Source organism: Vanellus vanellus (assembly GCF_965231255.1).
Source record: "Vanellus vanellus genome assembly, chromosome: 1".
Classification (NCBI taxonomy): Eukaryota; Metazoa; Chordata; class Aves; order Charadriiformes; family Charadriidae; genus Vanellus; species Vanellus vanellus.
This window is the reverse complement of record NC_138905.1, coordinates 82,544,398-82,790,247: the sequence shown is the minus strand read 5'-3', so window position 1 is coordinate 82,790,247 and position 245,850 is coordinate 82,544,398. Positions and strand designations below refer to the sequence as shown.

General features: G+C 38.1%; 1 protein-coding gene across 1 annotated transcript; it reads right to left on the bottom strand.

Moving 5' to 3' along the window:
* Positions 1–5,841: 5,841 nt before the first annotated feature.
* CCDC91 (coiled-coil domain containing 91) lies at positions 5,842–172,788 on the bottom strand. The gene is given in 14 exon segments (XM_082495865.1): positions 5,842–6,862; positions 6,865–6,970; positions 39,549–39,662; positions 59,417–59,593; positions 61,385–61,453; positions 61,631–61,723; positions 76,774–76,881; positions 98,412–98,489; positions 128,086–128,190; positions 130,178–130,366; positions 133,576–133,733; positions 146,093–146,171; positions 146,281–146,323; positions 172,779–172,788. Coding segments are annotated over 13 exon segments (1,350 nt in total). The 5' UTR covers positions 146,311–146,323; positions 172,779–172,788; the 3' UTR covers positions 5,842–6,818.
* Positions 172,789–245,850: the final 73,062 nt, after the last annotated feature.

Sequence of the window (245,850 nt, the reverse complement as noted above, 5' to 3'; positions counted from 1 at the left end):
GTCGATACTTTGTATTTTTTAGGAGCATGTGTATTAATAGATATCTGTTTTTTTTACTAGCGTTCACTGTTAAACTCTTTAGAAATGCCACCTGACAAAAGTAGTCTTAGTGTTTATTCAATAACACTTTCTTTGTGTACCACATTATCCATGCTGGACAATGGAAAGCATCTAAAAAATGCTGGGTTTGTAAGTCTGAAATGAGAGGAATTACAGGCAATATAAACAAATGGGAATCTCTGACGCATACTAAAATTGTTATAATTACACAGCAGATAAGATGTAGATAATATACCACATCCATCACAGTACATTTTTTTTACTATTGTTATTATCACAGGATAATAATTATTATTATCAAAGGAATGTCATATCCCTTAAAGGTGATAAAATGTTTAAAACATACACTATACAATAAAAAAGATCAATCAAAAAATATGAATCATCTTTATTTTGTGTTGCTAAATACTGTGCTGTCACCAGCACCTACAGTTGAGTCTCACCCCTTTCAGGGCATTACTACAGGTTTTTATAATGTAATACTAGCAATGCTTCCCGCAGAAATGTAAACACCATAACCTACCATGTGCCATGTGGCAAATGTGTCTCTGTGGCAAATGGCATAAAGCAAGACTGACCTTTTGCTCCGTGTATGAGGGAGCTTGATGAGGCCATTTTTAGCCACTACATCACCATGGCAAGTGACTGGTTAGGTAATGTCTACAATGAAAAGGCTACACACCTCAGTGCCTTCCTTTAGCTAAGGAAGCATACGGTTTCAAAGGCAAATACAAAACTTGAGCCTAACAGAGTGCAATTCAGATGGTTTCCCCATCACGTTCAACTGTTCAAATGTGACCCTAATTCAGCAGCAGTATTATTAGTTTTATGTAAAAATGTTAAAAATTAATAAAGAAATCTGCGCTTAAGCTATACTAGGAGGGAAGACATCAATTCTTAAAGCCTTAGAGGAACAATATTCTTGGACAGATTACAGAAAATAAAACATTTGTTTCATTAGTTCCTGCAAGCACATTGAATTGAATTGAAGGCCCAAATTATACCCATGTAAAAAATGTTTTCCAGACCAATGTTTCTTTTGCACATTTATAATCCATTGCTGAAAAAGGAATGTCACATATGTTATAAAATCTTCCTAGACAGTATTCAGAATGTCCATGTAAAAATTTTTAAAACATCCACAGGTTAGTCATTCCTGCAACTGAGTTTACAGTAACTTAAATTAGTTGAAGCACACCTATGTATTTCAGGTAGCTCAGTGTAGGGTGCAATGCAGCTGGGGAAGCAGGAAGACTTAAGTGGATAGTTAGGCCATGCTGTGCTCTATGCTTTAAACACCCACCCATCTGGCACCAAGAAAGCTAAACTAGCTGTAAACTAGATTGGGTATGCCCCAATTTAGCTCATTTTACATTTGCACTAAGTTCATCTGATAACTGCACTGACACTATACATGATCTGAAAGTGAGCATAAATTCTCTCTGTCTTGATGAACAATTTTTATCAGTGGCTATCTCCTGCTAGGAAACAAGATGATATCTTATCACATATTCCTGCCATCCAAGGGCTGGGGAAAAATCTGTACGCTCAAGTACATGGACATAAAAAATACACAGTGGAAGAGCAGGGTCTAGAGTGCTATAAGGGAGTTTCAGTGTGAACAGCACTTAGGCTCTTTAAGGTCATGTCTAAATGGATAACTTCAAACAGAATTAACATTGCCATTTACTGAGCTGGCAGGACATGAGGCAACTTTTGATCAGGTGCCAATTTAAAAATGCAAAAAAATCTCAAAACACTAATGTGATCTCAGCCTCTGGAATGACTACTGCTTTTTCTTTGTTCTGCCTTCATATGCTGGAGTGAAGGAATTAAATGCTTCAAGGAATTCAAATGTCATTTGTCAATGAGATTCTTAGAGCAAAAATACAAATATTCCCATATCTTAACTATAGAGAGCGTACAAAAAGTGTGTAGCAAATGATTTCTTCTTTTTTAACAACTTGTACACATGTAGCCTCAGAGCTAATCCAGAAGTCTGTAATGGAAGCAGATAGGGAGTCAACAGAAACATACAGCAATATAACACAAATGTGTACAACTGTATGATAGCACAACATTCAGTATTAACTTAGCAAACTATTAGTTACAAATCCCACTGTTCTTATCTTCTCTGTTCTAGACCAGCAAGTAGGAGTGTTAAAATAGAATGGGCGTGACTGGCACCAATGAAAGCCACCATTATATACACTGGATCTACTGTTACCCTGTCTTTTAGGTAACTTTTAATACACACAACTGATTGTTTAAAACACAAGGCCTGTAGGCCTTGAACGTATTATTTTCTCATGTATGTCATTCTTCAGTCTGTATGTAGGAATAAAAAAAAAAAAAAAAAATTGTAATGTCACCTTCTAGGAGCTAGACTGGGTTTTCCAAACTTCTCCCTGCCTTGCCTCCTCCCAAAACTGTATTCTTCTAGGTTTAGGCAGAAATAATGAAAAATAAAACTAAGCTTTAAAGCTTTGGATGCAATGTGGAGAAGACATGCTCCAAAGCTTGCACACTAGGCAGGTCTTTTTCTGCTGGGTAACTATGTTTCTTCTCCGAGACTTGAGAGTTTTGAATATAATCCAAGCTTCCAATCTGATCTTGTGTGTCTGTGGTCTAATTCTGCAGTTTTGCCTGCAGGGTAAGAGATATATTAAGGGATTAAAATGCTCAAATGTAAGAAAAAAATACCTACAGTTCTCTGTGACAATCCCAATATTTAAGAGCTGAGATTAAAGAACACATGATGTTCTAATGGCAAAGATACTACTCATGTCTCCAGTGGTTGGATCGCAAGATGGGGAATGGGGGAACAAAGTGTCCCACACTGTGAGAGAAGATCAGGTTCATGACCATCTGAGGAACCTGAATATACATAAGTCTATGGGACTGGACTAGATGCATCCCAGAGTCCTGATGGAATTGGCTGATGTAGTTGCCAAGCCACTCTACATGATATTTGAGAAGTCATGGCAGTCAGGTGAGGTCCCTGGTGACTTGAAAAAGGGAAAAATTGCACCCCATTGTTATAACAGGTAGAAAGGTGGATCCTGGGAACTACTGACCTGTCAGCCTCAACTCTGTGCCTGGGAAGATCATGGAACAGATCCTCCTTGAAACTATGCTAAGGCATATGGAGGATAGGGAGGTGATTTGAGACAGCCAGCATTGCTTCACCAAGGTCAAGCCCTCCCTGACCAACCTAGTGTCCTTCTATGGTGGAGTGACTGCATTGGTGGACAAGGGAAGAGCTATGGATGTTGTCTATCTGGAATTCTCTAAGGCCTTTGACACAGTCCCCCACAACATCCTTCTCTCTAAATTGGGGAGGTATGGATTTGATGGGTGGACTGTTTGGTGGATGAGGAATTGGTCGGATGGTCGCATCCAGAGGGTAGTGGCTCAATGTCCAGACAGAGGCTGGTGACAAGTGGTGTCCCTCAGAGGTTTATATTGGAACCAGTACTGTTTAATCTTCTTCAGTGACGTAGACAGTGAGATCGAGTGTACCCTCAGCAAATTTGCAGATGATGCCAAGCTGAGTCATACAGTTGACACACGTGAGGGATGGGATGCCATTCAGGGGGACCTGGACAATGACCTCAAGAAATGGACCCATGTGCACCTCATGAGGTTCAACAAAGCCAAGTGCAAGGTCCTGCATATGGTTCAGGGCAACCTATGGTATCACTGCAGGCTGGGGGATGAAGGGATTGAGAGCAGCCCTGCAGAAAAGGACTTGGGGGTACTGGTGAGCGAAAAGCTGGACATGAGCTGGCAATGTGCATTTGCAGCCCAGAATTTCCAACCATTTCCCTGGGCTGCATCAAAAGAAGTGTGGCCAGCAGGTTGAAGGAGGTGATTCTGCCCCTCTACTCTGCCCTGGGTGAGAGCCCATCTGTGAGAGCTGTACTGTGTCCAGCTCTGGAGCCCTCAGCACATGAAAGGACATGGACCTGTTGGAGTGGGTCCAGAGGAGGGCCACAAAAATGATAAATGGATGGACCACCCCTCCTACAAAGACAGGCTGAGAGAGTTGGGGTTATTCAGCTTGGAGAAGAGGGAGGCTCCAGAGAGACCTTATTGCAGCCTTTCAGTACTTAAAGGGGCTTATAAGAAAGACGGGGACAAACTTTTAGCAGGGCATGTGGTGATAGGTTAAGGCGTAAATAAAAAGGGTAGATTTTAGACTAGATACAAGGAAGAAAATTTTTTACAATGAGAGTGTGAAACACTGAACAGGCTGCCCAGAAAGGTGGTAGATGCCCCAACCCTGGAAACATTCATGGGCAAGTTGGACAGGTTCTAAGCAACCTGATCTAGTTGAAGATGTCCCCGCTCATAGCACGGGGTTTGGACTAGATGACCTTTAAAGATCCCTTCCAACCCAAACTATTCTATTATTCTATGATACACCATAGTTGCCAGTGAAATCTTACTGACACCAATCATGAACTTCTGCAACAAGTGCTTTTACGTAAGTCAGAATACAAAACTCTTTAGTAGGAGAATGCTAGTATACCACTAAGGCTCTGGCTTTGATGAGGATGAGTTTGAGGTCTTTAGTAAAAGGAATACTATTCCATGTACAGGCCTAGAAGTAAAAAACCAAGAATGCTGAAGTTCATCTAGTAATCTGCTCATACCACATTTTCCCACAAATAAACATAGATTGTGAGACAGCAGTAGACAGTCAATTTCATTCTACACTGCCTCTACTTTCCAAAAGACCCATCCGGACATCTGTCCTGGTATCAGCTGGGACAGAGTTAATTTTCTTTCTAGTGGTTGTTGTGTTTCAGATTTGGTATGAAAGGAATGTCAATAACGCATATTGATTTGGTTGTTGCCAGGCGATGTTTAGGTTTTCAAGGACTTTTTTCAGTTTACCATAGAAGCTGAGAAGCATAGACAGAATGATGGCATGGCCATGGAATATTCCGTACCATATATGTAATGCTCAGTATATAAATAGGGTTGGCTGGGGGGGTGGGTTACTCATGATCATTGCTTGGCACAGTGCCAAATCTCCAGACGGTGAGAGTGACTTATGTCATTATTGTTATTATCGTTATTATTCTTGTTATTTTCCTTTTCTGATATTGTTCTATTAAGCTGTTTATCTCAACCCCTGAGATTTTTTCCTTTCCTCTCCTTTCCTCCCCCTTCTCCCCACCCTTCCTAGAGGGAAAAGGGGGGTGAGTGAGCTGCCACGTGGTCCTAGCTGCTGGCTGGGGTTAAACCACAACAGTATCTAGGACATCTTTGGTTCAGTTGACAAAGACAAGAATTTCACTGGCTTAGGAATGATAAGTAGGTGACTGATTAACACTATATTTTTTTTTGTCTGCCATAAGAAATGGAAAACGATCAGTCAATCAAGAAATATCAAAAAGAAGACTGAATTCATTTCATCCATTCGTAGGGTGAAGTCATCATCTAGTAAAACCAACAGTATTTACTTCTGCAGTGAAATTTTGCATGCAGAAGACAAAACCCTTGGTTTTGATTACAAAAATGAAGCATAGAAAATGGTTTAAATAAAATGCTAAACTCTCTGCAATACATATTTCATACTGCCAAATACATATGCAAACATTTGCTGTTTCCTTATGGCTACAGAAAAGCAATTTATGAAAAGTGACTGCTGATGCAAAAAAAAAAACAGCCCAAAAACTCACAAGCACCACTGAATAACAAGAAACACACGCAAAAATGCCCGTAAGTCCCCCACTGAATCAGAAGCTCACCGTAAGATTCTTGGTTTATTTACGTTGCTAAGCATGAACATTTATTTTTCCTTATTTCATTCAGAATGCTTTCATAACTAAGGCTCCAAATCAACAATCAATACAGTGTAGGCACAGAAATTCCACTCCATGCTGCTGTTAGCAAGACTAGAAAGACTTATGACTTGATCCAAAGTCCAATAAAATTAGTGGGGATTTTTTCTACTTCCTTTAGAAAGGCCATCTGAGGTCAGCAAGCTGCACTCCTTATTCTGTCAGAAATTCCACTGAGGCAGTGCAGTATCAGTCTCTGCGTAATTACATACATCTTCTTCCTGAAACTGAGGTCACTCATATTAATCATATTTTCATGAGAAAATGACTTTTGGAATCAAACTAGACTATAAAACAGAAATAAAATACATACTATACATTGGTTATGGCAATGTTTTGCACTACTCTAAAAAGATGCACTGTTTAGTTTTTAAACTTTTCTATTACTAGAGCTGGAGTTATTTATAAATATACCTGTCAGCTGTCATGTATCAGTTCTGATTCTTCTGTTATAAATCAAATGCAGTAAGAAATAATAAGCTCTTCAGGCTCACCTGAGGCAATGCACTTGGGCATATACTTTGGAAAAAGAGATGGATTAAATGTTTTTCTCCATTTTTTAGAATACAAAAAATATTGATAAATTACATCAACACATGGTGCCAGATTTAAAACAGACGTAACAGGGAAACATTTTCATCACTGCTGCAGTTACCTAGAACTTCAATCATGGGCTACTAGAAAATATAATGAAAGAAAAATGATAAATAAAAAATTTTTTTCCAGGGTTTTTTCCTTCCCATATTTGCAATCTGATAACAGTAGTTAAAAAAATAAATAAAAGAACATCATCCACAAATACTTTTATCAGGCATACTTTCTGATCAATCTTGAATCAATGATACAATCCCAGTATTACAATATATTCGTCATTTGTTGGATTGAGATTTGCAGGTTCACAAATCACACAGTATCAGTGGTACTGAGGATGTCAGTCTCTCTCTTTTCTCTGTAGTGGTTGGCTCTTCCTTTAATAAAACACTTAACTGTTTCTGTGCACAAGAGAGGAATAGTTCCAAACTATACAGATTTCTCTGACGGACAACTTGATCAAGCTGTTGAAATAAAAAAAAAAAGATAGATCAATTTTATGAAAAACTGGAAATAAATGCCAGGGTTTGTCAGTAAGAATTCAACCATATTCAACAAAAAAATTCAACAACCAAATGCGACAACAAAAGAATCTAAGTAACTTCCATGCATGCCACTTAGAAGCAACATTTTAATGAAGTATGTGAGTTTCTTCCAAATAAAATGTACATAAGGCTAAAAGAAACTTTCCAACAGCTAACAATTTCTACACAAGAAATTTGAAAAAGCGAAACAGCCTAGCTGCCCCACTAGATAAATCCCCACAGCATCTTTTAAAATTGCAGCTGTTGCTTTTACAAAAGATACTGCTTCTGCTTTAAAATGAACACTACATACAACTGCATATTCAAAAATTCAAGGTCTACTGTTAATTTACATGGCAGCATGTTTAAATAGTTCCCAGGGGAAAAGTGGTAATATTTTCTGCCTACTTTGTTTATTCCAACATTTTATTGGAGTCCCCTACTGTCAAACAATGTGAACTATATCCTTACTAGCATTAAAGACAATGGCCATTTCTCCCCCACCAAAAAAGATAAGAACACAATAACAAGATTTGGTAGGTTATGTCATATAAAAGACATAAAAATACAGTTTACTGAAAGGTATTTTAATTTTCTTAACACTGTAATATTAATAAATAAAATGCACTGCAGAATTCCTTTCATTTGAATTTTAAAGTTCAAATGTTAAACAAATGATGTCACAACTGAGAGATGTTTTCAACTGGACTATCCTTAATCAGCCACAAATTCAACTAAATACATACATAACAATGACATAGGGTGACATTGAAAGGTAGTGGTACAAGGCTAATAAGACATAAAAGTTATGCCACTCAAGAGAATGGAAGTAATGGAATTCAGAAGAAGTCCAGCTCCACACTTTGTCAAAGAATTGTGCCCAAGTCCATAAGCAACACCTCAAACTCTGTAACACCAGCAAAATGCTAATGTGAGGCCACATGGCCCTAGCAGACTAGAGCAACTAGTCTAGCAGACTGTTGGCAATCATCTGCAAATGGCTATATTGTTTTCAAAAAATATATCGTACCTCATACATCTAGCACTCACAGCTTTAATTACAGCTTTCAACAAAAAGTCTGATCCTATGGTATCTCTCTGTACATATATACTTATCATTCAGCAGTCCAGTTAGTTGCTCTAACAATCACTTGAATGGACATTTTGTTTTATAACAGATATACTTTTAAAAAATATTAATACAGAATGCAAGGCAACGCTAGAGATACCTTCCCACTTTAGTTTGAACATGCACTCAGAGTATGGCTGCAGTGCTGTGACTGAATACACAAAAGGAAACATTTTTATGATCCTGTGCTTTGCTGCTCTTTAAGTTCCTCTAATATGCAAAACCAGGCTCTGGTAGTTTGAATATTTTGGCATTCTGTTTCAACAGAAATGAATGTGTCAAATTAAGTCACAAGGAGAATACACACATATTTTCTAGAAGCCACAGAATTGTAAAACTCTCCTTCAGTAATATGTTCTTTTTATCCTGGAAATTTCCACCTGTTGTGCAAATCTTTGCATCTCAGCAAAAGCACAGATTACTACTCCATACATAGCCTGATGTGAACCTAGCCCACTGATTTACAACAGATTTTAAAGCAGACGTAGTTCAAATAAATTTCTGAAAAGTCTCCTCTTGATAATTTTAAGTAACAGCTGCTTCTGACATGAAAATGAAAGATTCCGAAACACCAAATTAAGCTCTGAAGAAGCTCTATCTAGAAAAGATAGTCTGGAAGAAATGAACAACATAAACACACTGTTGTGATGGTGCATTTCTTCTTATTTGAAAGGTATCTTGCCCCCTTCTTCATCTCTGGTCCAAAATATGATGACCATTTTGCATGGAGAAGCTTGCAGATGTTTTTGTGCTTGTGAGTCGTATTTCTCTGGGGAATGGGCAGATATAGTGCAATTCACATAAAATCATCTGTTATGTCTTAAGAAAGAACATGAGAAACTTCTTTCTCTAAACATATTATGTCATCAAATTCTGTTGCTTCTGGTAGACATATCAGTTGGAGGAGCTTAGCATGAAACTGATTTTCAATGGTTTCCTTTTATTGCATATGATACCATCTATGCTCCTAGATAGTTCTTTATTGAGCTTTGACCAAGAGCTTTGGCTAAACTCTCCGTTTTCTTTTCTTGCAGATTCTGCTTTAAAGATATCAAAGAAGCTCGCCAGATGTGTGTTCTGATATGCTGCTGTTAACTTTCTTTACCAAGGCAGCAATCTCAAATTGTATACTGTTAAATTTAATTCACCAAGTACTAATGTAAATATTTAATGTGTGTAGTGCTTGGCTTCAATACGAACAAAACAGAATTTCTTCAGGCTTAAGAAAGATTCTAAAAGTCTCAGATGAATTAAGCACACATTTGGGGAGTCTTTGTTAAACTCAAGTGGTTAGTTGGTAGTCTCCCTTTGTCCATAAGAACTTCATTGCTTGTTAAAAGTTTAAGTAAATTCAATAACATAAAAGTTCAAAATTCAGCTGCCCCTTGTCTCCTCAGTTTATGTATAAGCTTTACCTTGAACAGTATGTTTTAAAATTCTTCCATGCTACAGTAAATGACAAAACACTCTGAAAAGACTTGGGATCTTCACATAACAGAAAATGACAAGCAACAAAATTATGCTGGCTTTGAAAATGGTACATTTTAATGTATTCAGATAGAGAACATTCCCATTAACGGAGAAATTGACTGGGAAACCAATCCAATGAAGCTTTGTTATATAATATATTGTTTAATGAAATGTTAGCAACAGACACATTTTTTTTTGAACGGTGCTTCAACAGTGCTGTACTTCTGCTTGCGTAATAAACCATGAGATGTGAAAAGATATAAGTAGGGCATTTTAAATCTTATTTTTCAAAACTCTTCCCTCTATATTTTTAGGTCCTGTTCACTTCATGGAATGATCTCATTATTTAAACAAACATAAATGGACATCTGGCAAATTCAAACTGAATGTGACTCATATGCAAATGTAATCGGTATGAATAACATATTAGGGATGGAGCATTTGCACAACCAAACCAACCCAACTGTTCTAATTCTATAGATTCTGAAAAACACACTGTGTTGGTCCAGATCTATCAATTGAGAGGGCAATATTCTAAATCACACCACCACTGTTATTACTAATCAATGTTTCTCGGGCACAAGTTAGTACACAGGAAGTTCTGTTCAAATACACGGAAACACTTCTTTACGGTGAGGGTGACAGAGCACTGGAACAGGCTGCCCAGGGAGGTTGTGGAGTCCCCTTCTCTGGAGATTTTCAAGACGCGCCTGGATGCAGTCCTGAGTAATGTGCTCTAGGCAATTGTAGTGGTTTAGGCCAAATCCACCACTGGGACCCCAGACGGGACCGACAGATGCTCCCCTCTACCCCTCTACAAAGAGAGAGGCAGAGGAGGAAAAAGAGACTTATGAGTTTAGAAGAAACTAAACTACTTTAATGAAATATTAATAATAAAATAAAAAGAAATAAAGAAAAATATATACAAAACCGTATCAAGCTCCCGAGATGACAATCACGTCACCGGCTGGCACTGGGGCAGTCCCAGGCTGGACTCAGTGACGGACGGGAACTGGATTCCGGATCTGGATTCAGGATCGGGATCACAGGCAGACAAACAGAGTCCTCCTCAGACGTCGGCCATTGAAGGAAGAGCCCGTGACCCTTTGATCCCTCAGCTTTTATACTGAGCATGAGGCAGATGGGATGGAATACCCTGTTGGTCAGTTTTGGGTCACCTGTCCTGTCCGCTCCTCCCTCCAGGTGGGACCCCACTATGCTTTTCCGCTTCCGACCCTCCAACGTGGCAAATAACAAAGTTGGTTGGCCTTGGGTGGTATAGCAATAAGCATAAGCAAGAGCCTCTCTGCATACCGTGCCTGGGCATCAGCTATAAACAATTGGTCTTATCACTCTGAGAGAGTGAGCACTGTCTGCACAATATGCAGTTAATTTCAATTGTTAGAAGAGGCCCAGCTAAGAAGCGAAGTTACTGAACAGAATTGGTTCTGTTTTACCTCAAACCAGGACAGCAATCCTGCTTTAGCAGGGGAGTTGGACTAGATGATCTCTAGAGGTCCCTTCCAACTCTGAAAATTCTGTGATTCTGTGATTCTCTTCCACCATATGAAATCTATCCAGTTCAAAGTTCCCAATTCTGTACAGTGTGTCCTATTGGCACAGCTTTAATTAGCTCGAAGTTTTAATCTTCCTGAACTTCATTATTTTAAGTTAGTCAACAGTATCTTTTTAACTCTATAGATTTATTTTTTTTTAAGAACCAGAGTTTGCCTCTCTATGTACTTGTGTGTAACATACTGAGGAACTGCTATATAACATTTGCAAACGCTGCTCCTGAACCTCATAGGGTCTATACCACTCATGAAATTCTGAAAATCTTTGTGAGACATTCATTTTCCAAAAATTAGCTGATTCTTGCAGGACATTCTAACACATTCATTGCTGCTTTTTCCCTCCTGTTTAAACCTTCAGTCCACTTTTGAGGTCTAAGTGTGATTCCATCATCCTTCTGACCAAAGATGACTGGACGAGACTCGCTGTGGGGTCCCACCTCAGTCATATCCTTAGACCACCCAGAATAATGTGCCTTTGAGCCAGGCAAGGCATGCCCTGAAGGGAGGCAGAGGCCTCAGCAGAAGCCCTATCACTGAATGCAAGAATTTGACTTGGGAAATAAAAAGAAAGGCTCACACATAACTATGCAAAATACTGCCACCAGGTGACTACTTTCATCCCAGGCTGCTCTATTTTACTTTAAGTTGATCCATCTTCCCCTGTACCACTTCATAAACACATAGCTCAAACCAAAGTTAGTAACTATTCTTAGCTCTACATTTTCTTGGCTTTTATCATACAGCTCAAATTTTCTGTAAAATGGAATGAAAGTCTACATGGCTGATGCCTAAAGCAGAAAATAGCTTCTTACACAAATAACTGAACATGCACATCCTCCACATTTTCTCCTTGCAATATTTACCTGCAAATAGATTTATTTTCATTGCATACGTTCTTAGCTTCCCCTATTGACTATTCTCCAAGCCATTAAACATTTCAAATCGCTAGAAGAGAAACCCAGTAAGAACTCTATAAATAACTACTACATGTCAGAATTATATTGTCCATTACTAGTAACTAATAAAATATCTTATGGAAAATAAAATTTTAGGTTTAGCACTGAAGATATAAGCATTAAATTCTGATCTCACTGTAGTAAAGATGTGTTTTGTTATTAATCTCACTGTGGCCTGAAGTTCAGCCAGAAAGTGAAGAAAACAAAATTAATGTTAAATATGGTTCTTCAGTTTTCCCTTTTGTATAAACTTTAAGATGTTTAAAGGTGTATTCTTCAAAACTATTTCTCAGACCATTTTCCAATACCAAATATGTTTGTAGCTGTAGAAAATGGTACATTTATAGAAATATGAATAATTTACCTGTACTTCAAATGACAGTCTGATGATTAATGTATTCAAATGCAGTTCAGCTCACTGTTCTACGTCTGTAATGCTAACATTGGTGAAAGTTGCAATCTTCTTTTTACCATGAGATTCAACAAATACAATGTCCGGAGATCAGAAAAGAGCAAAGATGTTGGGTAAAAAGTTTTTAATTTTGCTTTTATTACTGGTACTTTTCATAGCCGATCACACATATGTACACTGTAAAATAAATAAAAAATAATAATGCCATTATAATTTAATGAAGCAGAGCAAATTCCCTTAAAGATTGTAAAATCAGAAATCACCTTTTGAGTCCTGCTGATTTCTTATGAAACTCATGCAAAGAAGTACACCAAGAAAACATTCTAGCACAGTGATATATATATTTATGTTCATTCATAAAGGAAGGGGTAGGAGGAAGACTTCAAACCCTGAAAAACATCCCTGTCACTCAGTCAAAGAAAATCATGTTTCATGCAAAGACAGGAAATTTCAAATGCAAAATGAGTGTTTTGGGGAATCAAAAACACTGAAATTGATGGGTAAGAGAATGTGTTCTGAAGATCAAGTTTAGCAGGTCTACATTAGTGAAGCCGATACAAAGGATTTCCATTTATTTATCATTTACTGCTAAGTGCTTGTTAGCTGTTGAATTCATATGTTGAACTCATTTGCCAAGGTAGTTCTTTGAATCTGAAAATTGATTAGCCCCAAGTAATTATTTACAGACATTTTAACATTGTAGGTAAAAGCAATCGAGATTTTATTATAATATTTGTCAAAGTTTATCTTCTTTTATTTAGACTTCATTTCCCTAAGTATTTTTATTATTGATAAATATAGAAAAGCTTTTTCTATTCTCTGTTTGTGAACTAACTATAACTAATTTCTATTTCTTATTTTTCCATATGGTTTTGTATTATATGAATTTACTAAGTAAAAAACTTTTTTTAAAAAAATGGTAAATAGAAATTAAAGAATGATGACAAACCTACTTCAGATTATGATTTTTTGATAATTTTTCATTTTATTCTATAGTTCTAACTTAGCAATGTTTGATCAACACTTAGACAGATGTGTTAATGGAGAACAGAATACTAGTCAAAAGTTTTGATGATCATGGACTGCTGTCCTAAATATTTATGTACATAAGGATTAGAAGAAAAATTCAAGTCCGTTTGAAATCAGTGGAATCAGGAATACACTTTAGTATAAGGAAGAACTTATTATGACTCTTGATTTGTTCATGGATGTAAATAATTTACTAAAAAATTCTGTCAGTGGCACTCTCTTCTCTTTGCGGGGACTCATTCCACAAAGTCAGTATGATGTTAAAAATATACTGGGCTGCTCATGGAGCAATTAATCCAGATGCAATGCAACTGCTTGCTTAGAGTCAACTATTGATGTTGCGACTGAATTCACATTTAGGTATTTCTATTTGGACTAATTGTATGTACATCTGTAATAATTTGTAATATTTTTTTAAAAACATTTTAGCATCAGTCCACATTATAAAATATAGTTATGGTCTTTCTGAACAACAGTTTGAACTTCAGAGCTAAGTGGACAAATGACTGCATTTTAAATCTGTAGCCACTTTCTAAACATTTTTCAAGAAAAATTATTTCTGAAAAATTATGGGTTTTCTTGTATGACTGAAATCTTAATTTTTTTGAACTACTCCTGCCCCCATTCATGGTGCACCATAATCCATTGAAATGGACTATTGCAACTTAGCGTTAGGATTCTTTGCATATACTGTACTGGATATTGAATAACAAACCCAGTGTTCAGCAGAACGTTACAGTGTAATTATAGACTCATAAATGTCCTCTCATATATTGATTGGTAGATGTCGTTCTTAGAGGAAAAGTCAAAGATGAGGGGTTTGTTTGGTACAATTCTTACGATGTATAGGTTTTGTTGTTTTGGTTTGGTTTTTTTTCTCCACAACTAACCCACGCTAGTGAATGAGCCTGACATTCTGCAAAATTCTGTAGTTGCAGAAGTTCAGCTACGTGACTATATTTTATAGTAAAACGATGGGCTCAGAAGGCTTTCCCAGTGCACTTACATGAACTTCTCCCCACAGATTCAACAGAAGGCTTTAAAAAAATTCCCTAGCACATTAAATAGACCATATAAAAAAATTATTACCTCAAGGAACCTGCAAATCTGAAACTTGGATGAAGAAACAATGAACTACTTCCTCTCATTTCTACAATGGATGAGAAGAAAAACAGATCCATATGGTGCATATGTGTAGCAGGGCTTATTTTATAGTTAATCCCAGAACAGGACATTTTTGTCTGTCCACCTGTGAATTTCTACTATTGATAACACTTACTAAGTATACAAAACCAAGCTTCTTTGTGGCTGTAATTTATACAGTATCTGCTACACATTAGAAAGCCACGTGTTCAAGACTGAACCTCTAGGAAAGAGTGACGTTTAATAAATTACATTGCCATGTGAAAATGTTTCTTTCTCCTTAAATAAATAATGCTGCAACTTCTAAACCTTAAGGATTTTATGCTCTGAACTTGATCAGTGAAACCATAAAAATAATACCATATGTTGGACACATCTTTAAAACAGATTTGCCTAGTCTGCTGAAGGTGGTGGGAAAACACCCTGTCAACCCTCTCAGAATCTCCCCTGTCACACAGCTGGACACAGGAATGTAAGAAAATACTAACTTTCCTACATATAAATAAGAGAAGGAAATTTGCTTTCAATCAGGGAAACTAGATTGAGTGCATAAAGGAACTAAAAATGGTTGCAACACCTGCTCAGACTACTGCAGAAGGTGAAAAATGGGCATTCTCTAAACCCACAAAAAAAAAAAAAAAGGAAACATTTAAGTGTAGAAACACACGAGCAACCTCTGGGGTGACCTATCTACTTAACAGATTGCGAACACAGGATTTCTTGACCAAGTTATTTATAGGCTATTGTCACACACTAAATATATGGACTCACCGTAATTGCTACTATAATTGCTGATTGATCTAGCAATCAGATTCAACATACTTAAGCCAAACATACAGATATATACGCAAACAGTACTTAAGCATCTTATGCAATGAAATGCTCTTGCTGAATCATACAAATTGAGGCCCTGAAGCTGCAAACTTTGACCACAGTAGTTCCTACCCACTATTAAAGTCACCCATGTATATTGTGTAGACAGAAATCTCATTGATTTTTAAAGGTTTCCAAAATAAATGCTTTTGCAAAACCTTGTTGAACTAGTAGAAAATAAACATCTTCCTTATGGCTTAATATAAGATGCATGGAAACTGCTGATTAAATTTAAGAAGGAAATCAGATTTTTTTAAATACTTATCTTTCCCTTTCTCCTCACTGTTGAGGAGTGACATTCCACTGTGCATCTATTGATACACACAGCCTTTGACTGTTCTTTCCAAGATCATAGGATTTTATAATGCTGACATGAAAGCTACAGGGAACTGCGAAGTTATTGAAATTCACTTCTATTTACAGGCATTGAAACAAAGTACAGCCTGCCATTTCTCATTCCCCCTTATGAGGAAACCTCTACTAGAACACACACTATCTTCAGTGTCAATACATCCTGCTTCTCTTCCTAAATAAAAAAAAAAAACCAACAACCTATATCACCAGCTTCTATGCTTCTCTTGTTTAATGATTGAAGAGTATTACATAGACTACTTAAAAAATAGGAAAACAAAAATCATTTCCACTACTAAAATAAATAACAAAACAATTAAATTTGGTACCTGTACATTCAATGAAAAATGCATATATTTGAATTAATAAAAGAGTAGAACAGGGAATTATTTTGCAAACTGCTTCAAATGTTTTATAGACTACGGGCTGAGTAACACTGGCTTAGAATGGGCTGGTTTCAAATAAACCCAGCTTCCCACGTGTTATGACACATGACCAATTCATATTTTCCTCTGGGCAAGATATCTTCTACTGGTTGTAAGAATGAAAAAAAAAAAAAAAAAGGCAAGGAATTATATGAGCTGGACACAAATCACAGAGATACTGATCATCCCCCATTTAATCAAACTACTTTTATGTTATTCCTGTTGATACTCAGCATCTTAACTCTCGTTATACTTCTGTGAATGCTATTATCGTTGTTTTACAAATGAAGACATGCGAGTGAATCTATGCTGTACGTCTTCCTGAGCAAGATCTGATTCTGCCTGGCATGGAACTCAGCATTGTCTACAAAATCTCTGAATGATAAATGGTTAGCATTTGGTTCTGGCAAGTGTCTGTATAGCTTCTAATATACACTAGATTACAGTCCCCACTAGGCACAGAGCAGAAGACTAATCAAAATGTAACTAAGGGATACATTAATTAGATCACTTCCTCTGATATGGAAGAAGAAACTGCACCTCAATAAAGGATTTGTAAGTGACTCAGAGTGCTTTCTATCCAGGCTTGTCAGATCCTTAGGTCTCATAGAGTGTAGAAGTAATTAATTGCTTTTTTTTAATCTTGAACTGTTTTAAGTACCCAAGTCAGTCTTAGGGACCATCACATGCTGTTTTAATATGGCTACAAATGACTTGGCAGAGATTGCACAGGGCTTCTGTGGAGCTTCATAACTGCAAACTATCATCTCTCCAGGAAAGTCCCTGAAAACTATCAAACCATGCTTCTGGAAAAGCCCTGAGTGCAGGGTTGGGTGCTAGACCTGGTACCAAAGATCCGTTTCATTTGTCAGTATGCATACATGTTTCAAATTAATCCTGGGTAAGCATGTTTGGTTAAAAACAACATCAATCTTCCTATATATAAAAATTGTTATTGTTATCAAACCAAATTAAAAAAATGTTATCTGATGGGCTTATGGTGAGTCTTGCTCACAGAAATGCCTTGCAGCATTAAGATGGTATCTACAGAACTGGATTAATTAAGCCTAACTGAAAAGCAAAGAGCAAATGAAGGCATTAATAAGAACAATATTTCTTTATTCCTGTCAGAATGTATTTTACACTATCAGGGAATAAGTATGTAAAATAGAAATAATCATTGCATCATCAGTGTTTGCAGTGGATACAAACTGAAAAAAATACCCTAATAACATGCACGACTGGGCAACCATAGGGTAAATCTTTCCACAGCTGTATAACTGCTATTCCATTGCCATGAGTGCTCTCTAAATAACTATATCTAATGTGATTCTTCATTAACAGGAGATTCACCAGGAGCACAATTTCCTTGCCTCTAAGAAGAAATACAACAGGTGGTTAATAATACGCATCACAGAGAATCACTGTTTTAGACTAGAAGGTGAAAAACAATTTTATATACAAAGCTGAAACTACAGATAACATAAGGAGTCAGACTGTAGTTATTATACTTAGATATCAAGGAGAATGGAGTTATATTATGATTATCTGAAAGTTCCCATGAAATTGTGGTACTATATGCCACTAGCTACCACTAAAGCAGTGTCTCCCCTAACAACACGCGGGAGTTTGGTACATACTGAAGTAGCATAAGAAAAATCCTACTTCTTAGTTTAGAGGAAGACTTGATTTAACAGTCACATTTTCATTTTTCATTTTAATGAAACTTTAATTATAAGATGCGACAGGATGAAACAGTATATACTTGAAGGCATAAGCAAAGATGATATCACATGAAATACAGATATCTTTCTAAAATTACCATTGTAGAATAAAGATGATGGATTCACATGAAGAAATTCAACAAGGAGAATCAGCCTGCAGTGCATCTGTGATAAATTCAGCTTTAAGTCAGTGGTAAGCATATATATGCATTTGCTCAGCTTTAATTAATCCAAGTTGATCATATTGAACTGATTATCTTTGTATCTAGTACAAAGTAATGTGGATTACACTAACTTAAAAAAGAAAATTTATAACTGCTGCTGTGTTACCAAAATACCTAATTATCCACACTCAAAAATTCTGAATTAATAAACGTCAGTGAAATACAAATCATTGGAATACAAATTTGATTACAGGCACAGAGATGAATTTGAACGAAAAAGGCGGCAAATGAATAAAAGTTTTACTCTAATAGGAATGACAAAATCTTCTCCAAGCCTTGGTCCTCAACGCATTAACTTATTCAGCCTAATAAAATATTAAATGTCTAACCTCAAAAATCCAGCTGACCTGTCTAACTTTCTCACTTGGATGATAAAATAAGAGTATTCATGTTCATTCGTACGCAAGGATCCATAGGATTTTGTTTTGTTTTGTTTTGTTTTGTTTTAATTAGCTTCTCTTAGTCTATCTAAAGCTCTCATGAAAATGACTATGGACAAGAGTCACAATTCGCATTAACAATGAGTAATTCCGCACATCTAATTAAGAACTTTGATTTTTTTCTCTACTTAATCTTAAAACAGACTTTGAGAAAGTTGTACAAAATGCAAAATAATCAATCTCAAAACAAATGATCTGGTTATAATTCTCAGATTTCCAGAAGCACAGTATAAAATACTGTTCAACAGTAACACTGAAGGATGAATCGGGAATAATACAGGAGAGCTTCACTTACAGGGGACAGGAGGTGTGCAAGGATGCATCATTTCCTCCTGTCACGCACAGCCTTCCTAATGGACAACAGGAAGAAATATGGAAGTCCCTTATGTTTCCTTATTAAACACTTGCAGAATAGAGGGATCCTGGATGACAAATGTTGTATTTCCCTGGATGACAGGTGTTGCTTAATCACCTGATGATGTGAAAAACACCACCACTATCCACTGATGGATACATCTGGGTGACATTAGTACAGTGTACACTGCAAATCTTTATTAATGTGAGCAGTCTATATCCACAGAGCAAGTTGACTGAAAATGTGACCAAATCCAAAGTTGACATACCTCTTGCAATAATTATAATGATGCACACTGGATTAAAAACACAATACATCTAAATCACAAGAGTAGTTTTGAAATAGTGTAACCAGTCATCACACTGTTAAACATTATAATTCATCCTGTTATTTTTTCCCCTTTTGGCTTTGATAGCACAATATTTTCTCAGCAATAACACCACTTGATTTCAGTTTCAACTGGAATCTCGCCTGACTAAAGAGTAGAGGCATAATCTCGGTCTTTGTAGATTTATACAGTGAGGCACAAAAGGATATATGAACCAATTTCAACTTAAGTAAAGAATTTCAAGCTCTGGCAATGTTACTCTAAAGTAATTGCAAAAAACATACAATAGGTTATGTGTGTAGTTTCAACTAAATTGCTTTCATCAGCATAAATGATCACTCAAGGAGTTTGAAAATTATAATTTGGTTATTTAACAATTTGTTTTGGATTTTAATGAACCTAAGTAAGTGGCAGAGAATTGTATTTTTTCCCTTTTCCATTTTTAAAGACAGAGTACTATAATTTCCAGGAAATTAAAAATTCTCTTAAATGTGTAATATTTCAGTATTGAAAAGTAGCAGAAAAATGTCATAAAAACATCTGAAGAAAAATGTCTAATAGGATCTATAGACTGAAATACTATATTCCTCTATCAGAAACTACCATTTCATTTTAATATTTAGAAAGAATAATTTCAAAGTTTATTGAGACTTAAAAATTCAGGAAAAAACGCCAAGCTCACTTCTGTATCACATGCAGTACACTGCTTCAGTATGCCTTATTCACAAAGGAGAAAAAGGAGAGCCAGGTGCACCAACTCATCTTACACTACAACTTTACATAAATCCCTTACTTAATCCTTTGGATTTATACTGCTCTTTGAGTTGGGTAAAGGAGCAGTGTGAAAATGCTCCCAAAGCCTCAATGTAAATGTTTCTTTAATCCTATTAAAGCCACAAAACAGGCCCAGCTGAAGGAGCAGGAAACTGAGCTGAGGAACTCTCAATGACCCCATCACTACTGTCTCTCTTGGCACTGACCTGTTGGTCACAAGTTCATCCTAGGCATGGCACAGATGTTCTGATATCAGGCTGATTCAGGACATCAATATGCGGACCCTTATAACACATATGTACATACTAGACAGTGGTGTGTTTTGTAGTAACATGAAGTTTTGCTTTGGTAACTTAAAGATGAATTATTAAAATAGTTGATACAGAAACAGAAGATAGGATTAAATGTTTTTAAATGCGACTTTGTTGCATTACACAGAACTTTGTGTTCCCCAAACATGACATTGAATTCAGCCAAAAATGATACAGATTTATTGCTTTTCTTTTAAAGTCAGAAGAAGGGGAAAAAGTTAAAAGAAAAATACTCAAGGTGACACCACACTTCAAAAACTGGGAAACTGGTCTGTTAAAATGTGTTGGTGGTAACATTTAGGGTTTGGACTCTCATTAATGTGGCCCTGGGGAAAATATAAACACTCTTTCTGAAATTAAACCTTGAGTTTGCCCACCGCAGTCTTGTTTTCAGCTTCGGCTGCTGGCACTTCAGCCTGCAATTGAGGCCTTGCATCAGATGCCAAGCAAAACATTCAGGAACAAGAATGGTAACGACGCCCTATTTTGTTCTAAGTCATATTCAAATAGAGCAAGTATAAAAAAAAAAAAAAATCACTCATTTGAGATTATTAATTTAAAAGAAAATTATTTTCATAACCTCTCCCACTTGCACTTGTCTTTCAGAAGAAAGCTGTGCTTGATGCTTGAAATCAAGCTCACTTGCAAAACAATAACATATCAAAATTCTGATAATAACTGGCTAACATTGAGGGGCATAAGTTTTACCTAAAGGAGTTAAAAAATAAACTCTCTGGTTTTGATGCATGATTTTGCAAGTGACAACACAAATGGATCCCTAAATGAAAGTCATCAACCTGTAACACAAATTTTTCAAGAAGAGTCCTTCCTATTCACAGTGATAAGATATACTAATATCATAACTCTGCTACTGCTCATACCAGCATTTTTTAAAATTCTCTCTCTTATTTCCACCTTCTTTTCCTAAACACACTGCGTTCAAGGTGAGAGTTTGCTGCTCCAGCTATTAGTTTTTCCCTCTTGCCCAAGAAGGGAATGGTCAGCCCTCCCTATCCTACCCCCAGCTTCTGTAATGTCACATGATGCATAGATACTATCCTCTACATGGGAAACTGCAGAGTGGATCTACATGGGATGTATGGAGCATATTATATAACCACTGCTCCAACAGCAGATTAACCTGACTCAAAGAGTAGACTGTAACTGTGACTCAAAGCAGTGATTAAAGACAGCTTACGTGCCACTGGAGAAATGGCAAATTTGAAGAAATTACCAATACACCAAGAAGGCAGAGGGAAGGGTGTGCCAGGACTTCTAAAAGGACTCATTAGGAAATGTTCCATTGCTAATGCACTGTGGTCACTTGAAGAATATGAGATTATGATATACTCTAGATTTCTACCCAATATGCCAAGTGAATTCCAAGCTTTTTTTGGTCTTTATTTTGAAAAGTAATCATTAAAATCAGCTCCGCAATATGAAAGACAAAGTGTGACCAAGTAGGTGCCAATTCACGGCCTAGCTACATCACTGTGTACAACCCCCCCGCTTTTATTTGCAGACTTCCTAGATTTCGGTCTGAAAGCATTGGATAAGCAGACACTGTGTGCTTGTCATGCCTTTCCTAAAGTAAATAACTGGAAAGAAGGCAGAGCGCTAGATTCTTAATACTGTCCTGAATAATACTGTCAGTATGATAGCTGAAAAGGCTTGGCAGCAAACGCTTTTTAACCATGCAAGGACATCACTACTGAACATGATCCACACTAGCACTCTTCCTGGAACCATAAAGTCAACTATGTATTTTAAAAACCTGCAGATCATATGTGTACAGCCTAGTTAATGTAGCATAGTAGTTTATGGTAACAGTCATCTCTGCAATCCAAGACATTAGTAGGTATTTCAGAAGCCTGTCAAAGCACATCATTTCTCATTCACATGCAGTACATTTCTGAAAGGCAGGTAAATGGTTTCTTCTTTTACTTCCACTCACCATCATGCCAGTTAGTTGTATAAATATACACTTTATTAGAAATAGTGAATAAAGTTGCAAGTTTACTTAAGAGTAAAGAAGAAAAAAGTAGATACCATTGTGCATGTATAGAAGTACAGAGAGGAACGCAAAGGTGTAGTCAGCGAGAGAAGGTCAAGGAATTCTCAGCTAAAGAAAGCTGAGAGATGTTACTTACATAATAAATGTCTAGAAGGCAACCAATTTAATAATTTCAGAAAAGACCAAATATAGGTAAGCAATAGCTGAACTCTATGTCAACTCTTACTTGGATAGAAAGCCAAAATGCTATAAAAATTGCTTTAATTGTAATGTGCCACAATTAGGATAATAAGCTTGAAGAGTGATGTATGGGTAAGATGAAAATGGTTCCAGCCTTGTGACATTTCCTTGGTGGCAGAAACACCAATTACATATATAGATTTTTCTACAGAGATAATGTCACCTTCGAAAGTAGAAAATTAAAAACCATTAACAGAAATAGCAAGAAAAAAACCATAGACTTATATGTCTGATAACAGGGGCAAGTAAGCCATTGTTATTTTCTATTAAAATGCTGTTTGGAGGAGTTTTCTGGTAATAATACTGTTTTCAAATGACTTTTTACAATCACAGCCAGTTTCAACTACCGGACAAATATCTTATTTCTGTGCTGATCTTCCCCATTAATTTGACCTAATTGTTAATATAAAAAGGGTTATAAACTACAAGACTATATGACATATAAGGTAACTAAGGCGTTTTTGCTGATAGTTTAAAGAAGTAAAATATTATTTCAACAGCAGCACTAAAATATGTAAAGGGAGAACTTTTAGTCTGATTTGTTTAAGGAAAACTTCATTGACCATTTTCTGTAATATTTTTTATGAGTAACAGAGCAACCATGCAGAAGAACACATATCTTCTCATATGGCTAGCCTTTAGGAGTGAATTACAGACAGTTCTTCAGACAATCTGAACAACCCAAAAGAATTTGCTGCCTCTCCTCAACAGAGTGGATAAATCTAATTAAAGTGAACATTTACCCAGAACTTCAAGTATTCTTCTGCAGTCTTTACCTTGAACAACTGAATGCATGATATTAGTTTTCATCGCAAAATCTTCTCTTAAAATATTAAAGAATGATGAATATTATAGACAGAAGCATTTTTCTCCATATCTTCCAAAACTATCTCTTTCTGAAAAAGTTTTGAGATGTCTTGTCAAAAAATGTTGCCATCATTACTATCTCAAATAATTTTTCTTTTAAACTGATGAAAGTTATTTGAAAAAACAGCTTAGCCCTTAGAATATTCCCTAACAAACTCCTGCCTGCACCAGGATCAGTAAAATCTGCTGATAAGGAAGGCCCACTCTTTCCCTTGGAGTATGAACTGAGATAGGAGGTAAGCAAACCTGTAAATCTAACTTACAACTGAAGGATTTGTGAGCATGTACACTTGATGTCTCTAAAGATTATTTTGAGAGTGATTTTTATGTAAGGTATCATTTTGTTAGTATCAGTAGAAATACCAGCACTTATTTTCAGTTTTAAGTCCTTCCATTATGTTTTTCTATTATTTTACTTTACTAAACTGTTAGTCAATTTTATTTATTGGGGAAATTCTGTGTGTTAAGCAGTAAAAATAAGACTTGTGGTTCCAGACACATTATTAATAGAATCACCTGCCTATCATAACCTTACTTAGATTTTAGAACAATTACGTGATGTTGATAGTACACATGGAGAATCATTAATAAAAACATGTAATTGATCCTTGGGTTTAGGTTTATTTATTTTTTTTATAGAATACTTCAGTTCTGTTTTGAAAATATTAGATACTTCTCAATATTAAAGTCCTCTAGAACTCCAGGCCTTTTAATTTTTTTCTGATTTACAAGCAATAAAAATAATTATCTGTGGTGCCAGCAAATAACTCAAGTATTGAAGATAAACTACTATTACACTCTCTTTTATAAGCATATGACTCAAATAATAGCCAGGTGATGGGACCTGAGAAGACAGATAGCCTTGAAGAACATCCAGCCACCCATATATGCTTTGAAAGAATACAATAAAGATATTCTCTGTGAACACTGCAAAGAAAATACTTCACATATTAGGAAAAAATCTACATAAATAACAAGGGTTATAGCAATTGTAACATAGACCATCTTCCACAATCTATATCAGTAAAGGTGCTTCCAAGACAGATTTTATAGGCTTTGTAGGTGATCTACAAAATCAAAGGTAAAAAAAAAAATCAGTTCTAGAAGAGCATTCATGATAAATCTAATCTGTATGACTATATGTAATTAAGAAATGGAACATATGGAACTTAAAAAAATGAAATGGGATTTCATATCATAACCAACCCCCAAAAGTAGCGTACCACATAGAATAATATTTAAAAGTCCAAAACAAAGGTTTAGTTGTTTTCTTCAGGCAAAATAAACATACAAAATACACTCCACAAATGTAGTACATTATTAAAAATAACCCTGGTACAGAAGAATGTCCATGGAGAAAATTGGGTGTGTTATTCTGATTTACTCATAGATATTTCCTGCTGTCCTGGGTATAACTTGATCACTATTTTTCTTCCCTTAAAAAGCATTGCAACACAAATTCATCTGTGCACAGAATGAAAGGCACAACTCCCTCCCCAAGTTTAAATACTTGTTTGTTTCCAGAATAAGCCCACTGAAACTGGGAAAGTGTCTGACTTGCACTTTAAAGTACAGCCCAAGATGAGCTGACCCTCTATAAATGTGTGTTGATAGGGTAAACTCTCGTGTTTTCCCAATATTCCAAGTCAGAAAAGAGCAAAAATATCTCCAGTTCTTCTAGTTACATGGGAAATAGCTAAGCTGATTGTCCTAGCACATACCAAGACCTCATAGAGGTAACCTCCCATGCATCCCGCTGGCTGGCCAAAATTGCACAGAAAGCACCTGGTCATGGAAGCAGGAAATGGGTCTAAAATTCTAGTTTCCAAAAGTAATTGTATTGTTACCAAACTAAAGGAATAATTTCTCTATACAAAGCCAGGAGAGAAACCTACCAGCTTTTTCTCTACTTTATAGTAAGACAGACATGGCTTATACCAGCTCGTCAGTGATTCTTAAATATAAATAAAATAAATTTGCTGAAATAGGTCCTTAGTTTCCATAATATGGGAAAAATTATTTATTAAATACTAAACCCCCAAAATATCTCATTTGGATATTTGCAATTCTGAAGTATGCACTTATATTTTGGTAAATATTACTCAGAGAAACACAATGTTTAGTTATGCTTTCTTCTAAAGGTTACGAAGCACAGCTGCACAAATCATGTGGGAACACACATTAGTACAGTGAATTTCATTACAATGGTTGTAATGCTCCCAGCTTCTGTCCTTTAAATCGGGATGGAAGTACATTTGTGACAAGTGTCTATGTCTTTCAGGAAAACATGGGCTGCATAAAAACAAGTCTGTCATTCAAATGATTACTCCAGTCCTAACACGTAATCCTTCCCCTGTGGGCCAAAATACACCCTTTAAAGACAATGAGAGCTGTCTACAATGTAGCAGACAAAATATGACTGCTTACTGTAATTAGTTTTGTTGTCAGAAAACAAGCAGTAAATTTTCCTGAATGAAGATGAATCTCAATGTAAATAGGAAAATATAAAATTTGCTTGCTGGCCGGCTATGTGGGTAGTAATTCAGGAGCTACAAATATAAGAAATGCTTACTCTAAGTACTTATCTCATGAAGTAAATCTTTGTAATTCAGAAAATGTCTTTAAATAACCTATTCAGCACAAGATTTATTTGGCAGAAAACTTCCTGTTGTGGCTTACTTTCCCTGTGTATGCTAACTACAAGAATTCATTTTTTTCTCTGCGCACCTAATGGTCACAAAACTGAAAAAGTACATAAATAATAGGCACAATATTACAGTGCTGCATTTTTTGTCTGCTATAAACATGCAAACTGTAACATATTGAATGAATATTTTTTGAAGCACTCAATAGCAATGAATAGGCAGTAAATTACTGAATTATGAGATTGATAAACAACTTTCAATCTAGCACTGACAATAAAAATACTTTAATTGGACAACAGAATACTTTTGTAGACATCCATTCCACAAAAATTCCTAACATTTGTGTGATTTTAAAAGTTAACAATGCTTAGTTTTTAACAAAAGGCAAACAACATTTGCAGATTATGTAGAAACCTGAACAATGTCCAATCTGAAAAAAATATGAAGCAGAGCAAAGAATTTCCTGACCTTTCTAACAACAAATAATTGAACACAGATCTTAGTTTGAAGTACAGTAGTGACCAATTAACTGCTTTGATCATTACAATTTCTATAAGACACCTAGAAATATTTTGGTTTTTACTTTTATCGACTTCAGCCTTACTCAGTTTCTGGACACTTTACAAGGACAGTGTCAACATGAAAAATCACGTTTCTGTCTGAAAGGTTCATATCTCTTTGTTAGTAACCCCTAAGGTGACTAAAACTGAAGTGCATTTGTAAAAACAACTCAAACCACTATGCTATTTCTCTCAGTTTTCCTACTTTTCACTTCCTGAACATAAGTGAAGGAACAAAAGGAGACTTGTCTTGCTTTCCTTAGCTCAGCGTGAGTCAACAGAGTGGCTAACTGCTGCACGATATGAGTTAAATTCATCTGTTCCCAGCTCTACATCTTCACTGATGAGGAGAGTATTTTAGAAGTTGTGAGAACTTATGTACTCTGAGATAGCCACTGGCAGAGAGGCAGGCATACACAAAACAGGTAGGAAGCAAGTATGATGGTGACAGTCTTGAACTTTCTCATGCAATAGTGGTAGATATTAGCAGGAACCAAAACTCAGCCTGAACTCTCAGGGTGGCACTCCAGTTTGTATAGATGTCTCCTCTGACAAACAGGCATATACTTGCTTAATTCAATATTACACAGAAGCTTGAAATTGATAACATTTAAATGATCTAATGTCCTGAGTTAGGAGTCTAGAAGAGCAGATTCTTTGGGTGACCACTCTTCAGGGTGAAGAAATCCTTTGGGAGCATAAGTATTCGTTAAGTACATCTCCTGCTTTCATAATAAAACAGTTTTACCATTGTTTTCTTCTTCCTTGTTCTTTCTACAGAAAGCTCAATACAGAACTGTTTGTTTTCCTCTGAGTAAGGCTGCCTTCTCTGAAACTTTTGCATCACAGAAAGGAACTGTATTTTTTCAGTTGTGGCATTAAGCTTATAGTGAAAGTAATTTTGTAAATGGCTCCAGAGAGGTATTTTTTACCCTAAAAAACCCTCATTATCTTCCACCAAAAAAATGGTGTAACGCATGACAGCTATGTAGCCTGTGGGATCCACAGCACGGGTAGGACAAACAGTGAACCAAACAGGGATAACTACAGCAAGCTCTACTTGCTGCTGCAGCTGCTGACCAAAAAAAAGAAGACAGTGGTGAGGCTGGCAACTTGGAATAATACTAAGTGCATTTATTCATCCAATCTTGCTATGGCTCTGTATCTACACAGAGTATATAAAGAGTAAAATTATTGAATTCATAGGAGCACTTACGGTATTCCTCCCAAACACAGATTCATAGAGCTGGTCAGAGATGTTACCTTCTTTTTCAAAGTAAATCTCATTTACATTGCATAACAAGATGTATGTTTCATGAAAAAATGACAGTCTCGTAAAAACAGACTGTTTCATGAAAAAATGACAGTGTCAAAACTCAAGGGTAGCCTGGGCTGTAGTGACCATAAAATGGTCGAGTTTGAGATCCTCAAGGCAGCGAGGAAGGTGCGCAGCAGGCTGACCACCCTTGACTTTGGGAGAGCTGACTTTGGCCTCTTGAGCGATCTGCTTGGTATGGTGCCATGGGATGAATCGCTGGAGGGAAGGGGGGTCCAAGAAAGTTGGTTAATATTCAAGGACCACCTCCTCCAAGCTCAGGAAATATGCATCCCTACAAAGAGGAAGGCAGGCAGAAAAGTCAGGAGGCCTGCATAGATGAACAAGGAGCTCCTGGACATAACCAAAAGGAAAAGGAGGCCTACAGGTGGTGGAAACAGGGGCGGGTAGCCTGGGAGGAATACAGAAGAATCATTCGAGCAGCCAGGGATTGGGTTAGACAAGCTAAAGCCCAGATAGAACTAAATCTGGCCAGGGACATCAACACAAACAAAAAATCCTTCTGTAAGTATGTCAGCAAGATAAGAAGGACTAGGGAAACTGTGGTCCCTCTCTGGAAGGAAATGCAAGAACTGGTTACCTAGGACAGAGACAGAGCTGAGGTACTCAATGACTTTTTTGCCTCAGTCTTCACTGGCAAGGACAAAAGATGCAGCCACACTACCCTTGACGCAGAATGCAAAGACGAGGATTGGGAAAATGGATAACCTCCCACTGTAGGTGAAGATCAAGTACGAGACCACCTGAGGAATCTGAAGGTGCACAAGTCCACGGGACCTGATTAGATACATCCATGGGTCCTGAGGGAACTGGCAGATGAGGTCACTAAGCCACTAGCCATCATATTTGAGAAGTCGTGGTGGTCTGGCGAGGTTCCTGCTGACTGGAAAAGGGGAAATTTAACCCCTGTTTTCAAAAAGGGAAATAAGGAAGACCCAGGGAACTACAGGCCAGTCAGTCTCACCTCTGTGCCTAGCAAGATCATGGAGCAGATCCTCTGGAAACTCTGCTGAGGCACATAGAAAACCAGGAGGTGATTGGTGACAGCCAGCATGGCTTCACGAAGGGCAAGTCATGCCTGACAAATTTGGTGGCCTTCTACGAAGGGGTTAAAGTGGCAGTGGACAAGGGAAGACCAACTGATGTCATCTACTTGGATTTGCGCAAAGCGTTTGACACTGTCCCACACAATATCCTGGTCTCTAAATTGAAGAGACATGGATTCGACAAATGGAACACTCGGTGGATAAAGAACCGGCTGGATGGTCGCACTCAAAGAGTTGTGGTCAACGGCTCGATGTCCAAGTGGAGAGCAGTGATGAGTGGTATTCCTCAGAGGTCGGTACTGGGGCCTGTACTGTTCAACATCTTTGTTGGCGACATGGACAGGGGGGTCAAGTGCACCCTCAGCAAGTTTGCTGATGATACCAAGCTGTTTGGCGAGGTAGACATGCTGAAGGGGAGGGATGCCATCCAGAGGGACCTGGACAGGCTGGAGAGGTGGGCCCAAGCCAACCTCATGCAGTTCAACAAGGCCAAGTGCAAGGTCTTACATCTGGGTCGGGGCAATCCCAAGCACAAATACAGGCTCGGCGGGCAATGGCTGGAGAGCAGCCCTGAGGAGAAGGACCTGGGGGTGCTGATTGACGAGAAGCTCAACATGAGCCAGCAGTGTGCAATCACAGCCCAGAAGGTCAACCGTATCCTGGGCTGCATCAAAAGAAGTGTGGCCAGCAGGTCAAAGGAGATGATTCTGCCCCTCTACTCCACTCTCTTTAGACCGCACCTGGAGTACTGCATCCAGCTCTGGAGTCCCCAACATAAGAAGGACATGGACCTACTGGAGTATGTCCAGAGGAGAGCCACGAGGGTGATCTGAGGGCTGGAGCACCTTTCCTATGAGGAGAGGCTGAAAGAGGTGGGGCTGTTCAGCCTGGAAGAGAAGGCTCCGGGGAGATGTTATTGTGGCCTTCCAGTACCTAAAGGGGGCCTATAGGAGAGCTGGGGAAGGACTTTTTACTAGGGCGTGTAGCGATAGGACAAGGGGGAACGGCTTTAAACTAGAAGAGGGCAGGTTCAGATTGAACATTGGGAAGAAATTTTTCACTTTGAGGGTGGTAAGGCACTGGAACAGGTTGCCCAGAGAGGTTGTTGAGGCCCCATCCCTGGAGATGTTCAAGGCCAGGCTGGACGTGGCCTTGGGCAACCTGGTCTAGTGAGAGGTGTGCCTGTCTATGGCAGGGGGGTTGGAACTCGATGATCTTCAAGGTCCTTTCCAACCTAAACCATTCTACGATTCTATGATCAAAAATATATTCCAGGAAAATACAATATCTAAAACAGACTTTTGACATCATTACTTGTTTTCATTCCTAAAAATGTTTACAGAAATACTTTAAAGTAACATTTGACTCTCCTGGTCTGGATGATGAGCTGGAGACATGCGTATTACAAGTTGTTTTCACTTTTTAGTGCTAGGCTTTAATTTCATAATTTCAGTTTAAAAAGTCTTAATGAAGTCCATGTATGTACTACTTCACGACATGAAAGCATAATGGATTTATTAAGAGCTCGGTTCTCTAAGCTTCCCGAGAAAATAAAAAGCAGAAATATTTGGAATTAGACCTTGAGTCATAATTTAATTTTTAGCATCTTATCACCTTCCACAAATAATTTTTTTTCTTTTCTGGTAGACACAGAAGAGTTGATTGCACACGTGCCAAAATAAGAACTCAAATCCGAAATGCCCATATTTAGTACTGAGGCAACAAATGGTACATGAGCTACAGGAAGGTCCTAGAAATGTGGTAGCTACTGCCCTCCTTGAGAAAATGGAAAACAAACAAGTGCCTCCATTTGTACTTCCTCATGATGTAGCACAAAGCCAGTGCATTTGGCATTTCTTACAGAGATTATGTTGGGGTTTTTATTAAAAAGATACAGTCGTGTAAATTATTTTTACTCTCTGTTCACTTTGTTTTCAGAACAAGAACATAAGACATAATACAGCATCTAGCTTAAGAGACAAACACTTCTGAATGTTTGTATTTGTCCTTGGTGTTTATAAAGAATACTTTTACAATATGATAGTAAACAAAAACAATCAACACAAAAAAGGAAAACTCAACCATGTCCACAAAGCAGGTAAAAAAATGTATAACTTTTACTTAAGTGTTTCAACTGCAAAAAAGAGCCGGTTAAATTCAAACAGACATGCTCTTGTGTACTGCTTTTTCATGAAACATGCAAAAAACAAAACCATATGATGGTACTTTTTTTTTAACAAGAAATTCCAATAAAATTGAAAATAATAGGAAATATTAACTTGCATCTTTGCAAGGGCCAAACATCTGTTTCAGAGAAATCTCCTCTTAGGTATTTAAACAATGCCTTTCAATTTATATTACAAAAAGTTATAAAAGCAACGAGAGTATCACAAATGTAGCAGGAGTTACCAATAGAAAAATGGTGCTTTTGATAGTGTAGCTTTAAATGTAAAAATCAGTATCAAGCAATAATTGCTTTATTAACAGTTTATAAAGAAACTGAGACATACCTAGTATTGCCATACTTTAAGAAACATAAATGGTAGCAACTAATTTTCAACCTGTCTTAAAAATAAATAAACCATATTCTAGTTTGAGTGATTTTTTTTTGTACTGAACCCCTCATATTTGTGTTTATTCTGCTCTGCAACAGCCATGTTGATTCAAATGGTACCAAAATAAAGCAAACAGGTACCAAAATAAAGCAAATGAGAATTTGAACATATTGAATATTAAATACAACTAAATCAAGTTCCTCTTGCAACCTAGAAAAAGAGGAAATAGAAAAAAATATCCAAAACAAAAGATATGTTGTAAATAATACAAGTTCCTTAATACATTGTCGGTATGCTGAAGGCAAGGGAAAGATTAAAAATAATTCACAGTTAACTTAATGCTAAAATATAATTTAACGAATTTTCTGCTTGAACATTCTCTGAAAATCAGCTTTATCCATTAAGTGGGGGACTGAAATGGTCGAAGGACTAAATGATGGGGACTAAACAATTGTTGGGTACTAAAAATGCATTGAAGGACAGGATCTGTTATTATTTTTGAGACTGACTTCAGTTACACTAAATATTTAACATTGTTGCTGTAGTTCAGTGTTCATAAAACTAGCTCTATATGTCTCTGGCTGAACATTGGTGTTTGAAAGATTAATCATTTGTATTTTAAATCTTAACCATAAACAACTAAATATCAGTCAAAGGTTAAAAAACATAGCTGTAAAAGAAAAATGTGTAAAGCAGTGACCTACAGAGAGAACTACCTGGCTCTTATTGAAAGACCCATTTTTAAACATAAATAATTAAAACCAAATAATAATGTGTAACTAGAAATACAAAAACAGAAGGGCATTTCAAATGACATGTGAAGAATAAATGTTAATTTACCTTCAATACAAAAAAGAAAAAAAATAAAATCAAGCAAGATGTGCTTTCGCCTCAACTGAACTGAGATGAAACTAGCATGTGATTGACAGATAATCAGTGAAACATGTCTTCATGCTTTTAGTTCTATTTATTCCAAACTTTATTCTCTAAGACAGCACATCCGGTAGATCTATATACCCATTCTGATTAGTCAAATTTCTCTCAAGCAAATTTTTCTACAAAATTTAGACACTGGAACAGAAAATTTTAGGCTAAGTATAGGTTTTTCAATAGTTTTCCAGTGTTTTGGAAGTAGAAAGAATATAAGTAAGAATCTCCTCCTCCTTTAGGCTTAATTAAAAAAATAAGTTTTATACACTGCGCACATGAAAAGTCAGTAGAAAAGATGTCAATAAAGAAACCCAAAAAACTACAGGAAAAAAAAATTTCTGCACCAAGATATTATTTCAGATCACCCTGGATCCAATCTATTCCAAATTAATGTTGAGTCACCCTTTCAGAACCCAGTTCAATTATTTATTTGATACTACTGGAAATAATTATTTTAAAACACAAAATGCACAGTAGTGTAGAAATTAAAAAGTCAATCACAAGAATGGAAAAAAAAATTAGGTACAAAGAAAACAGTGCATAACTGTCTTGCACAAAATCTAGTATGAATAAGTAACCATCAAGAGAAAAAAACGAATCCAATAAAATTATTTAAAATGTCAAATGACCCCACAGTAAAAACCCCAAAATGCATAACTGAAAGACTAAGAATTCCTGTAAATAACTAGGAAAATTCAATTACAGTTCTACACTCCAGGATAAAGCTGACTTTTTTGGGGCACTTTTATTCCCACTAAAATCAAATGGGAATTTTACTATTTATTTAAAGGGGTACTGGATAAAGCTCCTTATGCGAAAAGGCTCATAAAATTCTTTATCGATGATTACAGAAAGATCTTTCAAACAATTCCACATGCAAAAATAATGAATAATTACACTAAGGCCACCTTACAGAAGAGCACAAAACCTGGAAGTGCAAAAACCTCTCAACTTTGTGATCATGTTTTAATTGCTCTGTATGGATGCAGAACAAACTTAGGCAAAATTATTACTACAGTATTATTTTGTCTCCTTATACTTTTACAGATAAATATAATGGACAGAAATACCAATTATTGGGAAAGTAATACCTGCACTGCTAGGACTCAATGACCCTCTACTAAAGAAAGCAGTAAAAAAGGAGAAGTTAGAGGTGGTTGACCTTGTTACCAGAAGACTAGGCTAGAAAACACGTTAGGCAAAAAAAGTCCCCACTGCCAAGGATCATTCTAGTCCCTACAGTACCTCCATTTGAATGGCAAATTCATGCACTGACTGATTCCTAATACAACTCATGCAATAAAGGATTACTCTCAATGCTTCAAAATGACACTTCTATGACCACTTGGGAAAGGAATCACATACAATGGCAAAAGATTGGTTTGATAACCCAAAAAATTCATTTCAGTCTTATAACCTTCCCATTCTGAAATACCTAGTTATAAATAAAAGTACTTTCAGAAGCCAATGTGCAAAATAAGAGAATCTGACACAGAATGAATAAAACCCCCAGAACCATCACTGCACGGTTTTTAAACAAACCCTGGACTTGTGAAATATATTTTAGTCAATAATTGCTAAATTGCTAGGGAAATTTTTGTAGCGTACAGCTAAGCTATGCATTCTTGCTTCAGTTCTCAGTGACAAAAGACTAATGAGACTGTGACAGAAACTTTAAGCTCTCTTTTGAACCCTGAGATGCAGTAGGTACTTTATATGTCATAATAAAGATGGTTAGAATTTGACCTTAAAAAACAAACCTCATACTGTTCCTCCACTCCCCTGCAAGATTTTAAGTTTACTAATGTTCATCGGGAATGTGTAGTAAAAAAAAAAAATAATTAAAAAAAACATTAGTAGACTTATACTGGCAGTAGTTTGACCACAGATTTTTTTTACTGGACTTATTTGGTACTTTCTGATTTTGAGAAACAACTGAATTGGTCTTATTTTGCTTGTTCTTTAAATACACAATACTGCCAGAAAAAATAAAACCTGCTTACAATTCAGATGTCAATTTTAAAATGTGATACACCCTCCTTAGAATTAATAAATTTAACAGTAACTGCAGTATACCTGCACACAAAACCATAACTGATCTTTTCTTGGAACTTATCAAGTTTACATTAGTAGTTTGAGATATGAACTGAAAGTAGCAGTTTAAACATTAACTCTATAGCAGTGAATTGAGTGTGAGACCACTTCTAGATTTTCTTTGTCTGATACTGAAGTAATTTTTATGACACAATTTTACAGTTCATGCCATCTGAAGTAAAAAGGATCAATTACAGTGCATAAAATAAAGTATGCAAATATATTTTTGCAGGATCAGAGCTACAAGGATGTTTTCCACTGGATAGTCCATTTTAACAACTAGACCAAAAGGTTACTTGGACTAGAGGCATTTGGACTGAATGATCATTGTAGGTCCACTGCAACCGAAATATTCTATTCTATAATTTATATGTGAATATTTACTTCCCAGTATGTTTTACTGCTGGAATGTCATTGGATCCATGCACCATTTCATCTGCTAGAAACACAAAATGTTGTTTGACTACCTAAAATATTTTTTAAAAAATCAAAAAATAATCCTCAGTAATTAGTTGGCATTGCAGATGTCAACTATTTGATTTGAAAACACTGAATAGACCGAAATTCACTGAATTCAATCTTTTCAGACCTTTTGAATTATTCAAAAATTGTTTTTATTAAGTTGCTCTTCTTGCTTTCCATTTGCAAATTAATTAAAAAAAATCATCTCAGCCAGGCATATAAAATTAAAATATCTTTCAGGAATTGTCTTCATAGAACAACTGCATAAAACAGAAAAATCTGTAGTTCCACATTGTGAATACAAAGAAAAAGCTAAAACATGGCCTTTAGGAATGCTTTCCTTACTTCAAAAAAAGATTGAGAAGCAGGGGAGATTAATATACTGCAATATTGATTTTATTTTATTCAGATACTACTTTCCTGCTATTTTGCATTTTATTTTCAAGTTCATATCCTATTCAGTAATTAACCATTACTCCTGTAAATCAGCTGACTTAGCTTCCCTCAGACCAGCAGATTCTGAAAATTCACCTTTACTACCTTATAACAATTTCTGTCTTCCACTCTACAGCTTCATGGACTGGTGCATCTGGTGCAGGCTGCATTTCATTTTCTTCACGTCTCGGATCAGTGAAAGGAGACCGAATGTAACCAAACGACAAAGGCACAGGTGGTGTCCAAGCATTATTTTACACAGGAAACATACTTCTCTTGTTCTTCCACTCACATATTCGGAATAATTTTAACATACCTCTAAAATTTCAGTCAATCTTGTAATTACATTGCACACAGGAGCAAACAACAAACGTGAAAGTTCCTTGAAACTGGTTACAAAACTTGCACTTTGGGACAAAGCTATGTTTATATTCACTTAATTCAGCACTAGCAAACGGAAACAGAGTGTTAAGTGAATGGGCCAAAGCCCCACATGAAGTTCATAAAAACTGGGCATCACGTACATGTTAATCAAGTCTTTAACCACAAATATTAGAAAAGCAATACAGTTCTACAGATTGGTGGTAGGACACTGCTATGCCTCTTTCTCATAGTCAGTGATTGATCACAGTTTGGGAATTGTAATACTAGGCCACAGTTTACACACCATTAGACTCTACTTCTTGCCCTGATCTCCAGGTAATAAATACAAATATGAATGTATACACACACATACACATAAGAGCCTACATACAGACTTGCAAGTGTATGCTACCACATCAGTGTGATTTAGCAAAACAAAACAACCCTTAAAAAAACCCAGAGCTGTTCCACCTAACTGGTGGAACATAATGGCACTTAACGTACATTCAGTATAAAATCAAACACTAGAATTTCTAAAGAATCAATGCAAAAAGCTGGTAAATGCTTCCTAGTCCAACCAGCAACACAGGCATGGTGAACCTCAATGGCTGGCCTATGTGATCTATTGTATCTTGGGTACTTAATATGCTGGGGCTTGTTACCGTACTGCATGTTTTCAGAGCAAAATGCAGGGCCAGAGATTATTGGATTATGAACATCAAGCAATAAAAGACAATACTGACAAATAAGTTTGTGAATCTTGAGCTTACAACAGACAGACTTTGGATACTCATGGACAAGTGCTTCCTTACTCTTAACTCTCTCTAACCAAACAAAGATTTTGCTTCCCTCTACATCTATGTCTCATGGATATAGGTGGCACACAATACTGTGCTACATCCATGCACTGGATACAAACCAAGAATAAAACTTATTTTTATGACAAAAGTGAAAGTAGTGGCTTGCCATTTAATCATACTTCAGTGCCTATCTCTTTTTTACCTGTGTGCTACATGCCACCTCCCTCCTCTCATTTCCCACTCCACTAGTAGGAAGGGTTGGGTAGGAAACAAGGACGTATCAATACTACAAGGTCAAATACACCTTCAGGCTATTAATAAAGATAATTTTCTGGACAGAATGTGGATGCTGGAGAAAGCAAGTCTGGCTAATAGTTGTAGCAAGTGTATTCAAATTTGACTCAGAAGAGTTCTTCAAGGTGTTATGAATGTTTATATAAACCTCTGCAAGTTTGATAGCTATGGAAGATGTCTTTGAACAGATATGACAGTCTAATTCTGTTTGAGTTATGAAGTGTGCTTTGGAATGGTGGTGGTTATGAAATAATTATGAAATAATAAAGAGTCAAATTCCTGACTGAAATTTCCTTCAAATCTTAGATATCCAAATTCTTAAGATGCTATCTGTGACAACATAAAAAAAGTTTTCGAGTAAAAAATTCTTCATTTAATATAGAACAGAGAAAATAAAACTAAGATTGCAGTACATAAATTGAACTGTTGCCAATATAGTGCTATATATCTTTAAAAACTTTGGATTATATCTGAAGTATGAAAAAGGTATAAATGCAATGCATTGCCGATCTTTCATTTATTGTGTGAAAATATATGTTGCCATCACAGTTTCATTTTTGTGTGTTTTAGCTTGCAGTGTCCTTTAATGAAATGTGAGGAACTGCCAACAAATTCTTCACTAGCTTTAGAGACTTTGTTTGGCTTGAATACAGAGCAAGGTGCATTTGCTTTTGTCTTATGTTGGGCATTTTAGCACAATGATATTGTTGCATCATCTTATTTTTAATCTGACCAACCTCTCATTTTTAGTATTAAAAAAAATAAATGCATTGAAGTTTGCTTGTTTGTGCATAAGAAAATATGAACAGAGACTATAAATCCCTTTTTGTTTCACTGATACTGAATGTGACTCACCTGTAGGTAACAATGTCAAACATATGTGTAAAACTACTTAGTTTAACTCTGAGCTATTTATCTGTGAAAGGCTTTGAAATATGATGGATACGTATAGGGTGTATGATACTTACACCCTAGGCATGGAAAAATTTTATGCTTATAACATTTAGATAAGAATTTTATCAAAGGCAGGACATTTAGTTTACTCAGGGACTAAAGAATTCCCATTGAAAGATCAGGAAATAAAGGGGTTGAAAAGTGCTGCATAAGGACAAAGTAACACCAATTACTTGCTTTTTACTGAGTACCTTTCTATTAATTCAAATAATTCCATGCATATATACCATATACTAAGTGACTGTTAAACAAAAAATTGTGTGTAGGTGGAAAGAAAATGGAATAAAGCCTCCATTCCTGACGCAAATGTAAATCTAAGAGATTAAGGACAGATGAGTTTCTATTGAAGTGTCTGCAGGAAATGACTGTCTTCTCAAAATGGTATGATCTAGCTGTCAACAGTGAGGCGTCTGCATTATATAGACTAGATGATCTGAACTAGTAGTCCTATTGACCAATTTATTCATGACAGAAGCTATTATTTTCACTTTGCCCACAGCTTATCCTTTGTAAATTACCAACTTCAGACATAAATAAGCTCAAACATCATTGTGTTTTCCCCAAATGTCTGTTTAAATATTTGCCAGTAAGACCCATACTGCTGAATGTAAACTTCTTCACACGCAGCGTAATGGAAGAGAGCTCATCCAATACTAATCTTAAATAGTAGTAGAGCGAAACTTTAGAAGTTAAATCATATTTCCCATAATACTGTTCAGCCCATAAAAGCAGGGAATAGAAGAGGCCAAACACATTATTTCTACTACCTTCTCAGGACAACATTACCAATTAGATTCAAGCTTAGTGATTTTGTTTATTGAGAATACTGAAATAAATTAATTTGATCTTGGGCTGCTACCGCCATATGAAAGAGGGGTTTTTAATTATGTTTTTGTTCATATTTTTATGAAGAGCCTCAAAGTGTTCGAGAAGGGTGTTAATTTTTTCTCCTCTTACTGAAAGCAAATGAAACTGTTTTTTAAGTTACATTTTACTGTTTATATAAAAGTATTAAACTGCAAGTATGCAGCATTAACAGAATACCTGAAACCAAGTTTCAGAACATTACAACATTTCATAACAAGACCAGTGCACTGGCTATAAATCATGCTCAGTAGAATTCCAATACATTTTCAGGCTCTCATATAATACGGGTTGAGATGAAATGTTAACAACCTTTGTGTGCATGTTTTCAGCTTTTTGGCTTGTGATGAACTTAAAATTCTATAAATATACATGAAGAAATATATCATAGTAACAAATTGTTTGAAAAAAGGAGTGACAAATCTGAAGACATAACTCCTGATTCTGTTTTCTTGTGCATTTTAAGACAGGTTTCAGGATTAATAAACTTCACCAATTTCTCACTGCATGTAGTGAAACCCGTTTACCACTGGTAACTCACCCTTTTCTGCTCTTTAATATATTCCATCAGTTCCTCTCTTGTCCTTTTAACTGCTTCTTCGATTGCCTTTTCACTTCGTTTTTGCTCCTCCATTAATGCTTCCTTGATAATTTCCTTTTTAAAAGGAAAACATGTAACTGTAAATATTCAAAATATTTCACAAATGTAATACAGGTCATCCCTTTGTACAAAAATTTTATCATGACCACACTCCTTTCTCAATGATAGTTATCCTAAATGTATGCAATACTTTTACAAAAATTTATGAATTCAGTACTTTAATCACTAAAGGGTCTAAAGAAGAGTGAAATAATCACCTTAAAGCTGTGTTAATAGATACATCATGTTGCCTGAGAGCAGAAGAAAAGGAAGAAATACAGGTATTACATTACAACAGAAGCGGGCATGTTCCAGTTGCTACGAATAGAACAGAATAGAAATAGAATAGAATAGTTCCAGTTGGAAGGGACCTACAACAATCATCGGGTTCAACTGCTTAACCATTTCAAGGCTCACCAAAAATTAAAGCAAATTAATACAGGCAGTGTCCAAATGTCTTTTAAACACTGATAGGCATGGGGCATTGACCACCTGTTCCAGTGTTTGCACCCTCTTGGTAAAGAAATGCTTCCTCATATCATGTCTGAACCTCCCCTGATGCAGCTTTGAACCATTCGACTCTCAGCCTCCTTTTCTCCACATTGCGTGGCTGTTCAGAACTTACGTAAGGGCTTTTCTAACATCACAATAGCCAGAGTCTTAATGACAATAAGTTTGTTTCCAAGCTTTGGGAAATGCCAGGGGCATTCTGTACACAGCAGTAAAAAGCAACAATGGACACTCAACCACACCCCAAATTAGAATTACCCTACATAAAATCTGATTCAGTACTAGAAGTGCATCACGGTAGAGAAACACAGAAACCACTTCTCAAAACTATCTATCACTGCCAATACAACTTATCTGTGTTAGTTATCAGCTCAGGAAACAACTTCTTGTACCAAAGTTACTGTCCTAAAACTTAAGTCCCAGCATCCCAAAGCCACTCACAAAATAAGTAATAACACTATTTATCCAAGTGTTTCGTTTCCAGAGTTCAAGAAAATGAAGTCACAAACATAAGATACCTGAAAACGAACCATACAGAAATGTAACATTTTCAGAAAACTAAAAAACATCCTGTAAAAATAATCACACAACGTTAAATGATTTGGAGGGAAGACCAAGAGGGTCTCAGAAATCAGGTAGCGGCCTTTGAAATTCCTATGCTTTCATGCTAGATATTCAACAGTGGAAGTAGCAGAAACACTAGTGGTGCACCTGCAGAGTGAAGCAGGGATTTGTGACACACATGTCTATTAACAGTATCACCAAGCTTACCTAGTGCATTCACATTTAGCATAAATAGTAAGCTGTAATCAGAATTTCAAAGGATGAAATTTATTTTCTTTTTAAAGAATAAAAATGTAGCATATTTTTATTCTTTATAGCTATTCAGAAATATTACTTTTTCAGAAAAAAAAAGGTTGTGTTTTTTTTGGTTTTGTGGTTTGTTGTTTGTTTTTTTTTTTTTGGCAAAAAGCTCCATTGTCCTTCAAAAATATACACGTGAAAATTGGAGAAAAAAAACTGGTAACTATTGCTATACTCAGAAACTGAAAATAATGTTGTTACATTATTTTTTCCTATGGGCCAAAATTCATCTCCCCTGTTATTGCACCACAGCCATGCACCACAGAGATAGATGAACTGAGGATCCAGTGCATAATAAAAATAAATGGGTAAGCAAAACAGACAGCCATTGCGGCCATGTTGCAGATGCTCTGAGGGAGGGTTTGGAGAGCAGCACACGGAAGAGTCGTCTCAATTTCCCTCTAAGTGCAGACTTGTACCAGTGTTGATCTGCTTGAGGGTAGTAAGGCTCTACAGAGAGATCTGGACAGGCTGGATCAATGGGCAGAGGCCAATGGTATGAGATTGCACTTAGAAAGCTTGTGTTTCCTTTTTACTAGTCAGTGGGGACATAGCTGCTATTTTGTTGATCACATCCATTGGGATCGGATGGCATCCATCTTGCCATTTTATTCCTAAAATTTGGATCTTCTGTGCAGGTCCCTTGACCTTACTTCGTTTTATGGCAAAGCCAGCTTTCAGAAGGATTTGAACTATTTTATTCCCTTTCTCAAAAACTTCTTCTGCTGTGTCACCCCGTACAATGATGTCATCAATGTACTGCAAATGTTCTGGAGCTTCACCCTGTTCCAGTGTGGTCTGGATCAGTCCATGACAAATGGTGGGGCTGTGTTTCCACCCCTGGGGCAGTTGATTCCAGGTGTACTGGATGCCCTTCCAAGTGAAAGCAAACTGTGGCCTGCACTCTGCCGCCAAAGGGATTGAGAAAAATGCATTGGCGATATCAATCGTTGCATACCACTTGGCTGCCTTCGACTCCAGTTCGTATTGAAGCTCTAGCATGTCTGGCACGGCAGCGCTCAGCGGTGGTGTGACTTCATTCAGGCCACGATAATCCACTGTTAGTCTCCACTCTCCATTAGATTTTCACACTGGCCATATGGGACTATTAAAGGGTGAGCGAGTCTTGCTAATCACTCCTTGAGTCTCTAGTTGACGAATCAACTTCTGGATGGGAATCACAGAGTCTCGGTTAGTGCGATATTGCCGTCGATGCACCGTTGTGGTAGCAATCGGCACCTGTTGTTCTTTGACCCTCAACAACCCTACCACAGAGGGGTCCTCTGAGAGACCAGGCAAGGTGGATAACTGTTCAATTTCCTCTGTCTCCAAGGCAGCTATGCCAAAAGCCCACCGGTATCCTTTTGGGTCCTTGAAGTATCCTCTCCTGAGATAGTCTATGCCAAGGATGCATGGAGCCTCCGGGACAGTCACAATGGGATGCTTTTGCCACTCATTTCCAGTTAGGCTTACTTCAGCTTCCAGTACAGTCAACTCTTGTGATCCCTCTGTCACTCCAGAAAAACAAATGGGTTCTTCCCCTCTGTAATTTCCGCTAGAGCCTTATACTCCTGTGGCTCAGCTGTGCCAGGCCATCGAATCCACACATTCCAATAAACCCGGTTGTCCCTTTCCCCCACCTGGCTGGGGACAGGGCCCCTCTAATCCTGATCATAGTATCTGTTACTCACTTGTTGCAGAAGCCACCGAAGGACAAGGTGAGTCGAGCCAGTTTGCAGAGGTGAAAGCCATCCAGCTGGCTTTGGACATTGCTGAGCGAGAGAAATGGCCAGTACTTCACCTCTACACTGATTCACGGATGGTGGCAAATGCTCTGTGGGGGTGGTTACAGCAGTGGAAGCAGAACAACTGGCAGCGCAGAGGTAAGCCCATCTGGGCTGCTGAACTGTGGCAAGATATTGCTGCCCAGATTGAGAATCTGGTTGTGAAAGTACGTCATGTAGATGCCCACGTCCCCAAGAATCGGGCCACTGAGGAACATCAAAACAACCAGCAGGTAGATCAGGCTGCTAAAATTGAAGTGGCTGAGGTGGATCTGGACTGGCAACATAAGGGTGAACTATTCATAGCTCAGTGGGCCCACGATGCATCAGACCATCAAGAAAGAGATAAGACGTATAGATGGGCTCGTGACCTGAGGGGTGGACTTGACCATGGATGCTATTGCACAGGTTATCCAAGAATGTGAAACGTGCTGCAATTAAGCAAGCCAAGCGGTTAAAGCCTCTTTGGTACAGAGGACGATGGCTAAAATATAAATATGGGGAGGCCTGGCAGATTGATTATATCACACTCCCACAAACTCGCCAAGGCAAGCGCCACGTGCTCACAATGGTGGAAGCAACCACTGGATGGCTGGAGACATACCCTGTGTCCCATGCCACCGCCTGTAACACTATCCTGGGCCTTGAAAAGCAAATCTTATGGTGACATGGCACCCCAGAAAGAATTGAGTCAGACAGCGGGACCCATTTCCAAAACAGCCTCATAGACACCTGGGCCAAAGAGCATGGCATTGAGTGGGTATATCACATTCCTTATCACGCACCAGCCTTGGGTAAGATAGAACAATACAATGGACTGCTAAAGACTACCCTGAGAGCCATGGGGGGTGGGACCTTCAAACATTGGGATGCCCATTTAGCAAAAGCCACCTGGTTAGTTAACACCAGGGGATCTGCCAATCGAGCTGGCCCTGCCCAATCAAAACTTCCACGTACAGTAGAAGGGGATAAAGTCCCTGTAGTGCATATGAAGAATATGTTAGGGAAGACAGTCTGGGTTAGCCTTGCCTCAGGCAAAGGCAAACCCATCTGTGGGATTGCTTTTGCACAAGGACCCGGGTGTACTTGGTGGGTGATGCGAGAGGATGCGTACCTCATGGGGATTTGATTCTGGGTGAGAATAGCCAATGAATCACCCAAATCAATGACAGATGGACTTTGATGAGACTGAGTAAAGTGCAGCGTTGATGTAATAAGAACTGATCTCAGCAGCTAGCGCCCAGCAATTTCCTTGAGATCGACATCTTCAATCTGTGGACTGTGGGCATGGACTGCATTGGGTACCCCAGTCACAAGCTTCAAATACAGCACCCACCAGTTCAGCACTACACACCATCTTATGTGCCCTGAGAGACTGTTCTCACCGATGGAGCCTACCATCATGGACTAAGTGAGCTCAATGGACATTTTTGAGGGATGGCCCATAGACTATGGGAACTGTAAGATCTGGGCACGACATAGACGGTATGGAATAATTTGTGGATAATGTCCTGGTTCCAGCAGGGATGGGGTTAATTTCCCCAAGGAGCCGGCAGGGGAGGCAGGTATTCCATCCCACGTGACCCATGCCCAGCTATAAAAGGAGCTAGCCGGGGAGGGGGAGATAGTCGCCATTCGGGGGCGGGCTGCGGCGGTGCGGGTCCGGTCAGTGCGCTGCGCGGTGGTACTGTAATCGCGTCCTTATACTCCTTTACCGGTGTTATTGTTTTTCTTTCTTCTTCCCTTTGGCTGCTCTGTTAAATTATACTATTTCAACCCACGAGTTTGGCCTTTTTCTGCCGATTTTTCCCATGGCTGTGGGAGTGGAGCGAGCGGCTGCGTGGTTCTTTGCTGCTGGCTGAGGCCAAACCACGACAGTCATAACAACCACATGCAGTGCTACAGGCTTAGGGAAGAATGGCTGGAAAGCTGCCTGGGGGTGTTGTTTGACAGCTGGCTGAATATGAGCTAGTGGTGTGACCGGGTGGCCAAGGCGACCAACAGCATCCTGGGCAGTATGAGAAATAGCGTGGCCAGCCAGACTAGTGATCATCCCCCTGTACTCAGCAGTAGTGAGGGCGCACCTTGAATACAATGTTAAGTTTTGGGCCCCTCACTACTGGAAAGACATTGAGGTGCTGCAGTGCATCCAAAGAAGAGCAACAAAGTTGGTGAAGGGTCTGAGTGCAAGTCTTATGAGGAGTGGCCGAGGGACCTGGGGTTGTTTAGCCTGGAGAAAAGGATGCTTATATCTCTCTACAACTACCTGAAAGGAAGTTGAAGTGAGGTGGGTGTTGGTCTCTTTTCCCAAGTAACAGGTGATAGGATGAGAGAAAAAATCCTCATGTTGTGCCACAGGAGGCTTAGATTGGATATTAGGCAAAATTTCTTTACCAAAAGAGTTATCAAGCACTGGAACAGGCTGCCCAGGGAAGTGGTTGAGTCACCATCCCTGGAGGTATTTCAAAGACGTGTAGATGTGGCGCTCAGGGTCATGTTTTGGCAGTGGACTTGGCAGTGTTAGGTTAACAGTTTAAGTTGATGATCTTAAGGGTAATTTCCAACCTAAACAATTCTATGATTCACCTACCACATTCTAGTTAGCCAAAAGTATTGATATATCTTCCAAATAAATAAACATTTATTACTTTGTAATACAAAATTAATTTAGGTTACATAATGAAACCAGAACTGAAATCTCACTCTTTCAGATACATATTAACTATACTTATCATCTGAAAACTATCTTAATAGTCACAGTCTGCCATGATAACGACAATTCAACTGACAGATCACGTAGCCATCAGACTGGACAATCTTATATGATTGTACACTCATACTTTAGTGGGCTTCATCTGAACATTTGTATTTACCAGACTCCTGGTAATAGTCTAGAACACTTCTTAATTTTGGGGATTAATCTTTACCAACCATACACTAGGATGAATCATACAGTTCTATTTCTCTGTGATTTGATGTCTGTTTCTCAAATGAGTTTAAAGATGATCCTGCTTTCTAAATTCAGGAGAAATGAAACAGTAGAAGAAAACACGCAACTTTCTTTCCAGGCTTATGTGTTAAAAAACAGACAACATTACTGAAGTGGCTGATTTAGTTATTTAGTTTGCACTGTCCCTTACCTGCAGCTCACAGTGGGCAAACAGATTTCTGTGTAACAATGACAGACCACTCAAGACTATCAAAAGACAGCTTTGCTGTGGTAGCAATAAAACGGGAAAACTTTTGTCCTTTCCATCCAGTTTTCAGAAGGCTTCAAACAGCAAAAATCATATGACACCCAGTCCCCTAGCCAACTCAGTCACGTATTTTTCCCGTCCTTCAAATTAATCAGTGATATCAGTTTTTCCTTGTGTGAAAAGAATCTTCACTCCTTCTTCTATACAGCCTTTCATGAAGTGATCTCCTCTACATTCTTAAAGCCATCATCTGTCAGTGCTCTATTTCTGACAGTCATTACAGTAAATTATCAACTGATATGAAGATTATTTAAATTCTGATATTACCCATTACTACTGTTTAACAAACTCTTAGCTGCATATACATCCTATCAGTGTATGTCCCTACTTTTCCTTCATCTCTTTCTTTTCTCTTTCCTGTTATGCTGTATCTATGTTTAGATTTTATCCTAATTTAAATTTTGGTTGCAAAGGTAAAAATTAGCCTTTATTTCATCTTCAGCTAAAAAGGGCACAGCATTAGCATTATTTGAGGCTCTTAGTCTTACTGTAATAGAGTCAAGAAAATGGGAAAGCCTAGTTTCCCATAAGAAGCCAAGGAAGAGCACTCCACAAATTGCACTTGAGGTGCAACTCTTCCCCCCCCCCCCCCCCTTTTTTTTTTCTAATATCTGATCAGAGGCTGGAGCACTAAACTACAGTTAGAAAGTTAGATTCTTTTACAGGACTTTATATACATGTGCTTGACATCAGTTACAAGATTAGCATACCAAATTAAAAAATAAAATTAAGTTATTCAAGTGACTCAACTGACAAATTTACAAAATCACAATTACAAAATCACAATATATATATCTGCAGGAAGACAGAAAGAAAAAACAGTGTACTGTATATACTGGAGAACTCCAGTCAGTATTAAAAACAAAATAAATAATGAAGGTTTGCAATTTTATAGGAAAATTCTTTTGTTTCCACACAAGGATCAGGTGGCAGTACTAAATTTTATCTAGGAAATGCAACCACAGACTGCAATGTTAGTGGTTTCTCAGAAAATAGTAACCCTCAAATTATAATGTCTGTGGTTATAAACTACTACAAGCGACTTCTGAAGTCAGACATGGTTAAAGTCTGCGTGCAGTGGCCTACTCCTTTTCCAGACTTTGCAAGCATATTAAAAATAAACTTATCTAATGGCAGGAATCTCTTTCCACTCCGTGCTATTAAGTTGTATAATCTTGAGTGTGTGAGGAAGCATACAACTTGGTTTTTTGTCATGAAAAATGCTTTTCTGTGTCCTTATGGAATCATCATGTTCTCCATAAACACTGGACACACTAACGTTTCTGCAAGAAGGTAGAAAACCAAGAAGAAAGTGAAACTTAAAATATTGGTTGGATATCTTCTTGAGAGAAATGTAAGGAAACACTCCCACTGAAAGTTGGTCATATAGTATGGTCATATAGTAAAGTCAACAGAAATTGGAGATGTCCTTTGAAGAGCAAGTTCTTCTACAGCACATTGCATGATAGTATATTATCAATAGCCTATTTGGGTAGGAATCATGATACTGAGAAAAAAAAAACAACTTTTTGTATGAATCCATAAGATCTTGAACATGTACAGCAATGTTATGGTAGTCCAAGCCTGTTGCTGAAAAAGTACCATTTTTTCTTCCAAAGGTTAACACTCTCGCACCCAATCAAAATCCTACAAAGTCTAACAAAGTTATTTCTGGAATTGAAATATCTGGAATAATACCTGGAATTGCAATGCCAATTTGCTGGGAACTTCAGAAACACAGAATAAATTATTTCAAACTCTGCCTTCCCCATAGGTTTCTGTAACCTATGTATAAGATGAAACAAAAAAGAAATGGATGAAGACAGACAAACTGATACTATTTTGCATTTCTTTAACTGGCAACATGCTCAATGCTTTGTCTATCATAGATGAGCAGAGTTTTGAGGATGTATTTAAGGAAATGAAATGAATATTACAGGATCATAGAATTGTCTAGGTTGGAAGGGACCCTTGGGATCATCGAGTCCAACCATCTACCCTACTCTACAAAGTTCTCCCCTCATCATATCCCCCAACACCACATCTAAACATCTCTTAAACACATCCAGAGATGGTGACTCAACCACCTCCCTGGGCAGTCTATTCCAATGCCCAACCACCCTTTCTGTGAAAAATTCTTTCCTAATGTTCAGTCTAAATCTACCCTGTTGGAGCTTGAAGCCATTCCCTCTTGTTCTGTCATTAATTACCTGTGAGAAGAGACCAGCACCAACCTCTCTACAGTGTCCTTTCAAATAGTTGTAGAGAGTGATGAGGTCTCCTCTCAGCCTCCTCCTCCTCAAACTAAACAGTCCCAGCTCTTTCAACCGCTCTTCATATGATTTGTTTGCTAGGCCCTTCACCAGCTTCGTTGCCCTCCTCTGCACTCACTCCAGCACCTTGATATCTCTCTTGTATTGAGGTGCCCAAAACTGGACACAATACTCGAGGTGTGGCCTCACCAGTGCTGAGTACAGGGGCACAATCACCTCCCTACTTCTGCTATTTCTAATACAAGCCAGGATGCCTAATAATCACCTCCCTACCACGCTATTTCTAATACAAGCCAGGATGCCGTTGGCTTTCTTGGCCACCTGGGCACACTGCCGGCTCATATTCAGCCACTTGTCAATTAGAACCCCCAGGTCTCTTTCTGCCAGGCAGCTTTCCAGCCACACCTCCCCAAGCCTGTAGCGCTGCATGGGGTTATTGTGGCCCAAGTGCAGGACCTGGCACTTGCCCTTGTTGAAACTCATACCATTGATGTTGGCCCAGTGATCCAATCTATCTAAGTCTCTCTGTAGAGCTTCCCTATCCTCCTGGGAATCAACACTCCTGCTTAACTTGGTGTCATCTGCAAACTTGCTGATGATATACCCTATGTCCTTATCAAGATCATCAATAAAGACGTTGAACAGAAATGGTCCCAACACAGCCCTGAGGCACACCACGTGTGACCGGCCACCAGCTGGATTTAAATCCACTGAGCACCACTCTTTGGGACCTTCCAGTCAGCCAGTGCTTGATTCAGCGGATCGTATGCTCATCCAGGCCGTGCGAAGCCAGTTTTTCCACGAGAATTGTATGGGGGACAGTACTGAATGCTTTTTGAAAGTCCAGGTATACAATATCAACAGCCTTTCCCTCATCCAATATTCTGGTTATCCTGTCATAGAAGGAGATCAGGTTCGTCTGGCAGGACCTGCCTTGCATAAACCCATGCTGACTAGGCCTGATCCCCTGGTTGCCCATTATGTGGGTTTTGATGGTACTCAAGATGCCTGCTCCATGACCTTCCCTTATGTCACGTGGAAATCCTCCCAAGTACAAAAATATCATAAAAGAAGGGAAAGCGATGCTGATATCATGAAAGTTTTATGGGTAAAAGCTGATCTCCTAGTAACAAATACTATAAATAGAGGGTAAAGGGCTAGAAAATTATCATTATGGCAGTATTCTGAAAGGAAAAACTATGTTAGGACAGAAAAAAAAAAAAGATGCATTTAATAAAAATACAGGAAAAGGGTGAGCTTAGATTAAGACCGTACCTATGTTGTTAGATACTATATGTCATCTCTTACAGATATGATGCCTAAATGACCAGCAACATGTAAACAATTATATTTACAATTAGATCTGATACAAAAACATGATACAGTCCAGAGTAACAAGCAGCACAGTTGGTCCTTAAGGTACCAGAAAGTATTTGGAGAGTGGGAAAGAAGAAAGAAAAGACTAAGAGACCTACTGAATTCAAATGACAGTGATGCAGTCATAAAGTGATATCTGAGATACTTATCAGTGTTTTTAGCATAGACAGAAATTAAGCTTATAGTGGGCATGGAGAAAAAAGTGAGTTAGTCTTCCAAATTCAATATGAGCCAAGAGCCAATCTTGCAAGGTGTCGTGGTTTGGCCTCAGCTGGCAACAAAGAACCACATGGCCTGATCATAGTATCCATTACTCACTTGTTGCAGAAATGACTTGGAAGTCCCTTCAAGAGGATCGGAGGTGAGATCAGGCCCACTCTGTCTGGGGAGCTGTCTGCTGGAAATGGGAGCAGCACTTTTCCTGGAAGGATCCCCTTTTGTGATTGTTCTTACTTGCAGCTCAGGTACCCATGCCTATAGGTTCAAGGTAGGTTTTCCATCCCACCTCCTCATGTCCTCTCCGAGGTCACGCAGGTAAAACCACAGGGTGCTTTGTGGTGTGTACCCCCTATACTGTCCCTCCTGAGTAGGGAAATGCCTGCTCCTAATAGCTGAGATGCTGGTCTGTACAGGTGGGGAGTGGGATATTCAACCCCCACAGCCGTGGGAAAAAACGGAAGAAAAAGGCAAAAGTCATGGGTTGAGATAGGGCAGTTTAACAGAACAGCAAAAGGGAAAACAATAACACCGATACTGGGATATACAAACGGGATTACAGTACCGCAGCCCGCCCCCCCCCCCCCGAGCGGCAACTGCGCCTCCCTCCCCCTCCCCCTCCCCCCCCCCCCCCCCCCCCCCCGGCTAGCTCCTCTTATAGCCTGGGCATGGGTCACGTGGGATGGAATACCTGCCTCCCCTGCCGCATCCCTGGGGAAATTAACCCCATCCCTGCCTGGGACTGAGTCAAAAGACGGGTTAAGTGTGGTAGAACTAATAGGCCATAAGCCGCGGGAGGAATAAGCAGCTGCAGGACTGTTTTGGCAGACGAGGAAGTTTTGTCAAGCTACTCCCTAGATAAGGAGGTGCTGCTCACAGGGAGAAGAGATTCCCGTTTTGGTGGGAACGTGATCTTTTAGAGCATGTGATGGTGTAAACAAGTAAAGTAGAAAATTATTTGCCTTGGTAGAAAAGTATATAAAGAGCATGCTTGCTTAATAAAGCTGATTTTGATCCTGCATATCAAGAGTCCGTGTCTTTCAATCCACCACACCTGCCGGAACCAGGACACACAGAAAGCATAAAGCAACTATCTAAACCTAGCAGAGACCATAGTTCTTGATCCTGCTAAAGCAGCATAATATCATGGAGTATCAACAGAAAGCTACTGCCAAGCAGTTGCCTAGTGGTATCTTGCCTCTCCACAACATGGGGGTTCCCAAACTAGCCTATCTCCTGCCTTGCCAAAATTACCAGATCGCCTGTTGCATCACACAGAAACAAGAATCAAGTTCTGCAAGTTACAGGAGGTACAGATCACTGGAAAACAGCTCTATCTTAAAATAGTATGATGAGACCATAATAAAGTTTTAGGGAATACCATACCACATCACTTAAAGTGATAGAAGAAGAAACAGATTTTTGCATCATCATTGTAAGAACAGCAGTTGAACGAATGCTTACAAAGAAGCAGTTCAGGAGAAAGTGTACGTCTGAAAGAGATCAATGGACAAGATAGAGAGATTACAGGAGACCAAATGAGAAAAGTTCTGCAAAGGCAACCCTGAAAACTACTGTGTACAACAAAAGAAGAAAATAAAGACAGTGGATTCACAATATGAAATTCATTCAAAGATTTCAAAATCAGGAAAGGGGCATGCGGTTGCACTCAATGTTCTCTATTTTTTTAAGTTACGGAAACTGTGGTGCCAATAAAAAAAAATCCCATAGTTTTGACACCTAAAAAAGATATGTCAGAGAATCTATCTGCAAAAGTAGCCTTACTAGACAATAAAAAGATAAGACAAACGTATAATCCCTATATATTTTCTTCTTTCTTCATACTATCCTCCAAAATACTCATTATATACTTAATGATTTGACACATGAGAAAAAAAGCAGTGTTTCTTACAGATTATAGGGCTAAGAAAGGGCCATTCTACAGCTAGTAAATCTGACTGAAAGCTAGAGTGGGAAATAATTTTTTAGACATACTTTTTTTTATTAGTTCTTCCAACCTTCTCAAATACAGTAAGGAAAAATATTTAGAAAAATATTAATTTTCAACAAAAACTTAACAGTTATGTAATAGCAGAAAAGAAACAAAAACCAGTTTTTTAAGTATACAGCCAATACCTTCATGTTTTCACTTACATATCTGTTGTTCACTTACATATGACTGGGTGTGGAAATTCTTAAGACAATCAAACAGAAATCAAATCAACAGAAGCACTCCCTTAAGCAGAGGTGCATGAATACCAAAACAGTTTTAATAATGTAGCAGTTAAGCAGCCATTCATTTTTTTTGGATTAAGCACAATGTGTTCTAGACCTTTTGCTTTTACCTTCTAAGCAATGGCATATATTGGTATTCATAAACTCATGGAAAAACATTAAACATACTTTAAAGCCATACAGTACAGAAGAATCAAAATTTTTTCAACTATTTTGGTGTTTGCTAGTAAAATGATATTAATACATTCCAAGATAATAAATTAAAAATTTATTCTTCTGCAAAGAACACCACAACATGAACCCTCAGGAGTGTGAACGTATTCATTTGTCTTGAATGCTTAGAGATTTACTCAGCAAAGACTATTGGAAAGTTCACTTCCTTTTTTTTTTTTTCATAAGCCTTTTAGTTAACTTTTCTTGCAAAAATATTTTTTCTTTGTATATCTCAGTTATGCCTTGGCTGAATGAAACATTGCAGCTTCAGTTTTCCTGAAATACCTTCCCATTGGTAAGATCATTTTGCCTTAGTGCTTTTGCTCATGTCCAAGAGGAAGCAGAGTTTATGTTAGTTCTTTTAATAAATTAAAGGCTTTTTTTTTTTTCTAATTATTTGCAGCCTTCAGAACATTTGAGTCTCTAACTTACCTGCTGTGTGGATAATGGCAACTCAGGCTCTTTTTCCTTTGACAATTAGGATAACTACGGTAGATTATACACAGTATTTTAAATTAAAGCGTTCAGGAAATGACAAAGGTGATTCTTTGCTTTGAGTGCTTTAGGAGAGTTATTAATTTCAAGCTATGATTTGGACCTAAATTTCCAGGGTTCACCCTGCAGCTGCCAGCTTTCATTTTACTTTTAATGAATTTTCTTTGAAAAAAAAAAAAAAAAAAATTGTGGTGCATAAATTCTCTTTAGCTTCTTTTGCTACTTCTCCTCCCACTCCCCCCCAATTTCACCTCAATTATGTAACTGAGTATTAGCTTTATAAATTGATAACAGCTACCATGCAGAAAACTCTGTGCATGATAGCATTATAGCTACGGTAGCTACTGCTCTAGCTACTCTACATTACCCACTAATTATAACTACAATATGACATTGTTCTATTTTATCAAAAATTGTATGGATCTCATCATCCTATATCCTCAAATAATTTTTGGGTGTTAGTTTTTCCAAAGAGTAAAAATAGGTGGAAAGAAGATACCAATGGAGAGCACTGTCCATTGCTTTTCCTCTGACGTTTATAGTTGTACCCCAAGAGCTTCACTGCAGTTTCAAATTCTGGGGAAAAAGCTTTTGCTTCAGCCAAATTACCTATTATAGTTTCTCCTTATCTAGGGGGCAACCGCTTCGTTATTCAAATAAGTGTTCTAGAAAAACATTCTAGTTGAAGAATTTCACCAAGCATTCCTCTCAACACTGACAACTACCAGACATATTAAGATCTCCTTGCCACTGTAAAAAACGCCATATAATGTACCAAAAAGAGAAAAAAATATATAGTGGGGACATGCCAGGCTACATCTAGCCTCCTGAATATATGAGTTCCTAATCTATAATGATTTTTCAGTGTGTTGTAAAACGATCATGATGTTACTGTGCAAATGAACATTATCTTTAATCAAAAGACTACTCAATCTTTCAAGGAGGAGAGCTCATTTCCCCTGATTTACAATACAAGTCCACCCTCCCCAAAACTAAGAATCCTTTTCCGAATAAGAAAAAATAAAATGTCTTTTATAAAAGCACTAAGCATGTGGATAACACACGCATAAAACCTGAAGATGCTGCAATCTCAACCAAAAGGAAAGTCTTTTGGACTTCTAATACCTTACAGCCTCTCGAGACAGTGCTCTAGAAACACTTTTACAATTTCCTTGGTGATGTAATACATCTCATTTATCCCTTCAGAGTTTTATGGCTTCAAAGAGTAATGTCTCCAATTTAATTAAAAATCCCATGTCTCTAAGTAAAGATCCCAAGTCACTGGAACAGTCAAAGCTTTCATGAAAACAAATGCAATATTCATGTTACTCTAATCCTTTAATTTCTTTAAAAAAAAGAAGGGGGTATGTCAAGGTTGCTCCACCAAGATGAAACATTAATTCAGTATGTCTTATTTCCTACTTTCACTGTAAGTTTATCTTTACTCTGCTGTTTCATATTTGGTAACAAAATATTTGATATTAATCATAAGTTATTTATTAAACTGTGCCCAAGTCCCCAGATTTGGCAATATTAAATTTATAAAATAAATCTTATATGGAAGTAACATCTCCTTGTCTGCAAACTCAACGTCTATCTGACTGAGGACAAACAATTTTTTAGGACAAAGTTTTGTCAAGCATGAATATCTAACAAGTAAAAGCAATCTCCATAAAGCTTCCACATTTGCATTCACTATGGCTCTGCTGCCTGGCCACTCTGCAACAACAACAAAAGTGTAAAAAAATACCTGTTTCATCCCTGCTTAGTAAACATTCATCTTTTCTTCTTTTAAACAAATTATTTAGAAGGTGAAGGGAAATCTCACCACCTGATTCAGCAGAACTGTGATCTTCAAAGCTTTATTGTTCTTATGCTAAAATTGCCTAACCAAAGAAATGTTAACTAGCATACTTTAAGGTTTTTTCCAATTGCTTTCTCATATATAACCAAGATCTACATGGTTCTTCTAGTGCATGTGTTTAAAACTGGTGAAAAAAAACCCCACCTTTTATTTTACATAGAAATCTAATGGATAATAAATCCCTCCTTTAAAACAAAGAATCAAAACTCTTAAACATATTTTCTGGTCTAGAAGGCAAAGGGAAAGCCAACAAAATCATACCATTATGACACAGAGATTTATTTTTCCTCATTTTCATCATTTAAACATTTCACAGATGCATAATGGTGCTGCAGTTTTTAAAATATGCTTTTCTCATCTAGTTTATCAACTCTTGCCCCATGCATATGACAGCATCCTTTTTCTTAATGGTTCATCTAATTTTAATTTTCAGTGTTTTACATTGATGTGCATCTTCCTTATTCTTAGTTTACAGCCATTTTGCAGAAATTCTTTTTCTTAAGGACAGGGCTGTAGGTTCTTGGTTGTGATTCTCACTCTGCCTGCTGACACTGTACCCCAGTTTCTACAACCAAATTCACAATTCTCTTGAGGGCCTGTTTGGCTGTCAAATTTGGGGTCTCAATTTCTTCTGTTTTGTTCTTATGCAACTCTGACACAGACCAAAATATATTTATACTACATAGACTATAAAGTGGGTTTGTACCTCAAAGAAAATTATGAAATTTTGACTGTGTTCAAATTTTCCCATTAATTATTCGCAGATTTACTTATGGGTGCCACAACTGGAAGCCATTCTACCTCACTATCATGGTTTCAGCTGGGACAGAGTTGACTTTCTTACTAGCAGCTGGTATAGCACTGAGAATCAGAAGAGGAAATGTGAAAAAACTCATAGCTTAAGATAAAGACAGTTTAACAAGTAAAGCAATAGCCATGCATGCAAGCAAAGCAAAACTAGGAATTCATTCACTGCTTCCCATCATTCAGCCACCTCCAGGAAAGCAGGGCTCCATCACGCATAATGGTTACCTGGGAAGACAAACGGCATAACTCCGAATGTTCCTCACTTCCTTCTTCTTCCCCCAGCTTTATATACTGAACATGATACCAGATGCAAAGCATTTGACACCTTCCCACATGACATCCTTGTCTCTAAATTGGAGAAAGACGGATTTGACAGATGGAACATCTGGTGGATAAGGAACTGGCTGAATGGCCGCACTCACGAAGTTGCAGTCAATGGCCCAATGTTCAAGTGGTGACCAGTGACGAGTGGCATTCCTCAGGGGTCGGTACTGGGACCAGTGATGTTTTACATCTTTTTCAGTAACATGGACAGTGGGATTGAGTGCACCCTCAAGTTTGCTGATGACACCAAGCTGTGTACTGCGGTCAACACGCTGTAGGGAAGGGATAACATCCAGAGGGACCCAGACAGGCTGGAGAGGTGGGACCAAGCAAACCTCATTAAGTTCAAAAAGGCAAGTGCAAGGTCCTGCATGTGGGTTGAGGCAATCCCATGCACTAATACAGGCTCAGCAGAGAATGAATTGAGAACATCCCTGAGGAGAAGGACTTGGGGGTGTTGGTGGATGAGAAGCTCAACATGAGCTGGCAATGCATGCTTGCAGCCCAGAAGGTAAACTGTATCCTGGGTTGCATCAAAAGAAGCGTGGCCAGCAGGTCGAGGGAGGTGATTCTGCCCCTCTACTCCACTCTCGTAAGACCCCACCTGGAGTTCTGCGTCCAGCTCTGGGTTCCCCAACATAAGAAGGACATGGACCTGCTGGAGCTTGTCCAGAGGAGGCCCACAGAGATGATCAGAGGGCTGGAGGACAGGCTGAGAGAGTAGGGGTTGTTTAGCCTGGAGGAGAGAAGGCTCCAGGGACAGCTTATAGCAGCCTTCCAGTACCTAAAGGGGGCCTACAGGAAAGATGGTGAGGGACTCCTTATCAGGGAGTATAGCGATAGGACGAGGAGTAATGGTTGTAAACTGAAAGAGGGTAGATTTAAATTAGAAAGAATTTTTTTATTCTGAGGGTGGTGAGACATTGGAACAGGTTGTCTAGAGAAGTTGTGGATGTCCCATCCCTGGAAGTGTTCAAGGCCAGGTTGAATAAGGCTTTGAGCAACCTGGTCTAGTGGAAGCTGTTCCTGCCCATGGCAGGGGGGTTGGAACTAGAGGATCTTTAAGGTCCCTTCCAACTCTAACCATTTTATGGTACTTTGATTCTATGGCACAGAATATCCCTTTGGTCAGCGGGGGTCAGCTGTCCCAGCCATATTCCCTCCCTGCTTGTTATGCACTTTCAGCCTACCCACTGGCGGGTCACTATGAGAAGCAGAAAAGACCTTGATTGCTTAGCAACAACCAAAACCACCAGTGTGCTATCAACATCATTTCTCTTCCCAAATTTTAGTAGTTGTCCTATGTTTATAATAGCCTAAAGGAGGCAGGCAAGTTCTTGGCAGAGGTAACAAGTGAAAATTTCTGCAAGAAACAAATTTCTACATGAAAGTCCATCCTTCCCAAAGAATTTGTACTCATTAATCAGAGAATAAAGAGTTTAACATTAAATGTGCTATACATTCATGTGGGAGAATTTTGGAACTCTCAAGAAACAGCTGCATTTTCCTTAATTGAAAATAGAGTAGGTACTCAAAAAATGAACTTTACTCAATGGAGAAATCATCATATATTATAACTGAATAAGATAAATTATTACTGTTACTATCAAAGTTGACAGAGCTATTCAGTATTAAAAAAGATGGAACTAACTAAGGCCACATGAATACATCAAGAGCAAGATATTTACAGGAGAATTAATCACATCACTCTCCAATACCTCAGTGCTATTCACCGTCACAACAAGTACACCACTAGATACTCCAACTACTTGATCAACTAGCAGCTTGAGCTGAAAAACCTGTCCTTTTGAAAGGCCTGAATTTCTTCCTCGGAAAAGCACTGACATCTCAGTATATATTTAAGACTTTGAAAGAATACATCCATCAATACTGAACTACTTTTAATATCGTCCTGTCCTGTGAAAACTTCAAAGGCAATATCAACAACAAGAAGAAACTCTGGCAGAACACTCCACAGGGAGGGTAAAGCTACCCTGAGTCACTATGCCAACTTAATCCTCCACTCTTCCACCTCATGGCATTTTACATGCTCCCCAAAACCATAAATGTAGAACCTCATGCATCTGGCTACAGGACTCTTCACCAAAGATTTTCAGGATTCAGCAAAACTCTCCTCAAACTTCATTACCATAGTCGTCTTGCTATTAATCTCTTCGTTCCACAAGCTGTAAAATGTCTGGATTTTTCTTTACTGCAGTAAACAACTACTTTATTGCTCTCCTTTCTATTAACAGATCCTCTACACCACTCGTACAAATTCTCATTCTGGATAGTCTAAATTATTTGTATCGAACTAAACCCTGAGAAAGTGTTCTCAGCTTGAATTTAGCTTTGACATCAGCTGCTTATTTTTTTGTTGTAAAGAAGAGCTTGAGTGCCTAAAGGTTTATCAGTATAGTAAAATTGAAAACTGACATCTTACCACATTCAAAAGAAGTAAACAAGATATATACAAAGTAAAATTATTCTATTTACACTGGAAATGTAAGCAACAGTGTATAATAATGGCTTAGCATCAAAAACCCCCAACTTTTTGTGTAACTGATTAGGTATGAGGTTAATAATTCTGTTTAAGGCCAGAAAGGGAAATGGGGTCTGTTTCCAAAGAGCTGAATTTTAAACTTCTGTGGTAATTTACTTCTATTTTACTTCAAATTTTAATGGTTTTTTTTTTGGTTTATTTTGTTATTCAGGACATTAAAAAAATATAGTAATATCAAATTCCAACACCTGAATGAAATATAACTTGTTTAAAATTCTCCAGACTATAACATTCAAGTATGCCACCAAGAAATCAGTAGATTTACAGACCGTTCCCCCAAATATTTCCAGCATCAGAGACTACAAAATTCATTTTTTGGAAGAGTAATTTAACAGTTATTATAACATATTTAGTTTGTAATCCCTACAATTGTTAAAAGCAATGTTGGGAATGTCCCTCTCAACTTGTGTTAAAAGACGTACCATTATCCTTATAGAAGTACCTCTCTAAAAAGAAACCCCAGAAACATTTCTGGTTCATTACAGGTTTAGGTTTCCAATTTTCATAACCTTCTCTTTATTTTTTACTTATTCTATTTTTTGTCTTAGAGAAGTATCTTTATTCTAAGAGAGATAATGAATTCCAGCATAATAAGTAAAAATATAACATATTTTCTCTTCCATAGGTATAAAAAAAGTCACCTAGACTGTCTACAACATAAATGCCGTTATCTGAGCTCGTCATCTTGGACTCCTTTGGAAGTCAGTGGACAAAGCAGGCACTTACAAGGCATGATTCATCTCATTTCAATATATGTACCTGAAAAGGTCGCAGGAATTTTGTTCTGAATGTGCCAAATTCTCTCCATGCACATAGTGTAGATGAAGATAAACTAACAAGATCACTGTGCATTGCAAGTATCCACTAGGTGCAGTGATGAATGGTAGATGGCATGAAAAAAAAAATCTACCACAACATTAGGAAGACATGCAAAAGAAACAAATAAAATACACAGAGCAGGTCCATGGAAGGCTAAAATATACTAACTTGATTATGCTTCTTTTGCTCTTGCATGGCTTCCCAAACAGCCTGGGCAATCTTCTCTTTATGTCTGTCACGTTCTGCTTCCCACATTTTTCTTTCTTCTGCATGAATCTTTTCCATATTTCTCCTCTCCTCCTCTACTGCTTTCAGAACAGCCTCCTGCACTATTTCTTTTTCAGCCTTTGAAACAAATCAAGCACAAATAAATGACCAAAATACTCAACATGGGTGGCTAACTCATACATATTACTTCTTCTAATGAGGTCTATGAGCTGATAAGATATGGGATATGAATATTCTCACTTCTGAACTATGAGCTTAAATTTATCTTAAGGTGGAACGAAGCAGGTATTACCACTGGAGAATGACTTTGTAGTTACAGAAAAAAAAGACAGTTACAAGCAAGGACCTTATATTGTGTTTTCAGTAGGTAGGAATTTATTATTACTAGTTTGCTTAATGCCAACATAAAAAAAATGCAGCAGAAGCCACATAAGAGTAGGTAGACCATGAGCCTCCCTACACTGCTCGATATTCCCATATATGAGATATTCCTGCTTTTATACTCAAGTATCTAAAGTCCAAAAACAGTTCAAGCATTTTCTGTGGCAAAGTACCCAACGCATACTTAAAACAAATGTCTTCCCTCCCAAAGCTCCTTAGCTCTGCATTCTACAACAAGTAATCTTCAACAAGTACTCTCTCATCTTTTTTTTTTTTCCAATGTTTATAGTCAACCATTACATGAAATCATCAGAAGACACACACTAAATTTGAAGTAACGAGGACAGCTCTATGCACGCTGAGCCACATAAATATATGTATCAGCAAGACAATCATTGCATAATATCTACACATAAATAATGGCAGGCTGAAGTTCAAAATATACAAATGTGGGCTGACAAACCACACACCCCAAACCCCTCCGCCCAACCTCAATAAGCTTACAGGTCATTCCAATGCCCTTTGGTGCTGATTATGGAACTGGTCAAGTGAAATTATAAATGACAAAAAATACAGGGTTCCTCAAATAGCTACAATTATAAATAAAGCTGTTTCATGCAATTCATTTGGACTATTTATTTTATTTAGATATTTAAAAAAATATAATATAAATGTAGGTTAAAAAACGCGCTAATAAATTATTTTATTATATGCACATTTTCCCCTAGATATCAACCATGTAATAGATGTTTCTTGTGTTACTGAATGACATTCAGAGAGGCGCTCAGCTAGTGTGCATATACTACATATGAAGATATACAGGAAATGATAATATAGCCTAATCAACTGTGCTAACATACATCACTAATTTTTCCAGATCATTACATGCAACTGAAATCTTGTACTGGATTCTACACTGGATTCTACAATAGTATGAGAAATGAAAGATAGCTTAACATTTCCAAAATTATTGTCCTAATCCCAATGCACTTAATAATGAAATAGACTGAAGAAATCATATTTTAAAACGTAAATACTCACTTTTAGTCAAACATCAACTTATACAAAATAATTTAAAACCTGTTAAAACATCCGAAGTTTTATGATTTATAAAATAGTTCTATCCTCATTGAAAATGACCATATTTAACAAAAGTTAAATAAGACACAATACTTTCTTAAGATCATCAGCTAACCTTGCTACCTATCTCTTCAAGTTTTATTGATGTTGTTAACCGAAAGATGACAAAACCGGATACTTATGTAACACCAACAACTGAACTGCAATATTGTCACTTCTTGTTATAAACTAATTCAGAGGCTATCTTAGATAGAAGTCACATGGATTATCTGTATTAAGGCATAGGATATAGCAGATATGTTCATGTTTTATAGAATTAGCTTCGTTTGAACACAGATGAGAACACAGAGTTTGACCAATTTAGCTATGTAATGCGTTGCTGAACTTGGCATTTGTAATGTCACACATAGAATCCACATTGCACGTCTACTACTTAACAAGAGATACCTTTGCAGCAGCTGCCATAGCCTCCTTACTTCTTTGTCTTTCTTCATCCAAACATTTGTCAAGCACTTCCTGTAAATGTTATGAAAAATGAAACTGCAATACACAATCAAGAAGTGACTAAAAACCATTTCAAACAGTCAAAAGTGCTTGAGAAAGCTTCCTCTGCCTGTCAATGATTGTGACAGGATCATTCCCAATGAACACCACCGTCAGACTCCTTTTTTTTTTTTATAAATAAAGCAATACCTTGTGTTTTTTTGACTGCTGCATCAAAGCTTCTTCTATCTTTTCTGATAACACTTCCTTCTCTGCTTCCAAAATGTTGAGAAGTACCTGATGCTATTGAGAGAAAACACCCACATTATTGTAACCAGTCTGCTAGTAAAACAGACAAAAAGAACTCATCCAAGACACTTTGGTTTGTCAGTTGCTTACAAAATGACTTAAAATGTAGATTCAGCTAAATGACACATACAGCACTCCTTTAATTGATTTCATGACATGAAAAAAAAATCTCAATAATAAGAAATCTTTAGCTTCCATACTATCTGAGTCTGAAGAGTATTAGGAAAGAAGTTGAAAAAAAAAATCACCATATAAAAGCAACACTTACAAAATTTATAAAGATAGCCTAAGTAACACGACACATTAAACACTTCATTTAAACAGCTGCAGAATTTAAATTATGCTTGTGCTGCCTCTGAGTTATACGTATAGAGGGCAGAAGGCAAATGTATTTTTTTCAACCATTTGTGATACCATGAAAAACAAATGACAAGAAAAGAGAATGCTGCTTTCTTCTAATTTTCTTGTAATCCAAAACATTTTTTCAGGGAGAAAATGAATGCTGAAATAAAGTGATCGAGTAGTCTATATGTAGACATATAATCCATCACTGTTCTTAATCACAGCCCATTTATCTGTATTCCACTAAACCCAGTAAAGCATTTGAAAGATGTGGGTTTTGTCTGTAAGAGCTAATCTGTTTTCCAAAACTAAATTATTACTGGAAATTATTGATGTGGGGTATTTGTAATGAGATAATTGCTAGCAAATCAGTACATTTTGTAACATGTTATTTAAGAGATGATATATTATAACCTTAAAGTACAGTATCAATACCTAATAGTATTTTAAAAGATCACCAAAAGTGTAATAGTAGAGCTTTATATTAATAAAATTGTATATATAATAAAAGTGTATATAATGAAGATAAAATTATTACACAAACACTTATGCAGGCAAATACTCCTTTCACCAGTGTTTCTAAGAAAGTCATCTGTTAAATGAATTTTACTATGTTTTAAATATTGTCTCTAATGGCAGCTAGAAATACATTACCAAATTGCAATACTATGTTCTGAAAAATATTTTTTCATTTGAAGAAGAGAATAGAAAACTTCTAGACTGCTTTATAAAATAAAACATCTATCTGCCCTTCCAGGACAAATATGTAAAGAGGAATTTCCTTGTGAATTTACTTAAAATAGGTCTAAATGGAGTAGACATATTCTAATGGAAAACACCTGTGGAAGGAGTGGTGAAATTCACATCATGGTTACACTTAATGATGTGTAACTAACTTTTCTTGTAGACTTGGTATTTTCAGACATTAGCTTTAATGGCACTTAGAGAAATTATTTTTTCCCAGTAACTCTGAGGTGAAACAATAAATGGATTTTATTAGTTAAATGATCTCCCTGATTCTTCACTTGACTGACTGCACAGACCACAAACCTGTTATTTCACTTTCATTTGAAAGAATGACAGAATAGAAGACAAACATATGCAAATATTTTATCAGACATATGCCACAAATCAAAGTTTACTAATATCAATTAAAATACTGAAACTTTACTTGCTTCAGTCAAGAATCAGCAAAGGGACTTTCTAAAGAGAGCTCATTAGAGAAAATCACCCCTATTTTTAAAATACCTACAATAGAACAGCAGTCAACTTGTTCATCAAGATTAAAATTCCTAATTTAAGATTTGCAGGCATTTAATTCCAGTTTGACTCTGATCATCAGATTTCTAGGTTAGACAAGAAAATCATGTATACATATTTCAAGTTGCCATAATGGGGCCAGCTACCAGATGTATTTTACAACATTCTCCATGGGACTACAATTTTCAGCCTTTAAGCTTCAGGGCAGTTTTAGGAATTTGATTTTACATATATGTATAAGACAACATTCAAGCCCATCCTGGAAGTCCTGAAACAGTGCAGACACTTGCATTATTACAATATAGAACATGTATACATGGCCAATGGAGACAACTAATGTCTGTTCTCCCTGCAGACAATATACTTTCATGACTACAGCATTCTGCATGACCCCAACCTCACTACACAGCAGTTTACTTTTCATAAACCAGTGGTAAACCTAGAATCCTGAAAAATACAGATATTGGGACCAAAACTTTTTTATCATATAGAAACCTGAAAAGTTGTGATCTTTAATACAGCTCTGAAGTAAAAAATGTGTCTCCTTCACTGCAGTAAGTGTGCACCACTAAATCCAGAGATCAACTCCTTGTACAAAACAACACCTGGACACATCAGTTCTGTGGAGATACAGCATACCAAACAAATGGAAATATAGACAGCAGTATAAACTAAATAAGTTTGCTTCTTCTGGAAGCAGAAAGGGAAATCTTTAAAATACAATATACTGCTTTTGCTTGCCACTTAAACAACAAAAAAGGTTGCCTAATAAGTAAACAATTACCATAAAAATGAAGGCTGCTGTGACCACTATTTGCAGTATATTTATTTTAATTGACCTTAGGATCTCCTGTTTCCTTGGTAGATTAGAAAATCTATATGGTATTACATGTTGAGTTTTACAGAATTCACAGAAATTCAGTAAGAACTGTATGAAAAATTGTATCTGTGTATAAAAACACACTAGTTCCTATTTTTCCAGATACCAGCGGTAACTATTTGTGAGCATATTTAGAATTCTTTCAAAATAAAAGCTAATGTCTTCTGGCATATTACAATGCAGCATCTTTTACATTACATAGCATCCCCATATCTCATGGAAATGTAAAATTTATAATTTCAAGATTGTAAGCCTTTTGCGAACAGCTCAGCATGTCCTTCCCTATTATAATGTAAATGTTTATTCATGTGGAATAATCCTTCCATAAATGGTTACCTTCATATCTGAACTTCCAAAAGTTCATATACCATCACAAATGTTGCAACAGCTGTCCATACAACCCAGTAAAGCAAATTCTCTTGTACTAGTCCTAGAGAAATAACTTGAACTGTTTATTTGGCTTCAGAATTTATATTTAGTGAAATAGTTTTCTTTTTCAGATAGAAACATACCTTAAGCTAGTAAATTACATAAACTATATGAAAAGAAATAAGTAACTGGAAACAGACAAAGCAGAATAAAATATTACGTGAACTGCTATTCCCTGAAACAGGTCTGGTGTCCAGAAAGCCCATATTACATAGTAAGCACAGATACAACACAAAGGATGAAAGCTTCCATTCTGCATGTAATTAATAAGCAATTTAATTACTTATTGATAACTTTTTTTTTCAAGGTACTGTACTCCACAGTAGTATCAGCCCTCATACAGAGCCATGGAATCTCCTTGAAAGCTGTGCTTATTAAAATGATGTAAAGACAGCTCAGTGCTATTATTAATCTATTTTATAGAAAAGAATGCACCACCTTATAATCTGAATTCCTTTTTACAGAAGCACAGATTTTTCAAAGGCATACTCAAGTATGCAAAGGCATACTCAGGTTATGCATAACACATAAGCAGAAAATGTGAGAAGTTATGTATAGTAAAGGTTTCTGTGCATTCCCTCTTCTGACAGCAGTCAGGGAAATTTTAGCTATTTCTGTTTAATGACAGCATTCTGACAGACTTTCAAAAAAAGCAGTAATGCAAAGGAAATGACTAATGAATGTATGAAGCTGTTAGTTTAAATGACATCAAGGTATTGTAACCCCTCTGGAACTATTTAAATTAGGACAACTAGCTTTGTACTTCGGATTTTAAAATAATACCTGTACCTTTTACGTAGAGTTATTATATAGAAGAATTAGGTACATTCATTTTCTAGGTGTATACAGAATGACTTTGGACTCCAGTACTAAATGGCCACAATGAACTTTACATACAGTCAGTGCTTTCTCAGTTGGCCTTTCAGATGAAGTTATTAAAGAGAGTTGAAGGTTAAAACAAAAACATATGAAAGTTGAGTTTCACTTCAGCACTTAATACAGTTGAGAGCTTCCAAATGCTCTTGTATTTTTTAAGTGAACAGGAAATAACAGGATGTTTTAGGTTCATTTACTTGGACTATAGATTTTTGTTCAATTGTAGTAAAGGTCTCTTAACAATGCAGACCATTGCTGAATTAAAGATCAAATACGCTCAGATAAATGCCTATAGCTTAGCAAAATTATTTCATAACCCCCTCCCTTTCTCAGCAGGAATAAAAGATATAGAAAGGATGCAAGTTTGCTCCTGGAAACTCTGCTAAGGCACATGGAAAATAAGGAGGTGGTTGGTAGCAGACAACGGCTTCACTAAAGGCAAATCGTGCCTGTAAAAATTTGATGGCCTTCTATGATGCTGTTACAGTTTTGGTGGATATGGGGAGAGAAACAGACGTCATCCACCTGGACTTGTGCAAAGCATTTGACACTGTCCCCCATGACATCCTGGTCTCTAAACTGGAGAGACACGGATTTGACCAACAGACCATTCCGTGGATAAGGAACTGGCTAGACAGTTGCACTCAAAGAGTTGCAGTGAATGGCTCCAGTGACAGTGAATGTCAAGCAGTGACAAGTGGCGTTCCTTGGGAGCCAGTACTGTTTAACATCTTTGTTGTTGACATGGATGTTGGGATTGAGTGCATCCTCAGCAAGTTTGCTGTCAACACCAAACTGTGTGGAGCGGTCAACACGCTAGAGGAAAGGGATGCCATCCAGAGGGACCCAGACAGGTTTGAGACGTGGGCCTGTGCAAACCTCATGAAGTTCAACAAGGCAAGTGCAAGGTCCTGCACGTGGGTTGGGGCAATCCCATGCACAAATACAGGCTCAGTGAAGAATGGATTGAGAGCAGCCCTGAGGAGAAGGACTTGGGGGTGTAAGATAAAAGCTTAAATACCTGCAGCAAATCACTTCTCATTTATGAGAAATCATTTTCCCTCTATTTATTTTGCACTTTTCTTTCTTTACCTTGATGGTCTCCTTCCTTACTGTCTTCTAAATAGCATCAAATAGGCATTCTTGGATAGGGAGGGATTAAAGTACTTGTGAAGCGAGGCTCAGATCACACATTTCCATCTCTAAATTATGACTTGACAATATTCCTCTTTTCCTCTGTCTTCCTGCGGAAATAGTATCAATCAAAGAGATACAACTGGACATTCCGAGAAGTGTTTTGAATGTAGTTAAACTCTCAGGGAGTGTAGTGATAGGATGAAGAGTAAGAGTTTTAAACTGGAAGAGCACAGATTTAGAATAGATATTAGGAAGGTATCTATCAGCACTGAGAGTGGTGAGACACTGGAATAGGTTGCCCAAAGAAGCTGTGGATGCCCCATCCCTGGAAGTGTTCAACACCAGGCTGGATGGGGCTTTGAGCAACCTGGTCTAGTGGGAGGTGTCCCTGCACATGGCAGGGGAGTTGGAACTAGATGACCTTTAAGTTTAAGATGACCTTCCAAGCTAAAGCATTCTATGATTCTACGAATGAATCTCATTCCGCATTTCCAGTTTCCACAGGTAAGAATTATGAACATGTTCCTCTCTCTGTCAGACAGTATTAAAGCAATAAAGGAAGAGCGTTGAGACTTAAAGCACCGCTCTGAGCTATCTATACAATGAATTTTGATTCCCAAGCACTGTAGAGGCCGCTTTCTTTTAGGCTTATCTGGATGTCAAAGTTGGAAGTCTCCTGACAATTGTACCTGTCAAGAAGATGTTGGGAACATCTTGTTCAACAAGGAAACCTAAAAAAGCCTTCAGGAAAGAGTGATCAGTCTCCTGTAAGTAGACTAATGAGTTCATCAGACCAAACAGTCCTATGAAAAATAATCAAGTCTATTCCACTTTTCCTGTAAAAGTTATGAAGGAGACCTACTTATGGAGTCTTACTTTTGGAAAAAAGCACCTAACCTGTGTAGACCATAAGACACTGTCCATGAAGTTTTAAAATGGAAGTTGAAGCGCAGGTTTCCTTTATTAATCAGCAATCCAAGAACCACAGAACAGGTACGAAAATTCTAAACATACTGGAGCTTTGAATACAATATCCAGCTGTTATTAAAGAATACACCTTACTGACTCTCTGGAGGAAAGTGCAAAAATGAAAACTGAGGAGGTTTTATGACTACAGATAATCTTAAAAAAAAAAAAAAAAAAAAACAAAAAAATCACCCCAGCAAAACAAAAAATGTCCTGAACTAGAAATACGGTGGATGAATCAGTGTGACGCAAAAAAAAAATCTCAGTGAAAACTCCACTTTAGTGCAACAAGAAAGTTTTCAGCCAGTGTAAGTTTGCTAGGCTTCACATTCACATTGTGCATGTTATCTATAAGGCACAGTAGACAGCGGAACACTATGCAGAGATACTCAGAGAGATCTAAAAACCTTTAGCTTAGATACAACAAATAGTGTAGGTCCTTAATGCATTACTTTGAACTAATTTCCACAGCCCAGCACCCCTACCTAGCCCTTTTTCTGACAAATCTATGATTTGCTTCCTTTTATTCCTTAGACTGGGTAAGAGTGCAAAATTCTGTAAGGCAAATTGTAGCGGGACATGATGGTCCAATGAGACACAACAAAGTGTTTTCTAATAAAAGAAAAAAAACAAACTTTTTAAAAAAGTGGTATTCTAAGTAGAAAGAAATACTAGCATTTCTACCCTACTCTCTGGAAAGTAGCAAAAGAGAGTCAAGTAGAGTCTTCTGAAAATCAACTTAAAACAAAAGGCATTCAAAAATAGGTTATAATGTTTTCCTCCCTGCAATTTCTCTAGGCAATGGTTCCAAATGAAAATTGTTTGATGTAGATTCAAATATAAATACAGAGGTTCTGTGGTTTTTCTTGATTCCTGTAAAAAAGAAATCAAAAAAATCTTTCTTTTTTTCCTGGAATGTGAGTCACAGAAGACATTGAAAACAGATTTAATCACTGTTGCAACTAGTCAGTCTGTTTTGTTATTTTTATATATTAAATTTATTTCTGGGGAATCATGACATTTTTCTTTCAGGTAAGCATCTTTTGAAGGATTACATAGTATATATTATAATCATTCATAGAGTGAATGAAATAATGCAGGATATGAGCTATTTTACAGCTAAAACACTGTATTATAGCTATTAATAACTAGTTCTAATTTAGTACAGCTATAATCCCTTGCATGTTCCTATTAATCCTAAACTGTGAATTTAAACAAAAACAGAAAATAAGATGTCTTGCATGAACTGAAATGCTTTTAAAAAATATATAGTTTCTTCCTCGGCCCTGCACTGTTTCATTTAAAAAGAATGGAGTACAAGATTTCATCCACAACTGAGGGTGCTTTGCTATAACTAGTAGGCATGCAACTTATGTTTCTGCAGATTGGTTCCTTTACAATATTGAGTAAATCATCATGCACAGATCACGAAATTCAATATGGATAAATACATTTTGTTAGCTGCTCTTCATAGCTTATGTAAAAGTAGTCAGTTAGATAATAATTCAGAAACAAAACAGCAAACAACATCACAGAACAACCAAAGTTAATATGAATATTCTAATACTAAACAGAAAAAAACCCCTTGCATTATTTGTAGTATCACTGCAACAAAATAATGATATTTTACACATTCACAGTTTTTAATCTGAGGAAACAATTTTCACTCACTAATGAAATTAGACTTGGAACCTTCTTTTAATGGCATCATTCTGAAAAACAGTATAAGACATATGTATATATAATTCACCTTCAGTGAATGACCAATTTGTCTTGTAACAAAAAAATACTGAATTTTTTAATCTTATGAAACTGCATTGTAGTTAGTAGTTTAACGGAAAAAACACAGGCATAATAAGTCTTTATCTTTCATCTCCAATATAAATATATATTGTTTTGTACCTTCATTACATATGGACATAGAACAATCCCTGTCCCTCAAGATTTGGAAAAAATAACCTTCAGAAACATTTAGCAAATGTTTCAGTACTTCATCATCAGCATGAATAATAAACCACTGGATTGGTCTTTTTAAGAACTCACCAATTCATATTCGTTAACCTATTTTAACAGGACACCTTCGTAACCCACAAAGTCCTACTTTTATTTCTGTCCCTCATGGAGAAATCTAACAGTAGGAAGAAAAACACAGGTCGTGGGAAACATTACCTCTATGAGGGAGATGACATAACAAAAATATACAGTTATGGCATCATGATTTCGTAATGTTATCAAAATATGTCCATTTCTACATCCTATTCAAAATAACTTGAGGAAAAAGGCAACCTTATTAAAACACTAATAATAGCTTTCTGCTCCGGTAGAAAGGGTAGCTATATTAAGAGCATATTTTTTTATACTTCACCTTTTCTTCACCACTGCTAAACTACGCTTAAGTCAAATGACAAGATCTGGTAGTCATAACTGGTTTCATACACTGTCCTCACTATCTGTGGCATCTGACTGTTTGGCAGTGCAAGGTGGAAAATCTGTCTGAAGAATTCCAACATCTGTTACATATTTCCACTTCCTCAAATTATAACTTATTACTGCATGGTTGAACTGTATCTTTTTGCCAGTTTGAGTTCCAAGTGGCTAACAAAGCAGGAAAACTTTTCTAAGAGAAAGCTCAGGAATCAGTAGAACATTATTGAACAAGAAAAGTTAAAACAATGAAAATATAAAGAAAAATTATAATAGAGGTGATAAAATAACTAAGCCTATACTTCTCCTCAGGGTTCCACTGAGCAGTACACAGACAGAATATAAACTGTATAATTTGAGGCATATCAGAGGCTGAAATTAAGCTTAAAACGTTCTGCTGCATATGTGCTTTATCTTTTATACATAAAATAAGAAGCTATGCAGTCATCCAATAATGAAAATACTTTTCTCAGAAAGCGTACCTAGTGATAGAGACTGTTAAACCCTACAAACTTTGAGATCCTAAGGATACAAAGATAAGGAACTTCAGTAAAAATATAAAGAAAAAAAAGGAAGTATTAATAAGCCCTTTTGGTTTTGTGATCTAATTCATTTCACAGTCTGTATGAGTTCTCACAGAATTGCTCCATCTATCAGGAAAAGTAAAATGAAATTAACTCCTAAAATATTAGCAATATAAATAGAAAAATGTTCAGTAACAGAAGACAGCAAAACAAAAGAAAAAAAAATTTCAACAATAGCTAACAGAAAAATAATTGAGGAGAAAAATCATATTATATAACTTAGTTGTTCCGTATTGACAAGAGTTGATGATATAATTCATAACAATTAAGATTTTAAGGAAAATTCTTGTATAAGCAAAAGGCAGAAAGCAAAAATCCCATGAAAGAGCTACTTTCAAGTGGATCTTGACAAATCCAAGGAAGCAAATGTAATTTCCAAATAAGATTTTTGGTTGAGACTCTGAAAGTATCATGGCTGAATTAACAGCGCAAAGGGAGTGCAAAATCATCCTCTAACTAGCTTATCATAGGGGTAGATTCAATGAAGTTAGAAGACTCTGGCAAGGATTTAAATTTTTTTAAAAAATGGATATGCCTTTTTGGATCTTAGCAATGTAACTTTTCCTTTGGGAGGTAAATACTAAGCAATACTGGATACAAAGTCAACACATACAAAACCAAAACACAGAGTGAGGATAAATCAAAATTTTTCAGGATTTAAGGAAAAAAACCCGCCCCAACCAACCAAACAAAAAAAAAAAGCCTTCCCAGCACAGGAATAGCTGATTCTTGACCTTTACAATGTAATTGCCTCTACATGTGCAGAAATCATACAAGTGTTATGAATTTAGGAATAAATGACTCAATTTGACAACAGGATTCTAATAAATACTTTTCCCCCCCTTTACATAATCAGGAACCAGCAGGGAATAAAGAAGTTCTGAGAAAGTCTAACTTTGCTTTTGGCATAAGAGTGGCACACCTGAAATGCCACATCTAGATGAACTATGCTTAAGGATGAGAGGTTAGGTGCAAAGTGAATTAGATGAAAATGTAGTGGGAATGACTGATAGGAAGTACCTAGTTTTGGAGGGAATGAATAAACAATTATTCCCACGGCAGCAAACTGCAAGATTTCTGAGAACTGAAAGGAAATGCCAAAAGAAGGGGACATGATAGAATTTCCAAACTTATGATAGTTGGAATTAATGAACCAGAAAGTTTACATCCACTGCATTCTTCATTTTTTCAGTCTGCAAGTCTTCAGGATTATTCAAGTACCTACTACTCTCACTGCAAAAATTGACTGTCTCCTAAAAAAGCAAATATTCAAAATTCTTGACGAAATTATTTTGCATATGTTCCCTTCTAGAGCAGGCATTAAATAGCTTTCATAATTACTATCATTAGGTGGGAAAAATATCAAAAGTTTTCAAGAGGGGAAAAAATAAAAAGAAATCAAATTTAATAAAATAAGCATTATTATATAAGCATGCTGCATATTATGAGTAGATATAAAAAGTAAGATTTGAAATAATAGAAAATTATACTTCCGGACTGAGGAACCAAGTCACTGAATGAAATAAACATTTTTTCTGTACAAGATAAGTAATATTTACATTTGACATTTTAGGAATTTTGGGGCGACTTGCTGGTACTCTTCACAGAAGGCTATACAAAACACATGAAAATGCATCATCCAAAAACTGGAGAAGGTAAAGTATCTATCACATTCCAGCAGCTCATTACTATAGCCACACCAGTTTTCTGCTTCTCCACAAGCTGTTTTTGGAAGCATCATACCTTCAAAAAACTGAGTTCTAGCAAATGGAACTTCTATTCTGACTGACCTTTCAGCAAATTGTTTTCAAATTGAAACTAAATCATTACTTTTCTAAGCATGTCTCAAAAAAAGGGCACAAGATTTCATGCACCATCCAACAAATTTTGAACTACTCTTTATCATACAAAGGACAGCCAACATCATGATAAAGTAGAGTGGAAAAAGAATTAAGGACACGGGGCTAACTCTACTTATCTTAGATGTTGTTGCATCTACAAATGCGAGATTTGTTTCATAGTTTCACATAAAATCATCACGAAAAATATCAATATGCCAAAGTGCCGAGGAAGCATTTAACTGAGTTCTTTGCTTTTTGTGTGACACTTCCAGTACTGTTCTCTCTCAGCAATTGTACTAGCAGCTCCTTTGGCTTCTTAAACTACGGAAAAAGTTTCAGCATAATTAACTCTATACAAAGGAAAACTGCAGGCTACACATCTTTATGGCTCATCCTCAAGGTTTACTGAGTAGAACAAAAGTAGTCCAGCCCAGGAAAGCAATATGCGTGCAACTGAGCTACAGAATTAAAGACTTCTATTCCTTGTCTTTCTTTATTCTTCTTTTACATGAATCAAAATGGAAAATATGCAGACTAACATAATTAAGGACCATGGGAAAACATACCCCGTTTAACTACATTTGAGCATGAGAACACTTCTCAGAATGTCCAGTTGTATCTCTTTGATTGATACTGTTTCCTCAGGAAGACAGAGGAAGAGAGGAATATTGTCCAGTCATAATTTATAGATGGAAATGTGTGATCTGAGCCTCACTTCACATGTACTTTAATCCCTCCCTATCCAAGAATGCCTGTTTGACACTATTTAGAAGACAATAAGGAAGGACACCAATTTCACAGAATCACAGAATCACAGAATTATCAGAGTTGGAAGGGACCTCTAGAGATCATCAAGTCCAACTCTCGTGCTAAAGCAGGATTGCCTAGAGCACATTACTCAGGACTGCATCCAGGCGGGTCTTGAAAATCTCCAGGGAAGGGGACTCCACAACCTCCCTGGGCAGCCTGTTCCAGTGCTCTGTCACCCTCACCGTAAAGAACTGTTTCCGTGTATTTGAACGGAACTTCCTGTGTTCTAACTTGTGCCCATTGCCCCTCGTCCTGTCACTTGGAACCAATGAAAAGAGCCTGGCTCCATCCTTCTTCAACCCACCCTTTAGATACTTGTATGCCAATACAATTTAGAAGACAATAAGGAAGGAGACCATCAAGGTAAAGAAAAGTGCAATATAAATAGAGGGAAAATGATTTCTCATAAATTTCTCATAAATTTCTCAAAAATTTCTCATAAAAAAGTGATTTGCTGCAGGTTTTTAAGTTTGTATCTTACCTTAATACACAGATTATTGACTTTTTTAACAAGAATATAAAAAACAACCTCAATATAGTCTACATTTTTAACACCATCTACTTTGATTGATTAGGGAGACAAATTTCTGATACATCAGCTTTTCTAGGGCTTTCAGTGAAAACAGGTCATTCCTTTTACATTATCATGCTCATGGCCTAGCAACCTCAATGAAAAAATTCCTTACAACCTCCTAGTCCTACATAGTAAATACTTTTAAATAATAGATACTTACTTACTCCATCTGTTTATGGTGCCTTTTATGGTCCATGCTTTTTAAAGTTACTCAGTCTCTATGTCTTCTCTGTCTTCAGAAGAAATACCTAATTTGATGTTTGAACAGACTACTACTCCTACTATTCAAACACTGGAAAACAGGGAAAGCTGAAAGACACTCTATTCCACATACTGAAGCATGGAACAGCAGAACATTGCCAGTGATACCTGCCTCTGTCAGCTGCATTCAGCATCCAGCCCAGGCAACTGCTTAGTTAAAATGTCTCAGTGATGAAACCATATTTTTCCATAAGTATGACATATATTGAATTAATTTAAATTATATATATATAAATGATATATATATACAATTTAAATTATATATACATAAAAAATTGCTGCTTTTTCCCACTAAAAATCAAAGTATGCATAGCCTGCAGGACTTTTCCATGCCTCATTTGTCATAAAAGATTGTGGGCACTTACTAAAGAAGGTAAAACTATGATCTAAATTTGTCATTAATCTCAATGAGGATGAATTTTACTGTCAGATGTCTGGTTTGGTTTTGTTTGTGGGTTGGTTTTCTTTTTTTTTTTTTTTAATATAAATATTTTACAAGATACAAATTGTTCTACCCCATATGGCATCTCACTTCTAGCACCGACCGATACCTGACTATATTGAAGCACTTTTATTATCTTGCTGTTGTTATATGTGCCTTCATTTTCTGAGTATTAATAATTTCTATTCAAGTTTGTAAATCATGTTTTTCAGTATGTATTTTCATACAGCACATGAGTTAAACCATATCAAACTTGGTGTTCATTTTCAGGACACAGCATCAAATGTTTGTGTCTCAGAAAAAGATTAGGATGAAATTTGTGATTTTCCAACTTGTTTATTAAAATGGAATATTAATCAACTTGATGTATAATCATTAGTAATCATTTCAGCAATCTTAACTGTTAGCACAGAACAAAATCACTTGAAGAAAAACAAATGTTAAAAGAAACAAAGTGTAAATTTAAGAATAGCTGTATTAAAAAAAAAATAAAAACATACTACACATTTTTCAGACCTCTTGCAACAAAGATTTATGAGTGAACAAAATTTGCCAGTATAAATCCTATTTGATTAATCCTGGTAGTTCTACCATAAGCACTCACACTCGTCTACTTGATTAGGCTTCAAAATCCCAGTTTTGTATCACAGTTAAATGTGGTAAACTTTGATTGAGTTGAATGGGAATAGACTTGGAACTTTGTGAACAAAATGTAAACCTTTTCTGGAATCCAACGGGGGTGTTAAACGTAGATATTATGTGAACTGGGCACTGTGTTATGTCATAAGTACTCTCCTGTCCTATGACCAAGAATAAGTCCCTTACATTGTTGTTATCTCCCCAGGTAAATCTGAACCTTTTGAACATGTTTTCACATTTCTGTCCCCACCTTTTGGTTTGTCATGCAAATGTAACAGATCATGGGAGCAATATTTTTGCTCAATCTGTAATCACAGATTTTTCTATAATTTTCCTATAATGCTTCCAGATTTCATGAGATGGACTCCTTCTTAAGATTCAGAAAATGATATCAAGTCAGTAAACAATATGTTAATTTCAGAAACAAAAAACATTTTCTTAAAATACATTTTTACTTGCTTTTTAGGCAGAGCTTTATGGTAAGCATTAAATAACTGTAGTTCTGTGCAATAAACTCCTCATTTGTGATGGAACAGATTTCTCAAAGCTATTACATCTTTCCTTCATACTGTTTATACACATGCTTATATATTTAATATACATTTGCACTAAGTGTTAATTGATATGGTCAGAACAGTGAAATGGTTATAAAATAGTGTTGGAAATAGGGGAATACTTGAAGTGGACTTTTGATGTATTTAGATCTAATATACCTCAAGAAAATTAAATAAACAAACTACTATCCTTTGTGGTTTTAGTAGAATTGTTGCTAACAGTACTTAAAAGGTAACTGCTAATACTGTTAATTGCAATGTAAACAACTTCAGGATACTATAAGCAAATTAGCTTTTTTTCTTTTTAAACTTACATACTAATGTTCATTATTATTTTGATTCAACAGCTGTACTTAAGTCAAACCAAAATATTTTCAATAACAAAACAGGTTTACAATGTTCAGATACTCGTCAATAACTGATGTGTTTCCAAATACTTGCTATGCAGTGTGCTTTTACTCAAGTCATGTTAAATGAGCAATTACAGGCTTATTTACGTATATATATTTCTGAATATTATATAATTCCTCATAGCTACGTTTTGGGTTTTTTTAATGTCAGATTTCTATGAAATAAAAATAGGTTTGGACAACAGATGTTTGTATCCACCATTTAAGAAGCATCAAAAAATTTGGACCAAAAGCTTGTGCAAATCCTATAAAATCAAATCATGCATTTAACTACATATATTAAAAATAATTGCACATTTTCTCCAAAACTACAGAAAATGGCAGCTGTTAAAGAAGTAAGTATTAAGTCGCTCTGAGATTTTTTCCTCAGTGCTACACTCTTCTTGAATCTGTTCTAAGCAGGTTTAAACATTATAAAACACCTTTGATCCCAAGAAATGAAGAGTTATTATTTATATTGCATTTTTAAATACTTGCATTTACTGTTGTGCTGACAACACATGGTGAAAAATTGATTATTTTCTTTGGTGATCATATATGTTACTTTTTTTTCAAACAGAAAAGAGTTGAAACTAAAAGAAAATCATACAGATTTTTGTATATGCACATCCATACCTGAGCATTAAGAAGTTCTTCACATTTGTGAGAATGTTTTTCAATTGCTACTATATACTGTTTTTCAATAGCTGCTTCTTGCTGTTGAACTGTAGATTGTAGCAGTGCCTGCAAAAAGAAAGCACAGAATTTTCAACAAAGATGTAACTGGGATGCTTATTGGTAACTGCAGATCTGCTAATACTTGTGTATAACCAGAATGTGGAATGCTGTTATAAATTTGGAATGTGCAATAATCAAGTACCTTTCTATGTAACACTACCTTGTTTTCAGTCATGACTGAAATTTTTTGCATCTCGGATTTCTTATACATAGCCTGCTTAAAAGAGAGCAGTACACAGAAGATAGAGAGGGAGAATATTTCTGCTAAATATACTCATTTCAGTGGGACCACACAAGAAGAGAAGCATATGAAAGCTGCTGAAGAAAAAGAAAAAAAAAAAAAAAACACCAAGAAAAAAACCCCAGACATATTTCCCTGGCTGACAAAACTCCACATCCTCTCGGCACAGTGTAAGATCCCAAGGGCCAGGCATGATCTTCACAACCACAAGTCAAGTAAAAGCAGATGGATATTCTGAGTAATTTAAAACATAAAACAAGGGCCCCCCAGGAAGTTCACGCTCAAATGTAAAGCAGTGGAAGTAAAAGTACCAAGACAATAACAAAAAAATGATAAAACTAGGAACTCTCTGTGTGTGAACACGTATGCATGCACTTGACTGAACTCTGCAGCATTTCCAGCATCTGAACACAGAAAGGGAAATAAAAAAAAAATTAAGATATGTGAAAAAAGAAATTACCATTTGAGGAATTACACTCAGGCTTCCTTAAACAATGATGTTATTTTAACACAGGATTTACTTAACTCGTGCTTTGCAAGTCTTTTTCCCTAATATTATAAAATATTTATCTCACTTTCCAAATATTCATTTGGCTATTTGTACAGAATGTAGCAAACTATTTTTAACTCTTAATCAATATAGTGAAGTAGTTGAAATTACTGTGTAAGTTAAAACAGACGTAAGTTTTATAGAAAACAGACCTTTGGCCCAAATATGGACAAAGAAAAAAAACATCACCTTTCAAACAATCTTTATTTTAGAGATATATTTACTTCATGGAACATAACACACCCATTAAATATGATTTTGAATACCTTTTAAAAAACCCAAAAATGTATACAAAAAAAGCGCCAACTGATAATTTTTGTACTGTCTTTCCAAATTTTCCACTAATTAGCCTCTTATGCCAAAATCAGTGTTCTTCAGTAATGCTATAGTATGGTAGTAGTTTTCAGCACAGGTTCAGAAAGACTTAAAATGTAAAAAATGGTGCTTAACATACAATTTAATCAAAGTGTAAGAAGTGTTTACTGGTGTTTGCAGGGGATTTAGCTAGCCATAAGTTTACTTTAATAAAAGCCAATTTCTTTCCAACTAAATTCAGTTCTTTTATTGATATAAATTCAGGCAATAACAAAAACTTAACTCTCAAAGAAGTATAACTTCTGTATGCGAAATTTTGTATGTTAAATCCTACTGTGTATAAACTAGAATAGCCCGTTATCACTGGCAAAAATTAAGTCTGTACTTTGGGGTACAGGGTTTTTTTGCCTAAACTATTGTGATAAGAATTGTTTCATGTCACTGGCACAAAATAAAATTCTCAAATTCTGATCTTAGGGAAAACAGTAAACAGAATGGTCATTAAGTTGGAATGCTGTTTCACAGTATCACAGTATGCTAGGGATTGGAAGGGACCTCAAAAGATCATCTAGTCCAATCACCCTGTCGGAGCAGGGACACCTAGATGAGGTTGCACAGGAAGGCGTCCAGGCGAGTTTTGAATGTCTCCAGAGAAGGAGACTCCACAACCTCCCTGGACAGCCTGTTCCAGTGCTCTGTCACCCTCACTGAGAAGAAGTTTCTTCTCAAATTTAAGTGGAACCTCTTGTGTTCCTGCTTGAATCCATTACCCCTTGTCCTATCATTGGTTGCTACTGAGAAGAGCCTGGCTCCATCCTCATGACATTCCCCCTTTATGTATTTATAAACGCTAATAAGATCACCCCTCAGTCTCCTCTTCTCCAAACTAAAGAGACCCAGCTCCCTCAGTCTTTCCTCATAAGGGAGATGCTCCACTCCCTTAATCATCTTAGTTGCCCTACGCTGGACTCTCTCCAGCAGCTCTCTGTCCCTCTTGAACTGAGGGGCCCAGAACTGGACACAATATTCCAGATGCGGTCTCACCAGGGCAGAGTAGAGGGGAAGGAGGACCTCTCTCGATCTGCTAACCACCCCCCTTCTAATACAGCCCAGGATGCCATTGGCCTTCTTGGCCACAAGGGCACAGTGCTGGCTCATGGTCATCCTGCTGTCCACCAGGACCCCCAGGTCCCTTTCCTCTACACTGCTCTCTAACAGGTAGCTCCCCATCCTATACTGGAACCTGGGGTTGTTTCTGCCCAGATGTAGGACCCTACACTTTCCCTTGTTGTATTTCATTAAGTTAAGTTACTCCCTGCCCAAATCTCCAGCCTGTCCAAGTCTCTCTGGATGGCAGCACAGCCCTCTGGCGTGTCAGCCACTCCTCCTAGCTTAGTGTCATCAGCAAACTTGCTGATAGTACACTCAATTCCCTCATCTAAATCATTGATGAATATATTGAATAATATGGGCCCCAGCACCGACCCTTGAGGCACTCCACTGGTTACCGGCCTCCAACTGGACTCTGCCCCATTGACTACGACTCTCTGGCTTCTCTCCTTCAGCCAGTTCGCAGTCCACCTAATTATCCGGTCATCCAGTCCACACTTCCTCAGTTTAGCCATGAGGATGCTGTGGGAGACCGTGTCAAATGCTTTACTGAAGTCAAGGTAGACCACATCTACCGCTCTGCCATCATCCATCCACCTCGTTATTTCCTCATAAAAGGCTATGAGGTTGGTCAAGCATGACTTCCCCTTGGAAAAGCCATGCTGACTGCCCCTAATAACCCTCTTATCCTTGATATGCCTTGAGAGGGCACCAAGGATAAGCTGTTCCATCAGTTTCCCAGGGATGGAGGTGAGGCTGACTGGTCTATAGTTACCCGGGTCCTCCTTCTTGCCCTTTTTGAAGACTGGAGTGACATTTGCTTTCCTCCAGTCCTCAGACACCTCGCCCGTTTCCCAAGACTTGGTAAAGATGGTGGAGAGTGGTCCAGCAATGACTTCAGACAGCTCCTTCAGCACCCGCGGGTGCATCCCATCTGGACCCATTGATTTATGGATGTCCAGGTTGCTTAACTGGTCTCTGACCCAGTCCTCATCAACTAAGGCAATCATCCATTGACTTCATCTTCATCTGGGGTCTCAGCGGAACAGGACTCCTCAGGACAGCCCCCGACAGAGTAGACAGAGACAAAGAAGGCATTCAGTAGTTCTGCCTTCTCTGTATCTTCTGTCACCAGGGCACCCACCCCATTCAGTAGTGGGCCTACATTGCCTCTGGTGTTAGTTTTATCTGCCATGTATTTGAAAAAGCTCTTCCTGTTGTCCTTGACCCCTCTTGCCAGGTTTAACTCTAAGGAGGCCTTAGCTTTCCTAGTTGCCTCTCTACATCCCCTGACAGCAGCCCTGTACTCCTCCCAAGCGGTCAGCCCCTCCTTCCATGATCTATAAACTCTCTTCTTCCACTTGAGCTTGCCAAGCAGTTCCCTGTTTAGCCACACAGGTCTCCTGGCTCCCTTCCTTGACTTCCTACGTGTCGGGATGCTCTGATCTTGAGCTTGGTAGAAGCAGTCCCTGAATGCTGACCAGCTATCCTGGGCACCTTTACCTTCAAACATTCTGAGATAGCTTCTTGCGCACACCAAGGGTTGAGTCACTTTATGCGCTTTACAGTGTAAACTTAACTCATGACTGTTAAATTTCTATTAAATATAATGAACTTTCAGTTTTCAAGGAAATAATTATCATTCATTGGATGGCATGTACAGGTTGTTAATTTTTAAATTTATTTTATTATTTTCTTTAGAAAATACATAAAAATCTACATTCAGAAACAAAAGCTGTCCTTTTCTATCATACACACTACTAATATAGTCTAAATAGTACCACAGAATTGATTCTGTATTTGACTATTCCACTAGCTGGCCAAGTAAGGAGACAAAGAGAAAAATTCCCCTATGTTGCACAGTACTTCAGTGATAGCTTCCATGTTGTGCCATAAAAAAAGTCCAGATAAAAATCTTTATTTTCTATGGAGAGATGCAGCAGATCAGCCAGTCAAACAGGCCTTTAAAATACAGGCCTTTAAAATACAGAATAAATTATTTACGCCAAGGCCTAAATCTTTTCAAGTCACTTAAAAGAAGATCAGGTGTGTCACACAATACCCTGAAATAGCAATAACTCCTTATTATAAATATAAGGCTTTCCTTTTCAAGACAAATCTAAAGATTCTCAGAACCTTATGGTTTTAAGATATGCTTACAATCAAAACAGAATGCTGAGCTCCGATTTATTTTAGTGTAGAATGTTTTTATTTGCATGAGAAAATTTTTATGCTCAGGACCAATCATAATTGTTAGTACTACCAGGTAAGGCACTTCTATAAAACAGAAAGTATACGCTTCTGAAAAGTGTCATAGATAATTGGCATGACTAGACAAATGTATCTTGACCTTTAAATTAAGACTTTCATTCTTAATTTATCATTGAAATCGTGTCCCATATTTAATAAATTATCACAAATAAGACAATTTTAAAAATAAAATAGAAGCCAAACTTGACAATTTCCTTTAATCTAACATGCAGTTGTTGCTTAAGACACTACTATGTTCATTGCATATATCCTACAACTGCCTGGCGCCAACTGACTATAAAAAGTAAATATGAACATAAAGATGTCATAAAACAATGTCTTTCCAAGATTTTAAAAAACAAACAAACAAAAAACAAACAGAAAACATGAAATTTAAAAATTACATCATTTTCTTCTTTGATCACAACCACCATTTAAAGTTTCTTGATAAGGTAAATACAGCAGATATGCATGACATCCATACAAAGGTTTTGCAAATTTCAAGACAATCAACTACTTTAATTACTATTAAAAAAAAACAACTAAACTAATTACCTAATACACTAAACTAAAACATACATTTAGCTATTTGATGATAGGCATCTCTAACTTACAGTCACATACGGATGGATGTGACAGTTGGAGCCTGTCTTGCCCATAGTGATCATGAAATGATAGTTTTTGATTCTTGGAGAAGCAAGGAGGAGGGTCAGCAGAACTGCTACCTTGGGCTTCCAGAGGGTAGACTTTAGTCTTTTCAGGAACCTGCTTGACAAAGTCCCTTGGGAGGCAGTACTCAAGCGCAAAGGAGTCCAGGAAGCCTGGACGTTTTTCAGGAAGGAAGTCTTAAAGGTGCAGGAGCAGGCTGTCCCCGTGTGCAGAAAAATAAGCTATTGGGGTAAAAGACCAGCCTGGCTGAACAGAGAGCTGTGGTTGCAACTCAGGGAAAAAAGGAGAATTTATGGCCTTTGGAAGTATGGGCAGGATGCTCATGAGAACTACAAAGATGTAGTGAGGGAGAAAATTAGAAGGGCCAAAGCCCAACTAAAACTTAAGCTGGCTACTGCAGTTAAGGACAACAAAAAAAGTTTCTACAAATACATTAACCGTAAAAGGAGGACTAAGGATAATCTCTGTCCTTCAGTAGTCAACGGTGGAAACATAGTGACCAAGGATGAGGAAAAGGCCGAGGTACTTAATGCCTTCTTTGCCTCAGTCTTTAACAGTAAGAGCAGTTGTTCCCTGAGTACCCAGACCCCTGTTCTAGTAGACAAGGACAGGGAGCAGAATGAAGTGCCCATAATCCATGAGGAAACGGTGACTGACCCGCTCCAGCACCTAGACATACTCAAGTCTATGGGGCCAGATGGGATCCACTCAAGGGTACTGAAGCAGCTGGCAGAAGTGCTTGCCAAGCCACCTTCCATCATTTACCAGCAGTCCTGGCTAACTGGGGAGGTCCCAGTTGACTGGAAGTTAGCAAATGTGACGCCCATCACTAGAAGGGCCAGAAGGAGAATCTGGGGAACTATAGGCCTGTCAGTCTGACCTCAGGGCCTGAAAAAGTTATGGAACGTATCATGCTGTGTATCATTATGCAGCACATGCAGAACAACGAAGTGATCAGCCTCAGTCAGCATAGGTTCATGCTGGACAAACCTGATCTCCTTCTATGACAAGGCGTCCCACTTAGTGGATGAGGGAAAAGCTGTGGATGTTGTTTACTCGGACTTCAGTAAAGCCTTCACCACAGTTTCCCACAGCATTCTCCTGGAGAAACTGGCTGCTCATGGCTTGGATAAGTATACTCTTCACTGGGTAAAAAACTGGCTGGAAGGCTGGGCTCAAAGAGTGGTGGTGAATGGAGCTAAATACGGGTGTCATCCAGTCACAAGTGGTGTTCCCCAGGGCTTGGTATTGGGGCCAGTTCTGTTTAGTGTCTTGATCAATGACCTGGACGAGGGGATCAAGCTCACCCTCAGTAAGTTTGCAGATGACACTAAGCTAGGCAGGAGCGTCGACCTGCTTGAGGGTAGGATGGCCCTACAGAGGGATCTGGACAGTCTGGATCAATGGGCTGAGGCCAATAGTATGAAGTTCAACAAGGCCAAGTGCTGGGTCCTGCACTTAGGTATAACAACCCCATGCAGTGCTACAGGCTTGGGGAAGAGTGGCTGGAAAGCTGCCTGGTGGAAAAGAACCTGGGGGTGTTGGTTGACAGCCGGCTGAATATGAGCTAGTGGTGTGCCCAGGTGGCAAAGAAGGCCAATGGAATCCTAGCCTGTATCAGGAATAGTGTGGTGAGCAGGACTAGGGAAGTGATCGTTCCCCTGTACTCGGCACTGGTGAGGCCCCACCTCGAATACTGTGTACAGTTTTGGGTCCCTCACTAAAAGAAAGACATAGAGGTGCTGGAGCATGTCCAGAGAAGGGCAACAAGGCTGGTGAGGGGTCTGGAGAACAAGTCTTAGGAGGAACGACTGAGGGAACTGGGGTTGTTTAGCCTGGAGAAAAGGAAGCTGATGGGAGACCTTATTGCTCTCTACAACTACCTGAAAGGAGGTTGTAGAGAGGTGGGAGTCAACCACTTCTCACTAGTAACAAGCGATAGGACAAGAGGAAATGGCCTCAAGTTACACCAGGGAGGTTTAGGATGGATATTAGGAAAAAGTTCATCACAGAAAGGGTTGTTAGGAATTGGAACGGTCTGCCCAGGGAAGTGGTGGAGTTGCCATCCCTGGAGGTATTTAAAAGACAGGCAGACGTGGTGCTTAGGGGCATGGTTTAGTGGTGGTTTTGGCAGCGTTAGGTTGATGGTTGGACTTGATGATCTTCAAGGTCCCTTCCAACCTAGACAATGCTATGATTCTATATTTCTTTTAGTACAATGACAATAAAAGTTTTTTGACTAATTGCTATTCTGGGCAACTACTTACTGCTGCTGAAACACCACTTTCTTCCTTAATTAATTACACAATTATCCTGGTGAACTGATGTTCCATAAATCTATGGCCACTGACCTAATATCAAGCTGGCATTCTTGAAGCAGTCTCTTTTTAATAGCTCATTGAATCATTTCAAGTAAGGTTACAGTAGAATGTAGCCTATGGCATCTGTTGCATAAAGTCAAAGGGTAGAATTTCAATATGGGTGCTCTTGGTAATTCATTTCTCCTTCTATATATTGTGCAATGAACTTCCTTGACACAGGGTGGCAAGGGTCATACTGTATTAACAGCCAGTTTCAGAACTGTGATGGCAAGAGGCATCTGTCTTGATGTGAATGTGGTTCTGCACTCCTGTTGCCTCAGTCTATGCTTGTTATAGTCATAGAGAAAATGGTGGGTTTAGATTTTCAGGATTTCTTTACATTTATCAACCAGTCCTTACTGCTTCTTGGATTTTATTTTTTTTCCCCTTTTCCTTCCTCAGCCCAACACACTTCACAAGCCCTAACCTACACCTGCCTTTAACCAAAAGTGAGGTCGTCTTTTAGGCCTTCACTAGAGCCAAATAAACACTCATCTTTTTCAGGGAGTTACTAGATCTTCTTTACCCATTTTTAGTTTCTTCGGCTTTCAACCAACCCGTTAGGTAAAACATTGTATCAGGGAACAGTTTAAAGGACTGTGGTACCTTAGATAAGCAGCCATGTCAAGCAGTTTGCTTAAATTCAAATACAAAGCCATGCATGAATATAAGAGCAAACCATAATTATGGTCGTAAGTACATCATCATTTGAACTGATGCCTTTCCACTAATCAAACAAAGACAGAATTTACAAGGCTTATGTACTGAATAATCAAAGTATATTTAGGTATAGTAAAATAATAATAGTAACATCTTTCCTCTGACTACTGAAAAGAAAACAAAAAAATATCACCAAAGCTCCAAGTAATCAGAAAAACATACATACATTGCCTTTTAACATTTCCTTCTTCCCTGTATCTCATATTACAGTTTTACCATTACTAAATTGGGAAAAAAAAACCCCTCACATTAATTCTTGGTTTTCTCAGTTAATGTCTACACTGACATTATTTTACTAGGTTTGGTTCAGTTATAGTTCATTTTCAACTTGGCATAATCTTCTTAGCTAAGCAAAGCTAAAATTTGGTCAAGTTTTAAGCCTCAAACTTTAATCTGTAGCCAAAATCACAGAAACTATTATTTTCTCAAACCATTATCAAAACCTTCACACATTTAAAAGACAGTACAAAACATTTTTAAATTAGTTTGCAGAAAGATTAGAAGTTAATCCATCTTAATTTTATAAACTGGAATTTTACCAAAACAAAATAAAACTTAAGTTTTAGTCCAAACCTCTGTTTGAGCTCAGATAAAGAGCTAACCTTAGCTTTAAATTTCATAGATTAGAGTAATTTTGGAAGATACCATGTTGAAACTAGATCCAAACGTCTTAATAAGAACTTTATCCATAATCACTTTGGGGTGTCCTTAAGGGAACGTACATCTTAATTACTCTATTACATAAGTAGTCCTGGAATGTAATTGACAACACACTACATGTATGGTGGCAACACTGGAAAACTGCATCACCGCACACAGACTAGAGACTGACAAACTGTACTGTATCCAATCTGAGAAGAAAAGTTTAAAGATCAGAAAAACACAAATGATCACAAAATTTTATCCTGTATTTCTACAGGTTGTGTTGTATATAGAGTACTAGATGGTTTCTAAAATCTGCCTTCATCCTTGGAAAGGCACAAGTGCAATGATTAAGATTTTGCCAAAACCATAGCACAGACACCCCAGCCCAGTTTTAATACAAGCCTATTTGCCCAGCCCTATTGCATACTCTCTTAATTCTACTGGCAATAGAAATCACAGCTGCTTGTCCAGAACAGGATTTATTGTACAGCAAAAAGCTAGAATTTTTGAGAATTCTTCTTTAATTATACAGCCAAGATATAGACTGTAACCCCCAAATTCATCCTGAATTCCCTAACAGTAATAAATTACCAAATCTCTTTCTATGAACACTCTCTTTTTATAGAAGGAAAAAAACTAGTCAGAAAAAAAAAAGGCAAGAGGAAAAACAGCAGTTTATTATCCGCTTTCATCTTTTCTGAAAAACAATATAAAAGCAATTCCAATCTGCAAAAAACAGACTTCTCAGATGTGAGAAGTGTTTGAAAATGTTAAACTCACATGAAACATGTATCATGATACATACAGGCTGCTGCATTATGTTCTGTGTTACTTAAAAGCACTGCATCAAAACCCTTAGTCAAAAAAAGAAAATCCTCTCTGATTTCTTTCCCTTGTTAAAGCATCATTAACTAAATACAAACCAGTACTGCAAACACCTTTTGTCTTCCAAAATTGCTGAGTCAGGATGTCCAAAACAAGTCATCTTTAAAAATAAAGTTACCTAGTAAAAAGTAAAGTTACTGTTCTGCTTCAAACATATGAACTATATTGAACACTAACATTAATTTCAGCAATAGTACATAAGAATTCTATGCTTCAGAGCATTAGACAATGATTCACCTAATTCAGCATCCTGTCTCCACCACTAATTAATTTCTACTACTTTATTTAAGGACAAAATATAATTATCCAATTGTTGAATGATAAAACAGAGAAGGGAATGCAACCAAAATTCTTTCCTGACCCTTGGAGAAGATAGAGTAACCAATAAAATGTACTATTTGATTGGTTGTGTCATAACTCAGTTATTAACTAGTACACATACTATATAAATAAAACTAAAAGATTTTTGAAAGTGTCTTTTTCAACAGAACCCAACTTATCCACTTCAGCCCAAGATATTGCGTATTTTCATGATCAGGCTATTTTCAGGTGAGCCTCCCTTTAAGTGAAAATGAAACATATCCATTTAGGTGCTATGGAATAAAGGGTTTTTTTGTACAAGTGAATATTAACCAAAATGAAAGCAATTAAACTCCTGCGTAGGTCAGAGTCAACTCGCAGTTTACAATGAAGTAGGTTATAAATGAAATAAAACAAAATGTTGAGTTCAATTTCCTGAATTGTTTCCACTCATAGTCATAGTGTGCTACCAAAGCTTTAAACAGAGCTCGTACTGTGAAATTTTACATATCAAGTCACAAAGTATTTCCTGTGGAAAATTCTTCTCACAAGTTATTCTTCACAAAAGGTCAACACATTTTGATGTGCATCAGGGTATGAGGAAGATTCATGGTTTCACTAACCACTATCCTGTTTATAGTGTGAACTGGATATTAGTCAGGTGTTTCAAAGACAGAACATAAAAGACATTTGAATCAAATACAAGAATAGGGCAATGTGTTTTTCGTAAAGCTGTATAACCTCAGTTTCATTTTCAACTGCTTTTGGCATACCAGTAATGATTAACAACTTACAGTTTGCATACTATGCTCAGTTTATCTAGATATCTCAGTGCTCTCCCAGCCTCCTGCCAAAAACAAACTGCAAACTTACTCTTAATCAAGCCTTTTGATTATTAAAATATTTAACAATGTATTTTTTGTTCTACAGTTAGAACCACATATAAAAAGCCATCCTCACTAAAAGGGAGGGACAGATTCTTGTAATTTTTACAATTACTTTTAAATATCAAGATGCTTTAATCAATAATGAAATATTTTTGATAGCCAGATCTTTGGAAGACTGATACTTGACTGTACCTTGCTTTTATCAGAATTCTGTAGAAAGATTTTTATAGTAGCATCACTGTTGTACATAAGTACTTACAGTAGACTTACTATACTGTAAAAAGCCATCAGCACTTTGTGACAAAGAAGAATATTGTATTATATTCAAGGCCCACTTGAATTCTAGTGCAACTTACACATAGACAAGTGTAGAAGTTGGAAGTGAAATACAAGCCCTTGCAACAACTTTTGAATTTATCCTTTTATGCATGTGTCAGGCTTTCCTGAGCCAGTATGTCACCTTGCAAAACTTAATAAGCTAAGCTGGTGTTCTAAAGAACTGAGAACTGGCCACATTTCAAGAGTTTTCCCTCCTCACTAGGGACAGACCAGGTCTAAAAAAAGATATCCTGATTCTAGATTGAGTTATTTTGTAATGAAATCTTTTAAATTTTCCTTTGTTTATTAGAGGGTAACCTTTCAATTCAGAGGTCTATTATTGACACAAAAATTTTTGAAAGACAATCTGATGGCCTCCACATATCCAATACTTTGCAATTCTGTCTGTTCTTACATTCTGGAAAGCTGAAAAAACCCAACCACCTAAACCGAAAACTTATAGACAAAAATCTCACTGTAGGAAGGGCTGGAAAGGACTGTGCATCTTGAAGTTAATTTCCATAAAAGGAAACACACATCTGATTCACGCAAGCTGTCTTTTAGAAGACTAAAAATTGCATAAAATAATCTAAGTATATAAATACCATCAAAAAATACACCTGCCTGTAACCTCATATTCTTTAAAGCTTACATCAGAGGATACTTTATATGGTGAGAAAAATAAACAAAAGAGATTAAAATTCTTAACTTGTCTATTTACAGAACTACAGCAATTTCAGGACAAAAGCTTGATTAAACAAGCAGAAGAAAAGTCCTTATGGTGCTCGTGGTAAATATCTTAAAATGTGACATGATCCCACAATCATCATTTCCAAGATCTACATTTACTCTTCTTTACCGTAGTTAATTACCAGGGATAAAAGTTTAAAAAAATAATGACATGAAAGACAAATTAAACAAAATTAGGTAAACATGAGAAGGGGAAACTTGGCCTACACAGAACACTAAGATCATTTTTCATTTGCTTTCCCATGTTTTTTAATACAAATTTCATGACTACGTTGTAGATGGTTTATTTGTTGAAAGGAAGATAAGAATATAAGATGCTTAACAATGGCCAAGGTTTTTGTGGGTTTCTGCTACAAAGTGTCTAATGGTCTCTGTTAACGGATTTCCCAGCATGTTTGGCAATTTCAAAGACAACTGCAATAATTCTAAGGGCTTTGGTATATTCAGGTCCTTGAAATTAGATCATTATTTGACTTCTTGTGTCTATTTGACTTCACTGTTGCCATATTAAAAGGGACCAGTCACAAGGGTAGGAATTGAGAGGGTTTAGTCTTGAACTTGAGTGCCTGGTCTACCTAGGGATAATGTATTAATGAAAGAACAAAGTGGAGAAATATTGTCCATTTACAACAAATAATTCCCCGAAATACAGGAGAGTGATCATCAGGAAGTGTAACCCATTTTCAAGCACAGAAAGATAGAAAAAGTCTGCTGCAGTAAGTCTGCAAGGAGTAATAATTAGCTCTAAATGTTAAAAAAAAAAAAAAAAAAAAAAAGAACTTTCGGTTACTAACTTTGCAACCTTGTAGACAGAAGTGAAAAAATGGCAATTCTCTTTTTCTTTGTACACCAAAAGAAAGGCACTTTTCAGAGGAGCACTCCTGGACCTAGTATTAACCAACACAGAGGGACTGGTGGAGGACATTAAGGTTGGGGCCACCCTAGGCTGTAGCGATCATGAAAAGACAGAGTTCAGGATCATGGGTACTACACACAAAACAAGAAGCAAAATCACAACCTTAGACTTCAGGAGGGCTAACTTTGATCTCTTCAAGAAACTGCTTGGGGAGATCCCGTGGACTAGGGCTCTGGAAGGCAAAGGGGCTCAAGAAAGTTGGTTGGTATTCAAAGACCACTTCCTCCAAGCTCAGGATCGGTGCATCCTGAAGAGCAAGAAATCGGCCAAGGGATGCAGGAGGCCTGCCTGGTTGAGCAGGGAGCTTCTGAACAAGCTCACGTGGAAGAAGGAAGTTTACAGTCAGTGGAAGAATGGCCTAACCCCTTGGGAAGATTACAAGAATGCTGCCAGAGTGTGCAGGGATGAAACAAGGAAAGTCAAGGCCGCCTTGGAACTAAACCTGGCAAGGGATGTCAAGCTCAACAGGAATGGCTTCTTCAAGTATATTGGAGGCAAAAGGAAGACCAGAGAAGCTGTGGGCCCACTGTTGAATGAAACAGGAGCCATGGTGACGGAGGATGCGGAGAAGGTGGAGTTATTGAATGCCTTCTTTGCATCGGTCTTTACTGCCCAGCCGAGCCCTCAGGAGTCCCAGGCCTTGGAGAAAGTAACGGGGAAAGAGGAAGACTTCCCCTGGGTTGAGGAGGATCAAGTGAGGGACCAGTTAGGTCAATTAGATATTCACAAGTCCATGGGCCCTAATGGGATGCACCTGAGAGTGCTGAGGGAGCTGGCAGAGGTCATTGCTGGGCCACTCTCCACCATCTTTGAAAGGTCGTGGAGAACGGGCAAGGTGCCTGAGGACTGGAGGAAAGCCAGTGTCACTCCGATCTTCAAAAAGGGCAAGAAGGAGGACCTGGGGAACTACAGGCCGGTCAGCCTTACCTCCATCCCTGGAAAGATGATGGAACAGCTTGTTCTGGGCATCATCTCAAGGCATGTGGAGGAAAAGAAGGCTATCAGAAGTACTCAGCATGGATTCACCAAGGGGAAATCATGCCTGACTAATCTGATAGCCTTCTATGATGGTGTGACTGGATGGATAGATGAGGGAAGAGCGGTAGATGTGGTCTACCTTGACTCCAGCAAGGCGGTTGACATGGTCTCCCACAGCATCCTCATAGGGAAGCTTAGGAAGAGTGGGTTAGATGAATGGACAGTAAGGTGGATAGAAAACTGGTTGCAAGACAGAGCTCAGAGGGTTGTGGTTAGGGGCGCAGAGTCTAGTTGGAGGTCAGTGACGAGTGGTGTTCCCCAGGGGTCAGTACTGGGTCCAGTCCTGTTCAACATATTCATCAACGACTTGGATGAGGGGATAGAGTGCACCCTCAGCAAGTTTGCTGATGATACAAAGCTGGGAGGGGTGGCTGACACACCAGAAAGCTGTGCCACCATACAGAGACACCTGGACAGGCTGGAGAGTTGGGCGGAGAGGAATCTTATGAAATTCAATAAGGGCAAGTGTAGGGTGCTGCACCTGGGGAGGAATAACTCCAAGCAGCAGTACAGGTTGGGGGCTGACCTGCTAGAGAGCAGCTCTGTGGAAAGAGACCTGGGAGTCCTGGTGCACAACAGGATGACCATGAGCCAGCAATGTGCCCTTGTGGCCAAGAAGGCCAATGGCATCCTGGGGTGCATCAAGAAGAGTGTGGCCAGCAGGTCAAGGGACGTCATCCTCCCCCTCTACTCTGCCTTGGTGAGGCCGCACCTGGAGTACTGTGTCCAGTTCTGGGCTCTCCAGCTCAAGAAGGACAGGGAACTGCTGGAGAGGGTGCAGCATAGGGCTACCAAGATGATTAGGGGACTGGAACACCTCTCTTATGAAGAAAGACTGAGGGAATTGGGTCTCTTCAGTCTGGAAAAGAGATGGTTGAGGGGGGACCTGATCAATGCTTATAAATACTTAAAGGGTGGGTACCAGGAGGATGGGGCCAGGCTCTTTTCAGTGGTGCCCAGTGACAGGACAAGAGGTAATGGGCACAAACTTGAGTATAGGAAGTTCCACCTAAACATGAGGAGGAACTTCTTTACCTTGAGGGTGGCAGAGCACTGGAACAGGCTGCCCGGGGAGGTGGTGGGGTCTCCATCTCTGGAGACATTCAAAACCCGCCTGGACACGTTCCTGTGCAACTTGCTCTAAGGTGGCCCTGCTCTGGCAGGGGGGTTGGACTAGATGATCTCCAGAGGTCCCTTCCAACCCTATGATTCTATGAAATCCACCACTAGGAAAGACTTATCTATGCTGGGAATAAAGAAAAGGCAAGTAGTTAACTCTTTTCCATTGTTGTTCAACCCAGAGTTTCAATACTTAAGTCAGAAGATTTGGGGCTTGAGGGATTCTGGGGATTATTTTCTGGGGCTAATGATGAATAGTTCATATTTTTATATAGCTACCTTTATACAATCAATGTCGGGCATTACATTTACCAGGCTACAACTCTGCTTGGAGTGGTATTACAAAATTATAATTGGCTGGTATCAGAGAGGATTGGTCATAATTTCAACAGTCATGAGTGCAACTGAACCTGATTTGGGCAATGAGCAAGCACCTGACTGGAATGATCTGCATCAGTTTGTTTTATTAATACCCAGGGAATGCAAGATAGGACTGTATTCATTGTAAGTTGATGAGGCCTTCTACAGACAGCTGAAAGTAGTCTCACAGTCACAGGCCCTGGTTCTCATGGGGGACATCAACAACCCTGATATTTGCTGGAAAGGCAACACAGCCAGGCATGCACAGTCCAGGAAGTTTCTGCAGAGGACTGATGATAACTCTTTGCCACAGGTGGTGGAGGAACCAACAAGGAGACATGCACTGCTGGACGTTGTACAAACAAACAAAGAAGGGCTAGTTAGGGATGTAAAAGTTGGAGGTAGACTTGGCTGCAGTGACCATGAGATGGTGGAATTCAGGATCCTGCATGGAAGAATCAGGACAAAAACTAGAATTACAACCCCGGACTTCAGGAGAGCTGACTTTGGGCCTCTTCAAAGACCTACTTGGAGGAATCCTATGGGTTAAGGCTCTAGAAGGAAGGGGGGTGGAAGAGAGCTGGTTAATATTCAAGCACCACTTCCTCCAAGCTTAAGATTGGTGCATCCCTATGAGTAAGAAAGGAGGCAGGAGACCTGCATGGATGAGCAAGGAGCTTCTACAAAGAAGGAAGTTTACAGAATGTGGAAAAACGGACTGGCCACTTGGGAGGAATATAGGAATGTCAGAATATGCAGGGATGAAACAAGGAAGGCTAAGGCCCACTTGAAATTAAACCTGGCAAGGGATGTCAAAGACAGTAAGAAGGATTTCTTCAAGTACATCAGTAGAAAAAGGAAGACTAGGGAAAATGGGGGCCCACTTCTGAATGAGGTGGGTGCCCTGGTGACAGAGGACGCAGAGAAGGCAGAGTTACTGAATGCTGCCTTTGTTTCAGTCTTTACTGCTAAAGCCGGCCCCAAGGAATCCCAGACACTAGAGGTAAGAGAGAGGTCCTGGAGTAAGCAAGACTTTCCCTTGATCGAGGAGGGTTGGGTTAGAGATCATTTAGGCAAACCTGACACCCACATATCCACGGTCCCCAATGGGATGCACCCACAAGTGCTGAGCGAGCTGGCAGATGTCATTGCTAAGGAACTCTCCATCATCTTTGAAAGGCCATGGAGAACAGGAGAGACGCCTGAGGACTGGAGGAATGCCGATGTCACTCTAGCCTTCAAAAAGGGCAAGTAGGAGGACCCAGGAAGTTACAGGAAGCCTCACCTCCATCTCTGCTCGTTCTGGATGCCATCTCCAAGCATGTGCAGGGGAAAGAAGGCTATCAGGAGTGGTCAGCATTTATTCACCAAGGGGAAATCATGCTTGACCAGTCTGATAGCCTTCTCTGATGGCATGACTGGCTGGGCAGATGAGGGGAGAGCAGTGGACATCATCTAGCTCGACTTCAGCGAGGCTTTTGACACCGTCTCCCCTAACATCCTCATAGGCTTAGATAGTGCGGGTTAGATGAGTGGACAGTGAGGTGGAGTGCAAACTGGCTGCATGGCAGAGCTCAGAGAGCTGTGATCAGCATCGCAGAGTCTAGTTGGAGGCCTGTAACTAGCGGTGTTCCCCTAGGGGTCAGTACTGGGTCCAGTATTGTTGAACATCTTCATCGACAAGCTGGATGAGGGCACAGAGTGTACCCTCAGCAAATCTGCTGATGACATAAAACAGGGAGGAGTGGCTGACACACTAGAAGGCTGTGCTGCCATTCAGTGAGACCTGGACAGGCTAGAGAGTTGGGCAGTGAGAAACCTCATGAATCTCAACGAGGGCAAGCATAGGGTTCTGCCCCTAGGGAGGAATAACCCCGTGCACCAGAAATGGTTAGAGGTTGACCTGCTGGAAAGCATCTCTGCAGAGAGGGACCTGGGAGTCCTGGTGGACAACAAGTTGGCCATGAGCCATGTGACCTTGTGGCCAAGAAGGCCAATGGTGTCCTGGGGTGCATTAAAAAGAGCAAGACCAGCAGGTCGAGGGAGGTTATCCTCCCCCTCTACTCTGTCCTGGTGAGGCTGCATCTGGAGTCCTGAGTCCAGTTCTGGGCTCTCCAGTTCAAGAAAGACAGGGAACTACTGGAGAGAGTCCGGTGGAAGGCTACGAAGATGATTAAGGGACTGGAGCATGTCTCTTATGAGGAAAGGCTGAGAGACCTGGGTCTCTTTAGCATGCAGAAGAGAAGACTGAGAGGCGATCTCATCAATGCTTATGATTATCTGAAGGGCGGGTGTCAAGAGGAATGGCCTAGGCTCTTTTTGACCAGCGATGACCAGGTGGTGACCAGCGACAAGACAAGGGGCAACAGGCACAAACTGGAACACAGGAAATTCCATCTCAACATGAGGAAAAACTTCTTTACTTTGAGGGTTACAGAGCACTGGACCAGGCTGCCCAGAGAGGTTGTGGAGTCTCCTTCTCTGGAGATATTCAAAACCCAGCTGGATGCATTTCTGTCCAACCTGCTCTAGGTGAACCTGCTTTGGCAGGGGGGTTGCACTAGATGGTCTCCGAAGGTCCCTTCTAACCCCTACCATTCTGTGATTCTCTAAGAAAGATTTTCTTTCCTATGCCTTTTAAACAATTCAGCATAGTTGTTTAGGAGACTTTCCACAGTCAAGGTAACTTGAGGATCACTCAACATGTCTGATAAATATAAAAAATTCACAAACATATGAGTAGTTAAAGAGTCCCCCAAATGTAAAATATTACGTTTATAATTACAAAACCGCATTTGACTCATTTACTTAAGGAAAAAAAAAATCTTAACCCAGTTCCACATTGAAATATTAACCATGAATTAACGTTTTAAAATAATTCATGAGATTATTTTCTCAAACAACACTACAGAACAGTTTTTGCCTTCACTGAATTCTCTGATAATTCACTGTTATTCCTTTTTTGTAAGTAAATGGCAAAGCGTTACTAAAAAGGTATTTAAACTATAAACAAACAACCAAAAAAAGCTAGATATTTTTTTTTAAACCTAACAAACTTTTTTGATTCTTCCTGCTACCCTGAAGAATAACTTACCACATGTTTGCAGACAAGGTTGGTTGCAGTACTTTACTCATAGGCTGGCATCTCTGATGTTATGTCTCCTCAGAGTACTGTGATCTCATTGACCAAAATATGGCAACTAACCACAGGAAGACTTGTATGAAGTACATTCATGCCATGGTTCCCTGATATTAAAGAATGTCTTTATATAACTTGAATATAAACAGTCTATGAGAAGTAATATTGCTTAGAATCACAGTATTCAATTAAATCCCTAATCTTTTGTGCTAAATCAGAAAAAGTGATAAACATAAATCTTCTTTTCCAGATAGCATTTCAGATGTTCCCAGCTGCTGTAGGCTTGTAAAATAATTTTCAAAAAATCAATATGGCACATAAGTATGTTCCTTTACCCAATTATACATGAAGAAGTCATTCCTGAAAAGGGAAAATATCATCCATACAAAACTCTCCTTTAGCTCTCACAAAGGCATTAAAAAAGCAAAAAATTATATCTAGAAAACATACAGAACTTTCATGCTATACTATAAAATTCTCTCATTTCACAATTTGTTTATATTTTCAGAAATAAAAAGGAAACATAAGTACAGCAATTACCAATAGCTCACTGGATTTTTCAAAATCTAAGTTCACACAGAAATAGCCAGATGTTTTATACACATCTAGCACAAAACAGAAGTGAAAAACGTTGACACGCAACACGTTCCGTGGCCCATCCAAAGTGGGACAGTGTGAAGAAAATTCCCATTCTAGGGAAGTGATCATCCCCCTGTACTCGGCAATGGTGAGACCTGACCTCGAGTACTGCATTCAGTTTTGTGCCCCTCACTACAAGAAGGGCATTGAGGTGTTGGAACGTGTCCAGAGAAGGGCTACAAAGCCGGTGAGGGGTCTGGAGGACAAATCTTATGAGGAATGACTGAGGGAACTGGGTTTGTTTAGCCTGGAGAAGAGGAGGCTGAAGGGAGACCTTATCACTTTCTACAACTACCTGAAAGGAGGTTGTAGAGAGGTGGGGGCTGACCTCTTCTCCCTGGTGACAAGTGATAGGACGAGAGGAAATGGGTTCAAGTTATGTCAGGGGAGGTTTAAATTGGATATTAGGAAACATTTTTTCACTGAAAGGGTTATTAAACATTGGAATAGGCTGCCCAGGGAGGTGGTGGATTTGCCATCCCTGGAGGTGTTTAAGAAAAGGGTAGATGTACTTGGGGACATGGTTTAGAAGTGGTTTTGTCAGGGTAGGTTAATGGTTGGACTTGGTGATCTTAAAGGTCCCTTCCAACCTCAGCAATTCTATGATTCTATAATTTGAGAACTTCCATTGCAAAGTGATCCCCAAGGAAGTATGGGAAAAGAAAAACAATTTTCCAAAGTGAAATGAGGGAGGTATGGAGAAATGCAACATCCCCAGTGGCCATGCTTAACTTTTCTCAGGAATGGAAACTTTTCAAAACTTTTTTTCTGAGTAGGTTCCCTGTAAATGAAATTAGTGTAAGTTGTATTGATGGAGACAGACATATTTCTATAGACAGTACAATTTCAACATTAGCTAGAACACTACTAACTGTTACTAACAAAACTACTAAAAGGCTTTCTTATTTTGAGTTGTTGCAAACACGTATGATGACTAGAATTACTTTATACCTTTCTGCAGCCTATGACATAGGCTGCCTTCAGGCAGAGAATCCTAAAAGCATCATCAGGTCCCCTACAGAGTGGTGCTCTCTCAGACTTGGAGCTTGGTAGTCCTACCTTACATGTGAGTAACAGACTCACACCCATTGAAGCAAATGAAACATGTTTGTGCTTAAACATAAAAAGATTTAATTACGAATGGATTGGACAGTCCTACCTCCATAAGCAGCTCTATAAGCAGTCTGCAAAGATACAACATGAGACTATTCCTTATGTACACTTGCACCAGCACTGATCATGCAAGCATCAGCACAGGGCATCTTAGCCCACTGTTCGGTTTATCCCCCAGCATCAGCTCTGTTCACCAAAAGTGGGCCTGGAGCACTCACATTCCAGGATGCATTGCAACCAGCCAATGTTGTGACATTTCTTATCTCATCACCAAGGGAAACATCACTCCCTTACACGGAATCCTTCTGTCTCTGGCATTCCTGATTCTAGCAAGTTTAAACCACTCTGCAGTTGGGCTTTCTTGCCCTCCACGCCAGATCATTCCTTGGTCATGAATTACCATTGCTGAGCAGTTACAATTTGAATTTCCCCTTCACTAACTATATTGTTAGATTTGTTGTTCCCAGCTCACAGTTGCCTACTAGGTCTCGTGTCTCCCTTCTCATTCTCAAAAAGAGCCTTCTTTTCCATTTCCCTGTATCAGGTGATTTTTTCCTGTCAGATGTTCTTTACCTCCTTAAGTCTAAGTAGAATTCTTAGCTTTATGTACTCTTATCCTTACTTGATTCGGTTTTTGTCCTCTATGCTTTTCTTACTAGAAAGTTTCCATAACAGTAAAAACACACAGATTTAGCGTCCATGGTAACATCCAGTTCTTTCATCTTACCAGCTGAGAGGAGTTAGGAACAACATGAGAGAAGAATTACAGATTCAGCCTTATTTCATCCTTAACACCTTCTATTAAGGCTGCGTAGATAAAACCCTGCTGAATTGCTCTGTGAGGCTGCTTTCCTGTAAGCACACTTTGTTGAGACCAAGATCCGAAACGTGGATATGTGATTAAAAAAACAAACCTGAAGTTTACCACAACTGACTGAACATTTTTGTTTTGTTCTGGTTTTAAGTTCCATTACTGAAAATGGCTAACCTACTTTATCTAAGTTTCCCAAAGTGCAGAGTGAGAAAATACGTCGTGCAAAATTTCAGGCCAAACAGTCCAAATTGGAAGCAACAGAAAAGACAGCGTTAAAATGAAAGAGGTTGAGCAATCGAAATAAACAGTACTACAGAAGACTGCCTGTAGTGCATACTTATTATATACCGTTACAATAATATTATTAGGAAATTGTGTTATCTTGGCAACTCATTTACCTTGAATTCTTCAACGATAATACTCAAGGCTTCATGACCAGATTTTCTCATGTCTTCTAACTCTTGCTTATGCTTTTCCTGTACCAACACAACAATTTTAATTAGGAGAGTAAAGACCATTTATTTTCGTCATTTTTGACATCTTTCATGAAGAAACACACACATCTTGACTCTTCAGATATTATATATATGCTCAATTCAAGTTGGTCCTAGTATTAAACTTTTTCTTTATTTCTTACTTTTATTTTATTAGTCCCCAGATAATTCTAAATGGTTCTCCAAATGTTTTAAGATTTTCTTTGTTACTCTGATTTTTCTAGTTTCTTGGCACCTGTGGATGGCACGACTTCCAAATCACTCTTAGTAAATGTTATTTACTGCCTATATTAACAAAAATGTTAAAATGGACTAGTATCAGATTCAGCTTCCTCAGAAGAGCACACCCTTCTCCTACTCAGTATATAGCTCCTTTTTTATCATTTTTTTTATTCTTAATGTTCTCAGGAAAGTTTTCTTGCATAAGACATCCTGAATATGTTTTTCAAATAAAATAGTAAACAGTAGAGCTTATTTTATTCATAGCATTATGTAAAAATAATGTGGATAGAAACATTCTAATATTTTTGCCTTTACAGAAAAATTCTTGCTTGTGGTTTGCTATCTGAGTCTGGAATGTGAACAACTCATTAGATTCTCACCAACGTTTCACAATTATCAATGAGCAGCACCACATTTTCAAATCATCAGTTAATAATAAGATGAAAAACTTTCCCTCCCCCGCACATTCTTTGCTTCATGGATCTGTTCTTAAATCAGCTGGTACAGCAGGTCATAGGTGTTTTAATCACCTTGGCAAAATGGTGCACAAAGCAGAAAAACATTAATCACAAATATTACCTTGCAGTGAGTACAGGGGAAAAACATATATGACTTACACTACATATTTATAGCTTTTTGAATAGAATTCAAGTTGAAATTAATACAATTTCATGTTTTCTAACATCTGTATGTTTTAAATAAGCAAAACCTAGTGTCTAACAAAGCACGTTCAATTTTATTATGAAAGGCTATATTACACCATTAAAAATAAATTAATCAGTCTGTAACTCTATATTTGATTAGAGGCTGCTGCTCTGCCATTCAGTTCCTTTCTCCTGAAAGGGACACCTTAGCCAAAAGTTTAAAATTATAGCTATACAAACTTCTTATTGTTCACCCAAATATAATGAGACATTCAGGGTCTCTTGAATAGAACTGTTTTGTTTTGGTTGGTTTGTTGTTTTTTTTTGTTTGTTTTGTTTTGTTTTTTTTTTTCTTGTGAAGCCCTGCAAGAACAACTGATATGAAGCAGAAGAACTGAAGATGGAAATATTTTGACATGTAAATAAACTACTACATCAGATAACAATGCACAGCATCTGGGTAAATCAGTTTAATCACATTGTGATGCATTGGTATAACTGACTCCACAAACCAGTTAAACTCAGATGTTATATATGCAAAAAAAAAAACAAAACCCAAGCTGCTGAGCTAGAAATATTTTTACAGTACAAAACTCCGTAATTGGTATAAGGAGGAAAAATGTGATACAGTGATTAACTCCAAAACTTGACAAATCATTAACAAATACATTCCCTGTGAAAAGTGAACATGGGGGGAAAATTGCAAAAAAAGTAATTACTATAGTAGCTTATCCTGGATTCACAAATATGAAAAAAGAATTGTATAGAAAGAGGAAGTTAATTGTCATTAAATATTCTAGCTTAAAAAAAAAAAAAAACAACACCAAAACAACAAAACCAAAACTGAAGATAAAGCATTCCATGTTGAGAAAAGCCTTTAAATGTGAAGAGTTAAAACAATAAGATTTCCATCTAAGGTCTGTCAGAATTACCTTGAATGCAACAATGAGACATAGTGGATCAAGTGTGTTGACCAAGGAAGTACCGTATTTCAGTCTGGTAAAAAGTACAGTGCCTCTCACTAGCATTATCAGGCAAATCAAGAGAGGAAGCAAAAAACATCATTTTCCCCTCTTACAATAAATCTCTCAAGTTTTTCAGAATTAGTGACTTGTTCAAAGTCATGTACTAAATGCAAACTGATAACACAAGTTGAAGCATCAACACCAAGGTATAATTACCAACATGAAGATTTCAACCAACACATTTTAAAGTACTTAACTTTCTTAAAATATTTCCTAAAGTAGAGGGAAAAAAGTAAAGAACTACTAGTAAGGCATCTGTTTGCCTGGGTCAGGTCTAGCAATCAATTTCTACAATAGAGGTAGAAGAGAGAATGAAAGGCCATTATTACAAGCAGACAGACAAAAAGTTTATGGTCACATTGCAATTCTTCTTCCAAATAAGGTCTTTGTACAGTCTGATGAACACTACACTGCCTTTGTTTTATGTCTATTTCCAACATTTTTCAGCTAAGACAGAAGGCCTGTAAGTTTATTTCTTTTAACTTGTAAAAGCACATTTCAATTCTGTTGAGGATGGCTGGCCTTTTCTTCTGAAAGTCTGTAAAATACTGTTTCAAAATCTTATAGATGCATCACTCAAAGGAATGTGAGCTTGGTCCTTGTAATACAATCCAATAAGGAGAAGCCCCAAAGTCACTTTAAGTAATGCATTTTGGAAGCGTATGCATTGATTTAGTGTCTAACAGTGAAGATACATCAAAGTTCCTGAGTTTCATGATTTGGCTATGAACACAACAGAAACATCTAAAGAACAGCGACACACTAATTTGACGAACAATGGGCATGTCAGTTCTTCATAAACCCTCAAAAGTGTAGTTTCCATAGTAAAATGAGATTAATTAATTGACATAACTACTCTTAGAATTATTACTCTGCTTGTAAGAAGGAAAAGGGAAACTCTATGAAAAGTTCTGAATGGTGTAGGCATGAAATTAAAATGTAATATTCGTATTTCCTATCAAAGAGAGAATTTTATGTTTTCTGGCTCTTGTAGAATTCTCCTGCATGGTTTGTATGACTTTGGAGAGGTTTTTAAAGAACGTTGTTGTTCCTTTCTTTTATTTAATAAATGACTTTAAGAAAGGAATCAAACATGAATTGAGAAGTTTGAAATTTAAGTAAAATCATCTTCAGAGGACTTTAACCCCATCCCCTCGTGCCTTATGATGGACAGAATCTCAAATCAGAACGCTGACAGTAATTAAACATAAACTTGGAAGACAGAGGGGTTTCTTTTATTTTGTGATCAAAATCTTGACAATCATTCCAGAGAGCATGAGGCATTCTGCGTGGACACACTATGAAAGTAACAGGCAATTCATTGCTCAATGGTTATCAATGTTCCAGTTTTTTCCGTTTTGTGATTCTTATATGAGGAAACATGTCATTGTGAACAATTCATGCATAAGAATACAGGCTTTAATGCTACCAAATGTACATGCTTTAGGAAACTCAGATAAAACTGGAATGATAAGGATGAGAAAATGGTATTGAACTTTGAAAGTTTTCTTACAATCTAAAAGCAAAATGACTCCAGACTCTCCTTTTCTTTTGTTAGGCCACTGTGAATCAAACCACTGTAGAAGCAGATGGATCCAAATGCCCAGTGAGCTTCTGAGAGGTGCAGTTCTTAATGATGCTGCTGGGCAGGGAAGTCTTCTGAAATGGCTGACAGCAGGAAATGTTGCTGGCCACCTGAGATCCAGCTGCTTGTCACTGCCTGCTGATTGCATTAGCCCTTCTTTGAGATGTTTAAGCTGAATTGCTTCCTATATCATTTCAGTCTAAGTGAACCTTTGTTAGCATAAACAATTTAAGCAGGGTTCTTTTTTAACATCCAACATTTTGGCAGAAATGCAGGGCATGTGTTTGTGAATACTGGGAAGTGAAAGGGTAACGCCTCTCAGAGTACTATGTAAGATACGCAACAAGAAAGCTGGAGAGGGATTTTTTTGCAAGGACATGCAGTTATAGGATGAGGGGTAATGGCTTTAAACTAGAAGAGGGTAGATTTAGATCAGATATCAGGAAGAAATTCTTAACTCTGAGGGTGGTGAGACACTGGAACAGGTTGTCCAGAGAAGTTGCAGATATCCCATCCCTAGAGGTGTTCAAGGCCAGGCTGCATGGGACTTTGAGTAACCTGGTCTAGTGGGAGATGTCCCTGGCCATGGCAGGGGGGTTGGAACCTTTAAGGTCCCTTCCAACATAAACCATTCTATGATTCATGAGATCTGATTGGGTAAGAAGAGAAAGTAAAGACCTCAAAATTATTTTATTTCATTATATTTACTTACCCTAAAGTTGATACTTTTTTTCTGCTAACTTTTTAAGAGGCAGACTGTCTTGAATCGTTGGGGAAAAGCACATGCCACCCATAGACTCTGCACAGATTCCCTACTAACATTCCACTCTGCCATGCCTGCATGTCACACATATGTAACAGCAGTAAGTGATCAAAATGATGCTTAGTGGATGCTTAGAAAAATTATTTGTGCAAGTGCTCCTAGCAAGTATATAAAACAGCATCAAAAAAGAGACTTGATACTGCAAATTAGGGCCACGAAACACAGCCACCTGAAAAGGAAGCAAATGGCTACCTATCAAAGCATCTTTTGATAATAATCAGCCCACAAGAGTAAACACCATAATATTTTCACAATCTCAGTTCTACAGCAGGTATAACTCACACCAAAAATCCCAAAGTTTTAAAAATAACTGAAGAAATTAATTTATATCATACATATTGAATTTATGACATTTTCTCCACTAATTTTTCTCATGTGGTCAGAGCAAAAGAAATTTAAGTTAAATCTTCCTCTTGTTTTCTTAGATTATCAATAATCACAATTTGTAACATTAAAAAATTAGAACAGCAATACACAGATAAAGCAAAAGGTAGTACTGCAAAGAAGCACTATGAGATTGCATTTATATGTGGGGAAAAAAGATAGAAGAAATAAAATCAATTCAGGAAAAGATTCCAAATTTTTTGTCCGCTTTCACAAATAATCAAATGTGATCCATAAAATAAAATCCTATATTCTGGGGTCAACTGATATTATGTTATTTTTACATTTTATGTTACTTATTCATAAACCCTGTTTAAAAACAAGTTGGGAAAAACATGCCAATAAAATAGCAAGTTAACACAAAGCACCCACATTTAAACTGTACAAATGTTTCTGTAACACCTGTTCAGAGCCTTATGTGTTACTATATATAACATGCAAGCCAGTTATCTGAGTTGATGCTGACTGCCTACCTTCCATAAGGCTGTGGTATCTTCAGAATTAGCTGCAGGTCTGAACCAACACCTTAGAAAGTGATGTACTCTCTTCCCTCCTAATTTCTTTACTAATGCAAAAATGCAAATTGTAGTGCACTGCAGGCAACTAAATTAAAAGACAAATTTCAAATCCATCTTACAGAGTTTTGCTGTATGCAATTACATCATTAAGACTTTGCATATTGGACTCAATTCCTCCATTACATCAAGATTTTCCTCTCCACAAAAATTATCAGCTTTTTTTTTTTCTTTCAACACAGCATTTTAAAAATAATAAATAACACTTAGTATCAAAATGACTCTGTTAGGAAACTGGAAATTTCTCATTTGAATATATATATTTCCTCCAATTCACCCAAGTATAGAGAAAAAAATAATTTTACTAAATACAACAGAATCAAATCACTGAAAAAAATGAGTTAAACATGATGAGAATCAGTCCATAATGGCTAATTAATATACACACTAGAGTGTGCTATTGTATATAAAATACAGATTGGTCACTATTTCTGTTCATGCGAAATCATATGAGCTCTCCAGAACTAAGACATAGGATTGCCTTCAGGTCTACAGCAAAGCAAGTATTTTCACTTTGGTTACATCACTAACATCCTCGTGAAAGATACAGCTGAGAACCTAAAGATAAGGGCAAATACTTTTACAGGGAGAAAAGAAAGATTTCAGATTTCCTTATATAACCAAAGAATATATAGTATGCACAACCTTAAGCTCACCACAGACACCAAGGAGATACTATCATTTATTTTACACAAGTAAACATCATGGCTACCAGGAGTATACAACAACAGAAAACTTTGAAGTGAGTAATGAAGTGAGGCAGCAAAAAAACTTTCATGAGCAACTTCCTAATATAGCGATGAGGACGTTTCCTGCTGAGTTAGAACTGAGCTGAGCCAGAGCTGAGTGAGTGTGAATGGACCAGTCTGCTGGGAGATGTTATGACTGATTAAATGTGAAAAATTATGTAAAGGAAATAGTATGGAAGAGCTTGTACGTATCCAAAACTCAAACAGAATTATAGTTCCCACACCACACGCAACTAAACTCTTCAAGTATTTGCAGTGTATAATAACATGGATCTCTACCCTGCCACATTTAAGACATTAATACTGTGTGAAGAACAACTACAGTTTATATCTGTTCATTTCTTCTACAGGATGTAAATACAGAGACTCTTCACTGAGGAAGAAATTAAACAAGAAAAGCAATAGCTAACTCACGTGTCAAACAATCTGTTTATTAATACTAAGTGTTTTTAGTATTAATACACATTTTGCTAACAAAATGGTATGATATCGTAAATAGCACAGTACATTTGGCTCAGGAAGCTCTCTCTGACTGTCTTCAGGTTTCTAAAACATTATATAGATAGTTACTTCTTTGGGACAGAGCTACAGCTGTGCCAGGGCATCTTATGCCACTGATGTTTTCCTACTTCCCTACATAATCTACATGATAGAGCATAGTAGCAAGAGAAAGCAAAGAAGAAAGAGCATGCAGGAGAGCAATCCCAGGGAATCCGGCAAAAGAGAATTTTTCCATTAAACAACACAGTAAGCATGAAAGGAATTCTTATCTTCATTAGGACATTCTTATGTCTTTTATCTCAAGAACATCAGTCTTCAGACTAAATTAAATCCCACAATTGTTCATAAAGAACAAAATATTAACTTGGAAAGGGTTGCCAGCTGTCATCAATAGCTACTGATACTGAAGGGATAATGCCCAACACAAATTTATATATTACATGCATTTATACATATTAGTATTTAGGTATTACTCTACTATAGTATACTGTGCGTTACTGTATATAAATATATAAGAAAAAATGACACAAGGAGAGCTTTCCTTCTTTCTCTAGATAGGAAACTGACCTGCAGACTGCAAAGGGACAAAAAAATACTGCAGAAGACTGGGTTAACCCAATGAGTAGAAAAGTAGAGAGTCAAGCAAAACTCAAAAACAAACAGGAAACATAGACAGGTTGGAAGCACAGACACGTAACCTGGGAGGAATACAGAGACATTGTCTGAGCATGCAGGGATGAGATTAGGAAAGCCAAAGCCCAGCTGGAATTGTATCTGGCAAGGAATGTCAAAGACAACAAGAAGGGCCTCCATAAGTAGGAAATGACAAAAGGAAAGCTAGGGAAAATGTGGGCTCTGAGCTGAAGGAGATGGTGGACCTAGTCACAGAGGACAAGGAAAAGGACAAGGAAAAGGCCAACGTACTGAATGCCTTTACTAGCAAGACCAGCCTTCAGGAATCCCAGAGACCAGAGGAAAGTCTGGAACAAGTACAACTTACCCTTACTGGAAGAGGATCAGGTCAGGAAATATTGAAGCAAACTGGACATAATTAAGTCCATGAGGCCTGATGGAATGCAACCACAAGGGCCGAGGGAGCTGGCTGATGTCATTGCAAGGGCCCTCTCAATACTTTTACACTGATCATGGCAACTGGGAGAAGTGCCTGAGGACTAGAGGTAAGTAAATGTCTCTTCTGTCTTCAAAAAGGGCAGGAAGAAAGACCCAATGAACTACAGGCTGGTCAGCCTCAGCTTAACACTTTGGAAGGTGATGGTACAGCCAATCCTGGAAACCATCTCCAAGCACAGGAAGGACAAGAAAGTCATCAGGAGTAGTCAGCGTGGCTTCACCAAGGGGAAGTCATGGTTGACCAACTTATTACTTTCTATGGTGAAATGATTGGCTTGCTAGATGAGCGGTGAGCAATGGACATTGTTTGCCCAAATTCCAATGAGGGCTTTGACACTGTCTCCCTTAAGATCCTTATAGAGAAGCTGTTGACATGGGGGCTGCATAAGCAGAAAGTGAGGTGGATTGAAAACTGGCTGAACGGCCAGGCCCAGAGGGCGGCAATCAGTGCCATGAAGTCGATAGTTGGAGGCCAGAAACTAGTGGTGTACTCCAGGGGTAAATGCTGGGTCTGATTGTGCATAACATCTTCATTAATGATCTGGATGATGTGGCAGAGTGTACCCTCAGCAAGTTTGCAGATGACACAGAACTGGGAGGAGTGGTTGATATGGCAGAGTATCAAGCTGTCATCCAGATGGATGCGGCAGGCTGGAGAAATGGCCTAGCAGGAACCTCATGAAGTTCAACAAGGGGAAGTGCAAAGTCCTGCACCTGGAGAGGAACAACTCCACACACAAGTACATGCCAGGAGCCACCCATTTGGAAAGCAGCTTTGCAGAAAAGGACCTGAGGGGTCTCACTGGACAAGAAGTTGAACATGAACCAGCAATGTGCCTTTGCCGCAAAGAAGGCCAATGGTATCCTGGGGTGCATTAGGCCAAGTATTGCCCCCAGGTCGAAGAAGGTGATACTTCCCCTCTACTCAGCACTGGTGAGACCACACCTGGAGTACTGTGTCAAACTCTGGGCTCCCCAGTACAAAAAACACATGGACATTACTGGACAGAGTCCAACAAACTGTCACAAGGATAATGACGGGACTGGAATATCTTTCACTTGAGGAGAGACTGAGAGAGCTGGGTCTGTTTAGTCTGGAGAAGAGAAGGCTCAGGAGGGTCTTATCAATGCATATAAATATCTGAAGGGAGGGTGCAAAGAGGACAGAGCCAGGTTCTCTTCAGTGGTGCAAACGCCAGGAGAAGGGGCAATGGCCACAAACTGAAACACAGAAAGCTCCATCTGAACAGTAGAAAACACTTTTTTACTGTGAGGGTGATTAAGCACTGGCACAAGTTGCCCAGAGAGGTGGTGGAGTCTCCCTTCTTGGGGACATTCAAAAGCCATCTGGAAACAGTACTGGGCAACTGGATCTAGGTTGCCCTGCTTGAGCAGGGTGGTTGTAGTAGATGACCTCCAAAGGTCCCTTCCGACCTCAACCATTCTGTGAACCACAATCATATTTACCAAGCCCTAATCTATTAGGTTTCAATGATGAGGGTACTTGTTTTTCCCTCAAAACTTTTCCACAGAAAGCACTAAAAAGAATTTGCTATTGTATTAGAAAGCAAACAACAGTGGAGTGTTGCATATCTATGGACCTATCACAGGTGAACTACTTCCAAAGGACCCATTGCCTGCAGCTCACTACAGCATATATGCCATTTCCAATATTTATTCTGGATACAACCTTTTATTCCTAGTTTCAAACATATGAAACTTCAAACCTCACAGTGAATAGTAATCAAAATCACCATTTATATCAACAAAACTATAATTGAACTAAAGATACCTTCTGTGCCAAAAAATTGGTAACATTTCCATCTGCAGCCTTATTAACTTTTGAGAAGTCATCAAAATATGTTTTAGAAGCATAATAATTGAAGCAATACATATTGAGTTTTCACAGAGTTGTACTATTCATGACACATAATGATGTTCATAGCACATTCCTAGAGGATAGCTTTAGTCTTTTCATACGTTTAAAAACCCAAGACGACTACAAAGAAACTTGACATTCAGTCCAATAGTTTCAAAAGCATTCAGGCAGAAATTCCACTTAAGCATAATAAAAACTTTCTAAGATTTAATTCTAGAAGATATAAAGTAACAACTCATGGCAACATTGTATGTAAAGACTCTAAGATTAACATATCTTCGACATTTTTCCAAGGTAATAAAAGAACAAATTGTTTTCTTCCTTCCCCATTTATGCAGTAGAGAAAATAAGTTGAAGTTTAACATAAACAATCCTATTTACTACAAAATCAACAGCAGAAGTTACATCTTTATATTTGAATTTCCTTTTCATTTTCAGTAGTATCCGAACTATTTTTTTTGGCTCCTCTTGTTCAGGAAGCAAACAATGTTGATAATACCTCTTCTTCCAATCTTAACTCATTTTCCAATTTGTAAATACATTTCGGAACTGTAAAAACATTCCAAATCAGACATGCTATCTGAAAAGCAGCTGATCAACAGCTATTTTCCCAAAGTACAAGCAAAGCAGCTATAACACAAAGTGTTTGCTATATTTTCTCAGGGCTACAAATCCTTTTGTTTGTTTCCTGAAGACAATGGATGAAGGGTATGATGAGCAAGTTGAACAAAAATGACAGAACTTGCTGGAAAACCAGAGAGAGACGAACAATAATCTTTTAATCAAGTTGCTGTATTTGTTCCATCAGAAAGGTGACAAGAATTTAGGTCAGAAGACAAAATTAACAACAGTTTGAGAAACTGAGCATCAAATCAAGGAGCTTGGGATAATAGAAGAAAAACAGGTACTGAAGAAGATGAGAGCAAAGCCTTATACAGACTTGCTCACCTGAAGATCTGCAAGACAAGCTTCTCTTGGACTTGTTCAAGAGAAAAGAGGTTTATGAAATAAAAATTGAACACTTGTCAGTTAGACCATACTGCCCAACCCATAATGCAAACTGCATCTGCAACTTACTCCCACATTTTCCTTGCATCCAGAGAACTGCTATGAAATTGTAAACTTCTAGATTAAATTGTTCGTTATTTGTTTTACGTACCTGACAAATTCATAAATAATCTAAGCGTGTAGAGGAAAAAAAAAAACAACCACCACAATCCAAAGAGACATGTTACACCTTCAACACAGACAACAAAAAAGTAAATCAAGACAGCAGAACTAACTTCTTATTCCATATTTTAAGATTCAATAGTACTACTATGGTTTCTGAAGGAAAGGGTTTATTGCCTAACATTGAAAAATTCAAACTAGAAGGAATCACCTCCCACATTACAGAAGAAGGTACCCAAATCACAGATACACAGGTTTTATAAGACAACCTTCTCTCTTGTTGTTGTGTATCTTAGGTAACTAGTCATGCAGTTCCATATTCTAAATGACTATATTTTGCTTACTATAAAAGCTCACATAGATAGAATAGGAGCCAATACTATGCAACCTAACAAGGCAGATATACTTAAAAACACCAAAAATGTTATATTCCATACAACAGTGATTTAAATTTAAAATAACTGATTTTTCACACATTACTGACCATGCCCTTAATTTGTAATGTCTTTTTGCTGGCAATGAGGTAGGCCACATTGGAGTAAAATATTCCAAATAATACAGCCTGAGGAGTACTCCCTAGATTTGAGTTATGACTTTAGTGACTGGGAGTGGGCTATTTATTTTTCTCAGTTTATGACCAAAATATTAAATAACAAAATCACACGATCATTCAGGTTGGAAGGGACCTCTGGAGGTCATCTAGCTGAAGCTTCTGCTGAAAGCAAGATCAACACTGAATTCAGACCACATTGTTCAGATTCTTGTCCAGTCAGACCTTGACAACCTCCAAGGATGGAGATTTGACAGCCTCGCTTACCTTCATCACAAAAATATCTTCTTCCTTATTCCAAGCTGCAAATTCCCATGTTTCAATTTATTACAATTTCCACTTGTCCTCCTGTTATGCATCTCTGCAGAGCCTGCCTGGCTCCGTTTTTCTGACAGCTTTGGACATCCACTATTAGGTTCTCCCTAAGCCTTCTCTTCTCCAGGTTGAGGTCAAGATATACAATAACCACTGCATTCCTCTCATCCATAGTCTACGTGTCTCATCACAGAAAGCAATCAGGTTGGTCAGGCATGATTTACCTTTTGGTAAATCCATGTTGGCTATTCCCAATCACCTTCTTCATGTGCCCAGAAATGGCTGCCAAGAGCACTTGCGCCACGATCTTCCCAAAGACCAAAAGTCCGGCAAGCCTGTAGATCCATACATCATCCTTCTTGTCTTTCTTCTATAATCACTTTCCTCAGTCTCCGAGTTGATACAGAACACTCTCATAGTGACAGCCGACTCCCTCATCACCTAACTAAACCAGGCTGCTCTCCTGAACTCTGATCTGTACTTTCCTATGATCCGTGGTCTGAAGCTGCTCATATTTATGAATGACCTCACCTCTTCTTCCCTGCCTTTCTAATGAGCTGATATCCATCATCCATACTAGTGATCCAGCCACACAAAGTTCCTCAACACATCACAGTTATTTCAACAGTGTCATAGTTCAGCCTTTGCACCCAGAGCTCTAGCTCCTCCTGCTTGTTTACCAGACTGCATGTATTTGTATATGCACATTTGACATGGGCCCCTGAAAATCAATTCCATTTTTGTGATGCTTGATGAGTGGGAGTTTGGTTTTGGTTATTTCTTTTACCACTTCCCACCTCTGAGGCAACTAAATTCACACTTCTTAAAAATAAATAAATGTTAGACTCATACATGAGAGAAGAAATACAGTCTTGCTTCCCTCCTTTGCAAGCAACACATAAGGTAGAGAAAAAGAGATAACAGTATTTAGTTCCTGAGGCTGTGTTCAAGAACTTTGTCTTGATTACCAAAGATGATCACAACCTCTAGTTGCCTGTACTCAATGAAGTTCCAGTTGTAAAGTATTTGTAACAAAAAAAAAAACACAAAACCCCACCACCAAAAAAAAAAACAAACACAAAACCCCTCTCACACTTTGGGGCCTAGATACAGACCTAGACATCTGAAGAACATTCCCATGTGAAAACTGTAACATGCATTTATTTCTTTTTTAAATTGTGAGCTAATGGAAGGAGCTAGAAACCAGAGAAAAAAGGGGTTTCTACTGTGAAACATTAATATCATAGAACTAAAAGCAAAACTACTTACTCCAGAGGAGAAAAGTTACATTTCGGGGGGTGTGTGTGTATGTGTAGAAAAACTAATTAAACCATTAAAAAGATTATGTATTTAATCTATTCTCTTTCTCTAAGCAAAGTGGTCTCTTAAATCATCAAAAATCAACTTTTTTTTTTTTTTTTTTCAATTTAAGCCAGAAACACTTCAGATGTAAGTTTCTGAAAAATGTTAGCAATGATTGATACCACTTTAAGTTACATATAGGTAACTAAAAGCTATTATAATGTTGGGGTTTAATTGGTTTTGTTGTTTTTTTCAATTTGAAAAACACTTAGACCTGCTAGATTTTCAAAACTACAGATCATTAAGCTATGTCATCTAATCCATTTTAAAAAAGTTACTATGGTAGAAATTAATTACAAAAGGCAAAGGGATTCATACAGATAAATATTCAAAAATTTAAATCTATAGTGAAAACAACAAAAATAGACATCTATCTGTGCTTTTCAAAAGACACTTTAAGAGGAATAAAACTCAAGATTGTTGGCAGTGATATGGCTATTTTATTTATTTTATACCCACCGTTTACTTCTCAATCTTGATGATACCAACACTTAAGAAAAAGAAATTGTGAGGTTCTTCAAGAAAAAAATCCCATTTCTTTTATAACAGAAGTCAGCTTTTTTGAAAGCAAAAGAGCAGAGTATTAATTGAAGGATGAAATGTGAAGCTGGGGTCGGTGTTAGAACAATATATTTAAGTCAAATCTGGCCTTCAGCTGAAATTTTGATTTACTTCAGTTGAAGCTGTGTGTGGATATGCAAAGAAAAACTCCTGCCTAGCGCCTTGTCTCCTGCCCAAACAAGGAACAGAGTTAAAGCAACATGAACAGAATTAACATGGATAAAATTTAATTTCTGTCTTCTTACAGTCTTTCCTTTACTCATTGTCTCAGTATGAGGACTGCACTCCCATCCAAGACTTGCACACGCATGCCTTTGAGGCAGTGACTGACTTTTCCATTACTGTATCTAATATTCACACTAAGTCTTTTTGACTTTGCCATTATATTATTTCTATAATACACTCTTCCCCCTCCACTCTCTCCTTCCCTCCAACAATGGTAAAACCATGGTTCTCATCTTTGAAATTTTTTCTTTGGACAACATTAACTCTCTCCACAGGTCCCTTCTTTGATCTATTCAATGTGTTGTTTTTTGTTTTAAACTGCAAACAAATACCCCCCCAAAAAATACAACAATGAAAATCGCCAAAAACTCAGCCCAAAATCCCACAGGGAAAAAAAAAAAAAAAAAAAAAAAAGAATAGAAAACACTTCTCCTCCCAAAAAATACAGAGTAGGACAAAATGATAACAGCAAGAAACCTCCCGTTGCTGAAAAAGTGAGAAGCAAAGGGATTTTAATTTGGACACAAATATCACTTCCTCTAACTCTACAAACTAAGACCATACATATGCTACCCTATTTGAGAGTCCCTCTGTTCCTTTCTACAAGCTAGCTGGCAGGGATGCAGAAACAAGCTCACACATTTTGTTGTATAAGACAAACTAAAATGTAAACACATTTTAAAAGGCTGTAGCATTAGGAATTAATTTGACAGAAAGCTTTAGCTGTATTCTAACATTGTTTGAAAATTCTTGCTATTTTAGACTATGTCAGACCTCCCACAAATTGGCTAATCCAGATGAGAAAAAAAAGCACGATTAAGACATGCTCTTGTTCGGAGCAGCTCCCCTCTTCAGAAGGGCACAAACATTGCATACAGTAAGGCTCTTGGTTAAAAGTCTTTTCAAAAAGTGAAAGCAAACCCTGCTGGAATATAGCCTTTCTCAACTGGATGCATGCAGATTTATTAAGCATATGTAAAGATATTTAAAAGCCTGGAGGTCACATTTAAAAACCTAAACTAGTGCAGCAGAGATTAAAAATAAAAAATATCAAAAAATGAATAAAAAATTGTTTCTTCCTTGAAAAAATACTATTGGGTTTCTATTGTGCAATGGAAAATTCATCAGCTATAGCAGCGATTGGTATCCGATAAGATAATTTAATTGGTGGTGACAGAATAGGAATGTGTTGAAAGTTTATGAAACACTGTCATAGGAATTGCAACACGTCTCAAAGAACTGTATATTTTTATTTAATTATTATTTATTTCTCAAAAGAATGTGCAAGTAAAGACAGACAACCTTGATGTGAGACGGGCGGCATGTGCCACTAGACCCTCATCCATGTGAGAACTACCTCATGAAAATATTATGTGAAATATATCTTCAGACTACTCCTGTAGTCTTTGTTACAGGACAGCTACAACATCCTCTTTCTCCGTGCATGCGAGATGTCCATTGTATTTTTGGCTGAATACCATAAAGCCCTGAAAAATTTTCCTCAGTTAACACGGTCACCATATTTTTAGTAAGTAATAGCCGTATAGGATAGGATAGGATATCTAAGACCTGCCTAATCTAGCTTAAAACAATAACATTGACTATGGTAAAATGATATATGGCTAAAAGGAATCTTTATAAGCAATGGGTCCAAGTCCCATTCACTGAAGCAACTTCTCACCACTCCAGCTGCATGCAGCTGCTTTCTGGCTGGTCATCAGGGGATTCTGTGCAGGTAACAGAATTCCCAGGTCGCACAGATATGATCAGACTCTACAGAAACCCAGAAACTGTTCTCCTCTAGTGAAAAATATTACATTTCTCTGTTTACAAGAGGGAAGTTCCCGAATGAGGCAGATCCAATAAAAGTGATAACAACATTGAAAAATATCTGATAAATACTGGAAGACTCAAGAAGGAAGGAAAAGAGCAAAATCTCCCTAGAAGCAGCTAATTTCATCATAACCTAGTACAGATTTTCTTGTGTTCAAACAAAAGTGTTTAAAACAACTCATTATTAAAACCATCAATGAAAATTGCAACTGCTACACAAAAACAAAACCCATGAAATTAAATATTCCTTAACAGAAACAAGCATCAAGTATCTTCTTACTTATAAAAGTAAGTAATTACAAAAGTTACAGTATCATAGAACTGTAGTAATAAGAATATTTTCTTAGCAGTTTTAAATAGTAATTATTAAATAGTACAAAGAGTTGTTTCTGTTTGTTTTTTTTTTCGGGGGGGGGGTGGGGGGGTGGGGGTGGGGTGGGTGTATATTGGTGTTTTCTTTTTTAAAACAAAATATTTCACAAAACAGTGCCACAAGAGCAGGCAAACTGAAACACAATCATGGTTTAGTCCATAAGATGGAAATGGATTTCTCCTTTTCTTTATCGCTAACAAGAAGGCTCTTCAATCATAAAAATTACTTTTCCATTTACACAGTTTGAATGTAAGGGACATCCAGAATATTTTTCACTACTTCTTGCTTATAAGCTTAAACTATGTTTTTCTTTCTTAGCTTCCTTGAAGTAACCTAGCCTTACTTCAAACTCTCTACTTAGCAGATAAATGGAAATTCACTTTTCAGTGATATGCCCACTTCTCTCTATATACTCATCTCAAAACTCCTATACTCTCAGTGCTTTGAAAACCTAGCACAGGAACCTGGATTGCTCTCCTTACATAGAAAGGAACTACATAAAGTGCAGAATTACTAGCTGAAATTATCCTTACTATAAAGAAAATTATTATAATACATGAAGAAATTCAAAATTGCTCTCAGTCCTTTATCATAGCATCTTGGATTATTTTTTAAGCATTAATCAGACTCACATTTTCATATTTTAAGTTAAATTTCATTATGGTATTTATTTCCGGAAATTAATGTTGATCATCCTAAACAATTACTTGTTTGAGGATGCAAAAAAATTGTAATGCATATCAAAAACATTGTCTGTCTAGCAAAACATTTAAATAGCAGGTTTATTTTTAAGGACTTTCATAGGACTAGGAAAGTGTTTTTGCTCAAAATCCTTCAGGTTTAAGAACAAATGTTCTAGTTTTCAATAGTATCAGTTTTCTTTAAATGATAAAACTTTAGCCAAGAAAAGTAAAAAAGAGTTCTCAGCAGTTTAAGTGCATGATTATTTTAAATGTCACATCCTGTTCTGGACAATTTAAGCCTTTAATGAGGAAAAAATACAAGTCTCAGCAGCAATTTTTTTTTTTTTTTGTAAGAACAGTAACAGTGAAGTAACTAAAAGTAGTGTCACTATGGTTGTCAGCTTCTCTGAGCAACCTGTTCCAGTGCCTTATCACCCCCAAAGTGAAAAATTTCTTCCTAATATCTATGCTACATCTACCTTCTTCCAGTTTAAAGCCATTACCCCTTGTCCTACCACTACATTCCATTGTAAAAAGTGCTTCCCCAGCTTTCCTGTAGGCCCCCCTTAGGTACTGGAAGGCCGCAATAACATCTCCCCGGATCCTTCTCTTCTCCAGGCTAAACAACTCTCTCAGCCTGGCTTCATAGGAGAGGTGCTCCAGCCCTCAGATCATCCTTGTGGACCTCCTCTGGACCCACTCCAACAGGTCCATGTCCTTCTTATATTGGGGACTCCGGAGCTGGACACAATACTCCAGGTGGGGTCTAACCAGAGTGGAGTAGAGGGGCAGAATCACCTCACTTGACCTGCTGGCCACACTTCTGATGCAGCCCAGGATATGTGTCTTTCTGGGCTGCGATCACACACTGCTCATGTTGAGCTTTTCGTCAATCAGCACACCCAGGTCCTTCTCCTCAGGGCTGCTCTTGATCCATTCTCCACCAAGCCTGTATTTGTGCTTGGGATTGCCCTGACCCAGATGTAGGACCTTGCACTCGGCCTTGTTGAACTTCATGAGGTTGGCATGGGCCCATCCCTCCAGCCTGTCCAGGTCCCTCTGGATGTCATCCCTCCCCTCCAGCATGTCTACCTCGCCAAACAGCTTGGTATCATTGGCAAACTTGCTGAGGGTACACTCGACCCCACTTCCATGTCACCAGCAAAGATGCTGAACAGCATGGTTCCCAGTACTGACCCCTCGAGCCATTGACCACAACTCTGAGTGTGACCGTTCAGCCAGTTTCTTTATCCACTGAGTGGTCCACCTGTCTCTCCAATTTAGACACGAGGATATCGTGTGAGACATTGTCAAACACTTTGCACAAGTCCAGGTAGATGACATTGATTGCTCTTTCCTTGTCCACTGCCGCTGTAACCCCTTCGTAGAAGGCCACCAAATTTGTCAGGCATGACTTGCTCTTGGTGAAGCCATGTTGGCTGCTACCAATCACGTTCTCATTTTCTATGTGCCTTAGCAGAGTTTCCAGGAGGATCTGCTCCATGATCTTGCCAGGCACAGAGGTGAGACTGACTGGCCTGTAGTTCCTTGGGTCTTCCTTATTTCCCTTTTTGAAAATAGGGGTTATGTTTCCCCTTTTCCAGTCAGCCACAACTTCTCAAATTTGATGGATAGTGGCTTAGCGACTTCAACTGCCAGTTCCCTCAGGACTCACGGATGTATCTGATTATGTCCCATGGACTTGTGCACCTTCAGGTTCCTCAGGTGGTCTCATACTTGATCCTCATCTACAGTGGGTGGCTCTTCATTTTCCCAGTCCTCGCCTTTGCTTTCTGCATCATGGGTAGTGAGGCTTCAGTCTTTGTCAGTGAAGACAGATAAAAAAAGTTGTCGAGTACCTCTGCTTTGTTTCTGTCCCAGGTGACCACCTCTTCCATTTCCTTCCAGAGCAGGCCCACAGTTTCCCTAGTCTTTCTTTTCTCACTGACATACTTATAGAAGGATTTTTTGTTTGTGTTGATGTCCCTGGCCAGATTTAGTTCTATCATCTGGGCTTTAGCTTGCCTAACCTAATCCCTGGCTGCTGAAACAATTCCTTTGTATTCCTCCCAGGCTACCTGCCCCTGTTTCCACTCCCTATAGGCCTCCTTTTTACTTTTGATCATGTCAAGGAGCAACTTGTTCATCCATGCAGGCCTCCTGGCTTTTCTGTCTAGCGCCTTCTTTGTAGGGATGCATCACTCCTGAGCTTGGAGGAGGTGATTCTCGAATATTAACCAACTTTATTGGGCCCTTCTTCCCTCCAGCGATTCATCCCATGGCACCATGCCAAGCAGATCGCTCAAGAGGGCAAAGTCAGCTCTCCCAAAGTCCAGGGTGGTCAGTTTGCTGCGTGCCTTCCTCGCTGCCTTGAGGATATTGAATTCCACCATTTCATGGTCACTTTGGGTCAGGCTACCCTTGAGTTTGACACTGCCTACCAGCCCATCCTTTTTGGTAAGAACAAGGTCCACCATCGCTCCCCTCTCCTCGTTTGCTCCTCTACCACTTCGCAAAGGAAGTTCTTGTCAATGCAATCCAAGAACCCCCTGGATTGCCTATGCCCTGCTGTGTTACCCTTCCAACACATGTTAGGGGGGTTGAAGTCACCCATGAGAACCAGGGTCTGTGAACTTGATGCCGCCCCATCTGTCTATAGAGGGCCTCATCTGCTTGGTCTTCTTGGTCAGGTGGTCTGTAGCAGACCCCCAATGTAGCGTCCCCTACTCCTGATTTCCCTTCAATCCTGACCCATAGGCTCTCAGTCAGCTCTTTATCCATCCCTAGGCTGAGCTCCATGCACTCCAGCTGGTAGTTGACATTTAAGGCAACACTGCCTCCTTGTTTCCCTTGCCTATCTCTCCTGAAGAGCCTGTAACCTTCCATGCCAACACTCCAGTCATAAGTCATCCCACCGCGTTTCTACAATGCCAAAGTGATCGTAGCCTTGAAGGCATGCACACGTCTCTAGCTCCCCATTTGTTCCCCATGCTCCATGCATTTGCACAGAGGCACTTCAGCCGTGTCTTCATTGAGGCTTACTAGGCTGGAGCAGTTGTAATTACTTTGCGCTGCTCTCCAAGCGGCATTCCTTTGCAGTGTATTAACGATGCCTCCCCATTGGCTCCTGTTACCTCAGGAGCTCCCAGTTCAAGGGTTATCAAGGATTATCTCCTCCAACCTCAAGAATGGTTCACCGTGACAAGCAAGAAATCAAGCAAAGGCAGCAGGAGGCCTGCATGGATGAACAGGAAGCTCCTCACTAAACCCTGTCATAAAAAGGAAGCCTACAGAAGGTGGAAGCAGGAACAGGTGACCCATGAGGAACAGAGAGTTGCTTTCCAAGTGTGTAGGTATGGGATTAGGAAAACCAAAGCCCACCTGGTTTTGAATCTGGCTGGGATGTGAAGGGCAATAAAGGACTTCACAAGTATGTTAACAGCTGAAGGAAGACTGGGGAAAATAGAAACACACTGCTGAGTGGGGCAGGGGCCCTGGTGACAAAGGACATGAAAACTGCCTTCTTTCCCTCAGTTTTAACTGGTAAGACTGGCCCCTAAGACTCAAGAGAGAGTTTGAAGCAAGGAAGACTGAAACCTTCAGTGGAAGATGGTCAGGTTAGGGAACACTAAAACAAAGCGGACTTAGACAAGTCCATGGTGCCTTAACAGAATGCAACCACAAGCACTGAGGGAGCTGGCTGATGTCACCGTGAGTCCACTCTCAATTATCTTTGAAAGATCACGGTGATTAGGGGAAGTTCCTGAGGACTGGAATAAAGCAAGCGTAATGCCTGTCGTCACGAAGGGCAGGGAAGAGGATCTGAGAAACTACAGGCACATCAGCCTCACCTCAGTCCCCAAGAAGGTGATGTAGCAACTGATCCTTGAAAACATTTCCAGACACATAAAATATAAGAATGTGTTGTCAGTACAGACTTACTAAGGGAAAAAACATGCTTAACCATGGCCTTCTACGATGAGTGGTAGAGCTCATCGTTAGCAAGGCTTTTGACAGTCTCTCCCATAACATCCTTATAGACAAGCTCACAAAGTATGGGTTAGATAAGCGGACAGCGAGGCAGACTTCAAACTGGCTGAATACCTGTGTCTAGACAGTCGAGCATGGCCGAAAGTCCACCTGATGACAAGCTGTGCACCCTTCTATGATGTTATAAGTGGTTGGCTGGATGAGGGGAGAGCAGTAGATTTCATCTACTTTGACTTCAGCAAGGCTTTTGACACTGTCTCCCACAACATCCTCATTAGGGAAATGAGGAAGTGTGGGCTAGATGAGGAGACAGCGAGGTGGATTGAGAGCTGGCTGTGTGACAGAACTCAGAGGTTTGTGATTAATGAAGTGGTGTCAAGCTGGAGGCCTGTAACCAGTGGTGTTCCCCAGGGGTCAATACTCGGTCCAATCTTGTTCAATATATTAATCAGTGACCTGGATGGGAGGACAGAGCGTATCCTCAGCAAGTTTGCTGATGATAGCAAACTGGGTGGGGTGGCTGGCACCCCACAGGGCTGTGCTGCCATCCAGCGTGACCTGGACAGGCTGGAGAGCTGGGCAGAGAAGAACCTAATGAGGTTCAACCAAAGCAAGTGCAAGGTCCTGCACCTGGGGAGGAAGAATGCAAAGCACCAGTATAGGTTAGGGGTGGACCTGTTGGGAAGCAGTTCTGAGGAGAAGGATCTGGGGATCCTGGTAGATAGGAAACTATCCATGACCCAGCAATGTGCCCTTGTCGCCAGGGAGGCCAATGGAATCCTGGGCTGCATAGGGAAGAGTGTGGCGAGTAGGTTGAGGGAGGTCATTCTGCCCCTCTGCTCTGCACTGGTGAGGCCACAACTGGAATACTGTGTCCAGTTCTGGGCTCCCCACTTCAAGAGAGACAAGGAACTACTGGATAGAGCCCAACGTAGGACAACTAAGATTACTGAGGGATTAGAGCATCTCCCTTATGAGGAAAGGCTGAGAGAGCTGGGACTCTTTAGCCTGGAGAAGGCTGAGAGGAGACCTTATTAATGCTTACAAGTATCTAAAGGGTGGGTTAAAGGAGGATGGAGCCAGACTCTTTTCAGTGGTTCCCAGTGACAGGACGAGGGGCAACAGGCACAAGTTGGAACAAGGAACTTCTGTTCAAATACAAGAAAAAACTTCTTTGTGGTTAGGGTGACAGAGCACTGGCACAGGCTGCCCAGGGAGGTTGTGGAGTCCCCTTCTCTGGAGATTTTCAAGACCCACCTGGATGCAGTCCTGAGTAATGTGCTCTAGGCAATCCTGCTTTAACAGGGGAGTTGGACTAGATAATCTCTTGAGGTCCTTTCCAACTCTGAAAATTCCATGATTCTGTAGGTTGACACTGGGGCCAATACTGTCTAACCTCTTCTTTAATGACCTGGATGATGGGGCAGTATGCACCCTCAGCAAGTTTGCAGATGATACAAAACTGTGAGAAGTTGGTGATACACCTGATCACCCAGCCATTCAGTGGGTCCTTGACAGGCTGGATTTTAACAAAGGGAAATGCTAAGTCTTGCACCTGGGCAGGAATAACCCCATGAACTAGTACACACTGAGGGTTAAATGGCAGGAAAGCGGTTTTGCAGAGAAGAACCTGTGGGCAATGGTGGACAATTAGTCAATTAGTATTGACTACACCACTCAGCTTGGTGTCAACCACAATCTTGCTGAGGGTGTACTCAATCCCACTATGTCATTAATGAAGACATTAAATAGTATTGGTCTTAGTACAAACCCTTGAGGGGCAGCCACTTGTTACCAGTTTCCATTTGGACATTGAGGTGTTGACTGTAACTCTTTTACAGCAGTGCAGCCAATTTCATCAAATCCATCTCTCTCTAATTTAGAGGCAAGAATGCTGTGGGAAACTGTATCTCAAGAGGTTCCTTCCAACTGCAGTCATTCTGTGAATGAAATGTTTTAGGTGGAATTTTTCTACTTTATCACAATTATTTTTAGAACAGTATTTTTCAAACTAAGAACTGATATATAGGGGAGCCAAAGAGCTCACTATAAAGCATCACAGCAAAAATTGACATAACTGTCAAATATCATCAGATGTTTTCTGCGAGTCACTAACCTTTTGACTGATATTTATTAATTAAACAAAATAGCATTGAGCTTTCATATGTGCTTTACTGCTAATGTTGCAATCAAAAGCAGCAGTCACAGCAATACTCCAGATATCATTTACTCTGAATCAACTGTAAGTTTCCAGTTTCCATTAAGTACAAGACATGTTCAAATTTGAGAGGTTTATGAAGATTCTTTTGTAAATTAATTAATTAATTACCATTTAAAATCCCATTAAAATTGCTTACATTATTTCTAAGTGTCCATGTGTGGCAAAACTGAAATAGTCATTAAACCGGTTCAACACAGCTAGTGTGCAAGCATAGAAGCAGCTATCTTTAACCTACTTCAATAGCTGAGAAACAGAAATAGGAAAAACAACAAAACAGTACGCTATTTTTGCTGTTTGCACTCTCCAGATATGTCAGTCACACCTAAATCTCCAGAGCCAGCTCAAGAAGAGAAAATCTGTTTCACAACCTATGGTTTAGTCCATATTTTCAACCCTCCTTCCCCAATCTGAAGTTAAAGTGAAATTATTTAAAATGTGACTGAAAGCATAGCACAAAACAGGCTACAGCTACGCTTCTCTTGCTATAAACGTTCTTATACACTATCACGTTTCAGTAAAGGAAAACAGTAACTTTTCTCTTAAATTCCTACAGAGACGTTGGGGGGGAAATATCTCAGAAAAGCATAAATAATTTCTTACTTTCAATTACCAAGTTCACAGATTTGTCGTAATAAACACATCAAGGTATACTTAGCTTGCAAACAGAAGTAAATTTGTCAGTCCCTGCTTCATCACTTTCCCTGGAATGGAGATAACCTTTGCAATCAAAATAATAAAAAAACAATTTCAAATGTGACCTGCAGTTTGAAAAAAAGAGCACGATTACTCCTGCTATACTTTATGTTATGTTCAATATAATGGCAACAGACAAATTCTTGGATTTTATCTTCCATCACTTTCATTTCCCCCCTCCCCCCCAAGAGCTATCCCCCAAATAGAAAAAATGGTCTCTTAATCAAAAGAGGATAAAGACATACCTGTTTGAATAGGGGTACACTATATTAACTAGAGTATTAACACACAGAGAATACTTCCTCCAGAGAAAGTTATATCTTCCAATACATGATACAAAATTTACAAGTTCTTCCAAGAGCTTGTTTTGCTAGACATCCAACTGCGAGATTGCTTCTTGAAATGAATGTTCATACAAGGCCAAGATCGTTTATGTACATTTGGTTATGCTCAACACAGGGGTCTTCCAGAACAGGAAGCTTTCTCTCTGGGATCACCTGCGTTCATTCCAAATATGCAAACTTTGATACCTTCCTATTGTCAACATGAACAGGCCAAATATTCAAGATGTGCATTTCAGACTTCTCTCATGTGTCCTCAACATTTCAGTCACTGAGACTCCTCACAACATGGACAGTTGATGGATCACATACTGCAGGTCTAACGCTGGCTAGAAATGGACAGTGTCTGTGTATCAACAACAAAACAGAGGCTGGGGAAGTTAGGGAGCCCAGTTTGTTCTTCTCTCAAATGCTGGGAAGTACCTATATTAGAGGCAAAATTATACTTCCCAGTTGTCAACACTGGATAAGAAAGGAAGAGGTGAAAGCAGATGGAAGGTACAGAAAGGCTGAGTTTATTCATTAGGTAAGCAAGGGCAGGAACAAGTGGAGAAATAGAAGAACAAATAAAAATAGAGAAGGAGGAGGGGGCAAAAATCCAATAATGTAGGGAACTGGGAAGGAAGAGGTACCTTATGAAAGGTGCAAAACAGAAGAGTTACCCCTAAGTCACAGTCATCTGTACCCTATGCACACCAGCCATTCTGTGTCTGGATCAGCACCACATGGCATCACTGTTACAGGGACAAGGTCCATTAGAAGAAGTACTAGGCCTTGGACAAGATCACGCTAGGAGTAGTGAAGAGAGCTAATATCTATGATCAATTTCCCACTCCTCAATCCCTATAAGTACCTTCTATTCACTTTTACCTGCTGTCCTCCTCCCCTTCTTGCAACACCACTGAACCTTCAGCCCTCAAAACTACAACTCTCCAAAGCTGCTTTACCCTTCTCAGCAACCAACATCCCTATTTACTTCAGGAACATCTTCTGTCATCATTGCAAAACTGAATTTTTCCCACCATAAATACAAAATTAGTTACCTTGTTTCTTGTTCTTGGAATTGTAAAAATGTAATGCCAAGTCTTCAAAAGAAATTCTTTTCATTACAGGAAGTTTAGCGTGTAACCACTAGAGCTAGTAGTATTTACTTATTCAGTCATTTATTTCATTGAGATTACTGTGACATTATTTGAATCTAAAATCAAAGATTTTAGGATACATTACAAAATATTATGAGGCTTAATTCAATTCTGAAAGCAAGAAACTCCATGAACGGTGGTGGGGCAACAGTTAAGACACATCATTTTAAATATAAAAGAGGAAAAAAAAAATCAAGAGGATCTATACACATAAAATCAGGCATTTTCAGATTAAGCTGCATTATTTAACATTTCTTTTTCAACATCTTATGAATACAAGCAAGTTTTTACATGTATTAGGTGCAATTCTTGAGATTCATTATGTTCAGTCCCAAATTATATCAGAATCACTGTTAGTACAATTCAACTTAAAGGCAAAATTGTGTGATGAACGTAGCATTAATATACTTTTAATTCTTATATACTTACAAAGTATTTTAAAGTTTTGAAGCATGTCCAAAACCAAGGAGACAGACACAGTGTGCATTGTGTTTTATAAGAATATGTGTGATAGATAGGTCCAATATATAAAAAATAAAATTAACAGGCAATATTAATCAGAATAAAAATAAACTCATCCCTCAGAACCAGGAGGGAAGAAACTAGCCCAAAATCTCAAGTTCCCCTTTTCCTGTCTTTAACTGCACGTAAAGTCTTTTCCTCATAATTTGAAGCTTTACAATTTAATGTGACATTTGCACAACTACTCAAGTAAAAGATTCCCCAAACATCAACAGTTACAGAAACAACATCTAATACCAGCAATGATTGAACTTAGGTTACCATGCCATTTAAGCCCAGCTAGGTGCTACTGCATGACCTAGTGAAGTCTTTGGATTATTATGTACTGATCTGTCAATGTCTTCTTCAGTATAAGCTTCGTCTCTTACCTTTCTAAAACACCATCTAAACAACAGGTCTATCTGACCTGCCCTTTTTTTTTTTAACACACAAAAATATCATTAAAAATGAAATTATAGTATTAAGCGAATTCATTTTTAGTCATGACTTTTTGCAACCACAGGAATATTGCTAAATAAAATAAGCACATCGAAGTCACTTTTTCAATAAAAATTTAAAAGACAATCCCTAAAAAAAGGTGGAACAGAAACAAAGGATTCCAAAAGAAAACCTTTTTGGTGCTTTCAAAACAACTGTAGATTTGTTAAGTTAGAAGAATAGATGTCAGTTGCTAAAAGAAAGAAGAATCTATTTGAAAAAGAAGGATCACACCAACTGTATTGTTCTTAAAAAAAAAAAAAAAAAAAAAAAAAAAAAAAAAAGCCTGCTTAACTTCCAGAAAGTGGTGATGATGGGAAAAAATGTGTATAACCGCAACTAGAATTTTCCAGCAGTAATGCAGTATTACTTCAAATGGTAATGTGTGGTAAATCAAAGAAATAGCGGAGGAAAAGTATGACCCAATTCATAGTGAATCATCAAAACCAGTTGTCTGTAGATAGACCAAACATCAGAAGTCTTATCAGCTAAACAATCTGTCCAAAGAATTAAGTTCCTCCTCAAGACACCAGAACCCAGGCACTATTTTCCCTTCTCAAATTAAATGTTCCCTCTCTGATTTGCAAATAAGAAAACATCACCTACTAAACAAAGTATTCATTTTGATGTTAACGGTTTTTCACTACATTATGAATTGGGGTTTGGTAGTCTTAAAATGCAGCATTTATTCATTTCTACAACATACTACAATGAGGCTGCAGCAAAATTTTAGTTTTATAGGATTAAAATGGCCACTAATTCTGCATTACAGCCAAAAACATGTATTACCTAATAGTACTAAATGTCTTGAAAATATGCAGCACCTCAAATTTAGAGAAGAGCTGAGGTGTTAAAAGTTGAGATGAATATATGTGATTATATGATCAAAAAAGGGGAAAAAAAAATAAGATTGACATACAGACAAAAACAAATGTAAAAATCAGACACACATTTGCACTTGTTTCCTTCCTGTCTAAACAAGCAAGGAATTATAAAGCCAAAATTGCATTTATGCAACTTTATGGTTGCAACACTGCACACAAGTCAAGAAAACTAAAATTACACTTCCCTCAGCAATTTTAACTCAGCTACTCTTTGTATGCAAACAGTTAGAATTACAGTATGTTATTCTGTCTTTTAAATACTACAAACACCGAAGCAAGAATGTGGGAATCGTAACTAATTTCACCAGCATGTATGAATTCAAGATCTCAAAAAGACCATTGCATTAAATACTGAAAGAACCTATAATACTGGTTAACAGCAATTTGTTTATTCTATTTATGAACCCATTGCTGCTCCTTTACTGTCTCTGGTTGTTGTAGTAACATAGGGAAACAACATTAAGAATGTGAAAATACTACACGTTCTCTTCAATCTTGATTTTTTTAAAGCTAATTTTTAGACAAAACACACAACTTTTTACTTTTCTCATTTACACAAGCACAAATGTGGTAACACTCCCTTGTCATCCATTGGTTAAATGCTAACACTATACCAAAGACTAGGAATTCTGCTCCTGCCCCACCAATTAGGAGCAACGATTATCACACCCTTTCAGTTCTTCCATTTTCGGTACTACCAAATTAAGTATAAGGCTTTTTCATACCCACGATCAGGGAAGTTTGTGACTAGTCCAGAACATAATTCACTTCATCAGCATGCTAACCCAACTCAGAAAACACCTGTAGTATGCATAATGTTCCTACCTTGCCTTTCAAAATATTTAATATCAAAAAACCTGAAAGCATATTTTACTGAAACAATTTTGTGACAACAAAACTATGGTAACATAACTGTCACCCTTGACTGAGGCAAGAAATCAATAGTAAAAGATGGAAAAAGAAGAATTACTGGCTTAGTTGACAAAGATTAATGAAATCTTCTCTCAGAACTAAGCACAATAACTTCACAAAAAATAAGAGTCTAATCTAAATACCACCTTGTTAAAAATCTGGCTCTATTACCTCCAAACCAGTTTTTGAGAATTCCCTATGTCACAAGTGTTAGAAGTCAGTTAATTAGTGAATATAAAGGTGCATGAGCTAATGCATGTTCATTTGCATGCATATTCATTTGTTTTACATTTTTATATTCAAATATTAACACAGAAATTTCATTTAAGAGGAATTAAGTCAACGCACACCTATAGCTTAGGATGCCAGAATCAGTTCAGTTTCTTAGGATGCCAGAATCAGTTCTTGAAAGTCTTACCCTGAGGCTTCCCAAAGTCACCACTTTAAAGCTTTTAAGCTTTTCAAGTCAACAGCACTAATAACCAGCCTATTCTACTGGAAAAAGAAATGCTAGCGAGACAGATAGCTGTACTGTGTGGGTGCCAGATTTACTCCATGTGTGGCCACAGGTGTTGACCCTAGTGTGTAGGAGCCAATGGAGAAAGACAAAAGCAATTGGCATTAAAAGCTGTACTAACAGAAGGCATCCAATATCCAAGTTTCACAAAAGTCATTTTAACTGTCAACTCTTAGAAACATGACTCACTTGTCTTCTCTGATTTGATTCTGGCTATATCCAGAAGACAAGAAGAGCAAGTACATGAGGTTTTTCTACAAAGTAAGTTAAAGGTTCTGACTCTTTCTCATTGCCATTCTTGAAAACTGTAGTACCTGACTCAAAGAGGTATGATACAGATAGATTGATACTTGCAAACCTCAGTAACATTTCCACTACTTAAATATTTCTGCTTGAAGAGCATCATGAAAGTATTAAAAAATAAAATCCACTAATTCTAATGTCAAGAGTTTGAGGATCATTAACTGTAGCTGGTATGACAGTCCATAAATTAAAAGGTTAAGTAAAACTTATTTTTATGACATAGCTAAGCAAACATTTCTTTCATTGAGTAGGATGTTACACAGAAACAAGAAAAAAAAATAGATTATTATATTATCGTAAGTTCTAGGAAGAACTGCAGACAGGAATTCAACACAAATTATTACAGTAACTCTGAAGTCCAAACAGGAAACAATGCAGTAGCTACTTAAAACCCATCCACAGCAGCAAAAGAAAAAAAAATTAAGTGAAGCTGAATTACCAATAAGAAACTTTTGAAATGTTGTAAGGCTATAATATTTAGTTTGTTCTACTGTAACACTGGAAGAAGACTGAAAACTTCAATGAAAAATTTGTCTTGTATGTGAGACTTCATACATGTATTTAATGAATTATGTTGATTTTTGCAGTGGAAGCAATTTTAATTCCATTGTCTAGCATCTATTTACACTTCACAGATTTTTATTATGCAACACATTATTCCATATTCAAGTCAGTTAATACTTTACAAGTAATTGGCCATAGCTACTCTAGAACACGCTAAGTCATATTGTTAACATACGTGTACTGTGCAAAGTATTTTTTTTATTCATCTGTTCTACGAAACAGATCATAATAAGGATGACTGATCAGAGTTACAATAATGTACTTATGCAAGTCAGGCTCTGACCTAAAGACTTTAGAAATTCTTTACATTCAAAAGGCTTTGAAGCAGGTCTGTACATATTTAACAGAGTATTAGCTGGACATAAATATACTCTACGCAAAATCCTCCTGAAAAGAGTAAGATGCTATAAAAAAGAAATTACCTGGACCGTCTTGTAATGATCTTGATATGAAATTAATTTTTCTTTTTTTTCCTTCAAGAAATCCATTTCTAGAATACTATGTTTTTCCAGTAAATATTCTAATTCCTATAAAGTTTATAAAATAAAATACGTGAAGTTACAAACATTTGCGAATTGTGAAAATACAGATTCAGTTAATCATTTTAACTAATTTAATTTCTGAAGACTATGACATTTGCTATCATAATATACACAAAGAGTTGTGTAAGAAAATTCTGATTGCAGTCTTTAAATTGAGATAATATTTTCAAGTAGTATGAAGTATTTAAAAATCAAAGGCATGTCCTGAAAGGCATGTCATATGAGGAGCAGCTAAGGACTTTGGGTTTGTCTAATTTAGAGAAAAGAGGCTGAGAGGTGACCTCATTGCTCTCTGTACCTCCCTGAGGAGGGCATGTGGAGAGGGAGGTGCTGATCTCTTCTGCCTGGTATCCAGCGACAAGACACACGGGAATGATTCAAAGCTGTGCCAGTGGATGTTTAGACTGGACATTAAGAAGCATTTCTTTACCAAGAGGGTGGTCAAACACTGGAATGGGTTTCCTAAAAAGGTGGTTGATGCCCCAAGCCTGTCAGTGTTTAAGATGCATTTGGACAACGCCTTTAATAATATGCTTTAACTTTTGGTGAGCCCTGAAGTGCTCAGGCAGTTGGACCATATAATTGTTGTATATGCCTTCCAACTGGAACTATTCTATTCTATTTTAATTATTTCCACATTTTTAATAGCTGTTCTGTCTTTCTGTATTTGAAAAGCAGCATATTAAATGTAATTCTAGCAAATGGTTTCACTACAAAGGCAGAAATCCCATTACATACAGCCCTAAGGATCTCTACCTACATCTCCAAAATGAATAACATTTAAAAATATTCTGTCATCTTGGTGAGACCCAGTCTAGAAGCCTGCTCAACATGAACCAATAGAGAGGAAGGAGAATGACACTACTGACAATAGACTTCAAAATTATTTGCTATTCAAAAAGCTCAAGATTTTTATTTTTTCCCTAATGCAGCTGTTGCTCCTACCAAATTCATTCCCACTATACATAAGCTGTTGGCACCATTTCAGTTGCTCAAGAACAACTATTTCTGCAGCCACGCATGAAGCCAGTATAGAAACAAATGACCTGCCAGATCACTGTACAGCTATTCAAACAAAGGCACAACTAAAAGGGTCATAAGGAGGACAGAAAGAGCAGGTCTGCTTAGTTCAATCCTGCTTTTGGACAAAATAATAAAAACAGTTCTTGAGATTTAAAGTCTTTGATTCAACTGCAGAGATAGAAACCGATTGTGCAATACTTCTTAAATTCAGAGCCTAGCCTATCTCATCTTACAGTCAGTCTTCACGCTTCCCTTTCAGCCCTCTTCTATACACTTAATTACTAGCAAAATCAATCCATTCCAGACCTCCTCATCTTTGGCTCTAGTTATTTATCCTCATTTTCATTTCCAGCTAGCCATTTTGTCCTTCTCTAGCACACCTTGATAAATATCATGGAACAGTATTAAGAATAGCAAAAATTAAACTTACTGTCCCATGTCTCAGTGACCTTTTGCTAACTCAGATGCATAACTACAGGCATAGCCCTGATGGTACTCACTCTAGCATATTCAGGTCAGAAGGAATATGAAGAATTTAGTTAGAAGAGCTTCCGGGGTGGGGGGAAGTGTTATGTGTTATGTTCATACAGATAGCCAAAGATACTTTTAACTTCAGTGACCACACGCTCACTCTCAAAACACGGGGGAATCACAATACCTTCTAACCACATCACTCAATGCTAAGAAAACTTGCTGTCTTTTTTTTTTTTTGGTCTTTTTTTTTCCCACCCCATCCAGGAAATATTTTTTTTTCCTGAAACTTTATTAAAATTCAGCCTAAATTGGTACCAGGCATGAAAAAAAATATATATTTTGGCTGATTTCGGACAATTTCTCTGGAATTTGGCTAATTTCTACAAAAAATGAATTGCAAATCTCTGCCAGCTCCAACTATATTTAAATCCTATATGAATGCCAAACATTTGTATTAAAAAAAAAAAATTCATACCTGTTTAATTTTTAGTTTTTCTTTTTCAGCTGTGCAAAGCTTGATTTCTAGGTTTGCAACAGCTTGTTGAAGGTAGCTCTTTGCTTCATTTGTTCTCTGTGTCTCAGCATCAATCAAAGCAATGGTTGACGTAACTGAAGTCTTGTCTTCAATTACATTCAAAGAGGTAACTGGAGTATCTGCTTGAATCTAATTCATATGAGAAACAAAATGGTAAAGGAAATGGTAATTCAAGTCAAATTTCATTTCCAGATGACATTACAGAACTTAAGAACTGTAAATACTAAGGTTACTTTTTTGAAACCGCACTTCTCTGAAATTGGCCATGCACACTCATATGTAGGATGTGGTGGCCAAAAAGAAAGCTCCAACAACGGAACAGTAGCTAGTAATTCTAGACGGATTCACATCAATCCTTCCAATCTCCTCGACTGCTTTTCAAGAATACTTTAGGAGAAAGCTTTAAGGAGGAGGATGGCACAGATACCGAAGTTTCCAATGAGGTCAAAATACTCAAAAGAGGTGGAAAGAGACAGAATTAAAACTGAATCATCTGTCTCAAAGCATCAGGCTTACAGGGAAATAAACTCTCATTGGATTAGTCACTCCATGTTTTCACCCAATGCAGACTGCAAACAGTAGCCATGGAAAGGGAATACGATTTTTTCGTGCTAAAATAAATATCTCATCTTGATGCTAGACCAACAGAACAAAGTAATTGGGACATGTCTAATGCCATTTCAGTGAACTGTAGAAGTACAAAAACTGAAACTGAGGCATTTAGAATACACAACCCAAAACAGATGGAACACTGATAATAAGCCCGGACTTTCAGAAAAGCACAAAAATAAATTAGGTGAGGTTTAAAATATTTTGTGGTATAATTAACAAAAGCCAAAGGGTTTTTTTTTTTTCCTTCTTAAAAAAAAAAAAAAGGCAAAAACTTGTTTATATCACAGCAAAGGAACTTCAAAGAAAAAAGATGGTAAATTAATCTCAGCTGCCACTTTTTCAACAACTATTTGAAAGCCAAGAGGACTGAAATTTGGAGGGGTGGTGAAAGGAACATCTCAATGTGTTTATTAAGAGAGGTTTGACAGATCTGATTTAATCCATTCCCTTAACACCTTTTATTCCAAACAGAGACTCAAATAATAGGTTGACTTTTCAAAAAATAAGTATCTTTCAAAGGATTCAAGGAAAGAAACAAACAAAAATAGCTGAGATCTTGACAGTACACGGATACATAAGATCAAGTAGACAAAACAACCAGAAAGGAAACTGCAGTTTGTGCTCTCCCTTCCATAAGGAGCAAAGAGAAGCTAGATTCTACTAATTCTGTTTCTGAGTATTACTCAAGATTAGAGTCTGGCACTGCCAAAAATTGTGATGTTGAAACCAGAAACACTTCAGGTTTTTTTTTTTTAACATGAAACCTCAACAAGCTCTGGAGATACAGTTATAGAAGAATACAGTTCTCATAATATCCTCCTCTAACAGGTGTAAGAATATTTTATTATAGTTTTATGCCAGCCGTTTTCCTTCGGTTTTATCTAAAAGTGCAAAGTATCATCTCCATTTCAAAATGTTAAAGGACCTTCTCTCAATTCCCTTACTCCCTTTAGTAACACTTGCTAATGTTGTATTCTTTAGCTTATATTATTTCCTGCATTAAAAAGAGAGCTTATGGAACCATGGGTCTGTCAGTAGCTGACCAGAACAAGATGAGAAAAATTGAAACATAGCCTACAACTAGAATTTGCACACATAATTATTCAGAAGTAACAAAGTGTATTTCTTATTTTTTAAGACTACCTAACCAAACGCCTTTTTTTTTTTAAAAAAAAAATACACCTAAGACTTAGTATTCTGGACTATCTAGTGTTCTATCCAGAGAACACAGAAGCTGAAGCTGCTGGCCTAGCTCAAACAAGAAAGGATACAGATTATTCACATTTCACTGTTAGCCAAAATAAAAAAGGGTAGGATCTGTTGTAGCTGAAGAAAAGCGTATTTTGATCATCCTGCCAGTAATAGAAATTTGCTTATCAAAACATTGTCAGAGAGGCAGATGAAGAACTTTCAACATAGAAAGTTACCCTGGCTGGCATCAGTCAAAAAAGAAAACAAACACTCCCCCCCCCTTCAAGAAAAAAAAACACACAAACTTTTGGATTTCTAAGAAAATTTCTGTGGCATCATTTGCATCTGGGCACATCTCTTCACTTTTTATAGGCTCTCCCCAGAACATTAGGCTAGGAACAACTAGAAAACAGTAACCAATTCATTAGTAAAACTGAACTATTGGAGCTGTACTAGCCACAGTCCTTCTGGAAGCGTGAACATACAGATACTGCTCAAAGGAAAACCAATAAGAGTCAGTTTAATCAAAACAAGTATTTTTTACACATTGTTTAAATAGCTTGAGAAATGCTTTTAAATGGTCAGATTATGGAAATCTGACTTAATTGTGAAATTCAACTTTCACCACGAGTAGCCCTAAGACTTGATGGGACTACCAGAAAAATAAAAAAAACAAGTAAGTGCTGAAAACAGGAGGGTCGCAAACTAGCCCAAAATATTGATTGGTTCAGAGAAAGCCCAGGGCACTTTCTACTTCAATTATATACCACTATGCATCCTGAAACAAGGAACTTTATAATCAATAAACTTGTTCAAATAGATGTCACTGCAACCAATAGCAATAAAAATTCACCTGGGATGGTAAATCTATTTAATTCTCGTCCTTAGCAAACTAGCATTCTTGTGCTAGTCTCCAGGCAGAAATTATTTTCCCTCCCTTGCTCATCTAATTGTTTAATTGAAAACTAAAAAGAAGCTAAGATCAGTTCTCAGCATTATTGAAGCCATAAGGAAAAATCAAGAGGACACAACTAGGACTGTGTCAGATGACCAAAAAAAAAAAAAAAAATTTTAAAAGTAATGGGGGAAAAAAAAGAAAGTAAAATACAATAAAATAAAAAATAAAACTAAAATGAATTTAATTACGTAAAGATTAAACATTAATTCTCTAATCCTAAAACAACTTGAGAAAACATAAAAGTATATGTATGTACAGCCATTATCTTTACAGCTTTAACAGTAACAAATTTTTTTTTAGAGAACCTTCCTGCTACTGTTTCCTACTTTATCAGCATGCCTTTAACTTTTAATAACTCTTAACACACCTCTCTTGCAGTCCATACCACAGTAGTACAGTCTCCCAGTCATATGATTTAAACATAATTTAAAAATTATTTTACTTCAAAGTCTGTATCATAGTACATATCTGCTGCTCTTAAAAGGCAATTCAATCTAAATTTCTACAGAAAAGACACAATGCTAAGATATTTAATACATCAAGTTCCCATACTGAAACACAAAAATTGTGGTTTTACCTGTTCTTCAAGAACAGCTGGGTTTATAACATTGTTAGCTGTTTGAATAGCTGTTACCACATTATCACCTGATAAACTGAATGAGTCAGAAGGAACCAGGCAGGGAGAAGGCACAGAGTGCTCCAGAAGAACATCAGGAGGTATATGGACTTCAGATACTAATGCAAAAATAAAAAAAGAAAAACACACACAATATGAAGAAGCATTCAAAAATTAATTCTGTTTCTGAAATCTATACCTAGCAAAACCTGTCACACTAGGAGCAAGTACAGTCATACTAATGTAAGGTTACGTACCACTTACAATCTAATTGCACTGAAGAGTAGTTCCATACAAAGGTCCTGTGTTTTTGAGTACTATCAATTAAGGACATTCAAATCTGTAAAGTCACTCTAAATTCAGACTTGTAACTTACACACAGGTTTCACAAGACAATGGCCGTCAAAGACAGCAGTTTTAACTTTTGTCTCTTTCCATTCACATAACCTTTCAGCTTCACCATGATCTTTTATCAGTTTAAGTCAACTGTAAAACCATACTTCAAATGTCCTAAGTGTTATAAATTTTAAAGGTTAAAAAAAAAATCCTCAACTGTTTTAGAAGACATATACAAACAGCTTGCCAAGACACACGACAAAAGCAGTTTTACATTTTATAAGAGGTCAAAAGATAAAAAAAAATGACCACGTCTCTAGCTAATAAAACTTAAGTATAATACTGGAGTGAGTAACTTCCATACTGAGTAACTTACATAACAGTTTCCAGTTATGCCACAAAAATCCTGAACAGTGGATCATCATTATCAACCCAACACAACAGAAACTTGAACACTTTTATGAAAGATTCAGACATAAACTAAATTAAAAGGAGAAAAGAAAGCTAGAATTGGGTTTAGGAACAGTCCTGTGATTGTACTTACAACACAGTGTGTACTTTGTGTTATAAAAGCTGCCTTAAAGTATCACAGAATCACAGAATCATCAGAGTTGGAAGGGACCTCTAGAGATCATCTAGTCCAACTCCCCTGCTAAAGCAGGATTGCCTAGAGCACATTACTCAGGACTGCATTCAGGCGGGTCTTGAAAATCTCCAGGGAAGGGGACTCCACAACCTCCCTGGGCAGCCTGTTCCAGTGCTCTGTCACCCTCACCGTAAAGAAGTGTTTCCGTGTATTTGAATGGAACTTCCTGTGTTCTAACTTGTGCCCATTGCCCCTTGTCCTGTTACTTGGAACCATTGAAAAGAGCCTGGCTCCATCCTCCTTCAACCCACCCTTTATTATGTACGCCATAATAAGGTCTCCCCTCAGCCTTCTCTTCTCTTCTTTACATACATTTTTAATTTAACGGCAAAGTGCTGCAAACTTGGATAAGGTTAGCTACAGGTATGCCTTTGCAGTAGACGAAAAGGTATATCCAATTGCCACAGAAAAATCAGCTCACATTATCATTACACATCTGGTAAAATGTGAAAGATGCCACTAGCCCGGAGCAAGGTTCAGCCTCTCAATGTCACTGTTTAATACTGCACAAGTATGTATACACAGCACAAACAAGTGTATACATTGCCCTAAAGGCATTCAAAAGGACACACTAATCCTTGAATCCAGGTGCTCCATGTCCCATCTTCTTGACCTCCCAGTTCTGGGTTTCAGGATAACATAGAGGAATATGCAAATCTCATCTAACAAAAAGAAGAAAGAGAATAGACCACAAGACAGCAAAAGTATCAAGATGCTAACTGCAGCAATAGTAGAACTGGACATGTGGGGAGAAAAAAAACAAACAAACAAACAACACACCAACCAAAAAAACAGCTGAGCAGAAAATGGAAACTTGGATGAAAAGCCTAGAGGACGGCACTTCAGCAAACAGAACTGGAAATAATCTAAGTAACCAGGACAAAACAAAGGACTTGGACACAACTGCATCTTTAACAGTAAACTCTTCTCCAGAATTGGAAATGGGACTTTTTAGGCTTCCTTTATATACCATAAGATATTTGTGAAACTCTCCTCCCTTTCCAAATATCTGTTAACAAAGGCAGCTTCCTATAACAATTACCTACTCCATTACTTCAAATGACAATGAGATGACAGAGAAGACCTTTTAACCTCTAAAAACATAGTAACGTCTCTGTTTTATGCTATCACTTCATACTCTGAACTCCAGTTTGAAATAAATTTCCAACAGATGGAAAACGAACTAAAATAATGTACAGCAAGCAATTCTGACTGAGTAGACAAACTATTTCTCTTACCAAAATTGGCAACTAACAAGGAAAAACCTAGTATGACACCAACCCTTACGGTGTTAGCGTTCATTCTTTGGTGATGTTAGCATTTATCCTTTGGTGATGATCACCATAGTATAGGCATAGTTCACATATAAATACTTTATCGCAAAAGTAAAAACTGAAACTGAGTCTGGATATGGATGAGTACTGGAGACCAACAGAGATTAAAGCTTACAGTATTCACATATTTTGGGGTATCCAATACTAGACATAAGACTTCATTTTTCAGATAACACAGTTTTATGTTGAACTTTCTATAATCAAATTGAGCTTTCAGTGATTCCAGTTATAGTAATGAATGTTTAGCATTTTGGGGGGGGAAGAAAAAACAGAAACAAAAACTCCAACTCTTAAGTTGTCAAAATAAAGCCTAGGAAATGAGGAGCAACAACTGGTGACCACCTCTGAACACTATGGTTTAAACTTATTCAACTAAATACATGACCTTGCAGAAGACAAGAAGAGGCGGCAACTCTCCAAGGTATCATTCAAACATCTTTTTTACAAAACCTTCTTTTCATTTTCAGCAATGTTAAAGATTCATAAATTGGACATTCCTAGAATTACATGTGCTATGCCTGTAATTCAAGCTCTCTTTATTCATTCCTCTTGTGTATATACTGGTGAAATTGCATTAGCATTTTAGTTCAGCTCAAAATTCGCTTACGGAGACAACCCTCAATCATTCCTGCTTACTATGCCTTAGTTATCATAATGGAACAGTTTTAGAACCCCTGAAACAAAAACTTGCCTCTGATAAAACTCCAACAGTTAATGGATGTTCAAGTCCAGAGGACCAGGTTAATGCTAGTCTGAAATAACACTCCTGAAGTACATCTAGTAGGGATATTGGCTTTCCAGCACCACTTCACAGATCCTCTCCTCTTCAACTGCTGCACCACCTGCTATGATACACAGCCATTCTGATAATAATGACAAAATATTCTTCCACATCATCCTGACCTGATGCAACATATCTCCTCTAACTTCTTTGGTAAGCAAGGCAGGAGTCTGATAGTCCTGATGAACTTCCAAAAAAAAAAAAAAAAAAAAAACAAACCCCAACATGTTATTTCTCATTGAAGCAGGTATATCAAAAGTCGTATAACGAAGAAGGCTGAAGTAAGATGCAGATATAAGTTATTGCCACAACTGTACTTAAAAAATCTGACAATTTCTTAACCCTTCACTTCCCAGTATCGAGAATATTCTAGTACAGGTTTGTATGTAAGAACTGACAAAACCATGAAGTTTCTCAATAGAAACAGAGATCAGTACAGTCTGCCACCTTGCTCACGAAAGAAAAAAACCTATACCTTTATCCTACTAATGAAGATCAAAAAATATTAAAATTACTGGGGCATCAGAAATTCTGAAAACAAAACCAAGTAGGTGAACATGAACTAGTAAATAAATATTCCATATGAGTTGTATACTTCATACTGAGCTTCAGAATGATGACATTAGATATGAAATATACCACCAAAAAAATAAACATAACATTTACTAATTGGATGTTATTTGTATCCAGCAATTACGACATGATAGGTCAGCAGGGCTCTGAGGCATAGACCATATAATAATTCTTTGGCATACTTTTGTAGAATGTTTGAAAGTACTTGCAGCATAGTTCCCCTGCATGTAGGTTTCAGCCATTAAAAATAAAAAACCCAACAAGCAAAACCCAAATTTCCATCCTCAACTGCCCATTTCCTCAATGATACAATTCAATGACCCTTTAAGTCATACTGTATACACTGCAAACTGTATCACTGAACATTCTCAGTTAAAAGTAACATTCATATAGAAAGTTTAAGACCGGTTTGTGTGTTCAAATTTCAGTGATCTGCTTAAATCCTATGCTCACATATGGCTGCTCAAGCACAACTGTAAGAGACAGGAAACTGTCTTCTACAAGGCAGGAATTTCTGACAACTGTAACGTCAGAGCTAGAACACAGGGATCTACAGCCTGCATAATGCTGAATAAACAGCTTAGGGAAAAATATACTGAAAACTATATTTACAGACATCAACTAATTTACTTTTGCCAATAGACAGCAAACTAGAACTCAACAGAATATGTCAATGAATTCTAAAACACATCAGCAACAAACCTATCATTGTCAGTGAAAACCAACTTAATTTATGAAAGAACAGAATCCGTTTAAAATATATATATATATATATCTTTTCCCGTGAAACAAAATATAACGACTAGTAAATTTAATTCAAAATAGACAAAGTATTTCCCATACTTAAACTGCTTTTAGCTCAATGTAAATGAATAATTAGAAAGGGCTGAATTGCTTAAAGAACGAGTGGAGGAATACATTAATAGGTATCAACTGACACCCAATATGCCCAATATAATGTTGTTAAGAGTCTCAGATGTCATGTACAACATTCTGCAAAGCTGTAGCATAGCAGTTTTAGTACTTTCCTCAGCAATTTTAACTTTTTTTCCCCTTAGTTTTCCTTTTAACTTTTTTTTTTCCTTAGTTTTCCAAAATCAAAACTTTTTATCACTGTCTTTGCAGATCACAGATTCACCAGAATGAGTTGCATTTCCATATCTGTTGGGGAATTAGAATTGATAGGTAAATGTCTACATAACGCTGAAGTAGATAGCAATTTCTCCGTTGACTTCACTGAGCATGAATAACCTCCTGTCAACAGGAAACACTTGGCTGCTTCTGTACGCATACCAGTTTACAGCACTACATAAACATCTAGAGAGGAAGAAAAACCACTCTAATGCGCTTTTAGGATGATTTCTTATAGTTCACAGCAGAAAGCATCTTCCCCATGTTTTATTCTTCCAAAGCCAAACTATTCCAGAAAATAAGTAATTACATATACTATTTCAACATCTTAAATCTAAGGTGATATGGAAATTCTGATTTTATTTCCTAATTTCTTATTTAAACTTTTATACAGCCACCAAAAATTTGCAAAACTGCAACCATTTAATTGAACCTCAGAAATACATCTGTCAGTATTCAATGACTACAAAAGATAACAAAACTGAGAACTCCTTCTCAATGTTGGTTTAGTGTTTGGGGTTTTTTTGTAAATTGTTTTCTAGAAAACTGTCATTATGACTATGTTTTAAAGCAGTTTGGCAACTGTAAGGAAGAAAGAGGTGGTAGGTAATCTAATAAACAAGAAAATCTTTTAATCATATGTAAATTCTAGATAGTCAAATCCGAGTTTTCAAAGCCACATAACCCACATAATGGCAATGTTAGCAAACAAAAAACAAGACCACACCGGAGTTAAATGAGGCTGTATACCATTATAAATAAAGACCTTTGAACCCTGTCCAATCATGGCAAGGAATGACACCAGTTTTCTCCAATATCCTCAGTGATATATTAGTTTCCCACAAATATTTCCCACCCCTTCACCACCCCTCCCAAGTTGACATCCCAGAATCACAGAATGGTAGGGGTTAGAAGGGACTTCTATAGACCATCTAGTACACCCCCCCTGCCAAAGCAGGTTCATCTAGAGCAGGTTGCACAGAAATGCATCCAGCTGGGTTTTGAATATCTCCAGAGAAGGAGACTCCACAACCTCTCTGGGCAGCCTGGTCCAGTGCTCTGTAACCCTCAAAGTAAAGAAGTTTTTCCTCATGTTGAGATGGAATTTCCTGTGTTCCAGTTTGTGCCTGTTGCCCCTTGTCTTGTCGCTGGTCACCACCTGGTCGTCGCTGGTCAAAAAGAGCCTAGGCCATTCCTCTTGACACCCGCCCTTCAGATAATCATAAGCATTGATGAGATCCCCTCTCAGTCTTCTCTTCTGCATGCTAAAGAGACCCAGGTCTCTCAGCCTTTCCTCATAAGAGACATGCTCCAGTCCCTTAATCATCTTCGTAGCCTTCCACTGGACTCTCTCCAGTAGTTCCCTGTCTTTCTTGAACTGGAGAGCCCAGAACTGGACACAGGACTCCAGATGCAGCCTCACCAGGACAGAGTAGAGGGGGAGGATAACCTCCCTCGACCTGCTGGTCTTGCTCTTTTTAATGCACCCCAGGACACCATTGGCCTTCTTGGCCACAAGGTCACATGGCTCATGGCCAACTTGTTGTCCACCAGGACTCCCAGGTCCCTCTCTGCAGAGATGCTTTCCAGCAGGTCAACCCCTAACCACTTCTGGTGCACGGGGTTATTCCTCCCTAGGGGCAGAACCCTATGCTTGCCCTCGTTGAGATTCATGAGGTTTCTCACTGCCCAACTCTCTAGCCTGTCCAGGTCTCACTGAATGGCAGCACAGCCTTCTAGTGTGTCAGCCACTCCTCCCCGTTTTATGTCATCAGCAAATTTGCTGAGGGCACACTCTGTGCCCTCATCCAGCTTGTCGATGAAGATGTTCAACAATACTGGACCCAGTACTGACCCCTAGGGGAACACCGCTAGTTACAGGCCTCCAACTAGACTCTGCGATGCTGATCACAGCTCTCTGAGCTCTGCCATGCAGCCAGTTTGCACTCCACCTCACTGTCCACTCATCTAACCCGCACTATCTAAGCTTGCCTATGAGGATGTTAGGGGAGACGGTGTCAAAAGCCTCGCTGAAGTCGAGCTAGATGATGTCCACTGCTCTCCCCTCATCTGCCCAGCCAGTCATGCCATCAGAGAAGGCTATCAGACTGGTCAAGCATGATTTCCCCTTGGTGAATAAATGCTGACCACTCCTGATAGCCTTCTTTCCCCTGCACATGCTTGGAGATGGCATCCAGAACGAGCAGAGATGGAGGTGAGGCTTCCTGTAACTTCCTGGGTCCTCCTACTTGCCCTTTTTGAAGGCTAGAGTGACATCGGCTTTCCTCCAGTCCTCAGGCATCTCTCCTGTTCTCCATGGCCTTTCAAAGATGATGGAGAGTTCCTTAGCAATGACATCTGCCAGCTCGCTCAGCACTTGTGGGTGCATCCCATTGGGGACCGTGGATATGTGGGTGTCAAGTTAGTTAGATGTTAGTATTCTGCAGAAAACCACAATGTATTATGAAAAGAAACAACTGAAAACAACCATTTCAACACAACAGCTGAAAACAGTACCCTTCAAGCCATGCAGATGTCTGCACAGCAGTACAGATCACCCCATGTCACACTGAAAAGGCTTCAAAACATCTGTTCTTTCAATGCCACAAACAAGACCATCAGAAATACCGAATTCTTCATTGAAACATGAAAAATAGGCTTTGTATACATGTGCATTGTTAATGAAAGAATATTAGAAAGAGGAGAGAAATCTTCTCCCGTAATTTGCAGAATGTCCTGTTATTCAAGAAGGCGTTGAGAATTTACTGTTAGACCAAACACAAAACTTGGCCGAATTAATTCAAAGGGTAAATCAAGAGCTTCAAAGTTATATATGCTGCCTCCAGATCTCCTTACAGAAGGTAAGCATGTTGACATGACACAAAGCATAGAAAAGATTCCCAAAATAACTTAATAAATAAATAAAGCTCCTCTGATACACCTTTATTCCAGGAAGTACAGAAATAATGTTTCTTTCAAAAAGTAATAACTAAAATAACCTTGTATCAATACAGACTGGAGGCCACGTACAAAAACTAACATTTTTTTCTAACATATGTGTCCAAAGGATAGAAGAAAAGTAAAGTGTTACTCCGTATGCAGCCAAACCAATGGAACTTGAGAATGTAATATGGCTCCACATTAAGACGTGTAAGCTTACATGGCCACATGAGCATTACAGTCAGCAGAGACTTAGTCAATACAACTCATGGACACAAAGAAGCTACTCAAGCTCACTCTAAAAGCTGAATTTTGCTTTTGGATATCTGAACAGCTCTCCAATTCATGGAATGAACTGATTACATTTCCATTAACCAAATGGAGGTCACCTAGACCATGTAAAACAGTGAAATGAAGATATTTATGCTTTAGTGCTGGCTTCCATACAGTTGTGTTCTTGTCCCCTAGTTCTTTCAGTTCCATAGCTACTACCATCTAGGTCTATGGGAGACAATAGATTATAGCTCTTCTAAACCTCCAAATATGTATCAACACCAGACAGCTTCTACAGAACCCACAGTGACTGGATTCAACCTTCCTTTTCTCCAGTGAAGCACCAGGTCTATCATTACTCAGTCCCTGATTAAAAAAAAAAAGAGAAGTGTAATTAACAGACTATAAGTGATTTCACTAAAACTAAGCAACATATTCAAAATCTATAATAGGAGAACACAGACTGAAAGCAATAGCATAAACCTCCTTTCCTCACAAAATGAAGCTAAAAAAAAAAAAGTCTCCACCTCATCCACAGTTAACACTGCCATGAATCTGGTTTCACCAGATTGTTTGTAAACAAAATCATTTAGGTTTTCCACAGCTTGAATCCGAAACACCTGCTCAGACTGCACTTCCAACCCATTTCCAGATGGGAATTCTGTCTTAATTCCACTGAAAAAGCATATCTCACCCTGGTGGGTTTTCTGTCTTCTTTTTAAAAACAAAGGAAAACAAAAAAACCCCACCTTTTGTTTTACTTAGAACAATCCATAACAGGTAGATTCATGAGGCTCCATCTCAGCCAAAACAGTCCTTTGGTGAACATACACTTAGTTTTTCCACCTGCTCCATTACATGAGCTCCTTTGGATGCCCAGAGAAGAACTCCTGCCAAAATGAAACACTGACACAGCATGTAGAGACCCAGATCCTATTCCTACTCTTCACTGTAAGCAACAGACATACTATTTATAACCTTAGAAAAGCAGAGATAAGACCAGAATCTGTTGACGTACAAGCAGAGTACTAAATTTCAAGATCCTCCTTTCAGGCATAAAGGTACACAAAACGACACCTACAGAAGTGCAAGAAAAAAACCCCTAAAACTAATAGGGAAAAAAAAAAAAAACCCAAAAACGTAGGTACTTAGGTACTTCAATATTCCAGTACACACTTACTAAATTGCAAACTGACATCGTTCTTTAAAACATTATTTTTTTAAGTTGCACAACAATGTGTTTCTACTACTAAGCATCTAACAAAGAAACAAATCAAAACTGACTTACAAATAATTATTTATTTCATTGAAGTATCTTGCTTACAAGTTGCAAGGACCATTCTAGAGAGTCTAAAATACTTAAATGTTTCTTAAATAAAGAAGTGTATCAAGTTACCCCCGCTAACATCTCCGAAGTCAACATTAACAGTTAGATTTGGCTACTGTATTAAAAAATAGCTCCATTTAAATATTAATGTTCAATAAATGAAATTATCTGAGAACAGCATAACTGTTCCTTTGTTTCCTCAAAAAAGTTAGTTTATGAATCCAAAGAGCAAAATCCCCTGAAGTGTCTTACAATAATAATTATATAATTATATATATAATTATAATATTTAAGATAGTCAACCTCCTTGAATCTCTTCTGGGAACCAGATGGACTAGTGATAAGGCACTAGAATATTCCATAATGTATTTTAGACTTCTTAAAAACCTAAATACAGTTCAAAACTAAAAACAAAAACTTAAGTCTGAGGCTTAAACATAAGACTTAGTACTCCGTTACTGTTCTTAGAGAGATCTCATTTTTCGAAAGAACAACTTATTTCTAAAGTGTTTTGTTGTTTGGTTGTTTTTTTTTAACTAGATTTTCCTCTTTTTCAAGTTTACGAATACATTTACTGAATCCAAGCTAAGAAAACACTGATGTTTGAGTAGTTCCCTCACACCCATGAGGGAACATCAACAACATCCCCAGACATTGGGCATACAGTAGTGATTCTTTTTAGTACTTCCTCATGTTAAAGCTGGAAAGAAAAAAGGAAAGCCATCACATATGCACATATGTAATCACACTATGTAAGAACTACTTGTTTCCACTCCCATTAAACAATCAGAAGGAATAGACCCAATACAACAGGTATTCAGATGCCGCTAACAGTAGTAGCAAAGATATCTAAGTAACAGGACCGTACAAATTCCCATTATTTTCTTTCACTACTTGCTCATTCCTTCATACTCATAATGCTTACTTTCTCACAGAGCTAATATCTTCGGACCAGCGCTACTTTCTATTCCCATGTTTATGCAGCACCCTGTACGATGTGTTCTAATTCAAACTTGAAGCCATGAGAGAGAAAAAATAAATTTGTTCTCACTTTTACCCTTCAGAATAAAACCAGTGCTTTCCTATCAGGTGACGCTGCTAGAGAAGCCTAACAGAAAGAGGTGCATATTCTCTGGTAAACGTCCTGGTGGAAGGGGAAAGAATAGTATAATATTTCTGCTGTACAAATTCTTATTTTTCTCCCTTTCTGAACCAGCAGCCACAATTAATAAACATTTGCTGATTTGAAGTACTGCATAGACAGACTATTTGCACATACCAATATCCATTTTATCGTACTGTAAGTTTACTGAAAAAGTGAAATCAGCATTCAAAAAGACAGTAAGAGGTCCAAGACAAATTTCAAGGCCAAAATTTCTCACTGTAATCAACACTGGTGCCTTAGAAATAATTTCTGTTTTCTTCCTGCATGCTGAGAAATACTGCAACAGGTTTCTCTATTTTGTTTTATAACTTTTTGTATCTTAAAAACACCAGATATGCAGGAAATTGGTGAAATAAGTACATACTCCTTCTCCATAAAGTTCACTGAATCTTGGGTGTATATAATGGTATCACATTCCAAATTTATCAAAATCACCTCAATAGCACTATAATAAATTTGAATTTCTCACATTTTTCAGTAAACCATACTGAGCGACAAATTTCTAGGGTAAGACAAGAACAACTTGCATATAAATAACATTGGTCAGACAATTCAGTTATATCTGTTACCAAAAACATTAACTTACAAGTCAATACCTAACAAGCATTTTGATTCATCCTATTAAAAATTTTCCTCTTGCAATAAGTTAATTTATTCACAGCAACATCTGCATGAAATCCAAATGAAGATTTTACAGTAATAAAATATTCTGAATGCAAGCGTTTTTTTTTAATTTTTAAATACTTAAAATACCTTCGTATAACATACCCTAAGAGTTCTGTGTCATTTACAAATCATACATACAAATACATACATACTTACGAATCATTTAAATTCCACCCACCTTATTAGATTTAAATTAGACTACATGAGATAAACACCGCACAGCTATACTGGATTTAATTTAAACAAACACATTCAAATATACTAATGAATCTAAGCAGTATTTTTGAATAACAGTCAAAATTACAAGATGAAGAATAAAGTTATTTGGGAAAATATAGTTTCCTTGTTATTTCTTTTCCTTTATTTCAATCACAAATAAAACTAATTATTCTGTAATGGATGAAAGCCAGTAACGCCAGAAATAAATAAAAACATTTCAAGAACATGATTTATGGGGAGTTCGTATTGAGGCAAATCCCTGTCTAATTTTTAAAACTATAATTAGTTTGCATAATTTATTCAGCATAATACTATAATAATAGGCAGAAATCTTCCATTCCTGATCAAAGAATAAAAAGTAGGTTGTTTGGTTTTTTTTTTGCCTAATGCTGCTAAAGTGATGTTTCTTTTTGTGAAAGCAATGAAATCTAGACTAAATTCCCACAAAAAAATTAACTGCCAAACAGTAACTCCTTAATCTTTAAGTTCTACTGATATTGTACATTTATCCACTATCAATGAACATTTATTTATTTCTTAAAATCCAGACAGGCACCAAGCATTTCTATAAATTAATAAAAGTAGCTCCATAATGTTTCAGCTTCTGCTTGAGATAAAGGACATGTAATATATTTTCTAACTTTAAAAACTGCTTAAGTAAAAAAGATCATCCTCCCCCCAAAGCAACTAAAAGACTTTATGACAAAAAACTCTAATGAAGGAAGCAACATGTTCAAGACCTATTTTCATGTTTACTTTTTGTATGTTTTCCCATCATTTGCAACAGACCTTCCATACTCAAAAGTAAGAATATACTTTGAGTGAAGACGCTCCATTTCTTCTCCCCATGAGATGCCAATCAGCCTTTGAACTGGATAAACTATACTTCTCTTTCACTCCTCAAGAAAGTTTAACTTTGAGAAGCGCAGCTTCCCAAAATAATTACTCAGGAACATTCTTATGCTAGGTTTTCACTGCTGCCTGTTCTTTTATTGTGTATGAACATCCTCTGGGTACCAGTATTTACAGTGAATACAGAAGGATAGCAATATATTATTAAGAATTTTTATAGTGATTTTATCAATACCTGTAGGAAATGCTGCCCAAGCAATAGCAGGGGATGTCGCCTGCTTTTCACCATTTCCAAATTCATAACTCTCTGCTGCCTAGACACACAAAATAATTATTGTTACATATTTTACAGAATACTATAAATTCCTATAAAAACAGTTGAAAATAATTAAATTTCAAAATCAAGTCATGCAAATAACATACCTCAAATCCTCCAAAGTCATCATCATCCATCTTGCAACTGGTCCTGAAATATAGCAGAAATCTTGATTTAAAAACAAACAAGAAAACCCCACTAGTTAGATCCCCTTTACTCATAAAGTAACAATAAAAACTTCGTAAAGCCAAAGGTATGGTATTAGTTTTAAAGGACAGACTCAGGTAGCACAAGTCACTGTGGTCAAACCCTAAAAGCCCATCAGTATAAGGTCAAACCCTAAAAGCCCATCAGTATGAAGTAATACAATGTTCTACACTGCAGGAAAATGGGTATATTCATTGGCCAGTCTCATAAGAGTAATGTGCTGATTTTATGATCAACTAGGTGTCAACAGACAAAATGACTCATATATTTGTACTTCAGTTACATGGCAGATGACTAGAGACCGTCACTTGGATACAACTGCTACCTAGGTTAACTACGTGCTTTTGATAACTTCATCACATTCTCATTTAGAAATGAGTACTTGAATGAAAGACTGAATACCCATCTCCACAGGTTACCTGAAGACTTCCAAATTTGCAAGGTCTACAAAAGATTAGGGAACCTAAATAAAAACTTTTTCCACATAGAGGATGCTAGGTCTAGAACTGCAAGATCTCTCTTAAGAAGCACTTTCTTATTGATCAGGGTAAATGAAAATATTTGGTATTTTACAATGGAATTTGAATATCTTCAAGAGAAAAGATAAGCCCTGCCCATCGATATTGTCAAACATCTTTTGAAAGCAAGAATGTAGAAAAAGCTTTCCAAGATAGGAAAACAGGAAGATGGTACTTTAAAAGCTATCTCTATTGCTCTCAAGTATAGCAGTCAAGTCTCCAGCACCTCAACAAATGGTACTGAAAACACTAAATCACCTACTCTGGATACATATTTAAAAAAAAAAAAAGTCCAGGAAGTAGGATTTCTGACCATCAGATTCCAAAATGAAGAACTTTCTTCGTTAGTAATGAAGATGGTCCAACTTAATACAATCACGATTTACCATGTACTTCGTAGTTTTGTGTCTATGATTTAAAATATAAAAACATTTTTCATTGTTACATTGCTTTTCCAAATCAGCACTGTGATTAAATCCAAAAACATTTCTTGCTTTTCCCATCTCTTCTTAGCTGTCTGGCAACATCAGCACAAACTGCAACTTCGAAAAAGACTGTGGTGAATTTCTGGAAATTTTTCTGCTACCACAGAGGTCCTTCCCTAGGTTTCATGGAGGGGCTGATTTAGATTTTACACACTGATTAGCATTTTTGAGCTGTAGCCCTGAATTCTGTGGCATTTTGATGTATTTATAGTTAAACTGCAGTTCCTTTTACAAAAATGCAGGACAAGTACGCAACTAATGAAAGTAATTAAAGATCTATATGGCTGTTCAAGAAGGGTTATTATATGTATTAAAAAAATAAATCATTTTGATACGCGAATGAAGGACGATCCAAAAAACATTTAGTGTCTCTACAAAACAACAAAATGTTTGTAAAGTTAATTGACTTCAGTTAAAATAGACTATAGGCTGGAGACACTTCTATTACTGTGAAAGCACATGCTCAGAAACAGAGGTATTCAAAGGGTTTGGACAAAATCACCAAATTAAAGTATTAGAATGTCAGAAGGGGATAGATTCAGTTTATATCCATTGCTGAAAATCGCTACCAAGACAGATTTCAATTCAAACACACATCTTCCAAAGTTTAACAAATTAATTTCCAAGTTCTTGATGAACTTAGTTTAAAACACCACTATGACAGTGTAAGCAGATTTGGTTAAATTAAAGAAGAGTATCATCCAATATTCACACATGGTATACGAACTAAGTATCTTTTTAGGGACGGCGAGAGGTTTTATTGGTTTTGTGTTGGTTGGGTTTTTGTATTGTTTTATTTTTTAAGAAAGAAAGAAGGTAGTTGCATATTTTTCCCATCAATGTTAACCTTAACCAGTCAAACATTCACGCATTCCATTAACATTCAGAGCTTAATATAGAACTAAAAAAAAAAATAACACATGCTCACACAAATGATAGCAATGGAAGTTGTATGGACAGTACATCACTGCTAAATCATAGAATGGCTTAGGTTGGAAACAGCCTTGAAGATCATCGAGTTCCAACCCCCCTGCCATAGGCAGGGACACGTTCCACTAGACCAGGTTGCCCAAGGCCATGTCCAGCCTGGCCTTAAACACCTCCAGGGATGGGGCCTCAACAACCTCTCTGGGCAGCCTGTTCCAGTGCCTTACCACCCTCAAAGTGAAAAATTTCTTCCTAATGTTTAATCTAAACCTACTGTCTTCCAGTTTAAAGTCATTACCCCTTGTCCTATCACTACATGCCCTAGTAAAAAGTCCTTCCGTAGCCCTCCTGTAGGCCCCCTTTTGGTACTAGAAGGCGACAATAAGATGCCCTCGGAGCCTTCTCTTCTCCAGGCTGAACAGCCCCAACTCTTTCAGCCTCTCCTCATAGGACAGGTGCTCCAGCCCTCGGATCATCCTCGTGGCTCTCCTCTGGACATGCTCCAGCAGGTCCATGTCCTTGTTGGGGACTCCAGAGCTGGATGCAGTACTCTAGGTGGGGTCTCAAGAGAGTGGAGTAGAGAGGCAGAATCACCTCCTTTGACCTGCTGGCCACACTTCTGATGCAGCCCTGGATGCGGTTGGCCTTCTGGGCTGTGATCACACACTGCTAGCTCATGTTGAGCTTCTCATCAATCAGCACACCCCTCTGGGCTGCTCTTGATCCATTCTCCACCAAGCCTGTATTTGTGCTTGGGATTGCCCTGACCCAGATGTAGGACCTTGCACTTGGTCTTGTTGAACTGCATGAGGTTGGCTTGGGCCCACCTCTCCAGCTTGTCCAGGTCCCTCTGGATGTCATCCCTCCCCTCCAGCGTGTCTACCTCACCAAACAGCTTGGCATCATCAACAAACTTGCTGAGGGTACACTTTGACCCATGTCACCAGCAAGTTTGTTGAACAGTACAGGTCCCCAGTATTGACCCCTGAGGAACACTTCTCATCACTGCTGTCCACTTGCACATCAAGCCATTGACTGCAACTCTTTGAGTGCGACCATCCAGCCAGTCGTACTGTCTGTCGCATTGCTGTCTGTAGCAGACAGCAATGCACAAACAACTGAGAATGTCAATATATTCACGCTACCTACCATTAAACGTCATCCAAAACAGACTGGCGACTTATATATAGGTACTGCAAAATGCAGCATTCAAGAAGCAATCACAATCAGAGCAGTCAGCTGGAGAAAGAGAGGCTTTAGAAAAGCAAATAGGTATTTTATCTATATACTATGTGTCACATCAACAGGTCCTACAGGGTCTACCCAAAGTTACTTCAAAGGACCTCAGGAATTACTTCAAAGGACTGCAACACATTTTCTCCCCAAAGAGCAAGAAACATTATTCCCATTGTGTCAAAACTGGTTATGCCTCAACTGGAGAAAGTACATTCCATACTCAGCATTGTGTTTTAAAAAGACAAACTGAAAAGTTCAGAGGAGTGCAACAGGAATTAAAGCAATTTTGGGAAGGAACACTAGAATGGAGCCACTTTTTTTTAATTAAAAGAGGCAAAAAAAAATATCTATAAAATATGAAAAATAATGTTCTAAGAAGTGATTAAGTACTTTCATTTACTGACAGAAGGCAATAAAGGATAGAAGCCTATATAGGCAAAAGGTGTGTTAAATACTAGCGAGGATTTCCAGGAAGGCAACAAGAAAGTTTGTAAGAACCTGTGTATACGTAAAACAGAAGTAACATTTGATAGAGAAAAAGGATGTAGGGCAGAAGGAAAAAAAATGGAGACCAACTTGTTATTGAATTCAGCATCTCTATTACTACATTACATATACAGTTTTCCTAAGTCTGGTAATGATCACAGGACTATTTTGACCTAAGATTACCTTACTCCACAAATTTTAACACACACATTTCATGGCTGTAAGAGCATGATTAATCTATGAATTATTCCACGCATCATTTAAATGGAATAAAAGAGAAACAGACTCCAAGCAAGTCTCATTAGTATAAATGGTGTTTTCATCCCTAACTGCTATATCTGTTCTTAGGAGATCTCACAGGAATTCTAGGCTAAGTGATTCTCAACCAGCTACGAAGGACTGTTTGCTATTTGTCTATGCATAATATGTATTAATACATGTACACACACCTCTGTTTTCAAAAACAAAGCTAAGTTTTTAGTCCATCGAAAAGAAATCCTGATTTGTTTACATGCTTTGTTTAATATAGGGAAAAAAAATCAGAATGAAACGGGCAAACTTAGCATGTATTACAAGCAGGAAGCAAATTAGGATAGAAAGCGGGGATTAAGTCCTGAGGGATGCTGACATAAGACACTTAAACTCAAAGGCTGAGGTGTTCTTTTCAAAGACTGTTAGTGCAAGAGCTCTTACTCAGAAATGTCTTTCCAAAAAGATATTTCTTCTTGCATGAAAAGAAAGAGGTGCTTTTTGCAAGGAGAAAGGAACAGGGACACAAATACTTTTTAGGAATTGTTTAGAAAAAAATTAACTGAGCCTATTTTTAGCTAGGAATCTTTCATAGTTCTCAAAAGTACACATGGATTTAGGTGTAAAAAAATGTTTAAAATATTAAAATAATTCTTTATAAACGGAATTGATAACAACACTGAAAATATGACCAAATACATAATTTCTCAATTCCACCCCTTATTCTGGTGATGGAAATACATTTCTGATATAAATAAACAGCAGAACCAGACTAACACTTCACATCAAATTGCAACAATTTTGGGAGCAACATTTTTTAATCAATCATCTATTCCAAAAAGAGTAATCAGACTTTTCTTTCCTCACAGACTAGAAACATTTTTTGTGGCACCGGAATAGGAAAGAATACATTAGTGCTGACAATCTGCAGAAAGATTTAAAAAATAACAAACACAAAAAAAAAAAAAAAAAGAAACAACCCACAGTCTTACCATGACTAAATGTGGTCTCTTAAAATATGCCCCATACTGGAATTAAGTAACTGTAAAATTGGGCAACAAGAAGTCAACCTCAAAATTACAGATTCATAGAAATTATGGTTGGAAAGGATGCAGTAGGTCATCCAGCTCGGGCCATTTCCAAAACGTTATAGTTCTCAAGTCATGTTCTAAAAGACTTAAGCTCTCCAGTCACACGCATGTAAAAAGGAGTAAACTTTTCATGGATCATAAATATGTAAGCCACTGTATTTCTAGTAAATTTTATCGACAACTTTTTATTTACCACATCATACAATAATTTAGGCCAGAATTCAGACCTGCAGGTCATACAATCCAATCTCCTACTCAAAGCAGGGTCAACACTGCATTCAGATCATGTTGCCCAAGACTTCCTTCTCTTTGACTGATAACAATGCATGATGAATATATTCAAATACAGACAGCTGTGCATATCTGAGATCTTTGCAAGCTTTCCTACATAAAATGCAGTCACCAAAGCTTGACCACCAGCTTAACATAGGTCATGAGAACTTTGGCAAACACACTTGCCTAACAAACATATCAAAATCAAGGTTTTATACATAGGAAGTCCAGAAGCCATTCACAAGGAACAAGACAAAAAAATGTAAGCTGGCAAAATAGCCCCTCTTCCCCATTCCAATTGTTAGGAGAAGGAACGTTGTAAACCCAGTATTCTTCATATCCAAAAGGCAAAAGTGGTAGAGAGACCAAACAGTGAATTAAGAAGGATTCTTCATTTACTTAAAAATCTACCTCCGGTTAGTACGCATTCAAATTAACGAAGTCCTGATCTATTACTTGATAAATCTAATATAAATTTGCCTCAGTAATAAAGACAACTAATTTTGCGAGGTACATCCAACTGGATGATACATTACCTGGCCTGTAATTTTGAGTAAGTAGCTAACCTACTTGCAGAACTTTGTACATTTCAAAGGAACAACTTCCAGAGCATATTGCTCTTTGTTTTGTCAGAACAGTAAGTGTGGAGCTGGCTGAGGGCGGGGCTGCTGCATTTCTAGTTCTGGCAAACACTGTAGGTGGTTAACCCCTACCTATGACAACGTATCGGTTTTACTTGCATGTTTATGCTTACTAAATGACTCATTCAATGTCTTCAATCTAGGATAGGCTTATTAGCTGTTTCTTCACTGGACATAACATAGACCACATTATTTGAAGAATAAACCTTTGGTCGAAACTGCAGGCTCCAAAAAGCCTATCCAAAATAAATATGAGACTAAAAAAATAACAATAAAATAAAATTTCAAAATAAGTTATTTAGAAAGCATATATACCGGGAATACCTTTGTGATAAAGAGCAAAACAGACGATAAATTTCTGTATCACAAAGTTCTAACCAGCTCATATGCATTTTTCCTCGTGGCTCTTCTGCCAAAACTTCAAGCACCTCTTAGCAATTTTAAAACGTGAACAAACTTTCTTCTTTTTACCCAGCTGATACAGACTCGTCTCCTGATCTATATCAATTACAGCTTCAGGACAAGCATGTGGCTTCTTAACTTATACTAGCAACTAAGTCATTAATTAGAAATTTTTGATTATAGAATACACATATCCCAAAGGATACAGGCCTAAGAAAAAACAGAATATGAACATACAGCATAACGAAAGCTAAAATAAATTTAGAGCACCTGTAAAATTTTCTTAAAGAAAAAACAAAAAAACCCCAAACTTGCATTTCTCACTCCTGCTTGAGATCTCAGCACTAAAAGTAACCTGTTTAATAACGCTTAGACCATAAACAGAGGAATACTTTCCATTTATTATGGCCAGGAATTCAGTGGCATGAAAAACAATATAAACATTACCACAGACCATTATCAAAACAAAAATTAAACAATAGCTATTGGCAGATTTTTTACTACTTTTTTTTCTTTTTTTTTTTTTTTTTTTTTTTGAGACTGAGGAATTCTAACTTCCCTTTCTAGCAGTATGGCTAAATTCTTCTAGCATATCTGTCAGGTATCAATTTCTAAAAACGGTAGCTGCAATGAGGTGCTGAAATGTAGGTGATTTTTTTTTTTTCCCCTTCAAGAAGAATGAAATAATGCATTAATTCCAAATCCTTCAAATCAATGGAGACTTCAATCCTTTTAGTGTTTTATTTTTGTAACTTCCAGTTCTGTAATTTACGTCATAGCAATATCTTGTTTGGAATGAAAAGCTTCTGCAGACTTTTTTTTTTCCCCTATTAAAGCAGCTGACTATACAGTAAAATTGAATGGAAAAATTTCCTACAAAGATAGCATGATCCATGTGGTTAACATTCACTTCGCGGTTTGTTATTTAATGAACAGAGTTCACAGTCTTCTTACAGAAAAAGAGTATTCTGTATTGGTTTTAACGGGAAAGCTCTTAACAGCTCCTAAATTCTGCTTTAAATTTTTAATATTTATCATCTGTATCTGAAAATGAAAGTGTATAATTGAGCAGGGGCTAACATCACAAGACCATGAGTACATGAGACCAGAGGGAAATTTAGGACTGTCTTTCAATTTGGAAAATTAGACTGCATTCATAATTACAATAAACATGTTTTTAAAAAAAAAAAAAAAATCTTGGACATAACAAATTTTAAAACGACTTCCATAAGAAATTAAGATTTTGTGCCAAAAATATAAAAAAATAGTTCTATAAGAAGAAATCAGGCTAATTATTTCCTCAGAGAGACTTAAAATTCTTTGACTATTAAGAAATATGCTACTTCAAGTGCTCATTAATGAATTTTCAAGAGGCTATAATTTTTAATGAGATATCTTTAAGACTTCTGGCTAGAACCAAAGGTAAATATTAGGAAGACCTTTTAAGAATAAATATAAGCTTTTTATCATTTCAGAGAGTGAAATGGCCAAATAAAACTGGAAATTCAATTAAGTTTTCTATTTTTAGAAAGGGGTTTTGTGGTTCTCAATTTTTGGTTTGGGCTGTTTTGGGGTTAAAGTCTTTTTTAACCACAATACAAGGCAAACAGCTTCAAAATTTTAATAAAAAGGAGAAAAAGCAACTAATTTGGAAAGTATCATTTAATATTATTTGAACCCATGAACTGTTGGCAAATATATATAGCATCCACATCTCTATATTAAGAGATGAAAAATTTGCTTTCATACTACATTAGAAAAAGAAAGCCTAATTTTTTTTTTTTACTTGAAGTAAAGCATCTAAATCCCTATAGGAATACAAACTCATGTCTGTCTGTACACGCCAATTGTTAAAGAAGGTCATTAGATGAGGGGACTGAGAACCTGTAACACCTAAAACGCAAGGCTGAGACTGAAACAAGAGTATTTCACCTCTTCACTCAAGCAAGTGCCCTTTTATCTTTCAATCAAACAGACAATAACACCCCATACAAAATTGTTCAAGGGCTGTATGCCCTACCCCTATCATGAGATAGTGAAAATCATGCATCACCAAAATGCCAATGTTCTCCATCATGTTACAGTGTGCACTTAGTCATAATGGGCCATGTAGGAAATCCCTACCACCATGAAGCAGTATGCCTATCAGCTCCACAATGAAAGGCACAATAATATGGCAATTATTACCTGTATTTGAACACACAACAGAAGCATGCCCAATCACATATTCAAGAGACTTCAAGGTTATGGGGAAAAAGAAAAAGATGAAAACACAGAACACATCACAGCAATTAATTAAAGCCTGGGAAGTGAGGCCGGTTTGTTTCAATCCCAGTACTGACTTAATAAAGACTTACTAAATAAAATACCTTTTTATTAAAAAAAAAAAAAACAAAACACACAAACAAAAACCAACAAACACCACACTAAAAAACCACCCAAACAAACCAAAGCAAGCAGATGAAAACATCACCTATTTTACAATAGTAGTTACTTATATTACAATTGATTCGACTGAAATCTATGGGACTTTTAAGAAAAATGCAAGTCGCCCTTTGTAACTAATTCTTTTCCACAGCCCAAGTAAATCAATACAATTGAATATATTTAAGGAATCACAGAAAATATTTAGTTTGGGAAGCCTCTCAGGAGGACATCTGATGTAACCCCACCTGAAAGCACGGCCACCTTAGACACTCTATCAAGCTCTTTAAGGCCACATACAGTCAAGTTTGGCACACCTGCAAGGATTCCAGTCTAACAAGGTGACAGCAGTCAAACACTAGAGCAGATACCCAGAAACTTTTCCTATTCACATTTGTCATCTATTCATTTAACCATTTATTCTGAAGAGTCTCCAGAAAGTTTCAACACTTAGAGATGGGAACAGCACATTAAGGAACATGACAGTCAAAGTCAAGGATTGATTTACACAAAATAGAATATGTAAAATAAATGTCAATAGTTAAAACTTTTCTATTAATTCCTACAGTGAATTTAAGAATGAAAAGAAAAACAAAAAAAAAGCCCACACCCACCACCCCTCAAAACAACCAATAACAAAATTTATTTTACCACTTAGTCCTTTTCTCAGGAGACCCCTGGACCAAAAGATCCCGATCCTGTGAGAAGCATGTAAGATTTTATATCCTATGATATGGTATTTCATACCTAGCTTCAGGAGTAATTTGGAAATAACACTACTTACATGTAACAGTGCTGTATGTAATAGAACAGTAGCAGCAAAAGCTGTAGCATTTGTACCAGTTTCACATAACAAGAACATCTCATGCAATCTGCAAGGCTTCTATAACTGCCTTTCCCACTTTTATTTAAAAAGCCTTTTTAGAACAAACCACAGCATATTATTAAACACCAATAAACATACCTTTTATAAGCATCATAAAGTGGCAAAATTTTCAACAACTGCATAAACAAAACAAACACAAACAAAACTTATCTTTTAGCTGAATAAAGTCCTTATTAAAGAAATAAGAGTAAAAATAGTTTACTAATCATATCTTCATCCTAAAGGTACTGAGCTAATATGAGCAAAAATCTCCACACAAAATATGTATTAAGATAATCTGAAAAATCAGTTCCACAAAAAATTCTTGGTTTAGAACTCTTTTAGTCCTCTTCTCCAGCATATGCTTTTGGCTTTTTTAAACAGTGCTTAAGGCAGGATAAAGCAATACAGTGCAAATGCCAAGTCCATTTCACCTCCCTAGTTCAGATACAGCTTCACAAGAAAGAAAACGAGTCCCATTTTTACCCAGAAGAAGAAAAGGGGCTCTGATAGCTCCTACAGAGAAGGCAGGTACTGGTTTTCAAATTCATCTAAGACTTAGGAGAGAAAAAAAAACACCATAGCCTTGTGTGGAAAATGTATTCAAGAACTGGCAATTCCTCAGACATATCCTAGAAGAAACTAACATCAGAAAACTACCAAAACCATGTTCTCTGAAATCTGGTCTCTGAAAAGTTATTAAGAAACGTATTTCTAAAAGGTACGGTGCATTGAAAGAATTTAGAATGGTGTTCTGTGAGTGACAAAGAACAAAAGGATACACACTGTGAGCAAAAGAAATTACTAGTGGGGGATAAAAGGTTCAATATTAGATAGAAACTATATGACTTTCACTCATTTTTCCTGAACTCTACATGTATGTAAAAATCACCAAATACATGGTGTGCATTTATGTATAGAAAAGAATGAATATAAATTGGGAGAGAAGTGCTTTCTCCTAGATCAAAAGGTGAGAACCCTAGAGCCAACATCTAAACTACTACTCTGCTTATGATTCAGAAATAATTGCCGAGGTTGACTTCAGAGTATTTCCTGAGGTAGAGTTCTACCACATGCATGTAGCATTTTTGTTTCTATACCAGACCACAACCCATGGACCACATGGGGATTCCATGCATAAACATAAGTACTCAGAGGATAACATTATTCAGAAGAAAAAGCTTTGCAAGTATCATAGTGGTATTTCAGCACATATTTTCAATTAAAAGGCTGAAGAGAGAAAAGGTCTGTATACTTTGGCTTCCAAATGTCTTGGTCACTGAGATCTATCTATGGCCAGCAAAAAAACCCCAAAAAACAAACTCTAAAAAAAACAAATATGGATTTCATTCCAGAGGGTTACCTATTGGCATAAGTAATTATAGTAATACATGTACTTCTTCACTGAGGATCTTCTTTACATTTTTTGCCCATGATTCCTTGTCAGCTTGTCCCAACTTTAAGAATTTTCAACTTAGAAAATACCAACTTTTTCATTCTAGATATTCAAAGATGAGTTCAAATGAAACCTTATCAACTCCAGCAGAAGCATCATATTACCATATTATTCAGCTTATTTCTTTGTCTCCAGAAGACACTTTCTCAAGACTTAATTCTAACAGCCTCAGTAACTCAAGATTTTATAGAAAGTTCTTCCAAGGTCTTCAGTTTTCACCATAAATGGCTTCTTGTCACCAGAACACGGAAAGACTTTTTTGTTTCATTACAAAAATAAAGAATCACACAGTTAACTAATTTTTAAATTTCTCTAATGGCCCTCTATAAACTTTCTCTAGCACAAATATATTTTTCCTTCAAAAGCCACACACAAAGTGTACATAAACTGAGAAGCCTGAAAAAGGTAATACAATTCAAACATATTATGCTTTCTGGAGGAAAATCCTCCCACCTCACCAAGCCTTCTTCCCATCTGCCCCCAAAAAAACCCTCAAAAAGTAGTCTGAATTAAACTGGAATTAACATTTTTGTTATGCAAATCTAGGCAATACAATATATCTATAAATAATCAACATCAAGTCCAGATCAACAATCTCTGTAACCCGTATTCAGAACAATGATAATCAGAAGCCCTGGAAATTAGTTTGTATTCTACAAAAAAAGGTAAGAAAAGTGTGACTTGTCATCTGCTAACTAGGTCACAAAGATCAGACACCAACAGCCCTGCAAATGCCTGAGCAAAAGTGATCACAGTAGTGTTTAAAGTCAGCAAGAAGAGGCTTGAATATTTGAACAATAACCATTAATACCCTATACTTACACTCAATAATAATAAACCCAATGCATTTAACAATTAAAAGTTCCAGGTAACTACTATAATTTTCTTCAGAGACTTCAAGAAAAAATTTACATGAATGGACAACTTCAGCTAATGCAGTCATTTGCTAAAATATCACATTGTTAAAAAAATATTAACAGAAAAATCATAACAATTTTTAATGATTTTCCTTCACTCATAATGAGTAGTAAATACGTTAGGCTACTTCTATAATCAAACTACTATTTTCCCAGGACAAATATTGCTGAGTGCACAACTTATATGGAAAATTATTATCATAAACATTCCATTAAATAAGAACAAAGAAAATGTCTTTTTTTAATCCAAAATGCCAGGATAATTTTAAGAAATTCAAGCCTAGTGCATTTACTGAGAGCAGCTCAGAACACAGCCTGGCTGTCTGTCACCAGGATACTGAATGGGAGGTGCAGTCTGCCAGAAGACTATAACTAAATTCAACTCTGCAAACTGTTGGTCTTCTTTCACCCTTCCCTCACTTTTTTATTTAGCATTTGGTTCTATAATTCAAACCTAGTGGAGGAACCAGGATTGGATTAATAAGCAAGAACTATACAGTAGCCCCTGCTGTAACAAAGACAGTGCTAATGTTCCATCCCTCATCAGTTTTACTAACTTCAGATGTTCCATAGTAATTTATAGTTTAACCAGGTTAAATACAGATGTGTGCATTTTTCCATGGGATCCAGTACTGGCATACAATTAAATACATTTTCAGTTTTTTTAAATAAAAACTCTTATTTATTATCTAAACATCTAAACTAGGTGCTGTAATCAGATCACAGTGTATTTTATGCTATGAGATTTAAACAATTTAAGAATAACTGCTACCTGAAGGTGACCATTTAAAACAAAAACATGCTGTGTTTTTGGAACAACTTTGTTAACTTCCTTCTTTTTTTAAGAAAAACAATTCAGGCATGTTAGAATGATAATTACTTCATTTCTAAGTGTGTGTTTCACATATACCATGTAGATCAGCAGTAATAAAAAGTTACTTAAATTTTTTTGTAACTGTTTTTGAGGACTCTTGCTACTCAATATTCTTTACTAAACTTTGATATGCATCCATTTTACTAAAACATGTCTTTAATACAGTTCACATCACAATAACTGGATAAATTAACTTCCTTAATCCTTCTAAACACAGTCTGGAATACATTAAGACAATCCATCAGGCCAGTATCTTTACCCTTGTAAAAATATTTTGAAACCTTTTACTGATAAATTCATTTTCTAACAGTATTACCCTTGGCCCCTTTCAAATGCATGACAAAGGTGGTTTACTTCTAAAAGTGTGCACTGAAAGTATTAAGGATTTATATTATATATTTTCTGCTTGCTATAATTAAAAAAAAAAAAAAAAACACACAAAAAACCAAGTAAACCAGTCATAGCTGCTCAACTGTGAGCATACCCCTGGGGCAACATAATGTGTGTATACATATATATATGTGTGTAAAGAGATAGCACGCATTTGTTTTCAGATAGTAAACCAAAAAGTATCTATGTATATCAAAGTCTTCAGGGCACACAGTCAATTTAAATGTAATAATTTCCAAAAATAAATATAATTCAGCTCTATTTTGAAATTTTCAAGCACATTAATTCTTGCGTCTTCTCCTTTCAAAGGAAATGTGGTTCCTGGATCAACTTTCAACGCCAACAAACAAGAAGTCAGCCATCTATATAAACATTAAAGGCAGTTCATGAATGCATTTATAACGATAACTACACCAAATCTCAGGTAACTTCAATACTGATAAAGTTAGATAGCTGTATCATACACTTTTAAAGCATTTATTAACTAGAAAATAAGTATTCACAAAAATCCTGAAACAGAAACTATTTTTTGTCTTCTAATAATAAAATTAATCCAATCTTGGAGTATCAATATCTCATTTCACCATTCATCACACAGTAATTAATATTAATTTCTGTATGAATAATTTTTAAGTGGACTGTAACTTTTAAACAAAAGTGGTTTTAAATTCAGTTTCTGAGACCCTTTCCACAGTCATTTAGCACTAATGGATAGTAGCATTGTAAATCAAGGACTTGTCCAGACCAAAAAAAAAAAAAAAAAAAAAAAAAAAGGCAGTAAACGAAACTAGTTAAAGTTTCCCATGCAACATACAGAAACATGAGAAAAACTTAGAACCCACCAGCAGAACATAGCACAGGTCACAAGACTTGACTGAAAACTAGCATTTCAAACTAGGTACAACTTTTCTTCAGTCTACAGTTGATCAGGCCAAGATACTGATTTTCACTCCAGCAGCTTATAAACTAAAAGGAAGTTGACTGTGGCATGTATATAACATGGAAACCTCTTCAGCAGCTCTGCATTATTTCAGAAGTTGCACCCCATGGAAAGTCTTTTTAAAAAGACTGGTAAGTGTATGCCAAAATATTTTGTTTTCCATCTAAAACAACATTAAATTCCAATCCTCAGAGACAGGATTTCCAGTTTATTTCCCTCTATACACATACACTAAACTCAAGAACTGCAACATAGGAAAGTGTTGTTAAACATTTGAAAAAGGAGTAAGCCTAGTGCTAACAAGTTGACTGTAGGTCTCTTTTCCTCAGAAATTAAAAAAAAGAAATTGCATATGTTCTGTGATAAATAAGATATCTAAGTGAAAATGGAGGTATTTAATAAAAAAGGATACTAAACCAAATTCAAATTAATGCATTTCCAATCTTTCCCTCAAGCCTCACCTCAAGATAAATGAGATCAATTCTAGCAGTGTGTTCTGGCAAAGTATTTAATGAGGAAAAATTCAACTGTATAGAACTACAAGACCAAGTTTTCACAACAGTACACAGAATATTGGATAGCTTTTACCTACATTCACATTATTTAAAAACCTTGAGCCATGGAATGAACTTATAATTATTTAGCATATTTATTTATTTACAAGCTAACAGAACTTCAGAATCTAGACCATGTACAGAAAGCACTGTAAGCAACAAAATCTTCTCATGGTACTAGATGACAGGTTTCAAACAGCGCAAACTCTATAATCAATATTTTGCTAATTACTATTACTTGACACTTATTAGTGTCCCCCATTCTATGAAGACTTCAGCTGCCATTAAAATAACAAAAGATGGTTCTTCCATTCTTCTCTTTACAATTGATTGTGTTCAAAACTAATTTACAGCCAAATAACTCTTCTGATTAAAAGTAGGATCTTGCATTGGCAGCGCAGTTCAACACCACCTTATTATTTACCAAACAATCAATTCTGTGCAAGAAATTATACTGTAGCAAAAACTACAGCAAACACAATCAAGAACAAGCACTGCATATAAGTAGTCTGCTGACTTTTTTTGGCTCTGAAACATTTGAAAATAAACCATTCCATAGGCCCTCTAATGGAAAGCAGAAGGGGAGTGGCTTAAGAGTGAATTTAGCATTTGCCTTTACTTTTCAAGGGCATCTAAACATACTCACACAGACACCAAGACTATTTCAAATGTATATTGTTAGTATGGACTTCTAAATCAATATTTAAAGCACTTTTCATTTAGCAGGCTTGTACCTTGATCTAAGTTTGCCATTACCACTGCAAACTGAGCTAAGGACTCATTGTCACATGCACTAAATAACTCTAGGTCCAAACTGTCTCAGAGGTTTTTCAGAAATCTTAACAGAAAAGCACAGCCAGTACTATTTTCCTTTGTATAAAAAGCTACCTTTTTGCTGGTCTGGAAGAGAAAAGAATTGACTAGAAATCAGTAAATACTATTTACATGTCCCCTATTTGAACTTCAAATTAGTTTGGTCTCTTAACTATCTACAACAACCTAGCATCACAAAACCTTTTCCAAACCTTCGGAAGTTTTGTATTTTGAGTCTTCAAATCTTTACCTGCAGCCTAGCTCAATTAATCACTGTCATCTATTACTGTTATTACCTGCTCTCTCACACACATTCTCACAGATAACACTTAACATCCAAATTCACTTCTCTGATCTAGATGGTACTCTCAATATAATTTTCACCAATTGTTATACCAAGGGATGTCTTCTAGCAAGCGTAATCAGAACTGTTTATCTCTTCAACTTTTTATATCACTCAGTAACAGTGTCTTTTAAATACGAGTTATGCATCCTGTAGCAAGCCATGGCTTTCATGTGCCTTTCAATGGACTGTGATTAGACGCAAACACCTGTAAGAAGTAAATGGTAAAGCATGATACACACATACCTCACAGCTCATACTTTGCAGATACCATCACAACCAGAAGCATATCACATTAGTAACCTTTTAGTCCCTTCCTCTACTGCAGGGGCCACCAGTCAGAAAAATAATACCCACATATTCAGCCTGAATACACAGAACTAAGAACAGAAAAGAAGTTTGCTTCATGGACAAACTTCGCAAAGGAGAAGAGCATGAGAAAAAAAGTTGTAACTGCAGCAGTGATACTACTTGTTGACAACACTCTGTCCAGGCTTAACAGCAGCCTAACGACACAACAATCTGCTGCCTAACTTAGCAGACACGTTAACTAAAGACTTTGACAACCCCTTACACAAACCATTAGGAAATTGCTGTACAGAAATATAATATGTAAACAAATGTGTTAGATGAACCACTCAAAATTTTTTTTTATGTCACCCCTCACCCCCAGCTTAGGTCAACAGTTACCTATTTCTACGATATGCAGTTTTATTTTATTTTATTTTCTTAACAGGTCTATTATCACTCAATATATTTAGATTCCTATGTTTCACCCATTAGAGCCAAAACCATATGCAGAAGATTAGGCTAGCTTTCTGATATCTCCTTTTCCCTTAAATTTACAACTCAGTAGAAAACAGAAGTATAAGCAATGTACCAGTGGAACAAAAACTGTTTTATCTTGAATCGTTTCAACTGAATATAATCCCCTGGGAAGGAGACAAAAAATAGCTTATAAAATTCTAATTTTAAGGCTTGTAACACAGTTACAGACAATCTCTTCATAATCTTGTATATTGAATTCAAATTGATTATGAAATTGCTGCAATGGGTTGTTAGTTTCTGCTTCTCAGATGAAGGGATTTTATTTATTTTTTAAAATGTTGTTACTTTCAGGGCTAGGTTAAGCAACCTGTTTCACTCTGCATTTAAATGGATTATATTCACTTTTAATAGTAGACACCATTAAGTCTGCTGCTGCTTAGAGAGTAAAAGGGATAAAACACATTTCAAAGGAGCACCAATTGTCCTCATAGTTTTCTCTGTTCAGAGAAGATTATGCAATGTATTTCCTTCCTTACCTCTTAAGTTGTTTGATAACACTTACTGAAAAAAAAAAATCATTAAAAAAAACCTCTCACCATCTTCCTTTTCTTTGTTAGAATATAAAAGCAATTGAAACCGCTAAGTACTACATCAGGTGTGCCTGGAGTTCTTCACCAAAGATATACACAAAATGACAGCAAAAACACAGTCTTAGTCGCAGCTGCTATACCATATCAGCCCAACTAAACGTGTACCCAACTCTGAGATCTTGGCCATAACGGCACCACACCCCAGCCCCCTTCCCTCCCTCCCCACCCCCACCCCCCACCCCCCCCAAAAAAAAAAAAACACCCAACAATAACACCAAAATCAACACAAAGATAAAAAACACTGAACAACCAGTCCTGGAATTTATTTTACAGCTACTGACCAAGCAGCAGTCTGATCTTAACAAAAATGAAAATCATAGGTGTGTATGATCTAGTTAACTCCCCAGCTCATTTTATACAAAATAACAAGATATCTGCTAACCAGATAGACTGAATTTGGACCACTGATTTTAAAGTGATAGATTTGGACCCTCATCACTATGTCCCCAAGGCATAGAATCACCTAGGTTGAAAGGGGCCTTTAAGATCATCAGCCACCCATCAACCTAACACTGCCAAAACCACCTCTAAACCATGTCCCTAAGCACAATGTCTGCATGTTTTTTAAATACCTCCAGGGATGGCAATTCCACCACTTCCCTGGGCAGACCGTTCCAATGCTTGATAACCTTTCTGCTGAAGAAATTTTTCCTACTACCCAATCTAAACCTCCCCTGGCACAGCTTTAGGCCATTTGGTCTTGCCCTATCACTTGTTACTTAGAGAAGAGATCGACCCCCACCTCTCTTTCAAGTAGTTGTAGAGAGTGATAAGGTCTCCCCTCAGCCTCCTTTTCTCCAGGCTAAACAACCACAGCTCCCTCAGCCGCCCCTCGTAAGACTTGTTCTCTAAACGTCTCACCAGCTTTGTTGCCCTTCTCTGGAAATGCTATGGAATCTCAATGCCTTTCTTGTAGTGAGGGGCCCAAAACTGAACACAGTACTTGAGGTGCAGATTCACCACTGCCAAGTACACGGGGACAATCACTTCCCTAGTCCTGCTCACTATACAATTTCTGATACAAGCCAGGATGCTCTTGGCCTTCTTGGCCACCTGGGCACACTGCTAGCTCATATTCAGTCAGCTGTCAACCAACACTCCAGGTCCTTTTCTGCCAGGTATCTTTCCAGCCACTCTTCCCCAAGCCTGTAGTACTGCATGGGGTTGTTATAACCTAAGTGCAGGACCCAGCACTTGGCCTTGTTGAACCTCATACTATTGGCCTCAGCCCATTGATCCAGCCTGTCCGGATCCCTCTGTAGGGCCATCCTACCCTCAAGCAGGTCGACACTCCTGCCTAACTTAGTGTCATCTGCAAACTTACTGAGGGTGAGCTCGATCCCCTCGTCCAGGTCATTGATCAAGATACTAAACAGAACTGGCCCCAATACCGAGCCCTGGGAAACACCACTGGTGACCAGACGATAACTGGATTTAACTCCATTCACCGCCACTCTTTGAGCCTGGCCTTCCAACCAGTTCTTTACCCAGCAAAGAGTATACCCATCCAAACCAGGAGCAGCCAATTTCTCCAGGACAATGCCGTGGTAAACAGCGTCAAAGACTTTACTAAAGTCCAGGTAAACAATGGCCTCTCCCTCATCCATTAAGCATGTGACTTTGTCACAGAAGGAGATCAGGTTTGCCCAGCAGGACCTGCCTTTCATGAACCCATGCTGACTGAGGCTGATGACCTGGCTGTCCTGCATGTGCCACGTAATGGCACTCAGGATGATCTGCTCCATACATCTGCATTCTGATCTGCCCTACTATAATTACATTCTTAAGGAGTTAGAAACACTTTTAGTAAAAAAACATACAAACTGCAACACTTCTAGAAAACTGCTGATGGACACAAAAAAAAAAATTGTCAGTGCTTTGTGCTAACAGGTCAGAACGCATGTAGTCTGGTTTGCCTTTTTTTTTTTTTAATAAGGAACTGTATGTTTGTTATCACTAACAGATTTTCCCTTAAAACAACAAAAAAAAATAAACAGCTATCAGCAATCAAAATATTTTCTGAAGTCATTACTGTCTTAGAAAACACTTCTCTCTAAAGTCAGTCTGCAGCTCCTCTAGAAGTAAAGCACAGAACGCTTTCCCTACCACACAAAAGATTATTTTTTTTAACAGTTCTGGTATTGGCCACAAGCTTCTACTACATCAGAGACCAACCCCTTTCCATTTTCTTACTACTACTCATGCAATAATCACAAATGTAATGTGGTAAAGGAATGAAAACTGACTTTCAAAGATCTCAGGCAAAAACACTGGCTTTCTGAAATCCAGGCATTCCAAACAAGGGCTGCTGTATCAAAGGAGGCAAAAGGTATACCTAGAAGAAGATAAGGACCTATCTCAACAACAGACACAACCCAATCAGGAAATCTAATTATAAAATGGTAATTATAAAATGATAATCCATTCTCACCTTTGAATAAAACACATGTACAAAATTCCAATGTAACATTATTCATTCTATTCCATAAAAAAGAACTTCCATTTGATAGAGAGATACTTATACTTTCTGCAGTAACATTTATCCAGTTTTAAATACTGAGAACATTTTCATCACAACCATATTATAAAAACTCAACAAACATCAGAAACGCACACAAAAAAAATCAACAACAAAGACTCTTAGAAAGACTTGAGTCCCTTAATTATTTTTCAGAACAGGACCTGCACAAGCGCAATGATGACACGATCCTACTAATGTTTTCTTGTATCTCCACGGACTGTTAAATGCAAGTTGCAGTCTGTATCCTGCGTCTTTCTAACATAAGTGGTCCTATAAGTTTTAATGAGTTTGTCAAGTGGCAAAACAATTTTTTTTACATTTAGTTAAAAAAAATTAATTAAAATTTTTAATAGAAAGTAATTAAATGTTTAAAGTTTTTGTTTTTTACATTTCATTAATTCATTATTAGTAACATTAATGATACATAAAAACATTAGCAAAGTATAGTAGAAACAGTGACAATAAGTACAAATTCTACAATAACTGAAAACTGAAATCCACCAGACTCTCGGGGAACAACTACTAACTCTGTGGGACTCCACAGCCAATTTCTAAAATTCAGTCAGCTCATCTCAGATTGAATTTGTGAGGGAAAAAAAAAAATTAAATACATTTTGCTTCTTTACATTTTCCTAACACTTTTCTATATAGCCTGATTCAAACTCAGATCAGTTTATATAATCATACACTGCAGAATCACATTGCCCCGATATTACCATTCCCTTTAGATGCTGACCTAATGCCAGAAGAAACCCCATTTATACACTGAAATTTCCAAAGCTTTAAGCTTTTTTTAGCGTTACAGAAGGTATGTCTCATGTTAATATGTGGACAGAGAATTCAGAAGCCAAATTCTTCATTTGTAGGAGACACCTACATGCCATACTCTTTAAGAATATACTTTGCCCAATGAAGGCACAGGGCAATCACTAAGCAATTTCCAGTACTGTAAAAACAGCCTTTACAGATTGTAACAGTAATTCCCTGCAGCCAGGCTCAGGAGGTATTTCTTGACAGAGACACCTCTGGACGTTATGAAAAGCCCCAAATAGTACCAGGGAAACACGGACCCAAACCTCAGCGAGAATTAATGATGAGATTTTCCCAGACAGCAGGTACCTATTCCAGGTATGTAACAATAAATGAAGCCTCTCTAAACCTGCTCACCTTCAGACAGACTTCTCCTGTCTTCACTCAGGATGCCCAAAACAACCATGTGCATCAGCAAGCATGTCTACAGCAGTTACTTTCTTGAGAAGTCCATAGCTTAGAGCAAGTGTTTGTCATCCCTTTCAGCTCATATTTATTGAGTATCCTCACCCAGGGCTGCATCTCTTCTCCAGAGAGTTCATAGAATAGAACACAATATTTCAGTTGGAAGGGATCTACAACAATCATATGGACCAACTGCCTGAGCGTTTCAGGGCTCACCAAAAGTTAAAACATGTTAAGGGCATTGTCCAAATGCCTCTTAAACATCAACAGGCTTGGGGCATTGACCACCTCTCTAGGAAGCCTGTTCCAGCATTTGACCACCCTCTTGGTAAAGAAATGCTTCCTAACGTCCAGTCTAAACATCCCCTGGCACAGCTTTGAACCATTCCCATGCATCCTATCACTGGATACCAGGGAGAAGAGCTCAGCACCTCCTCTACTTCCCTTCCTCAGGAAACTGTAAAGAGCAATGAGGTCACTTCTCAACCTTCCTTCTCTCCAAACCAGACAAGTGCAAGGTCCTTAGCCACTCCTCATAGGACATGCCTTCCAGCTCATAACATTCATATTGAAGTAAGCATGAAATTTCTATTACCTCTTCATATACGTTTCTCATCACTTCAAACAGATTATTGCAAATTGTACGTTTTCCTGCTTCTATTCAGATCGAAGGACTGTAGTGCCTTGGCGCAGCTGTGTTGTCACACAATAGCTTTTAAGAATGCAATACTTCATAATCAGAGTACAATTTTTCAATATATGTAAAATCTGAAACACAACCAATAAGTATACTCTAACATTGTCGTTCTCTGTGGTAATGCCACAATGAACTGCTTTTATAGAAATAACACATCACATTAAATCCCTTTTTAAGTCCTTTGTTGAAGTAAAAGCAACAGCCCTAGTAATTAAGTCAGGGCTACAGCCTTGAAATTTGTCAACTGGAAGAATTTGGGTTTGGATGTTTTGTACCTTAACATGTTTGCACACACTATATCCTTTGTTTCCAAATAAAATGTTTTTTAATGTTGTCAGCCCTTAATGCCAATTTCCAGCTGGCATGTTGATGGACTACAAGCAATCTACTCTCCAGTACATACTGCTTTGCCCTGTACAGTATCTGCTACAGCCTTATAATCCAAACGGAAGATGAATAGAAGCAAGAGTCACAATTTTGAACCACTCCTGCTACCAGCATAATTATAACTACGTTTTCCTAAAACTTACAAGTAAAAAGCCCCAACCACTATAGTTGCATAGTCACTTAAAATTAGTTTACATATCCACACAAAAATATGCCATGTTTTCCAGAAGGACCGCACTAAAACAAGAAAAGCAATATTCCTGGAGTCTGAAGGTGGAAGAATTGGACAAGACCCATCTTATACTTCACTGCACCAGAAAACTTGCCCAACTAGTTAATATTGGAGTATTACAATGCCACGTGTTATCACATAAGGAAATTCACAAAAATAGCTAAAACATTTAAATTCGGTTCTTTGATCAAGAAGTACTGAATAGGTGAAAACTTTACATTCTAAAACTATTACTAGAGTTGCTAGCAGGAAAATTAAAAATCAGAGTTTAAGCTTGTATTGTTTTGAGTAAGAGGAGGCTTTTAAAGTCAGTGTTCCATAAACCACATGACATTTTAGATCTTTTTGTACTAAGTGAGCACTATAGTTTGGACATGCTTGATTTTCTTAAAACTAAAACTTAGATATTCTGCAAATATAACAGAAGACATATTTTATATCAACTGAAATTAGCAACTTAAACTAAAGCCATTTCCATATGCTTCTCTGAAAGACATACAAAAACTGAATTGTGATCACTTTTATGACAAATAACAAAACCCGCTTTTCTTATATAGGCATTATACAGGCATAAGAAACATTTTTCTTCCTGAGGATCCAAAACACCTTTATAAATATTTTGTCCGTTCCTCTAGCTCTGTTTCAAAGGCTTGAAAAGTAGTAGACAGAAAGGCTACACAGTATCTGTAACAATGTGATCAATAGGAAATATTAGCTTCATGTATGCAAACAAACTAAGGCAGACACCACATCCAGCTGCTGAAAAACTGCAGAAGAGTTCTATAAAAATGCCATCCCTAAAAATCTCTTTTAGGAATATCCATCACCACTTTAACAAATAAGTACATGTAAAGCAATAAATTTATTTCACTTTCTTTTAATTCAAAAAGTCCTCTGAGATTGCTTAAAATGAAACTTATGGGTACGTAATTCTGCTTCTCCAACCATACCTTATAATGGAATTTACATCTTTAAGCCTTGGTTTCATCAAAAGAGCAGACAGAACCCCCAGAATTAATTTCAGTCACTCCAAAAATAAATCTGTCAACCGAACAACATAAAGGAAAAAAGCCTGCTATGTCAGAAAAGCAAAATTCTTCACAGTGGACAATCCCAAACTCTTCAGGAAGAAAGAATATGAACCCTACTGTACGTTAAGAAAGTCTAGATACTATGCTATTCTACATCAAGAACATTACAAGTAATTTAATTCCTTTCTGTAGAAATAGCACCACTTCTGGAGACTCTGGTCTGGAAAGCAAGTACAATGGCTTAAGGGACACAAAAAGATAAAGGAAGATTAAGGTTGCAATAGGCCTTATCAGAAAAGCTAAATCTAACTTTAAAATGTAAGGTATTTATTTTTACTAACACAAAAAAGGGTTATTTCCACATAAATCTTAAGTCTTTAGACATGAAAAATAATCAAAATGGAAAAACAATCCCTGCCTTGAATTTGATGGTCTTATGATTATAAATATCAAAGTAACAAAGTAGCAAAATGTAACAGATGTTAAAATACAATGTCTGAAAGTCACCTTTTTAAATAATCCACCACTTACAATGCACTTAAAGGTAGATTTAGTCTGCATGACTTAATATTCACACTGTCTGCAGCCTGAAACCTCTAGTGTGCTAGGGGAAAAGCCCTAGAGAAAAGAAAAAACACAGCTGAAAAAGTATCAAGATTGGTTAAACAAGAGTTTTTTCCTTCATTACTATGATCAAATTAGTTTTACATAGGCAGAAAGAACTTTCTTGTAAGGGCATTTAAGTGTCAAAAACTGAACAAATGGACAACAGCAGATTACAAAACACATGCACATCAGACCATTGCAGACTGAAACAACCACCTTGTGAACCTGAATGGACTCAAACGAACATGGGCAAGAAGGTATAGCAAACTTCACATTTTGAGAAACACAAAAAGCTTGTTTCCATCATATCACAAACTTTTTTCCATTTGGTGTTGCAAGCTTTCCTGGAAGTTGGTTTTCAGTAAACAAGGAGGAATAAAGCCAACTGCTCAGATACACACCATACTTAGATGTCTTAGCAGTTCTGTAAACATTTAGAGAATGCCAGTTACTGCCCTTAAGATGGCAATCCAATTGGACCAGAAATATGCATTAGAGCATAACTGTATTTTGGCACCTATAAATCTACGTAGCTATCATCATCCTGAACGTCAGCCTGACACCACATAAACAGCTAACATTGTTTAGACAATATACATTCTTCACCAAGCTCTGGCAGTAGTTGTGTCACTTGGAAAGAAATGCAAAGGAACTGGCCTAACAGTCCATGGTGTTCAAAGACATGCAGAAAACAATCAAGGAGCATGTAATTAAACGCAAAAGTATTTAAAATGCATTAAGAGTTCTAGTGAGGCGCTGACTGATCAGTATGTCTCAAAATCTTTGTGGAAGTTTATGTACGAACATCACAAATGTAAACATGTCATCAGGGATACTCAGTTTACAATCATTTCTACCTCTGGGTAGAATTAAAATGAAAGGAAGCCTTAAGCTCATTATAGCAGTGGTCAGAATAAAGATTATCTACTATTCATTGAGCATCCAGCCATCACCTGTTTGAACACTACTGTAATTTTTTTCTTTAAAATCCTACCAGCATGGAGTTCACTACTGCTACTTGTTAAAAGACATTGTCTACAGTGCAAACTCTTGAAAATGGTCAGCAGTCTGCTTCCTGTATTAGTGACTGAGAAACTGACATCCCTGAAGGAAAAACAAGGTACTAGAACACTAGCACAAATAGTTAGACATTCAAGCCACGGATACAGAAGCACGCAGAACAAAGTCGTAAGTTTAAGAAATGTATGCATAAGAGCAAAATCTGAAGACCAGTAGAAAGCTAAACAGCCAGAAAGCACTGATAAAAACAATTAAGCAAGTCTACAGAAACAGGTCTTCAAGCACTGTGACAAAAATTACCCAAAGGCCCACTAAAACGCTGCAGTAAGATGGCAAGGAATGCATTAACAATGTGTAGTTGGTAGGCAAAAAGAATTGCTAAGATAGGAAAGTATAATTGCTTTTAAGATAAACTATAGCCTCCTGAGAAGAGCCAAAGCTGCAGAGAGTTCATCAAGGGAGTACCTCAGAGCAAACGGTTAAGCTCAGGTACTGAGGTACCAAGAGGACATAGCCCTATTCTACACATGAGAAGTCCCAAAATCTAAAATGTTTAAAGACTAGATTTATAGAAAATGTTTTAGATGCCTTGAAGATTCGGATGGATTTTCAGAAACACTTCAACATCTAACTCCATTTATAGTAACAGATAATAGGTACGCAAGCACCTCTGAAAAATCAGACTAGATATTTCACCACAACTTAAGATTCCAGACAATGTTTGAAAATTTGGACAATCATAGTTTGGCCTCAGAAGCAGAGAAGTCATACCCAAGATTTCCAAACCTCTGGGCTACAGAATTACTCACAAGATTCTCCCTTCCTGTTGACAGGGATATCAACTTTCCGGTGGATGGAAGGAAGGTTCCCGTTGTTCCTCTAAACTACTTTTAAAAAACCCTGTTGTAGAAGCCCTTTAGTCACATCACTAAAAACGGCCACCACAGCACACGGATATCAATACTGGTGGGCCGTAGCTGGGGCACCGGTAGAGCCTGGCCCCGGGGGCTGCACCGGAGGAGGAGTCAGGCAGGCCTCACAGAAACAATCACCTGCCGCAGCCAGGCCCTACCACCGCCGGTACCAAGCCAGACTCCACGCCCTATAACCCCGCTGAGGGGAGGGCGGTGAACCAGATGGAAACAGCACCCGCCTCCACGCCGCTCGCTCGGCTCTTTCGGCGCAGGTGGGCAGCCTCTACGGGGGAGGGCGACAGGCAGCGTCCCGCCCTTCACTGCCGCCCGCTCCGCGGCCGCCCCTGCCAGACACCCTGCGGTCGGCGGAGACCGCTGCCGTTCGCAAGCCTCCTGCCGGCTGCCTCTGCCGTCGCGTTCCACCCCCACGCAAAACCGCCCCCGCACGCGAGCCCCAGCCAGCGCAGCCTCACCCGGATGTGGATTTCATGCAGCTCCCTCCCGCACGCACGCACACCCCACCCCCCTTCCCCGGCACCCCGGCGCGAGGCGCCGGCGGTCGCTGATTGGGTGCCGGCGAGGGCGGGCGCCACCGCCTGAGGCGGGAGGAGGCGCGCTCCCGCGGCCTGGCCGCCGGTAGCTGCCGTAACTGCCGGCTTGGGGCCCACCAGCGGGGCACCGGGCGCCGCCGCCCCTGGGTGCCTCGGGGAGTGGCTGGTCATCCTCGGACGGCTCCTCGGCCTTATTCTTCCGGGCCGGGCCGGTCACGGAAACCTGGCGCCACTGGAATCACCGGCTGGCGCTGGTCCCGGAGCAGCCCTGGCCCTGGATGGAACCTTTGCTTCTTGGCCTTTGGTTCTGCAGTCCAAATGTGGTTGCTTGCCCTGCCTGCGTGGTGACCTTATGATCGTTGCCTCAAGCTTTGTCTTCAAACAGCAGTGGCGCGTTTAGTTAGCACCAGCTGCCACTGTTACGCATCATCACAGAAAATGAATCGAGAACTGACTGGATGGTGAAGATCAAACCGCCCCCCAGGTATCGACTGAAGGAGAAGATAAGCTTTTGGGCAATTGTCTCTGCAGTTGCTGTAAGCTGCTGAGAAGACATGGCGTAAAGTGGCAAAAACTAAGGCAGAGCATCCAAGTGGTGAATGACATGCCGTAGTGTGATGAACTGGGGAAACTTAACTGGTTATTTTCACTACTGAAACTATTCTGTGGACAAAACAGTTTAAGTGTCTAGTAGAATAGATACTTATTTAATGAACAGTGCATTAAAAGGCACAGAATGAAAATCCTTTAGTATTACGGCATTGGAAAGTACATTGCAGTAATTTTCGTATTCCATACTGTGTGAAGAAACAGAAAATATGGTTTAGACTATATTTCCCATTATACCTGACTGCGAAATGTGGCAGGAGAACATGATTTTTTTTTTTTGTAAATAACATATATACCTTTATCAGTCTTTTTACAAGTTATGCCATGCATCGCATTAAAAAAAAAAAAAACAACAAAAAACCCACTTGTGCCTTAATTACTGGAAAAGGTGAAAGTTTGATGGATATTTCTGAAACATTCATCCTCAGTACACAAAACTAAGGGCTCTTGTTTTCTGCATTAGTTAATCTTCCACTGCAGTATTAACCCAGCTAAAGACCATTATATAGGTCAGTCAGATGGTAGAGTTTCTTCTTGGATGTACAAGGGGAAAAAAAAAATATTCTTAAGAGAAACTTTTGAATATTCTGTATTGACATTCTGTGTTGACATTCAAGAAGTTCTACAAAGTTTTACTCGGTAGTTATCTCATTGGTTTTTGTAATACTAAAAGTGAAAATTCAGGTTCTCAGGACTTCAGGAGATCCTTTCCAGAGTGGTGTTCAAACATATTTTCAGGTCATGACTGCCTGTTCCTGTTTTGACATTTGAAAATGTCACTTTTTTGGCTATCAAGGTATTATTCTCTTTGTACAGATTAATGCAAATTTCTGTTACTGATTACTGAAGGCAGTAATCCTGAAGTATGTTATGTTTATAATGAACATACTCTGTTTTGCCTCTCTGCAACATGTTCCTTTTTTAGAGTTTGCCATACTGTTTTTGCAGGGGGAATAAGCATATTCTGGGAAAAAAGCCTAGAAAAAATAGCTCTTACCAAGCTAAATGAGGTAATTACATTTTCACTGTGTTTTTAAAGCACAGCTGTATCGTTTGGGTTATGAGAATTAGTAAATAATAACTTTATACTTTTTGTCTTATGTAAGGGAAATGTCCCTTCAAAATGCAGGCTTACCTAGTTAGCTCATTTTCTCCATTTTGAAAATCAGTAAAATTAAATGTGTTGCTTATTTTAATTTTAATATTTTTTTTTTATTTTTCTCAAGTTTAATGGTTTATAGTGACCATTATCATATGACTGTTACTTTTTATCTGTGTCAGAGCTTGGTAGATGATAAAAAAATGAAATCGCTTTTGTTTTGATTTTCCACTAAAGCAATTATGTTGATATTGTATCTCAATACTTTCAATACTATTTTAATGGCAGGTAATAAGTATCAATGAAAGATGACGTATAGTTACTCAGTTTTCTCTGTGCTAAGAAAATGGCACCACTAATGTCATTCTCTCAGTAACTGAAGAAGACTGATAAAAATTATGCTGTGATTTTAAGTAGATACACAGTAAGATTACAGTATCTTACAGAGTTCCTTGACCCCTACAATCTAAACAATCACTAATATTCTAAAGATTTTTTTAGTGTTTGTAAAAATTGAGTATGCAACTTCTATGTGCATGTATACTAAACCAATACTGGTCTAGAAAACAAATTCATAAGCTATTAAATGTATGTTTCCTTAATTTAAAGTCCTCAAAAATGTCTTGAATCTATGCAAAAGCATCTTCTGTCCCTAATTCATGTATTAACATCACAAGAGAAGAAAGTGTCCCTAGTATACTAAAGTGGTTCCAAAACAAAATCAAATGTTAAGGTTTTTCATGTACAATAATGTTTAGTTTGTCTAAAAATCAATTTCAACATCAATTCTGCACAATTTAGGTTTTTGTAACACAAGCCTCTATCTCTGGTTGTTTATTTTTTTCCCCCAAAATTAACTCAAGTGGGAAAAGTCCTTTAAGTCTATAATTTTCTAAATTTCTGTATTTATGGTTTCCTTAGCGGTCTGATGTGGTTTTGTTTTGATAATCATCTTCCCTGCTGAGTTGCCACACTGTAGGCCTTGAAATATGCTGCTATTGGTGAATCTACTTCAATGTTTACTTCAGCTGACCTGTCTTAAGGCATTCATCAGTTAATGTTGAAAATCTCCCTGGATAATGCCCCATATATTTTAGGAGTATTTCCTATTATAGTGCATCCCAAGGAAATAAAACAAAAAATTTCTTACTGTCTAACGCTGCAGTTAATTGAATACTCTGATTTGGACAGACCATCAGTATAAATTGGTGGCACTCTTCCAAAGTAGGACTGATTCGTGACAACCACTCTATTTTGGGAAAATAAAAGATGAAGAAACGAAAAGAAGCAAGAAAATCCATTTGTCTCACTCTCAGACTCATTCCCTGAAGCCTGAAATGGACAATTTAATAAATGTAAATTCAGCAATTAAAGAAAAAGCAAGAGAAGGAAACATGTTCCACACTATACACTGATTACATTTTTTAAAAGGAATCAGGAAGTAGAAGCTGTACAGGAGACATCTTTTAACTTAAGATTGAATTGAATTATCAAAAGGCTGATTGTTTGTTTGGTATCTGTACTCAACTTTAAACTATGTTTCTCTCTACAGTTTTATGAAATCTGAAAAAGACCTTTCATAATACTTAGATTGCTGAAAAACAGAAAGTCCAGTATAATTGCACCCAAAATAGTTTGAACCAACCTAAGACCAAAAAATTCTTAATTTGGGCTGAATGTTATTGTTATGTCTCCTAGAGAGCAAAGTTATTAAGAGATTTCTGTCAGTTCTGGAACTTTTTTTTAATTGATTCAGCTTTACATGGTAACATTAGGAGGTTATAAATAAGTGGTTAATACTACCCTTCAGTATAGCAGTTTGTGTGGTATGAAGCAAGTCATATTTGTGGATCTTCCAAATCAAACAATGTTTATAATGCTATTGGACTGGGTGCTTTGTTAAATCTTTGTAAAGAAATAAGAAAAACTCTGTTGAACAAGCGTGATTTATAAAGTAGATATGAATTGATTTACCACTATTAAATGCCATTGTTAACATAAAGACCTGACTTTCTTACTGAGGGAAATTGGTGATATAACTGACAACAAAATGAAATATTCACTTTTCTTATTCTGAAGCAGATTGACACGATGGGACATAGGACAGTAAGCTGCTTTGTATCAAATATTACCACTATTTTAATACTGTACCATTCGGCATTTTCAAATACAGGCAAGGCTTATAGCGTCTAAAGTCTTTATGATGTTGTCTGGTGATCAGCAGGAAAGAACAGACCAAGTTCAGCTTGTTAGCAAACTATCATTTCCGGGATAAGAACCAACATACTCTCTTATTCTTATGGCCAATATTAGGAGCAAGATCCAAACAGTTGAACAGTTTCAGTGGGCAGGAGAAGAAAATACTGTGTCAACCCTGAAACTAGCCATCATGTGTAGAATGACTTAGTCTGTTTCATTGACTTAAATCTGTGATTTTTCCCGTATTGAGGTCAGCACTCCTATCACCACCTAGTTCAGTCCTTACTGGTATTACCACAATTGGCAGTAAAGCAAAAAGCATATTTGTTGCTAGACCACAATCTGCCTGCTTCAAAAAATTCTGCCACCCTTTTCTACCCACTAAAAAAAACCCCACAGTCAAAGCATACTATACTCCTTTGCCTTTGCAGGTTTTATAGGTAAAATCATGGTATAGAAATCATTGCAATTTCCTTTCCAGAAAATTTACTAAAAAGTAGACATTTAAAACTCCCGTTGTTAAACAAAAAGCCTGCTATAGAGTACATTTTTTTCCCAACCTATTGTAATATATTTCTCCTTTTGGATGACAGCAGCAGAACCCAGAGGCAAAATTCTGAAGTATTTTTTCCCATTTATAGCCTTTGTCTATTGGCAAACTCTTGGTTCTTATAGGCAGAAATGTAAAGTTTTCTCCAGGTTTGTCAAGCAGAATTTCCAATAAAGTATTGTACTATACCTGCCATCTCAAGTGATGCAATCCTGTGCATGCAGTAAATTAGTAGTATCCAATTTATTAACCTCATCTAATTGTTACAGCTTTTATGCATCTACATAGACACCGTACCTAGGCAGTGGTGTTTTTCTGGATTGGCTAGGTTTTTTTAAAATATTTGGTCCTGCTATTTTATAAATTGTATAGAAATACTTTTGAATTTGCAAATAGTAATCTATTTTTCAGCTAACTTTTTCCAGGTTTAGTTGAGTTGTATGTCGTGTGCATTTGTATAAGCAGCAATACTACACTGGAAACTTCTTTGTGAAATCATGTTAAAAGGTTTAAGATGGATTTTTGGTTCACAAGAGCAATTCTTTTTAAATCAGTTTTTGTGTACATCTGCAAGGGCAATTTATGAACAGTGCTCTTACTTCAAGTGGTATTTTCCTACAGTATTTTAGTTTCCGTTATTTAATATTAAAACAAATAAATATTTGAGTTCATAGAAATTCTAGAGAAAACAATATTGCATAAAGAAATCACCTAGTCAATCACAGAAAACTGCACAAGAGCTGGTAGTTTTGTTAAGCTGTGAGGGAAATGTCCAAGTAGTCCTTTTTAAAGCCGTTACAAGCGTACTTGCAGCAATTTAAATCAGTCAAACCTCATCAACAAGAACTAGGGCTGTATTCTTCAGCTGGTAGCTCATGTACACACATTTTGTGGGGATTTGAAAGAGTGGACAAACAAGGTCCATAAATTCTCTCAACACCAAGTTCAAGAACTCTGAACTTTATCCAAAACAAATAGTTTCTGAGGCAAAACTATTGCCATATTTTTATTTTTTCACTTGGCTTTCTTAGAACTTCAGTATTCAACATTTCTATAGATCATTCTGAAACATGATTTTATTTCTAATGTAATCAGTACCTTCTCTGCAAGTTGCCAAAGTATATAAAGTAAAGCATGTGTCGTGGGTTAACCCCAGTAGGAGATAAAGTCAAAGGGGCAAAAGTTTTCCTAAAGCTTGTGGTTCTCTTCCCTAGTTGTTTGTTTGGTGTTTGTTTTTTTTTGTTTTGTTTTGTTAGTTTTTCTATTTAATTTAATTTTTAATAAATACATAAAAAGAAAAAGACAAGCTTTGCAGCACTACTGCATTTATCCCACCAACATGGTTTTGCGGAGACTACCTCAAGGAATGACAGAGCAGTTAAATCATGCCACTTCACTTACTTCTAGTACCTCAACAAGAGTACAAATATTTGAAAAGTAGAGCTTTATCATAAGGATTTTGTTTGTTTATTTATATTTTGCTAAAATTACTGAGAAAATTTATAATCATAAGTTTGCTGTATTAATAGCAATGACTTGATACAGACATTAAGTAATCTACGAAGTCGTGCAGTCAGTCCTGAACTTCCCCAAAGCAGGAAGTGACACAGTTCTCTCTAAGCGAGGGAAATCCAGGGCTGACAGTGTAAACAAGTGTGTCCTAGGAGGCACCTGGGAAACAGTTTTGCTTGCAGTGTTACCATAGGTTTAAATTCTGGCCTTAGGACTGAAGAATATGAAAAAATACAGCCTTCAGAATCATTCACATAACATGGCACGAGTATTGCTTTACAATATCAAAACACATCCAGGAATGGTGACTCAACCACCTCCCTGGGCAGTCTATTCCAATGCCCAACCACCCTTTCTGTGAAAAATTCTTTCCTAATGTTCAGTCTAAATCTACCCTGTTGGAGCTTGAAGCCATTCCCTCTTGTTCTGTTATTAATTACCTGTGAGAAGAGACCAGCACCAACAGTGCAGTGTCCTTTCAAATAGTTGTAGACAGTGATGAGGTCTCCCCTCAGCCTCCTCTTCCTCAAACTAAACAGTCCCAGCTCCTTCAAACGCTCTTCATATGATTTGTCTGCTAGGCCCTTCACTAGTTTCGTTGCCCTCCTCTGCACTCACTCCAGCACCTCGATATCTCTCTTGTACTGAGGTGCCCAAAAATGGACACAATACTTGAGGTGTGGCCTCACCAGTGCTGAGTACAGGGGCACAATCACCTCCCTACTTCTGCTGGCCATGCTATTTCTAATACAAGCCAGGATGCCGTTGGCTTTCTTGGCCACCTGGGCACACTGCCGGCTCATATTCAGCCACTTGTCAATTAGAACCCCCAGGTCTCTTTCTGCCAGGCAGCTTTCCAGCCACACCTCCCCAAGCCTGTAGCGCTGCATGGGGTTATTGTGGCCCAAGTGCAGGACCTGGCACTTGCCCTTGTTGAAACTCATACCATTGATGTTGGCCCAGTGATCCAATCTATCTAAGTCTCTCTGTAGAGCTTCCCTATCCTCCTGGGAATCAACACTCCTGCTTAACTTGGTGTCATCTGCAAACTTGCTGATGATACACCCTATGTCCTTATCAAGATCATCAATAAAGACGTTGAACAGAAATGGTCCCAACACTGAGCCCTGAGGCACACCACTTGTGACCGGCCGCCAGCTGGATTTAAATCCATTGAGCACCACTCTTTGGGACCTTCCAGTTAGCCAGTGCTTGATCCAGCGGATCGTATGCTCATCCAGGCTGTGCGAAGCCAGTTTTTCCACGAGAATTGTATGGGGGACAGTATTGAATGCTTTTTGAAAGTCCAGGTATACAATATCAACAGCCTTTCCCGCGTCCAATATTCTGGTTATCTTGTCATAGGAGGAGACCAACAGTCTGCTTTTTCTAGTTGCTTGCTTTGGTAAAAATAATTGCCAAGCATTTAAAGTATAATTGGCAGCTTATAAGTAGTAGTTTATTTCTAACGATATATTGCCATTTTTTGAGGATAAGATGGAAGCAGTCTTAGTTTAGAGTGTAACAAACATTTTATCTTGTCTTTGTAATTAAAATACTTGATAAATGGTCAACAGGGTTTTTAGAGTGGCAATAGCTTGATAGCTGCATAAAAAGAAATGTGGCCAGCAAGTCGAAGGAGGCAATTCTCCCCCTCTACTCAGTTCTCGTGAGACCCCACCTGGAGTACTATGTTCAGTTCCAAGGCCCCCAGCGTAAGAAAGACATGGACTTATTGGAGCCAGTCCAGAAGAGGGCCACAAAGATGACCAGGGGGCTACAGCACCTCTCCTATCCGGACAGGCTGACAGAGTTGGGGTGGTTTAGCCTAGACAAGAGAGGGCTCCGTGGACACCTTATAGCAGCCTTTCAGTACCTCAGGGGGGCCAGTGGGAAAGAGGGGGAGGGACTCTATCAGGGAGGGTAGCAATAGGACAAGGGGTAATGGTTGTAAACTGAAAGAGGGTAGATTTACACTAGCCATTAAGAAGTAATTTTTCACAATGAGGGTGGTGAGATGCTGGAACAGGTTGCCCAGAGAAGCTGTGGATGCCCCATCCCTGGAAGCGTTCAAGGCCAGGGTGGATGGGGATTGAGCAACCTGGTCTAGTGGAACCTGTCCCTGCCCATGGCAGGGGTGTTGGAACTAGATGATCTTTAAGGTTCCTTCCAACCCAAACCATTCTATGATTCTATGACTTCTAAAAAGCACCCTGGGCACTACTGACCTGTCAGCCTGTCGTGGTTTGGCCTCAGCCAGCAACAAAGAACCACGCAGCCACTCGCTCGACTCCCACAGCCGTGGGAAAAATCAGCAGAAAAGGGCAAAACTCGTGGGTTGAAATATTATAATTTAACAGAACAGACAAAGGGAAGAAGAAAGAAAAACAATAACACCGGTAAAGGAATATAAGAACGCAATTACAGTACCGTAGCACAGCGACCAGACCCACACCACCACAGCCCACCCCCAAGTGGTGACTGACTCCCTCTCCGCGGCCAGCTCCTCTTATAGCTGGGCATGTGGTATGGAATACTTGCCTCCCCTGCCGGCTGCTTGGGGAAAATAACCCCATCCTTGCCGGAACCAGGACACAGCCTCACCTTTGTGCCCAGCAATATCATGGAACAGAACCTCCTTGAAGCTATGCTAAGGAACAGGGAAGACAGGGAGGTGATTTGAGACAGCCTGGCTTTACCAAGGACAGGTCCTGCCTGACCAACCTAGCGTCCTTCTATGGTGGAGTGATTACATCAGTGGACAAGGGAAGAGCTACGGATGTTGTCTATCTGGAATTCTCTAAAGCCTTTGACACTGTCCCCCACAACACGCTTCTCTCTGAATTGGGGAGATAAGGATTCTATGGGTCAACTGTTTGGTGGATGAGGAATTGGTTGGATGGTCGCATCCAGGGGGTAGTTGTCAATGGCTCAATGTCCAGATGGAGATCAGCGACAAGTGGTGTCCCTCAGGGGTCCATAGTGGTACTGGTACTGTTTAATATCTTCTTCAGTGACATAGACAGAGGCATCAGGTGCACCATCAGCAAATTTGCAGATGACACCAAGCTGAGTTGTGTGGTTGTCACACCTGAGGGATGGGATGCCATTCAGGGGGACCTGAACAAGCTCAAGAAATGGACCCATGTGCACCTCATGAGGTTCAAGAAGGCCAAGTGCAAGGTCCTGCACATGTTCAGGGCAACCTCTGGTATCAACGCAGGCTGGGGGATGAAGGGATTGAGAGCAGCCCTGCCAAGAAGGAATTGGGGGTACTGGTGGGTGAAAAGCTGGACATCAGCTGGCAATGTGCAATTGCAGCCCAGAAGGCCAACATGGGCTGCATCAAAAGAAGCGTGACCAGTAGATCAAGAGAAGCAATTCTGCCCCTCTGCTCTGCTCTGGCAAGACCCCACCTGGAGTACTGCATCCAGCTCTGGAGTCACAGTACAAGACGTGGACCTATTGGACAGGCTGAGAGAGTAGGGGTTGTTCAACCTGGAGAAGAGAACACTCCAGGGAGACCTTATTGCAGTGTTTCAGTACCTAAAGGGGGCTTATAAGAAAGATGGGGACAGAATTTTTAGTAGGGCCTGTAGCGATAGAACAATGGGCGATGGTTTTAAACTAGATAAGGCAAATTCAGACTAGGTATAAGGAAGAATTTTTTTATTGTGAAGGTAATGAGACATTGTAACAGGTTTTCCAGAGAGGTTGTCGATACCCCATCCCTGGAAGCATTCAAAGTCACATTGGACAGGGCTCTGAGCAACCTGATCTAGTTGAAGATCAGGTTTGCCCAAGAATTAGCAAGGCTCATTAACAGGGCTTTAAACTACACTCAACAGGGGTAGGGGGTATTATTGGGTTTCCCTGCAACAAGCCAAGGGATGATGTATCAAGCAAAGAGGAATGGGGTGCTAGCGAGGGCCTGATGATGTTTGCTCCGAAATGTGCTGGCTACGATGAAGCATGCTTAAAGTCTTACAAGGACGAGCCAGGAGCTCCTGGGGCAACAGGAGCCAATGGGGAGGAGCCGTTAATACACAACAAAGGAATGCTGCCTGGAAAGCAGCGCAAAGTAATTACAACTGCTCAAGCCTCAATGAAGACACAGCTGAAGTGCCCCTATGCAAATGCACAGAGCATGGGGAACAAACACGAGGAGCTAGAGAAGTGTGCATGCCTCCAAGGCTACGATCTCATTGACATCGCAGAAACGTGGTGGGATGACTCCTATGACTGGAGTGTCGGCATGGAAGGTTACAGGCTCTTCAGGAGAGATAGGCAAGGGAAACAAGGAGGCAGTGTTGCCTTAAATGTCAACTACCAGCTGGAGTGCATGGAGCTCAGCCTAGGGATGGATAAAGAGCTGACTGAGAGCCTACGGGTCAGGATTGAAGGGAAATCAGGAGTAGGGGACACTACATTGGGGGTCTGCTACAGACCACCTGACCAAGAAGACCAAGCAGATGAGGCCCTCTATAGACAGATGGGGCGGCATCGCGTTCACAGGCCCTGGTTCTCATGGGTGACTTCAACCCCCCTAACATGTGTTGGAAGGGTAACACAGCAGGGCATAGGCAATCCAGGGGGTTCTTGGATTGCATTGATGACAGCTTCCTTTGCCAAGTGGTAGAGGACCAAACGAGGAGAGGGGAGCAATGGTGGACCTTGTTCTTACCAAAAAGGATGGGCTGGTAGGCAGTGTCAAACTCAAGGGTAGCCTGACCCAAAGTGACCATGAAATGGTGGAATTCAATATCCTCAAGGCAGCGAGGAAGGCACGCAGCAAACTGACCACCCTGGACTTTGGGAGAGCTGACTTTGCCCTCTTGAGCGATCTGCTTGGCATGGTGCCATGGGATGAATCGCTGGAGGGAAGAAGGGCCCAATAAAGTTGGTTAATATTCAAGGATCACCTCCTCCAAGCCCAGGAGCGATGCATCCCTTCAAAGAAGAAGGCAGGCAGGAAAGCCAGGAGGCCTACCTGGATGAACAAGGAGTTCCTGGACATGATCAAAAGTAAAAAGGAGGCCTATAGGGAGTGGAAACAGGGGCGGGTAGCATGGGAAGAATACAAAGGAATCGTTCGAGCGGCCAGGGATCAGGTTAGGCAAGCTAAAGCCCAGATGATAGAACTAAATCTGGCCAGGGACATCAACACAAACAAAAAATCCTTCTATAAGTATGTCAGCAAGAAAAGAAAGACTAGGGAAGATGTGGGCCCTCTCTGGAAGGAAATGCAAGAACTGGTCACCCAGGACAGAGACAAAGCTGAAGTGCTCAATGACTTTTTTGCTTCAGTCTTCACTGGCAAGCAATGCAGCCACACTGCCCATGATGCAGAATGCAAAGGCGAAGATTGGGCAAATGTTGAACTGCCCACTGTAGGTGAAGATCAAGTACGAGACCACCTGAGGAACCTGAAGGTGCACAAGTCCATGGGACATAATCAGATACATCCGCGGGTCTTGAGGGAACTGGCAGATGAAGCCACTAAGCTGCTAGCCATCATACTTGAGAAGTCGTGGTGGTCTGGCGAGGTTCCTGCTGACTGGAAAAGGGGAAACATAACCCCTATTTTCAAAAAGGGAAATAAGGAAGACCCAGGGAACTACAGGCCAGTCAGTCTCACCTCTGTGCCTGCCAAGATCATGGAGCAGATCCTCCTGGAATCTCTGCTAAGGCACAGAGAAAATGAGGACATGATTGGCCTGGAAAATTTGGTGGCCTTCTACAAAGGTGTTACAGTGACACTGGACAAGGGAAGAGCAACCAATGTCATCTACCTGGACTTGTGCAAAGCATTTGACACCGTCCCGCACGATATCCTGGTCTCTAAATTGGAGAGACATGGATTCGACAAATGGAACACTCGGTGTATAAAGAACTGGCTGGACGGTCACACTCAAAGTGCTGCGGTCAATGGCTCGATGTGCAAGTGGAGACCAGTGACAAGTGGTGTTCCTCAGTGGTCTGTACTGGGACCCGTGCTGTTCAACATCTTTGCTGGTGACATGGACAGTGGGGTCGAGTGCACCTTCAGCAAGTTTGCCAATGATATCAAGCTGTTTGGTGAGGTAGACAGGCTGGAGGGGAGGGATGCCATCCAGAGGGACCTGGACAGGCTTGAGAGGTGAGCCCAAGCCAACCTCATGAAGTTCAACAAGGCCAAGTGCAAGGTCTTACATCTGGGTCGGGGCAATCCCAAGAACAAATACAGGCTTGGTGGAGAATGGATCAAGAGCAGCCCTGAGGAGAAGGACCTGGGGGTGCTGATTGACGAAAAGCTCAACATGAGCTGGCAATGTGCGATCGCAGCCCAGAAGGCCAGTCGTATCCTGGGCTGCATCAGAAGTGTGGCCAGCAGGTCAAAGGAGGTGATTCTGCCCCTCCACTCTCTTGAGACCTCACGTGGAGTACTGCATCCAGCTCTGGAGTCCCCAACATAAGAAGGACATGGACCTGCTGGAGCACGTCCAGAGGAGGGCCATGAGGATGATCCGAGGGCTAGAGCACCTTTCCTATGAGGAGAGGCTGAAAGAGTTGGGGTTGTTCAGCCTGGAGAAGAGAAGGCTCCAGAGAGACCTTATTGCAGCCCTCCGGTACTTAAAGTGGGCCTACAAGAGAGCTGGGGAAGGATTTTTTACTAGGGCATTTAGTGATAGGACAAGGGGGAATGGCTTTTAACTGGAAGAGGGCAAGTTTAGATTAAACATTAGAAATTTTTCACTTGGAGGGTGACAAGGCACTGGAACAGGTTGCCCAGAGAAGCTGTTGAGTCCCCATTCCTGGAGGTGTTTAAGGTCAGGCTGCATGTGGCCCTGGGCAACCTGGTCTAGTGGAAGGTGTCCCTGCCTATGGCAGGGGGGTTGGAACTCGATGATCTTCAAGGTCCCTTCCAACTTAAACCATTCTATGCAGAAGTCCCTGCTCATAGCAGGTGTTTTGGACTAGACGACTTTTAAAGATCCCTTCCAACCCAAATAATTCTATGATTCTATGCTTCTAAGTACTGTTGCTGTTGATATCTTGTGCAGAAGACCATCACTCATGAACAGCTTTAGAGTCACCACATTCTTATTTAGATCACCGAGATAATATTTTGCTTGCCACTTCTCTGACTTGAATGGAATTTTAGAGTTCTGTCGTTACAGAGATAGGTCCTTTGCTAGGGACAAAAGTCATTGGGGTCTTCCATATCAACCTCTGAGATCCTATTCATATTTTTCAGGCCTTAATGATTCTCATGGAATGTATTTCAGACTACAGGGTTTGCTTCCAGCAAGCAAGATCATAGGATTTCCATTCCGTCAACATTCTGAGAAGGATTCTATAGGTGTATCCATATTAGCATTTTAGTTTAGATCAGGGGTGTGCCTTTGAAGTGAATCTCTCAATTGTGCCTACTTACAGCACTTCAAGTGACATTGTGGAATAGTCTTGGAATACATGAGCTGAATTCCTTTTGAATGAAACTAAACTGGAAGATGCCTGCCAGGTACTGTACCTAATATCCCCAGCTGTTAATAATTCTTTGGTGTATAAGACCAGATAGAGCTAGTCATAGAATCATAGAATTATTTAGGTTGGAAAAGACCTTTAAGATCATCGTGTCCAAGCATAAACCAAATGCTGCCAAGTCCACCACTAAACCTAAGTGCCACTTTTACATGGCTTTTAAATATCTCCAGGGATGGTGACTCAACCACTTCCCTGGGCAGCCTGTTCCAATGCTTAATAACCCTTTCAGTGAAGAAATTTTTCCTAATACCCAATCTAAACCTCCTCAGTGCAACTTGAGGCTGTTCCCTCTTGTCCTATCGCTTGTTACTTGGGAAAAGAGACCAACAGGTAGTTGTAAAGAGCAATAAAGTCTGCCCTCAGCCTTCTTTTCTCCAGGCTAAACAACTCCAGTTCCCTCAGCCACTCCTCATAAGACATGCTCTAAACCCTTCACCAGCTTTGTTGCTCTTCCTTGGGTGCTTTCCAGCACAAACACCCTGGTTAGTAGTTGTCTGGGGGGAAAAAAAAAGTCATGGTTTTGCACCTCTTGCCTCCACTCTTACACAGAAGTCTCATAGAAGCAGTTGTGCTGAAAAGGATCTGGGGGTCCTGGTGGAAAACAAATTGAACATAAGCCAACAGTAGGTTCTTGTGGGGAAAAACACCGACTGTGTACTGGGCTGTATTAGCAAAAGTGTTGCCAGTAGATTGGGGGGCACTTTTACACAAATCTGATTTTATTAATTGGGATTAATGGAATCACTGAAAAGTTTCATGTAATAGTGAACTCAGACTATGAAAAGACTACGCTAGCTGCCACTGCTGGCATTCAGTAGGTACTTTTCTGTTACATAGATTATGAGCTAAGTATTAGGCCAACCCTGAAGTTTTCTTCATTGTGACAAATTAGCTCCATTGCTTTCTTTGCAGCTGTGGGTGGAAGATTTCTTCTTCCAATGCCCCTGAGCAAGTAATGCAGCATAGCGGTTTTGTGGCCTATAGCTGAGATGGAAACAGGACTTGAGTCTTAAGTACAACGGAATCAGATCTTGTAACACATAATCACCTCAAATATTTTGTTACTATTAAATGTCTATGTATTGCTAAAGAAAGGGGATTTCTGCTCATTTGTTAGAGACTGAATGAATGACTCTATTGTTAATTAGAATCGGATTGCAAAAAGTGTTTGCATTTGTATGAAGAAAATTCAAATTGAAAAGTCACTGTTCAGTCTTGCCCACAGTTGTGTGCACATACTTTCTAAAATCAGCAAGTGTTGGCTAGCATTGTAACAGGTAAATGACACATATACGTGTGTCTAGGGGCAAGAATGACCCCACAGGCTGTAAGACGTGCCACCACCTAACTTTTCACATTCCATAGACATGGTGTGGATAAGACTAATTCACACTAATAAGCATGCCTGTACATTTTAAAATTTGGATAACATTATTATAAATGTTCTTCTGCATAGTTTAAACACCTATTTATAAAGCAAAACCTGAATTCCATTTCTATGTACATTTTCTATTAACTCAGATATACTTTGTGAGGGTTTTAATTTAATAATGGTATTCTAACCAGAACTATAGAAAATTCATTTTCAGGCACATGTCAGGGAAATTAACAAAGGTATGTATAATAAGAATTTTCATCAGCTAGTTCTTTAAATGCCTGTTTTCTATAGTATGATACCTATTTTCTTATCCTTTACCCTTCTAATAGTCTGTGTTTTTCTGTGTTTCTCAGAGATATGAAAGATCTGCAAAGCTACAGTCTCTGGAGTTGTGCACAGACTGCTCCGCTAGCTTATGTTTAGACTCATCCTAGGCTCAAACAGTTAGAGAATTTTCACAGTAGGAGCTTGGACTTGCCAGATATTCCATATGTGCTGTGCCTTTCAGGACAGACCATTTGTGCTCACCACTGTGAACATCTACTTTATGCCTGTGTGGTCAGCCAGATTTGATCTACAAGACTTTCAGTAATGGTCTGCAACTGATGCATGTATAAGATACACATCTGTGGCAAGGGGATTTCCAAAATCAACCTTCTGTCCAGCAGGTTAGGGGCTGATGCCCTGTGGCCTAACACTTTGAATGCATCATGGAGGCTGTGGCCTAACTTGCCTATTTCACTTGCAGTCATTCAAGTGAATCACAGGTGCTCAAGAATTATGTCATTTAGATTACATCCAGTCTGCTCGTCACGGAACAGGCAAGCGTGCCCCTGCAGGGCCAGTTGAGGTTCCGTACGTGCAAGTACAAATTCTTCATTTTTTAATCTTGTAGTTATATTCTCCTGTTGCATCAAGATTGGAGTCATATTTCATCTGTGGACTTCTTTGTATGCTAGTTAGACGTTTGTTAGAAGAAAACGTTTTCTTCCTTTAACTATTTCCAGAAATTTTATTTTTCTCCTAGGCCCATATAGTTCTCTTCTGTATTGTTATTTACTCACCTGTTTCATGTAATAGCTACGTAATTATATAAAGACTCCCCCAGGAAGCAAATTCTGTTTCACACCTAACAGATTTTTAGTAGAACACTGAGATTATGTTGATATTGAGTCATGGTGGAAGGACATGGCAAGCTAATACACTTTTGGAGGACTGGAGCCAGGACAACTTATTTCAGTCATGCCCATTAGCTTCTGTAACAATAGAACTGAAGCATAAGTCAGATCTCAGTCCTTTGTTTTTGTTCCTTCTCCAGCATAGAGTTTCACTGCCAGTGAGCAAGCTGTAATATGCTAAAGTTGAGTCTGAACATGCATTAACATGTAGATAATAAAGGTGTTACAGGAACTAAATTTTAAGCTTGAGATTGTACAAACATAACAGTGCAGATGTATCCTGAGGAACCAGGAAAGTTTGTGCTCCAGAACAGAGGCTACTGACAGAAAAATATCCTTTATTTAGGGGATGACTGTCATTCTGAAGTCCACTGACACATTTCAGGTCTATTGTTTTGTTATAGCAGGTCTTGTAAGAAGCCATGAGAGTGATTATGTGGTATTGATAGAATCTATCCAGCTTCAGGAACACAGGACCAAACCTGTTCTTAGTTTTGGGAAGGCATTCATTCTCAGGGATTCCATTTTTTTTAGGTTGGGTTGGTTTTGGCTTTTCTCCAATGAATATCCTGAGGTTTGATTGAAGTTTCTTTTCAGTCAAAATTTACATTAAAAAAAAAAAAAAAGGGCATTCATTAAGCACATTCTTTTCAGAAAAATTGTGAGACTACTTCAACACTGCCAGTTATGATTCTTTGGTGAACCAAAAGATGAAATGAGAGAAGAAAACCTTCATGAATCATGTGTAAGCATAGACAGTGTCTGGTTGTGAAGCATTGTCAGTGGCAATCAAGGCTTCTTATCAGGGCTTTGAAAGGAGGGAAATTATCAAGTTATGATAGTCCTATGGTAGCCATTCCCAGATAATTGTCAAAGGCATAAGGCAGGTTTGTTTTTTTTTTTAGCGAGAAAAGGCATAAGGCAGGGGTATTTTTAGTGAGAAATTGCATACTATTTCCAGAAATGGGTAATAATCTTACTCTACTGAAACTGAAGATTCTTCAAATTAATCATTTTCTGTATTCTTTGCACTACTTATTTACAATTTAACTTTTTTTTTTTTTTTTTTTTTTTTAAGATTACAGAGCTGGGTAGTTGAAAGAGGTCTTTCCCTTTACAGGAAAGTAAGTACCCCGCCCACAATCCTTAAGAAGATGCTCCTCTTCTATGTAAGACTTATAAATAGGCTAAGACATTTGCAAGACAGACAAGTTGTGGCTAAAAATATTAGAACCACTGTTTTTCTATAATTAGTTTGTCATAACAGCATGGAACCCAGATAACTTTAATTCTGGTTAATTAGTGACCAACTGATTATGCTGCCCTGATAAACTTGAACTATCAGTGGTTTAGCAGCAAATAACATAGTGCTGTAATAATGATTATATCTACCTACACTTTAAAATGTTTATTTACTGTTAGAAATGTTTCCCTTACAAATTACTTTAAGGGAGTACTATTCTCCTAGACAGCTAGAAAAGCAAACATTTGATGTGTGGGTGTGCCATAATAAAGATATTTTATGTTATTAGACCATTCTCTAGATAAAATCTAGGGGGTTTGAGCTTAATTAAAATAGATAATAAAATATACTGCTGCAGCACCAGTAAAATAACTTCATTTTTTTTCAAAGGGAAGGGAAAGGCTTTAGTATAACTGAAGAGGTGTACTGTTATTTGTAATACCTTTAACATTTGTTTGTATGCAGTTACTTTCTTTGATTGCTTCCACAAGTCTTTCAGGGAGCAGTAAAAGAGAAAAACACTATCAAAACATGGTTATGAATCATTATATTTAACTACTGGGATTTCAAGTTCATTTTAGAAGCACAATGAATTTCATTGGGTTTTGCATATGGCACATTTAGCTTTTTGTTTCCGCTGGAAAACAAAATGATCAGGCAGTTCATGAAATGCTTTAAAACAAATCTGAATTGCAGTTTCCTTTTCCGAACCTGCTTTATATTTTCAGTGGGTGTGTTATCAAGTAACATTTCATTTTGGATGCATGAAAACAATTTTAGCAACTACTTTCTCCCAACATAAACAGCAGTAGAGCTAATTTGCCATAGAATTATCTACTTAGCCCACCCTGTTATCTGTGTAGAAGATTGGTCTGAATGGCTTCTGTAGAGGTTGAGAAAGCAGCATTTGTCTGCAAATATTTTAGGTGAGGTTTTAATTGAATATAAACATGAACTGCACGAACTTTGGCACTTGAAGGACTCCTGAGAAAAAGCTATCACTAGTAATACAGGACTGTAAGTACTCACATATTGTAAGGATATTGCATCAAAGCTGTCACTTGGTAAGCATATCAGCCTTTCAATTCTGTCTTAGAAACCAACCGGATGCTATCTAAGTGTGCTTAGCCAGCTGAAAGCTATCAGAGAGTTCCTCCAAACAAACATTGTTTGAATTAATATGTTATTTCCAAATGAGTTACATGGCAAGATATAAGGTAACATGTGGTTTAGAAAAATAAACCTAAATAAAATGAAAACAGAAGCAGCAGAAACTCTGAGTCTTGTATGAGCTCTATGTACATTTTATCTATATGGTAAATGACTGAAAATTAGAAATAATATTCTAAGGAGAAAAGGTCGGGATACAAAGGAAAAATTTGAATATAGCGGAAGCACCCGTTAAATATTAGTTAAGTGTGGAAGTGAACATTTGGTAACATGTTAGTGAAATAGCTATACCTTATTATATAGGTGGTATTCAGTTCAGATAATACTGCTGGCATAAGTTTAAACAAATTTCCTTTACATGTCAGACCTGATCCAAAGACCGACAATGTCAATGGGTTACTTATCCATTCTGTCATTTCTAAATGGACAAAGGTGAAGATTTGGAAAAGCTGAGACTATTAGCTGATGATCAAGAATGACTGACTTAAAGAGCTTATGGAAGAAAGGAAGCCAAGCGTGGCTGCACTGTAGTCACCTGGCTTCTCTGCAGATTCTCCAGTCCTGCCTTTTCCAGTTTTATTTGAAGTACTGTATTCTCTGATAAAGCACGTGTTGATCAGAGACTACTCATGGTGGTAGCTTCCAGATATGAATAGAAGGGGACTGTGGTGATAACATGAAATTGCAGAACAGAGAGTATTCATTTTTTAGAAAGCTCATCACAACAGGATCTGATCATGTTCTCAGAACATTCTGTAAATTAAGAAAATACTGCCTGTATTTTTCAAATGAAGAGATAAGGCTCATGAAAAAATGTGAGCATGCTGGTAGGTGAGGCTTAGGCATAACTGGGGAATGAATCTATAAGTCCACATTTCCTTCAAAGTATTTATTCTATGCAAGTACAGATCATTTAGAAAGCTCTGCTCTTTTGAGCTGCAAACTTGCAGAATCAAATCAGTAAGTAGCAATAAATGTATGGGAGGTAAAAACGTGACATATCTCCCTTTCTTATATAAAAAACATTAATATGGAAGAGGTTAATTAAATGAGACATTGCACTGGACAACTGATTTTCTGTTGGTTTGTAAACTCACATTGATACTGAACATTCATTCGTAAAACCAATACAAATACTTAAATAGTGAAAGGTTCACTGAAAATCATATAGTTTCTCTGAATGTCACTGCTCATTTCTTTGTAAGAAAATCATATTATTTACTATTCTTTAGTATTTCATTTGGGGTAACCTATTGGTCAATGGTTAGACATCTTTGGCATTCAATATACGCTCAATGTTCAGTTGCTGATAAATACGTAAAAGCATGTTTGTCAAGAACAAGAGACAGCATGGTCTTCAGGACCTTTCTGGATTTTATTTATATCTACTAAGCCACAAAGTTTTCCTCTTCTCCATTTCTTTCTTAATTATGTTTTTTTTCATGGCCATGAAACTAGACCATACAGATGCAGCCTCAAAATTATCTGTAAGAAACCATCTGTTAGAAAAAAAAAAAAAGTGGTTTTCTTAATTCACAGACCCACAGACCCATACAGACCAAATGGATATTTGTCCTTTTTTAAAACACCTTTGGTCTTCTCCATATAACATCTCCTAGCACAACTTAGAAACAAAGCTGTTTCCAGAAGTGATTAGGGTACCTGGACGAGAAATTGTGTTCTAACAGTTTTAAACTTTTAAAATCTATTGTAATCTGTTTAATCTCATGATTAAAAGGTGCTTCTTTCTTCTCTCTAGAAATCAAACTGGTGAAAATATGTTTTATTTTGATTTCATTTGTTTTTTAAATAGTTTTCTTCCTTGTTTAGTAATACCACAAATTGGTAAAGAGTAGACAAAAAAGCTTGAGAGAGCAAGTTAAAATACATAAAGAAGAAAGGTGTAAAGTTGTATAAACCAATTTCCTTAAAGTTGTTTAAATACTGTTATACCCCTTTAGGCCTATTTGGAGTTATACAGCAGGTACAAGAGAGGACTGACCCCTCAACTTCTGATTTATACTAACCTGTAGTTTAAACTAAAGTCTAGAGGTAGCCCAAGTTTCGTTTAGACATTCTCTTGATTGACCTTATCTGTATTTATCTAAAGAATATCTCATTCTCCAAGTTATAGGCATGCCACTTCCTTTCCCTGCAACTTTTTTCCCCCATGAAATCCTAGGAGCTCAAATTCACTGGATAGAAATGTATGCTCACTAAATTTTCAGCAAAACTGTCCCTGGGAACAATCTTAGTATAAATTACTAGCAGAAGGATGAGAGAACAGGTTTCCAGTATCTATTATTTTTATACTTTCATTCTTAAAATATCTCTTGTGTACAGGCTAGATAACCATGATCCAACTACTGAAGATGCCAATTAATTACTTCACAAGCTGAGAAAACCCTATAGTTTCAGGTAATGACAAAGAAAGTTGTTCTATGCCAATGCTGTAATTATTTATCCAATGTTTATAGACATGATTGTATGTCCACACAGATTTTACATACCACTATTTTTCATACCATCTGTAATTTAAGAATTCTCTGGCAACTAATTGTAAACACTTTCTCAAGCATGGCATATTTATAAAATCTTCTTCCATTCTGGCTCATATTTAGTATTCATTCACTTTCATCAGCTGTTAAAAAAAAATAAAAAACAAATTTTGGAGAGATCTAGGTGAACCAGGTAAACTCTATTAAACTTTCAAGCATCTTCTCACTCAAAATCATCTATCTCGGTTTAATACTGTTGCACATTATCATTTTCTTTCAGTTACTGTGGAAGGGGAAGTGCATAGGTAAATCCATGGCATCTAGACCATGTATTGTGGTAACAATGTGCATCTAATATTGAAGAAATAAATATAATTATTAGTTCTTTCCTGCATATACATGACTCCCCTGAAGGTCTCTGGGAACTGCATATATGTAAAGTTAATTTTGATGTTAAATGCTTATCTCCCCATTTAAAGAGGGAAAAGTGGCTTTGGAATGAATGACCAGAGTCATTAGAATTGTACTCAGCAACTAAAGTTGTTGCTGATACTTATTTTGTAGTGAAAAATTATGAAAGCTTCAGTTTGAACATGATATTTGACTGCTGCAAGTCTTACTCTTCAGAATGCTAGTTTGAGTCGTATCTTTCTTCTTTAGACAAGTTAAAACATATTGCATAACGGAATCCCCGTATTTAAGCATATTGCTGCCATCATATGGTTATCTACTTATTTGTCAGACAGGTATAATAAAGGCAGTTCTCCTTTTTAAAAGAAACATTGTTATGTAAGGAAGTTTAAAGTTGCACAGTGAAGTAGTAATGAGTGTAATAAAGTTTCTAATCCTTTTTCATGTTTAGACTATAACAGCTCTGTCTGTCTCTGAATATGAAATAAACTGTCTCCTGAAGCTAAATGAGTAAGATGATGTTCTGTGTGATCCATACAAGACGACATAAGAATAATGTACTTAAATATTAGTCAGAAAAAATACCGTGGGAGAGAAGTTGTGGGAGAGAAGTTGTGGGAGTGAAGTTGTGGGAGTTTTGCCTGGCTAAGGACTGAATAAAAACCAGGAAAAGCTGTCAGAACCCCAGGTGGTTAGAAAAGTAATCATGTCAGTGTGTAACAGTATGTTAAATCAAATTCAGTCTTATTCATTTTGTCTCTGATCATAGAATCATAGAATCTTAGAATGGTTTAGGTTGGAAGGGACCTTGAAGATCATCGAGTTCCAACACCCCTGCCATAGGTTGTTAGACAAGGTTGCTCAAAGCCCAATCCAGCCTGGCCTGAAACATCTCCAGGGATGGAGCTTCCACAACTTCTCTGGGCAACCAGTTCCAGTGCCTTACCACCTTCAAAGTGAAAAAATTCTTCCTAATATCTAGTCTAAATCTAACTTCTTCCAGTTTGAAGCCATTCCCCCTTATCCTATCACTACATGCCCTAGTAAAAAGTCCTTCCTCAGCTTTCCTGTAGGCCCAATTTAGGTACTGGAAATCCGCAATGAGGTCTCCCCGGAGCCTTCTGTTCTCCAGGCTGAACAGCCCCAACTCTCTCAGCCTATAGATGATCTGCTGATCATCTACTTTTTGGAGCTTCTCATGCAACCTTCATCAATTAATATGTTGGCTGTGCTTGACTGATTTTTAAAAATGCCATAGATTGTCTTTTCAATCTCTGGCCTATATTTGTGCTGGTGAGCACAAGTCATGTTGAAGCAAATGCTCTTTCCTTTCTACTTATTTGTCCCATAGAGATCGTAAGCCTAGCCAGTAACACACAGTAACAATGTGGCTAGTAAGAAGAAAAAAAAAAAAAAAGGAAAAAGAAAAAGACGAAGAAGAATGGGATAGGAAAGGAAGCATATACCCATGTGAATATATTATTTAAAAACTTTACTTGGGTAGAGAAAATGACTGCTAAAATGAATGCAATTTTTTAACATTTTTGGAAATAGTAACCAACAGTATGATGAAAACTGTCTGCATTTGAAGACAAAATTGCTTTTTTTCTTTTAACTTTCAGTAGTATAAAGTCTCACATGATCAGACCTGTTCAGTTTACCTCAGATCATTCAGTCTGCATGAATCTCTGCAACATATTATTTACTTTTAAATCATTCTACAGGAAGTGACAAATCTGTACTTAAACATTTGTAAAAGATTAACTTAGGGTTAAAATAGCTGACTCATAGTGCTGTAGGAAATATAGCTAAAACAGCTTACTGAGCCACCATAAAATGGATTCTGACCCTTAATCATAGTAGGAGAAAACAGCAGAAGAAAAAGAGATAGAAATGACAATTCTGGTCAGTCAGTGTAATGAACTTTACTAAGTTCAAAAAGATGTGTATCTTCCTCAGCTATAAAACAAGGCTCTATCATTTCCAGGTGAGCTTCATTGTATTGGTCCAAAATTTCAGAGCAGACTAGCAAAATTGTATATTCAACAGAGATTTTAATCCTAAGTAAAACTGCCAGACTGCACTAGACAACAAAGATAAACCTGGTTCTCATATGTATTGGAAACAGATGTTGAAGGCTTGTAACAGTTTTATAAACATGAGCTTGGAATTACTGCATTGCTCATAAGTAGTGAAATAACAAGTGCAGGTTCACATAACTATGCAGGGTTTTTTGATCCAAAGGAAGAAAAAAAATCTCTACAGTGGTTTTGTCTCCATATAGAAGGTTTTCTTTCACCTTTTTTTTTGTTTTAATCCATGGTTTTGCAATATGAAACTGGTTTTGCACCTTCCATTGCCCAAGGATGCTCATGTAGTAGCACAGGCCAGAAGTCTTCTGTTTTACAGGTATCTTTAACATTCATGTTTAATAAGACTTATAGAAAAGCAGAAGAGGAAAACTCAAAAGTCTCTGGCTATTGCTGCTATATGTTACACAAATAAAAGTGAAATCCCAAATCTCCCTTGAAATTCCACTTCTGTGGCAGCCAGCTGCATACTACTTTAGCATACAATGGAAGTCAGTAGAAGAGGAATATAGGTCATACCAAAGCTGGAGCATCCTAACAGAGGACACTCTGTGGCTATCCTTCTCTCTTTCAAGTCAAGACAGATTTAGTTAGAGTATTTTCACTGAGACAACCTTTGGTGACTTGGCACAAAGAGATAATGTGTTTAGTCAGGCCACAAGAACCCAGGCACTTGGGACTCACTACTAACACCTTAGAGCCAAAACCAATTTCTTATATTTCAATCAGGAACCCTTCCACAGCAAGGAACACCAGGTTCATATATTGCTGCTAATGACAGCAGCTATTTTTCTGGTATTCTGTGTTTTGGTGTTTTGTAGGATTTTGGATTGCACCCCCTATAATTCACTTTGAGGTAATCCAGTCCTGAAATATGAAAGCAAGGATCCTAACAGCAAATTTCACAGTCAAAGGTAATGTTTCAAGGACAGACAATACGGCATTTTTGGTAGCTTCTTCTACATGATCAAAGAGCAGCTGGTGTCCAACATAACTGCAGATTTGCAAATTTAAGTAAGAAATAGTGAAACAATGAAGGTTTTAGTGGTTTTACAATTCACTCACTATGCCCAGCCATGCCATCAATTTAATCCCAGTTGCACTAAATGAATCAGCAAGATTTCATCCTTCTGCAGTTTCCCCAGACTTTTGGCAAGACACTACTGCACTGATTGTTAGAGGAGTGATAAAATGTTGATATCCTAGAAACAATACCTGGATCCTATTACTACCACTCACTCAACAGTCTCAAATGCACATTGAACAGGAAAGATGACAAGGCAGATCTCCAATGTAGTCTCCCATCAGAGTACCTTAAGGGGAAGGAAGTGATTTTCACACATGGCATTCTGGGAAAAGCAAATTAGGAGAGAAACAATTCAAAAGCAGTGTTCATCACTGTTGTGTAATATGAAAGTCAGTGAAACTTGGAAGACAAGTCTAGCAGTATTAGCATAGACGTACAGTCATAATGCGTTCTCAGATGGATGGAACCAGTGCAATTTCCTTTCCATACCCATGCAAACAAAAGGACTAAGAAGGATCAAGGAGCTCTGAGATAAGCGGATCTTTGGGAATTTTCTTTGCCACAGGCTCTGCTGTGATTTTAATGAAAAATAGAATGCAAATAATAGGTTGATAGTTAATCAAGTCACTCAGCATCAAGTGTCCATTTTTCTTTGTTACAAACCCAGTTATTACATATATCTTACACACATAAAATTGAGTTTAAAGGCTTAAAAGATCATGTAGGATTGTGAGATCATGAAGTACTCAAACTAAGGGACTGACAGAATTTTGGGTCACCTTTTGTATATCCATTGAGATCATGAGATTAAAGACCCTATTGTTTTTTATTTTCTCCAGGGAAACCTCTGTACACAGGGTGGACAGCCTTCAGTTAATGAACAGGCATGGAGCATCTATAAAAGTGGTTTTTTTTTTTCCAGTATGTGATTTCATGCCCTGTTTATTGCAGACTGTTGGATCTATGACATAATATCAGAGTTGCTCATTTCTCTCTGGCTTTTGTTTAATATTCGTGTCTACAGTTTATGAATGCTTCTCAAATATTTGTGGTATTATTTTCACAAGACAATCTCAGGGAATGCAGTATTATCTGTAGAGAACAGAAGCACAAAGATCTGCAATTCAAAAGTATTCACTGACTGCACGGGTCAGATCTTGCATGCCCAGGAATAGATCTTTTCAGAACATACAGGATTATCTATTGCTTAATGTGCTCAAGGTACAGGTCCCATACATGTCAAATACGGTCCTGAGCTTTAGGCATTTCTATAATTCAGGCCTAAGACAGACACCTCGAAAATGGAGAACATGCTTACTGATCATCTGGGAAAGACAGATTTCTAAGTCAGTTGTCTGTTATTATATGGGAAGTAGTCTAGAAGAGAATCCTCCAAGTCGGTATCTGATAGCCATGAAGACATTTTTTCTCTTACACTGTGTTCCTTGCCTTATGACTCCCTTTGTCTTGGACTTCTGCTATAGCTAAAGTTCCCTTCGTTATACTGAAAAAAAAAGGGGGATCTTGTGTACAAATAACTCCTTGACTATGTAATTAAAGATTATATTGTGACTATGCACGTGGTGGCCAGTTAAGGTTGTGTAAGTAATTCTAGTTTGGGCTTCTCATAAATGTTAACATTTGACTTTATGACCATAATGCATAATTCTCATGTAATGTTTTATTTCTTCTCAACTTTTTAAGAAATGAACTGGAAAAAAAAAGTACTGTATTCTGGCAGCATGTGAAATGTCAGCAGGATTGGAATTTAGATACACTGTACTGCTTTGTCCTACATAAACTAACAGAGTAATTGATTGCAGGATGACTAACGATTGTCTAGGTGAACCAGAACAACCAGAAATAATACATTTTTCTACCAAAGTAACAAGATGTTGCCTGGTAATTCCTGATTCCTCTCAGGAGGACTGAATTCTGCAGTCCCCTCTTTCCAGGTCCAGTCTCTTTGCCTTCCCCTGGGATTTTTTTATTCCAGGCTTGGTTTCCTTCTATGGCTCCTGAAATAACCAGCCAATATTCATTGGCTAGTTGTCCAGCTTTCTTCCCTCACTCTTGCTTGTCTACATGCAGCAGACTGGGAATGTCTAAGCCCAGCTTTCCTGCTAAGCACTTTAGTTGTAGCATCAGGCAGTTCCAGTTCCAGGTTGATGAGAATAACTGCTTATCAATAACTTCTGCGATGCCTAGACCTCACCAATATCTCCTAGTGTCTCTATCCTTCCTGTCAAAGGCCAGTTCAATTCTACTCCCTCCTCCAAGCTCTCACAACTTAACCGCTGTTCTTCTCCTCCCCATATATTGAAACATCCTCCTTCCTTTTCCCTGCCTTTCCTTGCTAAAGGGACAAAATATTTCGGAGTGTCTCTCCAGATAGCTGAAACTGACCTGTATGACTGGCACAAAGTAATCCTGGCAAATGAAAGATTCTGACCACTGGTTTTCTCTCCAGTGCATCTCTGTTTTCCCACAAGATCTGTAAATAGATAATCTTAAGGTGAGGTGTTTTTTCCCCTATGCATTTCGATAAGCTGCTTTATTGTTTTACTACAGTTCAGCACTATTTTGGTTTATCTGTTTTTAGACATGTACAGAACACTTACTATGCTGTGAAGTGGATTATATAAGGAATAAAAATACATTCTCAATTAGATATAATCAAAATTTGATTTCTGCTTCATGCTGTAAGTTTGAGCACGGATGATTCTATCAATCCTTCTGGTCCCCACCCTGTATCACTTTACTGCAAAGAGAACATGATTTTACATGCTGAATAATAGTGTGTTAAATTTGAGGCAATGGAATGTTTTGCCATTATGGAACTATGTTTATATGGAGGTGCAAAGAACTCCCACACACAAAACCTGGTGATTAATTGGGTATTGTGGGTGCTCGATGTTTTGAATTTAGGCTTTTAGAGATTAGTAAAACCTGCTGCCCTGTGGTATATAATCTTTCTTCATCACAAAATAGTAAGTATTCATAGCTTTTGAGCCTATATATTGCTTAATTACGGTTTCATTTGAGAATTAAAATAAAGTAATGTTGGGCTTTGTAACTGGAAGCATTAGCCATTGCATTTAGAACAATTTTCAACACAATTGAGCTGAATAAATCTCCTTACCTGTTGTATTTTTTAATTATTTTATTTTTAAGTGAATGTAAAGTTATTCATCTGTTTTGAAATGCTATATGTTGTTAAATGGCTACATTTCAGTGGGCTTGCTTTATTAATTCAGTTTCTTTTCAACAGCAAAAGTCTATGAACAGCTGGTTCTCAGCAACAGGAAGGCCTTTTGGAGAAAGCTGGGGGCTGAGAACGGAAAGCGATGTCAAAGGTACTCAACACTTTCCTCTCCTCCAGGGGACCAGCCAACTCATCCTAGAAATTGCGCAGCAGAGTGAGAAAGTGTTCTGATTCACTGTACATCCTGGGCAGTCTTGGCCAGAGCAGGTTCTGTGGGACCCCACCCCTTTCCTTATTCGTGGTAACATTTCATTCGCTTTTGATTGCCTTTCCACATTAAGCAGATGTTTTTATTAAGCTCTCCAGGGTGACACACAGGTCATTTTCTTGGGTGGTTACTGTTAATTCAAATGCAACAATGTGTATTAGTAATATCCTTCCAACACACCTTGTTTTGTATTTTCCATCATGAACTTCCTCTGCCATTGTACTGCATAATTGGCTAGGTTTGTCTTAACTAGCTTAAATAACTGCTCAGTTAAATAATTGTTACTTGTTAAAAAAATAGTTCCATGTCAGATCTTGCAATCATGCTGATTAAGCCCTAACAAAACTAAGTTCTTTTAGTCTTACAGTGTTCTGCTGCTAACCACTGCCATATTGACAACTGACCAATTTATCCTATTCTGTTTTCTTTTAGCCATTTTGTGATCAAAACACAACTACACCTCCCACCTTACAACTTCTTAGTTTCCTTACTAACCTCTTGTGGGGTATACTGTCAAAAGTGCTTTAAAAATCTAAATAATTTATGTTAGCAAAATAATTCTTGTTCCTCATCCAGCTGAAGTCTCTCAAATGTTCTCTGAAAACTCTCAAAATGTACTAATTCAGAAAAAGGGTCAGGAATGATGGTAAATTGTGGTTGATATATTTATTTTCGGTAGTTGGCAATAACTGTATTGATGCTGTGTCTGGCTCTAAGTCATTTTATTCATGTCAGAAAAATTAGTAGTATTAATTGTTACTCTGGGATTCCAATGAACTCCACACAGTTTCCGGTACCAAAGGGAGGCAAAAAGCTCTCATTGCACACCTGGTCTGTCTGGGAACTGTGTGTTCAGAAGTTTTGGGTAGTAGTAGCATTGGAGGTGCTGGGCTGGAGATCAAAGAGCACTTTTAGAAACTGGATGAGGTCAAAACTCTGTGTGAAATGGGTCCCATCACACCCCACAGTGTCTGCCTTCCTGCTGCCAGAAAGCTTTAATTGATTCCATGGAAATCCTCTCACAGCTGACCTAACCTCTTTGCTGCCAGTTTTATATGTCTGGGGGACAGGAAATATTTTTGGCAATGAGAAGACAGAGAACATGCTGAAGGTAGTAGAGAGAAAGCACAATCACAAAGGACTGCAATTATTTTATTGGAGTTTGTAAATTGACTGGGGGGGAGGGGAAGTAACCTGATTCTGCAAAAGATAAGATGCTAGATAAGGATGATGGTATGATCTTTATTGCTAAGAGATATAGTAATCTTTATGGAGAATGCCTCTTACTGTCGACAGGATTAAGTTCCATTCAGCCTTTCAGCTTCCAGTATTATTGAACTGACAATGCACATCTCACCTCAAGGATCCAGCCTGGAATACCAGCATTGTATCAAAGGGATCTGAAGAAACAGTCAGAGTTCTTTCTCTTTAAATTTCATTACAACTCCTCGGTATGCACATTTGCTCAATGAACTTTCCTAGCTGCGCCAAATACATACATTCTAAGCAAACCTCAAAAGGGAATAGCTTAATGTCATGGAAATAATTACCAGCAAGACATGTTACGCTTCCTGCCAATTCAACAAGAACCCTTTTTTTCCAAAATGTGAATGTTATATTGCTGCTTAATAGTCTAAACTTCAAAAGAAACAGTGAAACTCTCTTTTATCTTGGCAGAGATGAACAGCAGCACTGCCATACTCCCAAGCTACAATCTAGAAATACTTTGAAGTGTATGATCCAAACACTGTTAAAAACTGTAAGGTGAAAATTGACCGGGAACCTCTTTTCATATACCTGTAGTTTTGGTATACCAGGAAACACCTGCTCTCACATTTTTTGCAGTTCATATTAAGTACATTTCCCTTCAGATGGAAAATTATCTTTTATTTAATGTAAATTTTGATGATACACTAGTCACGTTTAATCCCTTTTGGTTTCATCTATCATATCACTGAATGGCTCATGGAAGCAGTTTAAAATGAGTGGGTTAAAGCCTGGCCTCTCTTATCCTAAGGGGAGTTGCACCATCAATTTCTTTTGAAATGGTATTTATCAGGGGATCAGACTTTGAGTGATTCTTCTGCAGTGATGTCAAGCAGGACCAGTGCCAGTGAAGTTCTTAACATAATGCCAAAGCAAAGAGAATGAAAACTACTGCAAAGCACAGCTGTTGACTCAGTGGCATTTCTTTTTTTGACTAAGGCATCTGTAGCTTTGTCAATAAGAAGCAGGATAAATTAGCGTTTGTTGAAATATTTGTTACCCTATATTACACATTGCTGGCACAAAACCCAAAGTGCCACTAGTTCTTACAGCTAGGCAGTTTAAAATCAGCTTGAGTATATCATGCTGCAAGCAATGGCTACGATGGATTGTCAAATGTCTTTTACCTCTTTTATTCTTGTTTTAACATAGACTCATTTCATACAAAGCATGGCCCACAGATGGCACCTGAAAGTACAGTATCTGTTCCAAAAGAAATTCCAGGCTCATTTTTTTCCCTCATCTTCTTCCAAGAGAAAAAAGCACACATACTTTTTGTGTGTTATGGCCTTATGTAGGACACCACCCACAACCTCACCCTTTTTTCCCCTTCCATGGATAATCTTTTCATAGGGTGGAGAGGGGATGTGATGGGATGGGAAAAAAAGAGTTGCTTTCATGTTTTCTAGCAATGATTTTGTCTACAACTATTTCCTTCTTGACTTCTTACTCACTGTTTATGAAATTTCCCTGTACTTTAACAATAGTATTGTTGCCACAGCTGCACTGATTATATTTCCCTAACTTCTCTCGTTTTGGGGCTTGGAATCAGTGTGGTTTGTTTTCATACATGGTAACTTGGAACAGCCTATAATAACATTACACAAAGCCTTGATAGTATAACTGTAATGCACACACACACTACTTTCTCTACTTTTTTGTGTCTGTGATTAAATACTTAATTTGTTGGGGTTTTTTTTTAATACTCTGTCTACAACAAAAAGTAAAGTGCTGATTCCAGGTAGGAACATTATAAAATGTAGATCTTTAATAAGCATATTAATAAAGGGTCAGCGAATGTTTTAAGTATTTCATTGCACAGCCATGTATCTCCATGTGCTTTAGTTGTTTTTTTTTTAACCTGCTGCATCCATTCTACTCTTTAAAATAAAACAAAAATACCAAGAAAACCATTCAAAATGTGTAATGTATTTTGATTATTTTTATTTTAGGTTATCAAAAATCTTGTGCCTTTCTCAGCTGATAGTCAAAATAAAAATTTTGTTCTTATTTATACTAAAGCCTGTATGAGCAGTTTTGCAAAGCAAAAGATCCTGACAGTAGAACATTCATACCCACTCTGCTGAAGTTCACCCTTTGAACTTCAGGGCAGGTCCCCCTTTGCTGGAACACTATTCAGTATTCTTGGTGTCCTTAAATAGGAAGGATGTATATTAAATATGTCAGTTTAAAAAGTCCTTAATTTGCTGAATTATTGCCTGGGGACATTTAGGTTTTTGTAAGAAACAGCTACTGCAATCAGCAGTTCCCCACCATAAAAGTATGGGTTATGGGACATTCATTTAGACATATTAGGTAATACAACAGGACTGTCTCACATTTAGATTGCATCAGATACCTGTGCAAGTCTTGACACACTGTATACTTTCCATTGTTTCCACGGCTGATTAGTGCTGACAAAAGATGGCTCACTGACAGTCAGGGACATGAAAATTCCCTTAAACTGCAAAACCAAGACAGGATGAAATGTGGCAGTCAGAACATCACCCTCTCATCCTGCTTTGCTGCACAGATACTCAGAGAGTTTTAAGGTGTTGGGGCAGCGCATGAGTGAGAGCAAGCCAGCTGCTGAGAGAGGCATTCTGTGACAAAAATCTTGAGCAAGCTGGGCAGGTCCCCTGTTGACTACAAGCAAGACAGAAGAAAATATCTTCTAGTGTTGTCCTCTGTTAAAAAGTTATCTCTACAAAGACCAGTACACTAACGTCACAGAGAAAAGTAAGGAATTGAACACTGACGGTATTCCATTGTTACCACTGAACCAACCAGTCTGAAAGAGCTTTGAAGCAAAGCAGACTGTTGTTTTTTTTTTAATTATTCCATTAATTCTTCCATTAATTCTTCCATTCTTCATGTTATACATAATCCATCCCAATTACAATATTTTTCCTAGCATGTTGGATATTAATAAGATAGTTATTAAATTCAGAGTTGATGAACACTCTTGGCTGTTTGCTTGGCACTGTTTGCTTTTATAGATGTTCCCTATATGACGATGTCTAATGAACTAGAATTGCAGCATTCATGGTTTCTTTTTTCTTGTATCACTGCATATATTTAACTGATAAGAAGCAGGAGGCAGCATGCTCAGATTCCTAATATATTAAAGAAGGAAGTGAATTTAAAATCCAGAAGGCGAGGTTTTTTTGTAGCTCCCTAGTAATTGCTTTTTGGCAAATTGTGTTTGAAAGAAGAGCCAAAAACCCTTTAGAACCAAGCCTGGGAACCAGATTATATGTTTCAAGGTTAATCAAATGCTTTCATGCATTGTCTAGCAGATGCAGAAAAACCTTAACACAATTAAAAAGCAGGATTGTCTGCACAGGCCACAATAGATATTTCTTTCAAATAAGTAGATGGTTAAAAAAAGTAAGTGTCTGATGTTGAAAGAAAGTGTTTGCACCAAACAAATTAGAGAGGTCATCAGTCAAGACTGTTTAATACTAGCCAAAGTAGTACCCTTGCAATAAACTGCCAAAATGAACAACAGTCTAAGTTATCTTTTGTTGTAAGCATACAAGCTATATATGCCTAAGGGAATCTGTTGTAACTTGCATATACTTAAAGCTGTTTCAGATGACATTTTCATTTTATTTGATGATGAGAGTTTTCTGTTTCTTTTCTTTTCATAGATTACCTTGCCTCTTACCTTATCAAACATGTTGGTAAGCTACCAGATGCAGGTCTGAAAAGAAAGCCATGCTGGTGAATGCAAGCTGAGGCAAAATGATAAGCCTCTTGTAAAATCTGTACAATTTTGAGGTAGATCTTATGCAAAGTTGCTCAATTTTTATTGAATTCAAAAGCTTTCTCTTAATATGACATCAGAATTTTCAGCTGTCCTTTGAATGCACTACTATTTTTACTTCAGTAGAAAAAATCCTGCGACCCAAGTGCATATTACACTTTTAATTTGAGTATCAACCAATTGTCATGAGGTTTGAGCATCGCCTCAGTTCTCCTATGAGCTCTGAGCAATTTATTTCCATATTTCTCTTGTTGATCAATATTTTTGCAAGTATCCATGCTTCCTGGTTTCATCTCGTATTAGAAGCAGAAACACTGAAACATCTCAGAGGAAATCATACAGATTTGTTTGGAAATATTACTACAATTATTTTTTTTCCTAAAATTTCCAAACTGCGTGCTCAAAAAATATAGGAAATGTATACTTGCTAAAGTACTTTCCTGAGCTTAAACTACCAAACTCTCTGATACTGATCAATAAAAATAATATGAGAGAATTCATCCAGTAGAGGTGTTCCTGCAAAGGTTAATATTTAGGTCAAGGGGTATGAAGATCTCATTTTTGTTCCTTCCTCTTCTGATGTGCTGGAGAGAAAACCATGTGACCTCTCTAGGCTATGTTCTATAACCCGGATGTTGAGAAGTCAGGAGAACTACTGTAAAATAAGGTATGGCTCAGTGTGAATAAAAGGGCATCAGGAAGTTTCTCTTTACCACTATATTTTTAAAGGCATTCCAGTCCTTTGATTCAGTGGAAGTTAGGTACCTTGGTCCCTTTTGTACTCCTCAGTCCGTCTCTCTGATTTTTTGGGTAATTACACCACTTAAAAGAAAACACTGATATCTTAGACTTTGGGGCTGGAAATATTTCTTCATGTGCTCGGCTCTAAGCACATTAATTGATTCATTTACATTACCTGAAATTTACAGGTCAGGAGTCTTATTTTCCCCAAATCAAATAATATTTAAGGGACTGGGGCGGGGTGGGGGGGTGGGGGAGCGGGATGTTATGGATTAATTTGCAGCCTTCTTAAAGTGTGATGTGATCCTCACACACAGAAGCATCATCATTTTGTATAGCTCTTATGAACTGGGTTCAAATTTGAATTTAAAAGTTCTACATAAAAAGATAACTCCTGCTATTCTGTGCTTCTGCTTAATCTTAAGCAATTACTTGTATTAGTTTATATCTGTAACAGGTTACTTAATGAGGAATACCGTGCTTGGTAGTCAGCCTAAAAGGAATATCCTCCATATTTGTCTCTTTTGATAACTGAATGTATTAAAATAGTTACCACATTATAACAGGATTGCCAGTTTTAGAAATAAAATGGCTACTACAAGGCAAGGAAAAAACAACTTTTTTAATCTATATTAGTGCTGAGTCAGTCTAATCTATGGCACAAGATAGCTCTTACACTCATATAAATGACTTGGCTATGTCCTCCCCCTCACATTACAAATATCTATCAACAAGAAAAAAAAGGTTACCTGATACGTCATTTGAAGATCAAGTCAAGATGTTCCAAGTATATTGTTTTTTTCCACTGAAAATGGATTCTGAGTTACTAGATCATTATCTCCTCCTATGCTGTTTTGGCACTCTATCCAATATTAAATGTACATTTTGTTTTCTCCAGAAAATACATTAATAAATTTTAAATCTCTTTTCTTTATAGCTGTAAAAATTGCACAATTTGGCTTTGCAAAACAGTGAGCTAGTGCTTTGCATCTTTTAGTGCTTTACTTCTCTACCTGAAGATATCCTTAGGAAAGACAATTGTGCAGTCTACATTCCTGCAATTACTGTATATTATATTTAATTCTAAAGATGCGATCTACTGCTTATTTAAAATAGACATAACACACTGTCAGATTATTTTGAAGCACAGACGCAGAGGTCATTTTTTTTTAATTGTAAAGACAAAAAATGGCTTTTTCATTAAAAGATGGGTTTAGATTTCCGAGGAGGACTGTGAAATGTGGAAATTGCTAGCAAAAACTTTAGCCTTAAGAAATAGTCACAATGAGCAACGTGTCTTTTGCTTTGCAAAACATGGGAAAGCAGGTGACATTCACACAACTTAGCAAAGAGGAATTAAAAATGGAACATCGCTCTGCAAGACAGGATAATTGCATTTTAAAGAAATTGGTGCAGAGAAAAGAAGGATCTGAACTGACTTCATTGTATGCTTTTGGGAGGATACTATAGCTACTGCTGGCAGTCTATGGGAAGCTTGACAGTCACCTTAATCAATGTCCCTCTGTATTTCACTATTCAGGCATCCGGGCTTCGTCAGGAGAATGTTATGACTCCTTTGCTCCATTGTTACCGTATACCTTTGCCAGACTTTCCTCTGTCAAACTATCTGGCTTCTATTTTACACTGAACGAAGACAAAAGCCAGAGATGAGTCTAGTCACTAGAAATCTATCTTATTAATCTCTTGCTTGTTTGAACAGGAATCTGCTTTCCAATAATATTACCACTGGGTCTGTTTTTTTCATGTCACTTATCTTGCCTGTAGCAAAGAATGGACTAGAATTTAGACATACCACAGAGGTAGGTCTCTCAGAGCAGCTTGTAATACACTAAGTCACAAAATAGTCTTGAGTGATTACTTTGAGGAAACTTCTTTTTGTAGAAAAGCATCATTTGTTTGTGCAGTAATTAGGAAGTTAAGGACTGTAGAGCCTACTGGTATTTTGATAGCTATGTTTTTTTTCCTTCTGCGTCCAAAACAACATGGTTAATAGTTCCACCTTTCTCCCATAAAAGAGCACTGGGGGATCTAGAGTGGTCAGACAGGGTAGTGATTATATTTTTATATGCCATCAATAAGCATTAGCTCTTCTACTGGAAAAAGAAAGATGTTAAAAATTGGAGATGTTAAGAAAACTTAAATACTTTCATAGTACTGAAAGTCTCTTCAGACACACCCCCACGTTGAATATAAAAAACATATGGAGAGAGGCCATTACTCAACCCAAACATTGCCAGACTACCTGCTATCTTGCAGGGGGCTAGCTCACCATCAGTAAGTGAGGGCTTGACTTTCTTCTTAAGTCATCAATTGCTATTGCACATGGACATGAATGTAACTTAGTAAATGGGCTTAGCTATTTTTTTCCTACCTGAAGAAATATACATTAAGAAGGATGTCTTGCTGAGAATTTATGGCACCTACCCCAAATGGGTCTGACAAGAACCATTGCGAGACCAGAACTCTTCCACATGCACATCCTTTCTACTCTATATCTGGTAGACATGTCTCCTTGGCTGCATCAGACAAATGTAAAATGAAAGAAGGCACAAGATTGTATCTCCTTCACTAATGATTTATGTTCTAGTCTTACTGTCTACCCCAATGAAAGGATGACTTGCAGAGGAGCCATGAACACAGGCCTTCTTCAGGTCCTGGCTGTTTTCCAACCACATGACTACCGCACAGACAGCCGGCAGCGGTTGGCAAATTAATGTATTTCAGCATTTGGACATGGGATATAGAGAGGGGTCCCACATGCTCTAGAGGACTTGCTTTGGAACTAGCTAAGGCTGTGATTTCAGATGGCAAATAACGAATAGGTGATTTTATTTTAGTTTGAGGAAGGAGATTATTCTCAAGAAGCAACGCAAGCAATGCAGCACAGTGATTTCAGGGGAGTTTATTTTTAACTCCAGGTCTAGTCCAGATATGTTTATAATACTGATGGAGTAGAATGATATCTGGATAACAGCCTCATGTTTGTTTCCACATCACCTGGCATGGATCAGGTTTGCAAGAGTTCCTGTTCCAGCACTGTCAACACTGGCCTCATCTTCAAATTTTTTTTAGTCCTTGTTTTCCCTTCATGGTGATCATGGAATATACTACTCGCTCTGTCTCAGCGCTGTGGGAGGAAGAGTGAAATCAGAACAATAAAGTCTGAAGGGATAGAGTAACAGAGACGTACTGCTAGGATACAGTGACGAGAAAAAGAGCAAACATTGGATGCAAGAAACCTTCAGAGTACAAAGGTCTGTGGAATCACAGGAAAGGACTTAAAGAATAAGTAAATTTGGAATTTTCAAAGACATAAAAAAATATATTGTAATAATTAGCCTATGGAAAACAAGTCCAAATGGAGAAAACAAACCCCAACACCAAAACCAAAAACTCCACACTCCCTTCCCCACCCCCCAAAAAAAAAGCCAGGAATATAACACAGTGAGAGTAGGTTATTTATTGCTGTCATGCCATGTACATCATGCCTTGTACATCATATAGTGCTAGTTACTAACCCACAACAATATCCTCCTTTACTTGGAGGGGGTGGGTGTTGTATGGCCACTCATCACCTAAGATCTGAATACTTTCCGAACAGAATCAAAAGCGATAGTGAAATTCAGATATTTTCTGACATTTGCTTAGAGTCCTAAGGTAACCTAAACCTCTTTTTTGTGTACAAATTTTACTTTTCCCACACAGCTTCTAAATTTAAGTGAGGAGAATAACATCCCTTATAATAATAGAATCATAGAGTGGTTAGAGTTGGAAGGGTCCTTAAAGATCATCTAGTTCCAACCCCCCTGCCATGGGCAGGGACACCTTCCACTAGACCTCACCTCCTTTTTTGGTTGCAGATATTAATATTAATCGTTAGTTATTCTATTACAGCAGCTCTCTGATGGTCTTTTCTATGAGATACTTCATGAACACAGAGCCCTTGTACTAAACAGCTTCCAACCACTGGATATTTGGACTAACCCCAAGTAACAATGAAATAAAACCTTAGAACACTGATGAAATTCAGGGTAGGAGCACTGGTATAGAGTCATTATCAGATTTTGCCCCAAGCCTGCACACATATCTATGGTTACATTTAAATACTTTTAAATGAGATAAACATCCATAAAATAAAATCAGACAGAAGCTTTCTTCAAATGGAGTTATGAAGCATCCAATACTGAAAAGTCTAGCATGTCTGTACCTTGACAAGTCTTCTTTCATGATTAGTGTGCAAAAAAAGAGCTTTAATGTTACTCAGAGCATCTTAAACAGGAGGGACATCAGAAAATAATAGTAGACTTGTTCATATTAGAGCAGAATATATAAACCACAGTATCTCTGTGAGGAAATAGACTTCCTGTCTGCTGTATTTGGTGTCTAATTAAGTACAGATTTTTTGGCTACTAAAGCATTTTTCCAGAGCTACCAAGAAATAAAACTTAAGCAAGTCAAGTAAAGCCATGAATGGATAAGTACTGTGGTACTCTTTCACAGTAAACCTGAAAACCTTCACATGAAGGTAAGCCCAGCTCTTCTCACACGGCCATTTTTCAGCCATGCTATTTCTAACAGCTCTTACTTACCTGTCCAGAAAGACCATCTCTAAGCAAGTGTTGCTTTCACTTTCATGTGCTCAAGAAAATGACTGTAATTCACCTTTTGATCTTGTAACTGGCTCCATTTCAAAAGAAATGTTTGTACCAAGCAGACAACCACACAAGTGTCTCCCAAGCCACCTAGCTTCTAAAAAAGGCAGAAGGGGTAGAAAGGCCAGAAAGAATGAATGGAGCAGAGAGTTGGGATCCACAGTACTGAAGACTGAGGTTCTGCCCCCACTTCAGGAATTCCTGGAGGAATTCCTGGAGCCAGGGCTCCATGACAGCAACTAGACTCAAGTTTGCTCTCTTTAATTGACTGCCATCACATGGTAGGCTGTACTGTATGACTCCCACAAAGAGCTATGAAGGGTGAAGTGTTGCCTGGTATATCTGCACAAGTTCCTGTGCACTTTTGACAGTGGGACTTTCACTGCACACCATATTCCCACAGCACTTCTGCACATATATTTTGATCCATAAGTAAGGATGATCACATAACTTATAGCAGAATTTTCTGCAAGTCTGGTCCTCCTTGGAGCTTTGCCTGTGGCCCTCTGGGCACATTTGACTTGCAGATGAAGATGGGGGATATATGCAGAGATTTTCAGTGAAGAGGAAATGGCAGTGTTTCTTCATGGGGATGTGAGAAGCAGTGGGGTTTCCAAGAGGGCATGCTGTATACTTATAGCTGACATAAATTGAAGGAAACAATTTATATACATTTTAATGGTACTATAAAACTTGGGAACTCTGCTACCAATCCTGACCACCATCTACAGGCAACTTACCTATGCTATTTGTATAGATATAGAGTACTCATGCAACACATGGAAGCTCCCTTTTCTGGCTAACATGTAACCACCTTCATTCCCTTCAAAATGTTTTAAATGCTTTTTGTACTGTTTTCCTTGTCCTCTCACCATGCAACAAAGACACCCTAAGGTTAGAAAACACCACTGAATATGTCACCAGAAGCTGATTGCCACCATTGGCTGATGGGAGTATTTTTTATGGAAAGAAATGAAGCAGCAAACTGGCTCAGAAAACATCTGAACTGACCAGTATCTTTTCCAGGAACTCACACAGAACCCAAAGCAAAAAGGCTTAAAATACTAGAAGTGGCAGTAGAAAGCCCAATCTTGGGAGATTCTCACCAAAGTTTCTGAAGAGACTTACCAATGAGTTTGGACTTGGTTTTGCAGAGGGATGTGTGAAGTGAAACATACAGAACCTCAGACAGGAGGCAGATTTTTTTAATCCAAATGATATAATGACTATTATGAGAGTTTATGCAAACTAGCAGGTCAGGGAGGCACTTAGTGCTTATGTTAAGAAGTCAAAGGATGCTGTCATAAAGAAGGAAATGATAGCAAGGTCCTTTTCGTGTTATGACTTGTTTCTATGTCAGTTTTGGGACATCCTTGCAGACCTTGTTACAGCAGCATAGGGCTTTATTCTGTTACACAGTTTCACAATGGGCAGTTACTACTGTTGCTCCTTAATGACTAAGCTCCTTAACTCTTTCATTTCCAAATCCAATTTCTTTAGAATACAACGTGCTTTAGAATGAGGCAATTTCTCACTTTTACAAGACTTTCACAACTGGCTAGAGAACAAGTTCTTAGGTGAGAGTTTGCTTTGCCTGCTCTATTGATGGACTGAACTTCCTCACATTTCTAGCTCTCAGTTTTTACAAATGGGAAAACTGTAACTAAATACTTTATCCTGAAATTTGGATTTTTTCTATTCTGCAACCAGAGGACATCAACAGGATAGTAGTCATAACAGTCAAGCTACTAATTTGATTTTCAGGTAGGAGTAAGTTGAAAAGCTGGATACAAAAACATGGGATTTTGAATATGCATGATTAGTGCAAAAGTGAAATAAGATGAAAGATTCATCTTAGTCATCTTAAGAAACACAGGGAAAGCCACAAATAGTATTCCCATATTCTTTCATTTTTGAGCCACGGGCCTAAAGGGTATTTTTAATGCAAAGGAACTAAATCATGTTTGTCCAATGTATTTTCCATATATATCACCATGCACATTTGAATCTTTCTGCAATATCTTTATGGTTGATAGCCAGTGGGATTAACGGAATGTGTGAAATACCAGAGAAACTGTGTAGGTTGAATCCTTAAAACAAAAGCTAGAAAGCAGGGTGGTCCTCCAAAGTTCAGTTTTTACTTAACCTACTGAGTCATTTGGTGACCTTGGAAAAGCAATCTGACCTTCTGCCTCTTCGGTAAAGCGGTATAAAGCCAAACATGGAAGATTAATTGCTACAAAAAGAACTGAGGCAGGATATTACCCCCTAAGCACTCCCTCTGCTCATCAGAAAAATCCTAGATAAAGCAATACTCTAATATGTGTTTGCTTGTGTCTGTAGTGATCAAACTTGGAAGAATAGTTATTCTTTGAAGGTATTTGCCAAGCTTTACTGAGCTACTTACTCCTCTGCAGTGTTTCTTTTGTAGGCTTCTCCATTACCAGATTGAGTTAGAGGCTCAATGAAAAAAAAAAAGATATATATCTGCCACCAGGCCTTTCAATGATTCCAATTTTTCTAAGCTTGGGAATCAGAAAATCTATTTCAGAAGCAGCTAATCACTAGGTTCTGAGCCTATTCTGAAAGCAAAATTTTGAGGTTTGAAGGGTCTCTCTGGGTTTACTTATTTTTTGGTTTTGTTTTTTAATGTCTCTGAAGGTGAGCCCAAGGCCAGGCTGAGGATTGCATCAGGCAAATGGAAAGAGGAAGAGAAGAGAGAAAGAATGGCCTCAGCCCTAAAATAGCACTCTAAAGGGCGTTTTTCTTGGAACTTTCTTTCAGCTGACATCAGTCAGGGTAAGAAAAAGATTTTAGTTCAAAAGTGTAAAACTAAAACAGAGCATTTAAGGCCGGATGTAGCACTCAGATAAATTTGGTGTCTTGAAAAAAAATGAGGTTCCACCTGGACCAGAAGTTTAATGTTTTTTTTCAACTTCAGAAACATTTGGTTTGTTTTGATGTCTTTGACCCTGGGTAAGACAAAGGCAGCACACAGCTCAAGACACACTCGGAAAAATAAAAGGAACTGAAGCACAACAGCAGCTACTGGGTTCTTTTATTCCTGGTGAGTTGGAAATTTCAAGAAAAGCCAGTTTAGGACAGTGGGGTTTTAACCAGGCTTCTGATAATCTCTGATGTCCAAAGCCAATGCCACTGGGAATTTTCTAGCAAAGCCAACAACACTGAAATTTTTTAGTATAATGTATAGGGAAGAGACCATCCCCTTTTTCTCCAAAAACTACAGTTTCATCAATGGAGCTCCATCAGCCATGGCTTGTAAACCAAAGTAGGATTTTATGTGTATTTTTGCTAAGTAAGCCTAGGAGCCACATAACTATGGTGGTGCTCTTCGGTAGGAAATAGGTTTGTCTGAATCAATACTTGCAATGATGCATCTTAGGTCTACCCTGTGCTCAGAAAATTCAGTGAAACTATTATGTTACCCAGACCAAGTAATTCCGTTTTTCCACCAAATTGCCTGTCATGGATTCAGACTTTAGTGCATAAAATTGATGGCAAGAAACTTGCAGATGAAATTTCAGCTAAATTTCAAAAGTGAACATCCTTCCTCCAAATGCAGACATGGGTGGGGAAAACAATGTCAGCATCAAGTACATAATGGGAAGAATATAAGTGGGATCCTGGGCCAACTGGTAAGATCACTCAGTGATGAGGAATAGGAGGATTTGTTACTTCTTCATTCCAGTTGTTTGTGTTTCTCATATGCTTTTATGCAACCAGAGACGTTTTCCAACCCTAAATAACTCTCCATAGAATAACACCAGCAGTAAAGGGATGCTAAAACAAGTGTTCTTAAAACAATATCAAACTTATTCTACAGTTCCTTATTATAAAAATTAATGCTATCTCCAAGAGACTGGCTTCTTTAATTAAGATGACTTGTGTGGATCAAGTGGTTCACTGGCAAGTGAACAGATTGATGATCTTCTAATCAGTTTCCCAATTCATAATTCTAACCACTATGCTACTTAAACTGTGGTTCATCTTTGTACTAACATTAAATGGAAAAGAATGGGTGAGGGAAAAGGGAAAACAAGTCTTTTCATCAGGCAGGTTTGTACATGCTTAGCCAGTTCTTCTGTTCTGGTTTTAAGGCAGAAGAAAAAAACACTGAAACATAAAGCAGTGTGGATTGTATGGAAAATTTGACTCAGATCAAGTGCCTGGCCAACACCACAAAATGGACTGTAGACAAATCTGATAATTAGAAAAAGCAGTGAATAACAAAATATTTTTGACTCATGCCATATCAGGCAGACTCCGAAAATTCTCAGAGGCAACAAAACAGTATTTCATTCCCCACAGCTTACTGCATTTTTGTGCTAGAGCAATGCCACTGCTTTCAGAGGCACTATAGTGGTGTAATACTGGAGTTGGAAATTAAGACTAAGCTCACCTTATTCTTCCATTGCAGTTCATTTTCACAGCTATTTACTCAAATTGCACAAATAACCAGGTAAACCAGGAGTGTCCACACTTACGTCAGTTTTGTACAACTGACATAAACAAGATGAGAAACACTCCTATTTTATTAATCTGATTTACAGTGCCAGGGGTTTATGTTTTCTTTTTAGACTAACTGGCCAGGGTAAAGACATATGCTGACCAGTTCACAGAAAGGGTGGGATAAACATCATGACCATCACACAAGGGATACCATATAGGGGTAACTATGTCTGATGCCTGTTTTTCATCTACTGCTGCCACTGCCATTGCCAAACTGAGCAGGTAGTGGAGGCTGGAAGGCACAGTGATAAGGGCTGGAAAAGATAAAAGATTTGCCAGAAAATAGTCAAATAAGAGAAAGAGAAGAATAATGCCTGTGAAGGAGCCAGAGCACAAAACAAGGACAATACCAGGTAAAAAAAAAAAACCAGGAAACAGCTGGACCAAGCAGTAAAGTGGAAAGATGAGGAAAGCCTCCAGAAGAAGCCAGAGCTGAAAAGAGATGAAGCAGAAGTTATTAAAGGGGAAAACAAATACCTGAACAAGAATCTTAAAGGAGGTAAGAGGATGTACAACAACCTCTCGTCACAGCTGTTGCACAGTATATTTAGATCCATTCAGAGAAGCAAGATGACAGTAGTCATAATGAATATAAGTACCTTCACTTCTCTTATCTGGATGCTTTAAATGGCTGCAAAAGATTAAGTTTTCTTTAGAAAGCAGTTCTGTTACACTCATTTTACACATAGCATGATTGCTGTTTCTGCCTAAAGAGAGTCCAAGAATTATCAAAAACATCCAGTGTGGTCTTACAAGGCTCCATTTTTAATTTGGAGGTATATGAGGAGTGTCAGATGAGCAGAGAGTCAGTTCATGCTGTACCTCTCCCAGAATGTTTGATTCTCATGGGATTTTCAACTAGATTTTCTCACTTTCCTGAATATTAATGAACAGCAAACAGATGGTTAATGTAACAATTCTGGCTGCAGTTTTTTCAGCTGGGACAGTGTATAATGACCACCCTCCCAAAGGTCTCTGTTGGCTTATGCCTCCCTGCCTCTTTTCTTCTGGTACTTCACTCGTAGAGCAATACATGAGTGAACCAGAAGAATGGAGAAACGTATTGTGAGGGCAACTTGTAACCTGTGGCTTGGAAAGAAGACTCCCACGTATAACTTGCAAGGAGGAAAAACTGGGGCTGAGTGAGAAATTCCAGCTACACTGAGATTTCCTTGTCTTTGTAATTGCATTGGGTTTACATGGCAAGCTTTTGGCAGCAGGGGAGCTGCAGAAGTGGTCTCTGCGGGAAAAGACCAGGGGCTGCCCACCATAGTGCACAGCTAAGCACACCAGCCAAGATTGTGGCACCTCTAGGAAAATGTATTTTAAAAAGGCCAAAACTCACTCATGGCAGTGTGAGGAGAGAGGAAAATAAGTGTGAGATACAACCCTCTGAATATCAAGGTCAGAGAAGAAGGAGGAGGAGGAGAAGAAGGTACTCTAGGCACCAGAGCAGAGATTCCCTTACAGCCTGTGGAAGAGACCACAGTGGAGCAGATATTCCCTTGCAGCCAATGGAGAGGACCATGTTGGAGCAGATTTCCAGACTGCAGCCCATGAAGGATGTCATGCTGGTGCATATTGATCATAAGGGACTACAGCCTGTGGAAAGGACCCACAGGGGAAAAGTGTGAGGAAGGAGCAGCAAAAAGGAACTGCTGTGGATTGGCCCCATAACCCCCTACTTCTCATCCCTTTGACCCACCCTGGGAGGTGGGGGGGAGGATGTAGAGGAGTTGGGACTAAAGGAGTGAAGTTGAGCCTGGGAAAAAAAAGGGGGTGGGGTGGGTGTGTTTTAATTTTTGTCTTTTTTTCTCACCATCCAACTTGATTTTCATTTGCAATAAATTAAATTAATTTTCTCCAAGTTGAGTCTCGTTTGCCTATTGACAATAACTGGGAAGTGCTCTCTCCGTATTTATCTTGACCCACAAGCTTTTTCATCTTATTTACTCCCCCGTCTGCTGAGGATGGGTAGTGAGAGAGAGGTTGGATGGGCATCTGGCAGCCAGCCAAGGTCAACCCACCACAATGATACGCATTTTTATTTTGCTACTCCCTTCTTCATCTAATTTCCTTTAACTTCCTCCCTCTCTAGGAATACTAAAGCCCAATAAATACAGAAAGGTACCTCTTGACGTCACCCACAATAACTGCTCTACGCAGCAGGTTAGCTGAAGCAAATAGCCCAGTATATAAAAGCTAATGGAGATTTTGAAGAAGAGAAACAATGTCAAAAATAAAATAAAGAGTAGAAAATGAGAAACACCAAATAAAACTTTTCTCCCTTTGTGATTCATGTGCTTCAGTTGTTGGATAAAAATGAAAGCCTTGTTTCCAAATGAGCCATAACTAAACAGTTAACTGCAAAGAGCTAAGTACTTACTACTTATGTATGCTCATTTGCATAGCAAATTAATCAGATGTAGCAATGCTCTCAACTTTCAAACTTTCATGTGATATTCTGCCATCTGCATCATACAAAGAAGGAGCAATCCCAAATTTGAATACAGTTTTAGCTCAGAATGAAAAAAAAAAAAAGGAAAAAATAGAACGCTTTATATGGAATTCAGCAGCATGAAATTGCTCTGAATGCATGACATTTTGAAGCCCTACCTTAGCTGCCAATGCTGAAGACTTTCTATGACCAGTCTTCTTTGAAAGCATCTGTAGTGTTGAGAAAGTACCCACAGAAACCATAAAATTCGCTCCTTTTAAACCCTTTGGTTGCTGGATTTCTCCATGACACTGAGGCTGTTGTCAGAGGCCCACTCCACTGAAGGCATCTAGAGGTCGACTCTAGTATGAACCCTGTGGCAGCTTCAGTTGTCCTACATATTCAGATTCTGATCCATGACTCTTACAAGATTTCAGTTCAGAGCATGATATGCCTACAGCCATGTTAGGTTTCTTCTACCTGCGCGAACCTGAAGTAGGTATTTCTATCAAGTTAGCTATGACTGAATGGTTACTTTTAAAAAAATCAACATTTTTCATCAGCTGCCATAAAAGGATATTAGAAATGTGTTTTTATTCCTACTTCCAATTATCTTTCGTTGCATGATAATGCTGTTGTAAGTATTTTGCTGGTGTAGGATCTCTGCTAATAATTTAGGTAGTGACTACAGAATACTGAATCATAAATTGAGAGAATTAAAACCATTCACACCTCCATTTATGAAGATCATTCCCATTTCTCAGTGATGCTATTATCTACTAACTTGCTTAAACTGTAAAAGACTTCTGGCTGAAAAACTGATTACCAGAATAAGCTTATGGTTCCTTATTCCTAGAAGAATCTCCTCAAATGTAGTAAACATTTTCTGAAATCTTTACATTTACTGTCCAGTAGCTGTTCTAATGCAGGCACATTCTAAAATAACAGTTTTTTCATGCCAGTGTGTGTTATTAGAGACTTCACATATAAATTATTAACAATCTAGAAGAATCTGCATCTGCAAAAGAAACACAATCTTTATTAAAATACATTTAACAATTAAAACAATTTGAAAACTGTTTAGCAAAGAGCCATTCTATTTAAATAAAATCTGGGAAGTAGCTTGGAGGAGAAGGATCTGGGGGTTGTGGTAGACAGTAAATTATCCATGGCCCAGCAATGTGCCCTTGTCGCCAAAAAGGCCAATGGAATCCTGGGCTGCATAGGGAAGAGTGTGGCCAGTAGGTCGAGGGAGGTCATTCTCCCCCTCTACTCTGCACTGGTGAGGCCACAACTGGAATACTGTGTCCAGTTTTGGGCTCCCCAGTTCAAGAGGGACAGGGAACTGCTGGAGCGAGTCCAGCGAAGAGCAACTAAGATGATTAAGGGCTTGGAGCATCTCCCTTATGAGGAAAGGCTGAGAGAGCTGGGACTCTTTAGCCTGGAGAAGAGAAGGCTGAGGGGAGACCTTATTATGGCATACAAGTTGAAGGAGGGTTGAAGGAGGATGGAGCCAGGCTCTTTTCAATGGTTCCAAGTGACAGGACGAGGGGCAACGGGCACAAGTTAGAACACAGGAAGTTCCGTTCAAATACACGGAAACAGTTCTTTACGGTGAGGGTGACAGAGCACTGGAACAGGCTGCCCAGGGAGGTTGTGGAGTCCCCTTCTCTGGAGATTTTCAAGACGCGCCTGTATGCAGTCCTGAGTAATGTGCTCTAGGCAATCCTGCTTTAGCAGGGGAGTTGGACTAGATGATCTCTAGAGGTCCCTTCCAACTCTGATAATTCTGTGATTCTGTGATTCTGTGAAAATCAGTTAACTCCAAAATTAATCTGGACCTTTGTCCTCATTTGTGCTTCTTCCATTTTTTGAATCTCTACTAATTCTTCTATAATAGATTATAGTAAATTTATATTGACAGAAATAAGTTGAGTGATCATGTGCTTGTATTCTCTATATTTTTGATGTAGTCATTTATACATATACACACATGTATTCCTATAGAAGAATTATATATACACAGTATTAAAAAATCTGACTTTCATCTGTGAGTGAAATGCAATGTCTTACACAAAATAGGGAAACTGTAGAGTCATAATTTTAATCTCTCCAGTGTCTGAATCTTGGACTACACTGGTTTCTGATGTGTAGTAGTTCTACAAATCAGACATTGACAAAAATTATCAGCGTCATGACATTATCAAAGCTGATTAACTTCATTCTGATTTGGATCAGAAGCTAAAAGTGAAAATTCTACATGAAACAGAAAGAAGTGCAAAAAACATTATTGAAAAAAAGTAAAGTTTGAAATCTAAAGATGCTCTATGAATGAAAGCTATCCAGACTTGTGCAATGAACATCACTCACGTAACATCCAAAACTTGCTGAAGTCACTGAAATGGTGGGAGTTTTTTCACTTATGTCACTAAATCTTGGATGACATCCATAACACTCTATTAGCGTCTATAAAATGCTATAAAAATAGATGAGGTAAGGAAAATGGTCAGTTATGGAGCTTTTCTTCTCATTCTTTCTGTCAGAAGCAAAGAATGTATTTCTATGTCAAGAAGTGTTTTATTAACATACGTGGGGGTAGATGGAAGCAAAGGTTTTAAAAAGCAAAGACATTATACTATTCTGGAATCAGGGATTGCAGTACAGGAAGTGGTTTCTTTGTGACTGGAGGGACAAGTTGTACTAAATGGTATAAATAAGGTCCATTTCACTTTGAAGAACAGTAGCAAAATTAGATAATTAACATTTGTGATTTGGCACTACGGCTCATTTCAGGATCATAGAAGCTTCTAAAGTAGGAAGCATTTTGCAAATATTACTCTACTATTCAGATTCTTGAAATATTACAGACTTTAACATGTTGGGTTGTATATTCCCAATGCAGGAAGAGAACTTCGAATCTACAGCTACTGGTAGGTCAAAGGTTAACCAGATGGCATTTATAGCCCACTTATCCTCAGAACGCCATAGCTTTCTGGTATGCATCTAAATGCTGAAAGGGTAGTTGTACCTGCAAAAGAGTTTTTATGGATTTAAAGGCAGCAAAGAGGCTAGCAGAAATACTGAAGACCTTTCCTTTTCCTATCTTAGCTCCTTATTTCCTCGTCTATCAGCTTTCATCCTCAGTATAGCTGTACATGTCTGTCAGCCAGTGAAGTATTTCATCCCGTCTGTGAGCTCCTTATATCAGCTGATGGCTAGATACACTACAATGACAGGCCATGTTCTAGGGTAGATAATACTTCTTAATCCTGGTCATATGGTTACAGAAACTGAAAGGTGGTGTTTATAAAAACCTCTACAGTAATTGTTTTAAATAAACTAAGAAAAATAAAATCAGTAATCCTGCCCTGAATCTATATTCTACTTAGAGACAAGATTTTCCAGAGACATTATTCTTGGAGCAGTTTTAGGCCATACAGATTTTCAGTGCTTTTTAGAGATCAGATTTAATCGGGTCAAGAATATTTTGGCTTTTTAAGATATGTCTAGTATATAAAGGAGCTGCTGAATTCTGACCTGTCACAATTGCTATTCTAATCTTTAATCCTCACACGGCTTTGCTAGAGCATCATAATTTTACCCAACAGATACAGTAGCTGTCATTGAAGAGTCACCTGTGGATTCTTAGATGGCTCTTTTTTACATTATAAAGCAAAACCACGCACCAACCCTGTACATATGTCATTCATGTTGCTACTGCTTTTTTCTGCACTTTGTTTTTGCTGCTTCCTGCCATTTGGGTTACGATTCACTGAATTGCTTTAAGTGGATGGTTCTGTGTGCCCGGCTGTGGCTTGACTAATTTCAGCAGAGCTTTGTGTTGTCATGAAGACCTGTTCAACTAGATCATCTTAGAGGAGATGAGGCTGAGAAGTATGTAATCACTTTGCATGAAGATCTATCTTTTCCCAGAAGTTTGTAAAGCACACAGCAAGTTGACATCCTGGTTCTACAGGGCTTCTCTGGAAGCTACAAAGCCCGAGTTATGGAAAAGACACCATATATCTGTCCGAATACTTAAAATTATTGGGCATGATTTTATTTTGTTTTTTAATATTAGATGTTTGCAGAAAGTAAAAACAAAACATTTTTTTTTTAAATGCACAATTTTCAATTCTCAAAAAGTTGCCAGAAGGTGGAGAGTGGAAAAAACACTCTAAGATCTGTGTCACCTGAGACAGGGAGATTTATGACAGTATGACAATAGAGTCAAGATGTTCCAAGTTCACCTTCCTCACTCCTTTAGCTACCATTCTATTTCACAAATGCCCAGCATTAACTGAATATGTTAGAAATTTAGCTAATTATGATACAAAATCTTAACATTGTTTACATTGCATTGTTTACAGATGGTAACTTGACTGGGAAAGACAGTTATGATGATGTATAAAACTAGAGCTAGTAAAATGAGAAATTAAAATCTTAGTGGTTTTGATATATATTTGCACAACCTCTCTTCCTACCAGTTGTTTCCAAGTTCTTGTTAAAGCACCTCTTTTTATTTTAGCTTAAGACTGGTCTTTTTTTTTGCACAGGGATTGCCAAATGTGACAAACCATAAACTGTTTGTCAGCAATTTAGAGCATGGTGAACACAGTGCTCCATGCTGAGTTTATGGATGAGTTATGCTGACTGCTCTATTAAAGAAGTCTGTACTTAATCATTTGATCAATTGAAAAGAAAAACACTTTCAATTTTCATGTGATCAATCCCACAGTTATGTCAGACCAACAGCAGTATTTGGCAAGCAACTGTTCCTTCTCTTTGGAGAACTGTAAAGGAAAAATGAAGTTAAAGAGGAGGGCTTTTTCCATTGTCAGTGAACAATAGAAAAACAAGGGTGGATTCTACATCTGAGATACAAGAACAACCACAAGGGAGTTCTAGATGAAGATACTCTGCTTACCTCAGCTAAGATTGGAAATTAATTTTTAAATAATAGATTAAAAATCTATTCACAGAAGCTGCCATTCACAAAGGATCACCCTGCAATTTTTATAATGACACTGTTGGGACAAGTGTCTAGTCACAGTTTGTGAACACTCAGCACAGACACTATCAGTAGCTTTTAGACCTCAAATCTTTTTGTGCTGGTTTAAGAAATCTCTGCCAACTGGTACCCTGCAAACAGCTTCAGTTCATTTACTGATATGATACTGTAGCCTGCTTGATTGCGTAAGTACAGCTGTTTTACTGTAAAACAAAAAAAAAAAAGTCTGGAAAACTCTTGGAATAAAACACCCTGGAGCTGAAAACCTTTCATCGGTTAGCAGTAATATTTTATACTGGTATTTTTAAAGTAGTTTTGTTTACCTATCTGATTCTTCACATTACTCCAGAATATCCTTACAATTGACTTTCATTTTATGTTTCCAGTTATACTTTGAGGTCAGAGTCTGATTTATTAGCTTGTCCTAAATATAAATTGAAAACATTTGGCAGCTGGAGCCTTTCGTATTTATGCTTCACAATTATGGAATCAGCTTCTTATTTATATTCGGAAATCAGAATCTGATTTAGTTTTTGAATCAAAACTGAGGGGGCATGTGTTTGATGCTGGTTTTAATTAGGTCAGATCTGTGAAGTTTACTGGGACTTTTTCTGAATGATGATGTAGAAAAACTATTATGAAAGATCACTACCTTCTTTTAATGATCAGTGCATTGTCAGACCTCTGAAAACATAGCAATGCAGAAATCTCAAGCATTTCTTTGCATAAAGCTTATTTTATGCAGGAGGAGGTAGCGAAATGAGATACAAGAACTCTAATACATAAAAAATACATGAAATATAGCCCCTTAGTACATAGATGGAAAAGTCTCTGTAATTCTGGGTCATTCTGACACAAAATTAGCCTGTCTTTACAAATAAAACCAATATATCAAACCTCAACAAAACCTTGCCTTAGATTCTTATCTTCTTGTTAGCTACCTCCGCCCCTACTGACTTCTCTCCCCAGAAGATTTCCTGGCCTCTTGTTTTTCTCCTCAACTTTCCTGTTTTTCTGTTGGTATGGAAATTGAATATAATTTCTGTTGGTACAGAACTGAATAGTATTGAATGGCTAGAAAGTCTTGCTTGAGAACCTAATCTGCTCAAGTACTGACTTGCAATTTCAGCATAAAATTTTTATCTTAGAATTTAGTACGCATGTCATTAGGGTTAACTTTTTCTTTTTGAGAATTATTCCATCCTTACTGGTTGATGAACCTCAATGTGGGAGTCAGTGGGCATTCCGAGGCACAGAAAAGAGAGAAAGAACACTCACATGACCCCAACACTACTTCACGCCATTGGAGAGAAACTGAGTTGTAAAATAGATGTCCAAAGGCTAATTAAAAAGGATCAAGTAATGATAGCGAATAATTGCTCATTCTGCTGTGGAAGGGAATCCTCACCCAACTTTGCAACTCCTGCCAGGGACTTGCCTCAAGCTTTCTGTCTTCTTGTAAGAGGGGAAGTGGAGAGGCTAATGACTAATTCCAATAACGTATTTACCTCTATTTCTGCCACCCCATTTCCAGGCATTAAAGCCAAACCAAAATTTGCTTTCAGGGTAATATACTTCTCTGTAGGTCTTTTTCAATGCAGTTTTTTTTTTTTTAGCCTGGAGAATAAATTATTTAGCCCCTTTCAGAAAGCAGCCCCTCAAAAGAAAAGGACAATTAGACCTGACAGAGAGTAATGTTAAATAGAAATGTAACATATAAAAAACAGATGATGAAAGAAACAGCTGTCACTGGGCTACACTAACTAAGCCCTTGCAAAACGTTCCCAGGCAGGCCTTACTGGGAGCACATGAGGGTATAAACTGAGCTCACTGAATTCTCTGAATTACCTTTTCCTTCTCCATGAGAAGCTGTAATTGCCTGTTGCAATCATCATCCGATGGCAGCTGGTGGTAGCAGGGTGGAAGAGGCAGAATGAGGAAAGAGCTGCTTCAGAGGGTGCATGATGGACCTTTGCTAAGATCAAGACTTCAGCTTTTCACCCTAGTGCTTTTTTTCAGCTGAAGAAAATAAGCCTCATTGTTGAAGAAAATAAGCCTCATTGTACAATCTGTTGTAGGTCACCCTGCTCTGGCAGGGGGGTTGGACTAGATGATCTCCAGAGGTCCCTTCCAACCCTGACTATTCTGTGATTCTGTGATTCCCAGACTCTCATTTAGGTTTGGTGTAACTCTGACTGAAGTTTGTGTTTTCAAAAGAATATTCAAAGTGTGTTTTGCAGGCTGTGAAATAAAAAATGTCTCTTGAACACTGATGTCCTCTCCTCATGCAGAAGGCAATTGCTACATATGCAACAGAAGTCTAGGCAGGACTGAAAGCAGGGAAGGAGAAAAAAGAAAATTCTTCCATCCTACTACAAATTTCTGAGACATCCATTCACCCACCAGAAGTGTGTTTATTTTCACCCTCCTGTCTCAACAAGACCTATAGGAAAAAGCTGAATGAGACTGTAGGAGTGCTGAAAATGTTTACTTATGGAAGAACATTGCTGGTAACGATTCACAAAGAGGAAAAAAAAAGATAAATGCCCATGGGAAATGCTCTAGACTGAACCATGTTTTGTTTTTGCTAGGCTCTACATGCAGCTAGACCCAGCTAATGAGGTCAGAGAACCAAATGGTGTGCAGTGCTCTTCCAAAATGCCAGGAGCAATGGCAAAAGTACATTTTCCTCCTAAGAAGCCATGATAGATGGGTGTTTATGAAAGATTTTTGGGTGCAACATGCACACCCAGTTTCTTAATAACTTAGTGCTGTCAGTTGCTCAAGTACAGCAAAGAGGCCAGTGAAAGGGCAACAATGTCATTTCAGAAAAGTCTACTGAGCTTTGTCTTCCTTGCTATCATTTTGTGACATAAGCTTTTGGGAAGGGAAGAGGCAGATTTCTCCAGCAATTTACTTGCAGCAATGGCCACTCATCTCCTTGCAGTCATACAGTGATGTTCCTTATAACACTAGTCACACATCTGACATATGCAAACAATGTTGAAACCATGGAAGTTATTAGGTCTAAAATGTCTCTAAAGTATGTGTGTGTGTGTGTGTATGTATAAATAGGTAAATATATGTTAATACTTATAAAGGTAAATGTATACTAAAACTACTGACACTGAAATTTTGGACTGGAGTGAGCTGTTGCAAAAAGCACAGAGCCGAAATGCAGAAAGCAGGTCTTTGATTTGGCCTCTTGAGGAAGGACTCAACAGAGTACTCAATCCCTTTGCCCCTTCTTACCCTGAGCTCACTGCAGTCAGATGGGTGTGCAGACTTAGGCATGTTATGATTCATTCTGTATGTGTCATCTGGTAGAACTTTGCTGTAAATGCAGCAATCCAAATTACCACATAGTTTATAACATGGCCTGAAATGCTGATCTATACTATTCTTGTTCCCTTCTTTTCCCCCTTACGGCATGTTATAGAAGTTCTCAGCAGTCTGAGGAAGACAGATGATCATTAAGCCTGCCGGAAGTAGGTAAGCAACTTAAGGTACAGGTATTATCCCACTCATGATTTCCTGACAAAAGCTTAGTTTCCCGTCAAGGACAACTAAGATATAAAACCAGATCAAAGATTTCTCAAAGGAACAAATGAATGCCCAGCCCTAATTCATCACAGGAAAAATACCCTGTCTAATGCTTACTTCCTTTCATTTAGTTTCTCAAGATCTTTGAAAAACAGCAGCAGTCAGTCTGCCAAAGTAGAGGATGTACCTGTAGGATAAGAAAGAAAATGATTCATGATCACCTAACAAACTGAGCTCCTAAAGGCCTCATGAACCTGATCCAAAGTCCATGAAAAAGAACAAAATCCTTTCCATGACCTGTTGGATGGAGAGCACCAAACTGGTATTCACATTCTCTTCAATATCTGGTTCTTACTGGAGAAACAGAATGGCAAAATACTTGAATACTGCACCAAAGCATAGTGCAACTGACTGGCCATCAATTCAGCCTCTCAAATTCTGCAGTTTACCTCAAATGCTGGATTAAGCTAAGCCCTTAAACTAGGAGCCTGCTCTACTGTGCCTTGCTTTCAGGTATCTGAATCTGGCCTCAGTTCTCACTAACTGGGGTGCATTAGCCAGGATCAAAGAACAGCCCTTTTCAGCTTGACGTTTAGTAACCACAGCTTAACCACAGGTAACATCTGGAGCAGCCTGCATTGTTCCCTAGCTAGCTGGTGCTTCAACCCTTCATCTGTAGCTTTTGGGTCCTCCCATACTTTCAGATTTTGTCTGTTGATGCCAGACTTAAGTGCTTTCTGATTCCTGCTTCATTTGTTCCATGTCCTATTTCTGCCTTGACTCTGATCCTCAATATTGTGAATCAAAGAGTTCTTCTTCCTTATTTCTGCTGCCTTCCTTTCAGGTGACGCCTGTATGCAAGGGTTTTAATATTTTAAATCTGTTCTTCAGTGTTTGCCAGGAGTCTTGGACTGTGTTTGTGGACTTGCACTCTGTTTCAGTGGTAGAAGACTCTTCACTAACAACGGGCTGAAGCACTCTGGCACAGCAGTGGCAACAAGCTCAGGCTATATTTTTATTGGTTGACAGATACCCCTTGAGCAGAGAAACAGTGGGACCGTGCCTCAGAGTGCCTTAGGTAGAATCTTTCAGCAACACTACCCACTTTAGGGAACAGAGATTGGCAATTTAAGCACTGCTATTTCCATGGTTTTCTCTAAAGAAAAATGAATCTGATTCCCAGTGAAAGAAGACAATCTAAGAAGTCCCGATAGTGAACGTACCTATTTGGTCACAGGAGCTGTGTGGCAAGGGGAGCAGAACCACACACTCCCTCACCATTAATTTGACAATGCAGCTGAAATTTGCCATGACAGACCACATCCAAAGAGTAAAACAGTAATTTATTCCCCTTCCTCATTAAATTGTTGTTTTCTCTGAGGCTGCCTGTGGAGAAACCAGCCAATTTCAGCATGGATCTTTTTATTTATGGCACAGACATAGTACTAGAATTTGAATAACTTCCTGCAGGCTCCCAAATAGTTGTGAAGCAGTGCTTGATATGAGAAAGGAGTATCAAAACAGAGGTGAAAGCTCTCTGTTTTTTTTCTAATAGACATAATAATCCAACATTTTCTAATAGGTGCCTTAAATGCTGTTTTAGATTCCTTTCCTCCTTGAATTCCCAATCCCACTGCTGTTTTTTAAATTAGATTGATATTCTAAATTGGATTGTCCAAATCTGAAATACTTCTTTAAGTGTGCAATAGTCAGCAATGGTTTCATGAGCTTCTAAAAAACTGATTTGAATCAGATGCTTGTCTTTATTTACCTGCCTTTGGAAAGAAAAGTCAAGTTTTTTACAATATGTAAGTAATGGCCAAGCACTAGCGTAGCTGGTCTGCAACTAGTTAGATCTGTCTGCACTTGGACATGCTTGGACATGACATTAACTTAAGCACTGCCATTTATAAGGTACAATTCAGAGTTTATAAAAATGCTGGTTCAAAAGGGTAACACTGGAAAATCCTTTTTGCTTTATCTTGAAATGTGATCTTCTAGTCATGGGGCTTCAGAGAGAAGTGAGGCACGCTCATTCTTGAAAAATTGTTGCTTATGTTCATCCCAACAGGGGGAAGTCAGGGCTGACATATATCTCTAGAAACTGTAGTAAAAACTTTCAACTGGTAGGACTAACTACAAATTTGTAAACAGAAGGTGTTCTTTCTTCTCTCATAAATAACTGATATTCTTCCATTCCCTTTCAAACCATAGTATATAGCAAACCTGGTATTTCTGATTGCACACATAAATTTGCCCTTCCCTATTAAATTGTTCTATTGAGTCTCTGCGGAGATTTTTGCGGCAGTATTTATTATGGATTCAGTATAAACATAAAATGTATTTTTTTAGTCTTAGCTTTAACCTCAAGTCATTCTATAATGATATTATGGGTTAACATGAATAAGCATGTCCAGTCATAATTGTTTCTACTATTGACAATAATGTGTAGTTCATACACCCTGATATAAAACGGTATTTATTGCTTCAAGGACTCATGACAAGCACAAAAATAAATTGTGTCACCCCTTTAGCAACAGTGGTTCCAAGAAAGCACTTTTATGGATTTGTTATGCATCTAATTACCAGAAAAGGGCCCTGAAGGCCTGTGTGTTTAATAAACTCCAACCATTTTGTTTCAAAACTAAGAACACCATAAAAATGGAACAATATCCCATAGCCAACATAGATTGTACTTCAAGAATTATTTCATTTACACTTATTTCATATTAGGAATCTACTTCATGCAAAATAATTTAAAAAAAATAATCACTGATATTTCTTTCAAAGTAAAAGTCCTTGAATGTCTCTTCAGTTTCACATATGCTGAAGGTTTATGGATGGGTCCTGCTCCTGAAAACCTCTGTCCATGGGTGGTACTACTCAACCACAGAGATTCAGTAAGGTAAAAAAGTTTAGCCAAGCAGACCCATCAGCAAGTTAAATCATCACTTCCCACATTATAAGAGCATACATAAATCCTTGAAATTCCCACAAATGATGACACAGTGAAAGGAAGTGTGGACAATAATAGCAGAAGTTGTTTAGAGGACTCCATCAGGTGCTGCCTTACCAGCCTGGGAGGGGGATTCCTTCCCGAATTTCCAGGCACACATGGGAATTACAAGTTCACTGCTCTGACTGTTCTATATGTGCAGCTTATTTGTCAAACTATAATGGGACTAGCTCTGCAAACTGACTCAAAAGACAAGCCCAATCAGAGCCACCTCTTTTCTAATGCTCTCTGGCTTTCCCCCAAGTATATTAACTCCTCACAAAGCAATCTGGCATTGATTATACCATTTACAGCAACCTCCTTCCTTCCCCCAAAACAACAAAGCCCAGTCTGGTCCATGTAACTACAGATTTGAAGGAATTATTTTTTGAAAGATTAAAAAAGACTATAGGACTGGGTAAAGTGTTGATGTAGTAACAGTCTATGAATAGTTAGAAATTTGTGAATAAGGTCAAAGATATAGCTTCCATTTCTAGGATCTGAATGGTGCATGAAATAGCAGACTTCTAATCTCTTGACTTGTATTTGCCCTCTTCAAATGTGAGCTTGTTTTAATTGTGAGAGAGGGGAGAGGGGAAGATTCCAAATTTGAGAGATGTGAAGATAAAGAGGAGGTGGGGACATTCCCAAAGAACTGTGGGGCAGTAACCCACGGCCACTTCCATAGAGACATAGGACAGTTGAGGTTGGAAGGAACGTCTGGAAGTCTCTAGACTAACCTTCTGCTCAAAGAAGGGCCTGTCTTGAAGCTAGAACCTCTTGCTCAGGGTCTCATCTGTGTAAGATTTAAAAATTTAAGGAAATCCAACAGCCTTTGTGGGTATCTTTACCAGTGGTGTTTCTTTCTCAAGTGAATACATTTTTCTTATGTCTGACCAGAACATACTTTTCTGAAATCCATTTTTTCACTGCACAAGTTCAGGAAGAGTCTAGTCCTGTTTTCTATGTAATCCTCCTTTGGGTAATCGAAGACAAAAATGAGATTCCCTCCCATTTTATACTTAACTTTTTCTTCTCTAAGGTGAAAAAATACAACTCTCATAGCCACTTTTGCACATCACGCACTCCACGAACTAACTGCAATATGCCAAGGTTTTTATTGCACAGGAAGCCCATAACGGGACATGGTACTGCAGAAGCAGCCTCAGAGGGGCTAGGCAGAAGGGAAGAATCACTTCTGTTGGCCCACTGGCAACACTCCTGCTATTACAGCCCTGGATGTGTTTGGCCTTCATGATCGTAAGGACACATTGTTGACTCAGGTTCAACTTACTTACCACCAGAACATCTCAGACCTATTCAGCAGATCAGCTTTTCAGCCAGTGAGTTCCAGCCTGTACTGAGGCATGGATTTATCCTGTTGCACGTGCAAGTTTCTGCATTTGTCTTTCTTGGGCTTCATCGTGTTTCTGTCTGCCATTTTCTCCAGCCTGTTGATGTGGTGCTGAGTGGCAGCCCCTGCCTCCAACAAGTTATGTACTTCTCCAGTTTGGTGCCATCTGTGGACTTTATGTGGACACACTCCATCCTGTCAGCCAGGTTGTTGATGAAGAAGTGGAACAATATCAGCCTCAGTAACCAGTCACCAGTTGATCTTCAAACCTCTCACCACTGCCCTTCAAGTACAACAGTCCAGGCAGATTTTCACCCACCTTCTAGTATATATATCCAGTCCCTTCTGCTACAGTTTACTAACAAGCCTGCTATGGGAGGCTGTATGGAAAGCCTTACTGAATACAAGGTTTCACCTTTTGTTGTTCCATCTCAGTGTTTTCCCTGTGTGAACTCGACCACAGCAATACCACCCCAAATTTGGTATGGAGGTGGGAGGGAGTGGTTAGATACTTAATAAGAAATAAACATTCGAGCTATTCTATTGCTTAGAAAATTTGAGACATGAAGAAAAACTAACAGAGGGCATTGTTACCTTTCACTTGTATGGCAGAAATACAATTTCTTCAATCAAGCCAAACTGTACAGCAGTGCAGGCAGATGCCTTCTCTGGACATTCATAGGCATGTCTTTCTACTGAGACATATCTATTTAAGACAGAGGTTCCTCTCCAGTCTCAGGAGGTAACAGTTAAATTCATTAATTCCCTGCATGAGCTCCCTTTCCCCCATCCAGCTGCATATGAATTATTTGTGCCGAGTCTGGTTATTCCATCCGAGTGTAAACCTTAAATTAGAATAACTGAAACTCAGGAAGGATGATTATTTTAGGCCACAAAAATAAACATTTCCAGCTTTTTTGTTTTCAAACTTTCTCTAAGCTTTTTCAACACAAACACAATAACCCTGAGAGGCCATATCTGACCTATAAACTAAAGGCTGTAGGGAATTAAGTGTATTTACTTTGTTCTGCAGATGTCAGAAGAATAGCCCACAAAATACGACAGGTTCAGTTAATTTTATCTTAGACAAATGTAATGAGCATCTGTTTTGATTTTTCTCAGCCATTGATATGACTTCCTTTTAAACTTGATACCAGCTGGTTTATACAAGTGTGCAAAAGTTGTAAACAGCCAAAGATGAAGCTATTCCAATGCTGAAGAACACTTATTCATTCCACTGTTATCTTTGTATTAATAATACCAAGAAAGTTGGGAGTATTTCAAAACACAGCAGTATGTATAAATACTATGTATAAATAGGGTCCTATTTACAGAAGTATTTTATGTGTCTATGTGAATATTATATACAGCATATGCGTAAATATATGGATGGTGTTATCCTCACGGTAAGCTTAGAATAATAAGATAAACTGCAGAACCATGCACTAAATAATATTTATTACATGGCTTCACAATTTATTATGTGCTTCTGAACACCTCATCTGGCCTTTCCCTACTAACCTGCCTCTTCTGGGACTTTTTCCACCATTCCGTACTTCTCAGCACCTTCAAACAGCTGTTCTTTTCTCTCTGGGCAATGTACCACAGCAAAGTTTTATTTCTCAGAAGATGCTTGTGTAAAATTCTCATTCTTGCCTCTCAGCTCATTGAGGTGAGATAGACAGGCGGCACCACTAACCTCTTAAGAGGTTTCTGAGCCCAAGTGCCAGCACAGCCTACTTCTCTCATCACTCTTCCACTCACACACCAAGATGGAAACTCAGTGTCATCTCTACTGCTGAATACTTGTCAGCACTCTGCAGTGCATACACACAGAAGGAAATGGAGGGGTCGTTTTTCATGTAGCCACAGAGTCTGGACTCTGCTAAGATGGGGATGTGAAACACCACAATAGGGCATGCTTAGTGCTACTGAATGTAGCACAGAAGGGTTTTAACATGTTTCCAATCCCCTCCCTAAAAAAAAACCCCAAACCTCCCATACTATTCAAACTGTGGGCTGAAAAATGCCTGTTCCACAATTATAAATCAACCAAATGTAAACTGACATTTTTGGAACCCACAAAAGGCACCTCCCTAAGTCCAGATTTATCCTTCCAGGAAATTTTCAATCATACTGTGAATGATAGAAATATTAGCATAATAAAAAAAGGATGAGTTTCTGTGTGCTTGTATGCATGAAGATGCATCAGTAAATACCACTCTTCTAACAACAAATACAGTGAAAAAAACCACTAAAAAGCTTCCCAATGACTTGTGATGCAACATCAGCTCTGGCATTAGATATTGCATTTGTTCGCCTAGTATTTCAAAAGCTCCTAGCTAGAAATCCTGGCCACATGGTCATTTTCAAGTTTCTTTTTTCCATAACTTTGGGGTAAGGAAGGATCATTCAGCTTGCTTGAATGCAGTCAGCTGTTGTGAAGAGGTACCATTTTTTTCCCATTTAAATTCCAGTGGATCTTGAGTATAGCTCAGAGGTAAAATAAAAGATAAACGGAAGACAGAGACATAGACAAGTAGTAGGAAGATGGACAGAATAGAAAGGTGAAGGGAGCTAAATTTGTAATTCATCAGTGTTGCCTACTAAACTCCTGTATTTTGTAGAAAACATGGATGACAAAATACTCTTGCTTAACATTAGTGGAAATACATAAAAAAGCCACTGTTCTTCAGGGAATGTATTTACACCTGTTAAGATCTTATCATTCTTATCGTGATAAAGCCAAAGAGGACTTTCGATGGATGAAGAGCCACTATGCTTGATTTCTACTTATAAAACAATAGAAATAAACCCAAACTGCATTGCAAACAAAAATTTTCTGATATGCTGACAGGTGTCTTAAAAACCCACTTTAAATTGTTTATTCATATTTAGTTGTACACTAAACCTCTTTTGTAAAGGTGCTGCTTGCTTTCCTTGCTAAAACAACAACAAAATAATGTGTTAGGATTGTTTTTTAAATTGTCTAGTAATTTGCTTTCTCCTTTGATGCTAATAAGCATAATTGAGACATTGTTTATTTAGTGAAATAGCTTTCAGCATGCTCTCAGTTTCCTTCAGTAGGTTTTCTTGGACATATTTATTGCCTATGGCAGGTATTTTGTTTATTTGGTACAAGTATGTTCTCGCATAGGGAGGCAATCGGAATTGGGTCAAAGGGAAAAGATTGTGTAGTATTTATTTATGTATTTCTTTGGTTGAATTACTTTGGCATTACTTTTCATCTGTATGGCTTTTTACTTTATATTAAACTCAGTGAGTAATAACTGCCATCTATACCAGCCACAATTTGGTCCAGTAATTATGCTTCTTGTTGTGGAAAAATACAGGTTTAAAGATCAACAGAATGACTGGCACAGATTAACTACCTGAAAAAGCTGTGGTTCTTTCTTTTGCTTTAAGCACATATGGGATAACAGAATCCTATATAATATACAGTATATAATGCTCCCCATGTAGTACAACACGAACAGTAGCAGTCCCAAGACTTGATTTTATGTGTCAGCAAAACCAATTTAGATTCTCAAGGGGAAAGCTTGTACTTGTTACTCATTATATCCCAGATGACAATTCCTCAGAAGTTTTAATAGAATTGGTAAAAATATTTCTTCCTTCCCTACCTACAAAGCCTTTTTTTCTTTAACTTGGGAAGTCTTGTAACTGGTCTGAAGTGATTACAGGCTGACATACCTATTAACTAGTTGTACACTTGACAGGAGTTTGAAAACTCTGGAATGTGAAATAATGAACCTTTGGTTTAGTGAAAATGTAAATACAAATAGAGGAACCAAGATCCCAGTCCTGCAATCAAATCTATGCAGGTATTCAAGTGCTCTTTCTATGCCTCCATGAGGGGGGAAAAAAAAAAGTGTCTTTGCCATTCAAGTTAACAGGGCTCTCCAGACAAAGTAAACACTTGAAAAAGAATACAGTCATACGATCAGATCTTCTTCTAAGAAGCAAGACAATTTTTCAAGGTGTTTCATGTCATATCTCACTAGTCTGTGGATAAGATATGGAACATAAGAATATATCTTCATTCTACTTGGACCTTTCTTAAGATTAATAAATGTTACTCTGATGGAAAAGGCTATTGTGTCATCTAGGGGCATAGTCCTTCACTGTTACATAAAGTAAGCCTTTTGAAACAGTTCTGACTAATCAAAATTTTCAAGTTAAAAATCAGATTAGTGAAAATGGTGGCGTTATGAAATTTTCTGTTTTAATCACTGGCAAATGTTACCTGTAAACACTGTAAAACCTAACAGCTGTTGGAGCGGACCAATGATACTACAGCTTTTTATGATTTATAACTGTAACAGTCCCATTTCCAGAACAGCCAAGTTGTTTTAATGAAATGTAGCTTTCAGTTTCATACTGTAAAGCAATCAGCCTCTTCTATAAATTATACATTTTTTGGAGTAGAAAGGCATTCTCTTCCCACTAGTGGCACTGCTTATGTGAAGCTAATAAGACCATAAATCTGTAGACAAGTTTAGGAAGCAGATTCCACTGCTTTGTGTTGAACTTCAGAGGCTAATAAGAACAAAGATATAATATTGGTATTTCAAATAGCCATTTGAAATGAGGAATGAGAGACCAATATCCAGCTTGGTCTCTCTTTGTAAGGACTTTTCACTGTTATTTGATGATTTACACAATTCCACCCGCAGAAGTTTTTGATAAACTGTTTCTGGAATTCACACTCACTTTTCCAGACTTCATTCATATTCAGCTTCATGACATTAAAGTGCTATCTTCAGGAGCATGTTCTCTCTATCAGCAAATTTCTTCTCTCTGAGTAGGTGCACATAATGTGTTAACAAGTCTTTCCATATCATTCTTTTTGTTAAACTGAGCAATACAAGATCCTCTCTATTTACTGTTCATCGTTCTCCTGGCTGCTCTCTGAACCATCTGATTTACTAGCAGAGTTTTTGATTTCTGGACCAGACATAGTGGCTGTATCTGGCCTCCTCTGCTAGAATTGCCTTAGTGAGTGTTTCCAGCCTACCTCTGGTGGCCTCTGTCCCTCAGTGAGCCTCAGGCATGAGAACATTGCATCAAAACTGAGTTACCTTCTGCCCTGTAAGTTCTTGCAATACACTGAACACAGACTTTCTGGTACCCATACCTAGTAGTCAACTTTGTCTTCAGCTGCTAGATCTACCACATAGCCCTTTATAAAGAAGTCCCATCCAGTGCTGTCCAGCATTCACACAGCTCTTGTTACCTCAGTATACTGCAACAGGACATTGGCACTAAGGAAGCCAAAGAAGTTAGAGGCTTCACAGAAGGTCAAACGGGGCTACAAGCATCTCAAATACTGTGCTGCTCTGACTGTTTCCAAGAAGGCCACTATCATGTGTCAAAAGTACAATGAGGTTGTTCAAGATGCTACCACCAAGCTGACATTCACTTTGTCCCAGAGGTTGTGGTTAAATATCTAGCACATGGATATAATCCTACAGGCATGCTTACAGATCAGAGGTATGGCAGATGGGCATTGACAGTCCATTTTCCTGTAATCACTATGGAGGTCTTGGTGATTACATGCTGGCAGCTCTGCCTGTAAGTGGCTGCTCATCAAGAGAACATCTTGCCATTCAGCACACTCAGCTCTGCAACAGCCTTAAACTGTTCCTATTTGATGTGTGTCAGAAGGGTCCCCAATTTATTCTAACTATTCTACCAATGCCATCTTACTTCAGAGTCAGAGTCTATACATCTCAACAATCTATGCTTCCCAGCCACAGCAGGTTGGCTCACCTTTTATACGGCATTTCCACACCCCCATCCCCCTACCCCGCCAAATGCAGTATCTGTTTTACAAGAAAATCCAGCTTCCACTGTCAGTATCATGTTTTAAACCCTGTGGTTAGAGGTACCTGTATGTCTGTCAATCCCCTGCTGCTTTTTGCTTGTGGACTTACTGTGACAACCCTGACACTAATATGTCGTGCAGCTTGATCCTCAACTTCTGTCTATTGACCTCTGAGCACACCTGTGGATTCTTCAAGGATAGCTGTTGCTTCCCACTTAAACAGCTGGACATCAGCATGGAGAGCACTAATAGGATCACAGCAACCTGTTTACCTTCTCTCTATTATTGGTACTGGGGCCTGTACTGTTCAACATCTTTGTCGGCGACATGGACAGTGGGGTTGAGTGCACCCTCAGCAAGTTTGCTGATGATACCAAGCTGTTTGGGGAGGTAGACACGCTGGAGGGGAGGGATGCCATCCAGACGGACCTGCACAGGCTGGAGGGGTGGGCCCAAGCCAACCTCATGCAGTTCAACAAGGCCAAGTGTAAGGTCTTACATCTGGGTCGGTGCAATACCAAGCACAAATACAGGCTCGGTGGGCAATGGCTGGAGAGCAGCCCTGAGGAGAAGGACCTGGGGGTGCTGATTGACGAGAAGCTCAACATGAGCCAGCAGTGTGCGATCGCAGCCCAGAAGGCCAACCGCATCCTAGGCTGCATCAAAAGAAGTGTGGCCAGCAGGTCAAAGGAGGTGATTCTGCCCCTCTACTCCTCTCTCTTGAGACCCCACCTGGAGTACTGCATCCAGTTCTGGAGTCCGCAACACAAGAAGGACATGGACCTGCTGGAGCGTGTCCAGAGGAGAGCCACAAGGATGATCCGAGGGCTAGAGCACCTTTCCTATGAGGAGAGGCTGAAAGAGTTGGGGCTGTTCAGCCCGGAGAAGAGAAGGCTCCGGGGAGATGTTATTGCGGCCTTTGAGGGGGGCCTACAGGAGAGCTGGGGAAGGACTTTTTACTAGGGCGTGTAGCAATAGGACAAGGGGGAATGGCTTTAAACTAGAAGAGGGCAGGTTCAGATTAAACATTAGGAAGAAGTTTTTCACTTTGAGGGTGGAGGGGTTGGAACTCAATGATATTCAAGGTTCTTTCCAACCTAAACCATTCTATGATTCTATGATAATCCACATGAGGACAGCAGCAAACCTGTCCAACCTGAGCAAATATTGGAAGTCTGAGTGCTTTGGAGACCTTCTATCCTATTGGCAGAGCCCCTGGGTATGTTGTCCTCAGTAGATGTAGCTCTGCTCAAGAAAGGGTTTTGCAACAGGTCTTCTGTGTGCTGGTGGGCTTGCCTTCACCCTTCTGTCATGACCCTGAAAATTGGCTCTGCCTTGCCTCTAGAGTCTTTTCTCTCCTTCTTCTCCCTCCCTCCAGCAAATTTCCTTAAACTTCTCCATACTCCCTCCTCCATTGCCATGATGTTGGGAAGCAGGTTAGTTGCACTGCTCATGCCAGTTTCATGCTTCCTCCATCAAAATTCTTCCTGGTTTGAAAAATGCTTGCCACCTCCTGGACTGTTTATTACTTGAATAAAACTGGAGGAAAAGATTTGTTTCTCATTGCCATCCCCATCTTAGAGAACTTGATTAGAGAACACACCGTATTGACAAACACAACATTTGGCTATACTGTCAGTGTAATTCTTTCATACATGCCTTCTTGCAAGTCCTAACCATGGATAAGGGAAGGAAGAGCTATGATTCTGCTTCATGTTTAACATACCACAAGGTAAGTAGTGTCTTACGTATTGGCCAGATAAAAAAATCATCCCAGATACTTCCTGCTTCTCAGTCACAGAGAATGTGAATATTAATTAACTTTACTTCTTAATTGAAAGCAAAGTGGTAAACATGAATATTTTTAATGTATTTCCAATTGTGCAGCAAGATCTGCATTTGTGTTTATTCTTTTTATTTTTTATTTTTTATAAAAACCGGATTTCATCAAAGCAACTTCTTTTTGCCCTGAGAGAAAATGCACAGTCTCTAGAGGCATTCCCTGCCTGGCAGGTCCTTGATGTCACAGGGAGCAGCCACTAGTGGCAGGCACACCTACCTCAGCCAGTCCTCAAGTGAGTTTCTAAAAGAGCTGGAGGCAGCTCCTGCACTCCTGAGATCCCTGTGCCTCAAATTCAAACAGCCAATGGGGTCTTCCTTTTCTCAGCTCTTGGGAGGGTGACTGCATCAGACTTCATACTTAATTAGTGTGGATGCCCACAACTTAAATAATATGGGCGAAGAAAGTTTCCTAAGGCTTCTAGAATATTTTAATTCTTAGTAGAATTAGTGTATATGATACAGCAAAAAGGACTGCTGTGAACTCAGCAATCCATGCTACCATTCTTTAATAAGGACATCTCACTGGAGTTTAGTTAAGATACCTTTAACAACTTTCCCTACATAACACCTTCAGCCTCAGGGATTCACAGGTTTATCTCACCCAGCAGTGGTTAAATGCTTTAATGAGTTGCAGTAAGTAATTCCACAAATCAGTGGAACTATATATGGTCTGATGAAATCACCAGCAAGGCAAGGTCATGTGCTCCATGAAAGTCCCTTCTATGAAAACTACTTTTCTAGTTACTACTAATTACTTGAAAAGTAGAACAGATTGTTGCACCTAGGCTAGACTCATATTGGTTTTCATATGTATGAAGTCTTGTTGTTACTTCTTACTGCAGGTGACCACACAATATGGAGGTGTTGAGGACTCTTTTTATTTACACAGCCATTGTAGACCATAGCTAAGGAGTTCAGATTCAGGAATTTCCACTCTGAAGATCTGCTTCATTTATGTGAAACATCCTGTGTGCTTATAGATGAAATTTGTATTATTTTACCTTTTTTTTTCTTATTTGAAACAAAGTGTAATGAAAGTGGCTACATTAAATGCCTTTTGCTATTGTACAATTAAATTTACAATAATATGTATATTGTTTTATAATGCATACAATTATGCTCAGTTTTATACATTGATGCCGCATAATAAAGTACTGCTAAGTCTAAGAAATTCTGACGGTTGTTGCAAACCCCTTTCTTGGATGACAATATAAACATTTCCAAAGAAAAACACATTTTGTAAAAGTCAATATTATTCAGTTGCCATTAAGCAACACAATAATTATTATAATAGAAAGTGTCTTACACCAAGTCATCTTGTGGTTCTTAAATGTCTCAGTCTTGCGTTAATAGTTAGAGCCAAATTCTGCTTCCACTCAAATCAATGGGAAATTCTGCAGACTTCAATGAGAAAGAGACTATATCCTACATCAGCTGCAAAATCTATTTCTTTATGTGTGGTAACTCTTCAGGTACCGTCCCTTTCAATTAAACACTTATGCAAACTTGTAGCTTTCCTAACCTTAGTCAAGCAGGATACACTACCTCAGAGGACTTAAGAATGTCTAGTAATTATCTTCACTGTATTTTCACTCCTGAAGCAAATTTGAACCCCTCCATGGCTCATAATGCAGTTTTGAGGCCTTTTATTTTGCTTCAGTGAAAACCAGCAACATCTAACTTTTAGTTCTTAAGTGCTGCACTTTGCTGATTACATTCCTAACATTCAGTTATTCATTGAAAGAGTTAAAAGTTTATAGTCTACCTGATGTAAAACAGAGAAGACTTTATGTCTGGAGAGATGGCCTAAATTCAACTATCTCAATAGTTGTTCCTCTCTGCTGCCCTCCATAAGGAATGGTGATGAAAAGCACTTCTGCTCATCAGCGTTGAGTTACACAACAGAAGCCCGATAAACCTTTCTACGTTCCGTGATTTTCATACTTTAATGAGAGGGTGATGATAAGGTATTACAACATATGTGTGCAAGACTGGGCACTGTTTGTTATGACAGGACTAACTAGATTCGTTAGAAACTACCTAACCTCTCCCTGTGAGAATAGCAAGTACTTAATTAGCATGATGTGCCCACGTATCAGTCACCACTTTGTAGATTTACAAAGCCTGATGCTTGTGCAGGTACAGCAGTAATTAAAGAGCCAGGTTTGCAACCTGGGTAATGTGACATAGCAATACCACCTGCACATTGGCCAAAAAAGGAAATATACAGTAAAAAATGACCACAATTACTTAGAGATCCATTTTTTTTTTACCATCTGGGAGTTTCTCTGTCCATATGCTTGCATTTGAGTTCAACAGGAGACAAAAAAATAACTGGAATGTATTTCAGCTGGAATAAGATGTGTGGGTGGGCTAGGGAACTTTGTTGTTTCTTACTCTTCACAGGATTCAACAGAGGGTTGATAGCATCAGATCCAGCTGTACTACTGTCCTTGGAGCTGGCTTTTCAAAAACCGGTTATTTACCAACAGGTACTATTTTGGACATATATCAGACCTATGATGGTAAAGTTTGCCCTGTTTTCTCACTGTGATTAGCTTTGCCAAACATATGACTCCTTAATGACAATCAGCATATTTATACTGTTTTCAGAGGGGTGATTAACCCTTTTATGGACATGAAACTTGATTTAAAAGCAGCTTTAGTCATCAAGTAGTCTAGGCAGAGCACTAGTACTTAGCGTACTGGAATCTTATGAGGTACCCTAAAGGCTCTTTCTTCTCTGGTAGAGGTGCCACCACAGGTCCACAAGGTCACATCAAAAAAAATTTACATCTGCTCCTTCTACAGGTGCACTGGTGGCGTTCACTGCATACAAGCAAAACGAAATGAGAGCTCGCTCGAGAATAAAAAATCTCATGAGGACAAGGGACTAGAGTCGTTGCTGAGCCAAGAAGCTTTTGTGTGAAAGAGGAAGCAGGGAGCAATGGAGGGGAGGAGCATCAGATCCAGACATTACCTCAGGCATTAATGCCCTAAGGGCTAGCTAGAGATATGTTACTATGTTTATAGAGACAGATTAAAATCAGATTTCGCACATAGATATCTAGCACACCAAGGGTTATGAAAATCCTCCTTGACTGGTGAAAGCACAATAGCATAGTCGTTGGTTGCCCAGCAAACCTGAGGAAGCTTGGCTCTGATTCATGTCAACAGACAATAAAGAAACCACACAATGAACAATTGCTTTCGTACCGAACTCAGATCTCTTCCCCTCTGAGGAAATCTTCTCAAGTGAAGGAGGACAAGATCTAAAGGGTAAGCTTGTAATTACACAAATTCACCCTGTCTTTTAGGTACACCTCAGTAAACAATTACGCAGACTGTGAAACCATGTGTTCACCTTCTGTGCCTTTTCACAGCAAGCATTAAATACAGTCAACCATTTCTTTAAGCCTTTGAGCAACCTTTTTTTTTTTCCCAGTGCCCTAGCCTAACATGGTGGGAATGCAGACATGACATTTAGTATGCAGAAAAGAGCCAGGATTGCATGTGCCTTGACCAAGTGCCAGCCCAGCCTGCTTGCTCTCTGAGCTGCCCAGACCAGAAGCAGTCAGTGACCAGAATGTGGTCAGTGCTGAGCTGGAGCTAATGTTGTTGTGCCAAAGCTAATAATGCTTCTCTCCCAGCTGACCTAATGGAAGCTTCATGGTGGCTCACAGAGTGGCCCGAGCAGACCCTCATTAGCTTGGAAAGCACCATGTAGATAAACCCAGCGTAGCTTTCAAAGAAGGCAAGAAATGTATGTGCTTATATGCAGATGAATAGGGCCTTTACATGCCATCTGTATCTCCAAAGAATTTAGCACGAGTGATGCAAACGACATCGCTCTAGCTATCTGAATTCTGTCTTGCTCCAGCAGTCATGCATTTCCTATTGTTGACTGCATTTAAAACACTCTAGCATGCAAATCTGGGCACTCTTAGTCAACCAGTGATTCAGTAACCTTTTTGCACTCTGGGTCTCAGTTTTTGCAGTCTGAGTCTCATGCAGGCTATCTACAGTCATAACTTCTGATCTGAAAATAATGTGGGGTTCTGTTAAGACATGATACTAGAAGGACATTCTCACAGTAAAAATGTAGGAAAGAAAGAGGTTTTAGTATGCCTCCTTGCTCCCATAGTACAAGAGTTGAAGCCATACACATTTATTTTTCAATCTAGAAACATATTAGCCAAAACTAGCTATTTCAATTCTGTCTCCCAAAGGAAAAACTTTCAGTGTTTTCCATTAAATAAAATTAAAAGGTAATATTTCTCCTTTATGTTTTCCTGTCATTTCAGCTCAAGGGAACTCATAATCATGAGTCTCACTGGGACCAAAAAGCAGGTATGACAATGTTCCAAACTGTAGGGACATTATTCATGTCCCATAGGCAAGAAAAAGAGCATGTTACTATCAAATTACTGAGTGTTAACCAAACCATGTGTGCATGGGGGTGTATTTACAGACAGTTGTATCACAAAGCTTAACTCAGCTGAAGCTTAGAGGAGCATCAGTGAAGACAACGGACACCCTTATGTATGGCTAGATGCACAGAACACTATATTATAGCTGTAAACTGTCTGACTATAGTTTAGCCAAATTTTTATTATTAAGACAGCATCTTAGCTGACTTCCTCTCTTGTTTTTGTACTCTGAATAAGCATGTTTATTAAACCCATTCTATACTATCTTCAAGTACACTGAATCTTCTGTAAGGAAAATACAATAGGTCTGTGCATGGTAATTTGCGTAGCTCTGGCACATTAAAAATAGGTCATAAATGAGCGACTCCCCATAGGCTACTTTCACTACCTGGGACAAACTCCCTATAAAGCACTTTATAGAAAAATTGTCAATTTTAGTAAAATCAGACAAAAGTAATCCCAGAAGAGGCCTCAGGGGTTTGTATAGTCTATCCTGCTGCTCAAGACAAGACCAATGAGCTTGACTGAAGTGTCTCCAAAATATTTCATAGTCTGTAACCTCCACAAACAACTCTTCTTAATATTGGAAAGATTTTTCCTAGTACCCAGATTAAACACTCCACCCTCCAGTTTGGCCTATTACTTTTAGTCCTATCCACCATAGACATAAGAAAATTAATTATTCCCTTTGTCTTTGCAGCAGCCTTTTCATATATCTAGATGAGCTGCATCAATTTTTTTTGTGTGTAGACTATTCATCCACAATTCATTCAATATTCCTTTACATGACATTTTTTCTAAACCTACAATCATTTTTGCTGCTGTACTGTTGACTTTCACTTCCTGTGCAAAGCCAAAGAGAGCAGGAGATATAACACACTGGTTCACATGAATTAGTAGGACTTTTGCCTTTTTTGCAATTAGATTATTGTTGACTTATTTTCAATCTGTAACCTATTATCTATAGCGCCTCTGTGATCCTTTCAAATGCCAGCTTTATTTCATTCTTCAGAAAACATTCTGAAGAATTTTCTCATTTATTTTGAAAGGTGTTACAATAGATATACTAATTTAGTTTCAGCCACATAATTTGCTCCCAACATACTAATCCATCTTCCTTAATATAACAGATGGAAACCACAAAAAATTCTGATATTCTTGAAGAAGGCTCAGCTTGGGCAAGGTTCTGTCACAGGCCACAGCTTCTGTACTTACATGTACATATATATATATACACACACACACATATAAACATTTAATTATCTTAAAGTTTGATAAATTAAAGCCCTCCAGGGTTAGATAAGGGAACTTTATATCTTTTGGAAGAGGGAATTTCCCAGCATCCCATTGAAACACACAACTGTTGCTTCTAGCTATGTAAGGGCCCAAAATAAAACTAATTAAAGACTAAGACCAATGTAAGTAAAATTCCTCTAAAAATAAAAAAAAAAATTGCCTAGCCTGAAAGAGCTCTGTTATTTTATTCCGCTCTTGAGTTTCACATGTATTTGCAATAACTAGGGTATCAAAACTGAAAAATAAATATGTATTTCAAAGCTTTTTAAAAATTGATTTTTGTGATTTGTGCACATATTTACATTTATTTAATTATTCAGCTGAGATTATATACACCTTGCTATTTTTCATTATCCCTGATCCAACCTAGGATTTACCTATGTACTTGGTCATAGTATATATGCAAATACTTTACATAGATATTCACATATAGAGTTGATTCACAGGAAATTGGTGGGCTATGGATGAAATTTTCTGAAGTGCTGAAAAATGAAACTTTGAGTTTTTGAAAACATAATCCAATAAGTTTCAACAAGTGTAAACTCAAGTAGCATTTCTCTGGGGATTGATTCTTCTGGAAAAAATACAACTAAATGCATATATATTTTAATATGCCTCTTGCCAGTTAGGAATAAAATGTTTCCAATTTCTCTGGTAAGGCATCTCCAAAACCACCATTTGCAAGCCTGCAATTTAGTATGGTCTGTGTCACTTTTGCACAAGCACTTCTTACCCAGATACAAAAATAATTAACAGTTGCATTCTAATTTAGTACTGATATGATTTTTTCCTCAATGACATTTTAGATCTTTACTTTCTATCTTGCATTCCTTCCATGGTAATTTTAGCAATTTATATAGTAGAACTAAGAGCTTCCATCTGTGTTGTATTAATATCAGGTATTAATTTGTACTAAAGAATGAAGTTCTTTAAACAGCAAAAGATTTCTTTAGAACAGTGCATCTCCAGCACAGATGATATGAAGGTATCTATGTAGTAATTTCACTTTGCAATTAGTTAGTGCCCACAGATTTCAAGATGCAATTGACCGTATTTCACAATCCTGCAAGAAATATTCATGGACATGGAAATATTCAGGCAACTGGTTACTCTCTTTTTTAATATTTACATGAGTTGGAAAGGATGTGAGGGGAAAGCAGAAGAGATGAGAGTAAAATCAGACCTTCAGCATGAGAAGAATGTACTGAATTCCTTGTAACTTTTAGTGACAAAACAAAAACAAAGAATGAAACAAAGAGCAGGATCGTAGCAAATATTCTCTAAGCTCTGATGCC